This window comes from Macrobrachium rosenbergii, chromosome 56 (genome assembly GCF_040412425.1).
Source record: "Macrobrachium rosenbergii isolate ZJJX-2024 chromosome 56, ASM4041242v1, whole genome shotgun sequence".
NCBI classification, from domain to species: Eukaryota; Metazoa; Arthropoda; class Malacostraca; order Decapoda; family Palaemonidae; genus Macrobrachium; species Macrobrachium rosenbergii.
The window spans coordinates 56,915,018-57,124,427 of record NC_089796.1 but is presented as its reverse complement, the minus strand read 5'-3'; the positions used below and the strand labels follow the sequence as shown (position 1 = coordinate 57,124,427).

Below are 209,410 nucleotides of genomic sequence, written 5' to 3'. Positions count from 1 at the left end.
TTTGCGGAAAATTCACCCATTTGCGGTATTTTTCACTGAGAAATATTCACTAATTACTGTATTTTCATATAATTTTCATGAATAAATGCACTTTTTGTAATAGAACTATTACAATACTCAGGTATAAGCATTTTTACAGGGTTTTTCTTGTGTTTAAACTATCAAAATGGGCAGTTCTAAGTGTTTTTAGAGGGGTTTTAAGTATTCGCAGATTTCAGCTATTCATGGGGGGCTGCAGTACACATCCCCCGCGAATACGGAGGGTTCACTGTACATTTAAAATTTTTCACTCTTCTCTAGGATTTGTTAAGTGAGCTCATTACTTGTGAAATGCTTCCAGATTTATTTTTACTATTTAAAGGATTCTCAGAAATAAACTTGGGCTCTATTTTTTTTTTATTATTTTCTCAAAACAAGTTAACTGATATTTTTTTTATTTAATTTTGGATTGAAATAAGACTATATGGCAAATATGTTTCATTCTAGAGTAAGAACAAGTGTACAGTATTTAGAAAATCTTGCATCAGGCAGCACTGATTCACTGAGTATCGAGCATATTTTTTATCGCGTCGTCTCTGTTTGTCCTCAAAGGAGTTACAGTCTCATGGTCCCCCCAGGGCTTCATAAAACAGACCAACCAGTTTTAAAGAATTCTCTTGTAGTTGGTCTCCGCTAGAATAGTGCCCTTTTTTGTACAGTGGTAGAATATAAAGCGATTCAGGACAGGAGGGCTCTGTCTTCTGTCCACATATCATTCGTCTTACTCACACAGATGTGGCAGCAATGCATATGTGGCTACCTTCCCCATTATACTCTGGTCTATCACAGAGTTCACACGTCCCCAGTGTTTGCTCCAAATACCAGAATCATCATAACAACTTGAGAGCAAAATACATAGTTACAAGACCCAGTCAAAAGCTTCACTTGCTTCAAATTGCAATAGGTAGGTTTATATTTGTTAAAAATTGGGAGCCAGCAGGTCTCCTGTAAAGTGAGAAGTCGGTATTAAATCGTTAGGCTACGCCGTAATTGCTGTGCTGTATTTTTTTTTCCAGTCTGACAAAGCAATAATTAGTATTAATGCAATAATGATAAAAACTTTTGTTATTGAAACTCATTAGTCAATGGCTTGTTTAACATTAGTAGAAAATTTTAAGTTACTGGAATGGTAAATCGGGTTAACCTAACTTCTTTTTTTTTCTTTGAAAGATAGCCATAATTGTAGTTTCCAATTGTGCTTGTCTTACAAGCTGTGGTGTTTGCTACAGGCCAGTATTTCCTATGTAGTATTTTATAAGTAGACTAAATGGATTTTGTGATATAGAAAGTTCCCCAGTAATCCTTAATATTGGGGGCCTTTTCAAGTGTTCAAGGAAATACTTTGCTGGTAGTGACGTCACATTTTAAAGATTGTCATGATGCTCTTATTTTTCCAATAGGAGTATGAAAATTACTTTTTCATGATAATTAGCTTTGCCAAAGAAATTAAAATCTTAGAGATACTGATTTTAATTATGTGCACTCACTATACAATACTTAGTACTGCATCACTTTACAAAATATATTGATCAGATCCTATTTCTTTTTTTATAGTCCAGATATTAATTAGTTTGAGATTTTTTTTCTATAATATGGAAAATAGAATCAGTTAAAACAAGTATAAACGAAAGCTGCAAGAAAATTCCTTGTTTTGTGCAGTTTTTTAAGTATTTTGTCCAGATCATCATGAAATATTTCATTATGTTTAGATATGAACAGTCTTACCAATTGCACTGTCAATGGATCATCCTATAGAGAGCTTTCTGTTAAAAGAATGTTATTTTACGCAAATAAAACATAAATGGGTGGAACTTGGCATATCTAATGTTATCAGATTATCATCTGTACTATATAAAGAGCTTTCTGTTAAAATAAAGAATATTATTTTAGGTTAGCAAATAAGATATAATTACCAAAAATATAGAATATACAACTTCCTTTCTTTAACTAAATGCTGTTCACTTCACTAAAGAATGGTGAAATGCACTGATGTATGAGGTTTGGTTGGCATGCCTGCAGCGGCAAATATTAACCCTTAAACGCCTATTGGACGTATCATACGTCGACTAAAATTGTCTGTTGGGTGCCGAGTGGGCGTGCCGCACGCCGACTACAAAAATTTCAACCTTCGGTCAACTTTGACTCGACCGAAATGGTCAAAAAACGCAATTGTAAGCTAAAACTCTTACATTCTAGTAATATTCAGTCATGTACCTTCATTTTGCAACAAATTGGAAGTCTCTAGCACAATATTTCTGATTTATGGTGAATTTAAAAAAACTTTCTTACGCACGGCGTAACTCAGCCGAAAATTTCATAAATTCTTTTTTGTCATTTTGTCGTAATTTTTGCACTGTTCTATATTAGCCATTACATAAAGTTTTATATATGAAAATGTGCGCAATTTCATGTACAATACAGCAAGATACAACCCATGGTTGTAGCTTTTATCAGTTTCGAAATATTTTCATATAAACCACGATAACTGCCAAAATTTCAACCTTCGGTCAACTTTGACTCAACCGAAATAGTCAAAAAAAGCAATTTTAAGCTAAAACTCCTACGATCTAGTAATATTCAATCATTTACCTTCATTTTGCAACCAATTGGAAGTCTCTAGCACAATATTTCGATTTATGGTGAATTTTTGAAAAAAACTTTTTCCTTACGTCCGCGCCAGAAATTCTTTCGCCACGTTGTCGTAATGCTTGCACTGTTTTATATTAGTCGTTACATAAAATTTTATATATAAAATTTTATATATGGAAATGTGCGCAATTTCATGTAGAATACAACAGAAAATAACTCATGGTTGTAGCTTTTATCAGTTTTGAAATATTTTTCATATAAATCACGATAACTGCTAAAATTTCAACCTTCGGTCAACTTTAACTCGACCGAAATGGTAAAAACACAATTATAAGCTAAAACTCTTACATTCTAGTAATATTCAATCATGTACCTTCATTTTGCAAAAACTGGAAGTCTCTAGCACAATATTTCGATTTATGGTGAATTTTCTGAAAAAAAACAATTTTTTTTCCTTACGTCTGCTACGCGGTAACTCAGCCGAACATCTCAGAAATTTTTCGTCATGTTGTCGTAATGTTTGCATCATTTTACATTAGTCGTTACATAAACTTTTATATATGAAAATGTGCGCAATTTCATGTAGAATACAACAGAAAAATAGCTCATGGTTGTAGCTTTTATCAGTTTTGAAATATTTTCACATAAATCACGATAACTGCCAAAATTTCAACCTTCGGTCAAATTTAACTCGACCGAAATGGTAAAAAAACGCAATTGTAAGCTAAAACTCTTACATTCTAGTAATATTCAATCGTTTAAATTCATTTTGCAATAAATTGGAAGTCTCTAGCACAATATTTCGATTTATGGTGAATTTTTAAAAAAACATTTTCCTTACGCTCTTGCCGTAACTCGCCGAACATCTCAGAAATTCTTTCGTCTTGTTGTCGTAATATTTGCACCACTTTAAATTAGTCGTTACATAAAGTTTTATACATGTAAATGTGCACAATTTCATGTAGAATACAATAAAAAATAACTCATGGTGGTAGCTTTTATCAGTTTTGAAATATTTCATATAAATCACGATAAATAGAAAAAATTCGACTTTAGGTCAACTTTAACTCGATTTAAAATGGTCGAAAACTGCAATTGTAAGCTAAAACACTTACAGTCTAGTAATATTCAATCAATTAGCTTCATTTTTCAACAAACAGGAAGTCTCTAGCACAATATTTCGATTTATGGTGAATTTTTGAAAAAAATTTTACGTCCATGAAGTTACGAATTCATGCATCATTTTGTGATAACATTTTCTCTGTGTTGCTTTGATTGTTTTAAAATTTGTTATATACCAAAATCATCGCAATTTAGTGTACAATACACCTAAAAAAAAAAATTAACTCATTAGCTTTAACCGTTTTGCTTACAGCGCGATTTGTATACAATTATATACGAGTTTTTTTTTTTTTTTCGCTGTCATATATTCCAATGTTTATATATGATAATGATATTTTTTCATATCTGATGGTTGCATACTAAACTTCAGGCAATGACAAAAAAATGAGCCAAAATGAACTCTTAATCTTAAAAACTAAGCGTGCTGTGATTTTTGAAAAACTTTTTTTCCGCTTCGGCGCTAACTCACCGAACGCCGCCGGCATACGGGAGACGTTTTTGTAAATAGGGCTTCGGCGTTAAAGGGTTAAGTAGACTGGTTTGGATGCGTGATAACTTCTAAATCTCACATATGCCAATTTTCATTTTAATGTCATCAAAAACATCAAATTGACAACCTAACACAACGCCTTGCTTTGACAATAATTTTTCTGGGCTGAACCCTTCTTCGGGGAAAACTCCATTTCTGTTGCCAGCAGATGCTTATAAATATTTTTTTTGATTAAGGGATGATAGAAACATTGTGTAAGTGGACAAATGAGAGAGCTGAAATATATTTCAAGAAAGAAATATATAAATGTGGGAAAATTCATGGTCTCAAGTGGTGTGAGGTAACAGAACATGACATGCAAATTTTCTTTTGCTTGACAATGGCAATGGGCATCACTAAGTTCCCATGTATGAAAATTTATTGGTTCAAGGGCTCTATATGTTCTGGGCCAGCCATTTTTCTAAAAGAAATTATGAGTAGTAGTAGATATTTGAGTATTTTGAAGTTTTTGAGATTTTCTTCTTATGGTGGTGTAATAAATAACCAGCCCTCTACAAGAATCAAACCTTTTCTTGATATGCTTTGTGAAAGATGCCAAGCATTGATGAGGCCTCGTAAACGTGTGGCTGTTGATGAGGCTCTTATATTGTGGAAAGGATGGCTTGGATTTAGGTAATTCATAAAAACTAAACTTGCAAGAATGGTTATTCATGGAACTTTCAAATTTATTGTGGAAAAGATACTTTTCTCCACAGTAATGAAGATACATTTCTCCACAAAGTAAGTATACCTTAGTTTAACCAGACCACTGAGCTGATTAACAGCTCTCCTAGGGCTGGCGCGAAGGATTAGACTTATTTCATGTGGCTAAGAACCAATTGGTTACCTAGCAACAGGACCTACAGCTTATTGTGGAATCCGAACCACAGTATACCAAGAAATGAATTTCTGTCACCAGAAATAAATTCCTCTAATTCTTCATTGGCCGGCTGGAGACTTGAACTCGGGCCTAGCAAACATTTCTCCACAGCAATGAAAGTGCAAAGCATCTCTCATGGTCAGAAAAAATTATTGTTTCTCAGGTGAAGGACTCACTTGATAAGGGAAGGCATGTAGTTATAGACAATTGGTATACAAGCCTTTGTTTTTGTGGTTACTTAGAAACAAGATCAACAGTGTTGACAGGTGTTGTCAGGAGTGACAGGGGCCCCCTGAAAAGTGTTGCTGATGCAAAATTAAATAAAGGATAGTGCTGTTTCGCAAGGAGGAATAATACTCTGGTTGTGAAATGGATGGACAAGAGAGAGGTCACAGTTTTCACATCAAAGCATGATGGTGGGATGATAGAAAAAGTAGAACATATTTTAGAAATAAGACAGTCTTTCAAAACAAACCATTGCACATCAAATGCTACAATGAGAAAATGGGTAGCATAGATTTGCTTAATCTTTGGAGCCCTAGGAAGCAAACAGAAAAAGTTTAGCTTGGTTCAAAAAACTTGGATTGCATTTTATGGTTAGGGTGTTGCTAAATTCTCATATTGCACTGCAAAATCCTTGTTCATATTGCAGAGATTTTATGCAGTTCATCTTGGACACGATACAACAGTGAATACTGTACAGCATTGGTACTGCAGCACTTTTTGAAGTGCGTGACCCAAAAAAAGTTCAAAGCACCAAAGTCACTGTGCCATCAGACACTTGCCAGTTTGTCAAGCTTGACCAAGGGAGCAAAAGAGGTGCCATGTATGTTACCCATAAAGAAAGGACACTTGATACCACTGTCCAGGCTGCCCTGGAAACCCAGGCCTTTGTTCCATAGAACATTGCTGAACATGGCATGAACAAGATCCAGATAGCCCACAGCCAAGTACAAGAAATAAGCCACCAGCTAAAAAAAAAAACCTCGAGTAAACAGACAGAAAGATCACTGATTATGAGTTGTAAGGGTTTTGAGGAAAGGGAAGTTGGCTGCCCTTGGCAAAAAGAAAAAAAAACCTTTACCTTTGAAGTAGCCCTTACCATAACTCCCAAGGGCAATGAGGTGCCGCGAATGCAAGAACAGACTCTAGATATAAGCCACGTGTGTTGCTGCAAGAAGGTCAGCTACTTTAGGTAGGGAAATATAATAATAATAATAATAATAAAGCAAGTAACTACAGGCCTATTACCTGTGTACCAATAATGTGGAAGTTACTAACAGTTATCATCAGTGAAAGTCTATACAACTACCTAGAGGATACAAATACCATCCCCCACCAACAGAAAGGCTGCAGAAGGAAGTGTAGGGACACAAAAGACCAGCTCCTGATAGACAAAATGGTAATGAAATAATAAGAGGAGAACCAACCTAAGCATGGCATGGATTGACTGCAAGAAAGCCTTATACATGATACTGCACACATGGCTAATAGCATGCCTGAAAATATGTGGGACAGAGGAAAACACCATCAGCTTCCTAAAAAATACAATGCACAACTGAAATACAGTAATTACAAGGTCTGGGATAAGACTAGCAAAGGTTAACCTCAGGAGAGGGATCTTTCAAGGCAACTCATTGTCCCCACTACTCTTCATAGCCCCCCTTGATGTGGTGAGGGGGCTCTTGAACCCCAGGAATTTGTTCCTGGGTTTGAGTCCAAGAGTCCCATATACCATTATATAATTTATTTGGGTTAATTTTTGTGGAATTTTTCACTTTAGCTAAAATTTATTGGACCTGATAAATGGGTAAAGATATCATAGCTGGGAATGTGCTTATATCCGAAGCTAAATGGTGAGAAATGTGGTAGGACCATCAACTGCCCGATAATGTTTGGACCTGAGAGTTATTACATTGATAGCTCAAAGGAGGAACTATTCTTTAGGGCTGGACCACGGATTTCAGAGGGATCTGGTTCTTGGGATGGGACTCTCGGCATTCTATCCGGTTTTCCCATAACATGATTAAGATGGGGATGATTGTATTTTGCTAGTAACACAGGCAGTCCCTGGTTATTGACAGGGGTTCTGTTCTGAGGGTATGATGATAACCGAAAATCGCCACTAACTGAAAATCGGTGATTTTCAGCGCTTTTTTTTTTTTTGGCGATTTTTGGGGCTTATCTGCGCTGATTTTCGGTTATTGCCTCCTCTGTTAGGTATGTATTAGCGCCAATACCCAATCATCAGCGCTGATAAGTGGAAATCGGCAATTTTCGTCGCTAGACAAGCCCCATAAAACCGGATCACTGTTAACTGAGCCTGTCGTTAACCAGGGACTCCCTGTATTATCAGTCCTAGCAAGTGGGTTTGGCTTACACTTGGGCCACTCTAATCATGTTGTGCCATCCCCTGTGGGGTAGGGTAGGGAGCGGACATTTGGGAGTCAGTTCTCACCTGTGCCATTGGTGGAAGAATAAACTCCATGAAAGGCTGATGATATCTTTTTAAGGTTTTCAGGTTTATTTATTTTTTTTTTATTTTTACATACTGTACCTCAATCTTTATGCTTAGTAGTTTTAAAGATTTAAGTTCCCCTGGGCCCTTTGATGGTAGTGACTCGGCACAGTTGACAACCGCTGGAACCTCCTTAGACAACCTCTCTCTGGAAAAATCAGAAAAAATACTAATCTAATTACACTGGAGCCCTATGCTCTAATAAAAAGCAAATCAAAAAACCCAAATATCTTGACCCAATCTTGACTCACTTCAACTCCCTCTTTGGGAGTGGAAGTTGTTCAAGATTCCTGACCTTAGAAACAGAGAAGAAAATATTGGCATTAAAAATAGAAAACTTCCTGTTGAATCGACATTCAACTACTGAAATGTCATTCAGACAAATAAAAGAGCAGATGTGGTTGATAGAAACCACAACAAAAAAATCGGTCAAAAGAATTTCTTAACTATAAAAAATTTTGATAATATAAAAGTACATATAAAAAAACATGACACTGTGGACAGTGTACAAGGTACCATAGTACAGTACTCCCTGATAATGATGAGCCAATAGAAAAGAATATATTGTTGGATCCCCTTAAAAAAAGGTACTGCAGTGTACAAGATTGTGAAATATACAACATAGCCAGTAGACGGAGTAATGGAAAGAGACTGAGAATAGCAAAGATAAAATTTGAAGGCCATGAATTACCCTTAAAAATGAAAATCTTGGGCCAAAGCAGAGAACTGAAACTGTATGTTCCAAAACCACTACAGTGCCAAAACTGTAGAAATTATGGATATACAAGGAAAAATTATCGTAGTACATCTAGATGTGCATACTGTGGATCTGAGAAACATGCCACACAATGGAGGTGTGGTGAACCAAAATGCGTAAACTGTGGACAAAATCACCATGCAGATCTAAGGAGTGTATATATTATATATACAATACAGAATTAAAATTGCTTCAGGAAAGTACAGGAATGCTTATAAAATAGGCCAAATTAGAATTAAAAGTTAGAGGAATGCATGATCCCACTAGGAAACGAAGATTTTCTACTGCAATAAGACCAAACAATGAAATAAAAATGGAAATAGGTAAGAGTAACAAAACCCTGATAGATCAATCTCAAAGAAAAAAACCACTTTGCAAAAAGAAACTAATATAGCAAAGAATAAAGAAATTTATACAAATATTTGCTCAAATTTGTTTGAGATATTAAGAGAATGGAAACACTAGAAGATAATACAAGCACCACAGAAATATTAGAAGATAGTTATGATGAATTAGAAGCTAAAAAAAAAAAAGGGGCCTTTAGAGAGAACTCCACCCAAGACCAACAAAAAACCAACTATTATTAGAGGTACATCCATTAAAAAGGGATTTTGACAAAGGAAAAATCTATTTCTGAGGGAGGCCCTGTGTCACCTGGTGAAATATCTTCTTGCACGAATTTCTAGGTATAAATATTGCTAAATATACCAGAGAAAAAGTTAAAAGGAATGCTGGGGTTACTACCCCCAGATCGAGCGTCTTCTTATATCAAAAGGCGTCGGTATGGAGATGGGTGGAGTGAATAAATCACAGCCACAGAAACCACACTCTCGAAAGATATCCCAATGGCAAAATCCCTCGAAGAGCGAGGAGCCGCTCCAGCTCCCCACTCACCCGCCATGTGGCGACCCCAGCCATCTGAACTCATTCCAGTCTAGCACCACCCCCAGGCTTGGCATGCCAAAGCAGGGGAAACCAGATACTGGGAGGGTCCGGGTGACACAGGGCCTCCCTCAGAAATAGATTTTTCCTTTGTCAAAATCCCTTTTCTGAGTTCGTCCCTGTGTCACCCGGTGAAATAGTAAAGGAGAATCATGCCAAGCCTGCTAAGATACAAAAAATAAACAAAAGGTGATCATGAACAAAAACACATGCTATGAACAAATTAGATTTAATATGCGATCTGAGCAAAACAAAGATAAACAAAATACAGGTAATTACGGTGGGAATAAAACACCCAACAATACAAAGATATAGATAGGTACACATAGATTATACATGGGAGTACATAATATACCTTAAACAATATCAAAATGTGAGGTACATAAAGCATAAAATAAAATAACACAAGTACCTCCAGGCTTAAATCTAAACACACAGCATAACAGAACACAATCACCAATACAAACAATAATAATAGCAATACTAGTATCAATATTGAGGAGCAAGGCAGTGAGGCATGATTGAACCAGAGAACAGGCAGAGAAATAAATGAGGGGCAGGCGGGGGGGGAAAGGATTAGGTTAAGGATAATTAAGGTGGGGATGACACTCCCCACAGCCACTGTAGAGAATTTCAGAGCTTCTGGAGTGATTTTTAGATAGTGGCGTTAAAACACTAGAGGTGATTTCCATCCCGTATACTTGGTAAGTTCAGCAAAATCCATATTATGAAAATAATTAGTAGAGGTAGCTACCGCACGGATATCATGAACCTTAGAACTGAATCCGGGTTGGCCCTGTTTTAATGAAATACAAAAATTTGTTGTCTTATAGCATTCAGAGAGAGAGTTCCACCTTTTCCCTGATGAAAAGAGGACCCGACATACACTGAGAAGTTCTTTGTAAGTAAGCTTTAAGGTAAAGACTGGGCATAAGGACAGGTCCTGTGGAAGAGGCACCACTCCTTCCAGGGGACCACCTGTCCTGAGGGTCTTCATTTTTCGCTAGAAACGTAATATCAGGGGAAAGGAGAACTTCTCGACGGGAGGAAATCAATGTGATCATCACTCTAGAGAGAGCAGACAGCTCTGAGATTCTGGCACCTGAAGCTGTTTTAATCAAAAAACAAAGTCTTCCTTAACAGATCCAGATAAGAGCATTGTGAGTTATCAATATCAGAGGCCAACTTTAGAACATCATTTAGGAACCAGGTAAATCGAATGTGGGCGTGTTACCGGGTCTCAAACGTGGCGCATGCTCTAGGGATGGAGGAAAAATATGAATCTGTAAGGTCAATCTTGAAGCCATACAAAAATACCTTCTTCAAGGCTGATTTAGCTGTAGTAATAGTGGCTGAGCTAGGCCTTTTTCAAACAATGACCTAAAGAACGTAACCGTTAGGTTAGTTGTCATAGTCTTAGCTTCAGATGCCTTCAAAAAGGATGCTAGTTTTTTGACTGCTGAATCATATTGCCTGAGAGTAGAATCTCTCTTATCAGATTCTAGAAACAGAGTGTTAACGTGGATCAATGTTTGCTCCCTTTTTAGCAGCAAATTTTTATAAAGTCCACAAAACTAGGCATTTTTGAATTCTTGGCGAAGCTGACACAGTCTTGGTTTGTACTACACGGTCAGTCTGGGTTTGGGTATCCGATGACACCGCAACTTGAGCTCCAGAAGCAGAGGGAACCAGTTGCTCTTCGGGCCAATGGGGGCTACCAGGGCTAGTTGTTTGAATGACCTGAGTTTGTGTAGTACTTTCAACAACATGTTTATTGGGGAAATGGCAGATCCTCTCCCAATTGTTCCAATCTACAGTCATTGCGCCCGTGGCGTAGGGCATGGGGATCCAGATTGGGAGCCACATAACAGGGAAGCTTGTGATTGCTCTGTGTGGTGAACAGATCCATTTTGAAAGTCCCGAACCCGGCGGCATATCCAATTGAACGATTCCCCGTCCAGAGACCACTCTGTCTCCAACGGAGTAGTTCTGGACAGAGAATCCGCCACCACGTTCCGCACTCAGCTAAGGTGGGTGGCTGACAGATGCCAGCCGTGCTTGTTCGCCAGGAAGAAGATGGCTAACATCACCTGATTTACGCGACCCGATTTTGAACTGCCTCTGTTTATGCAATGAAACTACCACGGCGCTGTCTAACACCAGCCTGATGTGAATCTCACAGCGGGCAAAGTTTCTTCAGAGTTAGAAACACAGCCATAGCTTCCAAGGTGTTTATATGGAACTGTCGAAACATTGTAGACCATGTCCCTTGTACTTTTTGTTTTGGTGAGTACCCTCCCCAGCCGCTTAATGAAGGTCTGTGTGGATTACCAGAGCTGGGGGGAGGAAATTGAAGGGGACAGACTTCGGAAGGCCTTTGACTACGGACCATGGTCGAAGCCTTGTCTTCAAGATTTGCGGGGATTGAAGAGACCCTGTCTCTGAGCTGACATTGGCCTCGTCTCCGCCACACTCTGTTTATGTCTTTTAGTCTTGCTTTCAAGAGCAGGTCTGTTACTGAAGCAAACTGAAGAGAACCGAGAATCCTCTCTTGAGACCGGCGGGATGCCGCTTTTGCCCTTCAGAAATTTTCTGGTAGCTGGGCGGGCTATCTCTCTCCGCATGGCTAACAGCGGAAGGGATAGCCTGTACGAGGTTAGGTCTCACTGGAGACCCAGCCACTGGGAAACCGAGACTGGAGTCAGGCGGACTTCTCCTGTTCAATTGAAAACCTAGGACTCCAGGAACTCGATCACTATAGCTGTAGCCTTCCCGACACTCCTGTATGGATGGGGCCCAAATTAACCAATCATCCAGGTATTACTAGAGAGATCCTCGTGGATCGTAGCTGTTGAACAACTGTTTCCGCCAGCTTCGTGAATATCCTGGGGGTTATATTGAGCCCGGAGGGCATAACCCCTGAAGGAGAAGGCCTGTTTCCTAGTCTGAAACCCGGGAAGGAGAAGTTCCAAGCGCAACCGGACGTGATAATGCGCCTGAAAGATCGATAGAGGTGGTGACGGCTCCACGCGGCAGTAGAGGTCGTGATTTGGGCAATGTAAGTATGCGAAAATTTGTCGCATTGTGTAGAGATTTAGACGCGACAGATCTAGAATCACTCTTTGCTGGCCGGAATCTTTCTTGGGGACAGTGAACAGCCTGCCTTGAAATTTGAGGTGCCTTACTTTCTTTTTGCTCTCTTGTTGAGAAGCTCCATCACAAAGTCCTGTAGAGCTTTGGAGGAGGGTTGATAAAACCTGATCAGGGGAGGGGGTCCGTGATCCAGCTCCAACCCAGGCCCTTGAACACAATGCTGTGCCCATGACTGAAGGACCACTGGTCTCTGAACCAGTATAGACGTCCACCTACCTGACTGGTCTCAATGGGAGAAGCAGGTTTGTTCCCTCTACCACGGCCACTTCTCCTCGGAGACGGATTCAGCTCTACCTCTGTAGGGAGCTCGGCCTCTACCCCCTTGCGCTTCTATTAAGGCCGTGAAAGACCCCATGGCCTTCATAGGTAGGGGTTGTACGCGGTGAGGAGACGCACGAGGCGCAGCAAGGGATTGGGCTGGTTGAACCAGCACATACTGTTGGGTTGAGCCTTAGAGGTGGACGGTTGGTTCACCGTTGAGACCGAAACTGCCTGAACTACTGTCTGCGTTGTGGTCTCTATGTTTCTATAATCGCTTTTCTCCAGGCTTATGCTGGGAACCGCTAGACTCCTGGGCCTTCCGCTAAAGGCGGAGATACCCCACCGAGCGCAGACTCTGGTTGGCCTGGTTGCCTCGCCCAGGACACCGGAGACTTCATTGCTTTCTGGGAAAGATTTTCCCCAGAACAAGCTCCTTCATGAGCCTATTAGGCTTTGACGAATGGTGGCATCAGTGAAGATGAACCTACGGCAGTTCATCTTTGCCACCATGAAGTCGACAGGTCCCTAACTGGATTTAGTCAGGACCTGAAACAAGGGCTCCTCAGCAAGGAGACGGCGGTCGCTTCTGGAAAGGCATAGCGCAGAGTTCAGAGACTGGCTCAGACCCGACACCGTGCCGAACTCAGCCTTTAGGAAAGCTTCCGGGATCTTAGGAAGCTGCTCACTAAACTGGTTCGGACAAGACAATCTGCGTCCTCCACCTACAAGTAAATGTGACAGAGCGTCCTTCAGAAGTCATCACCCCAGGGAAGATCAGAGATGTAGGGTCTGATTCCCTAAAGCTGAGGCAAGGGTTTGCCATCCAAGCAAGCCTGAGCGGTTGCGAGCAGCAACCTTGTTCAGGGCAGGGGTGGGTAGGTTATCCCCGAGGGAAAACATCGTTGAAGTTTGCCCTTTGAAGGGTCAACTCCGTGTTCCTCCGCCCACCACTCGGAGAAGGTGCGTAAGAGAGCAGATTGCGCCTGATCCCTAGGGAAGATCACTGTCTCCTAGGGACCTTGTCCGAGCGTGCCCAAGCTTCCTCCGTCAGCCTAACGGGCCTGGGTAGGGGGGCAAGAGATCCGCGGGGAAGAACTCCAGCTCCTCCAGGCGCCTGGTACGAAGGTCCTTCAATGGTCAGGTGTCCTCGTGGCAAATAGCCTGAGAGCAAACGCCCACAGGTTCCCAACATCAAAAGGAGGGAGGGTAGCAGTGTCAGGGATCTGATAGTGCGGTCCGGCCCCACTGAGCATGCCATATCGGCAAGAAGATTCTCCTGACCTGCAGCCTCTCCGTCAGCTTAGAGAGCTGGCCTCCACCTCCGTGAGAACCTCTCAATAACATCCCCCGCAAACGCCTCAGGTCAAAGGCAGGCTGGCGAGGAGGGCTGGGTTTGGCTGCCCCTCTACCGCTCCTTTGCCCGAGGTACCTGGTTTGCTCCCGGAGGCCAAAGGTTCAGCAACCTTGACTTGACGGGGTGGGGAAGGGGATGCGTGGGTTTGGGAAGACGAGGACTCCCAGCTCGGGCGTTCGCTACCCTCCACAAGTTTATGTACTCAATCATGTTCTTCAACTTGGGGACAGTAGGATGGAGCGACTCTGTCCCCTCAAGATAGAAGACTTAGCAAAGCCCTGAAACGAAGAGACAGAGGATGAAGGGGAATCAAAGAGGGTGCCCCCCGCTGCCTCACTTACACTCTCTACCTACCTGGTCCTGCTCGGTGTTCATGGGCTCCAGGTCCAAGTCCAGAGCGGCGACGTCCTCCGTAAACCTCCGTGATAAAGGGGATCCCTAGGAGTGGCTGGGTCACGACCCGGATCAGTCGATGATAGGTGCAGCCACGTCAGCAGGTGCGGCCGCAGCGATCCGGGCCCGGGTAAAGAAGGTCCCTCAGCCTCCGGGACATAGGGCTTCCCCGACTGGGACGTTCCTCCCCAAACCCAGCCACCCAGGCGCGGAGAGACTCTAGGCCTCCTTCTGGAGGACTCATCAACCTGAAAGGGGGAGCAGGAATCAAGGAGGGCTAATATACCGTAAACTATATAAGCGTTAAAACATAAAATATAGCAATGCAGCAAACTGTAACTATGTGAAGAATGAAAGAAAGTAGCTTACCGACTGCGTCCTGGATGCATCCATACGAGCGCAGCAAACCTCACAGCCCTCCGGATGCCAGGACGATCAGGTCATCAAGCCGGACCGCACAGCCAGCATGGGTCCGACACACCACATGCCCGTAGGGTTGGTGAAGGGTGGCGGTACACCCGGCTCCTCAACGAACAGTCTGTAAGTGTGAACAGTAAATGAACCTCCAACTCTAAGAAACTTAAACTAAGCAGCGCAGGTATTTTACCAACGGAAACTCCGGAGTACTGCGCAGACGGAATGAAAAACCCCCGTCAGAGACGCCTACCAGAAAAGTAACTTAAAATTAGGTAAGCAAACCCCGACTGCGGAATACTCTGGCGGAACGAGGAGCTGAATCAACGGGACCTTACACAAGGGATGCACGGGAATAAGCGGCGGAACAAGGATAAGATCACCGGACTCTAATAACAATAACAGAAATAATTCTCAATTGGACGGCGGGGTGAGCTGCCGAAGCAAAATAAATGCATACATATACAGAGGATGGAAAACATAATCGGTTAACAATGGTACAAAATTCCACACTCCGAGGAGCACCACCCCACTCCGGGGGATCCCAAGCCTCAACCCTGAGAACAAAAGAAGGGTGAGGCTACAAACATATCAATTCCACAAGGGCAGGTAAGCGCCAGTCAACCCAACTAGAGTATCCCAACGCCGGAGCGAACGCGAACAAGGCTGAGAAAAGTAACCTGAGAAGGTAAAGAACACCTGCTCGATCCTGGGAGAGCCGGTTAACGAGACACTGAGCTCAGCAAAATGCCATCGGGGACCAGCCCTGGGAGGAGCGAATCCCTCAACCAGGGAAGATCTCACAAAGGGGTGGTGACGGACACCGACATCACGCGAGAAGATGACAAAGAGCTGGACCAGGAAGGCCAGTGTATACACATAGGGTGGGAGAAGGAAGGGAGTAGGCCAGAGCAGAGGAAAACAGGAGACTGGGGAAGATGCCTTCACCCGCTCAACTGCAACCTGACCACGCTAGATAATACCAGCTGAGAGATCATGGCTTACTCCGAATGAAGGAAGGGAAAGGACCAGCTAAAAGGTCTCCATACTCTCACCCCCACATAGACGAGCCCATGACATAAAGGGGGAGAAGGAAAGGAGGGATGAGGAAACAACAGGGAGAGAAATTTCTGTGTCGAAGACCAACCAGGCCGAGCTTGAAGGGAATGCTATAAAAACATGGAGGAGACACACCCACAGAAAAACCTCAACCCCTCCGTAAAGAAGGGGGAGGAATATGGGGCTCACTCCACAACCCAAGCCAGGACAGAGGATGGAACAACAACAGAAACTCCCTCCACCTGCTGATCCCTCCTCTCGCCTAACCTAACCCAGGTGAAAGGAGAGCAGGAGGCCAAAAGGCGCAAAAAAGCTAATATACACTAGGGCACAATAATAAGATAACCAGAATAATAAATCACCATCATATGTGCATAACAATAAAATAAATTGTGCTTGTACTAGGTAAGCCCCTAACCGAGAGAGGCGACAGGGAGTTAATAGAAAAACTGAACCTGACACCCCGGTAACAAAATCATAGTAAACAGTTAAAACATGATGTCAAGCACTAGCAAAATAATAATATAATAATTATAAAACTAAAACTGTCCAGGGAAACATGAAGGGGGAGTCAGAAAACGGGAAGATGACGGAACCCATGTGCGGAACCCCAATGATACGGTCAACAAAATTATCGTTTGAGAAACACCGAAATAAAATAGCTTGGAAAACCACCAGGATGAATCCTAGGGGCATAAAAACAGCAAGACCCATGAGAAAAGGAAGGCAGAACAATTGAACGAGCGCACTGCAGACAATATGGCTGGGACGCCAGAAGGCCATAACAAAACTGCGATAATTAATAAATACGGGCTGAAACAGCCCTCCTATCATAAAACCCCACAATAAGAGGTACTTAACTTGGATAGAGGTACAGCTGCCAAATATGGTTGAAACCAGGAAAAAAAACAGCCAAAAGCCTTGCCAACAGAAAAACAGTAGAAAACAATCATGTTAGAAAAGGAATAGTTCAAATAAATGGCGCTGGGGTCGGCGGCTTGGCGTTCGGGTGAGTGGGGAGCTGGGCTCGCACTTCGGGGATTTTGCCATTGGGATATCTTTCGAGTGTGGGTTCTGTGGCTGTGATTTATTCCTCACCCTTCTCCATACCGATGCCTTTTTGATATAAGAAGACGCTGATCTGGGGTAGTAACCCCAGCATTCCTGATAACTTTTTCTCTGGTATATTTAGCAATATTTATACTAGAAATTCGTGCACAAGGAATTAAATACCGGGTGACACAGGGACGAACTCAGAAATAAAGGTGGGAGACCCGAAGAAAGAACATAAACCAAAAAATTATAAGAATATGCCTTTGTCTCAAGTAATAATTAAAATTAATGGAAACAGATACCCAGAACACCAGAGAAATAGTAAAGGAACAAACCATTGACAAGAATGATTATGCGATGGGAGAAGAGATTACTCCATCACCAATAATAGGTGCAGCAGGAGTAAATGAAAAAACGACCCATAAAGACACATGTGGATGTAATGAATGTTTCATTGAACTGAGGAACAAAAGCAAAAGCATAACAAAGGACAGTTTAACACACACTATACAAAATTTTATAAGATATAGAAATAAAGAAGCTACTAAACTCAATTTTTTTTTTACCGAGGCGCATTTGCACTCGCTCACAGGGGTGTCCTTTTAGCTTGGAAAGTTTCCCGTTAGCTGATTTGTTGCAAGTATTTTGTCCGAATAGCATCATTGTTTTCAAATAATTACCAAGTAGTGAATCGAAACTTATTTACTAGCCTAAATTTCTCCCTCAGATATATGTTTTGAATAAATAATCAGATGAATAAAGAGATTATATGGTATTGTGAGGGTAAGTCTAAATTTGATAAAAACACCTCGCTCAGCAGTCAACAACAGGAGCTTGTTTTCAGATGCACGCTGCTTAATTTTTTTCTTTCAAATATTTTAACATCAATTGGGATAAATTACACTTCATAAGAAAAACATGTTATTATAAACTTTCTTTGAATACCAGAATCTACTGAAAACATGGAATTAATAAACCTATTGGTGAAAACTTCCGGGGAAGGTAAAAGGAACAGCCTGGCGGCTGATCGAGAAAAACTATTCAGCTGATTGTCATTGCATTTTCCTGATTTATGTCATTGCAGCTTTTGACTGATTTATGCAAGTGTTGAAATCAGTGTTTGTTATTGAAATTACTTTAATGGTTATATCTGCAATTAAATAGTTTTCTATGCTTCTTTTTGTAGGAACAAACACTAATAAAAATATATATCAGAAATTAACAACTTACTCTTTCATGTAAGTTACAGCAGACAATGCGAGATAAGGTTTTTATTTTCTTATTTTTCCCTATTCCAGGACACATAAGGTTAACTGAGTTTCAGCGGATATTTTAAAGTAAAAGAATAATGTGACTGTAGAAAATGTACTATACACAGAAGTAAAAGAATATGTGACTTAGTAGAAAAATGACCTATACACATATACATTTTAAGGATTAGTAGGCTATAGGCGTCTATGTCAACAATAGAGGCCGGGATATAAATGTAAAATTGGTTGTAATCGTGAAATTATGAACATTTAATTGTGATTTTTATGCAATTTATGGAATACCACAGTATCCTCAAACCAAAAATAGTGCTGTAAAGAATCTATACCTTTACAACAAACTCTTAAAAAAATTTCTATACAGACTTACATTATAGGCCTACATACACCTATATCAAATCAAGCATCAGCTACTGTTTTACTGTTACTCTACCATAATATAAAGCAAATATTGCAAATTGTCAAAAAATAAACATAGACATAGGCTAGATCTACTTTCAAAATGTGTGCAAGAAATAAAGCCATAATAAAGGCAAGTACATTCTTCTTCTTCTTTTTTAACGTGCTTTATTCCATTTTTTGCCACTACAGATGCCTTCAGAACTTGATTTGGCTTTGGGGTAGACCTGTGGTCTCCGATCGCTGCCCTGACTGACAAACAGACCTGCATTATGTTTCATGTATCGCCACCCGACCCAAGACCCTTTCTTCCAGCAGCGAGAAGTTATTGCGTGGGTATGGTGAGAGTTCGAGACGTGTGAGATGTTTGTTATGTTTTAGAAAGTGGCTTTTTTTGTGTGTGTATTTAGTCTGTAACATCCATTTTGCTTTTAAAGCAAACCTATCCGTTGATTACATATATAATCCCGGGATGTCTACACGGATAGCAAAGTGTCTGCCTCTCCTGACCAGTCGGCTCGGTTTTGAACCCGCGCCAAATTAGAACTGAAAGTGACGAAGTCCAAGATGCTGCTGTAACCGACTGAGCCACCGAGGCTCTATAATAAGAACCAAGTACATTATTATTATGTAAAGAAAATAATGGAGCGCAGATAGAAGTCATCTCAAGGGAAATCATAATGATATAACAAAAGGCTTCAGCACTAAAAGCCTAAAAATAAGATGATGTATCTGAAAAAGTTTTCTTTATCATCATTTGCTGGCATGTGGATACCATATGAATAACTAGAGGATGCTATCTAGGTAATTTTATCTAATGCCACAGGCTGTTCCTTTTGCCTTCCCGAGAAGTTTTCATCCAAAGTGAGTTCTAGTAATTCCTGTTTTTAGTAGATTCTGGTATTCAAAGCAAGTTTATAATAACAAAATTTTCTTATGCTTAGTGTAATTTATCCTAAATTGGTGTAAAATATGTGAAAAGTAAAAAATTATGAAGCAATGGAAAACAAGCTCCTGTTGATGACTGAATGCGGGTGTTATTATTAATTTAGTGCTACACCATCACAATAATAATCTCTTTATTCATTAAGAAAAATTGAAAAACATATATCTGAGGAGAAATTTAGGTTAGTAAATGTTTTTGATTCACATTACTTGGTAATTATTTGAAAAACAATGATGCTATTTGGACAAAATACATAACAATCCAGCTAGCAGGAAACTTTCCAAGCTAAAAGGCATATGCAAGTGAGTGCTAATGCGCCAAAAAAAAAACTGAGTTTAGTTTGACACTCACGAAAAAGGGCTGTATGTGCATTGGACACTAATATCTTATAAAGAAAAACAAATAAATATTGTAAACAAAATTTTTAGAAAAAATGCAAATTGATGAACAAAAGAAAAACAAGCACTTGAACAAACTAACAAAATATTTTCAATAATTATATTATACAATGGACCGTAAATGGTCTACAAACCAGATTACATTTGGGAGAGATACAACAATTACTCTGGGAATATGAACCAATGATATTATGTTTACATGATGTCAACAAAACAATATCAACAATAGGTAAATATACCTTAGTATCTACATCTAGAGAAGAAGAAGGAAATTTAGGTACTGCTATATATGTACATAAAGTATGTTATGACAGAGTACCTGTAAACTTTACTGACTTGAAAATATCAAGTATTAAAATACGAATAAAAAACGATAATGATATAATTTATAATTTATACGACCAACCTAATAAAAATTACGACATTGATAAACCTAAAGATTTGCTTAACAGTATCAAGGAACCTACATTAATAGTAGGTGATTTTAATGCTCACAACCCAATATGGTACTGTAATTGTACAAACTCAAATAGAACAGGGAAGTAAATAGTAGAGTTCATAGATTCAAACGACATGTGCTGTATAAATGATAACGAAATAGCACATATTTTCAAAAGCATGGAACTTTTCCTCAGACTTAACTCTATGTACAATAAGCATAGTAGATATTAGATTGGAATACAGTTGATGACTTGCACGCCAGTGATCATTTCCCAATATTAATTTCTTATTACAAAATAATCCTGCAAACATGTCCCTCACTAAAACATTTATAAAGCAGACTGGGAGCGATATGAAAATGCATACTAAAATATCCCACCATTTGAATATTTAAAGACCATAATGAAACAAATAAATTTCTTGTTGATTTTATTAAAAATGCTGCTGATAAACAAAGCAATGCCAAATCAAAACCCCATCCAACAAAACACAAAAGCCCATAGTGGTCTGAAAAACTAACAATTAATAAAAATAAAACTCAATGGGAGACAATTAGATGAATTTGAATAGAAAGTTCAGTAAAATAAGTAAAACATTACCAATAATAGAAGAACTTGACAAAAAATGACTGTATTATTACTAAGTGATATATTAAAACCTCTATATAACAGAATATCTGCAAAAATTAAAAATAAAGTAATTCAGGAAGAATCATTTCATGGAGGAAATATGTATCAGTTCTTTCTAATAATACTCCCATATAAAAAATGGGAGAAAATTCATGAAAATAAATGGTACTCATGTTAAACCACCTCCACCTAGAAATTTATTTATGAAATTCATATTGAAAGATTCTACAATAGCTGGGAAAGATAACAACTGATTCTAACCATGTAAAATAAGTCTAATATAGGCCATAGGAGGAGAAAAGTGGTTGGTTAAATGTAAGCTTTTCTTTTAGTGATAAAAATCTGTCCAAAAGGAATAGAAGTAATGTAACCAAAGGAAAATAAAAGTAGTGATGATAATTTAATAACAATAAATTTTAAAACAACAATGACAACCTTGGGATATATATTATAATACAAAATTTAATATGTCAAGAGTTGGAATATGCCTCTTCAACAGCAATAAATCTGCCCCTGGAGGTGACAATATTTTGTTTGAGATGATCTGCCATGATCATCATTAGCAAAGTCATAGTTATTAGAGTTTTGCATTCATTTATGGCTTCAAAATTTATTTCAGATGCGTAATGGCATAAAGCTATAATTATTCCTATTCCCAAACCTGAAAGGATCAGTAATGTAAACAATTACAGACCAATTTTTAACAAATTGTTCTGCAAATTGCTATAGAAAATGGTAAATCTTGACTAACATGGCACATTCAAGAAAATAAATTTTGACTCCCATTCAGTTTGGTCACAATGTAACAGATCTGCATTGGATTCTTTCATCTAACTTAGAAGACCATATCGAAGAAGAGTTTGAACGAAAACAAATTACTGTAACTGTCTATTTTTGTTGAAAAGGCATACAATACCATGGAGGATATGCGATATTAAAAATGTGTATTAAACAACAATAACATGGACATTTACTGGGTTTATACAACTTTTGATAAATCGCACTTTTCAGGTGAGGAGTTGATTGTTTTGTCTAGTAAATTTCTCATTTGAAAATGGTGTTCCACAGAAAGGTTCATGGTAGCACACTGTTTACTTTAGCAGTTAATGATATCAGTAAAAATCTACCTATTGGAATTAAAAGCAACTTGTATATGGATGATTTTGCCATATGCACCATTTCAGATAAAACATGCAGAACAGGTCATTAATAAAATAATAAAAAAGATGAATGGGCCTCATCTTGTGGGCTTTTAAATTTTCCATAAGAATAAAACTCAAGCAGTATATTTTATAAAATAAAAGGTGGAAAAAAAGATGAAAATACATTTAAAAATCAGAAAATACAGTTACCAGTTGGCCAAACAGAACAATTTTGGGATTAGTATTTGATACTCACTTGAAATGGAAAGCCCACATAACATATGTAAAATCAAAATGTAAAAGAGCATTAAATCTAATTAAAAAAAACTATCAAACACTACTTGTATAAAGCAACATTTCTGTCTATCATTGATTAAGGAAGTGAAGTATGTGGCTCAGCATCTGACGCAGCACTGAAAATGTTAGACCTTAATTCTAATCAAAGGCTTTAGAATATGCTCAGACACTGAATCATCACCAAAATTATCTTTAAGTTGAATGTGGTGAACTACCTTTATCTCTCCACAGAGCTAGTAACAATGAAGAGAGTGCTCAGAATTCAGACAAGCGATTCTCCAACAAAAAAATTTTTTAATTAAAGAGACATATTCATAAATAACCATCACCACCTTTCCCAATTAGAGCTAGGAGACTGTTTGGGTATTTGATTGTAAATATACAAGTGCTTGTAATAGTAAAATCACCTCCCTGGACAATGAATAAAATGAGGAATTTTGCACACACTCAATGTTATCAAAAAGTAACTCATATACAATGGAACACACCATAGACAACGCCACAATAGAGCATATAAACAAGAAAAGGTCCACATTCATAATATATACAGATGGATCTAAGTCAGAACACAGAGTGGGATATGCTGCAGTGTCCCAAGACAAAAACTAATCAGTTCTTTCTTCCAAATAATGTTTCTGTATTCACAGCAGAATTGTGTGAATTGCATCAGCTATAAAAATAATTAAAGAATCATCATTCAATTTTGTGATTTTCAGTGAGCATACAATAGAGCATATCAGTCCACATTCGTAATATATACAGATGATCTAAATCAGAAGCTATGCTCAGTGTCCCACAAATAAAAAATAATGTATGGAATTGCATCAGCTATAAAAATAAATAAATAATTTCTCCAGTAATTTTGTGATTTTCAGTGATTCACAATGGAAAAGTTGTAGAAATAATATAGTACAACAAATTTTTATCTCCATAAATTATATAATAATGGGCATGTAGTTTGGATCAAATGTAGGGATGAATGAATGCAGATAAAGCAGCTAAAGCAGCAACCCACATGACAAGATCAAATGTAGAGATATCCTGTTACTGATTATGTAACTCACATAAAATGGGTATCATAAATAAATGGCAATATATATGGGATGAAGAGACCTGAAAATAAATCAGAAAATAAAACCTAATGTTAAAAATGATGTTCATTTATCAGAGAGAAAGACACACACAAGTAATTTAACACGTCTTCAGAATAGACCATACTCGTCTGACACATGGACATAATCAGCAACCCCATGGCCCGGCTCCCGAGTGCTCAGAATGCAGGTGATAATAACAGTCAGACATGCATTGTGAATGTCCAAAGTATGACCAAGCGAATGTCTACTTTTGGAAATAAATTAATGAAAGAATTTTCTCAGTCTTTCACATTTTCAGTCGTTTAATTTTGATGTTCTTGAAGAACTGTAATTTAATTAATAAAATATAAAAATAAGTAAATAATAAAAGCGAAAACCTTTATGCTTTATTAAATTTAAATTTAAATTTTTAAAAATATTATATGAATTTGTGTACCTTTTAATGTGGCATGAGTAAATGTATTTATTGTGTGTGCTTTGTTGTTGCAGTGTGAATGTGTGTGCCCATGTGGTATTTTATTCACAATCCTTCAGAGCCAGCCCTATGGAGCTGAGAGATCCAGCTCATTGGTCTGTTAAATGACTTAATACTACTACTCTTTGTAGTATACCATGATTCCCATGACAAAAGTACTGTAGAAAGTGGATGCTCAGTATATCAAGAAAGAGACAACAAGTCGGCCATCTGTTCAAGGACTGACGTAAACTGTTTGGTAAGAGCATCAGAAATAGATACCTAATCCAGACTGAAGGATTGTATCTGAGGGCCATCAGCATGAGTTTGAATAGAAAAAATGCAGCAGAGTCAACATACAAGAGTAAAGGGACAAGGACTGAAGGGGATAAAGCTACGGAGGAATAGCATCAAGCAGGTGAAATTGGATACAAATACCTGGGAATAATAGGAGGACAGGATATAAAACACCAAAGATGAAGGATACGATCAGGAAGAATATATGCAGAGACTTAGGTGATGCTCAAGTCAAACTCAATGCCAAACATGACAAAACCATAAACACATGGGATGTACACCAGTAATCGGATACAGTGCAGGGGGAAGTAGTGGAGCGGACAAGGCTGAACTCCACAGCCTAGGCCAGAAAACCCCAAAACAGTCATGACAATACACAGGCACTACACCCAAGAGCAAATACAGATAGACTACATAACCACGAGGAAAGATGGAGAGATCTACTAACCATAGGGGACTGCGTCCAACATCGGGAAGCAGAGCATTGGGGGCAATATCAGAAAACCAGTGAGATGAGTGGCTAAAAAGGTGCATAGGAAGGACTGATTAAAGTAGGCAAAGACAGGAATATACAGAGACAGGAGAATGAAAAATAAACAGAGAATGGCATATGGCAAACTAATGCACCAGACAGTACATGAGATAGACTAAGAACTTGGCCAGCAATGAAACATGGCAATGGGTACAGAGGAGAACTAGAGAAGGAAACAAGGAATGCTAACAACCAGCACAAGATCAGGCCTTAGAACAGATATGTCCAAAGACACAGAAATGATGAAATAACATCTCACCTATGTGCATGAGGTGCAATGGAAAGACAAGTATAAACCACATATGCAAGCGAATTTCTGGCGCTTGCAGAAACAGTACAAAAGAAATGATTCAATAGCAAAAGCCCTCCAATGGCACTGTGCAAGAAACACCAGCTAGCTTGCAGTAAATCAAGTGGTACAAACATCAACCTGAGGAAGTGATGACTTGATCAGGCAGATCCTCTGACTATGGTATCAGAACAGATGAGGTGTTACTTGCCAGATAGACCAGACATGTGGAGGTGATTGACAAAATCAAGAAGAAAATATCACTCACTGATGCTGCAACACCATGGAACACCAGAGTAGATGTGAAAGAAAGAGAAAATATTGATAAGTGTCAAGATTTGAAGATGGAAATAAGAATGATATGGGATATACCAGTGGAAATTGTACCCATAATCTTAGGAACACTAGGCATGATCCCAAGATCCCTGAAAAGGAACCAGGAAAAACTAGATGCCGAAGTAGCTCCAGGACTCATGCAGAAGAGTGAGCTATTAGAAACAGCGCACATAGTGAGAAAATTGAAGGACTCCTGAGGAGGCAGGATGCAACCCGGTACCCCACACCATAAATATCACCCAGTCGAATAGGATGACTGAGATAGAGAAGAAAAATTATTATTACTATTATTATTATCATTATTCTTATTATTATTATCATCATCATCATTGCTGCTTCTTTATTTCATTATGGTTATTATCACCGGAACTTAGAAACTTGTTTTATTATTATCATTATCATTATTATTATTATGTGTGTGTGTGTGTGTGTATTACTGAAAGAAATCACTGTATCAGCTGCATTGATCTTGAGTAAGTCTTCTCTATCTTCCTTATAACAGTTTTCTCGCTGTTTTTCAACTTTGTGAAATGTAGCATAATGTGTGATTCATCAGGAGGATTTAAATTTCCAGTGATTTCCAGTATATTTCTATTAAAAGTGAAATCAAATTTGTTGAAACATACCCGTAGGTTTTTATATACGTAAGAAGGTAAATGTGGCAAATAGCTAGGGAAATTAACTTAACTAACAAATGGACGTATTTCGTCGACAAAAGTTGTCTGTCGGGTGCGAGTGGACGTAAAATCGTCGACTAAAAAGTTTTTAAATATTTGCGGAAAAATACTTATGGAAGGCCTCGTTGAAAAATTTTACATCGCGCTTGAGGGATGCACAGGTTCAAGATCACGCTGTTGTTTTGTTTACAAGCGTATTAGCGGCTGCATGCGCAATTTCTTTCTTCTCGCACTAAAGCATCAGCGGCGCATCGTCAGAGAGTGATTTCTTAGCCATTCGTGTTTTGCTGAACTTGCAAGTGTTAACTTGTTTGTGATCAATGGGGCGTCATGAGATATCCCAACATCGTCAGGGCTCTGGCGCGTATATGCCTGTCAGTGGTGAGTATGTGAGCCGTTTAGACTTGGATGCTGGAGGAGGGACCGCCCAAGGTGATCCCATCTTTCGCGCCGTGTTATGTGACCACTTGTTGCCAAAGTGACTGGCCCCCAAAGGCCCATTGCCTGTGCCTTTTCGACCCCTAGGAAACATTGGGGTGTCCTGAGAGGCATTCGTAAACATTTGGGAGGCCTCCAGCAAAAGGACATTGATGAAATACTTGTTGGAGCTCGATCGAGAGCAGGTGGAAAGTCCTCATTTTGATGGCAGTCGGTCATCTAGTGACGAGGACATCACACCCGATGTCAGTGATGACGAGTATTTTCCCCCAATGTCCGTACGAGAGCCAGAGCATGAAAGTGAACTCGAGTTCAGGGGTTTCAGTGCTTATGAGGGAGAGTCTGAGGAGTAGGAGGCACCGATTGTGGCTGGTGGGGACGAGACAGAAAGTGATGGTGAAAGTGAGGGAGATGGACCGGGGGGGAGGAGTGTGAAGTCGTGCCCGTAGAAGGTCGCAACGCAAAGTGATGAGGGGTGGTTGGAGGACCCCACCCCACCTAACATGCACCCATTCACGGCAGTACCTGAACTGACTGTCCCTGTGCCTCTCACTGCACTGGGGTTCATTCAGCTCTTCCTTACGCGGGAATGCGCTGGGGGCGTCGTTACTGAGGCGGTGGATTATGCTCGATACTGCTGTGAGGAACTGCAGGCGGCGTTGTTGCTTCGATGGGCTGCAACCTCATGGACAAGCGCATTTTGGGGCTCCACATTTTTTTTTGGAATGATGCCTGCTGCGGCGTCAGGCAATATTGAGGCGGAATTTTTTTTTAAGTACGCCCAATGTACTAGCATTATGCCCTGTGATAGTTTCCTGGCGTTGGACAGGTATTTCCAACAACTTCAACCGAAGGAGCCATACCCCGGAATAACCCAGATTGCCTCACCTTAGTCAGCCCAGTGTTGGGTACATTCGTGAAGCGATGCCAGTTTTCGTGGTTCCTTCCAAGAACCAACTTTCTTTGGATGAGGGGATGATGCCATACAAAGGATGTCTAAGCATAAAGTGTACAATCCCAAGAAGCCAAAAGAAATATGGTGTGAAGTTATTTTTATTGCGGAATCCAACACTGGACTGTCGTTGACTTCTCTGTATTCAAAGGTCTTCTCAGCTTCGTGACACTGCCTTCGGTCTTGTGGATGGTTTCACGTAACCAGGAATACCACCTGTTTATGGATAATTATTATAACTACGGTATCCCTGGCCTGAACTGTATGAAGCAGGTGTACGTCAGTGGTACCCTTCGGTTGGTGCGTGGGGCCCCGAATGTCCTCAAGAGGTTCCTCGCCACCCACAACATCTGAAGCAAGAGACACAGAGCGGCGGAAGGAGATGTATTTGTCATCTGTTGGAAGGGGTCGACTTCGTGCCCATGATTCGACCAGTCATGAGCCCATCCAAGAAAGAGAGTGGATTTCAGCGGAAGAAGACACTTGGCAGGGCAGAGTTACATATGAGGAGTTTTTGTCCAACGACCTACTGTCATGGGCACTACAATAGGCACATGGGAGGAGTTGATCTCTTTGATCAACTCCCAGTATATCCCTCCAGCCAAGAGGAACCAGGAGGTGGACACAGAGAGGCTCCTCAAAATACCTTCTTTAGTTGGCCCTCAGAATACCACATCCTCTACTGTGGGTACAATTTTGACACCGGAGGTTGTCCCATCCAGTTTCTCGAGGTGGCAGTGCCCTCATAAACTTCAATCCTGAGGTTGCCTTCCAACACCTCCCCCTTGCCCAGAGCTCCAGATCTGCGAGAGATGGAGTGGTGCGCTAGGAGGCCATCCTCGTCGTCTGCTCTGCAGGCGCCACCTGCTGCCCGCCACCCCTGCTGCCACCGACCACTGCTGCCGCTGCCCCTGCTGTCCTTGTCCTGCTGCAGCCTCCCTGACATTCCAATGTCCGTCGGGTAGTGGACCCTGTGTGGTGGCTGCAGGAGCCCCTAGAAGGGCATGGAAAACAGTGCGGGTGTGCCATGTGTGGAAGAAGAGACACCCGGTTAGGTCTGTCGCACCTGCAAGGTAGCACTGCAGGATCGGGGTGTGACCACAAACACACCCGCTACGGTCATATATTGGAGTGCGCCTACCCGAGGGACACTGGAGCGCAGCGGACCGCCGAGGGTGGCCCCATCTCCCGGTAAGGGCGCGCCAGACCGCTGGCGAAGGCGACCCATCTCGCAGTAAGAAGGCATCTCCCTCCTCCACCTGTACCTCGTCATGTCTAGGGAAAAAAATGCAGACTCTTCAATGGAGGAGGAAAACAAGAATAACAGTCAAGGATTGAGTATTCTGCATTGATTTTTATATTAATTTTATATTTATTACAAGTTTTATATATCTGTATTTATTGAGTGTTTTTGTATATTTTTTGTTTATGCAAAAAAAAGTTTTCATTCCTTTTATTTATGTATTTGTACCAAAATAAAAAAATATATATATATATATATATATATATATATATATATATATATATATATATATATATATATATATATATATATATATATATATATATATATATATGTGTGTGTGTGTGTGTGTGTATGTATGTGTAATGGATATATATATATATATATATATATATATATATATATATATATATATATATATATATATATATATATATATTATATATATATATATATATATATATATATATATATATATATAGAATATATATATTTCTAGTGATATTCAATCATTTACCTTCATTTATAACAAGCGGAAGTCTCTAGCACAATATTTCAATTTATGGTGAATTTTTAAAAAATAAAATATTTTCTTACATCCCGTGTGCGCGCTAACTCTGCTGAAAATCTCAAATTCTTTAGTCACTTTGTCGTAATTTTTGCACCGTTTTCTATTAGCCGTTACATAAAGTTTTATATATGGCGTGTGCGCAATTTCATGTAGAATACAACAAAATAGCTCATAGTTAAGCTTTTATCAGTTTGAAATATTTTCATATAAAAATCACGATAAAGTGCCAAAATTTCAACCGCCGGTCAACTTTGACTCATTGAAATGGTCGAAAAATGCAATTCTAAGCTAAACCTCTTACATTCTGTATGTTCAATCATTCACCATTTCATTTTATAATAAACAAGTCTCTAGCACAATATTTCGATTTATAGCGAATTTTGAAAAAACTTTTTCCCATACATCAGCGCACTAACTGCTGAAAATCTCAAATTCTTTAGTCACTTTGTCATAATATTTCCGTTTTCTATTAGCCTTTACGCCAAAGAAGTTTTATATATGATGGTGTGTGCAATTTCATTTTAGAATACAACAAAAATAACTCATGATTGTAGCTCTTATCAGGTTTGAAATATTTTCATATGAATCACGATAAGTGCCAAATTTCAACACTTCGAGTCAACTTTGCGCGACCAGAAATGGTCGAAAAAATACAATTATAAGCCAAAACTCTTACGTTTTATTAATATTCAATCATTTTGCCTTCATTTTGCAACAAACAGGAAGTCTCTACACAATATTCGATTTATAGTGAATTTTGGAAAAAAACTTTTTCTTACGATCATGTAGCAACTAACTCTGCTGAAAATCTCCAGTTCTTTAGTCACTTTGTCGTAATTTTTGTAAGGTTTTCTATTAGCCGTTACATAAAGTTTTATATATGAAAATGTGCGCAATTTCATGTAGAATACAACATAAAATAACTCATCATTGTAGCTTTTATCTGTTTTGAAATATTCTCATATAAATCACGATAAGTGCAAAATCTCAACCTTTGATCAACTTTGACTCAAACCGAAATGGTCGAAAAAATACCATTATAAGCTAAAACTCTTACATTCTAGTAATATTCAATCATTTAACTACGATTTGGCAACAAACGAAGTCTCTAGCACAATAATATTTCGATTTATGGTGAATTTTTGAAAAAACTTTTTTCGTCACGTGGCATCTAACTACTGAAAAAAATCTCAGAAATTCTTTAGTCATTTTTGTCGTAATTTTTGCACCTTTTCTAGTAGCCATTACATAAGTTTATATATGAAATTGTGCAATTTCATGTAGAATCTAAAAAATAAAAATAACTCATGGTTGTAGCTTTTATCAGTTTTGAAATATATTTATATAAATCCACGATAAGTGCAAAAATTTCAACCTTCGAGTCAACTTTGCCTCGACAAAATGGTCAGAAAAAAATACAATTTAATAAACTAAAACTCTTACATTCTAGTAATATTTAATCATTACCTTCATTGTGCAACAAATTGAAGTCTCTAGCACAATATTTCTATTTATGGTGAATATTTGAAGAAACTTTCCTTTAGATCCGCGTGCACCTAACTCTGCTGAAATCTCCAAATTTCTTTTGGTCACTTTGTCGTAATTTTTGCACTGTTTTATAAGTAGTCGTTTTGTGAGAGTTTTATACACGTAATGTGTGCGCAATTTCATGAGATGCAATAAAAAGCTCGCTCATAGTGGTAGCTTTTATCAGTTTTGAAATATTTTCATATAAATCTGAATAAATAGAAAAAATTTGACCTTCGGTCAACTTTTAACTCGGCGAAATGGTCGAAAACTGCAATTGTAAAAGCTAAAAACTCTTACATTCTAAGTAATATTCAATCATTTTCCTTAATTTTGCAACAGGCAGGAGAGTCTCTAGCACAATATTTCGATTTATAGTGAATTTTGAAAAAAAATCATTTCAAATCCAGTTCACAATTCATGCATCATTTGTGATAATATTTTTCTCTGTGTTGCTTTGATCGATTTTACAATTTGTTATATGCAAAATCATCATATTTTAGTGTACAATACAACAAAAAACTTATTAACTAACCAGTTTTGCTCACAGTGGGTTATACAATTATATATGAAATTTTTTTGCACTCATATATTCAATATTTATATATGATAATGATATTTTTTTCATTTCTGATGGTTTGCATACTAACTTGGGCAATGACAAAAAAGGCCAAAAATGAACTCTTAATCTTAAAAACTAAGCATGCTGTGATTTAAAAAAAAAACTTTCTTTCCATATAAAGCGCTAACTCTCTCAAACCCATGCATAGATAGATAGATAGATAGATATTTTATTGACCATTTCTCCACAAAACATCAAATTGAATTGAATATATAATTTACACAAGTTCCAAAGCGCATCAACTCTGGTCATTACATTTCTAAAAGATGAAAGAAAATTAAAAAGAGGGGGAAAAACAAATGGCAACAATAATAATTAGATGTTGTTAAATAACACAAAAGAGATCATAGCAAAGAGCTGTTTTAGAATATCAATTCCATATCACATAGCACTGATAACACTAATATACAATAGACAAAATAAAACATCACACAATTCAGATTAGACTGGAAATCGTTAAAATTGTAACACAAAATGAAGTCAGCTGGGCGAGAGCACAAGAGCAGTTTGCATCTTATTGTTGAAAACCTTCAAAATTATATATATATATACAAACATTTGCATATCTATCTTTCTATCATCAAATATAGCTCATTGATGAGATATCATACTGGGTCCATATCTATGGGTCTAATATATATATATATATACATATTTGCTCAGTTTTGTAGGTTAAGCCACACACAACCTCTCTCTCTATATAACGGCCCCTCCCTCTTCTGTTCCAATTATTGCCACCTCAATAGCAGAAAATGGAGAACTCAGTCTTAATCTTGTACTCCATTCTCTCAACTCATTTACACTGGTTTTTTACTATAAATGTCATGAACATTTAAATTCTAATTGAAGTTTTTATCAGAAAGTTAATCTACTTGAGTTTGAGGTGACTTTCTTCATGTTTCAATCTTTCCAGATAAATCCGTTACATCGTCAATATCATTATCTAACAAGTCTCTTATATAACGTGATATACAGGGTTAAATTCAAAAATTAGATTAATTACATGGCCCAGTGGATCGTCTCCCATTGTACCACGCTCCACCAAAGGCTTATGAAAAACTGTCTCTTCTTTGACACTGCCAGTGAACGAAAATCAACAAGGCCTAAGTTCGACCAAGCAAAGGGAACTTGTAGTGGTTTTCTGGAACACCTAACAGTTGCTTATGCACCATAAATATAATTTTCCATGGGTCTCAAATCACCGTTAATCAAAAATCATTTCAACATTAATGCTAGTAACAAACAGGAATGAAAAACTTTTTCTTAATATAAAAAGGAAAAATCATTATTTTATTTAGAATGAAATAAATTTAAGGGAACATTCTAGATTGTGCTTCCTTTCAAGATGATGATAAAAAGCCATCAGCAGTAAAAATACATCCTAAATATACAAATTGCTCATGGGGATCAAAAAATACCCTACAACCATTGGAGAATGAGCGTCATTGCCATTTTATCACAAAAAATTTGAAAGTCTTACTAACTACACAATTTTCATTCCAGGAAGCTACAAAGCTATGGCAAATTTAACTTTTCCATCAGTTACAACGCCTCACTTGTTGAAGGAATACCCATGCGTCATCCATAAGGACAAGGATGTAGGCTAACCAAGAAAAAGAGGCATCAATACCACAATTATTCGACAATTAATCTTATAAGATCGTCCATCCACCTAAAAATGACAAACAATAGACATGCGGTTGAAACTGGAGAACACCAATTGTCGGGCAATTAGAATTGTCCCAACAATACTATTGGTAATTTTGTACATAGAAATAAGTGCTACTATCATTACAGATCCACAACCTAGTCTTTTCAATATCAAAAATAAAGTATATATTGGTACTCTGTCATAAGCTTGTTGAAATCAATAAATGTCAAAAAAATTTTGAATTTTCCTCTTTACCAAAGGTCAATCAACAATCGTAAAGATATATATACTCCAAACACCCCTTCCTCTAGACCCGCCTGCTCCCTGCATGGAGTAAACCAAAGAAGTGGGCACAGAGAGAACCCTTCATCATACAATTTGGCTATTGAGTTTATCACATTTTTGCCTTTTCAATTTTTAAATCCAAACCTTAAACCACGTTTAAAGACAGTAAACAATTTGCATTAATCCAGATACAGGATACAATGAAACATAAATATATTTGTTAAACAAGGCTACTATACACATAAAATCCAAGACACAGGTAACATTTTTATATAATCCAGGTGAACTCCATTTTATTTCGCTCTTTCCTCTTCAAATACTTGATTTGTGATTGCACTTCATGGCATGAAATAGGATCATCTAAAATGGGTACATATATACAGTTTGTAAGTCATCAAGATTCTCAATCGTATCCAAGTGGCCATACAGCTATTCAAGTTCAACAAATTCCTGAACTGATGGTGAAGAAGCAAACCAAAATCAGTTAATTGAGAATGTAGCTCAGCCATTTAATGAAGCTTCCAAATTGTAGCACTATCATTCTCATTAAAAGCGTTCCCACCTATTTACAGTAACATCAATAAAAGAATTGCCTGGACTCTAACAAAGTTTACTTCGAACTTTCGTGGAAATATAAGACCCAGATCACCTTCAAAATTGTCAACTATTTCCATCAAAAGAGAGTTCTCTATGTTTAGCCAACTCAGTGAAGAAAATTCTTGATTCATTTGTTCTGACATTATAGGCGGAGTCACATATTTATTAGTAGCTTTACTTGCAATCCATTGCATGACCACCCGAGCTGAATCTTTCTTTTATATAAGTTAAATCGAGGCCAGGGCATATAAACTGCTAAGAAAATGGGTGCATGAAAAGGTAATCTCAAATCCTGGATTACATCGATAAACTCTTAACAATGTAAACTTATGAGATATCAAACTTGAATCAGCTCAGACACCTGATTGTCCTGAAAAAAAAAAGACCTCCAAAAATTGCCTGCAAGACGTTTTGAAGATTGTTAACAACCAAAAAGTTTTCATCTACACAAATCCACTGAAGTATCATCCCATTGTCATTGGGTTAGGTACGGCGTAGGGGATAGTTGTGGCAGAATAGCTAGGTAGATCCTCTCACCCGGCAAGTCCCGGACCCGACCCAAAACCGTTTAAATCACCATCACCACACAACCACCTAATAGACTTAATTTCTCTGTAGGGACTAAGTAATGACATGTCAAAATAAGGTGAATCAGAAAATGCAAAAAAACAAATAACACATTTGTCATCATAACTAATTGCCAATAGTTTGTCTGATCACTAATACTTATATCTTCAATCAACAGCGGAAAAAACACTACGGATCAAAACACAAGTACCTCCAGCGTGTTCTGCGTTCATATTACGACTAATACAAGATACATAACCAGGAAATTAATTGATGAAAAGATTTTTACTTCATTCAACAAATTATATCATAATCCAATAATAAATTCTCTACAAAAAGTTTTCTCAATCTTGGTCCTAACACCATTAACGTTCCATGAGATTATTTTAAGATGTTTCCATTAGAAATACCTAAAAGGGTGAGGATTCCATGAATCAATGCCACATCATCTTATAGACTTTCTCTCCCTGTAGTTCATCCCTATTTGCATCCTGATTTTCTGGAATCTCTTTCTCTCTCTTTTCGGCCTCATGCAGTCTTTTCCATTCCATCCTGACAGCTGGATGGGTATCCTTTAACAAAAATCTTCTTGAATGGTCTTGGCATTGTTTTAAAAGCTTTTCCCTTTTCAACTTCATGGCATCCCTTTTCTCTGCAAAAAGAAAACAATGTGACAAAACAAAATCCAACAAGTATTATCCTCATTACGAGTTCCCCAGCCTCCTATGAAAGAATCGGAGTAGTCACCTGAAGAATGTCAAATATCTTCTGGATCTTGATCTTCATCATTCAACCCCTCCAGAGTTACCCGTTCATCTGGAACGCCAAGAAGTGTTAAATTCTTCTCCCTCTCCTTTGTGACCTAAATTTCCAAAAATAATTGGAGTTATAATTATTTCTGACTGATTATCTATTTTCTGTTGCATCTCAGTATATCAAAGTCTTGAAGAAATCGAGACATTTGCATCAGAAGAAACAGAGACAATTTCACCTCCGCCAAATCATTCACAATCGTTGTTAATTTCTCATGGATATCTCCATCAACAGCAGTAGAAGTTAAAATAGCCTCTATCAGTTCATCTTTATTAATGCTTTTCAGCTGCGAATGCTGTAGTTTCTTAAGATCATTTAAAGTCCTCATGATACAGGCAAGATCGGTGTAGGTGTTGTTACCCGTGTATATTTGACAGCTGTCACCAAGATGTTTCGTTGTCCTTCGTTGCTATGGATGTGGGTTGCTAGGGCATACATGCATACATGCAAAAATGGAAGTGAACTTGAAAGGATTCTCCACCATTCAGCCTTTATTTATCTTAAAATAAAACTAAGTCCAACATACACTGAATTCACTTCTGGCCTCATATATAAGCACCACACATTAACGCGTCTTTTAGCATAATCACGTCAGCAGCACTCGATCTAGTTCTCTTGAAATTTTATGAAAATACCCAGACCATTTCACAGTGTGTTTATCTACAACCAGGGCTGCCATACACCTTTGTAAATAGACACTCGGCATTTAAGGGTTAAGTAGAAAAGAGAGAGAGAAAGAGAAATATAGAAAATTGAAAAAGTAAAGAGAGAGAGGGAGAGAGAAAGAGACGTAAGAATAAAAAGAGAGGCAGAGAGAACATTGATAACGCCTAAAAGCTGTTGTTATTGTAGTGGATTCAAATACGCTGACCGAGGTAGGACTTTGCACGAACTCAAAAACAGTGAGCATGTATATCGCGTCTAAAGCCATAAAACCGATCATAAAAGTGGGAAGTAGTGGCCTTGCGATTAAGTTAACCAAATCATGAGTCAGCACAGCCAAAAAGCTTACAGCAGCCAGCTCTATAACCCTGCCTTCAATAGGAGGCGTTTTCATGGAAATTCCAGGAAATTGGAGGCTGGACAAAGTGATGTACTTCTACACCCTCCAGTCAAACATGCTATGGAGGGGTCTTTCACACACCCTCCTAAGATCACCTCCAATCAAGTCCTCTAAGGAGAGATTTGAATCACACCCACTACAGTCCTTTCCAATCAACTATTTGAAGGAGGCCTTGCTGATAAATCCTTCCAATAGGACTAGAAGGAGGTGGAGATTGCAGATAACAAGAAATTGAGGGTTCAACAGTCTGAGAGCGACAGGGAGAAGCAGATTGGAACTGTGTCCACTTTCGTCTCCCCTTGCTTTGTGTTCCCATATAGACTGAGTCAAGTTAATTACTCCAGAGTGATTTCGTTTATACCATTGTAACCTGTTAATTATACCACTGTAACCTGTTAATTTTGTACTGCTCTTTATAACACTAAGTTCTTTATTAAAGTGAAGAAATTATAGAACTCGTCTCTATGTGCCTTCCTGAGAGATATCAATACTTAAAATAATTTATCTTCAAGAATATACCAGTTGCAGAAAGTGAGGTGCTGTGGACACGCATAGAAGAATAACAAGGTAAGTGAGAGACTAAAAACATACAACAAAAAAAGGCATTACAAATGTATCGAATATGGATACAGGTCGAAATCTTGAAGTGGCCAACGTTTCTCCCAGATTCATCCGAATAGGATCATGGCAGTGGGTCGGAGTAGACTGCTGGTGCTAGACGGATCTACTCTATAAATAGTCATAGGTCAGAAGGGGGTTTTCTCATGCTGCTTTGTCATTGGCTGGTGGCACATAGCAGCCTCCTATTGGCTGGAGAAAGTTTTTCTTAAGTCCTTTCTTGGCGCTGTTGCAGCCTAGCAGACCTTCAAGGCAGGGGCGTGGCGCCATGATGGCTTGAATTTTCATTGGCTGCTGGGTTGCCGTCTCGTAGGTATTCATTGAGCGGGGGTGTTGTTTGGTCGGTATTATTGACGTGTCTGGCATATTTCTTCCTAAGCTGATGGGGGAAAGCACTTCCTGCATAGTGTTCAGTGAGTGCTTCTCATGTTGAATAAGGAGCGCCTCTAGCAGTCATAGACATCGCTGGTCAGGGGCCCTCCCTATTATCCTGGTGTTTTTGATAATATTGTTGCTGGAGATGGCTTCCTGGTGCGCGATCTTGGTGTGGTTCCTGGTTCCTAATAGCTCCTTCCTGTGCATGGCATGAAATTCTCTTGGACAGCTTCATGGTAGTCATTCCAATGTAAGAGCCAGGGCATCCATGGGCGGGGCATGAAAATTGGTAGATTACATTTGTCTGCTTCAAGGGATCTCTTGCTGGCGGGGTTGGATTGTTCTTCATGATTAGGTCCCTGGTATGTCGATTTTGATAGTAGATGACAAGTTCCAGTTCTTTGTTGGCTTCAGTGGGGATCACATTCTCCATGATAATTTTCTTTAGTAAGTCTTCATCCTCATGGTAATGTGAGTGCATTCTTGCCTTATAATACAGGTGGATTTTCTCCTAGGGGTGGGGCTGCAGTCTCATTCTCGTTGTACCACCAATCCAGCACTGTACGAACTTCCTTATTGATTTGTTGGTTAGAGTACCCATTATTCACAAGCATCTGGGAGACGCGGTCAAGCTCATGGTGAGTATCCTGCCAGGATGAGCAGTGGGTGGGGGGCCCCTCCTAACGTAGGCCCTGACCATGGTGTTCTTGAACCTTGCAGGGCATTTGCTGTTCCCATTCAGACACAGGCCTAAGTTCGTCTGCTTCGGGTAGACTGAAGTTTTTAGGCCATAGTCAGTTTTGGAGACAAGGACGTCGAGGAAGGGAAGCTGGCCATTGTTGCTATGTTCGACGGTGTAATTCAGGGAACTGCACTGTTGGAATATATGCCAAACAGCGTCAACCTCATCCTCATCATCTGCTTGTACAAAAATGTCGTCAATGCATCTTGCATATTTACAGGGTCTTCTTATATGTGAGAAGACTCTCTCCTCCACTGTGCCCATATAGAAGTTCGTGAAGAGGACACCGAGGGGGGAAACCCATCGCGACACCGTCCTTCTGTGGGTGGAAAAAGGGGCCGTCTTTGTACATATCTTGAGGAGGGCCCTTAGGGATACTTCTGGGATGTTCAGCTGGGGTGTGGAAGAGTCTCTGTAGACGCGGTCCATGATGATATTAATGGTCTTGTCGACAGGAACATTTGTAAAAAGAGATTCTGCGTCCAAGGAGGCAATAGTACTGGTCTCTCAGGAGTCTCGGATTTCTTCAAGGAACACCATTGAAGAACGCAGACTACAACGGCTTGGAATGTAGCGTGTCAAAATTTAGTTTAGGCGCTTGGCTAGTCCACACGTGGGGGCAGGTGTCTGGCTGATGATGGGGCGGAGAGGGTTCCCATTCTTGAGCATTTTTACGTTGCTCTACAGGTAACCGAGGTTGTAGTCTCCGATGATGGGCGGGAGGCACACTGCATCTGTGGCAACGTAAAAATGCACAATAATGGGAACCCCCTCCGCCCCATCATCAGCCAGACACCTGCCCCCACATATGGACTAGCCAAGCGCCTAAACCAAATTTTTGACACCCCTACATTCCAAGCTGTTACAGCCTGCGCTCTTCAATGGTTCCTGAAGAAATCTGAGACTCCCCAGGGGACCGGTACTATTGTCTCCTTGGACGTAGAATCTCTTTTATGAACGGTTACTGTCAATGAGACCATTGATATCATCATGGACCACGTCTACAGAGACCTCCTCACCCAGCTGTTTTATCCCAAAGTATCCCTGAGGCCCTCCTCAAGATAACAAAGAAACCCCTTTCTCCCACCCATAGAGCCCCTTGGTGTCCTCTCTTCACAAAATTCTATATGGGCACAGTGGAGAAACCTTCTCACATATGAAAAGACCTGTAAAGATACATTGACAACACTTTTTGTACAAGCAGATGATGAGATGAGGTTTTTGCTGTTTGGGCGTATATTCCAACAGTGCAGTTCACTGAATGTCGTTGAACTTAGCAACAATGGCCAACTTCCCTTCCTCACGCGTCTCAAACTTAAAATCTTCAGTCTAAACGAAGCAGACAAACTTAGGCCTGTGCCTGAATGGGAACAGCAAAGTGCTCTGCAAGGTTCAAGAACACCATGGTCAGGGCCTACGTTAGGAGGGCCCTCACCCACTGCTCATCCTGGCAGGATACTCACCATGAGCTTGACTGCGTCTCCCAGATGCTTGTGAATAACGGGTACTCAAACCAACAAGTCAATAAAGGAAGTTAGTACAGCGCTGGATCGGTGGTACGCAGTGAGACAAAGCCCCACCCCTAGGAGAAAATCCACCTGTATTATAAGGCAAGAATGCACTCACATTACCGTGAGGATGAAGATGTACTAAAGAAATTATGGAGAATGTGATCCCCACTGAAGCCAACAAAGAACTTGAACTTGTCATCTACTGCCAAAATCGACATACCAGGGATCTAATCATGAAGAACAATCCGACCCCGCCAGCAAGAGATCCCTTGAAGCAGACAAATGTAGTCTACCAATTTTCATGCCTCACCCATGGATACCTCGGCTCTTACATTGGAATGACTACCATGAAACTGTCAGAGAATTTCATGCCATGCACAGGAAAGCTATTAGGGAACCAGGAACCACACCAGATCGCGCAGGAAGCCATCTCCAGCGATATTATCAAAACACCAGGATAATAGAGGGCCATGACCAGCCCACGTCTACAACTGCTAGAGGTGCTCGCTATTCAACAAGAGAAGCACTCACTGAACACAATGCAGGAAGTGCTTTCCTCCTCACCAACTTAAGAAGAAATATACCAGGACACGTCAATAATACCGGACCGAACGACACCCCCGGCCCAAGAATACCTGATGATATGAGCAACCCAGCAGCCAATGAAAATTTGAGCCGCCATGGCGTTGTGCAGCGAATACCTAATGGGGCGGGCACCCAGCAGCCAATGAAAATTTGAGCCACCATGGCATCGCACACCACCCAGCGACGTCACACCTGCTGCCTTGATGGTCTGCTGGGCTGCAACTTTCTCCAGCCAATAGGAGGCTGCTATATGTGTCACCAACCAATGACAAATCAGCATAGAAACCCCCTTCTGACCTCGACTATTTATAGAGTAGATCCCTCTAGCACCAGCAGTCTACTCCGACCCTCTGCAGTGATCATACTCGGATGAATCCAGGAGAAACATTAGCCACTTCAAGATTTTGACCTATATCCATATTCGATACATTTACCCTTTATAAAAAAACCCTATGGTGTATGCCCACCAAATTTGACTCTCTCTTAATAGAAATATGCGGAACTCTTAATAGAAATATACAGAAATCACTGGAAATTTAACTCCTCCTGATGAATCACAGTGAGAAAACTGTCATAAGGAAAATAGAGAAGACTCTATACAAGAGCAATGCAGCTGAAGCAGCGATTTCTTTCAATAGTGCCTGTTTAAGAGAGAGCCTCTTGCCAGTATTATTATTATTATATTGTAAGGATCTTTTCTCCTCTGTTGTATGTTTTTAGTCTCTCACTTCTTACCTTGATTTCTTCTGTGTGTGTCCTCGACGCCTCGCTACCGCAACTGGTATATTTCTTCAAGATAAATTATTTAAGTATTGATATCTCTCAGGAAGGCGTATAGAGACAAGATTGGTAAATTCACTTTAATAAGTACTTAGTATTATAAAGATCAGTACAAAATTAACAAGTTACAGTGGTATAAACGAAATCACTCTGGAGTAATTAACTTGACTCAGTCTATATGGGGAACACAGAAGCGAGGGGAGGCGTACTCTCCTTAGTGGACACAGTTCTAATCTGCTCTCTCCTGTCGATCTCCAGCCTGTCAAGAACCCTCGATTTCTTGTTATCTGCAATCTACCTCCTTCTAGTCTATTGGACGGATTTATCAACAAGGCCTCCCCTTCAAATAGTTGATTAGAAGGACTGTAGTAGGGTGTGATTCAAATCTCTCCTTAGAGGACTTGATTGAGGTGATCTTATGAGGTGTGTGAAGACCCTCCCTAGCATGTTTGATTGGAGGTGTTGAAGTACATCACTTTGTCCAGCTCAATTTCCCGAATTTGCATGAAAACGCCTCCTGTGAAGGTGGGGTTATAGAGCTGGCTGCTGTAAGCTTTTGGCTGTGCTGACTCATGATTTGGTTACTTAATCGCGAGGCCACTACTTCCCACTTTTATGATCGTTTTTATGGCTTTAACGCGATATACTTGCTCACTGTTTTTGAGTTCGTGCAAAGTCCTGCTTCGATCAGCGTATTTGAATCCACGATAATAACAATGGCTTTTAGGCGCTATCACTGTGCTCTCTCTCTCTCTCTCTCTCTCTCTCTCTCTCTCTCTCTCTCTCTCTCTCTCTCTCTCTCTCTCTCTTCTATCTAATTTCCCTAGTTCTCTACAATAAGTAACAACACTATGCATACGATAAGAATGATTTTAGTGGAAATATATTTTTTTGAAGGTCTTAAGATAAAATAATCTTACGTGCTCAACCATATGATAGCACAGTACGACAATATATTATTATTATTATTATTATTATTATTATTATTATTATTATTGTAATATTTTCTTTTTACAAATTATAATTACGTATTATCATTATTGTACTGTATTATTATTGTTATTACTATTATTATTATCATTATTATTATTATAATTTGGCAGCAGACCCTCTTTTAAACAGGTTCTGTTGAATATTATTGCTGCTTCAGCTGCATTTATTTTGTAGAAGACTTTTTCTATTTTCCTTATTGCGGACTTCTCTTCATTGGAGGTGCGTGCTAACAGCTTGCCTATATTTGTTATTTCATGGGGGAAAAAGTAAAAAATCTGGATTCTGCTTCTTTATATAACGAATACCCTTTGTTGGCCGAGTTGGTTGAGCTTCAGACCGTCATTCGATGGGCCGGAGTTCGATTCCCGCCGCCGGCTGATGAAGAGTTAGAGGAATTTATTTCTGGTGATAGAAATTCATTTCTCGCTATAATGTGGTTGGATTCCACAATAAGCTGTAGGTCCCGTTGCTAAGTAACCAATTGGTTCTTAGCCACGTAAAATAGGGTGTAATCCTTCCCGGGCCAGCCCTGGGAGAGCTGTTAATCAGCTCAGTGGTCTGGTAAAACTAAGCTATACTTACTTTTAGTTCTATACAATTGTTGCTGTGATGTTTCGACAGACTCTTCTGTCATTTTCAGGTATTCATTGGATTTGGTGGGTGTTCTGCATTACTCTTCTCAAATTCGTGGGTAGGAGCGATGCCTCCTGCGTTGTATTCATTGTTGATTTTCTCCCGCGACAATATTTTACAAAATATAAGTATAATCGGGAGAGCCGCCGACCCTCGACGTCTGCGCCTGCTAGAGGCGCTCCTCGCTGACTGAGAAAACCAGCAATGAATACGACGCAGGAGGCATCGCTCCTACCCACGAATTTGAAGAGTAATGCAGAACACCCACCAAATCAATGAATACCTGAAAATGACAACCCTGAGAATGGAGACCCCTGATGGGCGAGGCGCCGCCGAGACAACCCCCGACTACGACAGAAGAGAGTAAATAATGACATCATTCATCCTCCGCCCAATAATGGCGAACTACCGATGATGTCAGTCGGCATGACATCACGCAACGGCAGGCCAATGGGAACGCTGGAATGAGTGATATTCCCAGGTTGTGAAGATCTGTCAGGATTGAAAGCCGCGCAGAAATTTGGCTTGAAGTTAGCCGACTGCAGGCGATCGGTCGCCGTCCATGACCCCCGCTGAAGCCCGTGTATAAATTCAGAAGGACCTATGCAATCTGCCAGTCCTCTACTAGCTCCCGCTGGAGAATGACAAGAGTCTGTTGAAACGTCGCAGCAACAATTGTATAGAACTAACTGTATAGAATATATAAAGAAGCAGAATCCAGAAAAAGTCTTCTACAAAATAAATGCAGCTGAAGCAGCAATAATATTCAATAGAACCCATTATTATTATTATAATAATGATAATATCATTATTATAATATTTGTTTGTAATATCACACAATACTCATATCTAAAACAATATAGTAATAGAGAAACTTCATTGTCATGAAAAAATATAGTCTAGGTAATAGTTAATGTGAATGTGGAATGCAGTACTGGAGGGCTGGATGTGCTTCCGGTACCAAAGGGGTTAAAAAGGCAGATCCTTGTTCCTTTCCTAAGTTGCATGACATCCGAAAGGTGAGTACATCGTCAACTTCATAAATGTTTCTTTCAAAGAAGTCTCCGAGTTTACGGGATGGTTACTAGAGGCAGTATTCCTGAAAAGGGGAAGGTAAGTTTGGCATGGTCTCAAAAAATGCTAATAAATGCTTATTTCTAGAGTTTAAATGCTAAATATGACCCTAATCGTGCTCCTAAAGTATTAAGTTCACTTAAATGAAATTAAAGTTACTCTAATTTCATTTAAAAGTTAGCTTAACACATTACCTTTAAAAAAAGAAATAAATGGTTGACATAAAAATAGATAGTTGGAAGAGAATTTCTCTGTCTCCCCTTCCGACCGATCTATTTTCAGAAGTCTTCTCAACCTCGGTTGTAAGAACTTCTTGATTCTACATCTCTTTCTCTTTGTTCTGAAATGCATTTTCATGAATAAACAGTGTTTTGTATTTGGAGCCATACAACTCTTATTATGTCTCTGCATTTTTAGAACGTATTTGCCACTAGTGCATTTAAAGTTTGTAGACAGTACAGGTAAAATGAGTTCACTTTAAACTATTTACTGTACAGGTAAAGACATAGAGAGAAATAATAAGTTGTAAAAGTGTGTGCGCTCTAACTACGAACAAGAGAGAGAGAGAGAGAGAGAGAGAGAGAGAGAGAGAGAGAGATAAAGGTTGTCCTTAAGAGAGTGAAAATTATTTATCAATTATTAGAGAGAGAGAGATTGTCCTTACTTAAAATATCAAGTTAAATTATTTATGAATTATTTAACATGAGAGAGAGAGAGAGAGAGAGAGAGAGAGAGAGAGAGAATAACAGAGAGAGAGAGAGAGAGAGAGAAGTTATTCTTACGTTAGATATCAAAAAGATGGAAATTCATGATTTATGAAGGAAAAGAAAGAGAGTGTAGAAATCCTTTGACACACTGTGGACAATGACTGACATTTGACAACTTTGTCCTCACCCCCTCTCTTCAAAGGTTTCAAAAAGATTGGAAAAGATATTTGTTTGTTTAGAATATCATATTATTTACTATAAAAATAGTTTTATTATTATTATTATTATTATTATTTGAAAATTAGTACTTATTATTAGGTAAATCATTTATCATACAAAACAAATAAGCATGTACATGTAACCATAAAATTCTCTTGTCTCAGTAAGGGGGAGAGAGAGAGAGAATAAGTGTTTTATTATTTAATGTTATTTAATTTACACATAAAAGCTTGAAAACTTATAAATTAGATAAAAATGTAAACAAACACTTTGCAAAAAGGTTTCTCAAGGATTTGCAAATGTTGCGTGTCTGTGAAAAAATCGCATATGGCAGTTAGTTAGGGTCCAATGAAAAGTTCGCGTGTCTGTGAATTTGCGCAACTCGAATCATGTATGATCGAGGTATTACTGTACTGTAATCCTGCAGTCAGACCCAACATAATTAGGTAAGTCACAGTAAAACCACAATGAGTGATACATATATAGGTGTGTATGTTTCCTGTTCTCTATTGCCAGACCATAATGGAGATCTGGAATAAAGAAAATGGTTGATAACCTGTGAATTTACATTGGATTCCCGAAACACTATTGCCATGGAGTGGTGGTCATGCTGAGATATTGCTGGGGAAGGTGCAATAATCATGCCAGACCCAACATTATTAGATAAGTCACCTTAGAACCACAAAGATAATACATATACTGTTTAGGTTCTTTTGTGTTGTTTCCTGCTCTTTATTGCCAAACCTTAATTGTTATCCAGAATAAAGAAAATGGTTGATAACCAGTGACTATGGTTCAGACCAAAAAATTAAATGAGTTGTTGGGATTTATTTACTAGGAGCTAAGCTATTTTGCCACCTGTCAATTTCTTTTCTGGGCTCGACCTGTGTCACCCAGTGAAATGGTTCCAATAGCACACATTTCTAGGTATAAATATTGCTAAATATACCAGAGAAAAAAGCTATCCATAATGCCAGGTTACTACCCTGGATCGATCACCACAAAGGTGTCGGTATGCACTAAGGGTGAGTGGTAGCCACCATCACAGATGCTTCGCCCAACAGATTTCTCCATTCTCAAAGCCCCCAATATGGGTGTGCGATCCACCCCTTACCTTCCGCTAACACCACCTACCCCCATCGCCATCTTCATTCCAAAATCTAGCACAAACACGAGAACACCGTGTCTCTTTTTCTTAGTGATTTTCATCCAATTCAGCTTTTAATCATGTCATCCCACGAGGATTTTCACACCATCTAAGTTGAGTACTTTATCTGGTTGGTTTGTTAAACGTGAGAGGCACAGTATTTATGATCTGTACGTAAAATATGTTTACCAGGTGCACAACTGAACGTCGGCCATGCTTGCCTCTGTGCGTTTTCGACCTTCAGTCTCAGCATTATCATTAGCAGAACGAAATTCTGCTAGATGCTTTTCATTTACTCCATTTCGGTTTTGGAGCATATTTTGGAGAATTTACCATGTCGCTGGTTTAGAGGCAAAGGAACTTTTTGTTTCAGGGCTTTGTACATTGCCTAAACAGATGAGCTAGGCTCAATTTTTCTGATCATAGATTTTGAGTCTTTTATTAGTTTCCTTTCCTCCACCAGCGGGTTGGTGCCTTCTTGATGGTGTTATTATTATTATCATGATTATAGCTAATGTGTATAAGGATGGATGTCATGTCCATTCTGGATTAGTTTATGCATGTGATTCGGCATCAGAGGTAGGCCATCTTGGTACCCCTGTGTACCTACGCCTTCTCTGCCACCAGATCATTTATGTTATAATATATATATAATCTTTAGGCTAACCACATCATGGGTGGTTAACTTTATATTATATATTATTTGCTCTATAACAAAGGTTGGTTTAATTCTATCAGTTTGGTAGTTACTAGCCTGGCCTACCTGACCAGGCCGTGATGCAGTTTTTGAAGGGTTAGGCTAGGCATGTCTTGCGCTCTTACACGATGCTCAGGCTTTCCAAGCCTCACCTGGCCAGGCCGTTTCACGGTTTTGGAGGGTGAAGTTGAAGCTAGTGAGAGAGTTCCTCATTCACACTTAGCCCACCTGACCAGGCGTTAGGTTTTGGAGGGTGAGGTTGGAAACTAGTGAGAGAGTCCCTCCTTCACTCTTAGCCCACCTGGCCAGGCCGTTAGGTTTTGGAAGGTGAGGTTAGAATAGTGAGGGCTCCTCAGTTCATACCTTGCCACCTGACCGGACCGATTCGGTTTTGGAGGTGAGGCTAGATAATAACACGAAGGTTCTTCTCTCCCCCACACCTGTAGCGCCCATCCTAGCCTTCTGACCAGACCAAAAAGTTTTGGTTTTGGAAGGTAGGCTAGGAAACAGAGGTTATGCTCGGGCTTTTTCGTGTATTTAGCCTAGTCCTTCTTTACCTGAGCGATTAGAATCTGGCGACGTTGCCTGGGTGACATCCTCGTAAGAGGAATGCCGATCGCTTTCGCTCCAGCACCTCCATTATAGGAGGTTGTACTCCTTTCGGAGGGTGCATCCACCTGACCGGTTGCTGTTCCGCTGGGTTTCCGCCACTCACCTACCTTTCCTGTGAAAGCAAATAAGAATTCGATATGATAGACTTAGTGTTTATAAGTACTTAGTGTTTACCGCCTGCTTGGCGGCGGAATCTCCGCCAGACTAGTCGGATCTCTCGTTGTTATTGTCCATTTAACCACTCTGGTGGGTATGGTTTCCCGGCATGTTTACGGTGTCCATTATTTGGTTACTGCCCTGGGCATTTTTGAGAGATGGGCTATATGCGAACACTCTCTTTTCGCTCATTACGCCGATTCCATTTTGTGTGACACAATGAGATTTCGACAAGTCACGGCGGAGTAACATAGAGTGCTTGCTTGTAACAATACCGAAGAAAGTGGCCGCCCCACTCATCGTGAGGATCAGGAGGAGAGCGCAGCCCCAGAAGGCGATAATCTGTCGGAAGAAGTGACGGAAGAGTAGCGGCCATCAACATCCACATCGAGCCGATGAGCGTAGATGACCATCAGGTAGAAGGTAGGCGGTAAGTGAGGCAGGTGGAAGTAACGAAATTAGATCACTTTTAGCTAGTTCTCCATCTTCGTCCTCTTCCTTCCAGGATTTTCCAAACCAGCTATCCTTGGGGACAGATCTCGGTCTGCTATCCCCAAGTGAAATCTTTGAAGAAGAAAGACTTACCCAAGTCTTCTAGACCATAAAGGTCTAATCCGCCAGCTCCTCTAGGTTGTCACTGGCTCCCAAACCAGTGGCGTACTCAAGTAAGGCTACTCCCCGTCTAAGGGGTTGAGAACCAGAGTGTCGAAGGCTAAGCCCCACAGCCTAGCTTCGACTCTGAGGCTTTCGTCGACCTCCTGATGCAGAGGATCGACTCTAAGGTTGGCTCGGCTACAAGATCGTCTCAGCTTGTTACAAGCTTAGAGACCTCCGGACAGTCAGTGGTGTCATTGACACAGAGGTTGCAGGCCCAGGAAAGCTTGCTCCCGTATTCATCAATCCGGCAGTACAGCAGTTGCATGTTGTCCCGGATGCTTCAGACTGCCCCCTTTGATAAGGGGAACCGTGGCGGCTGGCCCTGCATGCCCCTGCAGGGCCTCTGACCATAGAAGTTGGGCACTCCGTCGTCTGGAAGAACTAGTGCCTCCCCTATCCAGGCTTTGCCAGGTTAACTGTTGAAGCCTGGATTAGATCCGATAAAGTCGAAAAGCGGTCATCTTTCCCTAGGGACCAGCTCAATCCACCCTGATGTGCGCTCTCACTGACTGGGAGTGCGAGAACACCGAAACTTACTCCTTTAAAGGAAGTTTCACGATGTTCTCTGTGGGGGACTCTATCGACCCCTGCACTACTAAGATTGCAGAACTGACCCTTCAGGCTGGGATAGAGGCAAACCCATACCTCAACTCCGGGAGACAGATCCCTTCTCTTCTCTTCCCGGAGATTCCGGAATGTTGGGTGGGAGCTCGGCAGCGTTCACGGTGGGGAAACTCGATCTCAGTGTGCCTCCACCCTGTTCAGTGAGCAACTTCCTAGGATTCGGATGCTCTGCTGAAAGCGGAGTTTGAGACTAGGTGCAGGCTGAGTTGCTCCCTTCATTCCGTCACCATCTCAGAGGTGACTGCATTGCCTATACAGGCGAACCTCTGTTTTCAGGTCCTCACAAAGTCATTATTGGCATCCTTCCAATCGGATCTTTACTTGACTTTGTGGTGACTGAACAGAACTGCCAAAGCACATCTTTGCCGATGCCGCCATCAGGCATAGGCCCAATAGACTCATGAAGAGCTCTATCTGGGGACCTAATCTCTTCCCAGAGGATGGTCAATAATGTCCTGGCAGAGGCAACCAGAGCGAACCAGAGTCTTCGCTCTCGCTGGGTCTTCCTTTCAAAAGGAAGTCCTCTGAGACCTACCGGACCTCAACCTAGGAAGGAAGAGGTTCAGGAGATTCCCAGAACTATCCCAGGCCTCAGGCTCAGACTGTGCTTCAGGCGGTACAGGTCTCACAGATCGGACAGCCTTCCATCTGGCACAGCCTCAACGCGTACATCCTGATCAGCTGGCTCAACAAGCCGGCTCCGCCAGCCTTCATGACGTCCCCAGCTTTCAACGCCTCGTTTGAAAACCAAGGGCGTTTGGGGATACAATAGACATGCGAGGGGTAGTAGAGCCAGAGCCTCCTACAGAAGGTAGAGCAGTGTCAGACCTCTCTCGCGTGGAAGAGGAACCCGAGGAGGCAGAGGGGTAAGACCTCTTCAATCAATGAGCCTCCTCAGGTAGGCGGGGAGATTGCTATCTCTTCGGGACCGTTGGACCTTCAGTCCATGGGCCCACAGCATATTTCAAAAGGTCTGGGATGGAGCTGGGCAGAGGACCTCCTCCGCCAGTCAGATTCCATCAACCTCCATCAAAGAATTACTAGACTATGCAAAAGACCTGCAAAAGAGGCAATAAAAAGTCAGGCACTTGAAATTTCAAGGCACGTCTGTTCAGTGTCCCAAAGAAAAACTCAGACAAGCAAAGAGTAATTTCTAGACTTGTCTCGTCTCAGCATATACCTTCAATGCGACAAGTTTCGCATGCTACAATCTCAAGTGGACCCTACTTTATGGGAGCCGTCACCACCTCTATAGATCTTTCAGGCGCATACTATCACGTCCGATTGCGAGAAATTTCTCTCCTTACCTAGGGTTCAGACTAGGAAAACAAGCATACTCATTCAGAGTCATGCCATTCGGGCTCAACATAGCGCCAGAATATTTACCAAACTGGCGGAGACAGTAGTCCAGAACTACGGGCTCAGGGATTATGCTGGCGCATACCTGGACGATTGGATAATATGGGCATCAACGCCAGGAATGTCGGCTTAATAACAGTAATCAACTTCCTGGAATACTTAGGATTCCGATAAACAGGAAGAAATCGTCAAGTCCTGGCTGCTCAATTTCAGTGGTTGGGAATCAATGGGACCTAAACACACACAAACTGTCACTTCCGCCAGCCAAGGAGGAAATAGCCAGCTACCAGGCAGTTCCTCAAGAACAAAATAGCCTCTGCGTCGTGCCCAGGAAAGGTTCTAGGCTCTCTTCAGTTCGCTTCAGTAACAGATTTGTTACTGAAAGCCAGACTGAAGGATATAAACAGGGTATGGCGAGCAGGCCAACAGCAGAAACAGAGACAAGGTGTCTCTAATTCCGCTGAGTATTGAGGAAAAGGCTTCAACCATGGTCGATCAGTCAAGAGTTTGTAAGAGTCAGTGCCTCTTTAATTTCCCCCTCCATGTTAGTGATCCATACGGATCTTCCTAAGCAGATGGGAGGATACTCAACACAAGAAAGTTCAAGGAACATGGTCGACAGTATTCCGCCAGTTCCATATCAGCATTCAGAGGCAATGGCAGTTTTTCTAACATTGGAAGAAACTCGTCCAGCCAGACAGATTTCATCAGACTGGTGCTGGACAGTGCAGATAATTATTGCATTGCCTAAACAGAGGGCTCCAAGTCGGCCATATCAATCAAGTAATGATTGCAATTTTCTCTCTGGCAAGGAACATCTTTGGCACCTGTCAGCTACCCACTTGGCAGGTGTTGAAGTGTCATTGCAGATTCTCTATCAGGACAACTCCGCTGGAGGTCGGAATGGTCCTTGGACAAGACACATCGTTAGTGGATTTGTCTTGGTACCAGGGTCTCAGGTAGACCTGTTTGCCACAGAGAGCAACCACAAGCTTCTGTGTTACGTTGCTCCCAATCTAGACCCTTAGCTCATTCCATAGATGCGATGTCAATTGGCTGGAACAGATGGCGAAGGACCTATCTCTTTTCCAATATAAACCTACTGTTGAAAGTTTAACACAAACTCAGATCATTCAAAGGTCAAGTAGCTCTTGTGGCACCCAACTGGCCAAAAGAGCAGGTGGTTTCCTCTTCTACTGGAGTTGAAGCTCCGGCACAAACAGATTCCCAATCCAAGATTGACACAAGTAGTGCAAACTCGGACTGTGTCAGCTTCCTCAAAATTCTGAGTGCCCTAGCTTTATGGACTTCATGAAGTTTGCAGCTCAGAAAGATGCTAACATTGACCCTCTTAATACACTGTTCTTAGAATCCAGATAAGAGGAATCTACATAGACAATATGACTCAGCAGTTAAAAGTTAGCATTATTTCTAAAGGAATCTAAGGCTCAAGAAAATGACCACGAATCTAGCAATCTCTTTCTTCAGATCATTATTTGAAAGGACTTGCCTAGTACTAATACTACAACAAAATCTGCTTTAAAAGAAAAAAATATTTTTACATGGCTTTAATATTAACCTTACAAACTCATATTTTTCGTCAATTCCTAAAAGCATGTCTTACTCATGTAGGCCAGCAACCTGTCCACACCACGGTTTCTGGTTCTTAAATGACGTACTTAAAGTGGCATCAGACACTGATAACGAATTATGTACATACCGTCTGTTAAGGAAGGCGTTATTTTTAGTAAGTCTAGCCTCAGGGCTGGAATTTCTGAACTATCGACTCTCTCTAGAGAACCGAGATCATGTTGATTTCTCTCCCGTCAGGAAGTTCTGTTGTCTCGGATCCCAAATTTCTAGCAAAGAATGAGGATCCACAAAATGAATGGTCTCCTTGGAAGATTATTCCCCTTCCACAGGATCTATCTTTATGTCAGTTAACACTTTAAAAAGCTTATTTAAATAGAACTTCTAATAGAACTTTGGGCCCTCTTTTTGTTAGGGAAAGTGGGGTACCATTTCCTTAAGGCCATCAGGCAGCAAATTCTTTATTTTTATTAAACAGGCTAACCTGGATTCAGTACCTCGGTGCATGATATTCGAGCGGTAGCCACCTCAGCTAATTATTTTCACAATATGAATTTTATGACCTTAAAAAAGTATGCGGGCTGGAAATCACCAACAGTATTTAAACGCCACTATCTTCAGTCCTTAGAGGCTCTTAAATATTCCACAGCTGCAGGAAGTATTGTTCCTCCTGACCCAGCTCAAGACTAGTATATAACTTGTTTATCCTTGTTGTAATGTAATTCTTGACTACAATTACCTATGGGTATTTTCTCTCCCTACCTGCCTTGCTTGCTTACCCTGCTTCAGCCTTTTAGGTCAGGTCTGGCTTCACAGCCTGACTCCTGCCTGTAACATTGAGATCCTGTTTTAAGTCATAATCTGTTTAGCTTTTAAGTATCTTGGTATTTGTTTATTTGGTATTTTTAGGCTATGTGCCTTATAGTTTTTTAATTATATTTTCAACTCTATAATTTGGGGTTATTAAAACTCAGTATTCTCTTAGTTTTATTTAGTTCCATTAAGGTAATCCTTTAGATGTTACCCCACCAAGCTGTGTATGGCTGATTCTCTGTTACTATTTCACTGGGTGACACAGGTCAGGCCCAGAAAGGGATTTTGACAACGGAAAAATCTATTTCTGGGGAAGACCTGTGTCGTGTTACCAATTCTATACTTCCTTTCCCACCCGGATAGCATACCAAGCTTGGGGTGCTAATTTGGGATGAAGATGGGGGAGCGAGTGGTAGGTGGCAGCCCGGCGGGAGGTAAAGGGTGGATCATTTTTACACCATATTGGGGCTTTGAGAATGGAGAAATCTGTTGGGCGAAGCATCTGTGATAGTGGGACCACTCTTGCTTGGTGCATACGACACCTTTGTGGTGATCGATCAGGGTAGTAACCCTGGCATTATGGATTGCTTTTTTCTCTGGTATATTTAGCAATATTTATACCTAGAAATGTGTGCTATTGGAACCATTTCACTGGGTGACACAGTCTTCCCCCAGAAATAGATTTTTCCGTTGTCAAAATCCCTTTTGTAAACTCCTTTGAGGACGAACAGTGGCTATGCTATGAAAAAACAGGTTTTGATGTAAGAAAAACCCATTTTTGATAGCCATTGTGAGTCTTCAAACCTACCCACTTTCCCTGACAAAGAGGCATGGGACTAGGGTGAACATTTATCTTGCACAGACCTGGCGAGTAATGAGGAAGATAGCTGACATATGCGCTGTTGTCACATCTCTGCGAGTAAGACGAAGGAAAATGTCATGGCAGTCGATGTGTGGACAGGAGATAGAGCCCTCTTAACCTGAGTTCTTATGGAGCCCTGGTGGGACCATGAGAGTGTAACTCCTTTGAGGGCTCACAGTGGCTACCAAAAATAGGTTTTTCCTTTGTCAAAACCTATTTTTTAGCAATTTTGTTTAGCCAAATGTGGGGCCTTTTTTTTTTTTTTGAGGTTATAAAGCCATGTTAGTGTTGAGTACACTTCTAGGCACATATAATGTGTGGTTTATTTGGGTATAAAAATATGTGCTGTTTATTTATGCAATAGCAGTCTTGCTTCGTGAAAGTAACCTGGCCAATTACAGGGGCTTGATGTGCAGTTAGAGAGATTTTTTTTATTGCTATCACAGGCTCTGGGTGTAATCCGGCAAATTTTGGAGCTGTAGCTTATTGGTGTTGATTTGAGAACATTTAGAAATATCCATTTTTGTTTCCATTACATTTGTTGTCTTGAATTATTACCATATTCCTTCACCTGCTTAGATTTTAGGGTCACGAACTTTGTCTGTGGCAAAGTGCAAACGGTCATGGATTTAGCAGTTTTTATTTTGTTTGCTGTGAATTCATTTTTCATGGTACGTATAAAATTGGTTTTGAAGTCATTTACTGTTCAGAAAGAGGAATCAAAAAGAAAAAGTCAAAATTTTTTGAAGTTCACAGGAATTTTCAGTGGATAACATCATTCGGTACCCTCTGACTCTCAGGGATTGTGAAAAGATAGATGTCTTCAAATTCTCAGAGGATTAAAGTGGAGAATGAATGGTTTAGCGACATCAGCGATGAGGCTTTTGCCTCTTATTTATTTTTCATTTTACAGTGGAATATCATGGCAGTTCATGAATTAACTCATTTTAAACTAGATGTATACATGTAGGAGTGTGTTTTAATACAAAAGTTTATCAAATTGAAAAATAAATTTTTATGATTATTTCACTATTTACTCGATTTATGAAATAAAATTAAATCCCCTGCAGGGCATTCACTTTTTGTGTGTGTTTGTTGGTGTTGATTTGATTGTGTGATATTTAGGCTGTCAAGCCAAGCTGTAGGGCACTTCTGGCCGTAAACAATTAAGACAGTGAAGTGTAAAGAGCGAGTTAGAGTGGCTGGACAGTAAGATAGGGAAAGGTACAGTTAGACATCATTTTACAGTGATCCACTATGTGCTGATCCAGTTATGCATGGTTAGCTAGGGGAAAAATGTTTTATGATGAATCTTACATACTTTTAAAGACAGCTGTATATCCATGGTGGCAGGCAAGTCGGCATTCAAATAAAAGAAAAAGATGGCTTGGCTGACTCAGATGACCGTCTAGTTCAGTTGTTCTCCGCCAGGTGTGTTTTGAATATTTTAACTCTTGTCTTCTATTGGAAGCAAAGCCAAGAACATTAGGTTTTGTAGAAATGATTATTGCGCCAGCAGGATGTTTAACTTTTAATTAGATAGACACACTGTTTGTGCTGGCTGCAGGGGTCTTAGAGTGTGATGTGAGAGTAGATGTGAAGAATGTAGGGATTGGTCAAAATATTTTATGCTAAAGTGTCCTAGACTTAAGAAACGAAGGGAAGCAAATAGGTTGAGAAAACAGATAGTTAGGTCAGGACATGAGTTTGTCTTTTCTCCTTCTTCTCATATGCCTGTCTTCATGTGTGTCTACTCACTTTCTGGGTCTTTCCTCTACTACTCATTCAGCTAGACTGAGATTTCATCTTTAGCTCTGCCTTCTATTCCCCTTCTGATTCAGGAAAAGCATATCAAGAAGTTAGAACAGGATGTGAACCTTGTTTTATAGTCAGGTGTAGGTTTGACGGAATTCATGTTAAGGAACTGTTCCATGTCCCCGTGTAGTGTGCAGTCTTTTTTGCATTCCCCTTTGAGAAGTATGATGTTGCTGTCCTTGCCTGTCAGTAGCCTGAATGCAGGACTGCCCTGCAGCAGTTAGAAGAAGCTGCTGCCAGGGAACTGGGTGGGTTCTCAGGGCAGTATGGTTTTTGTGCCCTCCACCACCTTCATCTTGTTTACAAAATTTCGATGCCCATTTAGTGCGGCTGCAGAAGGATCGTTTTGGGAATTGTTAATCTTTTCACCAAATTTCAACTTTAAGTCATCAAAATCTAGTAATGATGATTGTTAGCCCTGCTAGGACTGATGGTGTATGTATAGACAGTGCTGTTAACCTTTCGCTGCACGGGACTGATCTCAATCATCGAAAAGTTTCGTCCATGACGCAGGACTGATCTCTTAGTCATACTTCTTTTGGTTCTTGTTAGGCAGCTCATAATAGATAATGCATTTCTCGTCATTTTAAGGAGCTTTTGTCTATACTCTAGCGACAAACGGCAACATTTGATTTACAACTTACAGGATAATCTCAGGACAAGGGCTAGAACTCCATTAACCATCAAAATGCTACAGAGAAAGGATGTTTCTCTTGATGGTGAAGTCATACTGAGGCTTTTACTTGGAAATGACAATAATAGTAGTAGATCTGCACTATCAGGTAGCTCCGATAGTGACAGCAGTGAATATGGTGATGTTTATTATATCGTAGTTATAGATAATTTTTTAACTTCAGGTTTTATGAGAGACAAGCTTGAATCAGAGGAAATTACAAAGGAGGAATCATTTATGTCAAACACCGGAGGTGGTGTGAGTAAATAAATAAAATGTGATCAAATTTGCGAATGGGAGACCATTATAGATTCAGTTTGTAAAAAAAATTGTTGCTCTGAAACTTTTATTGGAGATAATAAATTCTCATTTCCCATTTAATGCCAAGTCTATTTTTTATTTTTTTGTAAGGTTTTTCCGGGTGAAATTTTTCACCAAAAGCAAGGCTCAAAGTTTGTAATAAGCTTTTCATACCAAATAATGAAAATGGCATTACTTTACTCCATGCTTTGAGAGGTATCACACTGAAATGAATCACCAATAAAAGCTATATAATTCAGTATCTAAATAATTACCTTCATATTGTTTGCATATTTTTATCATTCTTTTATAATAAAACATTAAAATAACATAATAGTGTAGTGTAATGTTATAACAGTAATGAAAATAGCAAAGAATCAAAGTACAAATATAAAAGGGAGAAAATTAATCAGTTATACGATTAGCAGGACGCTGTTTTCGTCACTTGGGCCGAAAACATGTTTGCCGCAAAAGGGTTAAGGATAATGTTTCTGTAGTGAGTTTTTCTAATTCTGATGTTATGTTAACTCAGTCAGTTGCTGAACCACTGTCTTGTACATATTTTCTCATTCCAAATCCATTTTCTGGACCAAATTGTTTCCTGTTTGGCAAGAAGTCGTCATCTCAAAGTTTTTCAAACTGTCACCGATGGGCATCTGTACCAAGAACATCTGGCCTTTGGTTATTTTATCTGAAAGTTTTAATTGCAGGAATACTGTTAGAGGATGAGAAAGTGAGACTCTTTTCTGTTTCTGTTTAGTTTTTCCTCTAGTTGATGAAAAGAAAAACATTAATGTAGTTTTTGTTAGACATTTGGCTTGGTTGAAAAACCATTATACAGAGAGTCTTGACAACATAACCCTTTTCCAAAGGCAATAAAACAAGATGTATAAATCAGAAAGGTTTAATTTTGTTTCATAATTACTAGTACATATTTAAAGTTTTATTTCACACAGTTTTGAAAAATCATATCAGGTAGGTGAGCGTCCCCCATTGTCCATACACTGCATATACCGATTTCCGGTGTTTGCCATGACCCTCAACAGCGTATCATTTGACTGGATCGTCAACAAACAAAACATGCGCTACTGGGCTGACACCAGTCCATGAATTGCATGAAAGGCCTTTGCATTCACCTAAAGTCACAGTGTGGTGTGCAATTTCCTCCACTAAATTGTTGGTCCTTGGTTTTGAAGAAAATGAGGTCACAGTGACAGTGAATTCAGACCGATATGTAAACATGTTGGAGGATTTTTTTCCACAGATTGAAGGTGGACTTAGGGATATTTGGTTTCCAACAGGATGAGCAACGGCTCACACTTCAAGGGCATCGATGGCTGTTTTGAGGAACATTTTCGGGCGCCTCATTTCAATAAGGAGCGATTTAGGTAGCCAGCCGTTCCCGATTGTCCTTGTGATTTTTTATTTGTGCAGGGATATTTGAAATCCGTGTTTATGTCAACCGCCCGAAGCCTACACCAGACTTGAAGGCCAACATCCGAAGAAATTGCCAATATACCTGCTGATACGCTGTTGAGGTCTGGCAAACACCGAAATCAGTATGCAGTGTATGGACAATGGGGACGTTACCTACCTGATAAGATTTTCAAAACTGTGAAACAAAACTTTAAATATGTACTATAATTATGAAACAAAAATTAAAACCTTTCTGGTGCCACATCTTGTTTTATTGCCTTTTGGAAAAAGGAAGTTATGTTGCCGCACCCTGTATTATGTATTTTTATGTGTTATAAATTACATTGTAATTCATGAGAGATTACAGAGCTCTTGACATTATTTTCCTCGCTAAAGGAAACGATTATATCTTATCTGGAAAAACAGTGGGGTTCTTATTAATTATACTTAGTGAAGTACTGTAATTTTTCTTTCACTTTGACTCTGGCCAAATTTTCTTTCCATTTGCTGTTTCATCACTTTCACTAAAAGACCATTACTTTTCCAACAACTGCATCTTAACTTGTGCCCCTTCGCTCTCCCCCTCTGGAGATTCCTCTGTTCTCAGATGCCTCATACGAGGGTTGGGGAGCACACCTGGAGGATCTAACTCAAGGAGTGTGGGATCACCAAGCCCAACAGCTTCACATCAACATCCTGGAGCTGAAAGCAGCCTTCCTAGCACTTCAGGAATTTCAAGAAAGGGTGACAGGGCACTCTGTGGTTCTCATGTCCAACAACACTACAGTGGTAGCTTATGTCACCAAACGGGGAGCTAGTGTCCCATCAACTTCACGAATTGACAGTACAATTGCACCAGTGGGCAGTCACTCACTCAGTGGATCTCTCAGCCAGATATATTCCTCGCAAGAAGAACTTTGTGGCAGACAAACTGAGTCATTGGGGTCAAGTGCTGTGGAGAGAATGGGTGCTATATCAGGAGGAAGCGGAAAGGCTTTTTCATTTGTGGGGAAGGCCAACAGTAGACCTTTTTGTGACAAGATACGACAAAGAAATAAAAGTATTTTCTTTGGTCATTCCAGATCCCTGGGCCATGGCAGAAGACACCCTGCAACACCCTTGGAACAACCTGGATGCTTATGCCTTTCACCCCTTTTGCCTACTCTGACAAGTAGTCAAGAGAGTGATGATTTCTTAGAACCTCAGGATGACCTTAGTGGCTCCCTTGTAGCCACACACAGAAAGGTACCCTGACCTCCTAGCTTTGCTGACTTGAGGCACCCAGGGAGATACCCCCCCCTGGTACAACCTTCTTTGCCAGCCACACATCTATAGGCTTTACCGATCGGTAGGGGTCCCTATCTCTTCACGGCTGGAGACTATCCAGTATCTCCTGCGAGTGAGAGGCTTTTCTCGCAGAGTGACAGAGATGTCTGATTATCTCAGAAGATCATATACAGCTGTGTACCAAGGAAAATGGGCCATCTACTGTGATTGGTGTTGTCAGTGGGGTTTCTCTCCGGTCGGAACTACAGTACCATCAACAAGTAGAGGACTTCCTCATTTTTCTCCATAGGGAGAAGCATCTTTCTGTGTCAGCAATCAAGGGCTGTAGAGCTGCTCTAGGATTGGTTCTGCATTTGAAGGATGTAGACCTTTCTTCTTCATGGGAAATCTCCGTAATTCGTAAATATTTTGAGCAGTCCTGTCCTCTGAGATATCCTATTCCTCCTAATAGGGACTTGACCCCAATGCTTAGCAGTCTCACTCGTGGTCCATATGAACCCTTACTGGATTCACCAGACAGAAATTTAACCCTCAAAACCGTTTTCTTACTGGCCTTGGCTTCATCAAAGAGAGATGGTGGACTTCATGGACTCACTTGGGTTTGGGAGTCTGTAGCCTTCGAATTTGTCCCGGAATTCGTAGCCAAGACTCGAAATCCCCCGGTTCATGATGACAGACTCGAAACTTTCTCGATCCCCTCCCTTGGAGATTTTGTTGGTAACTTTTTCCTTGGGTCTGGTGGTGGCTGCTCAACAAGTTGTGTAGCTCATCCAATGCCCCTAGCAGGACAGTTTGTATCTTTTGGTTATGAAAGTGAGAGTGAATGGGATGACTGGTCTTCCTTTTTTTTCTTTCTCCTCTACCGGCAGGTGGTGGAGAGATTTAATCCATCATGTGCTGGAACTGGTTAGATACAGGTGAGCGAGTTCTCATTCTATTTCGCTATATTTGATTATTCCTACATAACACATTCATTAATAGAAGCAAGTTCCTTCCTCTCTCTTACATGGGGAGAGAGGAACTGACAGCAAACAAGGTTGGTGACTAACGTAAGTTTTGTTGTCTCCGACATACAGGTTCTTTGCCTTCCTCCAAAACACAGTGTAGACAGGAGTTCACATTTTCTCTTAGCCTGGATGTCTGGCTTTTGAGTAACCCTTTGCTTAACAGATCAGAGGCTTAAGACTCCTTCCTATGCCCTATCTTTGACCAGGAAGTGAGCCCAGGTGAGCCGAACCTCCATTTGGTTTTGAGGCTTACCTTATCCTCCCTCCAAGAGCAAGTCTCCCCTAAGTTAAGACCAAAGGTTTGTTCTGTGTATGAAAAAATGACAGATTTTTAATCAATTTGTATTTTTCACATTTTTCATAACTAACAAACCTATGGTCTTAACATATATGGCCCACCTCAAGCCACCCCTCGTTCAGTTACCTGGGATGGAAGAAAACTGGTATGCCACAGCATTGTTGGGGTAAGCCAGGTTGGGCTATGCCTGCCTCCTTCACCCCCATTGGCTGTCTCCCATTGCCACCAAATCCTTGTGCTATTTTAACTGGACTCCAGCAGGCACTAGAGAAATTCACGTACGTTAAGACTGCAGGTTTGTTAGTTTTGAAAAATACAAATTGATTAAAAATTTTAAATTTTTTTTAATCATCCGCAAAAAAAAGACCCACCTCTAACCAGTCCAAAGACTACGATCCTAGTACAGTATATCAACTAAACCCCTTTTTAACCCAGTCCTACAGGACTACAAGATTACCCTTAAATGCATAGGCCCCATCCTTAGTTGTAACCAGTAACCCTCTCCTTTAGCTAAAGTGCCTAAGATGCCACTAACCTAAAATTCATTTGATCACTATACAAAAGAATCCAGAAATTACTTCTAAGACGACTTTCAAGATCTCTTTAAGAGACTTGAAGATTTACTTGAAAAATGAATGGGGATCCATTGACCAAGCCCCACTACATCCCAACCCCTTCATCCAAGAATACAGGATCCTTTGAAGACTCCAGCTGGGAAGGGTGCCCCCTGGCAACTCCTACTTCCTGACTTGTATTCTCCACAGAAGCACTTGAGGTCAGGGAATGTGGGAACACCAAAGGACATCCCCCTTAGGTATCCCCCATGGAGGTGTCCTCACAGATTGAAGAATCTTCACTTTGAGGTCAGCCACCCATGTCAAAATAATTTATAATTCAGTCTTAATCAAATGTCTAAGTTTTCTCCTTGAAGTTTTTACTAACAGTTTTCCCAGAGAAGATTTAACCTTTAAAGATTTTTCCCCATAGTTGTAATTCTTGGAAGTTTTCCTTTCTAAAGTTTTATCCTTGAGAATTTAACTTATAAAACAGGTTATGATGTAGGAAAAACCTATTTTTGGTAGTCGCTGTTGAGTCATCAAGGAGTTACCTTCCAAGGTCTACCAGAGCTCCATGGTGACCAAATTAATATCAAAGAATTCTCTTCTAGTTGGTCTTTTTGGCTAGGTATTGTGTCATAATGATTAACATTATAACAGGTGATGGAGTATATAATGGACTCAAGATAAAGAGGCACTTTCCTCATCTTCAGTGAAGCTGAACCCAGTTTTCAGTGTCAAGAGCAAAGAAGAGTGATTGTTGTGCATCCGCCTCTTGGTCACAACGGCTGTTAAAGACCAAGGCCATTACTCTCTGTTGGTCAGTGCAGTTGACACCTTCCCAAATCCATGCCTTTTCGTCAGGAATGGGAGGGTTTGAGACTCAGCAACTACCAAAACAGGACTCAGCAGCAACTACAAAAACAAGTTTTTTCGTCAAAATCTGGTTTTTGATAGCGTGTCAACATTTTCTACCTCAGGGAGCTTTACAGAGGAATTGGCAGGTGATGAAAAGTCTTAGCTCTCATTTTTAATCCCAGCACCCCAAATAACATTTCTGGTCCAAGGTCAACCACAGATTTCAAGTCCCATTCTTTTATTCAAATACTCTTCAGGTTTTGATGCAAAGGAACAGAGCTATACACAGAACTTATGTTTTGGGATGTAGTTCTACAGTGGCTTACCCTAAGCATGCTTGGTTTGGTTGCAGTGCTGTAGCCCCTCTCCCAGCGATAGTTAGCATGCTCCACCATCAAGTAAGATCCCTGGTTTTGTGCATGGCACCTGGGGTTAAGACTAACCATGTCACCTACTGATACACAGTGTAAATCCCGGTTGTTCGACATGTGTCAATAATTTAACTGATGACCACCTGTACAATTGGAGACTTCTTTGAAAGAGAGACATTTCTGGAGGCCAACGATGTACTTACTTTCCCTAACATCATGTGACCTGTAAGAAAAGAGCGTGGATTTACCTTTTAATGAAACACTAGAATCATTCTCAGCCTTTGTAGGAGAGTGGTTAGTTTGTGCTTGGAGTACAGGAAAAATAGAGGACCTTCTAGGATGTTTTGCCATGACTTCTAGGTAAACCTTAAGTGCTTGACCGGGCATAATGTCTTGTCTGCTAAATTGAGTTTTCTTATAAGAATGGACTTCCTTTTTAAAGGATCCATATTCTTCACTAATACGAGCTCCTGATGCTAATCCAATCAAGTGTGTTGTGGCTGTATTGGGTCCACTGAATTGAGGGGTTGATAGAAGTCTAAGCACCTTGTTCAGGGACTAAGTAATTGGAAGCCTTTCGGGAGTGGGCCTTTATAGAGCTAAGACTGCAGACAGGAATTGACAACTGCCACACTGGAGTCAATCCCGAATCCATAAAGCATGGGTTCCATTAATGCAGCCTTGTATGCCATGACTGTTGTAACCACAAGGCATTTGTCTTCGAAAGGGTATATAAGAAAAAGTGTTTCTATACAAATCTCAAGTGTGCTCTCAGTATGGATATAATCTAACCATATCTTCCATACGGACTGGTATTGCCGGATAGGTGATGTCCGTAATTTTTGCACTAGGTACCTAGTAATGTCGGGTGAGTAATTATCACAATAGATATTTTTAAAAAATCTATACGTGAAGGCGTCGGCTCAGAAAGGAGGATGCGTAAGAGACTTTCCTTCCTACTGTCTGGGATAGAACAGCAGATGATAGTGGAATTGATCTTTTTGTCCTTTGTTGAGGTAATAGGAACCAATGCCTGTTTGGCCAGTTTGGGCTATTAAGTAAGCTGTTCCTTTGAAGGTTAGAAGTTTGCTTAAAACCTTTGAAATCTGGGACAATGGAGGAAAAAGATCGTCCTTCCCTTGTTCCAGTCTTAAGGGAGGCATCTCTGGCTGTTGCTTGACTGTCAGGTTTGGAGACATATTAGGAGTTTGTGATTCTAGTATGTGGCCGAACAGGTTCACTTCTGGTTGTGGAAGCATTCTGGCTTAGTTTTGAAAAGAATGGTTGTCCAACATCCACTCTGTTAAACTGTTGTTTTTTCCATGATAGAAGAATTACACTATTACAGTGAGACCATGAGGTGGTGCACAGACATGTGCCACTCCTTTAGCGCCATCAAAGGATAGTTAACGTTACCATATTGAGAGAGGTAGATGTAGTCTGACTACTCTGGTGTGAGACATTGTGGCTGCTGTTCTCTCTCTTCTGGAGGTTTGAGTTCTTTGAGAGACAAAAAGGCAGCCATCAACTCCAGGAAATTGATATAAAAATTCCTGAGTAGCTGATCACCTCCCTGCCACCTGACAATCCTTCCAATGTCCTCCCAACCTGTCAACGAGGCACCTGTGTGTTTGTCACTCATACAGACGGAGAAGTCAGGGTGACCTGTTTCGCCAGAGATTCCTTCCAAATCCAAGGCCAAAGTATCTCCCCCAACTCATTTAATCCTTTGATGAGGTCTGCCTCACATCTTTTTTCTTGCATGCGATAGCCAGAATTTGTTCACATTTTTAGTTGCAATCTATGTATTGGATCTATTACTGATGAGAACTGCAGCAGGCCCATCGTGCATTCTGATTGCCGTCTGGAAACTCTGGGCTGTGCAAGGAACCTTTTGAGGACTTGCCTTATTCTGTTTTGAGTATGATGGGGAGAGACACAGGCCGTGAAGAGTATCCCAACACAGTCCCAGCCACTGAAAGTGTCTGCTGGCCGTGAGGCAGGATGTTTTCAAATTTATTATAAAACCTTTTGATTATACTGTAGTCTGTTGACCATTGCACTTAGGTTTTTCAAGCACTCTTTTCTTGTGGGCCCCCCAGATCTTTTTGTTTGAGTTCTCGAACGAATACCATTGCTAATTTTGTAAAATATTCTTTAGGCAATGTTTAGCCCAAAGGGCATGACTTTGAATCTGTACATATCTTTTCCTATATGGAACCTTAGGAAGGGGCAGAAGGGAATGGCTATAGGGATGTGCCATTGTGCATCTTTCAGATCTATAGAAACTGTCTGAGTCCCTTTCTGGAATGATTCAATGTACTTAAGCAACGGTAAGTATCTGAAACTTTTGGCAAACAATGTGTTTGTTTAGTGTTGATTGGTTGAGGTGTTTTCACGAGGTCTGGGGAAGCCTCTTTGTCTGCCTCTACCCCGAAAGGGCTTGGGTTGGACAAGAGAAATTGTCCTAGGGGGAAAAGCCGGAGACTCTAGGCTGTCTCACTGATTGTGTGAGGAGATCCTGCGTAGATTTCTGTTGAAGATCAGTCACAACCTGTAGCACAGTCGATTGAGGGAAAAGGTGCTTCTTGTTCAGAGGTGAGAAAAGGAGTGCGGGCTTCTGGGAAGGAGAAACTGTGTATGAACACCTTTTCTTGAGGATACCCATTGCAAAAAGGGAGGATAACTCAAAAGAGCTGTCTCTAATACCCTTATCCAGGCAAGAGATTACTCCCAAAAAATCTGAAGAGAAGTCTTCAGGGATATGAGGGCTCAGGGATATGAGGGCACTCCGTCACTTTACGAGCAAGAGCGCCTACTGCCCAATCGAGAAAGCTGAGCACTTCCAAGACTTTGAACAAATGCTTGATCAGATGGTACAATTCCAAGGACAAGAACAAAATCTTGGCTGCATTGAACGCCGACTGCCTGGAGGAGTCGATTAAACCGGAGAAGTCTCCCTGGGAGGAGGCAGGCACTCCCATGGAAGGAGCCTCTCCGGTCGCATACAAAAGATATCTTCTCTGTGACAGCTCTAGACTTCGAGGCATGAAAAGGGAGGGTTCTTCCCTGCTCCCCTCTTGCTCGAGAGTCAGTTTTTCTACTTCACGGGAGAGCCTTCTTAACTAGGGAAGAGGACAGGTATCATTTAGGCAGTCTTGAAGAAGGCATTAGTTTATCCATAATGTAAGTGAAGCCGGAGATGCAGAGAGAAGTGATCAGGAAAAGTCAACAGCAGAAAGTTGAGTAAGGGAGGCGTATTGCAGCGATGGGAGGGGAAACAGGGTCCTACTTCCCTCTTCCTCTGAAGATTGGTGACAGATCCGCAATGGGCTGGGGACTGATGGGGCTTTCTGAATTAAGCCCAGGATGTTGTCCACAATTTCACTGGATCGGCTGGAAGGGGATTCCAAAACAGAAGAATCCGTTGTGACAGGTAGAAACAAAGAAGACACAGGGCTCTGCCAAGAAACGGACGAAAATGGCGCTGGAAAGCTGGCAACAACCTTGGGCGCCAAAGGAGTGTCTTGCTGCAAGAGGGGAACAGGCGCCAATGGGTGCTCAGAAGTCGGTAGGCGCTCAGGAGCCGATGGGCACTCGGATGCCAATGGGCGCTCGGGACCTGATGAGCACTCAGGAGCCAAAGAGCGCTCAGCAGAGAAGCGCTCAGAAGATGATGGATGCACAACAGATGAATGGCACTCGGAGGGAGCCACAACAGAAGCAGCACCATGAACCACTGGAGAAGGAAGATCTGGCGCCACAGATGAAATCTCCGCCAACAAAGATTCAGGAACAGCAGATTGTACAGGCGTTACAAGCACAGGAGTTGGGCGCTGGAAAGCGTTCCGATATCACAACCTGTCTCGGCAAGTCCTCTAAAAGCAAAGATGCACGTTAGAAAGGCTAAGCTCGTGCTGAAGAGGCTCCGAGAAGTAGCTCAGGTTTAGAAGGTGGAACTGTCCACACCAACGCTGGTTGATCCTGGGAGAAACGTTCGGACCGTCCAGAAGCTTCAGGAAGGAAGATATTCTGAGGAAGCTCTCAGCTCTTCTTAATTGGAACAGTAGAAGGGTTGGCTCCGCAGCACGTCTTTTCAGAGGATAAGGTCGCCTAGCCATTAGGCGCCTAGGACTGGAGTCACTGCTGGAATACTAGAGACATAGGATCAATTCCATAGACACACCTTTCCAGCAGTGCTCTGTCGTAACCTGGGAATGTGCAAGTGCGACTGAGGGGCTTAGTGTTTGTGGGCAGACCCCCACCTCCTTTGGGCTGCCAGTTTGGCTCCTCCCAGGTTTAGGTGAGGTTGCAGGGGACCTGGCAGCTAGGAGAGTTGGTGGGACAGACAGCCACCTCCTCCACTAACACTTCACTGTCACCTTTCACATTCACTTTGTCCATTAGGACTTTAACAGAAACACCAATTTTCTCCATGGTCTGTGAGTAATCCAAACTTCAAGATTAATTCTCAATTCAAGGCTGGTAATGAGGGTGGAATCAGGAGTAGAGCCAGGGTGCAGAGTAATTGTACAGATTGAGACGGATTGGGAATAAAGAGATAAAAGAATCAGAATTATTAGACAAAGATTTTGCTGACACCTGACTAGCTAAAGTCTTACTACTAGCTCCAGCCACTGCTTTTCTCTTTTTATCCCTGTCTAATTTCGTCAAATGACTATTCAAGGTCTTCCAGATTTTTGGATCCCAATTCAGGGGAACAAATTGACCCCTGCAAGAAGTACAGAGAGTATGAGGGTCATAACATGCTTTAATCAGTCTCGTATTGCAGCCTTTACTGCAATACCTAACACTCTGAGAGCTCAAGTTGGACATGCTAACAAGTCGTGGCAAAGAAAGTCCAAATAATTGTCAAATTCGGTAATACTGTACTAGTCTTCAAAGAAAACCTGACACTAACTAATTGTGCTGAAAAGGGTACCACAAACAAATTCTTCACCAATGATCCAAGATCAACAGAGAAAGAAATTTCAAAACCGCTACAAGCCAATCACTGTAACCCACAGCCATCAATAAATGGGCAGAAACACATGGAAGGCTCATTTGCTCAGCTGGTTCCCTCTCTTACCCCGAAAGTGGACTCGCCAGCCAAAACAAAGTGGCGTTCCATGAATTTCAATTTAGCTGCGATGTAATAGAAACTAATAGCTATGTAATTACTTGGTAAGTAGCTTATATAAAAATCTTGTTTCAAGAGGGAATTCTGATTCAGTTGACTGTATTTGGCAGGTACCTTTATTACAACATTAGTAATAGACAATCCACTAAATAACCTTTTTACTTGTTTTTCAATGGCTTTGAAGTTTAATTCCCTTGCTTTATAACTCTGCTTTGCAAGTATTTTGCAGGTTGCTAATTGTTCCTTTTTACAAAAGGAAACAAATTGGATAATGGAGCAATGAGATAAATTTGACAAGTGTAACAAGGTTTGATAAACATCCATAAATTGGTTGAAGTTCTTATTGTGCTCTGTAGTTTGCCATTTTGAGAATATGTAGCTCATGCTAGTTTATGACAGATATTTTGTACAGTTCATAAAAATAATGAAGATGTATTACAGTATTTTTGAACTTGTATCAAAAGTAATAATAAAAAATTAGTGTGACATCTTCATAGAGTATTTGAAAATTACAGCATGCAAGCATCATCTTTGAAAAATAATTGTTAGTAATTTTACGAACAAGTTGAAGTTGTCTACTAGAAGCTGAAAATGGTAAAGATTATAGATACAATAAATACTTGCAGTGAAATTTCTTATATGATTATGATTCTTCATGAGAGAGCTGGATCCTATAACACTGCACTGATGGCTATCAAAAATATTTGTCTTATATTGCAACTTCCAAACAAGGGTCTTTATGCTGTAATTTACTTGCTTATATAATTAAGAATGCAATTTAAGACAGGCATGCTTTCTTTAATAATGCAATGAAACAATCCTTATTTTGTTCATAATCTGAAGTAGGCATACAAGTAAGGGAAGTGTGTCCCACAGTACAAGGGGGGGGGGACAATAAATAACATGATTCTGACTTGACTTTATTTTTTTTTTTTTGCTAGTGGTTACCTTGCAATTCATTAGCATTTCTTTTCTCATAAAGCAACATTTATATTTAACAATATATACTGAAAATTAGGCATCAGGAAATCATGTAATAAACTGAATGCAACATGCATTAACTTGAATTAAATACTGAATTTACATAATACTGGTAATCCTCAGTGCTAACATAAGAACATAGGGGAGTTACCTTCTTGACTCAAAAATCCAACCATGCAACTTATAATTACCCTGCAAAATGGATAGCTTTTGCATCAATTGAATATTACACCAGTTTTGCATGTTCTAAAAGGTTGTTGAGATGCAAATAAAATTTTGTTTACTAAAAATACTTTATTTTATCAAATTCAAATTAACTATAATTTAGAATTATAGCAGAAACTTGTATTTTTATTTATAACTTAGTAACCAACTTGTCAATATTTAGATAAGTACGCAAATAAATTTTTATCTACATCTTGCTAATGCTAAAAAATGAAAGAAAAAAAATTTAAAAATAAGATGAAGGCACCTATTGGATGAGGTACAGCTTTTTAAGGAGTCACTGAATATGCACATGTGCATATACATATTAATGAGACTTAGATAATGATACTCAATGAAACCTGAGGCATTCCTGCTTTTGAAAATATAAACAGTTAAAGATTTTGGAATATAAATAGATTAAAAATTCAGATCTTTAAATTAAAATAAGTAAACCATACAAAACTTAAGATCAAACTGTGCAACTTCAGAAGACTAATTAGAAATTATAAGAATTTAATAATCTTACACTATAGAAGTTCTTTACAAAAATAGTAATTAGTACATTTTTTCTATTATGTGCCTCTAGAAGATACAGACTTGACAGGTATTAATTATTTTTGATCTTGACTTCTACCTTTCTTGATGTGACTATGGTTCTGTTCTAACACTTCTAAAACATACCTGGGTACACTTGTAATCCAAGAAGCTAATATGAAAGTGAACCAAAATTTCTTAAGACAGGCAGGTTTGGAAGTCATTTTCAAAATTTCATTATAATTACAAAAACAGGGAACAGTAATAAACTTACATAAGAGTCTCACACAATACCAGGGTTTATATATGAAAATGAATTATGAGCAAATTTTCAATGGCCTGGTTAAGTACAACTCCTAAGTATGGTCCACCTTAAGTCCTAAACAAAAGCGCCTCAGCTTTATGTGGAACCTCAACAATTATTAATGGTACTATCAAGATTGCACAAAATTCTGACCCAAATTAAATTAGAAATACAATATGGGTTATGTTATTTATGGCTGCCTTTGTGTTTATAACTTTGTATATAATATATTAGCATCCCAGTATCATGATTAACATTTTGTATATAATATATTAGCATCCAAGTATCATGATTAACACTATCATTATGGCATATATATCCCCAGTCCACATACACATGCAAAACAAACAGAATAAAAATAAAAATACACATGTACAGTATGACTATGCGAGGATGGGTAACCTTTGTAACTTGTACAAAATGATACAATAAGATGCCACTATAATGTTGTTTCAACAATCAGTCTTCTTCAAAGGACTGACTAGTTTGTGATTCTAAAGGAAGGCCTAAAAATCCAAGAATTCAGTGACAATAAAAATGAAATCAAGCATTAAAGGATTTGGGAAAAAAAAGTGAGGGATGGAGGGGTAAGAAAGTGTTTTGAAGAAAACTAACATTCAAGAAACTTCAGTGAAATTGAAATATTACAATAGTTATTGGCAATGTCACACTAAGGCTTCAAAAACACCAAGGGGTAGTTTTTACAAGCCTAACTTACTACATATACAGTAATATACAGAGGAGAGAGATTTGAACACTGCATATAGTGACTTCATATTGTATTTGAAATTACAGTATAAATTTACTTTACAGGTACATGCTATGTCAAATGAATGTATTGGAGCCTGAGCATAAGAACCCTACTGAACAGCAACCACAGAACTCCTGAAATGAGTAAAGTACCATAAATACATCCTGGTCATATTTCAACTTTAAAATAAGATTTGCCCCCTTAGAAACTTAATTTTAAAGCTACTAATATTACAGACATATTACTAGGATAACCTCATCTTTTTTGATGCCTTGCAATCATTTTCACAATCTCCATTTTCTGCTGATACAGGACCTAAGTTGCGGAATATTCTACTTCGAGAGTGGTGTCCAAAAAGTGTTGGTAAGAGTGCAACACCATAACCTGTTGCACGTTCTCCCTGAAAGATGAACCTCGATTAAGATCATGGCAAGTTTTTGTGCTATTATGATGAGAATATCAAAGTACTGCATATTGTTTATTTTGATATACAACCCTTCTTCATATATGCATGTCCTTGAGTATGAAAGCTGGTTTGGTTGTTGAAGTCTGGTAAAGAGGTAGTTACAGGTGAGTCAGGGGGTACCACCCTCTCACCTAGCTGTAAACCCTCACTTTTTCTTTGGTTGCCATTGAGTCAACTTATCTTAACTACTGCTCTGTTGGTAGGGGTCTACCTTTGGTTTCTCTTCATAGATATTATAAAAGTCAGCTCTTTCACTGACTGCTTATGTGCCATTTCTTTTTAACTGCCATTATGGTCATGAATTGGTGCAGTCATCAAACAAGAATGTCCTCCATGCTGTCGACAGGTTTGGTTTGTTCCAAATTCTGGTCCCTGTTTGCCGGGTCAGTATCATCAAAAGAATTATCATTCTCACATCAAATGCACAATCAGTTCCCAGTTCTCATCCTAAGTTGCCTGCTCAATACTGCTTACAGGCATAATTGTTCTCCAGTACCATCCACAAGTTTTGTTTGTTCCAGTACTGATTACAGATTGGGTAGACAAATGCTATCAAGACTAGGGGAATTTCTCTTTGTTTGTTATTCTGAAGATTATACTTGTCAACTTTAATTATAGAGATTGCACTTGTTCTCTTTCCTCTGATTGGTTGCTCCTTAGAAATAAACTTTTGCATTACGTATTCAGATGTTTTGTTTGGTCTTTTTCTCTCTCATTAATGATCTGGGTTTGCAATAACTGGGAAAAGACCAGACTGCTAGGCCAAGCAGCAGTGGAAAAGCTGCAGGCCATTCTGCTAGACTTATGTATAGTGGCCTTGATGAGGATATCATTCAATTCCTATCCTGGGAGGAAACACCATACAGACTGTTGTCCATGGCAAACCCTGGTTCCCAACATCTCACTTCAGATACTTCATGGTGTCCAGTAAATACCCTGAGTGGGAATCTGGTGGTCTATTCCTACCACCTCTTATTCAACCAGATAGTGGTTACATGAGGGGTGAGGCCTTACCTGAAAGTCGACCAGGTGAGACCAGCGACAGTCAGATCTGGTTCCATAAAAAAATTCTTTTGGTTATTCATGTTCCAGGATCATTGATAGCCTTTAGTGACACCTCAAGTATCAATACCAACTGGGAGATTCTATATCTTCAGTATAAAGAGCACAACTTCTCTGGCCCACTACCTGGTGATTTGCAGATACTTGGTCTCTTGGAGAAGTTGTCCACTTTTCCCTTAGCCATTTGTCCTTCTCTGGCTCGATACCTGATGATTTTAAGATACTTGGTCTCCTGGAGAAGTTGGCCATTTTTCCCTTAGCCAATCTTGAAATTGGACAGGTTTAGGAAAAGTGTATCCCTTCCTGAGACCTCACTTTCCCACATCCAGGTGCATCCTCCTATGCCATTTGGCCTACCGAGTTGGTCCCAGGTATGCAAATACAGGAATGGTTTGCAAAACACCGTTGTCTCTCACTGAGAATTCTGCAGACTTTAAGCACAAGCATGTGTCCCAGGTTCATTCTATCCCCTGTGGTAAAGGATTCGCTCTCTTTCAGCACTTCTATAGAGCAGGTCATAAACCTGTTGTATCTTCCTCCTACAGGTGTTACTTCTCTTTTTCCCCCTTTCAAGAATGAGCTCTAATCATTCCTTGAGCTGGAAGTTTCTGGAAAGTAACTGATCTTTCTTGAGAGTCGTCATGCTGGTTTTCCTTCCCTAGAATTGTTCCCAAGGTGAAATGTGTCTTAAGTATTTTCTCTAAGGCATTTGCTAAGCCTCGCAGGGAATTCTTGGAAGGATCTCTTTGCCACTGTCTTCTAACTGTCTCACCATTAACAAAGATCACATACAAACCTTTTGGTGCAAACTTTCTGATGTTTATATGGTGGTGCTCTCCCAGTTACTTGCTTGTTGGCAGTTACTGAGAAGGAAACATTCTTTCCTTTCCAATTTGTGACTCAAGCAGCCTTCAGATCATTCAGCAATGGAAACAATTTTGTCTCTGCTTACCTCGTGAAGCTCGAGGTTTGCATCAGTCTCTTTCACACAGGGATGATTTTCAAATTTTAGCCACCAAAGTTTGGTGTGTCATCCTTCTTAGGATCTACAGTGGTTGCATAGCTGGCCCCCACTCTATTTAGAGAAAGAACCTTGTCTAAGGTTCATGGTTGGGCTTGGGTAGGCAATTTAATGCAATAGTTGTCTGGCTCCTTCCTAACTTCACTTTCATCCCACCCAATTGACAGTCCAATCCATGTTTGTGCTGGTTGGAGGCAGTTTCTGGTATGGTGCCCAACAGAATGCCTTTGTGCAAAGCTTTGGCACAGGATGAAAGGGTGGTACCCCATCATACCTACAGCTACCTTGTTATCAAGCTTGAATGACTGAATGGAAGTGTTTGACACTATTTCAATTCATTATCAAAAAACATAGACTGGTTAATTATACACAGCAAAGTTAGATATGCTGAAATTTCTACGATTAAGACTATTTGCGTATGGGTTCTGTGTCTGAGACTTTTGTCTCTTTGATGATTGAAATCATGAAAATGACATACAACTTTTTTCCCTGCTATTGTGACCTACAGTCTATGCTCAGGTACTGAGTCATGTGTAATTTCCAAGATCCATGGGTCAAATGTCAATTATTCTTAAATCCCAAACTCCAAACACAATCTTGTATACTTACGCAATGGACTGGGTAGGCCATATCAACATGAATCCAGTTACCAGGAAAATCAAATCCTAGATGAGCAGCTATAAAAAGCCCAGCACAGCTTGAAGTTGCATTGGAACGGTCCTGAAAGTAAAATTGTATTTAGAGGACATAAAAGTATAATACACTCATGTTTTAAAGAAAACAGAAAACTTCCTGAAAATGGCACCAACTTGTGTTCAACCTGTCTAATGCCAACACTTTCACATCCAAATATTTCTAAAGCATATGAAGATAAAGCACTCATGCATTCACTTTCTTGTACAAAAGGACCCAAAAAATAATGGGGATGGAACACAAGTACAGTCAACCCACCGTATTTGCAGGGGATAGAAACCACAACCCCCGTGAAAAGCTAAAATCCACTTATAACTGCCTATTTTAATAGTTAAAATACCAAACACACTTATAACTGCCTATTTTAATAGTTTAAAATACCAAACACACTTATAACTGCCTATTTTAATAGTTAAAACACCAAATATAAGTTAAGCATCCCAAGACTTTAAATCATTTTCATATTTCGATATTATTTCAGTACCACTTTACTACTTCAATATGTATCATTTCTGAGCAGCTAGCTATAATGAGGTGAGAAAACCAGTTTAGATGAGCTGTAGCTACTACGAAGGTTTACTGTAAAGAGATGGTTCAAAATAATGAGGTCCCTCATATACGTATGAAGGGGAGAAAACCGGTGTAATACCAGCCCAAAGCTTAAAAATCTGTTTCTTTCCACATAAGTCTGTCTCTCTCTCTTCGAGTTATTATTTAATCTTATTACTATTATTACAGGTACACTATTATTATTATTATTATTATTTAATATTATTAATATTTGACTGATTGACTGGTTGATTGATTTATAGATTTTAGGCATACATGCCAAGCACTGGGGCAACTAAGGCCGTTCAGTGCTGAAACAGAAATTGACTGAAAAGGTTTTAAAGGTTAACAGAAGGAAAACCTTGCAGTTGCACTAGGAATCAATTGTTAGGAGAGGGTGGACAGTAAGATGGAAGAAAGAGAATACGAACGGAGGTATAGTAAAAGGAATGAAAGAGGTTGCAACTAGGGGCCAAAGGGACACTGTGAAGAAACTTAAGTAATGCCTACATTGCACCACATGAGGTGCACTGACAGCACTAGCCCCCTACAGGGTATTAATATTTGGAAATTAGTACTTACTATTACCTGTATTAATGATGGCACTACCCCTCCCCCCAGGTATTAATATTTAAAAACTGGTACTTATTATTACCTGTTTTAATACAGGTATAGTACAGGCAGGCCCCAGTTAACAGTGGGGGTTCCGTTCCCAGCCGAGCACTGATAACCAAAAATCATTGATAACAAGATCATCACAGTAATTATGGTAATAAATGGTGTTTAAGACGCTGTAAGTGCCCACAACGCTGATAAAGTGCCTACTGATGTCAAACTGCCAACTGGCACTGAAAATTGCTTGCTGACACTGAAAATCTGGTTAATGATGTCGTTCGTCAAGTGCCGTAAAACCAAAATGTCATTAACAGATGCTGCCGATAACTGGGGACTGCCTGTATTATTATTATTATTATATTATTACAGTAAACTCCCCAGATTCGCAAGGGACACAATTTCAGCAAATAAAGCAAAAACTGCAAATGCTAAAAACACTTAAAAAAACACCAGAACCAAAAAACACTGAACTTGCCTAATATTTTGATAGTTCAAACACAAAAAACCTAACAATGCTTATACAGGCAGTCTCCGATTATCGGTGGCCTGGTTTCACGGCCCTTGTCTGGCAACGACGATAACTAGATTTTCGACACCTATCTCTGGTTATCGGTGCCAATCCCCACTTATCAGCGCCCATAACCAGGGATCGGCACCATTATCACTGATTTTCAGTTATCATCACGCTGTTGGGAAAGGAACCCCCGCCAATAACCTGGAACTGCCTGTACAGGTATTATCCTACTTATGATGGGGTTAGGTTCTAAAAAACCCATCGTTTATTGGAAAAAACACATCTTTAACACAGACTAGCCTACACTAGGGTATTCAGTACCATGTATACATATATGGTAGCCTAGCCTACACTATAAAGTATACTCTGTACATATACGGTACAGTAATTATTATCAGCTAATTCTAGAGGTTCATGCAGTTTGACATATGATAATTCAGTATGAAAAGAAATTGAATAACAAACAAGAATTAGCTTAGCCCACACTATGGCATATTGTATACACATACAGTAGCCTAGCCTACATTATACTGTACTCTATATTCACATATTAATATAGTATTATACAAACATCAACATAGTGATATGCATCTTTTCCATGGATTTTTAAAATGTTGCCTGCGCCAGTCGCCCGTGAAATTTAAAAATATGTATTTTCAAAATATTGTCGTATCGATATTAATTGCTAATCCCATCGTAAAAGCGAATTATCATAACTCGAGCACTACCTGTATAGTGTAAAAATATACCAGTCCTATTCTACTTAACGTCTTTTGCAACACAACTACGGTAATTGTTTACTACCTTACGATGGTTGAAAAACAAGCAAAACAGCTGTTGTTATCCGATTCGGTTATAAGCAAAACAAGAGTCTCTCGCAAGAGTATAACGTTACTGACAATACTTTTATCATTCTCTTTTATTTTTTTAACTAGAAGATATGATAAAGAGATGGAGGACAACAAGTTGGTCTATTGTAATTCGGTTTCTCTTGCTGCCTGATTGTACGCCGCTGCCTGCACCTGGCCAAAACTTAAAAATATTTTATAAATACAGGTATTGTCGTATCTGTAGTAACTGATTACCCCATTGCAAAATCGAATCATTGTAAGGCGAATTATCGTAACTCGAGCACTGCCTGGGTACCCGAGTATTTTAACAGTTTTATCACAAAAACTGCATTTAATCATGAAAAGATATGATATACAGTAATTAGTGAATATTTCTCAGTGAAAAATACTGCGAATGGGCGAATTTTCCGCGAATGTGTATATATGTTCCATAGAGAAATCTGCGAATTGTGAGAAAGCGAATACAGGGGCTTTACTGTATTAGTTAATCTTAAGAAATCTTATTACTCTTAATATCTGAAAATTAGTAAATAATTTTTTTATAAAAATTACTAGTTTATAATTAATTTGTATTGTTCGTAACTAACAAACCTGCGGTCTTAAAATAAGGGTAAATCTTCTGGCGCCAGCTGGAAACTGGTAAAAACAATCAAAACGGTAATGCAAGGAATGAGTGACACTGGGGTTCATTTGTTGGTACGCGTGAGGCTTGGTTGTCAACCTACTTTGAACCTGTGATGTAGTGAGTTTTCTTCCAGCCCAGGAACAAAACTTTGAGGGGTGGCTAGAGGTGGGCAGTCTATGTTAAGACCGCAAGTTTGTTAGCTATGAAAATTACAAATTCATTTTAAATTTGTCAATTGTTCATATGAGGAACAAACCTGGGTCTTAACATAAGGAGAGACTCACTCTTGGTGGATGGAAAGTAAGCCTTGAACCAACTGGATATTCAAGACACCTGGTCTCACTTCCTGGATGGGTGGATTCGACAAGCCTCTGACCTGTTGAATATGTGCTAGTTCCTTGCTAGGTGAGCGGGTTCCGTTCTCAGCTACCACTCTGTTGGTCGCGAGTTCGAATCTCGACCGCCAGTGAAGAATAAGAGAATTAGTTTCTGGTGATGAAATTCATTTCGCTATAATGCCAGGTTGATTCACAATAAGCTGTAGGTCCCGTTGCTAGGTAACCAATTGGTTTCTTAGCCATGTAAAAATAAATCTAAGCCCGGGCCAGCCCTGGGAGAGCTGTTAATCAGCAGCTCAGTGGTCTGAATTAAACTAAGATATAACTTGAATGCATGTACTACTAATTAAGTAAGTATACCTTAGGTTTGCAGACCACTGGAGCTGATGCTGTCCCAGGCTGGCCCAAGGATTAGACTTATTTTCGTGGCTAAGAACCAGATTGTTGCCTGTAGCAAGGACCCACAGCAGTGAATCCAACCCTAGCAAAATAATTTCTATCGAAATAAATTCTCTAACTCTTCATCAGCTGGTGGTGGGGTTGAACTCCGGCCCATCGAGCGACGGTCTGAAGCTCAACCGACTCAGCCAAGGGAGAGATTATGTACTACTATTGTGCTGTTTTGTTGATGTAGCTCATAAGCACGTTTGTGTTTCCTTAACCGTGCAATTAGTCCTCGTCCATTTTTGCCAAAATATTTTCCTGTACAATCCATGCATCGTATGGGATTTTTGCAGTTATATGTTTCTTACTAGGTTGCGTCTTATGGTACTTTCATATTTGAACACAATTTTAGTGCCCTTCTGATATTTGTTTACAACTACTTATATTCTTTACTTCAGGATTAAAGGGAAGCGTTACATATCTTCTTGGTTTTCCCTTGCTGTTATCTTTAAGACCTTAGAATCACCTCTTTGCCCTCAAAATTGCTTTCTCAATGAAGTGAGGGGGGTACCTGAGGCTTCTGAATGTTGCCGAGATATGTTGAAGTTCGCCGTCTATATATTCGGGGTCACAAATTCTGAATGCTCATAATGAAAAATTCATAATGACATTACTTTTTATTTCTTTTGAGTGAAAAGAATAAAAGTGGATATAACTCTCTGAATTGGTCGTTTTTCGATAAACAGAAAATTTGAATATCTGACTATTACAATCCCTAAAAACCAGAACACCTAAAAAGGGTAATTTAGATCTTCTGGATTTTAGGAATTGTAATAGTCAGATATTCAAATTTTCTGTTTATTGAAAAACAACCAATTCTTAAAGAGTTATATCCACTTTTATTCTTTCACTCAAAAAGAAAATAAGTAACATTATAATTTTTCATTATAACATTCAGAATTTGTGAATTATAGACAAACTTCAACATATCTCGGCTGGCAATATCGAAAGCCTCATGTCAACCTTCACTTCATTGAGAAAGCAATTTTGAGAACAAAGAGGTTTCTACGGTCTTAAAGATAACAGCAAGGGAAAACCAAGAAGATATGTAATGCTTCCCTTTAATCCTGACGTAAAGAATATAAGTAGTTATGTAAACAAATGTCAGGACACTAAAATTGTGTTCAAATATGAAAATACCATGAGACACAACCTAGTAAGAAACAACAATAACCGCAAGAATCCCACAGTCCCGGGTGTTTATGAAATACCATGTGTGGATTGTACAGGAAAATATTTTGTCGAAAGTGGACAAGGACTAATTACACAGTTAGGGGAACACAAACGTGCTTATGAGCTACATCAACAAAACAGCGCAATAGTAGCACATGCATTCGGTAATGACCATAGACTCAATTGGAACAAGGCTAATATCTCTAAAAGCAACAATGTGAATGTCAGGCGACTAGTTGAGGGAGCTGGTATAAGCTTAGGAAAGTCCTTCAAAGGAAACACGTCTTTTGTTAACGAAGACCCAGTTGTTAACTTTTATATTGTCAATATGTTTTTAAAATATTTTAATTTTACGACAGGCTCTGTCTTTCCCTCCCCCGATGCTGCATCTGCTTTGCCTCTTCCTGTCCAGGTAACAAGCTGCCCCAGGGGAGTCTGGTTACGGTACCCAAGCTGTGCCTCCTAATGAAGGACCTCTTGCAATGTTGCATCAACCCGTATGGAGATCGAGTAGAATTGCGGCCAGGACTATTAAGAGCGAGGAAATCACCTAATTAGAATAACTGCCTTCGTTCCTTATCACTGGTCTATTTGGAAGCTAATTACCGGTGTCAACGATCTTTAGACTTTTATTTTTAAAAATTTTTTTGTTTTTATTTTTAAGTTTACCTCTGTACATTACATGTAAAATTCCCCATTGTGACTGAAGATGAACCAAGAGTAGGGTTCAAAAGCTTTTAAAAATTTTACACGAGCCTTAAACAGTTATATTACTGTGGACCCTTTAGAATGTTTATGAAATCTCATGATAGAGAGCTTTTTTCCATAACTGGTAATGTTAGGAAATAGAAACCTACCAACATGAACCACTATATCTAAAAGAGATAAATCTCTGGCAGAAGCAGACATCCACACTGGAAAACAGTATTCTAGTAAAGGAAGGACAAATGACATAAAACAGGTTGCACTGACTATATCACTGTCATAAATATATGATGCCTTACATACAATACCTAACTTCTGTGCAGCACTTTCTGACACTTTCATTAGAGGCTTCTCAAAAGCAAGATGTGAGTCCAAAGCTATACCAAGTATAGTTAAAGCTTCAGACTTATTCAGCAGTCCCATCCACCTGGCAGGGCCTTATGAAGAGCAGCTACTTCATATCTGCTTTTTACCTCTCAATGCTGTTCTTCTCGGCCTCCAAACATTTTGACATCCTTAAATGGATGGACAGTTGGAATCATGTCTGACAACAACCATATTCGCTTAGTTGAGGAACTAAGTAGACACCCACTCAGAGAGTCACCGAGTTGGTTGGCCATTGGAAATCATTTTGGCAGACAAATACGACAGATTTAGTGCCCAGGTTTGTTCCATGGGGCCAGAACACATTTTTAAGTGCCATGAGCATCAATTACCAAACCTTCCATCAGAATGGTTAATGAACACTGGTATTGGGAGGAGTCTTGGTAGATTGGGAACTCCACTTGGCAATCTCTTAGCAACAACACTAGCAACAAGCTGCCAGTTTATCGCTCAGCTCACCCAGATATGGCAATCTGCAAGATGAATGTGATTATGCTGCCGTGGAACAATTTGGATGTCTATGCCCTTCCTCATGTTGATCAGGAAAGTACTAGTGAGGCTGCAAATGCTAACACACTAAACACACCACAACCCTCATTGCACCACTCTCCCAACAAAAGTGGTTTACTGACCTTCTGAACCTGGTCACTGACAGGTTCAGTGTTTTAAGCTCTGGGGTTTAACTCCAGACCGAGCACCAATTTTCATAAGTTCCACAATTAGCTGTAATCACTCCGTTACCATGTGCAGAAGCTTTTTGGACTTTGCAAAAGCTACAATCAAAACACAGTGAAGAACTTAGACTAACCATTGTCAAGGAAAGTTGGCCTAGTTCATTAGCTAGTTTAACATAAGGAATATTCTTACATTTAGCACCTCTATTCCTGTAATTACCAAATTTCTCATATTTCTTCATTTGAATGCAAAACTCTTTGCCTAAGATTACATGATACAAAATGGCTCTTTTTGTCATCATCCATCAAGATCTGGATTGAGTGCTGATTAGGACATCTTAGAATTAATTCAACATTTTCATCAGTCTTACCCAATGGATTGAGTGAAACCTCCTACCTAACTGGACTTGGCCTTGGTTCCGAGGAGCCTGGTATGGCTGCCATATAAACCTCTACTTGTTTTATCTACTCAATTTCACCATCAAAATTAAAAATTTTTTTTTTTTTTCTTTCAAGTTTGGCTCCAAAGCATATCAGTAAGCTATATACCTTAAGTGGGAATTTAACACCACTTGAAGAACTTGTCAAAACACAATCCCCCAGTGCTCCAGATTTACCAGTCACTCTTTATACTTTCTCTGCTTTGCCTATGACTACTAATAGCAAGGACCATATTTGTCTCATCTAGTCAGTCAGAATTTACTTTTCTACAACACATGAATTGTTTGTCATACATGTCACTGAATGGCATTTTGGATCTGTCAGGATCCTGCGATTACAGACAGTCCCCCGGTTATCGGCGGAGTTCCGTTCCCAACTGCGTGACGATAGCCGAAAATCGCCGCTAACCGAAAATTGGCGAAAATAGCAGATTCCTGGTTATCGGCGCTGATAATCGGTTATCGGTGCCGATAATCGGTTATCGGTGCCAATAACCGGCGACCAGCGCCGATAATTGGTTATCAGCGATGATAACCAGGAATCAGTGTCGAAAATCCAGTTATCGTCGTCGCTAGACAAGTGCCGTAAAACCGGATCGCCAATAACCAATGCTCCCGATAACCGGGGACTGCCTGTACATGGTACGTGCCCAGGAAGTAACAGCGACTTTATCCTCCAATCTAATAATGTGTAATTGATGATACTGTAGTGAATTACATACCGTAAGAGATTATGGCAATCACATACACACTTACACAAATTACAAAAGTATGCCTTGTACATGCAGCTGCAATTACTTAGTTTCTTGTCTGTGCGCTTGACCTCAACTTGCTATATAGAATCCACATGCTATTGAAACATTTGAAGACAATTAATAATCATAATAATAATAAACAAAAAGTAGTTACTGACATCCATTTAAGATTGTCCAAAACTTGTAAAAACAATGGGAAAGGTTCATGCAAACAAAAATAAATATTACTAAAGTAAATTCAGTATAGATATAACCTAAGGACACGCCCCCTCAGGGTACTATATCATATGCCTGGTACTCTCAATAGCTTTCTTAATTATTCAAGAGATGAGAGGAGGAGGAAGCTGGTTTGGGTTCACTATCATTTTATTGATGGGATTCACTATCAATTTATTAATGGGACCATTATACTCTTATTTTATTACATTACATTATTGTATTAATTCATAAATGAGCAATATTGTTTAGTATTATCTTACTTTTTAATTTCATCTCATATAACATGTCTGTCTGTATGCATGTATGTTGCCATGGCTTACTAAGCTATGTAATGATTTGCGAAGAGTTGTAGGTTATAATTTTGTGTAGGCCTATAGTTGTCAATGTTTGCTTTCTTATTGTAGCATAGGCCTATCCATCTGTTTTTCATTCTATTCCCTTCTTCTTCCTCTTCAAAAGGTTTATCTTTAATCTAACACTTATGACCGTATTTTTAAAGTTTTTGCCTACATAAAGACAATGTTGTTCGATTTCTGTCATTAGCTCGCTCGCTCTCTCTCTCTAAATGCAATTAAAATATCACCCTGCAGTGTTGTTGCCATGGTAAGTGTGCATGGGTGCCAGATTGTTTCAATTTTTAAATACAAAAAACCTCAGAAATATGCCAAAAGATGCTATATTCACTGTAAATTATGTATAAGTTCTGCTTCATTGGTGTTATTATTTTTATTATTATTTTTTTTTAAGTTTTCTCATTTTTTATACCATTATGGTAACGTGATGTGATAAAGTATTCTATTGTCTTAGCGCAGGAAGACTGATTGGTGCCAACAGTTTTTCCCGCCCCTCCCCCCTTAATCTGTACAACAGTGCAAGGGTCAAGTTTTCCATCGGCTATCTCATGTCAGTCACAGATATGGCAACTTTCACCAACTGAAGAGGTAGGCCTACTGGTAGCTCTGGACTACTCAGTCAAGCCAGAAATATTGTCTACAACGTATTCACATACTCTGATAAGAGAAAAGTGAACTAATTGAAGTTGTATTAAAGATGACCACTGAGACAATGGAAGTTTCACAGCTGTTGGCTAAAAAAATCAGATTAGAAGCAAAAACTTAAAAAATATGGCCCTAAGTGTAAGATTAGACAAACCTTTTGAAGAGGAAGAAGGAGGAAATAAAGTGAAAAACAGATGGATAGGCCTATGCTACAATGAGAAAGCAAACCTGATTTAACCACACATTGACAACTGTAGGCCTGCATAGGGTCAGGTGTAAGCCTAGGCATAATTTTTTTTTTTATTTCATAATGTCATAAATCAAAATGAGTTAGTTTGGTCTTTAATGTTGCATATCTTAAAAAAAAAAATAAAAGGATCCGAAATTTTTGAGTCATCAAGTTGACGTGCAGTTGATCTATCACCATTCACTCATGACTGGCTGCCTGCCTGGACTCAGGAGTATCGTATGATATGTTACTTGACTGAACATTGACAGAAAAGTGGGCGTGACTGAACATTGACAGAAAAGTGGGCGGGGCTAGTTATATTCCATTTGGACAGACTGCAGTTCCAAGTAATGAGTCTGGTAATTACAGTATATGATTTTTCCTGTCCTCTGTAGTGGAAGACCACAGTACTGGAAGGGGATTGGGATAAATTACCTGTCAATGCAGATGTTTACTGAACTTGTCACATGGGATCAAGGGTAATTGCATTGTCCTGCAAACGTACCAATTACTACTGGAAACAAAACTAAATTCTACTACAATAAATGTTTCAAGCACACTTGCTACTCTTTACCTAATGACCTATTCTTGTCCTGAAAGTCACATAGGATCAAGGGTAATTGCATTGTCCTGCAAACGTACCAATTACTACTGGAAACAAAACTAAATTCTACTACAATAAATGTTTCAAGCACACTTGCTATTCTTTACCTAATGACCTATTCTTGTCCTGAAATCATGTCTACTTCACCTATTTCTTTTTACTGCATTTACTTATCAGTGATGAGGTTTGAGGTTTTTTAAATTAATGTTATCAATACTCTTGCTAATATACTAAAATTCTTTTCTAGAATTAGACATTTTCTTACCAATTATTGGAACTTATAATGTTTACAATGGGAAAGGTTCCCAAGTAGTTGGCCAATGCTAGCTCTTATTATCCTGATACATTTCATTTTCTTTAAATGAAAATTAAAAAAAGACCCAATGTCAATTTTGTTGGGTAATGAAATGTTAAATAAACTAATAATTACTAACTGCAACAGAGTTCTTCATGTCTGCAACAGCTGAGGCAAATTCTGCAAAGTGAAGTTCTGGTGAGTATGGAAGTGGATGGACAAGATCGCCTGAGATTTGACCTGCACTGACAATGGCTTCTTCCCAATCTTGACTATTTGTTAACACTGCTCCATGGAACTTTCCTGAAAAATTGAAATGTTAGTAACGAGTAAACTGCTAGGTAAGTTTTCGCAATCATTCCAAATATTGTTCAAAACAAAAGCCTTCAGTATCTAGAGGTTATTTAATTACAGAATACCTGTATTCACATACAACTCCCAAAGTTTTGAATTCAATGCAAAATGCTTCTTTGGGTTACACAAAGAATTAAATATGTATTGAGTAAATATATGATCACAAAAATGACATTTTTATAATAAAATAAAGTTTTACATATACTCACCAAGTAATTATATAGCTATAGTTTCTAACTAGTACAACAGCTTAAATTCAAAATACATGGCAACTCTTCAATTGTTCAGTGCAGGTGACCAGTACCACCCACTAACGGCAATACTATGAACGACTTAGAAGATAACCTCATTCTGTTTATGCTTATGTCCATCAGATGGGAGGAGGGAGGACCTTCCGAAAATGTAATTACTTGGTATGTACATATAAAACTTTTATTATAAAAGTGTCATTTATGTATAAGTACAGTAACTTACCAAGTAACTACATAGCTGAATCCCACATTGACAGGAGGTGGTATACATGGATATATTTTATTCCAAAACATTAAGTCATGTAATGAATTAGAAATAGAAAAGTTGCCAGCACTGAATATGATGCTTGTTGCCTCTACTTCAGTGGGAGCTTTGCAGCTGAGGAGCACTCTGAGGGCTGCCAAACCATTACAAAATAAAAAACAAGTGCCCTTGCCCTGGGTGCAGTACCACAGTAAAAACAACCAGATAACACTGACACCTACACCGAAATAAAATCCACAACCCATCCACTGAGAGTGGTGGGTGCTCTAGGCACCTTGTACCCCCTTGGCTCCCTAAAACTTGCCACCTTACTACAAGGTGAAGAGATAGTAGGAGAAAATCCTATGCTTCCTTCCTCGATACCATGTCAGTTACTAATAAACGCAAGGTACTGCCAAATATTAACACTGCTTCACTTCCTGAAAACAGTGAGAAGCGAAGATCGATTACACTTCCAAAAGGACAATTGAAGAATGGACGTAAGGGACACGTAGTGCCTGAAAGCTAATGGGGTAGAAGCTGTTCTGATGTCTTTAGCTTTCACTCATTATGAGGAAAATGCTCTCCTAAATCTGAATGTGTCCCAGAAAATAAAGTCCATTAGGATAAAGGACAAGACAATCTAGTCAGTGGGTGGGACGAGCTTGTCATAACACCCTAGGCGTATGGATGATCTTGAGCTTCCGGTCCCTTTCTGGTAATACCTGAATGGATGGGTGCTCGTTCTTGGCTAAAATCCAAGGGAAAATGAGCAACCCATGTCCCCTTTTTCCTTGCTTGGACGTGCCAAGGACTTGAAAGGTCATTGGGATAGGGATGAAAAAAGAACTGGATCTCTATACCACTAAATGGTGGAACACAAGATTCCAGGTTTCCTCGGCAAGAAGCATGGTAACTCGCAAAGGGGTCATGGATGTCTCGACAGAATAGACGTAGTGCTTGGGACACCATCTTCAGAAAATCACCCCTCAAGTCTAGCAGATGAAGAGAGAGTATTGATTTCTACGTCTTGCAATAGCCGCTGCTGCAGCATGTCTTGAAACGACTCTTCAACTGACAAGCCTCCGGACAGCCTGGAGCCTGTCAAGGAAAGAGCAAACCACTTTGGTACATCTTGAGGTGAATTTGTCTAATAAGACACGGTTGGGGAGGGATCTTGTAGAGTCCACCAACAACCGAGCAGGTTTGGGAACCATGACACAAGTAGAATGGGAATAAGATGTAAACGCAACTTGCAGTTAACCTAAAGCTTGCGTAACTCCTCCCTGACTGTGATGAAGTTTGTGAGGAGACGAGGTCTGATGGACCGATCTGTAGCATGGTGTCTGTTGCACATACTACAGGGATGGTATGAACAACAAAAAAAAAAAAAAAAAAAAGGAAGACAAAGATTCCTTGAAAGGGCAAACAGGTTCAAAAAGGGCCTGCCCCATACATCCCACAGATCCCGGAAACCAGGGGCTCGAAGGTCCATGATGAAGACAACATGCTTCTGACAGCTCAGTATGTCTGCTAGGATTTTAGTTCCCTGAACTAACCAAGTGACTAGGAGACTTGATGATCTGTTCAAAGAAAAAGGATTCTCACTATTTGGAGGTGGGGAGACATGGAACAGTTCCTGCTTACATAAATATGTTACAACTGCGGTCTTGTCTGAATGGCTAACAAGCACTGAACTTTACATGGAAAACTTCTAACTCTACGAGAAAGAAGTGAAGGATCTGTCCATCCAGGGACCATGTCCCAGAAAATCCCCAGTTCCTCAAGAGGGCTCCCAACCTCGATCTGAGACATTGAAAGTTAGGTTTAGGCTCAAGGATGAAGGAACTTCCCTTCCAAAAGTAAATGTTCGGACAGCTACCGCAGTTCTGACTTGATTTGGGCTGTGAGAAAAAACAAAGGTGTCCAGCTGCATTTCCCTGCTCCAGGTGGACTTGAAATCAAAAAACCTTTGAACACTTCCATCGAAGGGGATCGAAGAAGTCAGTTGTCCAGGTGAGGACTGATATTCATACCCTGGAAAAACGAAGTCAAATACAAGAGGAGCGAGACTCCATATTAGACTTGTGCTGTAAAGAGGCCGAAGCACAGATCCTTGAGCTGGGAAGACCCTGTCCCATAAGAAGGGCCTAAGATACTCCCAGAGTCTGGCAGGGACAAGGGCGGGTGCTTCCTGCATCTCAAAGGTTTTCATTCAATAGCCATGAATATTGAAGGAAGGGGCTGTGGGACATGCCTTTTGCTGATGACCATGCGGATTTGCAGAGAAATGAGCAAACTTCTAAATCCATGTGCAGAAGACAACCTTGCGGACTCTAAGGCAGCCGTAAGGACACATTGCTATCTGTGTAGACTTGACATTACTGAATTTGATAATGCCTTGCGTGGACTTCGACGACACCTTCATACAGAACAAAAACCTGTGCTAAACTGTTTGTGGTGGAAAATATCTGGAACAATTCTGAAAGGCTTGAAGAATTCCATAACTGCAAAAGTTAGGCATTCGGCGGCGGCATCCGAGCACTAGAAAGATATTGTTAAGTGCTCTAGAACAGGTGCCAGGTGCTCGGTAAATGGCACCATGTGCTAGGAAGTTGACACCAGGAGCTCAGGAATGGACCCAGATGTTCGGGAATTGGCGCTGCACAAGAAAGCAGGTCTGAGAAGGTGCAAGGCGCTTCTCTTCTGTTTGGAGCCCAATTAAGGTCGTTCAACAAAGAGTGAAACTGCAATAAGGATGTGAGAGGCTAGCTTCCTTACCATTGACAGGAAGCAGAGTATGGCAACCATCAACATGAATATCTTCAGTGGCGTGAAGAACTTTATGGTGTTTTCAGTCTTCACCAAAAACTTCAGAATTGGATGAAAACTCGAGGAGTTGCCAAAAAAAATATATACATATAAAGTCTATCCAACCAGGCTAATGTCTTGGTGGGCACCAGAGTCCAGAGTAGGCTCAAACCCTAAGGTCCCAAACAAGGAGGGGGGAAAAGGGGGTAAAATTCAGACCACATGAAAGTGGCAGTGATTCTATGGCAGACGGAAAAGCCCAGATTCCAAGAGATGAGACTGAAAATCCAAAGGAGGTCTCTAGTCAGTGCTCCTGCTATCAGTCAAGAAAATTAGGGCTTACAATAAACTTGACAAGAAGGCCTAGATATTTCTAGGCACTAGAGGGAGGAAAGAAAAAACACACTTGTCTTGCTCCTTTAAACAAAAGCCCCGTTTTAATCTTGAAAGCCTTCTAGGAAAGAACCAAAGGAGGAAGCTTCCACCAACAAGCTTAAAAACTCGGGCACAGATGTCCTTGTCCGGGGGCAGACTTGGTCCCTGTGTAATCGGAACTGGTGCACAAGGCAGAACAGCAGCATGTTCTTAAAAAGTCAGGTGAGCCAAGGAGGAACTGGCACTGGGCCCTAGCAGGTTGGTGCCGGATGCCTGACAGCTGGCGCAAAACGGACAGGTGGACAATCGGACACTGGATACTCAGCGGCCACCGAGCGCTGGGACACTGGGCACTCGGCGGCCACTGGAAGCTTGGACACTGGATACTCAGCGGCCACCGGGCGCTGGGACACTGGGCACTCGGCGGCCACTGGAAGCTTGGACACTGGGATACAGGTGGACACTCGGACACCAGGCGCTCAGACTCTGTCTGCTCTGATACTGCTGGGCGCTCTTGATTGGAAGAGAGTTTGGTGTCAATTACTGGCGCTCCACAACTGGAAGATATGCCTCTTCAAGGGCAGAGATATGCCCAAAAAGCTCCATCAACACCACTTGTCCACACTGGGATCCTTACCTGTCCACACTGGGATCCCAAAAAAATACTGTTGGTGCCTCTTGTCTACACTGGGATCTGTATCACTAGGACAAAGAAAGCACAAACCAATGGATGCCTTTCCAATGGCTATCAGTCAAGACCTGCGGACAGCAGCATCAACTGAGTGGTAACTACCTGGGGGCACAACCCTTACGGACTCCCATGGACCAACAGTATGCCTCCTCCCAGGTTTAGTGGAGTTTGAGAGGGACTTTCTGTCTAGGAGCATCGGGGGACGAGTAGACACCTCCTCCACTGCACAACACTTCACTAATACAAGTTTAACTTCTGTTAACCCAGACACAAGACTGGCAATGGCATGGGAAGGAGGCGAGAGAGCCAGGCGCAGGAGCAAGTAGAAAAAATTAGAGGGCTAGTAGCGAGAGAGAAAAAATTGGATGTGGGGAGAGTAGGTGCCAGACGATCAGGAGCTGGTGCTGGGGGCAGGGTGCTCCCAGGTTGTAGATGGCGTCAGGCAACTGGGCGTCAAGTGAGCTAGTAGCTCATAAGCTAAGAAATTGGGAGCTGGTGAGTGCTCCTGGGCGTTCAGAGTAGATTCTCGGCTGTCAAGAATGGCAATTCTTCCAAAAGCCCAACACAACCAAAATAAGCACAATTTCTCCCCTTACTAAGTTCTGCCCTTACCCTTTTTTAGTTCCCTGCAAAGGAAAGTGTAATATGATGATGTTTAATTAATTCTTTGAAGTACACAGAGTACCATCATACAGGCAAATCTCAACCCCCAACATTATTTGAGACTTGCAGATGTATATATTTTGTTACCAAAAATATCGGTCCTGTAGCGAACACAATGTTGACGTTTTATTACGCTACTCAGCAAAAATGGTAGCGAATGCAATGTTTGCGTTTTATTACGCAACTTGGTAAAGGTGGTAGTAAACCCAAAGTTTATTATTACGCTACTCGGCAAAGATGGTAGTGAATGCATGTTCACATGTCTTATTACGCTACACATTGAAAAATCAACCATTTCTTAGCCGATATTTTAACTAACTTTTGCGCTTCATGCTAGGCAAAGTGGATAACGACTGCTTCTATATCACTAGTAGCAGATTTTCTACTTACCAAGTAGAAATCAAGGAAGTAGTTAATCAGTTTGCAAAAAATGATAGACTTGAATCAGATCTTAATAACAAAATACTGATCCTGAAAGTACAGGCTTGAAGGTTACTCAAAATCAGCGATAATACATCACCAAAATCCAGTTAGATAACTGGCAAATGATGAAAAAAGATGCCACAAATATCCAATGTTTACATCAAGGACGACAGAAACAGAATGAGTTATCTACTAAATTGTTCCTAGTATTGCCGTTAGTGGGCGGTACTGGTCACATGCACTGTACAATTGAAGTGTTGAAGCGAATTCTGAATTTAAGCTGTCATACTACAGTAGTTAGAAACTATAGCAATGTAATTACTTGGTAAGTAACTTATATAATATAAATAATGAAAAGATTAGGTATGCAGAATTTAGCACTTTCTTACTAATTTTTTTTTTCTGAACTGACACTGTTTTATTGCTTTATGTTTTCATGGCATTTTAACATGTTGCTGACCACATAAAGATGCATAAACTAATGTAAAGTGATTTCAACTTTTCCCTATTATTCTTAAGGAGACAATCCGCCATCAATTTTCATGAATATACTTGGATATCAAAAATCGTGATTTTTTTTTTTTGGCAGTGAACAGCACCACAACTCAACAGTCACGTGTGAAAGTATCGTACAAATCGTGCCATAAATAACAAAGTTATTGCATTTTTTTGTGGTTTAGGTATATGGCACTACACGGGTCATCATGGTGACGCAGTACTCACAATAAACCATGGTAAGTACGCTATTCTCATAAAATAGTGAGAAATATAAGGCTAAAAATCTATGTCTGGCACCTCTGTTCATGACAAAACACACAGTACAAGCCAACAAGCCCCAACATGCCATATACTGCCATGCTGCCCATGCACCGAACCCAGTGATACCTAGGTATCCATATCTAACAGTACTGCTTGCCTTACGCTCTGAGTGTTGTTGTCTCTCTCTCGAGCTATATATAGTTCCAGTGATATATTCACCATGCCAAAACCCAAAAGACAAATTCTACATCAGTACAGGGAAAAGATTGCCTTTGCAAGACAATGTAAATGGCAAAGTAGCCATTTACATAGTAACATTCAAGATGGAGCAGCCCATGTTGGAGGAGGTGAACGAGGCAACCATGTGTTGGAGCAACATGCGGGTGATATCCCTACACCTACAGTTCAAATGAACAATTATCAGAGACGATGCATGATGGCGAAATAGTGATGGAGGAAGATACAGATGTAGCAGCTTCAGCTTCATCGTCAACTAATGAATCTGTGGGTTCATCATCAAAACAGGAAACAACAAGAACAACTTCCTCCACTGAGGAGGCCCGTATTCCACCCCCACTTATATGAGCAAAGCTGATGTCGATAGTTGAGGAAGATAAGGGAGATGTCGATAGTTGAGGAAGATAAGGGAGAGAAGTTGGAAGAATATGATGATGTCAGTTTGATAAGTGAAACGCAGCTAGAAGCTATAGCGAGTGTTTTGAAGTGCCCAAAAAGAAAATGTAAACCTAACATAAAAATTGTTCCTACTAAGGACAGATGGGATACCACTTATGACGTGGTCTGCAATGATTGTAAGAGTGTTTTGTGCCACGCACCCAAATGAGTCAATACATAGTTGACTTTGGAAGAAATGCCCAAAAATAGTTCTTTTGGTTTACATCGCGTCATATTTGCCGCCGAAACGACCACGCTGGAGCACAATTTTGGCTATGAAAAAAGCAATCTTCTTACTGTATTGTTTGGGCACCCATTATATTATTTGAATCATTATCATCTCTTGATAAAGAAAGACTGAAGGCTCAAATGCCAAAAAAAGAAAGAAGAAAAACATGAGAAAGAAAGACTATGAGGGTGGAGCCTTTAAAAGCAAAACCAAGCTACAATGGGGAGTTGGCATCTCCTGACACCTTCACCTTGGGAGTAATACTCCTGGGGTGGGGGACTTAGGTCATGCTTTATGTAGTAGCGAAAAAGTTTAAGGTAAGTAAGTTTGGTTATTTTTCAAGTAATTTAGGAATGTTTCTAATTATAATCAATTGATACCCGTGTTGCTGATCTTTCGTCCTTTCGTTGCGAAACTTTGAGGCCAATATCTGGTTTATAGTTATCGACGTTTCAAAGTGTTTTTATCCACTATTTATGAAGCAATTTCAATGCAAAGACATTTATTGGAAAGAGGAATAAATAGCAATATATTTATATAAAACAATTTAATTTTCAAGGCTATTTATAATTTTCTATATTTTTCAAAGTTTAAAATAAAAGTACATAAATAAAACACTAAAATAAAAGAAAATTCACTTTACATTTTTTTTAAAGTTTAAAAATGTACATAAATAAAAACACGACATTATTCACTTTACCAATTTTTCATACTGTGAATTCAATTCATGCTAATTCTTATTTATTCAATGCAGTATTTTTTATAATACAAAAAAAGAAAATTTTGAACTTATATTTTCATTCATAAAAAAAGTTTGGTCCGATTCCAATAAATTTATACAGTCAATAGAGTAATATACAAATAACATATAAAAAAATTATTATGGTAATCCAATAACATAACGATTTTGGTTTACATGACAACCTCTTAACAAACGCCAAAGTCTAAAATGGCAAAACTCTAAACAACATAACTGGAGCTTTCATACTTACAGGGTCACTACATATTAGTTTTAGTTTTTATTTTTGATGATCAGAATAAACAACACCTAACAAAATACAACTTTATAACAGATATAACACTCTTGTTTGAAAAACAGTTACAAGTTCACAGTAGCTACAGATATTTTAAATTTATTACCTCTAGCTACTGATCTGAATTCTCCTTCTAAGAAAAAAAATTTGACATTTACAGTATACAACGTAAAGTCGCCCCCGTATAATAAAAAATTTATAAACTTACCAGTGGCTGTTCCTTGAGCACCAGTTAGTGTTGCCAAGTCCAGAATTGTTGTGCAATGCAGATCTTTTGCTGCATATGCTACACCATCACTTAGGACTAATCGACCCTCTGCATCTGTATTGTTTATTTCTACAGTTCTGAAAATTCAACATACTGTTTACTTCTGTTAAAAAAAAAACAATGCGTTTCATTATTTTTTGAATCTGCCAAAAATTGCTTAGGTGAAATTTTCTGATGCCCTCAAATGGCTAACAGACATACAGAAAGAATGCTTCAAAATAACTTATGCATTATGTACTTCAAACCTATACAGAAGCTATATATTGTCTTACTATTACCTCATTTTATCTCCTATTACTTTAGGATTCTCAAAAACCTTAAAAGGCACTTATTGCAGCTGTTACAATCATTACAATTAAAATAACCATATACTGTATATACTGAATATATTTTTTATATGGAGAAACTCAAAGCCATCTGCAAATCCAAGCTTAAGTCAAATCTCAATTTATGAAAATCTTACACAGAAATATTGGATACGTTGGTTGACTTGACACCAAAATAACAACATTAATTAAACAATTTTAAGGTTTCTTTACCTTCCTGAATAAAGCGTATGAATATCATCTGGCTTCGTTGCAGTGGGTCCTACTGCATTTTCTGCTAGACAGAAAATGGCATGGAGGTTCTGAGTAAAACCTGCCTGAACAGCCAAATAAAATGCTCCTAGTATTGCAGCTGCACCACCACAATCTCTTTTCATTCCTGGCATGCTAGTCTGAAGTAATCAAAACATACATTATTTCCCATGGATAAAATAACTCTGATGGTAAAACCTGCATAACTTAGCAAAAATTGTGCATATATTTAACATGTTTTAAATATAAAATAATTTTCCTTTGAATTAATCAAGAAAAATAATAAGCAGAGAGAGAGAGAGAGAGAGAGAGAGAGAGAGAGAATGCCTATCTAACAAATTTCATCTCCAATGAGTGACAATCACCTAGACAAGGCCCTAAGGTTTTTTTTTTTTACCATACACCATGGATTAAATAAATGCAGCAACAATGGGATTAAGGAGAAAATACCTTTTCTCACATGAAATACCTTTTCTCACATGAAGTAGCATGAAGTTGGAAATATGAGGTATAGATCAGTTTCTAAATCATTTAAGACTAGTGTAAAAGTATCAGAAGACTTAAAATCCTGTGACTAACAAAAATAAAAGAATGTGTGAAGGAGTATTGACAAAATACATCACTCGATGGCAGGGACAGAAAAAAATGCAAAATATGTGAATCACAGGACACTGCCTGATATACCATTGTAAAATAATTAATGCTCAAGGTACAGATGTGGGAGTTGAGAAAGCCATAGCTTACAAAAGGAAATATGAATTACAAAAGTTATGGTATAAAATAATGGTTACTGTCATCTAATTTGGAACTGCCATCTTCAATTAATATAATTTTATATTAGCTTGTTTTATGTCAATCTTTGTTTGTTTCTTCATCTCAAAAAGTTACACTACATCATTTGTCCAGCATCAACTAATTTATCACTCCAGATGGGTAGCTGCTGGAATTTTGCAAAAGATACAACACTGACAAAAACAAGAGTGGCTGTTAAGGCAATGAGAGCTCCTAACAAAGTGATTCCACTTAAAAAAAAAAAAAAAAAAAAAAAAACAGCATATGAAATGAAAGCATGATAATTTCACAGACAGTTTTGCATTACACTAATTTTGATGATGATAATGTTATGAAAGATATGAAAATATAAAGGATTTTGACAAAGGAAAAATCTATTTCTGGAGAGGGGCCCGTGTCACCCGGTGAAATAGTCCATTCAGCACTTATTTCTAGGTAATTCCGTTGCTAGATACCAGAGAAAGCTAAATGAAATGCTGAGTTACTACCCCCAGAGCGAGCTCCACTAGATGGAGTCGTGTATGGAAAAGGTGAACTACAAAACACTTGAACTTTATCCTATACAGATTCCCAATGTCAAAAGTCCCAACCGAGAGGCTATACAAGCCCATGCACTCATCAAGGACTGTATACAAGGCAACACTAGCCAGATCTCATGTTAGCACCCACCTCACTAGAATGAAGTTTATCAAGGGAGGAGAGAAATGAAAACAGGGTGAAAAAAAACACTGGTGACACAGTCTCTTCCAAATAGATTTTTCCTTGTCAAAATCCTTTTCTGATCGGGTCCCGTGTCACCCGGTGAAATAATAACAGAGAAATAAACATCATTCTTATGCTATTAAAGACTTAAATAGAAACGTTGAAAACTAGAGAATTCCACTTCCCTGAACATTAGTAAGGTCCTCTAAGTTCATGTAATTTCAAAATAATGTGGTGGTCACCGCCTAAGATCATGAAGCTTAGAATAGCACCTGAATAGGCTTCAGTATTAAGAAAATACTTCCTGCCTACAAGCAGAGCCAATGACAGTGGCCCCCTTTTTTTTTAAAGAGAGAGGACTGACACAATTAGCAGGTCCTGTCTAAAAAGCCTGCAAGGAGAAAACTGGACACAAGAAACAGACCAGTAAGGGGAGTACTTTCAAGTGACCACCAAAATGAGGACCTTCAATTGTAGATAGAAAGTTAGGTGAGGAAACCCACAACACTACCCTTGATGAGGGAAACAAACTGATTGGTTCTGCTAGACTGATTGGTTCCGCCAGACAGTACAGGAAACTAAATAACACTAGAAGCTAAGCTGATTAAAAAATTTTTGGGACTTTTAACAAGGAAAAGGTAAGAACAAGATGATTGTTGGACACTGAAGCTAACTCCGATACGTGCTCAAAGACCAGGAAACCGAATGTGGAACGGAGTACTGTTCTTAGACTAACACAGACTTGGGATGAAAGTTGGGCCTGTGAGTCTGGTTCCAACAAAACATCTCTCTCGACGCCAAAGGGGTAATGACCAGTACTGTATTTCGAAACTATGTGAAGAGTGCTAGTTACTTAACTGCAGAACCACACTGCAGTAGAGTAGGATCCTCAACTGATTTCCAGGAAAACAGTATGGGACCAATATCAGTTTCCTCCTAAACTGTGAAGATCTGGCAAAGACCACGATGCCAGGACATCAGAGTTTGAGGGCTGACGAGAGGCTGAGTTTATACCAGACGGACAGCTTGATGGTTTGTGGCTGAATTGGGTTGCAAACAGACCTACTTCCAGGCCCAGGAAAAGGTCGCAGACTACCTGAAATGATGCTCGCTCAGGACTATTCCGACACCAGGGGAGGCCCTGGATAGGGAAAAGGCAGTGACCCTTGACCCCTACGAGGAAGGGATGTGGGACAGAGCACCTGCGTCTGCTGGTTATGAGAAGAATGAACCATAACCTGAACGGCTGGTGAGTCCAAACTACTTGTTTCGCAGCGCACTATTGCTGTTTTGTTCAGAACCAGCCCTAAAAGGAAACCTCTTGGGAAGAAGTTTCCAAGGACAGAGGAAGACTGTCACCGCCTCCAAAGCGTTGATATGAACTGTCGGAACATTGACCGACTAAGTACCATGTACTCCATTGGGCTGGAAAAATATCCACCCCACCGCCAGAGGGTGACGGTTGTGGAATACTGAGGCCGAGGGAAAGCTGGAGAGGAACTGACTGCAAGCACTTGACATTAGTTGTTGCAAGGCGAGGCCACTATTCAAAGCAGGAGGAATCATTACCGTCCTGATTCCACCATACCCTGAGTGCAAACTCCAGCTTTGACTTCCAGAAGGAGAACCGTTACTGAAGCAAACTGAGAAAACCCAGGACCTTTTCTTGGGCACGGGGAGGTATGCTTGAGAATGATGAAATGATAGGACGCCCTTGCTATCTCTTTCCACTTCCACTGGATTCATAACTAGGGGAAGGCTGCAAGTCCCTGAATCAGGTGGGATTCCTTCTGGTTACTTAGAAGCCCAAAGACTCTAGAAACCGATTATAATGACCGGCGCCCTCAGGCAATTCCCGGACGCTGGGTGCCCAAATGAGCCAGGCAACTAGATATGCAGCTAGTACAATTTCCTAATACCGGAGCTGTTGAACCACGGTATTGTTCAACTTGCAAAGACTTGAGCCGCATTGAGGAGGGCATGAACTGAAGGGGTACGCCTGTTCTGAGTCTGAATCCCAAGAATGATAGGACCTTCTGCAACCAAGATGTGAAAAAGGAAGCGTCGGAAAAGGTCTATAAGGTGGTTACGGCTCCATCCGGCGCAGTAGGATCCGAACCCACAAGACTGTAACAACCGAGATCTTGCATGTGAATAAGGAAACAACGGGACACGCCCGAAAATTTTCCAGTGGAAGGGAACTCCCTTGGCAGACTGAAAAAGCCTGACAGGCCATTCAAAGCCCCCAGAACTCTGGCCGGAGGCTGATTGAACTGATTAGGGTGGGGAACAGTCCAGCTCCACCCAGGCCCTGATAACTATACTCTGGGCCCAGGAACTGAAGTTCAGTAGCCCCAAAAATGGCCAGCCCCCACCCATATGAGAAATACTCAGGGAGGAGGCTTGATTGCCTCCCGTGGCGAATGCCTTCCCAATTTCTCGGAGAGGGTAGGATGCTTCCCTGCTCCTATGATAACCCCGAGGGTCAGGCCTCTTGCCAAATGTCTAGTGAAAATTTTCCATAGGGTTTTAGTATGAAGAAACAAAAACTCCGCGGAGGCCTCTCTTTCCGTGGAGGCAGAGACACACGCAGGGGGGTGTTACAGGGGCTGATGTGTTTAATTAAATGGATACACCTATTTTTAAAGTAGGCTGATAATGGCCTGTCTAATGAGCAGTTAAAACATGTAATTATCCTAGATTGCATTTATTGTTATACAAGACACACACTGTTGTTTAATAGGGCCTTAGTAGATTTCCCAGAGGAGAAAAGGTGCTCAGAATTTTTTTATGCGTTTACCTTTTTCACCCTTGGATTGATAAAGTGACATGCTGGGGAAAAAATGAAATCAGTAAAATTTGTTGGTCATTTCCATGGGGCTGCTCTTTGAGGAGCCATGATAAAAGTAGAGGTTATTGTAAAGATAACCAGCAACCCAATCAGTGCAGTATGTTGATTGGTTAAAGTGGACCAGTAGAATAAGGATGAAGCTGTGTGGTATTATGGAGAAGTGTTGTTTTGAGATTAGAATTCTCAGTGATTGAACCCATACTTATCGGATATGACAGAGCACCTAAACTTGTTAGTTGGATGCATTTTCAAATGAAATGTGATGTTACTGGTAGCAATTTTTTAGCACAAATGTAAAAAAATAGGGAACAATATTAGGAAAATGCAGGAAATGTAGACAAGGAGAAACCATGACATTTGTTGTGTTTAGGAAGCAAGGCGGAAAGGATTTAGGCACAAAAGCTATCAGTAGTGACATCAAAAATATAAATTCAGATGGAATGTCAGTGAGAAGACAAGATTGAATAGTCTGGTCAGTGATGTCAGATGAAGGCTATAGACGTGAAGAGTGAGGGCAAATAAATGAGACTGATGAAGCCCAGTTTTCAGCTACCCCTTACAGTCTGGAAGACCAGTAGAAGAAAAATTAAGATTTTCTGTAAGGCTGTCAGATTAAAAAGATCAGAAGTGCCATTGTTAGATGGGATGCTGCTAGGAGAAGACTTTATTGGCCACGTAGGAATGGACCTGATTAGGTTTTAGGATGTTAAGATATAGCTTAAGAGAAAGCAGTCAGGAAGGAGGAACGTATTGAAATTTTGCCAAAGCAAAGGGTTAAAGCAAGAACCCTAGAGAAAAGTTGGTAACTTATGAGAGTGGAGAAACTGAATCAGGTTAAGTGTATTATGATGAAAAGTAGAAAACGCATCAAAGAAGAATTTCTGATGAAAGGCGAGACTTGCTTAACTTATGTGGAGTGCTAGAGCTAGTTTAATACTGTAGTAAGGTTTAGAAATTGTCAAAAAATAAGAATTGGGAAACTGAAAAATGAAATAAAAATTGAGCAGTATATCAAGAAAAACTTTCAACCAATATAGTATCAAAAATTAGCCGTTGGTAATCGGCTAAAGAAAACATACAAAAGGCAGAAAAAGAAAAATGTAGGGTGGCTTTGGGGAAGAGTAATTGAGAAAGAGAGATGTGGTGGAATGAAGATGACAAAGAGTAGTGAAAAGAAAAAGAAAGCCTCTCCAGTACCAGATGATTGCCAGCAAAGGGTAGGAGGTATCTGAGAAGAAGAAGAAAGGGAGGCTAGTTGCTGAAAATTGCAAAAGAGGAATAGGAGGGAAGGGAAGAAGAACCGATAGCAGAAAATGAAAAGGAAGAAATCAAAACAGCAAAAGTGGCATGGAAAGATGGGAAGAATGTCAACGAGGCAAAGTATGTGAAAATGAAAATAAAAAAATTGAAGTGGAAAATAAGTAGAGCCTGGAACAAATGAAGAGAGTATTTTGAAACTTAAATGAAGAAAATGAATATGAAATTGAGGATGTTGGTTTGATACTAGGGTCCAATGGCGCCAGCTTGATGAAGAGCCGAGGATAAAGGGTTCTTTGAAAGATTAAAAATTTGAAATACCCCAGGACCACCAGAATAATAAGTGACTAAATATAAATAAAAAGAGAGTTGGTCGTTCCTGGAGTTTACCAGAAAATTTTAATACCTGATAAATGAAGAAACAGGACCTCAAGATTTGAAAAGAGCCACACAGTAATGGTATACAAAGGAAAAAGAATGAATGTGGCAACCTTGAAAGTACTGAGAAATAAGACTATTTGAGCTTGCGGGAACTGAAAAAAATAGTGGAAAGTGTGGGTGTGTAAAGACTGAGAAAAATTGCAAAAATCCATAATATGTTAGATTTTCGTGCCAGGAGAGCAACAAAAGATGCAGTCTTTTTAATGAGCTAACTATAGGAAAATCCATGCAAAGACTGGTTTGTTGTAGATACGGAGCATTCTGCACTTGACAAAACCAGATCGAAAACGTGAGAAAAGACATGCTGGAACGGTGTTTCAGCAGAGAATTTCAGATAATTTTGCCGTTCTCGAGGATCAGACAGGAAAAGTCCAGACAAACCGAGAGAAAGTTACTTTAACAATTGACCTAGACATAAAAACAGAGTCAATCAGAAGAATAAGAATGTTTGAAAAAATTAAAAAGGTGGAACTGTTGGGAATTTAGAGACTAATGAAAACAGGAAAAAGGAAAGGAAAAATTGCTGATCAGGAAAGTGATGGCTTTGTTGTTGATGTGTGGAAGGTTTAAAAGGTGAACTTGTAATGTACTCAACAAATACAGTATAACTAACAGGTGTAGCAAAGGAGGGGGGATTTCAAATATTATAAAGCAAATGGGAAGAGAGTGGAATCAAATTTTGTGTGTTAGGTGTGAGATCCCAAAAGTGATGCGTGGGCTGCTGAACTCTAAAGAAGGGTTTAGTGGCATTAGTAAAGGAAGGGGGAATATAAGGGCCAGGAAGGAGAGTTAACCCAAAGCATGAAGTACAGGTGGGACATGTGCACTGGACAAGGAAAATGGAAAAGATTCTCAAAATAGATCCATTAGTTAGCAAGCTTTGTGGCTGGACATAAGGAAGAATGAATGAAGAATGAGGAAGTGGAAGATGTGTGTGTTTAGACGGCCAGGAGAAAATAGAAAAGTGTCAAATAAGGAGGTGGATTAGACACATGATGAGGAGAGGATGGAACAGTTGTATAGTAAAACTGTGGATATGGAAGTAGCAGGGTAAAGACTTGCAGAGGGAGGGGATTAGGAAGTCATAAAAAAGGTGATGCTGGAGACTTTAGAGCCCTTGGAAAGTGTCAACAGAACTTGAAAACAAACCAAGAAGATATTGCAGATAATAATTTCAGTCTAACTCTCAAAAAGGAAAAGCTGATATAAAATGTTTATGGGGATGTGTGAATGTCCATTGAAAAAGCACAGAGGCCCATCAGATGAAAGAATGTTTATAGGTTTAACTAGGAGCAACATCAGAATCACCATGCTATTCCATATTGTTCATATTTTAGGAACATTAGATTCTCTGAAAAAAAGGGATACAAGTCCTCATTTAGGCTCTTCAAAAGATCTTGGTCTTTAAACAAAGTCAATCCCAGACATAAAAATACATGTACAGATCCATTCTATTAATAAGTCTCACCTTCTCATCACATGCCTAAATCATTTCTCAGTGCTGTGAAGGCCTTCATCTGTTTTCTAATCTTTAGGCTAATTTGTTACTGATTCCTTATTTATAACAACCCAGCCTAGAAATCTCAGCCAGTTACAAATAACTCAAAAAATCTAATAAAACAAAATTTTCTTTCAAGTGTACATGTGGGAGGCTAGGCAGAGAAGCACGACATGGACGTGAAGGGCTTTTGTATAACTCAGTTGTACTGAAAGTTTCCCTTCAAAGCATCCAAGTCCACAGTAGGTTGCTAAATGTAACAGAAAAATGTCTTACACTCATCAGAATGACTCTCCACCATAGGCAAAAGCCTCCCAATCTAATTCTCATTAGGTCTCAGGGTTTTACTTTCGGGCATTAAACATCTTTACTCTATTAAAACTGCAATCTTCACCAAGATAACAAAATTATGTTAAAACAAAGTAAACCCCTCTTTAACATATTGCATCACTTCTTTAACAGTTGCAAAAATAAAGCATAATAAGGCCATTCTCCAGACTGGCATTCCCTTTGCTTCTTTTCCATTCATCATAATCTTGGCTTGAAGCTATGATAAATTTTTAATCTTCTCCCTTTGCTTTTGTTCTTTGAATACGCCAAGGCATGTTTGAGTATGTTGTTGTCATAGATCATCATCTTAATAATTCTGATGAGGTTCCTCTTCATTCTAAATAGCTAAACAATTTCCATGAAATCAAGTTCTTCCAATCTTACTGCCACTATCCGAGGGGCTAGTTTTGTGCCATAAAGTATAGTACCATCTCTGCTCTAATTGTTTGTCTGAACAAACAAAAAAATTTAATGATAAAAAGAAAGTAAAAAAGATAGGGAAAATTATGTTCAAACAAAATTATGTCCAAGGACTGTGGAGTAAAAGTATCAAAAATAACACTTTAACCTTACCAAGCAGAGGTCAAGAGACTTAGCCTAGAGAGGAGATAATATATGGTAGTGTGTGTAGTGCCTTTAATTTTAAACAAAATGATGCAAAATGTTTAGCCTGGAAACAGTCAAAAAAACTCATCACACTTTTTGCTTTTCAGATCAGAAGAAGAACCCAGCAGATGTCAGAAAAACTGTTAATCCTGGAGCAGAAAATAAGGACCCTCAGACTTTCAGTTTGAAGGTGTTGTGCTAAAGGTGGATATGGAAAAGTTTTGTACGATATATATATACAAATATCTTGTCATTTAGTTCATCTTTGGAAATTTATACAGTACCTCTCGTTTTTTTTTTTTTCATTGGGATCTCAGGAAAATGGTTCCTGTACAGGTTTGATCTTTAAACGACTCCATCTAGTGGAGCTCGCTTTATACTGTATACTGTATTGGAAAATTTAGCGTTTTAGGAAATGTGTTTTTAGCTAAACGGTAGTAGTTTGGCTGAATTAAGTTTTGAATGGACTACATTTCAAAAACTAGATTTGATCATGGACTTAGGTGATAATATGTTTACATTATGAAACAAACTAGATTTAGTAAATCTAATTTCAAAATCATTGAAGATTTAAATTTTTTTAAATTAAAGTATTCTAAAAAATAGATCTTGAAATGTCCATTGTAATGTATTAACTGAAAAATTTCATCATCAAAAGTTTTGCAAATAAAATCAAGACAAGGCATAAGCAAGTTATGTCAAAATTTAGAGATTTCTTTGAAAAATTTCAGTTGCTGAAGACTTTTATGATAGCCAAGTCAAAAAATTTATTTATTTCTCATTTTTGATATTTTTAGGTCAGATGGAAAAGTGATTAGGAAAGAGATGGAAAGAGTTTTAAAAACCACTAAATGAAAATAAAACCAATCATATAAGGAGGTAAAAGTCCAAATTCTGGAACTGTTAATGAGGTAAATAGAGGAGAGGCAAAGGAAGCTATGAGAATGATGAAGAGTGGTAAAGCTGCCAAGCCATATGGCATACCTCTTGAAGCAGAAAGACACTGAGCAAGGAAGGACTAGATATACTATGAGAGCTAATGAAGAGATTATGGAGAAAAATAGTCAGCTACTGCTACTGCAATAAAAACTTTTAAAGAGATACAAGATGGCAAAGTTGATGAACATAGGAATTAAACTAATGGCCCCTACCCTGAAAAGATATGAAAGAATTATAAAGACTGGGACAGGAAGTTGAAACCAGAAGACACCAACTAGGCTTTATGAAAGGGTATGGTACACTTGATGGAACAGACTCCATATATCAGGTAGTGGAGAATTTAAGAGAGAAGCAGAGGCCTCTTCATATAGTTTTATTCACCTAGAAAAAGGATAAGTGTACCTAGCCAGGAAGTGTGAGTGAGGAAGTATGAGGCACCAGGAAAATATGAGTACCCTGTAATTGGTGAAATGTACAGAATTATAGAAATCACCATGAGAAGTACTGTAGGGATGACTAGTAGCTTCCAAGTCAAGTTAGGTCTGCACCAGGAATCAGCTATGAGCCCCATGGAGAATGTTATACTCTCTCAATAACATTTTGACTGCAGAAACTAGAAAGGAGCTAGAAAGAGAGGTGGAGATATGCATTAGAGAGTAGAGGGATGAAGATAAGTTGATCATCAAAGACTGAAAATATGAGAACTGGGATGGACAATGACCAGCTTGCTACTATAAAGCTGGAAGAAGTGAACTTAAGTTAGTGTTTAAGGATCCGAGCTATATAATAAATGCTATGGGTGATAAGGATAACAAGGTTAAACATCAAAATCAATCCAGATGGAGCAAATGGAAGAGGGTTTCAAGCATACTCTGCAACAAGACTGTCCCTATTTGGCTGAAGGGCAAGGTACATAAGGTGGTGGTATTACCTGGTAAGTTGTACAGACTAAAAGTGGCACCACTCAAAAAATTGAACAAGTTAGATGTTGTGGAAATGGAGACGCTCAAGTGGATGAGTGGAGTGATGAGAAGAGACTGGATAAGAAACGATCCCTGGATCATCAAAATTCACAATGTCAGAGAAAGAGTCAAGATTGAGATGGTCTGGGTACCTAATGAGGAGAGGGAGAAGATGAGCAGTATGTTGTAGTAACCAGGGAAATGGAAGTGCTAGAGACATGAAGGAGAGAAAGGCCTAGAAGATAATAGACTTTTTGTGATTTAAGAACTGAAACAATGGAATTAACAAGGGGATGACAAAAGATAAAAACACAAGGAAAAGGTTCATTTAAAAGAGTGACCTAACTAGGGATTACAGTGAGATGATGATTTCCAGACAAAGAGCTATTTTTGGAAAACCAGGATCAAAATAGAAAATGCAATGAAACAGGAATAAATATTAGTTGAAAAGAATGTTAAAAAGTGAGAAATTCATTCATATTTAACTATCCCATGGTAAAGTAAATGGTCGAAAAAAATATAAGCAAATGAGGTTCTTTACCTGGAACAAATTCAATAATGACAAGTGCACTGGGGCAGATAAAACCTGAATTGGGAATGAAGTGTCTAGAGCTAATGATGACCATGGATATGGCCCAATGTAAATGATGGATTTGTTATGGAACAATCTGTTAATACACACTGTGATTAACCCTTAAACGCCTACTGGACGTATCGCCGTCGACTAAAATTGTCTGTTGGGTGCCAAGTGGACGATATGGGCGACGTCGACTACAAAAAATTTCAACCTTCGGTCAACTTTGACTCGACCGAAATGGTAGAAAAAACGCAATTGTAAGCTAAAACTCTACATTCTAGTAATATTCAATCATGTACCTTCATTTTGCAACAAATTGGAAGTCTCTAGCTTTAATATTTCGATTTATGGTGAATTTTTGAAAAAACTTTTTCTTACGCCACGACGGTAACTCGCTCAAAATTTCAAATTCTTTAGATCATTTTGTCGTAATTTTGCACTGTTCTATATTAGCCGTTACATAAAGTTTTATAAATGAAATGTGGGCAATTTCATGTACAATACAACAGAAAATAACTCATGGTTGTAGCTTTTATCAGTTTCGAAATATTTTCATATAAATCACGATAACTGCCAAAAATTTCAACCTTCGGTCAACTTTGACTCTGACGAAATGGTAAAAAAACGCAATTGTAAGCTAAAACTCTTACATTCTAGTAATATTCAATCATTTACCTTCATTTTGCAAGCAATTGGAAGTCTCTAGCACAATATTTCGATTTATGGTGAATTTTTGAAAAAACTTTTCCTTATGTCATGCAGAAATTCTTTTCATCACGTTGTCGTTAATGTTTGCACTGTTTTATATTAGTCATTACATAAAGTTTTTTATATATGGAAATGTGCGCAATTTTATAGAATACAACAGAAAATAACTCATGGTTGTAGCTTTTATCAGTTTTGAAATATTTTCATATAAATCACGATAACTGCCAAAATTTCAAGCCGGTCAACTTTAATTTCAATTGAATGGTCAAAACGCAATTACAGTATAAGCTAAAACTCTTACATTCTAGTAATATTCAATCATGTACCATCATTTTGCAACAAACTGGAAGTCTCTAGCACAATATTTCGATTTATGGTGAATTTCTGAAAAAAAAAAAAAAAAAATATATATATATATATATATATATATATATATTTAATAATATATATATATATATATATATATATATATATATATATATATAATAATAATAATAATTTTTAAGTCTGAATGATGGTAACTCGGCGAACATCTCAGAAATTCTTTAGATCATGTTGTCGTAATGTTTGCATCGTTTACATTAGTCATTACATAAACTTTTATATATGAAAATGTGTGCAATTTCATGTACAATACAACAGAAGATAGCTCATGGTTGTAGCTTTTATCAGTTTTGAAATATTTTCACATAAATCACGATAACTGCCAAAATTTCAACCTTCGGTCAACTTTAACTCGACCAAAATGGTCAAAAACGCAATTGTAATAAAAAACTCTTACATTCTAGTAATATTCAATCGTTTACCTTCGTTTTGCAATAAATTGGAAGTCTCTAGCACAATATTTCGATTTATGGTGAATTTTTTTTGAAAAAAACATTTTCCTTCGTCTTGCGGTAACTCGGCGAACATCTCTGAAATTCTTTCGTCACGTTGTCATTAATATTTGCACCGTTTATATTAGTCGATTACATAAAGTTTTATATGAAAAATGTGGGCAATTTCATGTACAATACAACAGAAAATAACTCATGGTTGTAGCTTTTATCAGTTTCGAAATATTTTCATATAAATCACGATAACTGCCAAAATTTCAACCTTCGTCAACTTTATTTCGACCGAAATGGTAAAAAAAATTGTAAGCTAAAACTCTTACATTCTAGTAATATTCAATCATTTACCTTCATTTTGCAAGCAATTGGAAGTCTCTAGCACAATATTTCGATTTATGGTGAATTTTAAAAACTTTTTTTCACGTCCGTGCAGAAATTCTTTAAATCACGTTGTCGTAATGTTTGCACTGTTTTATATTAGTCATTACATAAAGTTTTATATATGGAAATGTGCACAATTTCATGTAGAATACAACAGAAAAATAACTCATGGTTGTAGCTTTTATCAGTTTTGAAATATTTTCATATAAATCACGATAACTGCCAAAAAATTTCAAGTTAGGTCAACTTTAACTCGACCAAATGGTAAAACGCAATTACAGTATAAACTAAAACTCTTACATTCTAGTAATATTCAATCATGTACCATCATTTTGCAACAAACTGGAAGTCTCTAGCACAATATTTCAATTTATGGTGAATTTCTGGAAAAAAAAAAAAAAAAAAAAAAAAAAAAAAAAATAATATATATATATATATATATATATATATATATATATATATATATATATATATATATATATATATATATAATATATATATATATATAATTTTTCCTTACTTGTGCATGATAACTCGACGGTAACATCTCAGAAATTCTTTTCGTCATGTTTGTATTAATGTTTGCATCGTTTACATTAGTCATTACATAAACTTTTATATATGAAAATGTGTGCAATTTCATGTACAATACAACAGAAGATAGCTCATGGTTGTAGCTTTTATCAGTTTTGAAATATTTTCACATAAATCACGATAACTGCCAAAATTTTCAACCTTCGGTCTTTAACTCGACCGAAAATGGTTAAAAGCATAATTGTAGCTAAAACTCTTACATTCTAGTAATATTCAATCGTTTGCCTTCATTTTGCAATAAATTGGAAGTCTCTAGCACAATATTTCGATTTATAGTGAATTTTTGGAAAAAAAACATTTTCTTACGTCTCTTGCTGGTTCGGCGAACATCTCTGAAATTCTTTAGCCTCGTTGTCGTGAATATTTGCACCGTTTTATATTAGTCGTTACATAAAGTTTTATATATGAAAAATGTGTACAATTTCATGTACAATACAACAGAAAAAATAACTCATGGTTGTAGCTTTTATCAGTTTTGAAATATTTTCATATAAATCACGAAAAAATAGAAAAAAATTCGACTTTGGTCAACTTTAACTTTCGATTTAAATGGTGAAACTGCAATTGTAGCTAAAACACTTACAGTCTAGTAATATTCAATCAGTAGCTTCATTTTCAACAAACGGGAAGTCTCTAGCACAATATTTCGATTTATGGTGAATTTTAAAAAAATTTTTTTACGTCAGCGCTTTCAATTCATGCATCATTTTGTGATAATATTTTCTCTCGTTACTTTGATCGTTTTACAATTTGTTATATACCAAAATCATCGCAATTTAGTGTACAATACAACTAAAAAATTAACTCATTAGCTTTAACCGTTGTGCTTACAGCGTGATTTGTATACAATTATATGTTTTTTTTTTTCGGTCATATATTCCAATATTTATATATGATAATGATATTTTTCATTTTGATGGTTGCACACTAAAACTTCAGGTAATGACAAAAAAGGAGCCAAAATGAACTCTAATCTTAAAAACTAAGCGTGCTGTGATTTTTGAAAAAAACTTTTCGCTTCAGGGCGCTAACTCACGAGCAACGGCATACGGAGACGTTTTTGTAAATAGAGGCTCGGCGTTTAAGGGTTAATTGATCACTTGAATCAGACTTTCTCAACAAAACTACTAAAGTAGCTTTCAGCTACATTAGAATATTTGTTTGACTGCATTTTTCATAGAAACCTAATATATATAATGGACGATCAAATGTTTTTGGAATTAGTGTGAGTGGTGGTATATCTTTAATGTCAAATTGTAGGGTACTGCATCTTGTTACCTGTCAGATTTTGTTACTTATAAAGTTGGATGCCCTGAAGAATCTTAGAAGTTGAGGAGGGCTAATGAATACACCTAGCTTTACCAAATGTACACATTCTAATTGAAATAATCGTTTGAAAGATCATCTTACCTTCGTTTTAATACTGAGTCCACCAGTATCGTACACAATCCCTTTGCCAACCCACGCCAAATTTTCTGTGCCTCCTGGTGGTGTATGGGATAAGACAACTAAGGCAGGGGGATGTACAGCAGCTTTTCCAACACCATACAATCCACCAAATCCTTTGGTTGCTAACTCCTCTCCACGGATTATGGAAGGTTTAATGCCCAAAATTTGGCCTACTTTCTGAACCTCCTGTTAACAAAATTATTTGCAGAATTACAAAACAATGAATGACAAATGCTATCAGCAAAAGGAAACATTTCCTAATAAACACACACAAAAACCAGATAAAATTAGTTATAAGCAAGTGTTTGAATTGCTGAAAGTACTGTTTATCCTAAAGTTAATGCAAAGGGAAATTCTGAGAATCAATCATCATCATTAAAAACTTAACAGGACAATACCCTGAAGGATTTTACTCATAAGGGTGAACACTCAAAGCAAGCTAAATAATTAAGAGAATACAGAAATACTGTGCTAAAGACAAAAATTTAAAAAGAGTGAATCAAACCTAGTCCTGCCCAGTGGTACACCGCGAGCATAATTTCCCTAAATCACTATCAAAAGTAAGCACAAAAGAGGAAAAAACAGTGGTTGAAAGGGATCAGGGTCAAGTTATCATCACTGAGTAGTTAACTAAACCACTGAAGCAAATTGCTTAACTCTTATAGGACAGGCTGATGGTGTTATCTTTAACGCATAAAACATTATTTAACAAATTAGTTTTACAAAATTGAATTTCATAAAACAAAACTGATATAAATATTATGACAATTTCATTGATGGATTTATTTCCAAACTTGCCATCCTCTACTGGTTGAAGTTTGGACATTATCATTTGCTCAACAATCAGCAATGAATTTAGTCTTGACATACATGCAATGGGTCAAGTCTATTCAGGAAATAGCCATTGGGTCAAACTAGTATGACCATTCATTATTCCCAAAAAATTTGTCATTATTTAAAGATGGTGAGTTTTAGAGGTTTAAATAAATTATGAAATGAATGAGTTATGAAATGTAGGCACGGCAGCACTTTCATCCATTCAGCACTTAAGACAGTGAAAAACTGGAGCTGAAGTAGTTGGGCAGGAAGATAAGAGATCCAGAAAATAAATGGGATGAAGCACAAAGATCTAAAGGTGAAACTGGGAGAAAATTCCCACAGTTGCATAAAGAAGTACTTTGACATGTAGGTGAGACTGGACAGTTCAAGTTTGTAAGGTGAGACTGGACAGTTCAAGTTTGTGCAAAAAGAGTAAATCAAAGAATTTTGCAGTCTGGTTTATAGGTGTCCGATTTAGTATTTGTTAACTTCCTGCCATATAATAATGTAAGCAATTAAAAATAAATGGTAAAACTACTCATCAATTTCACCTCTCTGGATTTCATCTACAAATTCAACCTCTGCTTTACTAAGTCAGTGTAACCTTACAACCACAACTGCTCTGATGCATATGGATGGGTTCTAAATCACATCAGAATCTTATACTGTACAGCATGCAATATTCTCCAATATCTAATACATCAGTGTATAAAGGAATATAACAAATTGAAAATAAAATTATGATAAAATGACATTTTCATAATAAAATTAAGTTTTATACAGGCAGTCCCCACTTACTGGCAGCATCGGTTAACGGTGATCTGTTTTTATGCCGCTCGTCTAGCAAAGCTGTTAACTGGATTTTTGGTGCCGATCTCTGGTTAGCAGCACCAATCTCCGCTTAACAGCAGCCATTAAGTGGGTTACTAGTGCTATTATTGCCAATTTTCAGTTAGTGGTGCTCGGCTGGGAATGGATATCCCGCCGTTAGCCGGGACTACCTGTATATACTTACCAAGTAATTGCATAGCTAACATATCTACCTCGTGCGTCAACTTTTTTTAAATTAGCGGTAACGCTTCTTTTGTTTGTTTTCATGTAGGTGATGGCCCACCCACTACTGGGGGAAGCAGGAACAACCTGGCAGCCATTATTCAATTTGTTTGTGCCCTCATGTCCATACGATGGGAGGAAGGTAGGCTCTGGATTCTGTAATTACTTGGTAAGTATATATAATGATTATATGTCAGTTTTGGAAGTTTAATCATGATTTTATTTTTATTTTCTGCATTAGTGAAATGGTATGGGCATTACAAAATGTATAAAAAGATGTTTTCATAGCAAAACATTCTTTATGCTTGAAGGTATCCATTCGTGTTGTGACGTCATAGGACGACAAATGGCAGGAGGATAAAAAACGTAAACAAGGCAGGCGTGAGGTATGATGGTTAGCTTGTCAATTTTGGGTTTTAAGTCTGCCTTGTGGTTTTTTGTAGTTGTAAGCTGGATTATAAAAGAACAACATGAACAGGTGGTGGACTGCATAATTGTAGCATTTCTGGATGGGTTAGGCTAGAAAAACTTTCATGTGCTAGCAGAGCTTGGATGGTTAAAAACGGAAGGATCTGATGGTAAACTCTGGGAGATGAAATGGAGAAGAGACTGTCCATGATTTAGCAGGACAAAGGGCAATTATAAAGGATGGAGAGGACAAGTTGAAGACTGACTTGTGGTGTGTGGAGAAGTGAAATATCCAGGGATAGAGATAAGAATGAGCTTAAAAGGAAAAGCTTTAGAAGCAACAGAAGGAACAGATAAGAGATGAACTTAAGGATAAAGAGGGTTCAAACACAATCCTGTCCAAACTAGATGAAGCGTATCTAAAAGATACGCTAATGGAAAAATACAGTAAAATGAAAAACTATTTTAAAATAGAGAGAATCTAGTAAAAGGATGAGAGATTCTATAATTAGGTATGAAAAGGCAGAGTCAGAGTGTAGTGGAGCAATAGGGAAAAGCATGCTTGAAGGGGAAGCAAAAAGTTTTCATATACTAGAACAAGCAAATCTCACAGAAAATAAAAAACAAATGGTATTAGCAGCTTATGGTCAAGGAAAGTTGGAATATAAAACAGAGCCACAGATAATGAAAAGAATATTTGAGGCATTAGGGAATAAAGAGGAGGGGGAATGGTTGGGATCAGAAGGCTATGTGAATTTCGGGAGAGGGAGGGAATGTTATATGTATACCTTAGTTTAACCAGACCACTGAGCTGTTTAACAGCTCTCCTAGGGCTGGGAGAGGGAGGGAAAACCAAAGACATCAGGGAAAAGGGAATTGAGGTAGAGGTGGAAGAAATCCCATGAACAGAGAAGGAAAAGTAACATTGTGTGCAATATGGAAATCGGATTGGCATTTGGCTAGAGATTGTCCTCAGAATTTTCAAAATAAGAAGAAATCAGAAACTGGACTAGAAGAAAAAACAGTTTACAAAGAGAATTAGTAAAATAGATGAAAAATCTTGGGAAGAAGTTGATGCAATTTTAAACACAGGATGTAAACTGACAGTTTGTCTGGAATTGTAACTAGCACGCATTGACGTGGGTTTGAATCACGAAGAGTTAAGGAGAATGAATAACACCAAGAAAGAGTCTAATAAAGTATTTAATTTTGGTGAGTCATCATACAAGTTGAAATGGGTAATGGACACTGAAAAACAAAAAGTTTTACTTGAAGACAGAAATTTTGCAGGGCGATGTACCGTGGTTAATAGGTAAGAAAACCATGAGTTAAATGGGTATGACTATAAATTTGAAAGAGAATTGTGTTATAATAGAAGTATTAGGGGGAATGGAGGTGAAGTCAAGAGAAGACAAACAGGATCACTTACGAATACCAATTTTGAGGAGGAAGGTAGAAGAACTGTTACTGGAGGGATGGAAAAGTCTAAGGGAAATTAAAGGTGCAATGATGAAGTTACATCTACAATTTGGTCACAGAAGTGGAGATAAAATATGGAAGCTAACAGAAGCAACACAGTGGAGTGATGGTTTGACTGAGAAAGAAAAATAGGAAATAGAGTTACTAACAGACTTAATTGCAAGTTTTCAGGTATATAAAAGATCCAAAAGAAACCCAACTAAGCCAGTGGTGGGATTTTCTTGGATTAAAACATTTAATAAAGTTGTAGCAAAGGATGTGGGAGAGACAGAAGAGAGAAAGTTCTTGGTAATGATAGAGATGGCAATGAGGTATTGTCAGGCTTTTTGGATGAAAGACAATAAACCAGAAACTATTATAAAGACATTTTTTGATGGGTGGTTTGCTATATCTGGAGCACCTTCTAAAATATCAGACAACGGGGAAGAATTTCAAAATGAAAAAGACAGGAGGAAAAGTACTGGACACAGCATCTGAATCTCCATGGAGCAATGGAATATGTGAAAAGACAGTAGACATAATCAAAGAAAGCTTAAGAAAGATAAAAGATGATGAAGTGGATTGGTCCATGGTATTAAGATGGGTAGTGAGTCTAGGAACTGCTTCATAAATAATGGCGGTTTCTCCCCTAACAAATTAGTATTTGGAAAAACCCTTCTTTGCCAAATTTAATGGGAGAAGAGAGTTCAAATCCTGCAAGCAGAGAGAAAGGTATGGAAGAAAGCATAGTAAGGGATACACTGAATGCAATGCATGTGGCCAGAGAAGCGTTTATCAAAAATGAGTCTTGTAATAAAATAAGAATTGCTTTAAACAAAAATGTCAGAGAATATATCTTTGAAGAAGTAATGGGAGATGAGGTGTTCTATAAGAAAGAAAATGAAAATGAATGGAGAGGACCTGCTCAGATAGTAGGAAAATTGTAGTGGTTAAACATGGGGATTCTCTAAGAGAAGTAGCTAGAATACATGTTACTAGGATTCAGAGACTATCACCAGTAAAAGAAATCTAAAATAGATAAACTGTGAAGGATGAATACTGTGTATCAAAGGAAGGGAATATAGATGGGCAGGAAAGAAAAATGATAATGGGCTGGAGAAGGAATGCAAATATAAAAGAGGCTATAGAAAGAGATTTGGCAGAGGAAACACTGGAAGATGAAGGGGAAAGTGAAGTAATAGAAGGTGAGTTAATAATAGAGATACCCAAATTCAAAAGGAGAAGAGTTTGAGTTATAAACAAAAATACAGGACAAGTAAAAAATGGACCATATTAAGTCTTGCAGGAAAAAGATCAAGCAAATCTTGGACTGATTTGTACAATGTTGAAGACTTACAGTCAGGTGACAAGGGATGGGTTAACTTAAAGAGATTATAGTTATATAGAAAAAATTTCAGATGAAGAAGAGGTCTTGCTAGGATTTGAAAATAGAATTGTAATTGAAGCTGAAGAAAAAGAACTGCAAAGTTGGAGAGAAAACAAGGTATATGAGGAGTTAAATGACAGTGGACAAAAAGCTATATCTACAAGATGTATAGTTTCTATATCTACAAGATGGATAGTAACTGAAAAGGTAAAAGGGGGGGGGGTATGTAAAGGAAGATTGGTAGCTGGGGGTTTTGAAGAAGAAATGGCCAAATGGGAAAAAGACGCTCCTACATGCAATGCTGAAATTTTAAAATTTTGTTTGACAGTAATAAAATTGAAAGATTGGAACTGTTATACATTGGATGTAATAACTGTGTATCTACAAGGTGATGAAATACGAAAGGTATATTTAAAACCACCTAGTGAAGATGGTTGGAGTGGATTATGGAAATTGAAGAAAACTGTTTATGGGCTCAAGGATGCAGCAAAGGCATGGTATTGTAAGATGGTAAAAGTGGTGGAGGAGCTTAAAGGCGAGAGAAGTAGATTACATCCTAATATATTCTTTTGGAGGAAAGACAATAAATTGAATGGTGTTTTGTGTACAAATGTAGATGATTTTTGCTATGGAGGAACTGAAGGATTTTTAAAGGAAACAATTGGGAAATTGAAAGAGAAATTGCAAGTAGGAGAAGAAGAAAGTAAAAGTTAAGTAAAAGAAGTATAAGGAAAACAGAATTTGTATTGATCACTGACAGTAAATATATAAATTCTATAAGAGTACCAAAAGCTAGAAGATTTATAGGTAATAAGAGTATTAGGACAAAAGGAGTTAACAGAGTATAGATCAGTGGTAGGACAGTTGAATTGGGTATCGCTGCATACCATGCCAGAAATATCATAAGATGTTAGTGAATTAAGTAAAGGTTTTAAAGGAGAAGCGACTCAAGATATGAAAAAGCTGATTAAAATAGTGAAAAAAACTAAGAACATAATGGGAGAAATGATAATAAGTGAGTTAGAAGAAGAAAAGATTTATCGGGAAGCCTATGCAGATGCTTCATTTGGGGATATTGAAGATGGTCATACACAATTGGGTTATGTGATATCTTTGACAGATGGTAAGAGGAGAAATCCCATATGGTGGAAATCCAGAAAATCCAGAAGGGTAGCAAAGTTCACCATTGAAGCAAAAGCTCTGAGTGTGGGGGAGGCCATAGAAGGATTGATATACAGTATTTCAAACATTTGTAGGAAGAGATATTAGGAGGGAAAAAATTAGAAGCATTGGTTAAAGCTGATATTAAAATCCCAATGACTACAATAGAATCAAGTACTGTACTGGAGTAAGTAGTAAGAGATTAAAAATTGATATTGCAGCAATAGGAGAAACAATAGAATCTGGAGAAATAAAGGAGGTGAGATGGATAAAATGAAAGCATCAAATACCTGATGTATTGACTAAAGCTGGAGTTTCAGGGGAAAATATTAGAAACTACATAGAGGGTAAAGAATTGGAGAATACAGTAATGGAGATTAGAGGGGATTAGGATAAGAGGTTGGAGGGAAGGGAGGAAATAAGTGTGATTATATGTCAGTTTTAGAAGTTTAATCATTATTATTTTATTTTCATTTTCTGCATTAGAGAGAGCTCTCTGATGGTTAGCTTGTCAATATTGGGTTGTAAGTCTGTGTTGTGGTTTTTTGTAGTTGTAAGCTGGATTATAAAAGAAGAATAACGTGAACAGGTGGGTGGATTGCATAACTGTAGCACTTTTGGACAGGTTAGGCTAGAAAAACTTTCATATAAAACTTAATTTTATTATGAAAATGTCATTTTCATATAAGTAACTTACCAAGTAATTACATGGCTGAATCCCACATTGAATGGAAATGGGATACATATACACAGTCTACTCCAAAACATTTAAAGCATGATAATGAATTTGAAATAGAAAAATCTGCCAGAATTGTATGCAATACTTATTGCTTCCTTACCTGGTAAGAGAGCTACTGCAGGTGAATACTGCCTCTGGTTGGTGCTCATCTTAACCCGTAGTGGCGTGGCTGTTGAGCCGCGATGCACCCCTACTTAAGTGGGGAGCTATGTAGCATAGGGTATGCAGTACCAACATTAAAAAACCAGACAATGCTGTCACCTACTCTAACAAAACTTGTTAAAAACCACAACCTATCCACTAAGATTGGTACCTTGTACCTCCCAGGCTCCCCAAAACTTGAACTCCTACACCAAGACAAAAAGATAGTAGGAGAAAAAGAGTGCTTCCTATGATTCTTCACCCAATACCATGCCAGCCACCGATAACGGACCCAAGGTATTGCAATCATTAAACACTTTCTACATCCTTCACGTAGTGAGAAGCAACAACGGACCTGCACCTCCTGTAGGTAGACTGGACAATGGAGGTCAAGGACATGTTAAGTCTAAAAACCACGGAAGTAGGCACTGCTCCAATACTGTGGGCTCTCACTTTACAGTTTGGTAAAATGTCCTCATGGATCTGGGAATGTGCTTCTCTAACTGAACACCAAAGATTACTTGATGGGCCCCTGATCTTTTCTGTCGTATTCACGTAGTATCTCAATGCTCTGACCGGACACAGTACTCTCTCTTCCTACTCCTGACCAAGAATTTCCATCAAGTTCTTCACAGTGAATGAACAAGGCCAGTGCTTGGATGGGTCTTCGTTCTTGGCCAGAAAGCCTAAGGCGAAGGAGCAAACAGCATCCCCTTGAGAAAAGCCCACTCATTTGTCAATACAGGTAGTGCTCGAGTTACAATAATTTGCCTTATGATAATTCAATTTTGCGATGAGTTAAGGGGAGCTTTTGACGAAAAAATCGAAAAATCAAAATTTTCTGAGATATTTTATATATGGCATCATACATATCCTGACTATCTTCTCAGAAAGTTTTATTAAAAAATTCGCCATAGTTTAGAGTTATAAACAAAACAGTAACCCTTTCATAGACAAAATTACATTTTTAAGTATAATGTAAAGATAATGTCAGTATATCGTAGTAATTTCCTTTTAGCTATGAAATAATAATATCTAAATGCATTATATGGCAACCCTGTGGACCTAGTACGCATCAGCGAAAGCCAGGAATGCATAGGGCAGGCAGTGACAGTCAGTCAGTAGCAGCTCAGAGCTTGACTAAGGAAGGCGTCGCGCTGCCCAACCTGAGCTGTGTTTGACACTGCGTTCATCTAGCTTCATTTAGCGAAGTTATATTACTTTGCAAGTCTATTGTTATATATTTTGGCTTTTCAAATATGTCATAAAACATCAAACTGTGTAACAGCAAGCAAATAAATACACAGAGAAGCAAAAATATTGTATATCTCAAAACTAAAGTTATCGACATTCAAACTGCATCTCCTCCATAACAAATGCACCCGATCTCAATGAAACAAAAAGCAAACGAAAGCTAAATAAATTGTCTACAAACAAATAGAGAGTTTTTTCATTTGTCCCTCGAAAATTTTTGAATTTTTTTCCAAAAAATCAAAGTTTTCAAAAATTGAAAAATATTCATAAAAAAAAATTGAAAAAAACGCTCTCTTACTTTGTTCTAATATATAATATCTGTCTACCACATAAATTTGAGCTCTTAGTTTGCAGAAGTGATGAAGAGATGCATTTTGAAAATTTTTTGGGGTGGGGTTACCAGCTAATGGGGGCGGAAGGCGAAAATTATGGTTACAGTCCTTTGCCTATACAAAATAAACCCAGGCACAAAATTTGAAACTGATTCATTAAAAAACACGGAGTTATTAGCGAAAAACGATTTTTATCAAACGCTCCTCATATTGTTATAAAACTTTGAAGGCCGATATCTCAAAACTAGTTATCAACATTCAAACTGCATCTCCTCCATACTTAATGCACCGATCTCAATGAAACAAAAGCAAATGAAAGCTAAATAAATTGTCTACAAACAAAGAGAGTTTTTTCATTTTGTCCCTCGAAAATTTTTGAATTTTTTCCAAAAAATCAATCGAAGTTTTCAAAAACGAAAAATATTCATAAAAAAAAAAAAAAATTGAAAAAAAATGCTCTCTTTACTTTGTTCTAATATATAATATCTGTCTACCATGTAAATTTGAGCTCTTAGTTTTAAAAAGTTATGGAGAGATGCATTTGAAAAAATTTTTTGGGGGGTGGGGTTACCAGCTAATGGGGGGCGGAAGACGAAAATTATGGTTACAGTCCTTTGCCCTATACAAAAATAAACCCAGGCACAAAATTTGAAACTGATTCATTAAAAAACACGGGAGTTATTAGCGAAAAACGATTTTATCAAACGCTCCCCTTAAGCAATTAATACCAGTACGACAATATTTATATATTTTTAAATTTTGCATGGGCGCAAGCAGCAGCGTACAGTCAGGCAGCAAAACAGACCAAATTACAATAGCCCAACTTCTTTTTCTCCAACTCTTTATTCCATCTTGTAGTTAAAAAAAGTATGAAAGAATGATAAAAGTATTGTTAGTAACGTTATATTCTTGCATAAATGTATACAGCCATCAACAACTGAACGAGAAACTGTTGTTTTGCTTATAACTGAATCGGATAACAACAGCTGTTTTGCTTGTATTTCAACCATCGTACAGTAGTAAACAATTACCGTAGTTATGTTACAAATGACAGTAAGTAGAATAGGACTGACATATTTTTACATTATATCCTTATTCGCCATCGGCAAGGAAATATACTGCTAAATTTAAGCTGCCAGTTGCAGCTGAAGCTGATAAAACACTGTTCAAGCTGCTAATGACAATAAATTGCTGTGCACCGGCAACATGGATGAAACTCGACCATAAATAAAATTGGAGAGAAAATATTTTAATCAAAACTACTGGTCATGAAAGAACACATATTACTGCTGTTTTCACGTCGATAAAAGATAAATGCACAAAGCTCGTATCATGATGAAATCAGGTGAAAAAAGCGAACATGGCCCCAAACATCATCTACTAATGAAAAAAAGCTAGATTAATTTCACAAGATGTATTTAAGTTATATTTCGACTTAAAAACACTTCGTATAATGAAAAATAACCCTGCCCCATATAAATAAAGTATCTAGATACATTTAAGCTTACTTAAAAGCATGGAAAGCGCTCTGAACTGAGTAAAATACGGCGAAATAAACTTACTGTGTAATCAATTTCCAAACCAAAACACTGATCCCTATTATCGCAATTTATCATACAAAAGCAATATAAGAATATATACAATATTATTGGATACAGTGAAATAAAGCACAACATTTTAAAAGATCCATGGAAAAGATGCATACAGTATTCGGTATGTTGGTATTTGTATACTATGATATCAATTTGTGAATACTGTATAGAGTACAGTATAATGTAGGCTAGGCTACCATATATTTATACGATATACCATCGTGTAGACTAAGCTAATCCTTGTTTTTTTTCAATTTCTCTTTGTACTGAATTATCATAAGTCAATCTGCATGAACCTCCAGAATTAGCTGATATTAATAATTTCTATACCGTATATGTATTAAGTATACTTTTATAGTGTAAGCTAGGCTACCATATATGTATACTGTACATGGTACTGAATACCCTAGTGAAGGCTAGGCTATACTGTATTCAAGATATGTTTTTTCCAAGAAACGATGGGTTTTTTGGAACCTGACCCCATCATAAGTAGGATAATACCTGCAGCTTGTATTTTGCTGATGCACTTACCTGTAGCTAAGGCAAAGAGGAAGAGAGTATATGCATCAGATTCCGAAGAGCAGCAGACTAAGGCAAAGAGGAAGAGAGTATATGCATCAGATTCCGAAGAGCAGCAGAGAGAAGGGGCTCAAAAGATGGGCCCACCAGGAATTTCAGGACCAAAGCTTTATCCCTTTTTTGTTTCATCGTATCAAACAACTTTACCAGGTCCAGGCCTCTATGCCTGAAAACGGAGGTAAGCATTGCCCGATAGCCTTTAATGCTAGATGAAGACAAGTTCATGGTACTGTATTCCTCAGAAAACGGAGAAAATCTGCAATTTGTGTAAAATTGGTCTCAAAAGATGAGATATTGCAGTTGTGGCATCACCATCGGAAGACTGACCACTTGGCCTGATAGATGAGGCTAGAAGACTTCTTTCTCCACCTTGCAATAGCCTCTGAAGCTTCCTTTGAAAAACCTTTTGCTCTTGACAAACTTATGGACAGTCTGAAGCCTGTCAGGGCGAGAGTGGATAACCCTTGGTGGTGTCTTCTGAAGTGGGGTTGTCTAAGTAGCAATACTTTTTGGGGAAGCAGCCTAGGGTAGTCCACCAACAGATATAGGAGATCCAGGAACCACTCCCTCAGGGGCCAAAACGGGGCTATAAGGGTCATGGTTGCATCGTGGTATTATTATTATTAAAGTAGTTTAACCAGACCACTGAGCTGACTTTCAGCTCTCATAGGGCTGGCCCGAAGGATTTGATTAAAATACTAGGTCTAGGCCTGAGTCAGCGCTAGGACCCAATAGATCATCCAATACTAAGATGAATGAATTAAAATGAAATTAAAACTGCACATAGGCACATGCTCTCATACAATAAATACATTTACTCAGACTTCCTTACATACATACTAAAACGGTATACTAAAATTCAGAATATAAATTAAACAAAATTTTAAAAATTCTTTTTTGTAAAATTCAAATATTAAAAGGATTTTCATATTTTTATTAATTTCAAGAACATCAAAATGTGTCTCAAACTTGTTCAATACTTCCCTAATCATGCTGAAGGGAGGGAAGGTGTAAAGGACCAGATTCGAACAATCCTGTAGCATGGTGTCCATGGCCCATGCCAGAGGGTCTGGGGCTGGCAAGCAAAATAGAGGAAGATGATGGTTCCTAGAGGTGGCAAACAGGTCTATCATTGGCTTGCCCCACAACTTCCACAGGTTTAGACATACCAAGGGATCCAGGGTCCACTCGGTGGGAAGGACCTCTTGACAGCTACCACATTCAACTTTCCCTGGATAAAACGAGTGATGAGAGTAAAGTCTGGCCACAGCAGTAATTCAGCACTACGACTGTCTTGTTGTGGACTAGGTGTGCAAAATTCTGAAGGCCAGGCTGAACTGCCTTCAGCTCTCTTACATTGTTATGGAAGTCCTGTTGAAATGGAGTCTGTATACCCAGAAACCTCTTGATTGTTTAGAAGGGTCCCCAACCTATGTCCAAAGCTTTGGAATAGAAGTCTAGGTCGGGGTTCAGAGGAAGAAGGGACTTCCCTTCTGACAGCCACAACTGCAAGTCCGATTTTATCTCCGGGGCGATCGGAAAAACATGGCTGTCTGGCTGTGTTTTCCTGTTCCAGTTGGCCTTCAGGTAAAACTGAAGAACTCTCATATGTAGTCTGCCCAGTCTGACAAACATTTCTATGGAGGCCAGAGACCCCAACAGGCTCATATATTGTTGAGCCGAGCAAGACGATATGGCTAGAAACTCCCGGGCTGTTTGGAGACAGCTGGATATCCTCTTGGGGATGCAAAAGCCTGAAAAACCCAAGAGATCAGTGTCATCCTCAGATAGAGGATTTCTTGAGAAGGGGTCAACTGAGACTTCTGGAGACTTATAAGAAGGCCCAGCTCCTGGGCCAGAAGCACCAGCTTGCGTCTGTCCTCCATGCACTTGTCCTTCAATGGGGATTGGAGAAGCTAGTCATCACAGTACAGACTGACGCTGATCCCCAAAAAGTGGAGCCATTTCAATAGTGGAGTCAAGACTGAAGTTAACACTTGTGGGGCTCTTGAAAGATCAAAGCAAAGAGCCTGAAACTGGTAAACTTTGTCTTGGAAGACAAACCTTAGATACTTTCTGGAACTTGGATGAATACGGATATGAAAGTAAGCATCTTCCACATCTAAGGTTACCATCTTGTCACCCTGGTGAATGGATGGAAGGACTGAGTTGGTTTGTCTCCATCTTGAACTTTGTCTTCAAAACAAAGTGATTGAGGGCGCTTACATCGAAGACTGGTCTCCAACCCCTGCGATGCCTTTGGTACCACAAAAAGACAATTGTAAAATCCCTCCGAGCTGGTGTCCTGAACCTCCTCTATGGCCCTTTTCTGTATGAGGGAGGAGACTTCCTCCAATAGGACCGAATGTCTCTTGGAGCCTACCAAGTAAACTGTCAATGTGATGGGAGAGGAATGATGTAGCCCTCCTTCAAAACACTGATAATCCAGGGCTCCGGTCCACTTATCAGTCACTTCTCCCAAAACTCGAGTAGTCTGGCTCCTACAGGTGCATGAAGGACTTCTGTCACACTTCTTGTGTTGGTTTAGAGGAGCTCTTCTTGATGGCTCTGGATGAAAAACGGACATTTGAACAGGATCTGAATATCGTCCAAGATCTCCCTCCACGAAAAGGCTGTTGCTGGAGGGGAGAGGTGGTCCTAGCTTGAAAAGGAGACGAGTCCTTGGGATGTCTAGGTGACTGTGTCAGCAAGTCTTGAGTCATCTTCTGTAGGTCTGATGCTATTTCTTTCACAGCATCCTGAGAGAAGAGATTATTCTTGTCCAGGGGCAAGAACAGCAATGCAGACTTTTGGGTCTGGGTAACCCCCTTAGAAACAAAGGAGCACCAGAGTTCTCATTTCCTCAGCACCCCAAAAGTAATGATGAGGGTAGAGAGCTCTATAGAACCATCTCTAACAGCCTTGTCCACACAGGACAGAACTACAATCCAGTCAGAGGCGACATCCAAAGCGAGGTCTTGATGGTCCTCAATTTTTCTGGCCGATGCACCCACAACCCAATCAAGGACACTGAAGACTTCAAATATTTTTAACATGTCCTTACCCAGATGATCCAACTCTGAGGATGTAAACATGATTTTGGCCGACGAGAAAGCAGATTGACGAGATGAGTCAGTAAGACTGGAGAAATCCCCTTTGGGGGGACGCAGTAACTCCCAAAGAGGGAGCCTCCCCAGTCACGTAGGACAAGTACCTCCTGCAAACGAGACGAGGAGGAAAAGCACAAGACGTTTTACCCTGCTCTCTTTTGGCGGAAAGCCAGTCTCCCATCTCCTTAACCTCTAAGGGATGGGCTAATTATATATCATGCAACCCCCCCCACCAGGCAAACTTTAAGGTTGGCCATTTTAAGAAAAAACACATCAATGGAAAGTGGAAGATATGCAAATGGAACTGGTGTAAGAAAAAAATTTCTAAAAAATTTTCCCTACCTTCCATAGGAAGTTGAATGTGACTATTTACAACCATGTGTGGGGCCTCTTTCACAAAACACTCATAAATTTTACCAAGTTATACACGTTTTTTCTAATAATTTAATTTTATTTTGTAAAATTATAATTACAGCTCACACGATATCATAACGGATGAGAAATAAAATCAGTAACAAATTCTGAGCATATTTGTTGTACAATATTCATGTAAATTTACCAACATTGGGAAATGCAGCAACTTTTTTTATTTATAAATGCTTTTTCTAATATTTCTTTGCAAAATTACAATTGTAACTGACATCATATCGTAAAAGATAAGAACTAAAATCAACAGCAATCCCTGGGTATATTTAAGAGCAAATAAATAAAATGATGTCATGGGAGAGTAAGGAGCAAGGCATTCCCTCTTCAAGGCAAGAACAATACTAAATTCCATGAGGTGCCCACAACTGAGCTGCGCTGAATTCTTCAGCTGCCACAATTCATTTATGGGCCACTGAAGTATCGGAAACTCTTTCCCACTCGATACAGCCAAACTGTACGGTGCGTAATATTAATACTTCTCAGAGGGGATCAGTCCACCACCCAAAACTTGTTTTAGATCCTCTATTGAGGGGATACGTCCATTAAGAGTTAAGACTTATTAGAGGAGGATGAAAGGACCATCTTGGGGAGGCGTGTCCTGTCATCCGGCTGGTTCCTCATTAAGAACGTCGAAGCAGGCAAAGGAGGAGCTGCTGGGGCAAAAATGGAAAGAAAATCTGCCATCAAATACTGCAGCAGGACAGCATATGCTGAAGGAGAAGCAGGTTCTGGGTCAATCTCTTCTTCTGAGGAAATAGGAGACAGGTTGTCATCCTAAGCAGGTTTAGGAGCAGAGGGAGCTTTCTTAAGGAAGTCCATAACTTGGGCTAACTGTTGTTTAATTGGAGCCAGAGCAGGTTCATCAGGGTCCACAGGCGAAGGAGACGGCACTGGAGGTCTAAAGGGAGAAGGCATGAGGGAATGAGACCCAGGTGAGGAAAAATGTGATGGGCGGAGGTGCTGGGCGCTTGGGAGCCAGATGTAGGCGCTCGGGTCATAAGGTCTCTGAACTGTCCCAGGGAGACACAAGTGGGTGCTGATGGACAGGGGCAGGAACAGAAGGGTCCAAGGAGAAACTACAAGATGGTCTGGGACTGCTCAGAGTCTGGTTATACCGCTTGACAGGCAGAGGGTCTGGACATTGACCATAATCTTCAGAAGGGCACTTACAGTTTGCAGTTTCTTGTCCACACCATAGTTGTCTAAAGAGCTGGAGGACAACAGATGTCTCCTTGGACAAGCCTTTTCAGTGGCCGTCTGCCAACACCTGGGAGTGTACAAGAATTTTGGCCGAAGGGGTAACTACCCATGGACAAACCCCATCGGCCTCCCTTGGACTTTTGGTATGTCTTCTTCCAGGTTTGGGGGAGCAGGACCATGACCTCAGTCTAGGAGAACCAACAGGACGGATAGCCACCTCTTCCACTTGCACTACACCATCACTTTGCACTTTCTCTGCCAACACTTTCTCCATAATCACTTCAAGAGGAGCTCCCAAATCAGCAATAATCTAGACTCGAGACTGGCAATGGCATTAGGATCGGAATCATGGGAGCCAGGCAAGTGAGGAGAAGATTGTACAGTAGAAGAGCAAGGAATTGGGAAAACAGCAGGAATAGGAGTAGAAGGGAGAGTAATGGAGTTAACCTCCAAACTAGCTTTTGGTGTAGTCTCTAAACTCTGAGAGCATTTTCCAGCTCTAGAAGCTGCTTTCCTCTTTCTATCTCTCTCTAACTTATCTGAGATTAAAGTACCTTCCACTGTTTAGTTCCCAAGTTGAACACTCTCTACAGGTCTTATCAACATTACATTCTTGCCCCCTACACTTAGCAAAGATTGTATGAGGATCGTAAACTTTATCAAGTCTAACTTGCAGCCTAACTCACTACAGTAGCGAATATTAGAATTAATAGAGTAAGACACATTTCACTGAAAACTAATAAAAACTGCAAAAAATAAACAGCCTAAACACTGTCTAGCATAAGCACAACAAGAACAAAACAATTGTACTTCACCAAATACGAATGGAAAATAAAAAAAGCCGCTGCAAATTGGAGCGATGTTTACACACCACCCTGCAGAAACAAACTGAATAATGGCTGCCAGCTTGTTCCTGCTTCCCCCAGTAGTGGGTGGGGCCTTCACCTACATGAAAACAAACAAACAGAAGCACTACCACTACTTTCAAAAGAGTTGCCACACGTGGTAGATACGTTAGCTATGTAATTGCTTGGTAAGCTACTTATATGAAAATCAATATTTTAGATACTTATCACTTAGCTTTAACTGCGACTACTTGGCGTGGGTTCGAGAAGTGTTAAAACTGAAACAGGGTTCGAGAAGTGTTAAAATTGAAACAATCGTTAACAAACGCTCATTTTGTAGGGTTGGGGTAAAACAGCCAATGTTTTGGTTCCTCATTCTACTCTTAATCACTTAAGATGGGAGGGTGGAGGGTTTCAATGATAGAGGTGCTAGCATACAGCAGCCTTCATGCTGGATTTCTATGGCTCTCAAGGGGACAAACCTCTGGAGAGACTGCATGGTGTGCCACCAGAATTAAAGACTTAATCAAGAAAGTTCGCAGATTTTTTCGCTGAGAAACATTCACTAATTATTTTCATGTTATTTTCGTGACTAAATGCATTTTTTATAATAAAAAAATTATTTACTAATTTTCAAATATTACTATTAATGTAAATAGCAAAATATTGATAAAATATATTTTTTAATGCATATTTAATATTTGGGTACTGTACAGTATTTAACTCTATATTTGTGAATTCCCAGTGTTTCTCCTACGTACAGTAAAAAGAAAATGGGACTGCTTCAATATTGTACGAGAGAAAATGGATGTTCCTGGAATATGGGTAACTTAAATAGTTTTCACACTTAGCTGTAAGCCATATATTTTTAAGGGTAATATTGTTAAGATGACTTAGAAATGATACTAGAGTGTTTTAGATAATAGTTTAAGGTATACTTAGTGAAGGATGATAGTTTAAGGTATATATTTGGTGTTTGAACTATTAAAACTTGAGCGAAAAGGCTTAACCTGCCCCCACAGGTACCTGAAGGCTCAAGGAGATATTCTTTATTAGACTTAGGATTCTTGTTATAAGAGGACGGGATAAACTTCCCTCCCCTTGCCAAATGGGATTTGGAACTTTGCTGGTGAAAGGATACTTTCCTCTTTCTGGCACTTGGAAAGGAAGACCTAGCAAAGGAGGCAGCATTGCCTGAAAGATGTTTAAAAGAAGAGGAAGTTGCAGGAGATTTCCCTTTAGAAGCTTGGGACTAATGGATAAAAGACCTATTCTCTGTCTTTCAGTCTCTGAGGCGATACAAGACCTATTCTCTATCTTCTCAGTCTCCAAGGCCATAGACACAGACAGTTTTTCTTCAATAATCTTGCCAAAAGGATGTGCTGAAATTAAAGGCTGTTTACTAAGGGGGAAAACAGAAGGAACCAGCAGAGAGCAAAGCTGCCCTCTTCTGCAAACTTCAAGGTTTTTCACAATATGGGATAGCTCCCCTATTACATCAAGAAACGCCTTGTCTAGGGAAGCAAAAAACCCTAAGGCCTTACCAAAAGGATCCCTGGCCAAAGGAGGAAGCTCACCAAACTCCTTCAAACACTGTTCAACTGTGTTCAGAACAATTTCACTGAAGGACATAGCTTCAATAGCGTTAGTCAAACTCTTATACGTATTCTTGGCCTCTGGATAGAGAAATGCAACCTGCCTGATGCAATAGCGCCTTTCTTAGTTGAAAAAAAGTGCCGTCCACTGCTGGATCAAAAGAAATTGGGAGAAACTCCCGTCCAATACACTAGTGACCTCCTAGCATGAAGGAAGGGAGACAAAAGAGAGGGTCAAATCTTCCATGTACAGAATCGGACAGCCTAAAGGAAGGGAGAGGATAATAATCAGACCCCAACCTGGAAGCTCTTAGAGAGCAAGCAGTATAAGAATGCGCCACTAAAAAGAACTGAGGATATCTGTCCAAACACAACTGAACCAGATCCTTAAAATCAGAAGTGACTGATTCTAAGTGTTCCTCTTCCTTATCCAAGGGTAAAGTAGGAGAAGGAGAACACAGAGGAAAAGCTGGGCCTAAACAAGTCTTACTCATCTGTGACAACTGAAGAACCCTCAGAGCCCAATGGTCTTGTAAGACCTGCCACTAGAATTCTACTAATCCACTCTGGTGAATACTCTGAGAACGGTCTCTCAAGATCTGCCTGAGAAAATCCGGCTGACAAAGGAGGGCAAGAACCATTTAAACAAGGTGACTTACTTTCCAACACAGGAGAAGAGAAACCTGTTCCCCTGATACCACTAAGAACTTGTTCACTCACACTTACCTCCTCACTCTTCTTACTATACAAAAACTCATGCGTCATAGACACTAACTGTGGCCCCGAATAAACTCTACGGCCTACTGTCTCTTGAATATTTGTCAACTCTTCCCTCAGACTTGCTGAGATGGCATGCGGCCTCACTGAGGCAACGAATGGACTCAATGAAGCTTCCTGTGGCTAGAATACAGCTGGTGTGCCCTCGACAAAGAGGCATGTGGAAGCTCAGCAAACTCGGCACTTCCCAAGGCCTCAAATATCTGGCACACTTAGTATTAGCTTCAGAATGACAACCCATAATAGCCACAAAAACCTCAGAAGTGGACATACCTGAGGCCTTGATAAAATCAAAACTCGGACTATCGTCAATAGAAAGGGAGTCCAGGCGCACGCGTTTACTACCTGAATGCCTAACTAAGGACTCCAGACTCCTTGATGCGGCTGAAGGCACAGCAGCATCATTCACTGCCAACCATGATTGGTCACCTGGTTCAGATGAATCACTAATAACCGTGGGACAATATGTTCAAAAGCAAAGGACTAGATTTTTTCACCCTGCCATTTGAAATCTTTAGGTAAATGCAATTTGTGTTTGTCCACCGAGGACCGAGAAGCAAAGGTAGGAGCCACAAGGCACAGTCCATGGACATCCTGGGATGTTGGTCCTCGTTTGGAAATCCTGGACTACCAAGCCTGTCAGCAGGAAGAGCCAATTGGACAGACAAGGCTGTGTCTGCAGAGTTGCCAATGGAATGAGGGAACACTGCCCCTACCAATGCACTAGATACATTAGATGCAAAAGATTCCAACTTGTTAAATAAAAATTCAATCATAGATTTTACAGAATCAATATCAGACTGCACTGAATCTAACCTACTACCCTGAGCTGACTTAGTGGGTGTGGAAGGATGTGAATCTACTAGAGAAGAAGAATCAACAGACCTATCTATCTCTTGATCAGAAGTTAATTCTATGGAAGACTTAGATGCAAGACTAAGTGTTCTTTTACACACTTTCTAAGTCTATCCTTCTCTCTTCTAATACGATACTTCACCATCTTCTCTATCTCTTGCCAAGACCATTCCCTGCAATGATCACAAAGGTTGTCTGAATCACAAATTACCCCACGATGATCAATGCATAATTCGTATGTATCATACTTCAAAGAAACCAATCTGGTCTTGCAACCATTTACTCTGAAAAATCTACGAGATTTTGAAAGGGAAGACTGAGAAGAAGAATCTATAGTGAAACAACAAACCACAGTATAGACGATCCAATTCGATAACCATGAAAACAAACTGAAAATTCAGAGCACTTATCTACATAGCTGTCCTATTTCACCAACAAGAGCAGAATGAGCTATCGAAACATTCACTGTATTACCCCCACCCTACAAGGGGTAAAGGAGTAACTACTGGGAGCATTTGTTATTGATTATTTCAATTTTAATACTTGTCGAACCCGCACCAAGTAGTCGCAGATACAGTAGCACTGTCTGTTCGTATCTCTAAATGTTCGTAAATAGGGTGGTGACTGTATACATATCTGTCTGCATCAATAGCTTAGAATGCTTAGCTTTCTACAAATATGTCATGAAATACAGAAATAAGGATACAAATATAAATACATCAGTCACATTTGTACAATATAAAGAAAACTGTAAGTTTGATTGACATATATATGAACTTCATCAGCCAAAAAATCATGTACAGTTTTGGAGAGTGCAATTAACTTACAATTTCTAATATACTTTATACAGTATAAGCTACATCCTAAAAAAATAATATAGATTAGAAAGAAAAGAATTAAAAAAATTCACTTCACAAAAATACTAACCTCTATAAAACCATCAGTATGCATTTCATTGGCAGGTGAATCAACAATTTTGGCAGCAAGTCGTACAGCAAATACAGAATCATTTAAAACCTAAAAGAAAAATACATAATAATCATTTATAAGGTAAACTTCAGTTTCAAAATTTCACTTATAATCACTTGATAGTAACATAACTATGAAAAACAAAAATTTTGTGTCTACTGAAATATTTGACATGAACTTGTAAGAACTTGTGTACTTTGCAATGCAGCCCTTTATTTTTTCAGTTATTCCCTCCAGTTACCTCCTGCTTAGCTGTACAACTCTTGTAACTTTTCCTTACTATTTTCAACTACAGGCCCATTCCTTTGAGCAAGCCCTACTCTAAAAACTGCACTCAGTGGTCTCAAACTGATTAAGAGCTAACATAGCCCTGGGAAGACTTTTTCTTCAATCAATGCAATGAGATATGATTTCCACTGAAGTACATAGTAAATGGCCCACTAATCAAAAAATTCAAGACAACGCTCAAGACTACAGCACTTACTCTGATATCTTCATCTGACAATGGTGAATCGCCAGTACCAACAAATAGCACCTCTACAGTGACATTATGGTCAGAAGATGACCCGGCAGCTGTTTTGCGAGAAAAAATTGGGTAGGCTCTTGCTACACCACATACACTTGCAAATACATCAGCACGTTCACAAACTAGCTGAAAAGATTCATGGAGCAATGTTAATTCATATAATCCAAATAGGAAAATCTGAAACAATTTCCTGAATTTACTTAGTACAAAAAATGGGGGGATATACAATTAAATTAGTATAAAAATGACACAAAGATAGTGAGGGGTGTACAGTAAACCCCCATATTCATGTTCTAACGATTCGCGGACTCACCTATTCGCGGATTTCTCTATGGAATATATATAAACAGTATTCACGGAAAATTTGCCCATTCGCGGTATTTTTCACTGGGAAATATTCAATAATTACTGTATTTTCATATAATTTTCATGACTAAATACACTTTTTGTGATAAAACTTATTAACCCATTCCTGTCCAATTGACGTAATATTACGCAACAACCCCCTACCCCCCCTTCTTTTCTGACTGACGTAATTTTACGTAAAATGTACCGACATTTTTCGTATGTGTGGTAGGGGTAAATTTTTTTTATTTTCGGACAGTTGGTGGTTTCCATAGGCTAAAGCATACCTTGGACCGTGTAACTCAGGCATCGATAACCAGGCAAGCAGTCCCTATACTGTGCATGCGCAATTCCTGGCATAGTAAATTTCTCACAATAAAATCAGCTGATCCTACCCACGTTTCTCTCTTGTATCTTACATTTTTTTATAAAATGTGGGATTACATTATTGAAACACTCTGTTTGGTATCCTCTATTTTCTATAAATTTTTAGTTCCTCTACTGATATGCGCAAAATCCATAGCGTAGTAAAATTCTCACAATGACATCAGCTGATCGGCACCCAGGCCTGGCAGGCCACACTTCTGTCAGAGACCATGCCGTCTGGTTGGGTAAACACGTGTGACTGTTTACAGAGTTTCCAACATGCTTCGCAAAAGTTTTTCACGGTAAAACTAGCGGAAATTCGTTAGTGCATCACATAAGAGACGCCTGGATTTTAGGCAGGGCTCTGAATCTTTTTCATTATCATATATATCGATATTTAGAGAATTTTGTTACTTTCTCATAAAAATATTCATTCACCTAACTGTTATAGCTTTTGAGCTACGAACGATAATGTTGACATGGTAACATTTTTTTTCGTTTCAACAGCTTATAACGTCAAAATGAAACTGTTGCTGTTACCAAAGCCATTTTTCTTGACTCTCACTTTATTCTCAACCTTTCCTCTACATTTTGTATATTTACAAAGTAATTTCTCTGAAAAAAATCCGAGGTAGGGCTCTTCAAAAAAATGTCTAGCGATAATTCTCACCGTATACCTGGCAGCGCGCTCTGTTTCTTACCCACTTTTCTATCAATTTTCACCAACTGGACTAATTCGTTTTTCATTGTTTTATATGTCGATATTTAGAGAATTTTCTTGGCTTTCTCATAAAAATAATTAATTCACCCTAACTGTTATAGTTTTTGAGCTACGAACAATAATGTTGACAACGGTAACTTTTTCGTTTCGATCAACATGTCAAAATGAAACTGCTGCCGTTACCAAAGCCATTTTCTTGACTTTCCCTTTATTCTTCAACTTTTCCTCTACTTTTTCATATATTTACAAAGTAATTTCTATGAAAAAATAACCGAGATAGGGCTCTTCAAAAAAATTTTTCTATGATAATTCTCACCATAGGCCGGGCAGAGCGCTCTGTTTCTCACCCACTTTTCTATCAATTTTTCACCAACTGGACTTATTCGTTTTTTCCATTGTTTTATATGTCAATATTTAGAATTTTATTGGCTTTCTCATAAAAAATAATTCATTTGTCTGACTTTCATAGTTTTGGGTTCTGAACGAAAATATAAAAATAAGTAAAAGAATTTTATTTTTTTTTAAAATAACTCACATTTTTCGTATTTAGGGCTGGGACTCTTATTGACTATTACACCATAAAATATAAACATTTAGAAAAAAGGACAGCAAAATGAACATTGTTGGCATAAAATTTCTATTTTTGCTGAATTTTCGAAATAATTATTTTTTCGCACTGTCGAGCGCTCCCAGACACATCGGGGCTCATGTACCCTCAGTGATGTGATAACTATACAGATATGAAAGGGTTAAAATACTCAGGTACCCAGGTAGTGCTCAAGTTATGATAATTCGATTTTGCAATGGGATAAGCAATTAATACCAATACGACAATATTTATATATTTTTAAATTTCGCACGGGCACAGGCAGCAGCATACAATCAGGCAGCAAGAGAAACCAAATTACAATAGACCTACTTCTTTTTCTCCATCTCTTTATCCCATCTTCTAGTTCAAAAAGTAAAAGAGAATGATAAAAGCATTATTAGTAACGTTATACTCTTGCGTAAATGCATACAGCCATAAACAACTGAACAAGCAACTGTTGTTTGCTTATAACTGAATCGGATAGCAACAGCAGTTTTGCTTGTACAGTATTTCAACCATCGTACGGTAGTAAACAATTACTGTAGTTATGTTACAAATGACGTTAAGCTGAACAGGACTGATATAATTTTTACATTATACCCTTATTCGCTGTGGATAAAGGTTCGGCAAGGAAGTATACTGCTAAATTTAAGCTGCAACTTGTAGCTGAAGCTGAGAAAACAATGTTCAAGGTGCTAATGACTACAAATTATCGTGCACCGGCAACATGGATGAAACTCAACCGTAATTAAAATTGGCATGAAAGAACACATTACTGCTCGTATTATCATGCAATCAAGCGAAAATAGTGAACGGAACATCGATTGCTATGATCGCAATTTATAATACAAAAGCAATATATGACATACTATTGGATATAGTGAAGTAAAGCATAACATTTTAAAAGATCCATGGAAAAGAATTTTTTTGTGTTTGAACTATCAAAACAGGCAGTTCTAAGTGTTTTTAGAAGGGTTTTAAATATTCATGGATTTTAGCTATTCACAGGAGTGGGTGTGGTACGCATCCCCCACGAATACGGGGGGTTTACTGTATATAATTAATTTAGTATAAAAGAGTACATAGACAAGAGATGGGTATAAAATCAATTTAGTATAAAATAGGTAAAAAGGTGATTACTTATTATTACAGATAAATAGTTTTAACCAGACCATTAAGTTAACATTCTCAATTCTCACAGAGCTGGCTCAAAAAGATTATGATAAAACTTCTTTGAAAGATTTGTTTCCATTACAGGCAGTCCCAGGTTATTGGCGATCCGGTTTTATGGGGCTTGTCTAGTGATGAAAATCACCAATTTTCGGCACCAAAAAACTGCCAATTTCTGCTTATCGGTGCCAATAATTGGGTATTGGTGCTGATACATACCTAACAGAGTTACCGATATCCGAAAATCGGGGATTTTCAGCGCTGATGAGCCCTGAAAATTGCCGATTTTTCGTTATCCCACTGTCACAACGGAACCGACCACCCCACCCCCGATAACCGGAGACTGCCTGTATAGTACTTGATTAAGTTATTGGTTGAAACACTGACAATCATTTAATATAGCTGACTATCAGTGTTATTCTGCATTCAGGGATTGGGTAATATGGAATAGTTATTAAATGTGGCCAACTTGAAGGCCAGATTGATTTTATGTCAGTTTTAGAAGTTTAACCATTATTAATTTTATTTTCTGCATTAGTGAAACGGTATGGGCGTTGTGAAAAGTATAAAAAGCATGTTTAATTTTACAAGATGTTTTTATAGCAAAACATTAATTCGAAAGTATCTGTTCGTGTTGTGACGTCATAAGACAACAAATGGCAGGAGGGGGGAAAATGTAAACAAATGCAGGCGGGAGTGATGAAAACACTATGGTGCGATAGAGAGAGTTCCTTGATGGTTAGGTTGTCAACTTGGTTAGGCTAGAAAAACTTTCACAGATAGTATTACTTCACTGTGGCATTCTTTTAGGAAAGAGCACAACAACAATCAAACGTTATTTCAATTTGTTTTAAATTGTTATTGTCCGATTCATTATAACAAAATGCCTGTGGTATACTAAAAGATGATGAGTTTCAAAGTCAACAACAAATCACTAACAGGAATGTGTATGTTTGGCCTAGTCAAACAGATGATAGCCTTAGCTCTGAGGGGGTATACATTTCAGTACAAAAAAGGTACAAAGATGATGAGGGGGGGTTTACAATTACAAATGTGGGAAGTAGGTTAAGACTTCAAAACAGTTAGGAATGCTTGTGGATATTAACCTAGAAAGCAATTTGCGGACCAAAACTTTATAAAAATTCACCTCTACAATCAAAGGTTCAGAAAAATTTGTTCTCATTTTACATACAAAAATGAGAGTAAGTGGTCAGGAAAAGTAAGAACTATGATGGAATGACATAAGCATTGGGGTTATTTACAAGCAAGGAATCCCTGCTGTTATGGATCAAAGGCAAAAAACATTAAGGACTATGATGGATTGACATAAGCAATGGTGTTATTTGGGTGCAAGGAATCCCTGCTATTATGGATCAAAGGCGAAAAACATGTGTAACAAATACAAAATTAGCTTTTCACACAAATGAAAAAATCTGTAAAAATGCCTTAATCAAGGTCTTTTGCTTTCAAAGAAGAGAACTCTCGCAACACTTGCATGACCTGGACCCTCAAGCATCCAGTTACCAAGCATTTCATATTTCATGTAGATGACCATATAGATGTGAAATCAGTGGGGTTGGGAGCAAGGCACTTTGCATACGATTGAAGGATTTGTATGCAAAACTAGTTTATAAAAATTGTGCTTAATGATTCTATATAAATTTCTGAACTGTAAATTAGGTGGGAGGACAGGGATGAATGCTCTCAAGATCACAAAAAGGTTTATTTGTGGGATTCATGAACCACAGAGGGAATACAGCAAAGTGTTTATAGTTGATTGAAGTTCATAAAGAGAAGAAACAAACCAACTCATATGTGAAACACAGGAGCAATGAATTCTCGAAGACTCTCTCTGAAAGCCCAAACTGAACAAATACAGTAGTGAATATCTGTAATGGTATGGAATACAAAATCAGGTGCCATCTTTCAAGGCAAATTCTGGCACACAGCAATTAAAGATTTAGAAACCTATCCACCTATGTTAAACTTATTTCCCCAGCACTGCACAGAAATTAGAAAATAAATATCCAACAAGGGATGAACAGCAAATTAAGTACAAAAAGTTCCACACAAAGGTTCTCACTCTTATCTCTCTAGTCTTCTGAAACTCACACATAGTTCATCAAAAAGACCTGCATGGTTACCATGGGGTCAGATCACATTACTGTAAAGGCTAACTTACTCTATTGCTCTGTCAGAGCTTGAAGCTCTGATCTTGCAAAGGTACAGAGTAATGTATAAATCTCATACCAAACCGAGCCAAAGGCTGAGGCAGAAATGGTCAAAGGTACTCTCAACAGCTTTTGGCTATTCACCTCTGAGTCTTGCAAAGGGGCCAACATACCTGCCCAACCTACTGAAGACCACTGAAGTGAGCATTACTCGACCATTTAATGCAAGATAATTGTTAAATGTTCTTAATAATGCCATCATAGCAGGAACACCTGTATCAGTGTCAAAATCATAAAGCCTGAGGAAATATGGCTAATTTAATAGTTTTTATGAAGTAAGAAGCCACATGAGGTTGAGCTGCCATTTAGAACAATGAATTACTCCTGAGCTGCCAGGATTGTCACTGTATCATTGTATTTAAGGACTGCCAAAGGATGGTTAACCTTTACCAGTCATTAATTAAAGGGATGTAACACAAATCCAGGTATACCTGGGGTGAAAAACATCCATCTATTATTTGCAAACTTTAACAAAACTGTATTTGAGGTGCAGACTCATTACATGCAGGTCAGCATACAAACACAATCTGTCTGGCACAGCTTTCTTCCCCTATCTAAGAGGGTTAGGCCTATCTGCATAAAGAACCCTTCTGGGAAGAATTACATCATCAGCATGAAGATGACTAATGTCAGTTCACAAAGAACTTGAACCACGAATCTTTCAATCTGATAGTTTACTGCGAAGTTCATTTTGACACTAATCGGTTTAATGGTTGTGCTTAATAACTACGACTGGTTGTCCTTGACTTCAAATGCTACTTGCAGTGGTATGTTCAAAATATTGAAGGAAGAGTCCTGCATCTTCCACTGAATGTGTATCTAACCAGACAACCTTCTGAAGAAGGGTCTTCATACAAGGAGCAGAATACTGACAAAAGGATAATTCTGCACTTTTAGTGGCTAGGCCAGCAGCTTTAGTTGCCCTTGAGGTCAGCTCTGTGTCTCCAGTTGCCATCAATGTGAATGAAGTAATATATTAATATGGGCTTTTAAGGATTTTTTTAATAAAAATCACATACACATGCACATAGTAATGCATAAAGACTATGCGTATCATTCACATACAAAAAATTTCTTTAGAAGACCGCATTAGCGGCTCAATGAAAATCTCTTCACCTAAATCCTCACCAAATGGAATTGGGAGCAGTGTACCAAAATGTGCTTAAATAATAGTAGCCTGTAACAAGAAGCATACACAGGGAGACAGCCACCATTGAATATTTACAAATACAACAGTTATGTCCAATCCTCAATCTGGTTAAAATAGCTTCAGCCTTTTGGTTTGTATTAAAACTTGCAGGCCAGGGGATCTTATTATCCCTAATACTTTATATTTGTTACTGGCAAGCCTGGGGAACAGCACCTCTCTTCCCATTTCATTAGAATGTATTACCTAACTGGGTCCCATGAAGTCCAAGGCTGACAAGCATTTGGAGGGTGCCTCACTAACCTGAACCTCCATTACCAATTACACCCAGATGGAAACAAGTCATACTTATGAAAAGAATAAATACCAAAATACCATCCCCAGTTTTGGTGATTTATGAAAGCAGAAAATAATTGTGGAAACAACTAGAATAGGAAACAAAGGTGGGGCCACTTAGTCCTATTTGTCAGCCAAAGGCGGCATGCTGTGCCTGTGCATTAAAAGTCAGGTATCCAGAAAACCTCTTCATAAAACCAGGACAGGCAGCAAAACAAGGATTAGTTACCAAAGCACTGCACTCCCTGTTGCTTCCTTGCACCTTCAACCTCAGACAACTTGGCTACAAAAATTTATGTGGCTGTAACAAGCAGTAAGATTGACCCAATACAGACTGGATTGATCTGTGAGGAAAAATTACCAAGTGCAAATTTCTTACTCAGACTTATGCATCTTCTGAAGCCTGAAAACCTCAAACATGTGCTTCTCCAGGCAGGCACTGAATTCAACTACAATCCAAATGGTGCCCTCAGGTACAAGGCTAGAGGTTGTTGTCTATACTTGATCACAGGAGCCAAAAAGGGCCCACCAATACTGCTCCTGCATGCTATTCAATACACATGTATGCAGTTAACCTGAGGATATACTAGGAGCAATCACAGTTTCTTAAGTGCCCAAACAGATGGTGAATGACCATTGTTGGATTACAACAAAGGTACTGGTTGTGACTGTCTCTCATCTCTCCCAACACGTCTTCTGTTACCATTACTCAAATTTATCATGAAAAAATTACTATCAACAGTGGAAATATCGTCTCTTTGACATACTGACCTTAATTTAAACAGAGATTATCAAGATAGGCAGAGTAGTTTGTAGATGACTGGAACTGGTTAAGTGGAAACAAAACCAACCCTGGACAAGGAGAGGTAATACACTGGCTGTTATCACATGATTTCAAAAGCCAGAAAATGTGTTAAACCTGGTATGGATCGACCATCACTAATCCGGCAATCTTTAACCCAGTTCCATAACTAATCTGTGACTAATTTTGGCTAGTGCAATTTCAAATTACATCTATGTTGGCATTTGACTAATAGGCCTATAAGCAAACATTTGGTAGACTAAATGCAAAACGTCATACATTTAATCAGGTTTACCAAACTGATGGCCTGTCTAATGACTAATTACTGTTTCTTGTCCAGGCAGTTCCCGGTTACTGGCGGGGGTTCCGTTCTGACAGCATGACAATAGCCGATTTTTGGTGCTTTTCAGGCAATTTTAGGTGCCGAAGATCGCTGATTTTCTGTTATTGGCGCCTCTATTAGGTATGTATTGGTGCCAATACCAATGTAGTAGCTGATAAATTGGAAAATGGAGATTTTGGCGCTTTAAAAATTGCCCGATTTTAGTCACTAGACAAGCACCGTAAACCAGATCGCGAATGCTTGACCTGCCAATAACGGGGACTGCTGCGTAATTAAAACCACTTATACGCTGAAATACTCAAATGACAACCAAGCAGCAGTTTGCTAATGTTTGTTACCATAACTATCATGCATTTATGAAGTTGCATTACACTGACTTATTAAAAATTTGCCAATTGTCAGTGTTGACTCCCATTACTGAAAATAAAGTGATTTTTATTAATATTTCAATCTTTCATGCAATGGCACTGAATTTAAGCGTTGGCTGAAAAAAAAAATAAATGACATGCAAAACATTTGGGAATATGCGACAGCAATGTCCGGTACTGACGAAATCACAACCGTACTGCAATTATAAAAAACAGATGATACATTTTTAACCCTGCTTTGATAATTTACAAAAATATGATATCTTCATAATAAAATTAAGTTTCATTTATACTAACCAAATAATTACATACGTTATAGTTTCCAATTATCACGGCAGCTTAAATTTTGAAATTCACGGTAGCACTTCTAATGTTTTAGTGTAGGTAACTAGCCCCGCCCACTTTCGGGGAAGAACAGGTACAACACAGCTCAAGAGCTCAATTTGCTTGTGCCCTATGTCCATAAGAGAGGAGGAGGGAGGGCTCAGATTCTGTAATTACTTTTTAAGTATATATGAAACTTAATTTTATTATAAAAATATCATTTTCATATAAGTAACTTAACAAGTAATTACATAGCTGAATACAACATTGACAGGAGGTGGGATAAATGGACATATTCTACTTAAAAACACTTAGTAATGATAATGAATTTGAAATAGAAAGGTAGCTAGCACTGGTGAAATGCTTGTTGTAACCTTACCTGGTAAGAGAGCTACAGCAGGAAGATACTGCCTCTGGTTGGTGCTCATCTCAACTTGTAGTGGCGTGGCAGTATAGCTGTGGAGTGCCTCTACTTTAGTGGGAGCTTTGCAGCGAAAAGCACTCTGAAGGCTAACAAAGCATCAACAAGAGCCCTTGCCCTGGGGGTAGTACCATAAAAAGAACAAACCAGACAATGCTGTTATCTACTGATAAATTTAAAAACACTACCCATCCACTAAAAATAAACTAGTGGGTATTCCAGGTACACAGTACCCCCAGGGTCCTCAAGACTCTACAACCTGTATCAAGGCAAGGAGATAGAGAATAGAAGGAATACCCCCTATGCTTCGTCCCCCAACAACATGCCAGCCACTGATAACGGATAAGTGGAATGCACCTTTAAGTACACAGTCCTACCACTACACAAAATAATGAGTTGCAAGCACTGATCTACACCTCAAATAGGTGGACTGCTGATTGTGGATGAGTGACAGAGTTTCATTTAAGCCAATGAGGTTCACGACCAGCTCTAATTTTATGGGCAGCTGAACTTTAAAAACAGGTAAAGAATTCTCCGAATTCCCAAGTGTCTTGAAGATTACATTCTTAAACAGGGTATACATTCTTGGACAGTGGTTGACACTTAACCGAGCAACAGAGGTTGCTGGAGGGACCTCTGATCCTCTCAGTCTACCAGGGTAATGTCTCAAGGCCCTTACAGGGCAAAGGGCTCTTTCTTTGTCTTCTGGGCCAAGGATACCCATCAAGTTCTTGATGGTGAATGAATGGGACCAGGGCTTGGAAGGAGTCTCGTTCTTGGCCAAAAACCTGAGTGTAAAGGAGCAGACCCCATCTCCGAGAGAATCCGACCCTCATATCTATGGCCTGTAGCTCACTAATTCTCTTGGCTGTAGCCAAAGAAATAAGAAAAAGGGTTTTCCTTAATAAATCCCAAAAAGAGATGGAGCGAAGGGGCTCGAACAGAGGATCGAAGAGCCTAAACACAGAACCTAGCATGGCTCTGTATTCTCTGATGGTAGACGCAGCCAAACCTAGAAGCCCTCAAGAAGAGCAGAAAATCTGCAATTTGCGTTACAGCTGTGGAAGACTGCCCACTTGGCCAGGTGGACGTCTACACTTTGCAATCGCCTCTGCAGCTGGTCTTGAAAAGCCCTTTGCTCTGACAAGTTTCCTGACAGTCTGAAGCCTTTCAGAGCAAGAGCAGATACTGATGGAATTGATGGAAGTACGGCTGTCTGAGAAGAGTTGGTCTCTGTGGTAGAAGTCCTGGGAAGTCCACTAACAGCCTGAGAAGGTCTGGGAATCACTCCTTTAGCAGCCAGAACGGAGCTACTAAGGTCATCGAAGTACAGTGCCCCCAAGTTTTTACACATTTCATTTTGTCAAGGATTTTTGTGGGGCATATCATTCACTTGTCTGAGGGGGGAATTTCAATAATTTGCTTTTTTTTTGTAGAGCAACACTGTGTATTCACTAATTACTGTATTTTTTTAATTAAAATATACGTATACAGAGAGAGAGAGAGAGAGAGAGAGAGAGAGAGAGAGAGAGAGAGAGAGAGAGAGAGAGAGAGAGAGAGAGAGAGAGAAAGAATGGCAAGAATTTTTAATAAATTTATGGGAGATGGTGAGGACTAACCACATTTGTATGATAGATTATTTACCTAATAACAAGTAGTCTTTTACAAATATTAATGAGATTAATAATAATAAAAATATACTGTAATTAAAAATTTATGCATTTCTATAGTAAATTATGTGAAATTTTAAACAAACAAATACATATTCCCAATCTTTTCCAAAGCCCTGAAGTGAGGGGGGGGAGGTTGGACCTGTCTCAAATATCTGCGTGGTCAGATGTTTGACATATATGACAGGTCAACCCTCCCCTCCTGCTCACTCAGAGCTTTTGGAAGAGGTTGGGAATATGTATTTGTTTAAAATTTCACATAATTTACAACAGAAATGCATAAATTTTTAAATTACAGTACATTATTATTATTATTATATGTTGCCCATTTGGTAGTTAAATAAAATAGCTACGAAGGATACTGAAAAATTCTCTCTCTCTCTCAAGTACAGTATATATTTTCAAGGGTAAAATGTTTAAGATGACTTTGAAATGATATTAATATCATTTCAAAGATTAATAATAACTTCCTTTAGTAAAAAATAATTTTATCATAAATGTACCTGTATTTGTACATAATCACGAAAATACTAACAACATAATTAACAAACATGAATTACCCATGTATTTTAGATATGCCCTATACTATCCTAAAATACGTACCTGTACATTGAATATTTCAAAATCATCTTACAACATGGGAAAATATACGCCTAGTGCATTATATACAATATAAGCAGAACAATGCGCAAAGTTATGTAGGCCAAAGAAAACGTGCGTGTCTGAATGATAGTAAGAGTAACAGTTGTAGGCTTGAAATATTAGGGTGGTCTGGGATGATAGTCTGAGGTATATTTTCGTTTTAACTGTCAAGTTCGGCGATGAACTATGAAAATAGGCAGTTACAAGCATTTTAGGGGTGTATATAGCCTACTTAAGAGTAACAGTAGTAGGAGAGTACTGTAATGTAAGGTTACTTTGGGTGTTTTGGGATGACGATTTGGAATGTATTTTTTTTTTAAATATTAAATTCTTTTAGTATGATAATTTAAGGTATATTTTTGTTTGAACTATCAAATTAAGCAATGAAATGTTAAAATAGGCAGTTATAAGCATTTTAGTTCAGGGGGTACAAGGTACTTGGCAGTTATAAGCATTTTTAGATGGGATTTTTGCAATTCCACAGATTTTGCATTTCCGTGGTAGGTTCTGGAGCCTACTCCTGCATAAAAATGGGGAGCACTGTATTGCTGTGGGTTAAAAACTTGTTTAAAACTTCCCTAACCATGCTGAGTGGTGGGAAGGCATACACATCTAGGTTTGACCAGTCCTGCAGCAAGGCATCCGTTGCCCAAGCCAGAGGGTCCGGGGCTGGAGAACAATACAATGGGAGGCGATGGTTTCTTGATGTTGCAAACAGGTCTATCGACGGCTTTCCCAACTGTTTCCACAGGTTGGTGCACACCTGCGGATTCAGCGTCCACTCCACGATAGAACCTGTCTGCAGAGACTTAGTTCATCCACTAGGACATTCAGCTTACCCTGGATGAATCACGTAACAATCTTGGTGCGATTTTCCTGCGCCCAGAGAAGGAGATCCTTTGCTGTTCATAAAGGGAGAAGCTGTGAGTACCTCCCTGATTTCTGATGTAGGACAGAGCGGTCATATTGTCCAAATGGGCCGCTACTGTCTTGTTGACGGTCGCTGCTGCAAACGACTGGAGGCCCAAATGAATTACCTTTGGTTCCCTTACACTGATGTGGAGTTTCCTTTCCTCCGTGGACCACATCCCAGAAACTTCCATGTCCTCCAAAAGAGCTCCCCAACCCAGATCCAATGCATCTGAGTATAAGGCTATTCTGAGGCTCAATGGAAGAAGAGACTTCCCTGCTAGAAGTCTTCTTTCTGATAGCCACCACTGAAGGTCCTCCTTGATTTCTGATGTGGTGGGAAAAGTGAATGAGTCTGGAAGAGTTCTTCTGTTCCAACTGGCCTTTAGGAAAAACTGCAGTACTCTCATGTGGAGTCTTCCTAAAGGTATGAACTTTTTGATGGACAAGAGAATGCTCAGCAGACACATCCATTCGTTGGCTGAACAGGACGGGAGAGAGCGGAAGCTTCAGACTGTCCGAAGGCATGACTTAGACTCTCTTGGGGGATGGAAAAGCCCAAAAACTCAGAGTCGATCATCATCCCTAAATAGAGAATTACTTGAGTTGGAACTAGTTGCAACTTTTACAGGTTGATTAAAAGGCCCAGATCCTGGGCGAGGAGAAGTGTCCTCTGAAGGTCCTCCATGCACTTGTCCCTTGAGGTGGAGCCACTTCACTAAAGGGGCAATAACACAGGTGAATACTTGAGGAGCTGTAGAGGCCGAAGCAGAGCCTGAAACTGAAAGACTCTGCCCTGGAACATGAACCTCAGATACTTCCTAGAGTCCAGATGTACGGAGAGATGGAAGTAAGTGTCCTGCACATCAATGGCTACCATCTATCGCCCTGGTGAATGGAGGACTGATTGGTTCGTTCCCCTTCTGAAATTTCGTTTTCTGAACAAAGAAATTCAGGGCACTCATGTCGAGGACAGGTCTCTAACTTCCCGATGACTTGGGAACAATGAATAGATGGTTGTAGAAACCATCTGTGCTCACATCCTCGACCACCTCGACAGCTCTCTTCCTGAGAAGGGAAGAGACTTCTCCCAACAGGAGGAGAGGACCATCTTGGGAAGCCTGGAAGACTCCACAGGCTGATTCCTCAGCATAAAAGCCGATGCAGGAGAAGTTGGGGCCACTAGGGTGAAGATGGTCAGGTAACTAATAAAAAAATATTTCAGGAGAGCTGCATAAGCCGAGGTAGCGTGATCCTGCTAAACAGCTTCATCATCAGATGAAATCGGAGAGGGAGCCAAGTCTGATGGATCCCGTGCCAAGAGAGTAGGCTTCTGCAAAAACCCCAAAATACTGTCAAGTTAACACTGAATGGACTCTAGTGAAAGATCAGAAACCATAGGGGTGGACGAAACTGCCGAGACAAACTGAAGAGGTGGAGTATGGCGCCGGAAGCCTGGCAGCTGATGCCAGACAGACAGGTGAACAAGCGGACACAGGTAGATGCTCAGACACCTCTGGACGAATGGAAGAAAAACTCTGGCACTCCACAACCGAACGCTCACGAGACAAATGTTTTGGACTGTCCCAGAAGCCACAAGCAGGCTGAGGACTACACTCCTGTTCCCTGGGCTGCTTCCAGGGAAGCGGAGAAGCACAATCAGTAGCTGAGACATGCCTTTTCAATGGCCGAGAATCACACTAGAGCTCAATGGCTGCTTCTTGTCTGAACCAGAAGTCCCTTGTCGCTAAGGACAATGCATGCACTTCCTTATGGACGCCTCTCCAATGGCCATCCACCGAGGCCTGGAACTCATGGACTAAAGGCTCGACCGAGGAGACAACTACCAGTGGGCAAACTCCACCGACCTCCCTTGGATATCCAATATGCCTCCTCCCAGGTTTAGGGGAGCCTGGTCCATTCTGGCTTTGAGACTGGCGATGGCATTGGGGTCGGTAGCATGGGAGCCAGGTAATAAGTTAAGTATACCTTAGTTTTACTAGACCACTGAGCTGATTAACAGCTCTCCTAGGGCTAGCCCAAAGGATGGAGTAGGTGGAACAGACGGAAGGCTGGCAATGGGGGAAGAGACAGTCACAGGTGAAGGCAAAACAGATAAGACGGCAATACCCAATTTAGAGGAAGAAACCCGGCTAGCTGAACTCCTAGCTTCAGCTCTAGCAGCTGCCTTCCTCTTTCTGTCTTTCTCTAGTCTGTCAAGGTAAGCCTTTAAAGGCTTTCATTTCCCGATCCCAGTCCCTACACTCATCACCAGTCGTTTCAACTGAACAAATTTGTCCTCTGCAATTACTACAAATCGTGTGTGAATCATACGAGGCTTTCATCAGTCTGATGTTGCAGCCTTTGCCGCAAAACCAGATGCTAGTACAGTCAGACATAGTCCAAAAATATCTTAATCCAGGGAAAAGTCTAAATCACAATCTCCTAATCTAACTATAACTAGTGTGAAGGCTACCAACAGAAGGAATACTTCACCAAAACGGCAAACACAACCATCCAGTGAAAATAGAAAATCAAGCTGCTCAAACAACTGAAGTTCAGTCACTGACTGGCAGAAACAAATCAAGCTCTTCAGCTTTGTTGTACCCGGGAATTTCAAAATTTAACCTGCCGTGATAATTGGAAACTATAGTTATGTGATTACTTGGTAAGTTACTTATATGAAAATGTATCCCCTAATTAAGTTTTACTCAACAGAGATGGCATTGATGATGTTGGTAAAATGCAATCAGCTTATGTTTTTTGAGAATGTAAATATCATCAGAATGAAAATGGCACGTGATGGCACTGTCCATGTTTTATAATACGATATGACAAATATAATATACGGTATCTGAATCCATTAAGTAAAACACCTGTTTTATTCAAGTTAACATTAATTGAAATACAGTCGACCCTCGTTAAGATGTACTAATAGGGGGGCCACGGTGTCCATCTTAGCTGATAGTCTGGTTTAACCGGCGATATCTATATATAAATACCTATAAATATACTGTATTTCATTATTTTTATAAAGAGTATGAATTAAAGCTCATGGTAACAGATTAAAGATAAAGCATGATAAAAATGTTAGAATTCAGCCGCACATGTAGATGCCTAGGCCGAGACATGAATGCATAATTGTTAAGTAAAAAGAAGTGGAGTCTCTAAAATGAAAAGTAAGATAATGAAATTTAGATTACAGGTACACAATCCTTTACCCGAAATCCTCGGGGCCAGATGTGTTTAGGATTTTGGAACTTTTCGAATTTTGGAACTGTGGGGTCAGGAGCATAATCAAGCATCACTATTGCAGCAAAAATATTTTTTTCCCTTTTTTCATGTTTTTTCATTTTAGTTATTTATTCATTATAGTTTATTATTATTTATATACTGATATACTGTTAAATGAATGTGAGATAATATTAAGATCGTCAATAACAAAATAGTGGGACAATTAAGACCATAAGTTCACAAACACATTTTGTTTTCAAAAAAAAAAAACACTCCATAAAATGCAAAAATATACATGACCATATAATTGTAATTCAACTTGTTATATTTAATGATAAGTAAGACTATAAAATACATTTCATCATATCAATCTTGGAGAGGGTTTTTTATCGTTACTAACGTTATCATCAGTTTGCAGTTGTAAATCTGAGGACGGCCTGGGAAGAAGATTTGCAAGTGATGACACATCACCACGACAGACTGTTGTGGGATTTTTCATAACACTATATTAATTAAAGTTAAAATTATTGTTGAATTCTGGTTTTCATAAAGGAATAATTATATAAAGCAAATTACTGATCACGGCAACGTTCAAACTTAGTGCCGTCACAATATATGTGTATAAATAGAACAGAAGTAGAGGGCTGTCACTGGCTAGCAGATCTCCATGGCAACCAGCCAGCCAATCAGGTTTTAGCTGTACTCTGTCTGAGAAAGAACGTTTTGCTCAGAGAAGCTGACGATGACATAAGTGCAAGTGTTTTTAATACAATATGTAGTTTTTATTAGTGCCTGTATTTTACCGACTGCATGAAGAACAGGATGAATTCCTTCTTATCACTTTCAGTGCAAAATTGTTGGTTCAGTGATTCTTCAACAGCAAAATACAGGCAGTCCCCAGATATCGGTGATCCGGTTTTACGGCACTTATCTAGCGCTGAAAATCGGCAATTTTCGGCGCCGAAAATTGCCACTTTCCGCTTATCGGCGCCGATAATTGGGTATTGGCGCTGATACATACCTAACAGAGGCGCTGATAACCAAATATCAGCAATTTTCAGGACTTTTCGGTGACGATAAGCCCTAAAATCGGCGAAAAAGCCCTGAAATTCGCCGACAATTTTCGGTTATCATCACACCGTCAAAATGGAACCCCTGCCAATAACCAGGGAATGCCTGTATATATATATTTTTTGCTTCAGAAGATATTTACTAACACTGCATTGACATACCTTTAAAACAAAATTCTTCTCTTTAATCTCTCGAGGATAGAATTGCACTACATAGAAAGAACTAGCAATTTTTTTCTCTTTCTCTCTCTCTCACGTCATTTGCCACGTAAACACAAGTTCTGTTCAGTAACTCAGCTTTTGTCTTCATAATGTTTACCTTTGTCATGTCTTTTCTTTCCTAAAAAACATACAAAAGCCTCGTACTGTAGATACCAGTCAGGCAGCAGATAGGTAAAACTGTTAATGCTCAGTAACTTGCTGCGATACTTCCTACCCTTCCAGACAATAGCGTTTCTTAATGATGGTATATACTGTGCGCAAGTTAAACTGGTTACTGGTCAAAAGCATTTCAGTTTTGTACAGTATAAATACAGAACAGTATATATAAAATAATAATATAAATGAAAAGTTTTTTATTTACCTTTGGTAAATAAAAAGGAAAATGGTACGCGACAAGCGGAGGAACAGTAACTAATTTAAATCATGGACGAACGTTACGTATTTTAAATCAGGTGACCCTATTCGGTGTCCATCTTATCTGATATCTGGATTAACGGGGTCCGATCTAACGAGGATCGCCTGTATGTGTACACTTTAACTTTTGTAAATGGCTACTAGGGTTTAACAGTTGACAGCCTAACCGGGGCCAAATGTTCACACACAGTATATAGCTTTGTTTACCTTGAGTACGGTGTGTAATCCTAAAATTTGATTAAAAATCATTTCTGAAAGTCACTCACACAATACGAGAGTACTGTATATAAGGTCAACATGAATCTTCACATTAAGTGGGACCAGATACGGCTTAAGGGATTATAAACCTATAGTGTTAATAGCGAGCAGAAAAGGACTGAAGTGCTTATCTATTATGACTCGATTTGAAGTTTCCAATTTGGATTCATATTAAATCATAGGACTTTCCTTCTTTGCACATTTTGCGGCTACCTTACACTGTGTACAAACTCCTTGGCTATACTGCATCTGTCACTACCTCCTGATCCGCTTTACACATGACAAGCTTCTCATTCACATAAAAATACCATACCAGCTGAATTACAGTAGTCATCTGAGCCTTCCTATTTTTCGTCATCACTTAAACCATCCCATTTTAAAAGGCAGTTTGTCATTAGTTACTATATTACAAACACAGAAAACACAGATTAGACATAGAAAAGTGTCTTCATTTCATTCTCCCCTAACATGGTCATGAGAGAAGGATAGCAAAGGGAACATAATAAGATAATTTCTTTTAAGCAAAAATTGGTAAAAATGCTTTGTAAAGTATGGTCCTCTGAGACCTGACAGTATCTTTGTGCTGTTCATTTTGAAAATCTCTCTGGAACTGAAGGAAATTTGTTCAGAATTTTTGATGGAGTGTCAATAAGTGTGAACTCATGGTGTTTACAAGTACAGTAATTCTCTCATTAGGAAGATTCATAAGTGTAATAATCTTTTAAACTCCTACTGCAGGTACACATCATCCATTCTCCTGTCAGAAGTTAAGTACATTTTACCTGCTTCCAACTAGATTTTGCTAGCCTGGCTAACAAAGAAAATCCTGTTGCATACACCGACAAATAACCTCCATGTGAAGGTTCTGTGCATGGGCGTGTGACGAACTAGTTGAAATACAGGCGACTCAAAAAGTCTGGGTTACACTGGCACCTCTCAGGTAATCTGTTGGGAGTATGCTTATGAAATATTCCTTATGCAGACATGACACTATTAACTTCTCATTTACCCTTCACACGAAACTTCACAGTCGATTAATAGCTTCCCAAAAGTGAACCCTGTAGGTGCATACCATATGCAGTATATTGCCTATCATGCTAAAAAACTTACAAAGTCCCTTTGATTCCAGCTGCATTGTTTTCTGAGTTTCATTTTTAATCTGTTCCTCTGGTCTCTTCCTACCTAAATGTTAAACTTCAAATTTACCTTGCTTCAATTTTTACCCTAAAGAACAGAAGCCTTATGCGATCCCAGAAATGGACTTTGCTGTTTATTTAACAACAACAACAATAATAATAATCAGTATGCCCATTATATATATAAGTGTTCCACTCCTAAAGCTCATCTGGAAGTTCATTTTGTTCTTATGCGCAGCACAGTTAGCCTAGGCATCCGATAGTGTACTACTGGAGTTAACCCACGTCATATAGCCCAGCACTATAGTAATGAAGTTTTTTATCAGGAACTTTTTGTTTTGGTGTATGAAGTTCAAAAAACTAAAATCTTTAACTTTTCCTTGAAAAAGTGGCTATGAAATACATACAATTAAATTTAGTCCAACAAAATTAGACTAGGCATTCAGCATTCACTGCATACAGTTTGCCTATATCAACAGCCTACCACTGCAATAACAAAGTTTAAAATACACAAAAAAATTTCAATTTTTCCTTGTGAAGTGGCAATGAAATAGCTGAAATAAAATTGATATCCTTTATATTGTTTAAGTCCCAATTCTGCTAGCAATGCTACACTTACACATAGCTGTGTGCCCTCTTTCATCAGCTAATAACCCACACCCCAACCCTTGAATTCTTTTTGAAAATATCTACATATACACAGCTATTGTGCAAAAGAGAATACTTTAAAAATTACGGTATTTTTGTGATTGATTTTGGGTGCATTTCAATAATCAACAATACAGTATTTTATTTCCACTGTTCTCCATCAATTGATCTCACAGTTTACCACTACGTATTGAGAATACATAGGCATGCACCTACCTACATCCTCCCCTCTCATTTATACTGTAGAAAATTTTGTTTCAATTTTTTTCCGTAAAATGATCTCGTTGTTTAAAACGACATGTCAAATATATGCCTTATTTATACAGTACTTCAGACATTTTTTACAGATTTGTAAAAGTACAAAGAAAATGCTTTTCAATGATTCTTTTATTCCCTTGTAATCTGAATTCCTGTATATGATCCCTGACTAAAGAGTAAGTATGTATGTATGTGCGTGCATGTGTTTTTGATATATATATATATAATATATACATATAATATATATACATATACACACACATATATATATATATATATATATATATACATATATATATATATATATATATATATATATATATATATATATATATATATATATATATATATATATATATATATATATATATATATATATATATATAATATTTAGTTGCAAAGATTTATTCCCATATTGGTAAACCTTACTTGGGCAAGATTATCATGATCATACATGTGTGTGTGTGTTACTTTTAATAATGATTAACAATGTTCAAAATATTTTCAGGTTTTGATTTAAATGTTTTTCTAATTTTTTTTTATTTATGCGGTTGGATTTTAATCTTTATTTTGTTTATTTGAGACGTCATGTTAATGTGGTGGTTCTACCAAGTGTAACCATGCAATACAATGTTATTGTGTATTTCTGTTTCTATTGTGCATTTAGTTTTCATTTTTTTGAGAAAAGAATAAAAAGTTGCTGCATAAGCCTACATTCAACCTCAAAATCTTGATATACAACACCAGCTGTAGCCCCATCCATTTGCAAGAGCCGAGACACTGTTGGCCAAGAAAATTTCTTACAAAACACAGGAGGGCAGCGTATACATTACATATCACTTGATAAACTGTTCAACTTTTTGTTTGCTGGTATGTCAACTTGCTGAAGCCATAGTATTTTAATGCACTGAAACAGCTGGATGCATGCAATGCACAAAAAAATTCATGATAGTACTACCTTATTTATATATTTATTATTTTGTTTTTAAATTTTGCGAGTCAAAACTGAGGTGCATCTTTAAGGTCGTAGCATCTATGAGGCTGGAAATATGGTGGTCAATAATAAAACATTATTATTGACTAGTTGACTGGTTTATGAAATATAACATTTTTATAATAAAATAAAGTTTTATATATACCTACCAAGTAATTACATAGCCTATGTTTCTAGCTTGCGCAGCAGCTAAAAATTTAAAATTCATGGTAGCATTCAATTGTTTTAGTGTAGTTAACTAAGTCCCACCCACTATTGGGGAAGGAAAGGTACAACAATGCTGAACAGCATCAGTTCATTTGGCTCTCAATGTCCGTGAGAGGGAAGGAGGGAGGACTGATTCGGTAATTCCTTGGTAAGTATATAAAAAACTATATTATAAAAATTTTATTTTTATATATGTAACTTACCAAATAATTACATAGCTGAATCCCATATTGACAGGAGGTGGGATGCATGGACATATGTAACCCCATAAACTTTCAGTAAAGAATGAATCTGAGACAAAAATTCTAGCTAGCACCGGTTAAAATGCCTGTTGTACCCTTACCTGTTAAGAGAGCTGCTGCTGACTGATACTGCCTCTAGTTGGCGCGCTTATCTTAACTATAGTGGTGCATCAGTGAAGCTGTGGAGTGCCCCTATATTACTAGGAAGCATTGCAGCAAAAGAGTATTCCAAATGCCACAATGCATCGATGGAGGTTATGTAGCTCATGGAGTAGTCCAACGGCTAACATAACCATAAAAGAGAGCCTTTGCCCTGGAATCCTATGCTTCCTCCCCTAACACCATGCCAGCCATAGACAACGGACCCAAGGTACTGCAGTTTTCAAAAATAGTCTCTATTTCACTTAAGTAATGCGTCACACACACAGATTTGCATTTCCAAAAGGTTGATTGGAGAATTGCCGACACAGTCGTTATGTTTAAAAGCCAACAAGGTGGCAACCGCTCTAATCTCCTGGGCTTTAACTTTCAAGACTGGTAGAAGGTCCTCGTGAATTCTTGAATGTGATTCCAGGATGATGTCTCTCAAAAAGAATGATATTGCATTCTTGGAAAGGGGTCTAGAAGGGTCCTTGACGGAGCACCATTTGAGGATGACATCCAAATTCCATGCTACTGCATTAGTCTTGCTCTCCTTGGTCATGTTGAAAGACTTGATCAAGTCGCTGATGTCCAGATTGGCTCCCAGATCAAGGCCCCTGTGCTGAAACACAGAGCCTAACATTGCTTGGTACCCTTTGATCGTCGAGGAGGACAAACCTCTGTTAGTCCTCGGGAAAAGAAGGAAGTCTGCAATGTTCATTACAGAGGTTTCAGGAGAAGAGACGTTATTTATTCTGCACCAGCTGTGGAATACTGCCCACTTCGCTTGGTAGACTCTGGAAGAAGACTGCCGTCTACACTTAGCAATTGCTTCCACAGCTGGTTTTGAAAACCCCTTCGCTCTGACGAGTATCCTGACAGTCTGAACACTGTTAGAGGAAGAGTGGATAGGTTGCCATGAAACCAGTGGAAGTGCGGTTGTTTGAGAAGCTTTGGCTTCTGTGGAAGGAGCCTGGGGTAGTCGACTAACAACTTGAGATCAGGGAACCACTCTCTTCATGGCCAAAAGGGGGCTACCAAAGTCATCTTCTGTGTCTTGATGGGATATGAACTTGCTGATCACTTCCCTCACCATGTTGAATGGTGGGAAGGTACACAGGTCTAGGAAGGACCAATTCTGGAGCATGGCATCTGTTGCCCATGCCAGAGGGTCCGGGGCCGGAGAGCAGAACAATGGGAGGCGACGGTTCTTTGACGTTGTAAACAGGTCTATCGACGGCTGTCCCCATAACTTCCACAGGTTGGTGGACACCTGTGGATCTAGTGCCCATTCCCTGAGTAGGACCTGTCTGCACCGACTCAGTCTGTCCACTATTATGTTTAGCTTCCCTTGAATGAATTGTCACCACAACAGTGCGGTTCTTCTTTGCCCACAAAAGGAGGTCTTTGGTGGTCTCGTAAAGGGTGAATGGGTGGATGCCTCCTTGGTTCTTTATGTAAGCCAAAGCTGAGGTGTTGTCCGACATCACAGATACAGACTGTCTTGTCGAAGGTCACTTCTGCGAATGGTTGAAGGGCTAAGTGTATTGCATTCCATTCTCACACGTTGATATGTAGGAGCTTCTCTTGGGACCAGACCCCAAGACTTCCATGTCTCCCAGAAGAGCTCCCCAACCCAGATCCAAAGTGTCTGAGTACAATGAAAGTTTAAGGTTCGGTAGAGGAGAGACTTCCCTTCCAAGAGACGTCCTTCTGCAAGCCACCATCTCAAGTCTTCTTTGATTTCTGGAGTAATCAGAAAGACAAATGAGTCCGGGTGTATCTTTCTGTTCCAGTTGGCCTTCAGGAAGAACTGCAGTACTCTCATATGAAGCCTCCCTGGGCTTAAAAACTTTCCGATGGATGCAAGGGTTCCCAAAAGGCCCATCCAACTGTTGGCTGAGCAAGACTTGAGAGTGACAAAGTCACGGACTGTTTGAAGACACAATTATACTCTTTCGGGGGATGGAAAAACCCGAAAATTCAGAGTCTATCGTCATCCCCAAATAAAGAATTACTTGAGATGGAGACAATTGCAATTTCTTCTTGTTGATGAGTAAGCCCAGAAGAAGGGTCTTCTGAAGGTCCTGTGTGCACTGTTTCTTCGATGGATAACATAGGAGCCAGTCATCTAGATAGAGGGATGTACTGATCCCCATGAGGTGAAGTCACTTAACAGGAGGGGCGAGAACGCAGGTAAAGACTTCGGGAGCTTGAAACTGGAAGACTCTGTTATGGAACACAAATCTGAGGTACCTCCTGCTGTCTTGGTGTACTGGAATATGGAAGTAGGCAGCCTTCATATCGATGGTCACCATCCAATCTCCCTACTGGATGGACAAGAGAACTGACTGATTTCTTTCCATCTTGAATTCTGTCTTCTGATTGGAGACATTCAGGGAGCTTACGTCCAGGACAGGTCTCCATCCCCCGGATAACTTGGGGACCATAAAAAGATGGTTGTAGAACCCTGAAGTGTTGACACCTTCAACCAGCTCTATAGCTCTTTTCGCGAGAAGAGCCGACATCTCTTCTGCGAGTGCCGAAAACCTCTCTGAGCTTACTGAGTAGGCTGTCAATGTGATGGGCATCGACACTAAGGGAGGCTTCTCCCTAAATGGGATAGAGTACCCCTCTTTGAGCATTATCGAGACTCACTGGTCTACTCTTCTAGCTTCCCATTTCTCCCAAAAGTGCAGGGGTCTTGTGCCTACTGGCACACGGAGGACTGGATTCTCATTTATGAGAGTTAAGTATACCTAGTTTAACCAGACCACTGAGCTGATTAACAGCTCTCCTAGGGCTGGCCCAAAGGATTAGATTTATTTTATGTGGTTAAGAACCCATTGGTTACCTAGCAATGGGACCTACAGCTTGTTGTGGAATCCGAACCACATTATAATGAGAAATGAATTTCTATCACCAGAAATAAATTTCCCTAATTCTTCATTGGCCGGTCGCAGAATCAAACGCAGGCCCAGCAGAGTGCTAGCCGAGAACGATACCAACCTGTCCAATGAGGAACATAGGAAGGCTTTGAGGGAGCCTTTTAGACTGGGCATGCTGCATGCAGATTGGAGTGTGGTCTAGTGTGGAATCTTGTCTTGCTGCCCCAAAAAGGGTTGCTGTTGCAAAGGAGAGGTCGACTTACTAGTGAAAGAAGGAAGGTCCTTGGAGCTTTGGCTGACTGGGCTAACATATCCTGCATTGACTTTTTCTGTAGCTCCTACACTATCTCTTGGACTGTGGCTTGAGGGAAGAGGTGCATGTGGTCCAAAGGAGAAAAGAGGAGTGCCAACTTCTGAGATGTAGTTACACCTTTGGTGGTAAAGGAGCACCAAAGTTCACGTTTCTTCAGGACACCTGTTGTGAATAATAAAGCCCGTTCCAACATGCCATCCCTGATAGCTTTATCTGTGCAGGATAAAATCCCCAACCAGTCTGCACACAAGTCCTCTGACATATCCTCGCAGTCTTCGATTTTCTTTGCCTAGTAGTGCTCCCGCGATCCAGTCCAAAATGTTTAGACCTAGAAAACCTTAAACATGTTCCTGAGGATGTGGTCAAGCTTGGTTGCTGAAAACATAACCTTAGCCGAAGCAAAGGCTGGCCATATGTTAGGTCAATCAGACAAGAAAAGTCCCCTTGGGAGGAGGCAGCGACTCCCAAGGAAGGAGCTTCTCCTGTAGTGTAAGCTTGGTACATCTTATAGGCCAGACAGGCGGGTGGAGTGCAGAAGCCCAATTTACCCTGCCCTCTCTTGTCCGAGAGCCAGAAGTTCACTTCCCCCAAGGCTTTCCTGGATGAGGAAGACAAGACCATCTTGGGAAGCCTGGAGACGTCAACAGGCTGGTTCCTCATATAGAAGCAGGAGAGGAGGAGGACAGAAAGGCAACCAAAAAATACCTGAGGTGGGAGAAGAGCATGGAAGGTGGAGGCTGGTCTAATATTTCTTCCTATGAAGAAATCGGTGAAGGGACCTAGTCAAGAGGATCCTGGGTTACTACCGAGTTTTTCTGCAAGGGGTTCATAATTTTGTCCAGATGGCCCTGAATGGGATCTATCGACGAAGTATGCTGTATGGGCCTGGTAGCGGACGAAGGAATCATCGGTAGAGAGAGCACCGGGCGCTCACTTGGGCGCTTGGGGGTGATTCTGGAAGATCCAAGTTTGGCACTGGGCGAACAGAAGTTGGCGGCGAGCGCTCAGTGGGCACTGAGCAGTTAGTTGGCGCTGGGCGCTTGGGAGTAGCTAAATACTCTGAATCCATTGGAAGCCTATCAGAGGAGGTTGGGTGCTTCTGTGAGAAGGATAGGCGCTTGAGCGACAAAAACTGTCGAAGAGGTGAAGATCATTTAGGGATGGCCCAAAAACTAAAGGAAGGCTGAGGACTGAGCTCAAAATCCTTTGCATGCTTGCAAGGAGGCAGGGAAGCGCGGTCGGTAACCACTACACGCCTCTTGAGAAGACAAAAAATCTCATAAAAGCACCCTCGGCACCTCTTGTCTGAACCAGAGCCAGAAGAACTAGAAAAAAGGTCATGCACTCCCTTATGGACGCCTTTCAAGCAGCTGTCCACTGAGTCCTGGGACCGCTCAACAGGCTCGCTGAGGAGAAGCCTACCCCCGGGCAAACCCCACCGACGTCCCTTGGACTACCAGTATGCCTTCTCCCTGGTGCATAGGAACCTGGCAGTGACCTTGGTCTAGGAGAGCCAGCGGGATGAGTAGACACCTCCTCCACTAACACTTGCACTTTTGTCACTGGCTTGATCCATGAGCACTTCCACAGACGCACTTAACTATTCCATAGTCGAAACAGTGAGCCCAAACTTCTGATCAACACAGGCTTCTAGGCTAGCAATGGTGTTAGGCTTGGAAGCATGGGGGCTGGATGATGGAGTAGGTTGGATAGGTAGAGGACTGGTTAAAGGGGGAATAGGAGTAGGAGAGGGAGACAGAACAGGTAAATCGGTAATTGCCAATTTAGGAGGACATTCTAAATTAGCTACTACATTCCTAGCCTCGGCTCTAAAGTGCCGCCTTCCTCTTCCTGTCTCGTTCTAACTTATCTAAATGAGATTTTAAAGTTTTCCATCTACTTTGATCCCAATCCCTACACTCGATACATGTCAATTCGATAGAGCAAGTTTGTCCCCTACTATTGGCACAGATTGTGTAGGAGTCATATGATGCTTTCATGAGTCTAGTTTTACAGCCTTTGCTGCAAAATTGGATATTAGAAGAGCTACAGTCACACACCATTGTGAAAAGTCAAAATTGGGAAAATATTTCACTAATACTGAGTCTAATGAATCTTAGGCTATTTGAAAATAGCATAAAAGCTACCAAAAGTTAGGGATATGTCACCAAACAAAGACAAAGGGCAACCATCTGGCGACCAATCTCAAACCAAAGTTGCTGTGACAACTGAACTACAGTTGTTAACCGGCAGAAATGAACTGACGCTATTCAGCAGTGTTGTACTTTCCTTCCCCGATAGTGGGGGGTCTAGTCACCTACACTAAAACAATCGAATGCTACCGCGAATTTCAAATTTTTGGCTGCCGCGCAAGTTAGAAACATAGACTATGTAATTACTTGGTAAGTTACATATATAAAATTAGGCTATTAAACCAACCAAGGCAATTTCAGTCATTCCATGCTCAAGATAGGGAAAAGTGGGAGCTGAAGTGGTTAGACAGCAAGACAGAGAGATCCAGAAAACAAATGAAATGGGACTACAGTATAAGAAAATTCCACAGCTGCACTGAGAAGTTACAGTCAGAGGTTGGACAGCTAGAATGAAAAAAGGAAGTGGGAATAGAGGTGAATTAATAAAAGACTAAAGTGTAGCTAGAGGCTGAAGGTTGCTGCAAACACCCTTTAGTTTTGCCTACAGTGCACCACATGAGGTGCACTGATGGCACTACCTCCCGCAGTCCTCTAGGCCATTTCTAACTTTGATCTTACCAAACTAGAAATTTAACTGGTAAATATTATATAAAAAGAGGAGGAAGATATACAAGGCATACTTACAACAATACATTCATCAGTTCCAGTAGAATGAGTTTTAATAATCTTCGTAATAGAATGGGTTCGAGAAGGTGTATTGTGCCTTGAACACTTCACAGGGAGTGCAGCTACCGTAGCTAAGTTGAGGTATAACGAGCAGTAATCTGTGGGTGATGGCTGCAAACTGTTCACAGAGAGGTTCCAAGCCTGCAATGAAGTAGTACAAGAAATGAGCAATGAACATCCACAAAATGAATAATTTTAAAGATCACTTCCAGCATATTGTAGTACGGAAAGATTCATTTTTTTTCAATTTTGTTTTATTGAATACAGTATACCCCACAGACTTACTCTTGATTATAAAATACCTGACTATTCAAGCTTCTATTGGAGCCATTATAACAGAGACCTGCTACTAAGGCTTGGTACACAATGCCTCAATTAAAAGTGTCTGATTTCCTTCCATGTACATAAAGCTGCTTTTACTTAGAAGGGGAGGGACAAACTTGGTGCAAAGATATATTTTGGATTTTACATGCCTATTTCAAGTTTATACTAGATGCATGTCTACTTTGTAATAAAATTAGAAAAAATATATGCCAAAAATGACATTTCTATGATAAAATAAATTTTATATATACTTACCAAGTAATTACATTGCTATAGTTTCTATTAACACGCAGCTAAAAATTTTGAAACTTCATGGATCACGCTATTTTTGTTTGGCTAGGTACTAACCCCACTGGGTAAGAAAAGAACAACTAGCAAAAGTATTCCATTTGTTTGTGCCATAATGTTCATGTGAAGGGAGGAGGGTGGGCTCCAATTATGTAATTACTTATTAAGTATATATAAAACTATTTTATCATAATGTCATTTTTAATTACATTGCTGATTCCCACATTGACAGGAGGTGGGATGCATGAACAAATCTACCCCAAAACATTAATAATGGTAATGAATTTGAGAATAGAAAGAATTGCCAGCATTAAAAAATTCCTGTTGTTCCCTTGCCTGATAAGGGAGCTGCTGCAAGAAGCTACTGCCTCTATTGGCACTCTCCTTATTGTATAGTGGCTCGGCGGTATAGCTGAGGCTCGCCTACTATATTAGTGGGTGTCTTGTAGCAAGGATGATTCCAATTGCTAACAAAGTAAAACGACCATGAAATAAACGTCACCTAATACCATAAAAAGTTAAAAACCACTGCCCAACTACAAAGGACTGGAGGGCACTCTGGTGCACTGTACACCCAGGATCCCTTAAAAATTCAACCACCTCAAATCAAGGTGAAGAAAGGAAGGAAGGATTGGTTCCTATGCTTCTTCCCCCAACACCACACCAGCCACCGAAAATGAACCGAAAGTACTGCAACTATCGTAAACTGTTTCAATTTCCTTCAAATAATGAGTTGCCAAGACGGACTTACATTTGCAAAAAGTCACTTGCAATATCGAGGAGAGAGACAAATTATTCTTGAATGCCAGCAAAGTGGCTACAGCCGTAATTTCATGAGCTCTCACTTTACACAATGGAAAAAACTCATCTTCAACAGAAGAGTGGGCTTCCGAGATGAGGTCTCTTAAGGAAGAATGCCAGGCTATTCTTTGAAAGTGGCCAAGATGGATTCTTGACAGAACACCATAAGGCGTTTGAAGGGCCATGAATCTTCTTTGTTCTGTGAAGATAAAACCTTAGAGCTCTCACAGGACACAATACTCTCTCTTCCTCATTTGGGTCTACAATCTCAGACAAGCTTTTAATTGCAAAGGAACAAGGCCACGGATTGGAACTGGACTTGCTCTTGGCTAGAAATCCTCAAGAGAAGGAGCAGACAGCATTCTCTTGGGAAAAACCCACTCTTTTGTCTATTGTATGGACCTCACTGATTCATTTTGCGGTCGCTAAAGCTACTAGAAAGAGGGTCTTTCTAGTTACATCACTCAGGGAAATTGAATGCTTTGCTCAAATCAGGGAGTAGACAACCATTTTAAGGACCACGTCCAGGTTCCATGGCACTACTGCTACCTCCTCCTGTCTCGTAGTGTCAAATGATCTAATTAGATCAGATAAACCCTGATTAGAGGAAAGATCCACTCCTCTGTGCCTGAAGACAGAGCTTAACATGGCCCTATAACCCTTGGTCGTCAAGGATGACAGGTTCCTGTCGGTCTTAAGATATAGTAGAAAGTCTGCTATTTCGGCTATAGATGTCTGAGAAGACAACACTCTGCGCTTCCTCCACCATTCTCTGAAAATTGTCCACTTAGCCTGATATATTCTGTCAGAGGAGTGTTGCCTGCATTTGGCAATAGCTTGCAAAGCTGATCTTGAAAACCCCTTCTTTCTAAGAAGTTTTCTGACAGTCTGTATCCTGTCAGGGCCAGAGTAGACAATCCCTGATAAAAACGGCAGAAGTGGGGTTGTTTTAGCAGATAAGGTTTTTGAGGTAGCAACCTCGGAAAGTCTGCAAGGAAGTAGAGAAGATCCGGAAATCATTCCTTTGTTGGCCAAAAGGGGCCACTAGGATCACTGACAGATTTTGGTGAGTTTGGAATTTGTTGATCACCTGTCTTATCACGCTCAAGGGGAGAAATGCATAAAGGTGACTGTTTGACCAGTCCTGAAGCATGGCATCAGTTGCCCACGTTAAAGGATTCGTAACTGGCGAGCAAAAGCGGGAGACGATGGTTTCTGGAATTCGCAAACAGGTCTATGACCGGAGTCCCCCACAACTTCCAAACATCCGAGCAAACATGAGGATCCAGGGTCCATTCCGTGGGTAACACCTGTCTTCAGCAACTTAGCTTGTCAGCCAGAATGTTGAACTTCCCTTGAATGAAGCAAGTAATAGGCTTGACTTGAAACTGCTCTACCCAATGCAGAAGATCCCTTGCTGTCTCGTAAAGGGAGAGTCCTGTCCCCCTTGGTTTTTGATATATGCCAGGGCAGTTGTACTGTTGGAGCACACTGTGACTGTCTTGTTGAACATTTATTTGAAAAATTATAACCCCAGATGAACTGCCCTTAACTTCTTGACATTTATGTACAAATTTCTTTGTTCTGGAGACTAGGTCCCTGAAATTTACTTGTCTCCCAACAGAGCTCCCAACCAAGGTTCAATGTGTCTGAGAAGAAGTCTAGGTTGGGGTTCAAACGGAAGAGATTTCCCTTGCGACAACATTCCTTCTAAGCTCCACCAGCGCAGACACTCTTTTATCTCTGGAGTTACTCGGAACACAAAAGTCTGGGTATTTTTTCCTGTTCCAACTGATTCTTAAGAAGAATTGGAGCGGTCTCATATGAAGTCTGCCCAGGAGTACGAATTAGTCTATGGACGATAACGTCCCGAGAAGACCCATCCATTCGTTGGCAGAGCACTGGTCCAGAAGAAGAAATCTGTGCAATATCTCGAGGCAAGACTGTATTCTCTTCGGTGAGGGAAAAACCTGAAAACTCTGAGAGTCTATTATCATCCCTAAATAAAGAATCCGTTGTGATGGAATCAACTGAGACTTCTGAACGGTGATCTTCAATCCCAGCTCCTGGACTAGATGAGTCCTTTGATGGTCCTCAACATTTCTGTTTTGATTGGGCCTGAAGTAGCCAATCGTCCAAGTAAAGGGAGATTTTGATTCCCATCAGATGGGGCCATTTTGCTAAGGGAGCAAGTACTCTGGTAAAAACTTGAGGCGCCGTCGATAACCCAAAACATAGAGCATGGAACTGGAACACTTTGTTCCTAAACACAAACCTCAGAAACTTCCTTGATTCCCGATGTATTGGGACATGGAGGTACGCATCCTGCATGTCTATAGATATCATTCAGTCTCCCTGGCAAATGGATGACATGATGGTTTGATTTGTCTGCATCTTGAACTTTGTCTTCTGAGCGAAGACATTCAATGCGCTGATGTCCAGGATGGGCCTCCAGCCCCCTAAAGCTTTGGGCACCACAAAAAGGATGATTGTAGAACCCTGGGGAAGCCCACATTCTCTACTAATTCTATCGCCCCCTTCTTGAGAAGGGACGACACTACTTCTGAGAGGGCCAAAGACTTCTTCGAGCATTAGAAATACGCTGACAATGTTATTGGAGAGCTGCTTAAAGGTGGCTTTTCTTTGAAGGGAACAGAATAATCTTCCCTCATAACATTGACAATCCAGGGCTCTGGCCCCCTCTCTCTCCACTTCTCCCAGAAAAGAAGGAGCCTGGCTCCTGCAGATTTCAGAGAACGAAATTCTCACTTGCAAGAGGCAGAACAGGATGAGGATCTCTAGCCTACAGGAACAGGTGATGATGATCCAGCGGGGAAAACAGAAGGGCCGACTTCTGGGAGGGAGTCACTCCCCTAGAGGTTTAGGAACACCACAGTTCTCTCTTCTTTAGAACTCCCATTGTGTAAAGGGAAACTAATTCCTGGGAACTGTCCGATTCCTTTATCGATACATGAGAGGACCCCCTGCAAGTCGGAGGCACTATCTTCAGGAATAGTAGGGTAGTCCTCAATCTAACGGGCAAGAGAGTCCACTGCTCAATCGAGAAAACTCAACACTTTGAACATCTTAAACAAGTTTTTAAGAAGGCGTGAGAGCTCCGTCAAACTGAACATGATCTTTACTGAAGCAAAGGCAGATCTACAAGAGGAATCAATCAACCTGGAGAAGTCCCCCTGGGAGGAGGCAGAACCTTCCAGAGGAGCTTCCCCTGTGGCATATGAGAGCTGTCTCCTCTTAGACAATCTAGGAGGAGGGAGGCTGAAAATAGCTCTACCTTGTTCCCTCTTCTCCGCTAGCCATCCCTCAATAACACCGAAGGTTTTCTTGGCAGAAGAAGAAAGCACTAACTTGGGTAGTCTCGAAGACTTGGAAGACTGTGACTCCCCGAGAAAAGCCGACGTGGGTGAGGGAGGAGCTGCAGGCGAAAAGCAATTTGGGCAGGTAGCAAGAAGATGCCTTAGCAGTGATGCATAAGCTGAAGGATGAGCATCCTGAGTAATTACTTCTTCCTCGTCCGAGGATACAGGTGACAAAACCAAATCTGTAGGTTGGGGGTTTGACGGAGTCTTCTTCAACAGGCACAAAATACTGTCGAGCTTGCTCTGAATTGGGTCTATCATGGAGGGTGCTTGCTTGCTAGAAGAGGGTAAAGCCTGAGGCACGGAAGGTCGAGACACAGAAGAATGCCCAACTGCTCAGGAACAATAACAGCCGAAGGAGTCAAAGTATCGGCAGCATAAGCACTGTGATGCTTTGGCGCCAACGGAAGATCGGGCGCCAAAGGAAGCTCAGGCGTTTCATCTTACTTGGCGATCCATGAATCAAAGAGTGGACGGGCAAAGACGGGCGCTCTGTGATGCTCTAGAGAAGACGGTGCTCTGACGCAGCAGCAAGAGGAGGAGCCAATGAGTATTGAGACGGCTTCAGGAGCTCGGAAGAAACCAAGCGTTCGGCAATGGAGCATGTGGAAGTGTATCTGTAGCACGTTAATTTCAGTTTATAATGTTTTTTGTGTGTTTATATATATTTTCGATCCATATTATACTAAATAATGGAAAATATAGAAATAATATCATATAACACCTGATATGCAATAATAATGAACAAAAACCTGCATTTACCTTATTGATGACGGGGTCTTGCAAGACCGTAGAACCTATGGTCCTGATTATTAGAATGGCAACTATTTTTTTTTCTTGGTTTTGTATAATTATCCATTATTCATAGTCCTTCTTTGTTCTAAGTAGTCATGGGGGGGGGGTTGAGTAACTTAGTTGGAAGGTGTAGGGATGAACCTGACCTCTTCATAATCTTCCAAAAGTTCATCCATTGGTGAAGGATCATCAGGGGTAAAATTAACACCTTTCACTGCAAAATGCATATTGATTTGTGATCAGATCTCATAGCAAACTTGCACCTTCCTTACCAAGGAATTGTCTGTCAGGTATTCATTGTTGTGGAGCTTGAATTTATCAACAGAGGTCACATGAATACTTCATCTCAAGAGGGGCATTCGGATCAAACATTCTGTCTTCCCTGAAAGTTTTTCTGCCAGGCACCACACTAACTCTTGTTGGTTCAGCATCAGTAATATTGAAGCTAGCCTTAAGGAGGCATTCATGAGGGTAATCCTTCACAACAACAATACTGGAAGCATTGAGGAACTGCTTCCCAAGGGGCAAACATTTTATTGCTTTTTTTGGTGTGAATACCTCCTCAGAATCTTTGAAGTCTTCCCTCTTCATTATGTATATAGGGAATTTGATTTTTCTGGTCTCTTGGCTGATTATGTCATAACAGTCATGAATGCTCCTCATGAATTTTCCAGTTTGCAATAGCCTTTCAATAACACTGAAAGAGATCGCATGCCATGTACGAATGTCCAGAAACTAAGTATGACATCTCAGTGCGCTCAAAATACTAGAAGTAAATCAATCTCAGGTGTGAAAGGACTATAACAATATGTAAACATTAACTGATTGGCTGACACATACTACTCTCCTTCTGCATGCTGATTGGCTGAGCTACCCAACTGGTTGAGATAGACCCTTCTTATTGTTCATTTCGAGGTCGAAAAAGTTGCCATACGAAGGCACATTCTTGATAGCTCACAAGGAAGAAAGTGCATGTTGCTAGATGTGATTTTCGACCTTGTTAGTATTTAAATTTTCATTTTCTGCTTACACAGGCTTTAACTTGAATAAATTCTGGAGCTTTTGATGGGTTTGCAAAAAATTACCTCGGATCGATAGACCCTTTGTATTGTGAAAGCCTCAATTACAGCTCACATAATATCACAACAAATAAGAAATAAAATCAGAAACAATCCCTTTGTATATTTATGGTAAACTATTTACAAGATGTACTAGGATTGGAAATGTAGTACCTTTTAGTGAGTTATGCATGTTTTTTCTAATATTTTTTTGTGCTTTAGTTTGCAAAGTTACAATTACAGCTGACATACTACCATGAAAGGTAAGACCTAAAACCAACTGCAATCCCTGTGTGTATCTATGGGCAAATATATACAAGATGTCCTGGGACGAGGTGTAGTACATTCCCGATGAAATCTCAACACTAATTTCCCTTGTATCCTGGACTGAGGTGTTAGTGTTGTCATAAGTCATTTATGGCCCATTCATGCCCCGTCATATGATTTGAACATTTTTCCTGCAAAATTCATTCAAACTAATGGTGGGAAATATAAATTCTCACCTGAGCCACGCTGGATCGAATGTCAAGAGGTATTATTGTGCCTCATATGATTATGCCTAGATGCAAGGAGTTAACCAAAATTTAGCACAGAAGATAAAAGTATTGTTTTGGATTGTCTTTGTAGGTTACTGTAGAGAGGACAAAAGTTTTTTCAGCTAACTGTTTACAGCCCAGTAATTAACATTAATAAATATTACAAATGACATTTTGATAATGAAATCAAGTATTATATATACTTACCAAGTAATTACTTAGCTAACGATTATGCTTGCACATCCTAAGTTCAAAATTTGCAGTAATGCATCAGTTGCAGAGCTGAGGGTGACAGGCCCTGCCCACTTCAACGGGAGCATAGGAGCAGCATCATTCTATTTTATTGATGCAAAGTCCATGAAAAAAGGGGAGGGAGGGCGGGCTCTGATTCAGTAATTACTTGGTAAGTATATATAAAAATTCATTTTATTATAATGTTATTTTATATAAGTAACTTACCAAGTAATTACTTAGCTGAATCCCACATTGCAAGGGGGGAGGGATGAATGGATTATTCTATTTCAAAACCATTAAGGGTGGTAATGACTTGAACTAGAAAAAATGGCTAGCATTGAAACAATGCTTGTTGCTTCCTTACCTGGTAAGAGAGCTACTGCAGGAAAATATTGCCTCTGGTTGGTGCTCATGTTAATCTGTAGTGGCACGGTGGTGAGCCGAGAGTCGCCTCTACACCAGTGGAAGTCTTGCAACAGAGGATGCGCCTGATCACTGACAAGACGTATGTGGGAAAAAAGTTTTGCTTGGTCTGGGTGCAGTACCACAAACCAACAACCAGAAATCACCGTCACCCACCCTGACACGACAAACCACTACCCGCCCAAAGAACTGGTGGGCACTCCAGGTACACAGTAACCCCCGGCTCCCCAAAACACTCAACACCCCATTAAGGCGAAGCGACAGAAGAGAGACAGGATCTCTCCTATGCTTCTTCCCCCAATACCAAGCCAGACACTGCTAAAGGTCCGAGAGTACTGCAATTTTCAAATACTGTTTCCACTTCTTTCAAATAATGAGATGCAAAGATTGATCTGCACCTCCAAAAGGTCGACTGAAGAACTGACGAGAGGGATAAATTGTGCTTCAAGGTGAATGAGGTAGCCACTGCTCTGACTTCATGAGCTTTAACTTTGATCAAAGGAAAAGAGTCTTCCTGAATCTGGGTCTCTAATAAAGAACAAAAGGGCATTCTTTGAAACGGGATGAGAAGGATTCTTGACAGAACACCAGAGGTTGCTAGCAGGTCCTCTGATCTTCTTGGTCCTATGCAGATAGTATCTCAGGGCTCCGACTGGGCAAAGAACCCTCTCCTCTTCATCTGGGCCCAGGATATCTATTAAATTCTTAATATGGAAGGAGCGAGGCCAAGACTTGGAAGGATCCTCATTCTTGGCTACGAAGCCTAAGGTGAAAGAGCACACTGCATCTCCTTGGGAGAAGCATACCCTCGTCGATTGCATACGGCTCACTAACAGGTTTGGCTGCAGCCAGGGCTACTAGAATGAGGGTCTTCCGCATAAGGTTCTTGAGGGAAACGGAACTGAGTGGCTCCAAAGGGGGACTTGTAAGCACCTTAAGGACTACATCCAAGTTCCAAGACACTAAATCAGATTTCTTCTGCTTGGAAGTGTCAAATGACTTAATGAGGTTGTTAAGATCCTGGTTAGAAGAACAATCCATACCCGTGTTTAAACACCAAGGTAAGCATCGCTTAGTATCCTTTAATGGTGGACAAGGAAAGACTTCTAGAGGTCCTCAGGTAAAGGAGAAAATCCACAATCTAGGCTAAAGATGTCTCAGAAGACAAGATATGATGTCTGGTGCACCATCAACGGAAAACTGTCCACTTTGACTAGTAGACATTGCAAGCAGACTGTTGTATGCACTTCGCAATAGCTTCCGCAGCTGCTCTTGAAAAACCTTTTGCTCTGATGAATTTCCTGACAGTCTGAAGCCTGTCAGAGCAAGAGTGGACAACCCTTGGTGGTATCTCTTGAAGTGGGGTTGTTTGAGTAGCCACAGTCTTTGGGGAATCATCCTCAGGAAGTCCACCAGAAGACGTAGGAGGTCCGGGAACCATTCTTTCATGGCGCTACGAGAGTCATTGAAGTGTTGCAGTGTGACACGAACTTGTTCAGGACTTCCCTCACCAAGCTGAAGGGCAGGAAGGCATAAAGGTCCAGGCCCGACCAGTCTATGAGCATGGTGTCAGTCACCCATGCCAGGGTCTCAGGGGCTGGAGAAAGTTAAGTGTACCTTAGTTTTACCACACCACTGAGCTGATTAACAGCTCTCCTAGGGCTGGCCCGAAGGATTAGACTTATATTACGTGGCTAAGAACCAACTGGTTACTTAGCAACGGGACCTACAGCTTATTGTGGAATCTGAACCACATTATAGTGAGAAATGAATTTCTATCACCAGAAATAAATTCCTCTAACTCTTCATCAGCCGGCCGGGGACTCGAACTCGGGCCTGGCGAGTGCCAGTCCACAGCTCTACCGACTCGCCTAATGAAGAGCTAGGGCTGGAGAGCAGAAGAGTGGAAGGCAATTGTTTCTTGAGGTGGCAAACAGGTCTAGGGATGATCTGCCCCACAATCTCCAAAGGTCGACACAGATCCTGTGGTCCAGGGTCCACTCGGTAGGAAGGACCTGCTTCTGACGGCTCAACTCATCCGCTAGGACATTTAATTTCCCGATGAAACAAGTGACCAGCGTCATTTGATTTTGGTGCGTCCAAATTATCATTATTAATAAAATAGTTTGAACAGATCTCACAGGGCTGGCCCGAAGGATTAAAATGAAATGGCGTACCAGGTCTAAGCCATAGGCTAAACACTGAGACTAAATGATGAATGAATAATGAAATTTTAAAAATATGCAAAAAGGCATACACTTCCACACTAGAACACATGCACACAATAAATACAATTTACTCAAGTTTCATCTGTACAATTAAAAAACTAAATAAAACTGAGTAATGATAAAATTCTGAATGACTTAAAAATTCTGAATGACTTAAATATTTTTTAAAATTAGGATTTTTTATATATCAGTTGCCCCATGGGATTTTGTATTTTCATAAATTAATTTTTATACTTTATCAATTAATTTACATTTCCTCATGAATATTAAAACTGAGTCAATTGAAAATGTAGCAGACTCTGATAAAACTTCACTAATCGATCCATTTCCAAAAGCTGACAACCGATGTTGGTTGGTTGTATTTTGGGCATTCGCATAACACATTTAATCGCATGCAGTAGCTGGCTCATGTGGGCTGCTCATGAAGTGTCCATGTATCAGACGAGTATGGCCTATTTGGAGATGTGTTAAAATTACTTGCACGTCTTTCTCTTTGGTATGAGGAACCCCATTTTATAACTCCAGGTTTTATTTGCTTCAACTTATTATTTTCAGGTTCTTCATTCCATTTATTTTGCCATTTGTTTATAATACCCGCTTTTATGTGTGTTATATAATCATTATCTGAGATATTTACATTGGATCATGTCAAATGGGCAGCTTCTTTAGCTGCCTCATCAGCCTCTTCATTTCCCTTAATCCCTATATGGGTAGGGATCTGACATATTTCTATATTTTTCCCATTATTATGTAACTTATTGAGTAATAACTTTTCGTTGTACAATGTTATTTTTTGGTTTGTAACTATGAGTGGTATCGGTGGCACTTCTAGAGTTGCTAAAAATTACAAAATTATTACATGAGGTTTCTTTAATTATTTTTATGGCTGATGCTACTGCATATATCTCAGCTGTAAATACTGAGGCATTATCAGGCAGAGAGAACTGATAAATTTTGTCTTGGGGTACTGAAGCATATCCCACTCCTTTCTCTGATTTAGATCCACCTGTGTATACTGCGTAATGTGAACCTTTTTGGCTTACATGCTCTATTGTATGTTGTCTATGGTGTTCTGGGGTATATGAGTAACTTTTTGATAAATATTTCAAGTGTGTGCAAATTCTCATTTTATTCATAGTCCAAGGAGGAAGTAATTTTGCTATTGAAGGCAACTGTACTTTTATATTCAACGACACAGTCTTCTAGCTCTAAGAGGGAAAGGTGGCAAGTGAGTTTATAAATACATCTATAATTTCAAATAATATTTTTGTTGGAGAATTACTTGTCTGAATTCTCAAGGCACTCTTCATTGTTACAAACTCTTTATGAACAGTGGTAGTTCACCACATTCAACTTCTAAAGGTGAGGTTGGTGATGATCTAAAGGCTCCTGAACATAATCTAAGGCCTCCATTACGAACTGGGTCTAACGTTTTCAGCGCTGCATCTGATGCTGAGCCATATATTTCGCTTCCATAGTCAATGACAGACAACAATGTTGCTTTATACAGTAAAGTGAGGGTAAGTCTATCAGCTCCCCAAATAGTGTTTGATAGTTTTTTTATCAAGATTTAATGCTCTTTTACATTTAGATTTCACGTATGTTATGTGGGCTTTCCAATTCAAGCGAGTATCAAATACTAATCCCAAAAATTTTGCTGCTTGGCCAGTTGGTATACTATGGTTTCTGATTGATAAATCTATTTCTTCCCTTTTATCCACTTTTTATTTTTATAAAACATTACTGCTTGAGTCTTTTGTACAGATAATTTAAAGCCTACAGATGAGGCCCATTCACCTATTTTTATTATAGTTTTATTAATGATGATTCGCTTTGCATGTTTTAAGCAAAATGCTGAATAATAAATGGCAAAATCATCCATATACGAGTTACTCTTAATTCCAACAGGTAAATTATTACTGATGTCATTTATTGCTAAAGAAACAGTGTGCCACTTAGGACACTTCCTTGTGGAACACCATTTTCAAGTGGAAATGTACTTGGCAATACATCATCAATTTTCACTTGAAAAGTGCGTTTTGTCAAAAACTTTTGGATAAACCTGGGTGAATGTCCACGGATGCTGTTTTTATGCAAAGTTTTTAATATTGCATATCTCAATGTAGTACAGGTTGTCCATCACTAATCCAGCAATCAGTAGTCTGGAACAATCAGTAATCCGGCACAAATTTCGGCTAGAGTAATTTCTAATGTTTCCGCACTAATTTTCAAATTTCCCATGTCGCTGTGCTAACTGGCTCGCCGGTCGCTTCGATTTGCTGCATCAACAAACTGGAGGTGTTTGTAAACACAGGCATGCTTTTGCTGTTTCATTTTTTACATTTATTATTGTCTTTTGGCCATATTTTAGCCCCAGCTATGGCTCCAGTGAATAATGGAAGTGCTTCTTGTGGTGTAAAGCGCAAACACTGAACATTGTCCATATCGGAAAAGGTTGAACTCTTGAAAAAACTTGACAGTGGCGTGTTTGTGAGAAGTTTATGTGAATTATACAACGTTGTACATCATTATAAGGATTCAGAAATTGTGGATATGGTTGTAAGTCCAGAGCAAAAAGCCAGTGAAGGAGAAAGTAATGATGAAAGTGAGGATGATGTACAGGTAGCAGAAAGAGTTTCTATTGATCAGTTAATTTAGCTGACAGGTAAACTGCTGAAAGGTTTAGAGCAGCACAGTTTTATAACTGACCAAAAAATAATGAATCTTTACATGCTGCAAGATAAACTAATCAAAGAAAGGCCAAAATATATGAAACAGCTCAGCCTGCAAGATATATATGGGGTATTTTAATTCTAAGATGAGGTGCTTAGCTACTGGGTTTTGTGTATTCTAGCCTAATAAATGGCTAATCCAGCAAAATGGCTAATCCGGCACCCTCCAGGTCCCAATGATGCCGGATTAGTGATAGACAACCTGTATCATATGTCTTTTCAGTGTCAACAAAGACAGCTATAGTAATTTGTTTTCATTCAAATCCTCTTCGTATGTGGTCTTCTAAGTTAGAGTATCCAATGTAGATCTGCCACACTGTGACCCGAATTGAGCGGGAGTCAAAATTTTACTTTTCTCAAATTTGCCATGTTAGTTGAGTATTTACCATTTTCTCTGGTAATTTGCATAAACAACTTGTTAAAGAAATTGGTCTGTAATTGTTTACATTGCTGGGATCCTTTCCAGGTTTGGGGATAGGAATAATTATAGCTTTATGCCATTCATCAGGAAATAAATTTTGAAGCCATAAGTGACTATAAAGCTATAATAAGTATGACTTTGCCAAAGGTGCGAAGTGGCAGATCATCTCAAAACAAATATTGTCACCTCCAGGGGGAGATATAATGCTGTTCAACAGAGCAAATTCCAACTCTTCCATATTAAATTTTCTATTATAATATATATCTTCTATAGCTTCAAAACTTGTTATTAATTCTATACTATTTTTCTTTGTGCGGAAGGGTTCATCTAAATTTCTGTCACTACTCACTTTTGTTAATTTTTCTCCTATTACATTACTTTTTTCTTTTGGATCAAGTATGTCTAGGTGGTTTAACATGGGTACCATTTATTTCCTTAATTTTTTTCCCATATTTTTTGTATGGGAGTATTATTAGAGAGATCTGATACATATTTCCTCCATGAAATGCTTTTTCCTTCAATTACTTTTTTTTTAATTTTGCAGATATTTTGTTATACAGGGGTTTCTAGTAATAACATAGTTTTTGTAAATTTTCTTCAAATATCGGCAATGTTTTATTTATTTTACTGAACTTTCTATTCCAATTATCTCATCTTCCAATTTGGTGTTGTAGTTTTATCAATTCTGATAGTTTTTCAGACCACCATGGGGCTTTGTGTTTTGCTGGATAAGATTTTGATTTTGGTATTGCTTTATCAGCAGCATTTTTAATTAAATCAACAAGAAATCCATTTGTTTTATTATGATCTTTTACATACTCCAATGATGGGATATTCCTAGTGGAATTCCTATAGTTCCCAATCTATTTTATAAATGTTATACTGAGGGGCATGCTTGGTGGGATTATTTTCTAATAATGAAATTCATATTGGGAAATGATCACTGGTGTGCAAGTCATCAACTGTATTCCAATCCAATCTGTCTACTATGCTTGTTGTACACAGAGTTAAGTCTACTGAGGAAAAAGTTCCATATGTTTTGAAAAATATGTGTTGACTTATCATTTATACAGCACATATTGTTTGAATCTATGAATTCTTTTATTTTACTTTCTGCTCTACTTGAGTTTGCACAATTACAATCCCATATTGGGTTATGGGCATTCAAATCACCTACTATTGTAGGTTCTTTGGCATTGTTAAATAATTCTACTAATGTAGGTTCTTTGGCATTGTTAAATAATTCTTTAAATTTATCAATGTCATAATTTTTATTAGGTTGGTTGTATAAATTATAAATTACATAATTTTTTATTCATATTCTAATACTTGATAACTGGAAGTCAGTAAAGTTTACAGGTACTTTTTCATAACATACTTTGTTATGTACATATATAACAGTACCTAAATTTCCCTCTTCCTATCTAGATGTACAGTTGACGTTAAGGTATATTTACCTATTGTTGATATTGTTTTGTTGATATGTTGTAAACATATCATTGGTCCATATTCTTTTAGTAACCTGTGTATTTCTCCTAGGTGTACATCTGGTCTGTAGACCATTTACATTCCATTGTTTAATATAGCTACTGAAAATATTAAGTCATAGCAGTCGAGTTTTACTTTCTTTTTTTGTATTGTCAACTTGGATTTTTTCTAATAATTTACTCACAACATTTTGTTTTTCTTTATAATATGCTAAGTGCTCAATGAACATGCAACCTTTTTCACAGGTACTCAAATCAGTGGTTTCTTTTTCTCTATATTTCATAAAATTTCTTATGATGTTTGTTAAACCATCTTTCGTTATGTTTTTGTTATTACTGCACAATTCAATGAAACAACTGTTATATCCATATGTGTTATCATGTATATTCTTTGTTTCATTTGTTCTTGTACTAATTATTGGAGATGGTGTAATCTCTTCTCCCTTGACATAATCTATGGTATGGTTCTCTTCAACTTCTTTGATATTTTGGACATCTGCTTCCATGGGTTTTAATATTATTTTAGGAGATAAAGGTATATTCTTAGCTTGTTTTTATTTCTGTTCTTTCTTTATATTCTTTGTCTTTGGTTTAACTGAAGTTTCTCTATTAACAGTTGGCTGCTTTGTTTTTGGTGGTGTTCTCTCCAATGGTCTCTTTGTATTTTTAATTTCTGGTCCATCACAACTTTCATCTGCTACTTTTGTAGTAGCATCTTCTTGTGCTATTTGCATTAATATTTCAAATGAATTTGATAAAATATTATCCATATCATCTGTACACTTTCATTTATTACCAATTTAGTTTTCATTTGTACGGCATTTTCTTCATGGGATTTTTTGTGTGTGTTCCGTTACTTCCATCTGTAAGCTTTTCTGTTTCATTACTGGTTTTTGTTACTGAAGAATACAGTAAACCCCCCGTATTCGCGTTCTCATGGTTCGCGGGTTTCTTTGTGGAACATATCTAGCCATCATTCGCGGAAAATTCGCCCATTCGCGGTATTTTTCACTGAGAAATATTCACTAATTACTGTATTTTCTTATAATTTTCACAAATAAATGCACTTTTTGTGATAAAACTATTAAAATACTCAGGTATAAGCATTTTTATAGGGTTTTTCTTGGTTTAAGCTATCAAAATGGGCAGTTCTAAGTGTTTTTAGAGGGGCGTTAAGCATTTGCGGATTTGACCTATTCGCGGGCGGGTGTGGGACGCATCCCCCGTGAATACGGGGGGTTTACTTTATATATGTTTCTTAGACGGATCTTGAATTCCTCTCACTTTCAGTTCCAATTTAGCTTCCTTTATAGACATCCCAGTCCTTTCTTATACATTCTCAATTCTGTATTGTACATATAAAACATGCATTCTTTAGACCTTGAGTGATGATCCTGCCCACAGTTTACACACTTTGACCTACTACATTTCCATTGTGTGGCATGTTCATCAGAACCACAATAAGCCCACATACGTTCATTTCAACAGTTTTTCTTCGTGTCCACATTTACTACAATTTTGACGTTGTGGCTATGGAACATAAGGTCTCGGTTCTCTATTGTGGCCCAAAATGTTTATTTTTTGAGGTAGATCTTGACCCTCAAAATTTTATTTTTGCAATTCATAATACTTTATTATTCTGTTTACTTGGTATTATATATACTGTACCTCACAATCTTGGACTTCCGGATATCTCATTTTGAGAGAGTCTAACAGCATATTCTTATCAACCGGTTCATCATTACTTTCAGGAAGTACAATAGTACTCTGAATGCTGTTCATAGTGTCATGCTTCTTTACTTTTACATCACATTATCAATACTTTTTATGGATAAATAGTTTTCAGGTTGGTTTTTGTCTTGGTTTCTATAAGCCACAGCTTTATTTTTATTTGTTTGAATGACATTTCTGTCGTTGAGTGTCTTTTTAATAAAAAGTTTTCCAACTTTAGGGCTGAAATCTGTTGTTCTGTTTCCATGGTTAGAAACCTTGACCAACAACTTCCACTCCCAAAGAGGGAGTCGAAGTGAGTCATGGTTGGGTCAAGATGATATTTACTTTTTTTTTTTTTAGGTCTGCTCTGTACTGAAGCATAGGGTTACATTGTAATTACAATAAGATTTTTACTACATTTTTCTAAACAGTTGTCAGAGGAGGTTCCAGTGGTCATCAACTCTGACGCGTCGCTACCATCAAAGGGCCCAGGGGTACTCAAATCTTTATTTTTACCTATCAAAGATTTGAGACGGAGAAAAAAAAAAAATTAACCTGAAAACCTTAAAAAGATATCATCAGCTTTTCATGGAGTTTATTCTTCCGCCAATGGCACAGGTGAGAGCTGACTCCCAAATGTCCACGTCCCTACCTTACCCCACAGAGGATGGCACAACATGATTTAAGTGGCCTAAGTGTAAGCCAAACCCAAAGAATAGCTCTGCCCTTGAGCTATCAATTTGATATCATTCAGGTCCGAACATTATCAGGCAGTTGATGGTCCTACCACAGTTCCCACTACTTAGTTTCAGATATAAACCCAATCCCAGCTATGTTATATTTTCCTGTTTATCAGGTCCTATAAATTTTACAAAAAGTGGGAAATTCCACAAAATTAGTCCAAAAAAATTTATAATAATATGTGAGACTCTTGACTCAAACCTGGGAACAAATTGCTGGGGTTCAAGAGCCCCCTCACCACGTCAAGGTGGTCCCACATTGAGAGGGTGGTGCGCCCAATGTAGAAGGTCCTTTGCAGTCTGGCAGAAGGAAAAGGAACTAGTGCCCCTTATTTCCTGACATAGGACAGAGCAGTGGTCTTGTCCGCACGAACAATCACTGTCTTGTTGCGAGTTGAGGTTGAGAAATGTTGGGGACCTAGATAAATGGCCTTCAGTTCTTTTTACGTTGATATGAAGATTGATTTCCTACAGGGACCACGTCCTGGAAACTTCTAGACTCCCTAGAAGAGCTCCCCAGCCTAGATCCGAAGCGCCTGAGTAGAAGTCTAGGTTGGGGCTCAGACGGTGGAGAGATTTTCCCTACAAAAGTTTTCCTTCGGACAGCCACCACGGGAGGTCCAATTTTATCTCCTGGGTGATAGGAAAGATGACAGAGTCTGGATGCGTCTTCCTGTCACAGTTGGCTTTGAGGTAGAATTAATGAACTCTCGTGTGCAATTTAACCAACTTGACGAAGGTCTCGATAGACGACAGAGTCCCTAGAAGGCTCATCAGCTGATGGGCCTAACACAACAAAAGGGCGAGGAAACTGTGAATCGTCTGGAGGCAGTTTGCGATTCTCTTGGGAGACGAAAAAACCTGAAAAGTCCCAGAGTTGAGAATCATCCCCAAATAAAGTGTAGGGGCTAACTGGGATTTCTGGAGATTTAAAAGAATTCCTAGATCTTGAGAAAGTTCTAGAGTTGTCTGAAGGTCCTTCGTGTATTTCTCCTTCGAAGGGGAACGAAGAACCCAGTCATCCACGTAAAGGCTGATGTTTATGCCGACTAGACGGAGCCGTTTGGCGAGAAGGGAGAGGACTCGGGAGAAAACTTGAGGGGCTGTGGAGAGGCCGAAGCAGAGGGACTGAAACTGGAAGACGAACCTGAGAAACTTCCTGGAAATTGGATGGATGGGGATATGAAAGTATGCATCTTGCATATCCAGAGTAATCATACAATCGCCTGGGTGAATGGAAGTCATGACCAACTGGTTCGTCTCCATCTTGAACTTCGTCTTCCTTACGAAGAGATTGAGGGCACTTACGGCCAGGACTGGTCCCCAACCACGATGCTTTGGGGACCAGAAAAAGACGATTGTAGAAGCCCAGGAGTGAACATCCTAGACTTCTCCTATGGCTCTTTTTAGGAGAGAGGATACCTCCTTCGAAAGGGCCAAATGTTTCTCCGAGTCTCTTGAGTAGGCCATCAAGGCGATGGGAGAGGACACTAAAGGAGGGTTCTCCGAGAACGGGATGCAGTAGCCCTCCTTTAACACCTTGATGATCCATTGGGCTGCTCCCCTGTGCTCCCACTTCTCCCAGAAAAATTCAAGTCTGGCTCCTACTGGGGCATGAAGGACTTCTGGTTCACTTCTTGAATGGCAGATTGGAGGAGGAGTTCTTCTTAATTATTATTATTATTAAAGTAGTTTAACCAGACCACTGAGCTGACTTTCAGCTCTCATAGGGCTGGCCCGAAGGATTTGATTAAAATACTAGGTCAAGGCCTGAAGTCAAGCGCTAGGACCCAATAGATCATCTGATACAAAGATGAATGAATTAAAATGAAATTAAAAACTGCACATAGGTACATCCTCTCATACAATAAATACATTTACTCAGACTTCCTTACATACATACTAAAACGGTATATTAAAATTCAGAATATAAATTAAACAAAATTTAAAAATTTTTTATCTTTTTTGTAAAATTCAAATGTTAAAAGGGTTTTCATGCTTTTATTATTTACTTATTTTTATATTTAGTTAATTAAATTACAGTTCTTCAAGAACATCAAAATTGAATGATTGAAAATGTGAAAGATTGACAAAATTTTTCACTGATCTATTTCCTAAAGTAGACATATCGCTGTCGGTCATACTTTGACATTCACATAACACGCCTGACCGTTATTATTACTCTGCATTCTGAGCACTCGAGCCGGGCCATGTGGGCTGCCTCATTGTGCCCACGTGTCAGACCCAGTATGGCCTATTCTGAGGCGATGTTAAAAATTACTTGGTTGTGTCTCTCTCTCTGATATGATGAACTCCATTTTTTAACATTAGGTTTTATTTCTTTCAGTTTATTACTTTCAGGTTCTTCATCTCATATATATTGCCATTTATTTATGATACCCATTTTTATATGAGTTGCATAATCAGTAACAGGGATATTCACATTTGATCTTGTCATGCGAGTTGCTGCTTTAGCTGCTTTGTCTACATCTTCATTTCCTTTGATCCCTACATGCGCAGGGATCCAACATATTTCTACATTTTTTCCATTATTATATAATAATTTATGGAGATATAATTTAATTTGTTGTACTATATTATTATTTGATTTGTAACTTTGAATAGCTTCTATAGCGCTTCTTGAATCACTGAAAATCACAAAATTATTGAAAGATGATTCTTTAATGATTTTTATAGCTGATGCAATTCCATACAATTCTGCTGTAAATACAGAAGCATCATTAGGAAGAGAGAACTGATAAGTTTTGTCTTGGGACACTGCAGCATATCCTACTCCGTGTTCTGATTCAGATCCATCTGTTTATATAGCGTAATGTGGACCTTTTCGGTTTATATGCTTTATTGTATGCTGTCTATGGTGTTCTGTTGTATATGAGTAACTTTTTGATAAATACTTGAGGTATGTGCAAATTCTCGTTTTATTCATTGTCCAGGGAGGAGGTGATTTTACTATTACAGGCACTTTTATATTTATATTCAGCGACTCAAACAATCTTCTAGCTCTAATTGGGAAAGGTGGTGGATGGTTGTTTATATATACATCTCTTAATTCAAATAATTTTTGGTTGAGAATCACTAGTTTGAATTCTTAAAGCACTTTTCATTGTTACTAGCTCTCTATGGAGAGAGAAAGGCAGTTCACCACATTCAACTTGTAACAATGATTTTGGTGATGATCTAAAGGCTTCTGAGCATATTCTAAGGCCTTCATTGTGAACAGGGTCTAACATTTTCAGAACTGCGCCAGATGCCGAGCCATATACTTCTCGCCTCCATAATCAATGATGGACAGAACTGTTGCCTTATACAGCACAGTAAGGGTATGTCTATCGCTGCCCCAAGTAGTGTTCGATAGTTTTCTAATTAGATTTAATGCTCTTTACTTTAGATTTTACATATGTAATGTGGCTTTCCAGTTCAAGTGGGTATCAAATACTAATCCCAAAAATTTTGCTGTTTGGCCAATTGGTATACTATGGTTTCTGATTGTTAAATCTATTTCTTCACCTTTTTTCCACTTTTTATTTTTATAAAACATGATTGCTTGAGTTTTATCTATGGAAAATTTAAAGCCTACAGATGAGGCCCATTCAACTATTTTTACTATGCTTTATTAATGATTCGCTCTGCATGTTTTATTCGGGATGCTGAATAATATATGGCAAAATCATCCATGTACAGGTTACTTTAATGCCAATAGGTAGATTTTTACTGATATCATTAATTGCTAAAGTAAACAGTGTTCCACTAAGGACGCTTCCCTGTGGGAACACCATTTTCAAGTGGAAATGTTCTAGACAGATCATCATCAATTCTCACCTGAAAATTGTGGTTTGTCAAAAAGTTCTGTATAAACCTAGGTAAATGTCCACGGATGTTGTTGTTTTTGATTGGAACCTGAGATTGGAGCGAGGTCTAACTTGCGATTTGGGCTTATTCCCACGAAAGGGATGCTGTTGAAATGGAGAGATCATCTTGGGGACGAACGATGAAAATGAAGAACTCTTGGGGTGTTTAGAAGACTATGCAAGCAGGTCTTGAGTGGATTTCTTCTGAAGATGCCACACAATCTCTTCCACGATCGACTGGAGGAAGAGGTGAGAGGAGTTCAACGGAGAAAATAACAAGATGGACCTCTGCGAAGACATGACTCCTCTTGTGGTGGAGGAGCACCAAAGTTCTCTTTTTTTAAGATCTCCGAAAGCGTAAAGAGCTGCGAGTTTTGAAGAGCCATCTCTGATGGCTCTGTCAGTGCAAGACAGAACACTGAACAGGTCTGCTGCAAAGAGTTCGTCCAAGCCCAAAGTCCTCTATCCTTCTTTGCAAGGGCTCCTACTGTCCAGTCCAGAAAACTAAGAACTTCAAAAACCTTGTAGAGGTTCTTAATGAGATGGTCCAGTTCCAAAGAAGAGAAGAAAACTTTGGCTCAAGCGAAGGCTGACTGATGGGAAGAGTTGATAAGGCCAGAGAGTCCCCTTGGGAGGAGGCAGTGACTCCCAAAGAGGGAGCTTCCCCACTGACATACGGCTGATATTTCCTCTTGATCAGATGAGAGAGAGGCTGGGCAAAAGTCACTTTGCCTGCTCTCTCTTTATTGAGAGCCAGTCTTCAATCTCTTTCATGGGTTTCTTAGAGGAGGAAGAAAGCACCATCTTGGGAAGCTGAGTGTGTTCTTCAGGAGGGCTTCTCATAACGAAGGAAGAAGATGAAGATGATGGAGCAGCTGGGCGAAAAAGGAGGGAAAACTCACCAGGAGGAACCGAAGAAGAGACCCATAAGCTGTGGGAGGAGAAGCATCTTGTTCGATCTCTTCATCTTCCCAAGAGACCGGAGGCAGGGCCAAATCTTGGGGTTTCAAAGAGGGCGCTTTCTTAATGGAGCTCAAGATTTCCGACAGCTGTTCCTTGATGGGTTCCAACGAGGGGTTGTCTGGCTCTGAAACAGAAACTTGGCAGTTGAGAGAAGACGACGGTTGGTGATGAGTAGGAATCAGGTGTTTGGATGGTGGTGCCGGGAACTCAAGTCCACAGCTGGACTCACAGGAGCAGGTGCTGGGCACACAGGAGCAAGAGCTGGGCGCACGGGAGCAGATGCTGGGAGCACGGGAGCCGGAAATGGGCTCTCGGGAGCAGGTGCTTCGAGGTGAGACGGGTTCTCGGGCAACAAACACTTAAACCGATGTTTCGGGCGTTTGGAATCCTTGGGACAGAGCGAAACAGGAGAATCCTGTGGGTGTGCAGGAAGCTGAACCGAGGTGAAAGCTGAAGAATCCACACCGTAGCTGCAAGACGGAAACGGGTTATCGAAGGTGTCCCTGTGACGCTTGACCAGCAACAGGGAAGCAAGAGCAAGTTGTCCATGTGCCTTTTCAGTGGCTAGGAAGAATATCCAGTGACATGCCTTTCCAGCAGCAGTCAGTTGAAATCTGGAATCTAGCAACAGGCTTGACTTGGGGGGGCAGTAACCCGTGGGCAAACCCTGCCAGCCTCCCTTGGACCTCTGGTATGTCTTCGCCCAGGTACAGGGAAGCGGGACAGTGACCTTTGTCTAGGAGCACCGATGGGATGGGAAACCACCTCCTCTACCGACACTTCATTTAACACTTTATCACTAACTTTGTCACAGAATACTTTTTACATAAGGACACATAAGGACGCCCCTATCTCCAACACTGAACTAACCACTAGACTAATTTTCTTGTTGAATTTAGACTCAATTCTGAACTCAAGACTGGCTATGGCATTGGGGTCAGAAGCATGGGAGTGTGTGGAGGAACAGATGGAGGACTGAGAACTGGAGAGTGTGTGTGTGTCCAGGAGTAGAAGAAGCACTAGGCTAGAGTCGGTCTTAGGCTAAGGTGAAAAATCTCTACTAACAGAGGGCCTACTTTCAGCTTGAGCGGCTGCCTTCCTGAGCCTATTCTTCTAAAGTCTATTAAGATGAGTTCAAGCAATTTCCATTTACATTCATCCCAGTCCTTGCACCTTCAACAAGTAGTCTCTCTCGAACACACCTGCCCCCTACACTTAGTGCACATGGAATGTGCATTCTAACAAAGCTTAAGTTAGTCTAGTCTTACAGCCTTTGCTACAATAACGAAGACTGGAAGCACTAGAATCCGACATAGCTACAGAAGAAAGAATCTAAATGCAAAAGACAAAATAAAAAAGGCAACAGCTTGTCAAGCAAACATGAATGCTTAACCGACTTCGGCGAGCATTCAAGAACCAGCGAATCAGGCAGGGCTGCAGAGCACGACATGCCGTCAGCAGCGTGGCATAGAAAATGGCGCCATTGGCAGTAAGTCGCTCCTACGCTCCAATTGCAATGGGCGGGGCCTGTCACCCCCCGCTTTGCAAGTGACGCATTACTGCGAATTTTGAATTTGGGATGCCGTGCAAGCTAAGTATGTTACTTATATAAAAATGAAGAGTCAAACTGTCACTGTTACTAGTGCGAAATCTGCCAGTTAAAAATTCTTCACTGACTGGTATATACAAAGCAGTAGCATATGTTGTGGAATTGTGACACATATAATAACAATAATAAATCATGCCAAATTTATATTGAGAGTTTTTCTGCAGTGCTACTGCACTTAGTTGCATGCAAGGCATCCCACAATAAAAGAAAACTCCCTTGGCATTACATACAATGTTCTGCATAAACTATCTTTGCAAGACATCCCTCATGTTTAGGATTAAACCAATTTCATGCCTAAGGCTTTTTTCAATTTTTCAGTGTCCACCACTGTTTACCTAGGCTGGGCTGAATTAAACTACAGTACAACCTATCTTGCTTATTCACATTGATTAATGTTTTATAAAACGTCGTACAGTACTTTAATCTTTTTCCCTGGGATATCTTGTAATATTTTTACCGAGTGGAAAAGTACATGAACTGTGTATAGACTGGATTAACAATTCTCTTTGGATAGATTGTGTTCAAGCAGGAATTGTGGACTACAAAGATACCCTTAGACCAAGAAAGGTTGGAGGAAGAAGGTATACTGTATATAGGTGTCCTCCTCATAGTACACAGCTGGGTTTGCTCTGCAGCAGGAAATTTTAAGTTCAGTTATACCTTTGACCTATACATTTAAATAAACTTCATGATAACAACCAACAGGAGATAAACTTGATAAAATAGTTTTGCTAGGCCAGGCCCTATCATCAGTACAGAATTATCAAAGGTATGATATGAAAGCATAACCTGAACTAATTTAATACAAATACTGTACGTACAAGCTTACTGAGTATTATTTAACAATTACTTAACATAGAGTATTAAGAAATAAGACTTACTTGACATTGGGTATTAAGGAATAAGACTAACATATAAAATGAAGTCATTACTGTACTTGCTGTACATGCAGTGGAAAGTTAAAAAAATACTTTACTCTGGGACAAGACAACTATCACGTTATGGTGTACGGCAGTCACAGGGAAAACACAGGATCATCCTACAGTACCAACAAGAAGCTTCAAGTATACCTTAGTTTAACCAGACCACTCAGCTGATTAACAGCTCTCCTAGGGCTGACCCGAAGGATTAGACGTATTTTATGTGGCTAAGAACCAATTGGTTACGTAGCAACAGGACCTACACCTTATTGTGGAATCCGAACCACATTATACCGAGAAATGAATTTCTATCACTAGAAATAAATTCCTCTAATTCTTCACTGGCCGGCCGGAGACTCGAACTCGGGTCTTGCAGAGTGCTAGCCGAGAACTTTACCGACTTGTCCAACGAGGAACTACAAGAAGCTTCAGGAAAGACAATCCTTATAAGCCTATTAATGGGGGAAGGGGTGCAAATATTGTAAGTTACTGACTGGGATACTAAATGAATGCAAGATAAGAACTATTCATCAATTGGGGTACCAGAGCAAAATAATATAAGGTTTGGTTTTGCTGAATGAAACTTTGGCTATAATGCCAATGATTTTTGTCCATTCAGCTCTTACAGTGAAAAGTGGGATTTGGATTGGCTGGACAGAAAAGGAAGTCAAGTACAAGGATATGAATGAGGAACTGGGAAAAACCCCACAGTTGCATAGCCTATATAGTAATAGTTATGGGTGCTGGACAGAACAACTGAAGAAAGGAATTGGGAATGGAAGTAGGAGTAAAATGCTAAAAAATGCATGACGCAAAGTCAAAAGGACACTGCAAACCACCTTTATAAGTACAGTGCATCAAATGAGGTGCACTGACAGCAATACCCTCCTACATGGACTAATGGGAGGTAGGAGAGGCCATAGGCAGTACCCACTGTTAAGCAGTAGTACCTGCTGACAAGAATCAAAAGAGCATGCTTTTGTTAAATTTTACAGTGTTTGCCCTCTGATACGTTGAAGAAAATAATAGGCTCTGGCAAGGCATTTCTCAATTTTGCACAACAACTATAAGGTTGAAAGCCACAGCCAACTGCCATATTAACTTCACCTCGAAGCCAATAGTAAAACAAGCTATAAAACAATTTTACAAACACACAAGACACTAATGTCTTTACCAAAAGAGAATTGAAACTGAATCAGTTTATGACCATAAAAGATAAAAGATGTCAGTGCTAATTTTTCACTCAGCAGCAAACAAAAACAAACTATCCAAGTTCTCCAATATTCATGATGAATTCAAGTTACTTTACACAAGGATTACAAGAAAGTATAATTTTTCTACATCCAGCATAACACATACCTCTTCATCAACTCTTGGCTGCAACTTCATTGCAACATCACTAAATGGCAGTGCAGTAAGATGACGGAGTTGGCCAATTATAAGAACTGGACATTTACGGGGATCTGAGGCAGTCAGAGACCCCTTGATTTGGATCTTCGGACCCCCCATCATTCAATAACTGAATAAAATCTACACTCTGAAAAAGTTAAAGTCATTATTACACAGAATTCTATAAAAGTAAAACTCATATATTGCAAAATATGTTATATACAATAACTTTTTTTTATAATACCATATATACTGTACTATATATAAGTTTTCCATACACTACTACTTTTCAGTTATGCAAGTTAAATTTACAAGATACAAGTAAAAATATCAATCATTTAGCCTACCATACCTTGAGTTGGCTATGAGCATATACATTTATGATAAAATGAAATGTCATTTTTGAAAACCTGTCACAAGCTGAGTTAGTGAAAAGAAGGACATAAATTAGTTAAACATCTGCTTATGTCCTTCACACCTTTGGCACCACCCCTGTTCAGATCAAAGTTGAACAAAAAACACTGACAGCATACATACAATAGGTCTAAAAAAGATGATAGAATTTTCAACTTATGGTCAATCAGGATGCATGTCTTAGGCCTACTATATCAGGTCAGGTTGGGGTGGAAGTCTCATTACGCATGTCACTCTATGCTAGCTTTAAGATGCATCCTTGTACAGTAAACCCCCTGTATTTGCGGTCTCACTATTTGCGGACTCTCATACTTGTGGATTTCTGTGTGGAATGTATGTACCCATTATTCGTGGAAAATTTGCCCATTCGCAGTATTTTTCACTGAGAAATATTCACTAATAATTATATACTGGATTTTCATATTTTCATGACTTACTGCACTTTTTGTGATAAAACTATTAAAATACTCGGGTATAAGCATTTTTAGAGTTTTTTTTTTGTGTTTAAACTATTAAAATAGGCAGTTCTAAGGTTTAAACTACCAAAATAGGCAGTTCTAAGTGTTTTTAAGGGGGGTTTCAAGTATTCGCAGATTTTAGCTATTCTGGGGGGGGGTACAGTGCGCCTCCCCAGAATACAGGGGGTTTATTGTATTTCACTTGTTTCTGCTTCCCCATATTCAAAGACCTAGGTTTATCACTGCTCTCCACTTACTATTGGACACAGGGAAAGGGGTGTAATGTGTCTACAGAGCATTTCCAATGGAAATTACAGTCAAATTTGTCAAAACATAATAAAAACGGTAAATTTTCATTTAATAACAGCCAAATCACATGAACACAGTTTACTACTGGCTCCATGGGTACGAGCTTTGAAACATTAACAAAAGAAGGTAAATATCCCAGTACCAGTAAAATTGCAAACTTTTTTGTATCAGGAGTGCTAAAAAGTCAAGAACAAAGCAATAATATCTAACAGGCATACTGTGAACTGACATTAAAGTAAAGCAATAACAAAAATTATATTTTACGCTCTGATTATAAAATTTACTAAGTAACACTGACTGTTTTGCTGCCTGATATCAATACCTCAGTAACTATTTACTTCCAATAAAATGGTATAATAAATTGTTCAAGCAGATGGTGAAAGGAAATACAGAAATAATGTATGCAAGTTGATACTTTACAAGTATCAAAATTGTCTACCAAGAAATATATAGTATAAAAAAATAATAAATGGCCTAATGGTGCAATTGGCTATGGCCTATCAAATTTAGCTACTGTATCTGAAGTTGGACGATGACGCCTAAGCTATTTGGCAAATTAAAAACATTGTATAGGTCGCTTGGTTAAGCCTAGGATACTATAAGTTTACATGATATTGACTAGACTTCCAGATATCACACCAGTTTCTAGCAAATTATATTATCCAAGGAAGAAACAAGCAAAGCCCCCTTATGACTTCAGGCAGTAGCCTGGTAGGCTACTGCTCATTAGCAATGAAAACCAGAAAACTATTAAAAAAAAAAAACATTAAAAAAATATATAGCTATTTCTACATAACAGCTCTGCACCTTGGAAATTGATTTTTCCTATACTTTTATAGTGTTGCTGATGAAGCAGGCTAAGTGGTGTTGTTTATTGTCGGTCAACTTTTGTTAATGTAACTCCAGCCAATAATGTTGGGGACCCTGTGGGAACTCAGGGTTTTGGGTGGGGAAATAAAGCGGACTGTCATGTTCGTTGTATGGAACGGTTCCGCACATTCGCAAGTCATGTTCTGGAAGTGATTGGCTAAGGAAATCTATTATAAAGGGAAACATACTAACCTAACGTACCCTAATCTAACCTAACCTGTAAGCTGTGTTACTTAGCCAGGGGGCACTCTGCCCCCAGACCCCTTCAGTGAAGGGAACTCCATGTTTTACCAAAATTTCCCCTATGACACTGCGCACGCACAATAGCATTCCTGGATGGCCAGCATACAACATATTAGTTCTGAGGTTAATTATAGGTTAATTGCAGTCGACCGACAAAAATTAACGGTAAATTCTTGCTAAGCAACCAGAATATTACACAAGTCAATTACCAAGGTAATGCCCCATGCGTGGTTGTTCCATAGTTCTACTACAAAATAAGCTATGCCTACGCACACACTAGAAAAGCTTTCAAAGTCCGCATATATAAACTTAAATTTGAATCTACAGAGAGAATTAAGTGTCACGGCTGACCAAGACTGTCCTAGCTTAGCCTAGGCTAGGATATCAGTCTAGCTCTGCCTACATTGAGGATAAAGCTCCCAACGAATTAGCTTTTCATAAGGAAAGAGGTAAATACCTCTCCATGCAAGACCCGGACACCGACCACGTCCTCAAAAGCGAACTCTGGCTACAAAATTATGTAATCGGTCATGCCACAAAACTGGCCTCGTCCTGAAACTCGAGCTTTTCTCAAGGTAGGTTGATCTTAAATTTAGACGGGAGAGAACCATCCGGATTTAGTTAAACAGACCACGTAAGAATAATTCTTGCTGTAAACGATCAAGAATAGCATGCTGATGAAATAAGCGACCAAACAATGCAATGTAGCACTCACACAATAAACTACAAAGGGGGTTTCTTCACCGGCCACAATAGATAGGAATATCCGACATGACACTGAAGATGACATCTGGTGAGCATCGGGGGAAGCTCTGCGCTCACCTGTTTTTCTTTTTCTTTTTTTTTAATACTACTCAATATTCTTCTTGTCATTCCATGTCGGAAATAGACCGGGTTTTATCCTGAGGTTAGGCATGCAGTCATTGACTCTAATTAAAGCAAATTGGCATTCAGTAACATGTTAAGGTGCAAACGCAAGGATTTTAACCTTTGTCAATAACCAGAATAGCAAGTTTCCGATTAACAATGATAATCGACCATAATAATGTAACAGCATAGTGTTTAACTAGGATGTTTGTTGAGTACTTGCTTGAAAATTATTCAGGTTACCAACGAAAGTATACATATTACGTCTTTAATACACGGCCGTCCAAAAAAAAAAAAAAATTCGCGCAAGTTATTTGCTGAACAAAGGATACTGTTTTAGCTCATTATGTAAATGTGAATTTTGCAACTCTGTAGTCGAATGCCTCGTTGTTCCCAGCATTTATACTTTGTTAAGGGGCAATATTCTTGAATTTATTTTCCTCTTGACATCCCAAAGTACTGACCCTTATTTCTTTAATTTCCGAGACATATTCACACACTGTTTTTAGCCAATATATTCTTCTTCATTCTTCATTTACAGTACTATCTTTCCTTCTTCATTTACACTAATATCTTCTTTACTACTCACCATGGTGTAATTGGAATTCACCAATAACCCTCTCATATCCTAATCGAAAAGAATACTATTCTAAACTATCATGTTTTCAGGAGTAAGTATTCGTTTTTGGAGTCGTAGATCTTTTACTAAGTTATCATGTTTTCCACGATCTTCATTTTCATATTAGTAGTATTCTGAAATAAGGATTTCTTTTCAGGTATTGTGCCCTAGATTATTTCATCAGTAGGCTACTACATGATTTTCACTTAAGTTAACAGCTTTGTTGTAGCAAGTTTTTGTGACTTCATTTACTCAAACACGAACAGTACTTATCTCCAGGTGTGGACCCTTCTCAGCAGCAGGTAACTTCATCTGGTTATCGAAAATAACTTTTACAAGGGCCAGAAATGCATATTACATTAATCTTATATTAACTTTTGCAGGTGTTACAATGTACAATCCCCTGAATCTCTCAAAACCGGAGCAAAGTTGTTTGTGAAACAATGCTCCGTAGGTGGTAGAGATTCGTTTTTTTTACTTTTGATCACTATGGCTTTGACCTCTCTCTGCATATAGGCTTTATACTATACTATACTGTAAACTAAGTCCCTTCCTTGTATAGTTCAACAGTCATGACCAAGGTTAAACACCTGTTTGATCTTTGACTGCTTACTACTACCTTAAACTTGACATCTGAACGTCGCAAAAAGTACTGAATTCCCATCAGTCATACATGATGAAGTTGGAGCTTTTAAAAATTTAACCTTAATGGACAGACAGGAATTCAAAGCCTCACAAGAGTTAAAAGATTTCAAAGTAAATTTAAAACCCGGGTAGTCACACATTTGTAAGAGCTACTCGATTTCTAATACATTTTTATAAAGTATGAAACATTTAAGTGTAACAAAGCGCATCGTTCTTTAAATAATCATAGGTCAATAAATTAGTGTGTTTGAGTTTATTTCTGATACAACGAGCTATCATGTATACAGAGATACGGAAAGGAATAAATAGCCTTACATAATTATACATTAGGACTACAATACTCGTTTAAAGATTTTTTCTGCTCATCACCTACACCAATACTCCGAATTTTCCAACCTTCCCTTATGTGTATGTGTGTGTGTATATATATATATATATATATATATTAATCCATGGTCTTCGGAGCTGTCAATGCAAGGATACCATTGGGCTGTCATCGTGGTAATGAAATCTTAGGTGGTGGTAACAGCTTTCGCCCGATGAAGTCTATCGTTTCCTTGTACAAACAAGAGAAGTTTTGACTTTGGATCTGATTTCTAATAAAACATATACTCGTACTCTATACTGTGATACGTTTGTATCTTCTCCCTTCTGTAAAGAAACCTTAGTCTTACTATGAGAGAGAGAGAGAGAGAGAGAGAGAGATAAGAGAGAGAGAGAGAGAGAGAGAGAGAGAGAGAGAGGGAAGTTAAGTATACCTTAGTTTAACTCAGACCACTGAGCTACTAACAGCCTCCCTAGGGCCGGCCCGAAGGATTAGACTTATTTTACGTGGCTAAGAACCAATTGGTTACCTCAGCAACGAGACCTACAGCTTATTGTGAATCGACCACATTATACCGAGAGAAAATGAATTTCTATCATCAGAAATAAATTCCTCTAATTTCATTGCCGGTCGGAGACTCAAACTCGCCTTAGAGAGAGAGAGAGAGAGAGAGAGAGAGAGAGAGAGCCTAACTTTGGTAGTGAAAGGCTACTTGCTTTTTTCTTTTTCTCTTTTTCACACTTACTCTTTCGAAGGGTGTTATGCAAGTTAGTACTTTTATAGCTTGTTCCGTAGAGATATTATTATTATTATTATTATTATTATTATTATTATTATTATTATTATTATTATTATTATTATTATTATTATTGTTCAGAAGATGAACCCTATTCAGATGGAACAAGCCCTCGGGGTCACTGACTTGAAAGTCAAGCTTCCAAAGAATATGGTGCTCATTAGGAAGTAAGAGAAGGTCAAGGGAAATACAGAAAGAAGAGATATCACTTATTAAAAAGAAAACAATAATTAATAAATAGATAAAAGTATTAAAATGCAAGAGGAATACCATTAGAGTAGTAATGCACTGCATTTGAATAATAATAATAACACATAACACACATAACACATAATAATATATTTCTGGCTTGAATGTTCCTCAGATGAAGAAGATATGGTCTATCCGAAAGAAGATACGATGACATGAGAAGGGGAGCATCAATTCCCCCGAGCCATAGCATACCCTAATCAATGCCCCAGGGAGTCAATCCATAGCCGTGAAGGTCTCATCAGCCAAAATGAATCCCGATATTCCAACTCGGATGGCCAGAAGGGTCATGATGATCGAACGCCCAGCTAGCTAGACCATCTGACAGCGGGTCGCGGTCCCACTGATCCTTCTACTGCGACATCCATCACAGCTTGGCATTGCTGCTGCACCGTAAAGCTAATTTTTACCCGAAAGAGCATTTACTGGTAAATGGTGCAATAAACGAACAAATTTTTCATGCGAAGACCAAAGGGACTAGGAACTTAATAGTCCGGCGTAGTCCTGAGTTTCTGAAACCGAGAATAAGGGGAAAGGAAACACGTGGGTTCCTTTACCAAAAAGAAGAAACAGTTTCATCTCTTGAAAGTCGAATATTAAAGGAACCAAGGGAACCCAAAAGAGGGGGAGGTTTCCAAAGCTTGGCAGTAGAGGGATAGAAACAAGCGCCTAAGTAAACAACCCTAGAAACAGCAACCTCCATAGAGTACGGTAGATGAAGGAGGCGGTATTATTCTCAGTGTCATAAGGTCCTCTCAGACTTAACATGGGCCAAACAGAGCGCTGGATCCGGTGAAGAGGTATAACGAGACGAATAAACGAAATACATGTGATTAATTTTGAGTATACATACGGAGATGGCCCTTAATATTTCAAACCGTGAGGGCAAGCTAAAATATTAAGTAATGATGACAAAAACTACTTTTGGATACCATAAAGAACCGAATTATTCACACGAAGATTTGGTCATTTGAACTATGACCTCTCCGAGGGATTTGAGCAGCTGAACACCAAAGATATTTTGCACAACAGAGAGGCATTACACAACTGTCAAGCAGAATAAAAGAGATGACTGGGAGAGCAGTTACACAAATAACAAGTAAAAATGCTCTGAAGTTTCTTGGGCGCAATCGAGTTTTCTGTCCAGCGTATAATGCTGTATGAAACTTTCAGCCACGGCCCATGAAACTCTTAGTCGTAAAAGCACCGTGCGGCAGAAACCTTAGCCGCAAATGAACCGGTCACGGTGGTTGCCTGTGTCACTGATACCTGTAGCGGTGCCAGAAGTACGATTATGGCTAATTTTAACCTTAAATAAAATAAGAGATACTGAGGGTAGAGGGCTGCAATTTGGTATGTTTGATGTTTGGAGGCTGGATGATCAATAAACCAATTTGCAGCCCTCTAGCCTCAGTAGTTTTTAAGATCTGTGGGTGGACAGAAAAAGTGCGGATGGACAAACAAAGCCATCTCAATAGTTTTCTTTTACAGTAAACTAAAAAAAACTTTATTCTCAAGATCACAGCTGATAAGCAAAGAAAGAGGCAATTCAAGATGTAGCGTGAACACAGGTTGGTTAGAAGGTAAAGGATGAAGGACTCAATAATAAGAAAAGCGGTGCACTGGAAAGGGTGTTAATAAAGAGAAGAAAAAAAGTAGGAGGCAGAAGAGTTCCTCTGGGACTCCACCAAAAATAGTGAAGTTGGTTAGTGCTTCCCAGATAATGGCTACACATATCAAGCAATCATACAGACACAGTTTGAACTGAGTTTGCAAAATGCAGTTCGTTTGATTACCAGACTCTTATGTTAAGCGATTTTCCATCGAATACTTTAGGGTGGTCTACGGTCCAGCAGAGAGAATGATTAAATATCATTGAAAATATGTCAAGTTTCCCAGTGGATCTTCTTTTATGGAACTATAGCCTACTCGTGATATACTCATGACCTACAAGCGAACTGACTTTGTAGTCTTCGAGGAGTGAGGCGAGACTTGAGTAAAATCTCAAATACTTTAGTAACAATACTAGTTATGCGAATAGGGAGGTACATCTGTTCCCACTTCACTTCAGACAGAGTTATATATGGGTTTGACGTAGCTCACAACAAAGTGACAGACCCCAGATTGAATTGACATGCAACAAAATACTTCGTTCGAAGGAAAAAAAAAAAAAAAACTGTCATTCCTCAGAAATATGACAGTCTAACTAAACGGACTGACAGTAAACAAATCGTTTGACGAACCAACAAACGTGTATTGGCAGTTTGCCAAAATTTTTTGATAATCACATTTCACTTTGACAATTAACAAAATTAATTGTATTGAAATCAATTACCCTACTTATGATTTTTGAGGAATTTGTTCGTACTAGACCAATTATAATATCAAATGTGGTGAAACTTAAAGTTTTAGGCCCACATTCGGTACGATTTCATTCAACCTAAGCCCTGCCTCAGCTTTGAATGAGACCAAGTTACAGTGCTGAGGAGTTTGGCCAACTTACTTTTAAATGTACCATGAAGTCAAGAAACATTATATTCTTTCCAACAAAGTGCAGTTGAGAAACAATCAACTATATTTCCTGCACCAATTTTTTTTGGGTGATGCCGTACACGGTTCTCAAAAATACGCATTTAAAAGTTTAACACATATAATTAGAATATTTAAAGGACACAACAATCATCCAAGTTACATTTAAGAAGCAAGAAAACATTAACATATTACTGCAAAAATTGACAAAACGTTACGTTATCATTTCGATAGAGGAAAGAAAACATAAATGGCAAAAAGGGGGATTTCTAGAATATTCTATGAAGAAATTACTGCAATCACGACGACAGTTCACGAGGTGATGGGGCTGATTTTACTGAGAATTTCTTTCACAACTTGCCTTTCTGGAGTTTGCGAACAGGCCGAGCCTGGCGTTCCCACCTGAAGAAAACTGGAGCAGTACATTGGATAGCACAGTTTGTCACATCTACAAAACTACAGGGTTAAGTAACAAAACCATCAACTAAAACAAACATTAAGTTGTTTAAGTAACTCCAACATACAAAAAAAGGGTTTCGTAGCTTAAACTACTGGCATGTGCCCCACAACTCAACATTCTCCACAGGAAGAAACAACACTGCAATCAGACGTCATTTAATTTTATAGAGATGGGATAAAATTTGTGAAAAGGTGTTTTTACTACTTTAAATATTAATGCAATTAATTTATACAAACTCATTGCTATAGTTAATATAATAAAAACTTCTGTGGAGCAAAACAATCACATCAACGTATTTTTTCTATAGAAACTGGGAAATACATCAAAAATAAGTATTCAAAAAACTAGGGAAATTTTATTCATATACAGCACTTCTGACATTCTCCTCAAGAATGTTAGAAGAATCATACTAGAAGCAATCACAACTGCACCCAGGAGCAATCATTGAATAACGCTATGCAGCTAGACCATCTTAACACATAATTTTATTTTAGAGTACATCCATAGAAATTAAATGATCACAAAGGATTGCTGCTGCACGCCGAGGTTCAGTACCACCAGAGTACAATTATCTGGCCTCGAGTTTTATTCCCTCCCTCGGGAAGCTAATGAGCTTTCTTGTGATTGATCTCTAATTTATTCACCACACAGACCTAATCACACCATCAGACGATGGAAACAGAAGTAACCTACCCAATGAAAAACTATAGCCTTCCCAGATGATCATCTAAGTCTACCATCACTATCAACGTACATTTGCAGAGAGATAAACTAGAATTAAAATGTACTCTCAAAAAAATAAGCTTTCCAAGAAAATTCTCTTAGCACTGATGATAATCTAAAATATTGTCTTCTAAGATCACTTGAACTCATGAAATCTGGGTCATCAGTTGCTGAATTTTAAGAGGAGGGGAAATACAAATATTCTCTGCCCATAAAGTAAAGAATCAAAGCTCACAATCTCGATCAGAGGAGAGATAAGTCAGTGTCATAGCTGTGCTTGAAACTCAACAAAGTAGAGTTCTCAACCTTCAAAATACACGTTTGTGATATAACTTTGGACAAACATCCCTTAGGAACATCCATTAAGGCGTTCAAGCCTACCATCGGTGTAATGAACTTAAATTAACACAATTTTAGATGTACATCCATAATTTCTTCAGGAAATTATTAAAATCCAACAAAATTCTACCATTGTCAGATATAATCAGACTCGGCAGAGAATGATATGCTACAAAGCGTCGAAAAGCCAGTAGGAAATCGGAAGAAGTTTGGAATGAGTCAATTCAAAATGAACTGCCCTGCTTCTTAGTACAGGTAAATAGACATAAAAGACCTCTCTCCCTCCAAGCCAGTCTCATGATCAAAAACATTAATAGCACCAGTATAATCAACCCTACTGATTGGAAAAAGACCATCATATCTCACTCTTCAGGGTAATGGTGGGAGGAGGAGGCAAACACAACTGTTTCTTGGTTTAACTTGACACAAAACACTTGACAGAATCGATTTGATAACTTGTCGTGCTTTGGTACCTAAAAAAAGCTTCTCAACAATACCAGTACAGAATTGACACTACAATGGTGATGATGTCATGCAAATGTTCGACTATCAACACTGTTAAATAACTTCTGGAAGGCAACATTGGGCACTGAGTATCATAAGACATGGAAGCGTTTTTCATGCGACCCTGAGACCTAATTAGATTTTTCCTCATCAACAAATAAGTTCAACTGATTACAGAAATTTTATTATCCATGGACACCCATGTGAATTCTTATCACAGAGGTACATTCTGGTAGTAGAAAATGTTGCTTCTGTTCAAGGAGGACAAGTGCTTTCATTTCGTTAACAACAAACTTAGAACCTTTACTGCATTTATTAAGAAAGCAATGATTGGTTCCTATGATACGTTTAAGCTTACTTAAATTACTGTAACGGGATGTCAATTAATGGTGTTGGAGGGTTAACAAACTTAGGTTCTGAAAGAATTTCATTAACATGCACAGTTTCTAGCTAAAGATTGGGAATCACCAGTTAAAAGCCATTTAGGCCATTCCACCATAAGGAATTTTGCGCTAAATCTTTAGTACTACCCTGATAGAATATCAGCTGGATTATCCTTAGGGTATACTGCAGAGGAAACTTGAATTCACTAATTTCAGTGGACTCTGTTTTCGTACATAGATTTTATTTATTATTGTTCTTCACCCAACAAATAGAAAACCATGGAGTCACCCAGAGAAAGTGCAAGAACTCAATCTCAAATCATCATTCTGCATTAATCTTCCAGCAAGTTTGCACCAAATGACAAGGCTGCTCAATTCCAAACGCTGAATAGTCTGTTTAGGTTTGTGCAACTTACACTTACTGACCATAAATTGCTGAGCACACTTTGAAATCAATCACATAGGCAGTAGCTCCATATGCCTTGTTAGAGGCACTACAAAATACATGTAAGTGGGAACCCTTCAGATGTACAACAAACCTGAGAAATTCTTAAACTTCTACATTTCTAATACACTTGCAAATTCTAACAAACCTGAACATGTGCAATGACTGGTAAAGGGTCATCCCACCCAGGTCACCCACAAACATTTAAGAAAATATTTTCACTTTCCCTCACCTGTATTGGTGACAATAACCCAGAGGATCAAACATTCGAGCTGTGGTTACTGATAAAACCTTTCTGCTTGGTTAAAGGTCCTTATACTCACAATTTACTCCTTCAGTGACATCTCATCTCTGTGTTAGATACCACTCTTAAACCCAAAACGTTCACTCTTTCTTGATAACATCTATGGTTCTGTTAAACTCTGAATCATTACTAATTCATTCTTGTAGAGGCATATTAGCATTCCTCAAGAATCTCATTTATTACTGGATACCATCCATCAAGACTGACACATCCTTGTAAGTTTTACTAAAATTATCTACATAGAAATTCTTCATCAGAGATGATGCAAGGGGATTATCATGTAAAGATAAATGATGCAAAAGGGTTTGCTGCAAGAGAAAGGGGGAGCATGTAGCTCCAAAACAAACTACACAAAACCGGTAAGTTACAGTAGACTTCAAATCGGAGGGATCAGTTATCCATAGAAATCTGCAATAATCACGACAGTCAGGTGAAATGCCTATCCTTAAAAAGGCTTTACTGATATCTGAAATCACAGCTACTGGGTTTGTACGGAAACTCAACAGGGCATCAAAAGTTTAGTAGTTAATGAGGGACCAGTTAATAAACAATCATTTAAGGAAAGTTCTCCTTTAGCCTTGGAAGAAGCATTAAAAACTATTCGAATGGGAGTTGTTTCTGAATCCTTCAATACAGCATGGTGGGGGTAAATAATGCCCTATAATAGGGGAGCCTGAGGGAATTAATTCTATAAACCCAGACTGAACGTAATCTTGGATAATCTTATCATAATGAGCATACAAGGAGGGGTCAGATTCGAATCTATGTAGAAGAGGAATTTAATTGACCAATGGCTATTCTATAGTTAACAGGCGGTCTACTTTCATCTTTAAATGGCAAGGACACTTCATACTTATTGTCAACCCTTTTACTTTATCCTCAAAACACTTAACTGATTCTCTTTCTTCAGGACTAATTTCAGATTGACGGATACCAACACTTTCTAAATCCCATAATTTTCTAACTTCACAACAAGAATTAATAGGGATTTCCTCTACTTCTATTCTTGAACAACATACATTTGATGTAGTAATCTCATTAGATTCTACATTGTCATAAGACCAACTAGGAAGAGGTCCAAAAATTAGTGCACCACCAGAACTATTCAATATCTGTATTCCAGAGCAAATTTGACTGTTGTGAATGAATTTTCCATAGTAATCAGCTCCAATGACTAATTCTATACCATTCACTTCATCTGAATTTAAATCATTATCTGCTAATTTTATGCCTTTACTCGTCAAGAACGCAGCTGACTTACTTAAACCTGGAGAATAAATTCTGAATTAACTCTATCGAATGCAATGGCATTAATGACAGTACGAATCTTACCTAGTCTCACCACAACTCTTACTATATTACAATTGACTTCCATGGCATCACTGCCAAATGGTTTTACCTTTAAGGCTACTGTTGCTATGGACGGTAGGCTAAGCTTATGAACTAATTCCGTTGCAATAAACGTTCTTTGTGCACCAGAATCAAAGAGTGCTCTCCCAAAGGAACGATGTCCATTCCCTGACACAATTACATTAGCAGTAGGAAGAGCAGTCGAAACAGAACTCTTATTAGTCTGAGAATGATCAATACCCAAAGAAGCAGTCATAACTACTGGGAATCACCTTTACTTACAGCACCTTTAGAATCATTATGAGATTTCCCAGAATTAACATTTGACTTACTAACATTAGTAATATTTACACTCAACTTTGGTGGAGCAGGATTAACAGGGTTTTCTGTTTTCTTACAAATCATCGGGTAATGAGGCCCATCACATATATTACATTTCGGTTTGTTTCTACATTCAGAGAATAAATGACCTCCTTTGAGGCAAGCAAAGCACAATCTTAAATATTTAACTCTGTCCCTTCTACTATCAATGGTTTTGAAAGTCTTACAATCGAGAGGCATGGTTCGATGAGCAAAACACACAATTATGGTAAGAACTACTATTACTAGGCTTACTGTTACTTTGTTGTGCTCTCTGCACGTTTTGCACATTTGAGGGAATCACTTTAGAATAGTTACCCTGATCACGTTTTCTCTTATTAGAATTCTCACCTTCGTAACAAAATTCCATTAATTCACAAACATATTTCAAACCTGAGGAAATTTGCTTTAAATCAAGGGACATACTATTATGTTTATTAGCTATAGCCTTGTGTTTCAGGTGATAATTTCTCGCATATTATACTAGAGAAAATGGGGTCCATGGCCTCTACATCTAAATTCAATGTGTTCATTTGTAAAATAATCTTCTCATATTCCAATTTGAAAGTGTTCAAATCCTCTATTGTATGACTGGGAGGGACTAAATGCGTTAATGTGGACATAAGTCTACGTTTCAATTTGTCCTTATTATCATACTTCTCCTTAAGGGTCTGAATAGCTACTGAATAATTGGCATTAGTGACAGGCAAACCTTCTATGGCTTTAAAGGCGTTATCCTTTAAACTAGCTCTGAGGGTAGAAAACTTAATCACATTGGAAATATCCCTACGATCGTGAACTAAACTGTTAAATATATCCCAAAATGCAAGCCATTGTTCTTCCCCACCGCTAAATTCAGGTATCTTAATTGCTGGGAGTTTAGGGGGAGGGAGAGGGTTAATGGGAGCCGAAGGAGGAGGCAAAGCGGGCTGTTGATTTATATCTCCCGTGTCAATCTCGCTCATAGTTTTCTGTGCAGTAGCAATAGCTTTCCTTACACATCTAGTTATTGCTCTATAACTTCTACATAAACTATCATATTCACTATCCTAGAAATAATCGTCACATTCTGTGACCAACTATCTTCGAAACGTCGTAGACCCTCAATAAGACAACGTTCATACATTACAAGGGTCGATTTTGGTGTATCAGTATCACCAACGCAGTTATCTGTCTCATCAAGCAAATCTTGTAAGGAAATAATTTCCCTTTCAATAACTACCTAATCTTGGAATCCATTTTCTTGTTAATGGATCAATAAGAAACTTGCTCAAATATCAAAAATGTATGGCAAATTATCTAAACCTGATTGAAAATATAACTAATCTTATTCATAGGTCGAATAACATTCACTGAATGATAGATAATTTGACCACGTGCTCTTCATCACTTCACAAAATACATCTGGTCACGAAACCTAAGTTCGTGTATTAGCTACGAAATTAACAAGAATTTCTTCACAGAGTAATCATCAATACGAAACAATAATGTTCCATAAACAATAGATTACGGCAAAACACTCCAAGTAATTAATACCCACCCTGCTCACCAAATAACTTTGACACGTGCCAGCTACACTAAATGACTTATAGCCATCCATCACCAACGTGAACTTATCGTAAATTATCTTTAACATCCAAAAACTTTAGAATCGTTATGGCATCCGTTCGTTCGAAGGACCAAAGCAAAGTACTACTATAATTAGCAAAGAATGTGGTGAAACTTAAAGTTTTAGGCCCACATTCGGTACGATTTCATTCAACCTAAGCCCTCCTGCCTAGCTTTGAATGGAGACCAAGTTACAGTGCTGAGGAGTTTACTCAACTTACTTAAATGTACTCATGAAGTCAAGAAACATTATATTTTTCCAACAAAGTGCAGTTGGAGAAACAATCAACTATATTTCCTGCACTAATTTTTTGGGTGATGCCACACGGGTTCACAAATACGCATTTCTAAAAAGTTTAACACATATAATTAATATTTAAAGGACACAACAATCATCCAAGTTACATTAAGAAGCAAGAAACATTAACATATTACTGCAAAAATTGACAAAACGTTACGTTACTCGATAGAGGAAAACATAAATGGCAAAAAAAGGGGGATTTCAGAATATTCTTATGAAGAAATTACCGCAATCACGACGACAGTTCACGAGGTGATGGGGCTGGATTTTACGAGAATTTCTTCACAACTTGCCTTTCTGAGTATGTTGCGAAACAGGCAGAGCTTCATGTTCTCACCCTGGAAGAAAACTCGGGAGCAGTACATTGATAGCACAGTTGTCACATCTACAAAACTACAGGGGTTACGTAACAAACCATCAACAAAAACACAAACATTGTTGTTTAATCGTAACCCAACATACAAAAAAGGGTTTCTGTCCAGAAGGCAAGCTTAAACTACTGGCATGTGCCCCACAACAAGGAAAAAAATATACATTCTCCACAGGAAGAAGTTTGACAACACTGCAATCAGACGTCATTTAATTTATAGAGATGGATAAAATTTTGCAGAAAAAGGTGTTTTACTACTTTAAATATTTAATGTACTAATTTATAAAACTCATTGCTATAGTTAATATAATAAAAACTTCTTCTGTGGATAAAAACAATCACATCAACGTATTTTTTTCATAGAAACTGGGAAATACATCAAAATAAGTATTCAAGAAAACTAGGAAATTTTATTCAAGGGGAATAAATGGCAATTTTTTTGACATCAAACAACTAAAAAGGCAATTTAGGCTTGTTAAAAGCACAGGTTAGGGGCAAAAGTGAAGCATGCCATACGTTTCTTGTTGTTGTGTCTGTTCGATAGCGACCGTATATACCTATATGGTTGTCCTTTCCAAGGAACATGGTATACTTGCACGATACAATATACTACTCTTATAGATCGTTCGAGTAATACGTCACTATGCCTTCCGGAAGATCTCGCAGACTGTCGGATGAAGATCGTGAAAGAATTATTGCCTGATATGAAACTGGAGAAGTCTTTTTAGATACTGATGCTGAATTACAAATCCCAAGGACAACAGCTTATGAAATAATTCACAAGTTTATCGAGACAGGCGAAAGACAAGAATGGAGTAGAAGAGGCCGACGACAGGCTTCTTTGGATAATGAAGCTAAAGACTTTTTGGTGATGCTTGTTGAGGCTACCCGTACAGCAACGCTTGCCGAACTCACCACCTCGTCAAACATGTCTAAGAAAGCCTCATGTGTGTAATTTGACAATATCAAGAGCTTTGGATGGAAAACTAATTACTTTGAAATGATCTCGGAATGCTGCCGAAAATCGAAATTCAGATGAGGCTAAAAATGCATGTTTAGCTCATGCGCAATATCCATATGAAGACGGTATACTACACCGGCACAGAGTTTATGCGGGCGAGGCAGGTTACAATTTATATACTTGTAGGACTTCTGGTCGAGCTCCACGTGTTCAGCGTGCTACAGGGATTGTGGCAAGGCAAAGAGGAAATAACGTAACCTTAATAGCTGTTATCTCTAATAAAGCAGGCTTGTTTTATTATGAAATTCATACTTAGTAGGTGAACAAAGTCATGTTCAAAGACTTCATTACCTCGCTCTTTGCCGTATTACTGTAGGTCTAGAGCCTACTGTGGTATTAATAGATAATGCACCAATTCATGCTGGAACTGAACAGGACTTTGAGGAGCGAGAAATAAAGAAACTCCCTGCGTATTCTCCATTCTTGAATCCTATCGAGAATTGTTTTTCTGTTCTCAAAGCTAACATCAAAAGGCAGTTAAACGGGATTGTCAATGGAGTAGATGCTTGTGCTGCAAGAGGACACAAGAAGACGCTGAGAACGTATAGAGCACACTTACTCAAGCAAGTGGTATAGTAATGGATGCCATCCCGACTAAAAATCCTGATTTATGCTCAGCGAATTATCAGTATAGCCAGACCTACTTAAGATGATGTCTTGCACGTAGAGGCAGTTGGGATTAAATGCATTTCAATAATTTGAATACCTATTATAAAAAGTGTGATTTTCTTTTAGGTTGTAAATGATTTAAGAAAAATACATTTTTGTTTTAATGTTTTTGAATGATTTGTAAATAATCATGCATTTATAATGTATTCGCTGAATTTTGTAAACTGCCAAATAAACATGCAACAATGTTCACTATTTTACTATCCCTATCAATTAAATATTTCATTTTAACATGTCTAAATGACTTTGAGAGTAATTTGATGTGGTATTGAATCTAGTACTTATCTTTATATTTTTCACATAAACATCATACGTAAGGTAATTTACAGTATCATTAATTGTAGCACGAACATAAAATGCCAGTTGAATACTAATTGAGTTGATGTTCATGCAGCATACAAGATAGGAATAACATAACTGAGAATGCAGAGAAAACACCTACTAAAACAAGTACAGTACAGTAATAGTGATGGCTGCCGTCTCTACTGTACTGTAACTGCTAATTCATGTTTGGCTAGTCATCGTTACTGGCAGACATTAGAGTATTAATCCATTCCTCAACATTGTTTTTCAAGAATTGTAATTTGTATGTCGTTCTTAAGTACTTGTTAATTCTCTTCTAAGTAATTATGGATACAATTATGGACACCATTTATGTTTTGTACAGTCCTTACAACTTTATATGTAAAATCTGAATATTTTGAGTTTTTGTTAATTGTCAAATAAATATATGAAACTGTCAATCATTATTTCTCATTGTCCCTTTTAAATGTGTTTTGTCAATTAGTAGTGTGACAAAACGGTTGTCAAACAGTTGCTGTACTATGTCAAATCAGTCTCATTCTTTGCCATTCATATATTAAGAAGTGTCAAACAATATGATAAACGTTCAAAAACATCTCCGACTTCGGGCAATCTGACTGACCTCTTGTGTGAAAAGGTGTAGAAACCCCTTCCTGACTGTAAATGAGGGCTCATTTATAATGTTGTAAGGGTAAATTTCACTAATTTGACTACCTATTAAGAAACCGTCAATTTTCTTTTGGGTTGCAAAGAACTAAAGAATATCAATATATTTTAACGTTCATGAATAAATCGTTATTAATTATACATCTAAAACGCCATCAATTTATTTTGTTAATTGTGAAATAGGTATACAACAATGTTCAATCTTACAGCAACACTGTCAATTTAAACTGTTTTGTCAATCGTTCTGGGAATCTGTCATGTGTCAAAGTAATTTGTTAATCTGTCAATTTAATTTGAAATCTGTCAAAGTGTTATTAAGAACTGTCAGTTTAAAGTGTGCATTGCCATTTATTTCTGTTAGTCTGTTAGAACCAATTGTGAAAAGGTATAACTCAAAGGACTGGTACAGAAACTTCTCTCTGAGGCACAATAAGAGCAAGAGTTGACAGAGGGATGGCAAACAACGAGAAGAATGTGACGGTTGTCCACACACTCTTACAGGAACTCTGCTGCCACGCTACTTCGGTAGAGTCCTCTAAATCTCACAGGAAGAAAATATGGGGTGGGGACACAGGATCAGAGAAAGATAAAATAGAAGGGTCAGGCATAACAGAGTTACTCAGAGGTGTTTACATAAAAAAAGGGGAGCAGGCTACTGAACAGAAGGGTTGGTGAGAACCTAATTGGCAAATAACTAGAATTTCTTTTCAGTTGGAAGTTTAGTCACGATATTAGTTTTCTTTGGGATACAGAGTATTCTCCTTAGGTGGTACACTCAGGTATATTTCTCTTCTTCTTTTTATTATCTGTGTTAATTTAATTCTCTAACAGTGACTCAGTTCTTCCTTTAATTGTTAGCATTTTTAAAACAATCTTTACTTAACTCATGTCATTTTTGCTTGTCTCCTCTGTTTCTCACATATGGGCAGCCTATCCCGCGGAAGCGTTCACATCAAGTCAGTGTTCTTTTGACTGGTCACACCAAAAATAACACTGTCATGACAACTTGTTTTTCTATCACAATCTATCCGACAGGTGGTTTATAGTTAGGAGTTTCAGGTCGTTTCCTGCTTCTTTAAGAGTCCACACTTTCCTTATTATATAAGCTGTGTCAAATAACCCGCTCTTCTGCAAGAGGCCTGGGGCTACTTTGGCTTCCAGTTGACCTAAGTCTCTCATCCAAGATTTTGGTATCGTACCCTGTGGTCTGATGATTATAGGCACTGTCCCCACCAGCATATCCAGAGGCCTTTTCAATTTAATCCGGAGGTCTTGGTACTTTTCTATTTTCTCTCTCATTCACCCCCGACTCTGAAGCCCAACGGGACTGCTAGATCGATGAATTAGAATTTGTTCTAGGTTTCGTGAATCATCCTGCCATCCTGATATTGTATTCCTAGAGTGATTTCACCTACTCGTTTGCTACTACACCCTCAGGTTGGTGTTCGTATCACTTGTTACTACATGCTATCCAATATTTCTTGCAGACTCCAGTGGAGGGCTTTTGCCACTGCATGATGACAATTGTTATCTTTATCATGGAAGGCTTGACGTCACTGTGGTATTCATGTTAAATATGTTAAGGTATATAATTGAAATTACACACGAATGAAAGATATGTACAACCAATGCTCATGGAGTCTTGTCATGTGAATTTGCTGTAAATACTGTGGAGCCACAGGGAAATCTATGCAGTTTCACTTTCTCGTGGATTTTACACCGAAAAAAAGTGGTTAGAAACGGAAAAGAAACTTTAGATTAGAGTAAAGATAGAAATTCACCAACTTAGAATGAGCAGATCACGATGTGTTAATCTGCCACAAGATTTACAAAGATTGCTTAACAGAAACGTTCATTTATCTACAGAGATGGGACTTTAGACAATTCTAAGGAAAACAGATAATGAAGACATAGTATGCATAAAGGGGTGAGACAACACCAGTTTTTTGGCAAAAACATCACTGGAAGCAACAAAGGCAAACTGCAGTCAAGAAGAAGTAGCAGTTATATGAAAAACATCCTCTCTACGAACCTTATGAAGGCAGAAATGAGCTTCAGCGAGGAAAAATAACAGTCACACGTCATTTTGGTGCACAATACCCACGACTTTTGCTGGGAATGGATTCAAACACTTTTCTCAGGAACTAAAGGAGAAGGTCTTGAGTATTTATTTCACTATGACAGATTAAGTTCTGCTTTCTACCTGTCTCGACTAACTCTTCGTGGCGCCTTTTAAAAAGAATGTTGGGGCACCCGAGGCTCAACAAGATCATCACCAATTCCATAATCCAAATGCCTCATTTGTACAAAACACACACACAAATATATGTATATACACACATATATATATATATATATATATATATATATATATATATATATATATATATATATATATATATATATATATATATATAACTACTGAAATATTTTGGCTGATCTACAGTATTTCAGTCCCAAGTGAGCTTTTGCCTAGGAAAAGAAAAACAAGTTTCAGACTCAACAGTTTAACTGGAATATAATGACAATCAAGATCTTGTATTATGTGATCTGGCTTTGCTAGGTGATATATTATGCTGAATGATATATTATCATATGAATGAACTTATGTCTGGCATTGACAACTATTTCTTCCATATGAAACTCTGCATTATTCTAAGTGAGGAGAAGTTTGTGTATATAACTGGCATTGTATACCTAAAACGATACAAAAAATAAAAATGTAAAAAAATATATTTACGCACATCTTCGCTCCGGACTTCGTCATTACTCGTCGCAGGTCAATAACTGAAACAAGAAACCACTTTATTCTCGCGATAATGCGCGAAAACTGATCTAACTTTCAGAGACCTCCGAACTCGTTCGCGCCATTAAACGAAAAACGGGGAGAGATGATTGTCTTTATTAGCCTCTATTTATTTTCCACGGCAAGCAAAGTTTTTCGAGGATAATTCGCACCAACATCAGTTACACGAATATTAAGGAAACAACGAGATACCGAGGCTATGATTTAGCTGTCAGTGGAAGCGCGATAAATCATGAGCGCGGAAGCCGAGTGACACTAAACACCGCCACAGGCGACAATAATGCATCGAGCCATTACTGACAGCGAAAGGTCACAGCAAACCTCGAGCCGACGATTTGGTAAAGCAAAATAAACTTCGGCGGCGATTTGGCATTACCTGCCTTTTTCCGTCTGGTGAAAGGGGGATGCAATTTCAGAATAGGAGGAGAGTTAAAGGTTTATCTTACTGTACAGCATATTATCCGAGAAACATTTTTGTTTTAAAACTGTTTATACGAGGTATCAGCAGTTTTAAAACACGAAATTGTATTTCGCTCCTTTTGAGCTTAACTATTTTGTCTTGGACATCATCCTGCGTATGATACACACGTACGTACTTAAATAACTTGCTAGAATATATTGATCCGGTAAAGGACGATGAGATTTTGCGTTAACATTTTCACAGTAATTATTCCACGAGAAATGTTCTCACTATTAGTGCTATAACTTGAACGCTTGAATAACAAAGATGAAATCAAGCAGTATGTACAGCACTCAGAAACAAAAAGAAGGCTCTTGAGTTCATTAATACAATGAAAAACGATAAAAAATAATTTCCTCTAAGATTAAGATTAGAGAACTTGGGTCCAAATGTAATGACGCGAAATAAGCGCAAGGAAATAATCAATAACGCAACTTTAGAAAATGATCTGGAGTATTTTAACATTATAATTTATTATTAACATTCACTGTATAGCTGCTTATACGTGACATTACCTATATAAAATATGTATATATTGATATATATATATATATATATATATATATATATATATATATATATATATATATATAAACAATATAATATATTTGAAGCGTATGAAAACAAGAACATATTTTACAAGAATATACGAAAAATAATTGGTGATTTGTGGCTGGAAAAGCAGCCATTCTAAATTACCATATTTTCTGCGTGACAGCACGGAAATCTTTACAAACCGTTCCAGCATTGCGTTCAGGTCGGAGTGACTCACTGCACAGGCGGGAACAATACTTTGACGAAGTGTATTTTCATAGTAGTAAGCTTCGAGAACATGAGAGGGTGATTCTGGCTAGTAATTTGGATTGGAATGCAAAGTCAGGGGACAAAGAAAGAGATTGCATTGTTGGCAGGTGTGATGTTCCTGGAGAGAATGAAAAGTGAGAGAGACTTGTGTTTACGTGTTTAGAAAGAGGCTTGATTGTTGGAAATCCACACTCACAAGATGAATCTATCGTTAAGCATAGGTGGGAGAGATCTAAGGCGAGGAAAAGATTTTACTAAATTATGTGTTAGTACACAGCAGATGGAAGAACAAGTCGATGGATGAAGTGGTGAGGTGTGGCTGGCGGTATAGGTATATCTAATAATTTGGATTAAGCAGAAGTTGAGATGGATAAAGTTTAATTTGGAGAGGAAGGCATTAGAATCTGGCCGTAAATTTAATTAGGGTTTAATAAGAAGGATTTCAGAGGAAGAAAAGGAACAATAGGAAAGGTTTATAGTTATGGAAGGGCCAAGAGTGAGAGAGAGAGATAAAGAACAAAAAGTGAGCAAAAAGATTTACTTAATATGGCTTATTCTACGGGGATGTAAATGCAAGAAGAAGGGTTAATGAACAAACAGATCTAAGAAACAGAAAATATGAACAGAGAGAGGCTGCCTGTAATGAAAAGAAAATGTGAATAGAGAGAGGCTGTCTGTAAGGAAAAAAACTGTGAATAGAGAGAGGCTGTCTGTAAGGAACTGAAAATGTGATTTGAGAGAGGCTGCCTGTAATGAACACAAAATGTGAATAGAGAGAGGCTGTCTGTAAGGAACAGTAAATGTGAATAAAGAGAGGTCGTCTGTTAGGAATAGAAAATGTGAATATAGAGAGGCTGTCTGTAAAGAACAGAAAATTTGAATAGAGAGGCTTGTCTGTAATGAACAGAAAATGTGAATAGAGACGCTGTCTGTAAAGAAGAAAAATGTGAATAGAGAGAGTTGTTTAAGGAACTGAAAATGTGAATAGAGAGAGGCTGTCTGTAAGGAACAGTAAATGTGAATAAAGAGAGGTCGTCTGTTAGGAACAGAAAATGTGAATATAGAGAGGCTGTCTGTAAAGAACAGAAAATTTGAATAGAGAGAGGCTGTCTGTAATGAACAGAAAATGTGAATAGAGAGACGCTGTCTGTAAAGAAGAGAAAATGTGAATAGAGAGAGGTTGTTTGTAAGGAACAGAAAATGTGAATAGAGAGACGCTGTCTGTAAGGAACAGAAAATGTGAATAGAGAGAGGCTGTCTGTAATGAACAGAAAATGTGAATAGAGGTTGTTTGTAAGGAACAGAAAATGTGAATAGAGAGAGGCTATCTGTAATGAACAGAAAATGTGAATAGAGAGAGGCTGTCTGTAATGAACAGAAAATGTGAATAGAGAGAGGTTGTTTGTAAGGAACAGAAAATGTGAATAGAGAGAGGCTGTCTGTAAGGAACAGAAAATGTGAATAAGAGAGAGGTTGTCTGTAAGGAACAGAAAATGTGAATAGAGAGAGGTTGTTTGTAAGGAACAGAAAATGTGAATAGAGAGAGGCTATCTGTAATGAACAGAAAATGTGAATAGAGAGAGGCTGTCTGTAATGAACAGAAAATGTGAATAGAGAGAGGTTGTTTGTAAGGAACAGAAAATGTGAATAGAGAGAGGCTGTCTGTAAGGAACAGAAAATGTGAATAAGAGAGAGGTTGTCTGTAAGGAACAGAAAATGTGAATAGAGAGAGGTTGTTTGTAAGGAACAGAAAATGTGAATACAGAGAGGCTGTCTGTAAGGAACAGAAAATGTGAATATGAGAGAGGTTGTCTGTAAGGAACAGAAAATGTTAATAGAGAGAGGTTGTTTGTAAAGAACAAAAAAAAAAAAATGTGAATAAAGAGAGGTTGTCTGTAAGGAACAGAAAATGTGAATATAGACAGGCTGTTTTGAAGGAACACAGAGAGAGAGAGGCTGTCCCTAAGGAACAGAAAATGTGAATAGGGAGAGGCTGTCTGTAATGAACAGACTGTAAATAGAGAGAGACCGTCTGTAATGAACAGAAACTGTAAATAGAGAGACTGCCTATAAAAAACCGAAAATGTGAATAGAGAGAGGTTGTCTGTAATTAACAAAAATGTAAATAGAGAAAGGCTGTCTGTAAGGAGCAGAAAATGTGAATATATAGACGCCGTCTGTAAAGAACAGAAAATGTGAATAGATATAGGTTGTCTGTAAGGAACAGAAAATGTGAATAAAGAGAGGCTGTCAGCAAGGAACAGAAAATGAATAGAGAGGGCTGTCTGTATGAATAGAAAATGTGAATAGAGAGAGGCTGTCTGTAAGGAATAGAAAATGTAAACAGAGAGAGGTTTCTATAAAAAAAAACAACAGAAAATGTGAATAGAGAAAGGTTGTCGGTAAGGAACAGAAAGTGTGAATAGAGAGAGGCTGTCTGTAAGGAATATAAAATGTGAAAAGAGAGAGGCTGTCTGTGAGGAACAGAAACGTGAATAGAGATAAGCTGCCTGTAATGAACCTAAACGTAAATATAGAAAGGCTGTCTGTAAAGAACAGAAACTGTGAATAGAGAGGGTGTCTGTAAGGAACAGAAAATGTGAATATAGAGAGGCTGACTGTAATGAACAAAACTGTAAATAGAGAGAGGCTGCCTATAAAGAACAGGAAATATAAATAGAGAGAGGTTGTCTATAATTAACAAAAAATGTAAATAGAGGAAGGCTGTCTGTAATGAACAGAAAATGTGAATATAGAGACGCTGTCCGTAAAGAACAGAAAATGTGAATAGAGAGAGGCTGTCTGTACAGAACAGAAAATGTGAATAGAGAAAGGTTGTCTGTAATTAACAAAAAAATGTAAACAGAGAAAGGCTGTCTGTAAGGAGAAGAAAATGTGAATGTATAGACGCTGTCTGTAAAGAACAGAAAATGTGAATAGATATAGGTTGTCTGTAAGGAACAGAAAATGTGAATAGAGGCTGTCAGTAAGGAACAGAAAATGTGAATAGAGAGAGGCTGTCTGTAAGGAATAGAAAATGTGAACAGAGAGAGAGGCTGTCTGTAAGGAATAGAAAATGTAAATAGAGAGAGGTTTCTATAAAAAAAAAAAACAGAAAATGTGAATAGAGAAAGGTTGTCTGTAAGGAACAGAAAATGTGAATAGAGAGGCTGTCTGTAAGGAATAGAAAATGTGAATAGAGAGAGGTTTCTATAAAAAAACCCAGAAAATGTGAATAGAGAAAGGTTGTCGGTAAGGAACAGAAAATGTGAATAGAGAGAGGCTGTCTGTAAGGAATATAAAATGTGAAAAGAGAGAGGCTGTCTGTGAGGAACAGAAACATGAATAGAGATAAGCTGCCTGTAATGAACAGAAAATGTAAATATAGAAAGGCTGTCTGTAAAGAACAGCAACTGTGAATAGAGAGCGTGTCTGTAAGGAACATAAAATGTGAATATAGAGAGGCTGTCTGTAAGGAACAGAAACTGTAAATAGAGAGAGGCTGCCTATAAAGAACAGGAAATGTGAATAGAGAGAGGTTGTCTATAATTAACAAAAAATGTAAATAGAGAAAGGCCGTCTGTAATGAACCGAAAATGTGAATATAGAGACGCTGTCTGCAAAGAACAGAAAATGTGAATAGAGAGAGGCTGTCTGTAAAGAACAGAAAATGTGAATAGAGAGAGGGTTGTCTGTAAGGAACAGAAAATGTGAATAGAGAGAGGATGTCTGTAAGAAACAGAAAATGTGAACAGAGAATGACTGTCTGTAATGAACAGAAAATGTGAACAGAGAGAGGCTGTCTGTAAGGAACAGAAAATGTGAATAGAGAGTGGCTGTCTGTAAGGAACAGAAAATGTGAATAGAGGGAGGCTGTCTGTAATGAACAGAAGATGTAAATAGAGGGAGGCTGTCTGTGAAGAACAGAAAATGTAAATAGAGAGAGGCTATCTGTAAAGAACAGAAAATGTGAATTGAGAGAGGCTGTCGGTAAGGAACAGAAAATGTGAATATAGAGAGGCTGTCTGTAAGGAACAGAAAATGTGAACAGAGAGAGAGAGGCCGTCTGTAAGGAACAGAAAATGTGAATAGAGAGAGACTGTCTTTAATGAACAGAAACTGTAAACAGATAGAGGCTGCCTATAAAGAACAGGAAATGTGAATAGAGAGAGGTCTGAAATTAACAAAAAAGGTAAATAGAGAATGGCTGTCTGTAATAAACAGAAAATGTGAATGTAGAAACGCTGTCTGTAACGAATAGAAAATGGGGATAGAGAGAGGTTGTCTGTAAGGAACAGAAAATGTGAATAAAGAAAGGCAGTCAGTAAGGAACAGAAAATGTGAACAGAGAGAGGCTGTCTGAAAGGAACAGAAAATGTGAATAGAGAGAGGCTGTCGGTAAGGAACAGAAAATGTGCATAGAGAGAGGTTGTCTGTAATGAACAGAAATGTAAATAGAGAGAGGCTGTCTGTAAGGAACAGAAAATGTGAATAGAGAAAGGCTATCTGTGATGAACAGAAAATGTAAATAGAGAGAGGCTGTCTGTAATGAACATAAAATGTGAATAGAGAGAGGCTGTCTGTAAGGAACAGAATATGTGAATATAGAGTACTTGTCTGTAAGGAACAAAAAGGGTGAATATAGAGAGGCTGACTGTAAAGAACAGAAAATGTGAATATAGAGAGGTTGTCTGTAGGTAGTGTTGCCAAACGCACGATGTCAATAGGTTTCTTTTGCAGGAAACCAAAAGCCGACTGAGGTAAGTTTATCAGTAAGGAACAGAGACTGGGAGTATAGAGAGGCTATCTATAAAGAAAAGAAATTGTGAATAAAGAGAGGCTGTCTGTAAGGAACAAAAATGTGAATGTAGTGAGGCTGTCTGTAATGAATATAAAATGTGAATAGAGAGAGGATGTCTGTAAGGAACTGAATATGTGAATATAGAGTACCTGTCTGTAGGGAACAAAAAGGGTGAATATACTGCAGAGAGGCTGACTGTAATGAACATAAAA

At 39.0% G+C, this 209,410-nt stretch overlaps 1 protein-coding gene across 2 annotated transcripts; it reads right to left on the bottom strand.

Moving 5' to 3' along the window:
• Window positions 1–67,974: 67,974 nt before the first annotated feature.
• grsm (granny smith) lies at window positions 67,975–185,443 on the bottom strand. Of its 2 annotated transcripts, none has more exons than XM_067101316.1 (11): window positions 185,207–185,443; window positions 182,168–182,345; window positions 156,246–156,428; window positions 128,958–129,125; window positions 128,432–128,521; window positions 107,735–107,959; window positions 92,815–92,993; window positions 92,216–92,352; window positions 83,638–83,801; window positions 73,003–73,113; window positions 67,975–70,244 (listed from the first exon to the last, which is right to left on the bottom strand). In XM_067101316.1, the coding sequence occupies exons 2-11, from the start codon at window positions 182,318–182,320 to the stop codon at window positions 70,089–70,091; spliced, it is 1,566 nt and encodes a 521-aa protein (XP_066957417.1). In that variant the 5' UTR covers window positions 182,321–182,345; window positions 185,207–185,443; the 3' UTR covers window positions 67,975–70,088. The 2 variants fall into 2 exon arrangements, with proteins under 2 accessions (XP_066957417.1, XP_066957418.1); XM_067101317.1 differs by having other exon boundaries at window positions 184,949–185,215.
• Between the last annotated feature and the right edge of the window lie 23,967 nt (window positions 185,444–209,410).

What these genes read in the sequence shown, in the direction of transcription:
- grsm (XM_067101316.1), bottom strand. Translation starts at nt 182,320, where the DNA reads ATGATGGGGGGTCCGAAGATCCAAATCAAGGGGTCTCTGACTGCCTCA. An exon ending in TGTCAGATGAAGATATCAGA is followed by an intron (nt 128,522 to 128,957) that starts GTAAGTGCTGTA and finishes TTTTTCTTTTAG; the next exon opens with GTTTTAAATGATTCTGTATT. An exon ending in ATACTGATGGTTTTATAGAG is followed by an intron (nt 107,960 to 128,431) that starts GTTAGTATTTTT and finishes TTTTGTTAACAG; the next exon opens with GAGGTTCAGAAAGTAGGCCA.